Source organism: Salvelinus namaycush, chromosome 36, assembly GCF_016432855.1.
Source record: "Salvelinus namaycush isolate Seneca chromosome 36, SaNama_1.0, whole genome shotgun sequence".
NCBI classification, from domain to species: domain Eukaryota; kingdom Metazoa; phylum Chordata; class Actinopteri; order Salmoniformes; family Salmonidae; genus Salvelinus; species Salvelinus namaycush.
Genome location: NC_052342.1, coordinates 21,912,698 through 22,177,656, shown reverse-complemented (window position 1 = coordinate 22,177,656; position 264,959 = coordinate 21,912,698). Strand labels below are relative to the sequence as shown.

The window sequence follows — 264,959 nt, the reverse complement described above, 5'->3', positions numbered from 1 at the left end:
GAAATACGTGTATTTATACCAAGTCATTTACAAGTCATACCATGTGGACCAATGTGTCGGTGAATTCTGAAAGCTTCCAACGATTAATCCATAGGTTTGTGTTTTAGGGAGTGATATTCATTCTTGTAGAATACGTTTCATTATATTCCATGTTGTTATAGTGTTCTTAACTATGAAGGAAAAAGGAAACTGCACACTGCTCTTGATAGTATCACTGATCTTTAATAAGCTTTACGTATCGGCCTTACAGCCTTCGTCAGAGCTTTTTCTCCTAAGTACCTATTACTACAAGTTACATGTGAGTAAGAACACAACAGATTAATGTCAGAGACCCCATATTGATTCATAAACATATATAACATATATAGATAATAATTAGTGATGATTAAAAATATTCAGCCTTTGATATGAAAGTAAAAATATATTGTGATGAACCTGAATGTACAAGATTACAACAGTAAAATAAATAAATATCTAAAGATCAAATCAGAAAATGGCATTATAAAGCTTCACTCTAGTATGGTGACTTATGGCCCCAATAGATCCACAGATGATGCAATCGCCATCGCACTGCACACTGCCCTATCCCATCTGGACAAGAGCAATACCTATGTAAGAATGCTGTTCATTGACAATAGATCTGCCTTCAACACCATAGTACCCTCCAAGCTCATCATTAGGCTCGGGGCCCTGGGTCTGAACCCCGCCCTGTGCAACTGGGTCCTGGACTTCCTGACGGGCCACCCCCAGGTGGTGAAGGTAAGAAATAATGCCTCCACTACGCTGATCCTCAACACGGGGGCCCCACAAGGGTGTGTGTTCAGCCCCCTCCTGTATTCCCTGTTCACGCATGACTGCGTGGCCACGCACGCCTCCAACTCAATCATCGTTTGCAGACGACACAACAGTAGTAGGCCTGATTACCAACAATGACGAGACAGCCTACAGGGAGGAAGGGAGGGCCCTGGCGGAGTGGTGCCAGGAAAATAACCTTTCCCTCAACGTCAACAAAATGAAGGAGCTGATCGTGGACTTGAGAAGACAGCAGAGTGAGCACGCTCCCATTCACATCGACGGGACGCAGTGGAGAAGGTGAAAAGCTTCAAGTTCCTCAGTGTACATATTACTGACAATCTGAAAGGGTCCATACACACAGACAGTGTGGTGAAGAATCCTCAACAGTGCGTCTTCGACCTCATTAGGCTGAAGAAATTCGATGTACCATTGAGAGCATCCTGTCAGGCTGTATCACGACCTGGTACGGCAACTGCACCGTCTGCAACCGCAGGGCTCTCCAGAGGGTGGTGCGGTCTGCCCAACGCATCACCGGGGGCAAACTACCTGCCCTCCAGGACACCTACAGCACCCGGTGTCACAGGAAGGCCAAGAAGATCATTGAGGACCTTAGCCACCAGAACCACGGCCTGTTCACCCCACTATCACCCAGAAGGCGAGGTCAGTACAGGTGCATCAAAGCTGGGACCGAGAGACTGAAAAACAGCTTCTATCTCAAGTCCATCAGACTGTGAAATAGTCACCACTAGCCGGCCTCCGCCCAGAACCTTGCCCTGGCTAAGGTCCTTGATGATCGTCTTGGCCTTCCTGTGACACCGGCCTTCCTGTCACTAACCAGCAACCACCCAGTTACACAACCCTGCACTATGTACAGTCATGGAACACTGGTCACTTTAGTAATGTTTACATACTGTTTTACCCCGTTCATATGTATATACTGTACTCTAGTCAAGGCCTATCCTATATAACTATTGCTGTACAAATACTATTCTATCCTACATATTCTACAAATAAACTACATATTCTATCCATATATTTACATCCGTAATGTCTATACGTCCCATCATATACATATATAGTTATTTATTTATTTTGCGGACTCTGACATTCCTCGTCCTAACATTTATATATTTCTTATTAAATTATTGCATTTTTGTTTTGTTTTGTGCTGTTAGATATCCCTGAACTATTGGAGCTTGGAACATAAACATTGCTCTACACCTGCAATAAAATCTGCTAAATTTGTTTATGTGACCAGCCTGTTGGAGCTCCTTCAGAACCTTCTCTCTGTCCTGGACTCTCTGCTGGAACTGCTGACTCATCCCCAGCTGGCTCTGTAGAGAAAAACTCTTCATTGAGCAATCAAGCTTTATTGGTCCTAACTCTTCTAATGTCAATGTTTATGTCAAAATAATATGACACATTATTGCACAGCCAATAGTCAAATAGTATGGTAATATCCTTACAAACATACAGATACTGGTATAGGGCTCAAATCTTGAGGAAGTCTCTTTGCAAAGTCATATTATCTATGTTGTGAGGTCAATGATTATTGCTTTACAGTACATGTATCAGAGAGCTTAGACTGAACTTTGGACTCGTAAAATAAGATGATGGGCTGTGCCACTAGAGATCCTGGTTCAAGTCCAGGCTCTGTCGCAGCCGGCCGCACAATTGGCCCAGCGTCGTCTGGGTTAGGGGAGGGTTTGACGGCAAGGATGTTCTTGTCCCATCGCACGCTAGCGACTCCTGTGGCGGGCTGGGCGCAGTGCATGCTAACACGGTCCCAAGGTGTTCGGTGTTTCCTCCGACACATTGGTGTGGCTGGCTTCCGGGTTAAGCGGGCATTGTGTCAAGAAGCACAGCTCTCGACCTTCGCCTCTCCCGAGACCATACGGGAGTTGCAGCGATGGGACAAGACTGTAAATTCCAATTGGATACCACGAAATTGGGGAGAAAAAAATTATAAATTATAAATAAAATAAGATGATGCTGTTTGACAACAGCAAATGGTAATACATTTGGAAAATATCTTTCATGTGAATAACTAATGCTTTTTGTTTCTTTCATATTCAGACAGCCTTCCCTTAGTATCTTAAATAATTTGTTAATCTCCAACAAGATAATCTCTCCCGGGTGGCGCAGTGGTCTAGGGCACTGCATCGCAGTGCTAGCTGCGCCACCAGAGTCTCTGGGTTCGCGCCCAGGCTGGGCTAGGTTCGCGCCCAGGCTCTGTCGCAGCCGGCCGCAACCGGGAGGTCCGTGGGGCGACGCACAATTGGCATAGCGTCGTCCGGGTTAGGGAGGGTTTGGCCGGTAGGGATATCCTTGTCTCAGTATGTAAAAAATGTAATAAAATGTATGCACTCTACTGTAAGTCGCTCTGGATAAGAGCGTCTGCTAAATGACTAAAAATGTAAATGTAAACAAGTTGTTCTGGTCTTACCTGTTTCTCAGTTCTCTCTGCTGCAGCTGACACTGTATCATGGCTTTTATGTTCATCCATAACACACAGATAACAGATGACACTGTTGATCAGTACGACAGTAAACCTCCAGCAGTTTGTCATGATGAGAGCAGATCTTCTCCTGTAGTTGTGTGGTGGCTTTGACCAGCTTCTGCTTCTTAAGTCCAGGAGCTTCATAGTGAGGTTGGAGGTGAGTCTCACAGTAAGACACCAGGCACATCAGACAGGACATGAGTGCTTTCTGGTCCCAGTGCAGAAATCACAGGCAACATCTCCAGGTCCAGCATAGCACAGAGTAGGAGGGGAAGCATCCTGGAGTCCTGTCAGTTTCTCAGCCAACATCTTATTTTTCCTCAGAGTAGGCCGAGGAGTGAAGGTCTGTCTGCACTGAGCACAACTGTAGACCCCTTTCAGAACATCTTGATCCCAGCGTCCCTCAATACATCTTCTACAGCAGTGTTACGCACAATTATTTTGCAAGGGGGCCACTTTGGGTTGAGACAATCATTCAGAGGGCCACACAGATCTTTAATTTGTTGTACTTTTTCTTCCAATATTGTCAATTACCAATTGAGAGCAAATTCAGAGCAATAGAGCACATGCAATTGATTTGATGTACAGCACATCACAAATATATACATACACACATCAAATAGGCTACATCCCATGTATAAGACCCATGTTAAGAGTTACCTCAGTAGTTAGATGAGGGAAAATGTCCCTTCTGCACCTTGACTGAATTCATTCTAAATGTATAGTCTGTTGTTGCTATCCTTGTGAGGCAATCCAGGTGTGCATTGGTCAGTCTGTTTGTCTGTTGATGTTTTACAATGTTGATTGTGGAAACTGGGCTGACAAAAAATTGTCACCTTGTTCACACACTGCTTCAGAAGTGGATACTCTGTGTCTGACACAAGGCTCCAGAAATGGGTAACACCTGATCTTAGTTCACCTTGCAATATGTCATTTGCCTGCAGCTCCACTATCTCATTCTCTATTCCAGCACGGTCAGGACAGAGGGCTGTGATGTTTGGGGTCAGAGATGACACTGGCACATGAAACGGGTTCTCAAAGAAGTTGAAAAACTCGTTGTACTCCATAATATCCTTGGATCTTGACTCAAACTCCAACTTCAACTCTTCCAACACACGCACAAATGCATCATAGCTAAAATGTTGCAGTATGTCTTGCCATGTTCAGGTGGCAGGTGATGTCAGTTAAAAAAGCCAGCTTTATTATCCAATGTGGATCATCCAGCTCTGGCTCCTTTCTCCCCTTGCTTGCAACAAATTCATGGATTTGAGGGAGGAGTGAGAGAAGTCTTTCCAAAACTCTGCCACGAGACAGCCATCGCACCTCATTGTGAAATATCAAGTCGCCGTATTCTGTCTGGTATTCCTCCAGCAACTCGCGGAATTGCCGGTGATTCAGTGCCCTCGCAATAATAATGTTCACCACGTGCACGACTTGCTGCATCACATTCTGTAAGTCACAGATGAATGATACAATGAAACATAACAAATTTGAGGATATCCTCTCTTTTTCTCATCAGGCCTATGAGTCCCTTCTCCTTCCCTCACATGTTTGGGGCGCGTCAGTGCAGACAGATGCCAGATTTGACCAGTCAAAATTATTATCAGCAAAAAATGTAACAAGGGCTTTCAGAATATCCTCTCCTCGTGTTTGTCCCTGAAGAGGCAGTAAACATAGAAGTTCCTCTCTGAACGACTCATTTTGAGGGAAACGGACCTAAACACATAATTGGGCAATGTCACTTACATCAGTGTTTTTGTCAAATGCAATACTTAAACACGGCACCATGGATATGTCAGTAATCAGTTTCTTAGCGATGTCCTCGCCGATGTCTTCTATGCGTCTTGTTATGGTCGAGTCTGAGTTGCAGTCCCTTAATTTGCTTTAAAATAGTTTCCTTGTTTGTGAAATCAGCGTACAATATTTTGGCTGAGGCCAAAATACAATTATTTGACAAGCTCCGCGTCTGTGAAGGCCATCTTGTTTCTGGCGAGTATCCAAGCAATCTCATATGTTGTCTTTGTCGTTTTCTCTGCAACAGTGCTAGATCTGTCCATCATTTGTTGTTGTCCTTTGAGCTGTCCTTTGAGGTGCGCAATTTTGTTGTTTCTGAGGTTGCTTTGTGGCGGATATGTTTTGTTAAAGTGGGCATGGTGTGACTGGAAATGTCGCTCTATATTTGCTCATTTAAAACAATTGACTGCCTTCTGGCAAATAAGACAAAGTGATCTAGTCCCATCATGCAGTATACAAAATACTTGTCTGTCCATTTCTCTTCAAACTTTCTGTGTTCTGCTTGATTCAACGGTATCCTTCTCTTTGCCACCGGAGCCACGTTAACTAGCTGCATTTCCCCGCCGCCATCTTCCTGATTTTCCTGGTTCTCCAGTGATTGTTCGTTCATAACTGTCAAGTTGTTCTCCAGCTCGTCCCCCACATTGTCATTGTCAATAGAGTTACGTTCTTTTTTATAATAAATTGATCCATGTCGAACAGACTGCAAAATTAGCTAGTAGCAAACTGATATGTGTCGGTCGCTGAAAAATAGCAGTTGCATTCTATTTCGGTAAACGTTCTATTTGGCCTTTCTGTTCAACAGCTGCGCTTTACTGCCATCTATCTGCCGTCCAGGGAACAATAGATATATTCAATGAAGTGATTCAGGCCTGCATTAAACACATTGAATTTAAATTGTATCATTGTTATGTATTATGAATGGAAATAGGAAAATCACCGCAAGCTGCAAATTAAGGGCCGTATGCGCAGTGAGTACCACTGTTCGAAAATAACTGTGTCCACATGGGGATGGTGACTGGCTCCTTCAGTAGTTCCAGACAGAAAGAACAACAACAGAGCTGGTCCTGGTTCAGCAGACATCCTTGTTGAGCCATTTGGACTGTTGTTCACTCTCACACAGACAGACAACACAAATACTCAGATCAGTTTCCTCAGAAGATAGTGTAGGAGGGGTTCTTCCAGAGGGGCGGGGTTAGAGGGAAGGAGGGAGAGAGAGAGAGAGAGAGAACACTGTACATAGCCATAATATCATATTTAAAATGCCTCTATTCTTGAAACTTTTGTGGGTGTAATGTTTCATGTTCATTTCTGATTGTTAATTTCTCTTTTGTTTATTATCTACTTCACTTGCTTAATAAATGTAAAGATATGTTTCCCATGCCAATAAAGCCCTTTGAATTGAATTAAAATTGAGAGAGACGGAGATAGAGGGAGAAGTAAGGGGAAAATGTGAACTTATTAAACTGACAAACATTCTAGGAGTAATTAAATTATAGCCAATCACAGTGAGTTGTACATATGCATCTCTCATAACAATCAATTGAGAGAGTAAGAGAGAGAGATAGACAAGAAGAGATTTAAACCCTTTTAAAACCTTCATTATTAACCCCCTAAACAGTAGAATCAGTTACTTTATCTATTTTCACTCTAGATAGTGGATTTTTAACATCATACATTTCCAATTATTTAAAAAAAATAGGAGCTAGTTACTGAGTTACTGAGTGTCAAATCTGGAGATCAAATTTTACATTTACATTTTTCTGTCATTTAGCAGACGCTCTTAACCAGAGCTACTTAAAGTCAGACCAAGGCAGGCAGGGGTCATATGGAGAGACAGGGTGGAGATACAAGTATCCATAGCCAGGGGAACTAGGGGTGCTGAGGGTGGTGCAGCACACCCTGATAAATCACAATAAATAAATAAAAATCTCCCACAAAATTGCACTAGGACTTTAATACCCCTTTGTGAGCAGAGAAAAACACTTGTCAACAGAGTGGGTAGAAAAAACTGCCATCTATGGTTTATATTTCTATGGCTGGTTGTGGCTGTAGGTTTGCCTTTTGCAGATTTCAAAATATAATCACGGGAAAAGCATATAGTTTGGAAAGCAAATGCTTACTGCTGAAAAGAGAAGACTAATCTGTGATTAGACTATGGCTTCATCTTCATCATTAGGTGAGTCAGCGTGCTGCTGGAAATGTCAACGTCGAAAGTTCGTTGTTGGGTCCAATACTAACGCAGACAAGGCCTTCACCCAAGCTGGGTATTCTAACTGGAGGAATACTAGTGATAGTACTAAAGTATTTGCTAGGCACGCATCAAACAAAGAGCAATTTAAATGCACTGCACTGTGGAAAGAAAAACTAGTTTGAAGTGCTATGGGAACATCGGTGTCAAAACCTGTTAATGATGAGCAGCTGGCAAGAAATCGCATGTATTTATAAGACCTCAGAATAAGACCCAATTGCAGACAGTTCGAATCACAGATGTTTATTAACAAAAACAGGGGCAGGCAAATGACAGGTCAAGGGCAGGCAGAGGTCGATAATCCAGGGCAGTGTCAGATAGATACAGAAACGTCAGGCAGGGTCAGGGCAGGTGAAGGGGTTAAACCAAGGCCTCATACCTTTTAAAGGGTTAATAAATTGTGTTATAATAAACTGTAAGGTCTCCTCTTTAGGAGACCTCTGTGTGTGTTAACCCCTGTTTTGAGTGTTGTGCCCTTCAGACACTATCAGAAGGCGGAAACCGCCTACATCCATACTCCTCCTGTCCTGGCCCCACCTGGCTATCTGAGGTTCTGAGAATATGACTGGTCTTCTGAGAACACAAGGCTGCCGCAGGCCTGATGAAAACAGCCAGCTGCCAGAAGATGCTTAGACTCGTTCACCTTGTTATGACCTTATACTTGTGATGAAAGGTCAAGTTTCGGTCAAACCCACCTCTGAGCTTTTAATTGCTGACAAGATGGTTGCTGCTGTCAGGGGGAGGTTAGATTTATTAGTCTTATTCTGAGCACAGACAGTGCAAGCGGCAATGAACGTAGAGACGTCAGGGACCATGGTGGGCCACCAAAAGCGCCTCACGGACCTGGTTCTCTATTCCCCAGATCAGTGAAGCCGCCAGACACGAGGTAGAAAGGATGGTCTCAGGGTCTGAGGGTGTAGCAGCGGGGCTATAATGGCGTGAAAAACACATCCGACTTAACATTCTTGGACCCCAGGCGATAGGAGATGGTAAAGTTGAACCGGGTGAACAGCAGGGCCCATCGAGCTTGCCTGGAGTTGAGATGCTTGGCGGTGCGGAGATATTCCAGGTTCTTGTGATTCGTCCACACAATGAATGGATGTTCCGCCCCCTCTAACCAGTTTCTCCACTCCTCCAATGCCATCTTCACCGCGAGTAGTTCTCGAGTCCCCACATCATAATTCCTCTCCGTGACGTTAGGACAATGGGAAAAGAACGCGCAGGGATGCAGCTTACGGTCCAGGGCAGAACGCTGGGACAGGACGGCCCCCATTCCAACATCCGAACCATCTACCTCCACCACGAACTGACGGTACGGGTCCGAATGGATCAATATAGGAGCTGTGGGGTTCTCAGGAAGCTGGGGTAGTTTGGGGTGAGGTGCCGCTGGTAGCGCGGTAACTGACAGTCTGGGCGGTTACTGTAGTGGCGGGCTGCCTAACAGACAATCCGCGGAATTGCTCCAGCAATGTATGGAAAGCACGGCCATGGCGTTCCACCAAGGTCTGGAATCCTCCCATAAGACCTTGAAGTAACTCCTATTGTCTTCCAATGGTGGCTACTTGGGAGGAGACAGTGTTGAGGAGCTGGTCTGAGTCTGCTGGGTCAGTCATGGCCTTAGGATAAGACCCAGATGCAGACAGTTCGAATCACTGATGTTTATTAACAAAAACAGGGGCAGGCAAACGACAGGTCAAGGGCAGGCAGAGGTCGGTGAGCCTTGAGCCTTGAGACAATTGAGGCATTAATTATGTATGTGTGCCACTCAAAGGGTGAATAGGCTAGACAAAAGATTTATGTGCCATTGAATGGGGTATGGTAGTAGGTGCCAGGCACACCGGTTTGCATCAAGAATTGCCACGCCGCTGTGTTTTTCAAGCTCAAAAGTTTCCCGTGTGTACCAAGAATGGTGCACCACCCAAAGGACATCCAGCCAGTTTGACACAACTGTGGGAAGCATTGGAGTCAACAAATGCCAGCATCCCTGTGGAACGCTTGTGGAGGATGAATCAGAATTAGTTGGGTAACATAGATAAATAAGATGTTTTATCTATCTAATATGCTTATGTGAGATACTTGTCATTAGAATGTCTCCCTTTGGACTATACTGTTGGCAGTTGCACTTTTCCCTTCTCAGCTAGGCCTCAGTCACTTGGAGCCCAGAGAGGGGAGAGGTCAGGCTTGTCTTTTACATGTCTCTGGTAATATGCAGAAGATCAGAAAGGGAGAGGTCAGAATGGAACATTGTCTTCATATGTGAATGTATCTGTTAAACCATGTGAAGGGGTGGCATGATTAAGGGGGAACCAATTATCTCTTGGCTCCACAATGTCTGTGCGCAAGTCACTCCCCTCAGTGAGCTTGTCCAGGAGTGGGGAGAAGAGGGGGTTTTACTTGAGTTGGGAGAATATAGAGTTGACAATTGAGTTATGCCTTGGATGAGGTAATGTTTTGGTACTATGAAGTACCAGGAACGAGATTAGAAACTCATCTTAGAGATCAAACTGAACGATAATTTATAGCGAATGCTATCTGGCTATGGGATACTCCTTTCTCAAGTAAAAGACCCTTTGTGAAGTTTTCCTAAGATCTGTGGTTCGTCATGTAAGTTGAGAGCGGTGTATCTTTGCTATAAAAGATCTCAGTTGCCATTATGTTGACACTCTTAACTATTCATTAGAGATAGTGAATTGCTGAAAGTCAAATGCTTCCGACACCTTGTAGAGTCCATGCCCTGACAAACTGAAGCCGAATTAGGAAGGTGGTTCTAATGTTTGGTGTACCCAGCGTAAATTGTGTCATTCCTTCATCGATCTGATATTTTGTTTAATAGGCTTACTACTTGGTACGGCAGTTTTTTTTCTGTTTGCATTCGTAGTTGTGTAAGTATTCTAGGACAAACCGCTATCCACTATATTAGTTTGCATGCAGTAATAACTAGGCTACTACTTTCAGCGTTTAGTTTGTATTATCTTGGTAAGACAGCTGTGTGTGCAGCTGCATTCTCATAGGGTAACTCACCTATTACAAACAGCCTAGCTATATTGTAGCCTATATTCATTACCAAAACGGCCTTGCTGTAGGGTGCTGTCCGTTGTGCTGTTACAGTGTAGCAGAGATAGGCTACAGATTTCAAAATAACCTAATGATCTCTGCATCTGAACCTTATATTTATTTTGGTACATTGTGTTTTTCTGCTGTGCGATGTCCTTGTCTTTGTTGAAGGGGAACGTTCCGCTCAGCCTGACTTACAGGACCACACCCACAACCTCCCACATGTCTAGCGAGAGGTTGTAACCATCGGTAGCACACTTGGAAAAGGAACATTATATTACTATATATTAAAAAGGACAGTATATTACTATATATTAAAAGGACAGTATATTACTATATATTAAAAGGACTTTTTAGTATATTACTATATTAAAAAGACAGTATATTACTATATGAACTTTTGTGTTGTGTTTTTATTTCCCATAGTTCACCATAAAGGGAGTTGCAATAGTGTTGAAGTAAGTTCAGTTGCAGCTGTTCAGAAGTACAAAAATGTCCTGGACAGTTCCTAGTTATAATTAAGAAGTACAAGACCTAACTATTTAAGGTTTGTTTAAATGTAAACACTCTGACGAGACTCTAAGACAACTAAAATACACACTTTATAGCAGAAACACTCAAAGACAAAAAGATCATATTTAACACAGAGTTTATTAGGTGTACAGTAGAAATACAGTATTAGTGGACATTAGCAGAGAACCTCAACCAGACACTCAGACTAAGTCTTTCTTAACAGGACCATATTGAATATGTAAACACACGGCCCTGTTCACACTCAACTTGTACAACTCACCTACCACACATTTGGCACAATGGTTGTGATACAACAGAGAGTTTTTCTACACAAAAATAATTAAGTGCTGTGGAGCCAACACACTATGGTAGTGTAACATTTTTTTCACAAAAACTATGACAAAAATATCCTTCACATCACAACCATTGTGTTAAATCCATTGTAGGGGCGGCAGGTAGCCTAGTGGTTAGAGCGTTGGGCCAGTAACCGAAAGGTTGTGGAATCGAATCCACGAGCTGAAAAGGTAAAAATCGGTTGTTCTGCCCCTGAACAAGGCAGTTAACCCACTGTTCCCCGGTAGGCTGTCATTGTAAGTAAGAATTTGTCCTTAACTGACTTGCCTCGTTAAATAAAGGTCCCATGTAAAATACATCAGTTGTTCAACCAAGCAGGCAGGAGGAGGTGATGCTTTTGAACACTTGGTCAGGTTGGAGTCAGAAGAGACCAAGGTTTTCACGCCCTGACCTTAGAGAGCCTTTTTATTTCTCTATTTGGTTAGGTCAGGGTGTGATTTGGTTGATTTTCTGTTTCTTTGTTTTTGGCCGAGTGTGGTTCCCAATCAGAGGCAGCTGTCTATCGTTGTATCTGATTGGGGATCATACTTAGGCAGCCCTTTTTCCCACCATTAAGTTGTGGGATCTTGTTTTCTGTTTAGTTACTGTTGCCTGACAGAACTGTGCGTTTTCGTTTTCGTTATTTTGTTTGAGTGTTTTTTAAATTAAAATCATGAACACTTCCAAGCTGCGCCTTGGTCTACTCTTTCTACCACCAACGAGAGCCGTAACAAAGGTAGAGTTTCATATAACCAGTAGATATCACTATATATCAATAATGACAGTAGATATCACTATAGATCAATAATGACAGTAGATATCACTATCATATCAAGGATGACAGTAGATATCACTATATATCAAGGATGACAGTAGATATCACTATATATCAAGGATGACAGTAGATATCACTATATATCAAGGATGACAGTAGATATCACTATATATCAAGGATGACAGTAGATATCACTATATATCAATAATGACAGTAGATATCAATGATGACAGTAGATATCACTATATATCGGTGATAACAGTAGATATCACTATCATATCAAGGATGACAGTAGATATCACTATATATCAATAATGACAGTAAATATCAAGGATGACAGTAGATATCACTATATATCGGTGATAACAGTAGATATCACTATATATCAATGATGACAGTAGATATCACTATATATCAATGACAGTAGATATCACTATAGATCAATGATGACAATAGATATCACTATCATATCAAGGATGACAGTAGATATCAATAATGACAGTAGATATCATTATATATCAATGATGACAGTAGATATCACTATATATCAATGATGACAGTAGATATGACTATATATCAGTGATAACAAGAGATATCACCATATATCAGTGATAACAGTAGATATCACTATATCAATGATGACAGTAGATATCAATAATGACAGTAGATATCACTATATATCAATGATGACAGTAGATATGACTATATATCAATGATGACAGTAGATATGACTATATATCAGTGATAACAAGAGATATCACTATATATCAATGATGACAGTAGATATGACTATATATCAGTGATAACAGTAGATATCACTATATATCAATGTTTCCCAACCAGGGGTACTTGGACTACTGGGGATACTTGGCCTATTAATAGGGGGTACTTGAGAAGACTCACGAGACCATAGACCTACTGGTAAAATGCACATGAGGAGGTACTTGAGTACTCCGGGCAGAGCAACATTCAGTTGGCAGTACAGTAACCGAAAAAGGTTGGGAACCACTGGTGGAGGCATACACAAAGGCCCCAAAAAAAATGAATATTTTAGAGTAAATAAAGTCAACATTTTCACAATTGAGCTGATGTCACTAAACACACTGAGATAAACCAAAAGCTATCTATGTCAAGCTAATATTTGTCAAGGTAAATACTATTTTAGGAGCCACTTCTCTGTCTGCGGTTGTTTCAACTCACACAGCGTTATGACACTCACGCATGTTATATACACTGTAATGTGTTTTCGTGTGCTTTTTTTCTTTCATTTTACTCATTACATCATTTAGATTGAAAGGAAAGTATTTGTCTTTTAATTCAATTAAACATGTGCTACTCTAACAATTATCAGTTCTTAAGTTTTATTTGTCTGAATTTTTTTTATTTGTTTGACCTTGATTTTCACTAGAATTAAACTGACTGGTTTGTACATATTCAACTCTTACTAATTCACTCATTGCCTCATTTTCCTCATGCTTATCATGTATCTGGCTGAACCCCCTTGACACACTTCTTACTTTGTCCAAAATACCTTCAGCATTCTCCCATAATGTCAAGAAATATCCCTCTTTGATAACTAAGTGGATCTTCCTAGATTCTCAGGTCTTTACAGTATCTTTATGGTAAGGCTACAGTATACTTCTCATTCGTAGTAGGCTAAGAGTGTTAACCACAGGATCAAACTTGACTTTCTGACGTCATCACATTATTTTAAGTCTGGGTGAGATGATAGGAAAGAAGAGGCCTTCCCTCCAACAGGTCTGACAGGTCTTCATGTCCACTTCATACATTCATGCCAGGTCAGAATTAAGGAAGAGACAATAGTGTTGAGGCACAGACAGACTGCCTACTACTGCAAGACTTCTGACACTTGTTATTTAGCATAAACACTAAAGGCAGAAAATATGATATGAAACACTGAGTTTATTAGGTATATAGAAGAAGTACATTATCAGTGGACATTAGCAGAGCAGCTCAATCACACACTCAGGCTCAGTAGCACTGTTTATACCTGCCACTTATATGCTATCTTGTCCTAATCTTGTCCTGATCTTGTCCAGATCTTATACTGGTCTTGTCCTGATCCTGTCCTGGTCTTGTCCTGATCCTGGTCTTGTCCTGATCCTGTCCTAGTCTTGTCCTGATCCTGGTCTTGTCCTGATCCTGTCCTAGTGTTGTCCTTATCTTGTCTTGATCTTGTCCAGATCTTATACTGGTCTTGTCCTAATCTTGTCCTGATCTTGTCCAGATCTTATACTGGTCTTGTCCTGATCCTGTCCTGGTCTTGTCCTGATCCTGGACTTGTCCTGATCCTGGTCTTGTGCTGATCCTGTCCTAGTCTTGTCCTGATCCTGGTCTTGTCCTGATCCTGTCCTAGTCTTGTCCTTATCTTGTCTTGATCTTGCCAGTTTACACTTATAAGATCTAATCACCTTATGTCATGCCTTATTTAAACAGATTTATTGATAATATCTGTTGGAAAAAAGTTTGGATGTTGCCACACACATACCTACTTGTTAACAAAATTATGGACGTTTCCTTTAAAATTATTCATACATTTTATCCTGCCAACCACTATATGAAGAAGTTTAAGGAAAACATCAACTCAAATTGTTCCTTTTGTAATGACCACCCAGAAACAGTGTTGCATCTTTTTTGGCATTGTATTCATGTAAGAAAACTGTGGCAAGCCATCAGTAGATTCATAATTGAACACATTTATGAAGGTTTTACACTATTGTGGAGAGATGTAGTGCTTGGATTCTTTACCTACAATAGAAATAAGATGAAACAATTTTATGTCATTCATGTCGTTATTCTTTTGGCCAAATTTCATATTCACAAATGTAAATTTACAAACAAAACACCACGTTTAATTACTTTACAAAAATAAATTGAAATGTATTTTAAGACAATTAAATACTCTAACAAAAAAGCTGTTATAATAATAAGTGTATGTATGTCCCTTAAGGTCCTTGTGTAATGTGATATTGTACCCCCTAGCCCAATTGTCTTTTGTATATTATGTATGTATACTTGTGTTCCCACATGTACTTCCTGTATAGATTTGTTGTTAATAAAAAAATATGATTTAAATTTTTAAAAATATGAAAAAAAGTCTATCATGCTCATTGATTGGGTTAAGACGAACCGTTACTCCAAAACTAGCGGACCAATGGAGACTCATTGTCGACGCCTCCCTCTAAACCCCGCCCTTCACGGAAAAATAATGCCAAAACTCTCAACTGAAAAGCCTGGCATCGAAAGCAAAGATACGAGTAGCGTAACCAAAAGGTAGTACATGCAGGCAAGAAGATAGGCAAAATGTATTCAATAGGATTGGTTGCTGGGAAAGTTTAAACGAAAATGATTTTTGCATTCGTTTTCAAATATTTGTTTTTGTCATTCGTCAAGAGTCAAATGTAATAAATGTATTGTATAGTGTGTGTGTGGCAGGCTTACAATGATGGCAAAAAACTAAATTTGAGAGTGCGCTGACCCTGGTGCTAGAGGGGGTACGCAGCTGGAGGTTGAATGTTTGAAGGGGTACGGGACTATAAAAAGTGTGGGAACCACTGGGTTAGGTGAAACACCAAAGTATGCTATCACAGCAGCAAGATTTGTAACCTGTTGCCACAAGAAAAGGGCAACCAGTGAAGATCAAAAACCAAATACAACCCATATTTATGTTTATTTTCACTTTTGTACTTTAACTATTTGAATCAATGTACAAATCCATAATATGACATTTGAAATGTCTCTATTCATCTGAAACATTTGTGAGTGTAATATGTTGGTTCCACTATTCTGGGCTCTGTTATTTACTTTACTTAACAAATAAGGAACACTCAAAATGTGCACTTATAAATCATAACAATTTTAATCAAAATACAGCTGTAGACAGAAGTCAAAGATCAAACATCCGACATACAACTGATGTCTCTCCTGAGTTCTGCCCTGAACAAAAGACAGCATCTTATATACCCAAGATCACACCTTATGATATGATCTCCTGTCAAACCCTGCATGTGCAGCTAAAAGAACAAGTTAATCTTAACACAAGGTTTCTGAGAACCGGTCTCAGCAGTATGCAAATCTTCCCTAGTTTCAGAGAAAAACAGAAGCTGTCTCACTATCACACACAGTCCCTTTTCTCACCTTTTCTCACAGACACCAGGCTGCGGGTTTTGGCAGAGAGCTAGACACAGATGCCTCAATATTCAGCTATACAGTGAGCATAAGTACAATCGCACGTAAGCAAATTAATAACAACATAATCAATAGTTGGGTTCTTTAGAAGACCCTCAAAATCAACTTTAACCCTACAAATGTTTACTGTTCATTTCTGATTGTTTATTTCGCTTTTGTTTATTATCTATTTCACTTGCTTTGGCAATGTAAACATATGTTTCCCATGCCAATAAAGCCCTGAATTGAATTGCGAGAGAGTGAGACATAAATAATTAGCTCTGACTAAAGGGGGAAATTAGAATTTACAAAACGAACAAACATTCGAGACGTAATTCAATGAACGCTATAGCCAATCACACTGAGTTAAGTTCGTACCGTAATAAGAAACAACAGAGAGGGTAAGAGAGAGAGAGAGAGAAGAGTTTTAAACCCTTTATTATCAAGCCTCTGAACAGTAGCATCAGGTACTTGATCTATTCTTCACTACAATAGGGGATTATAAACACCCTACATCTCCAAAGATTTCATAGAAAATGTAGCTAATTACTGAGTTACTGAGTGTCAGATCTACTGATTAGCAAAGCTGTTTATTGTTTAGCAAACAGCCCCATCAGCTGGACACGTTTATGATGGTTGATCAAGTGGTTTGTGCAACCTAAGAGCAAACTATCCCAATGAAATCTATCCAATGATGTTAAGCCAAATGTTCACTATGTCTCCTATTGACATCAATGCATGAATAAGTGAAAATGTAACTCGAAGTAGAGTTTAGGATTCTCACCTAAATACGTATTACAGCACATTACATGCTAGTAGGAAAACAACAGATTAATACCAAGGAACCTATATTGATTCATTGACATACAGTACATAGATAATAATTAGTGATGATTAACAATATTCACTATTTGACATAAAAGTGAAAATATATTGTGATGAATCTGAGATTACAACAGTAAAGTAAATAAATATATCATGATCAAATCAGAAAAGAGCATTATAAAGCTTCACTCTAGTGTGGTGACCTCTACCACAGTTTACACAGCTCTGAAGTATCATTACTGTGCTGATAACAAACCCCAGACTCATTATACATTTAAGTCATTTAGCAGACGTTCTTATCCAGCAATTGCATACATTTTCATACTGGTGCCTCGTGGGAAATGAAACCCACAACCCTGGTGTTGCAAGCGCCATAATCTACCAACTGAGTCACACGGTTACAGAGTGGCTGACTGAATGTTATCTACCAACTGAGTCACACGGTTACAGAGTGGCTGACTGAATGTTATCTACCAACTGAGTCACACGGTTACAGAGTGGCTGACTGAATGTTATCTACCAACTGAGTCACACGGTTACAGAGTGGCTGACTGAATGTTATCTACCAACTGAGTCACACGGTTACAGAGTGGCTGACTGAATGTTATCTACCAACTGAGTCACACGGTTACAGAGTGGCTGACTGAATGTTATCTACCAACTGAGTCACACGGTTACAGAGTGGCTGACTGAATGTTATCTACCAACTGAGTCACACGGTTACAGAGTGGCTGACTGAATGTTATCTACCAACTGAGTCACACGGTTACAGAGTGGCTGACTGAATGTTATCTACCAACTGAGTCACACGGTTACAGAGTGGCTGACTGAATGTTATCTACCAACTGAGTCACACGGTTACAGAGTGGCTGACTGAATGTTATCTACCAACTGAGTCACACGGTTACAGAGTGGCTGACTGAATGTTATCTACCAACTGAGTCACACGGTTACAGAGTGGCTGACTGAATGTTATCTACCAACTGAGTCACACGGTTACAGAATGGCTGACTGAATGTTATCTACCAACTGAGTCACACGGTTACAGAGTGGCTGACTGAATGTTATCTACCAACTGAGTCACACGGTTACAGAGTGGCTGACTGAATGTTATCTACCAACTGAGTCACACGGTTACAGAGTGGCTGACTGAATGTTATCTACCAACTGAGTCACACGGTTACAGAGTGGCTGACTGAATGTTATCTACCAACTGAGTCACACGGTTACAGAGTGGCTGACTGAATGTTATCTACCAACTGAGTCACACGGTTACAGAGTGGCTGACTGAATGTTATCTACCAACTGAGTCACACGGTTACAGAGTGGCTGACTGAATGTTATCTACCAACTGAGTCACACGGTTACAGAGTGGCTGACTGAATGTTATCTACCAACTGAGTCACACGGTTACAGAGTGGCTGACTGAATGTTATCTACCAACTGAGTCACACGGTTACAGAGTGGCTGACTGAATGTTATCTACCAACTGAGTCACACGGTTACAGAGTGGCTGACTGAATGTTATCTACCAACTGAGTCACACGGTTACAGAGTGGCTGACTGAATGTTATCTACCAACTGAGTCACACGGTTACAGAGTGGCTGACTGAATGTTATCTACCAACTGAGTCACACGGTTACAGAGTGGCTGACTGAATGTTATCTACCAACTGAGTCACACGGTTACAGAGTGGCTGACTGAATGTTGTCTACCAACTGAGTCACACGGTTACAGAGTGGCTGACTGAATCTTATCTACCAACTGAGTCACACGGTTACAGAGTGGCTGACTGAATGTTATCTACCAACTGAGTCACATGGTTACAGAGTGGCTGACTGAATGTTGTCTACCAACTGAGTCACACGGTTACAGAGTGGCTGACTGAATGTTGTCTACCAACTGAGTCACATGGTTATAGAGTGGCTGACTGAATGTTGTCTACCAACTGAGTCACATGGTTACAGCGTGGCTGACTGAATGTTGTCTGAACTCTTTGGAGGGTCTTTGTGTCAGAAACTCTAGATGAATGTGAACATTAAAGATTAAACACTGTGTTTTATCAAAGTATATTTAATTCCCTCAATCTATAAACATCAACAGTAAAGGAATAAAACAGTTAAATATCAAATCTTTGAGAAAAAGCATGATGAAGCATCTCTTTAGTGTGGGGATTTCTACCACAGTTTACAGGGCTCTGCCGTACTGTGCCAAAGCCCAAACCCAGGATAGAGGTGCTGAGTGAATGTTGTCTGGACTCTGTGGAGGGGGTCATTGTATCAGAAGAGATTCTGTAGAAGGACAGAGTACCTGCCTTGTGATTCAGGTACACTCCTACTCTGGAGGACAGAGGGCCTGATACTTTAGTCATAACAGTATTGTGGTAGAAACTATAACCATTACTAGTGCATTTTAAACTCCAGGACTTTTCATTTAGCCAGAATAAGGAGTCTTTAGCTGACCCTCTAATGATGTCTTTATAGGAGACTGCTGTATGAACATACTGAACAGTCCTCTCAAGCTCCCAGTAACAGCATCCAGACAGACCCTCTCTACACAGCACCTGAGAACCCCCAGTGGACCTTTCTGGATGCTCAGGATATGGATGGGGTTGTCTTGTATATGTCACCTTTCTGTTCACCTCAGACAGGGTGAGGTGTTTGTGTGCTGTGTTTGGGTCCAGTGTGAGCTGCAGGAGTCTAGGAGAAGAGCAGAGCAGAGACCAATCAGGGGAGATAGATAGAACAATAAGTTAAGTCACATACTGTATCTGCCCTGTCTCTGATTATAGCAGAGTAGAGATTCTAGCAATTTGAAAATCAGATAAGCAGCTAACTAGTCTGACTATATCTACTATTGTTATATATTTACACAGTGTACAAAACATTAGGAACACCTTCATAATATTGAGTTGCACCCCCTTTTCCCCTCATAACAGCCACAATTTGTCAGGGCATGGGCTCTATAAGGTGTTTAAAGCGTTCCACAGGGATGCTGGCCCATGTGTCAAGTTTGCTGAATGTCCTTTGGGTGGTGGACCATTCTATTTAAAAAAATTTTAACAAACTTATTTTTTTGTATACATACATACGTCTTGAAAAAATATATATTTTTCCTTTATTACTTTGTAACCCTGTCACCCCTCTCCTAATTGGAGTAAACTAGTGAACCACAACACTTAGGCCTCTACTTCCAGCTTATACATACTATAACCCGTCTCCTACCCTTCATCTACACTGATTGAAGTGGATTTAACAAGTGACTTAAATAAGGGATCATAGATTTCACCTGGATTCAGCTGGTCAGTCTGTCATGGAAAGAGCAGGTGTTCTTAATGTGTTGTATACTCAGTGTATATCTTGTGATTTTTGAGTGTCAGTACTTAGAGACTGTTAGTTGCTTCAGGATGAAGAGGACAAAATTAAATAAAACAATTTCCTTTATAATCTGTGATAAAGAGTCTCACATTTTAAGAACTGTTCTCTGGTCTTGGGTTCTAGAGGCAGTAAAACATCCACTGTTTTCACTACAGACACACAAACACATTCACAGAGAGAGGGAATGTTATTATCACTATAATATAATTGCACATGTATAAAAACATGGATTTGTTAAAGTACATAACTTATTATTTAGCATTATTTAAGAATTATTATCAACCCACCTATAGTGGAGATATTGGTCCATTCTCCTTTCAGGTCTTCTAGTTTCTCTCTCAACTCAGACACAGACTTACTCACAGCTCTGAAGTACTGAAGAGGACAGACGATACTGGGTAAGTCTGAAGATACACTGGGACTGCAGAGACTGATAACTCCGTAGAAAAAAAGAAAGAGAGAGAGAGGGGGATAGAGAGGAAGGAGAGGGAGAGGTAGAAAGCAGATGATTAAGAAACTGTATATCTTCACTATGGATAGATGTAGCCTCTAGTTTAATATAACAATGTCAATTTAGTAAGTTACCTGGAGGAAATGGATGTGATCCTATGTGTGTGAGAGCTGTTCCAGCTCAGCGTCTCTCCTCCTCAGCTCAGCCACCTCCTGCTCCAGTTGCTTCAGGAGTTCTTCAACTCGACTCACTTCAGCCTTCTCCTGGGCTCTGATCAGCTCATGCACCTCAGGGCGCCTTCTCTCAATGGAGCGGATCAGCTCAGTAAATAACCTCTCAATGTCCTCCAATGCAGAGCTCTGGTGTGTGTGTGCGTGCGTGCGTGCGTGCGTGCGTGCGTGAATTCACTAACACTCAGAGCCCTGTTCCCCTCAGTGGGATTGGATAGTGGACTCTCACATTCTCACTCTCTCACTGAGGGAAGTGAAATGGTGCGTCTCCTCTGGTCAATAATAATAATTCTCACCTTGAGAATCTCCTCAGTCTGTTGGAGCTCCTTCAGAACCTTCTCTCTGTCCTGGACTCTCTGCTGGAACTGCTGACTCATCCCCAGCTGGCTCAGTAGAGAAAAACTCTTCATTGAGCAATCAAGCTTTATTGGTCCTAATGTTTCTAATGCCAATGTTTATGTCAAAATAAAGTCATACCATATTGCACAGCCAACTGTTATGCTGGTGAATGAGGACCCAAAAGCGACGTAATAGTAACAGAGTCTTTATTCCAGTAATAAACAAATAATGATTCTCCTGGATATTATCAATGGTCAATCCAAAACAGGAACTGAAATCCTCTCGTCAATAGAGAGGAACGACTGGAGACGCGACCACAGACTGCAGGTCGCTTCAGGAAGGCACTGGCCGTAGCTGACATAGACACCTGCTCACACGCAGCATCTGAAGAAGGCAAAGAACACGACAGGGCGGAACAAGGACACAGGAACAGCAAACATCAAACAAGAATCCGACAAGGACAGAAGCGGAAAACAGAGGGAGAAATAGGGACTCTAATCAGAGGGCAAAATAGGGGACAGGTGTGAAAGAGTAAATGAGGTCGTTAGGAGAATGAGAAACAGCTGGGAGCAGGAACGGAAGATAGAGAGAGAGAAAGAGGGAAAGAACCTAATAAGACCAGCAGAGGGAAGCACAGGGACAAGACATGATGAAAGACAAAACATGACAGTACCCCCCCACTCACCGAGCGCCTCCTGGCGCACTCGAGGAGGAACCCTGGCGGCAACGAAGGAAATCATCAATCAACGAACGGTCCAGCACGTCCCGAGATGGAACCCAACTCCTCTCCTCAGGACCGTAACCCTCCCAATCCACTAAGTACTGGTGACCACGTCCCCGAGAACGCATGTCCATGATCTTTCGTACCTTGTAAATAGGAGCGCCCTCGACAAGGACGGGGGGGGGGGGGGGGGAGACGAACGGGGGCGCGAAGAAAAGGCTTGACACAAGAGACATGGAAGACAGGGTGGACGCGACGAAGATGTCGCGGAAGAAGCAGTCGCACAGCGACAGGATTGACGACCTGAGAGACACGGAACGGACCAATGAACCGCGGAGTCAACTTGCGAGAAGCTGTCGTAAGGGGAAGGTTACGAGTGGAAAGCCACACTCTCTGACCGCGACAATACCTAGGACTCCTAATCCTACGTCTATTGGCGGCTCTCACAGTCTGCGCCCTGTAACGGCAAAGTGCAGACCTGACCCTCCTCCAGGTGCGCTCACAACGTTGGACAAAAGCCTGAGCGGAGGGAACGCTGGACTCGGCGAGCTGGGACGAGAACAGAGGAGGCTGGTACCCAAGACTACTCTGAAACGGAGATAGCCCGGTAGCAGACGAAGGAAGCGAGTTGTGAGCGTACTCAGCCCAGTGGAGCTGTTCTGCCCAAGACGCAGGGTTTCGAAACGAAAGGCTGCGTAATATGCGACCAATCGACTGATTGGCCCTTTCTGCTTGACCGTTAGACTGGGGATGAAACCCGGAAGAGAGACTGACAGAAGCACCAATCAAACGACAGAACTCCCTCCAAAACTGTGACGTGAATTGCGGACCTCTGTCTGAAACGGCGTCTAACGGGAGGCCATGAATTCTGAACACATTCTCAATGATGATTTGTGCCGTCTCCTTAGCGGAAGGAAGCTTAGCGAGGGGAATGAAATGTGCCGCCTTAGAGAACCTATCGATAACCGTAAGAATCACAGTCTTCCCCGCAGACGAAGGCAGACCGGTAATAAAGTCTAAGGCGATGTGAGACCATGGTCGAGAAGGAATGGGAAGCGGTCTGAGACGACCGGCAGGAGGAGAGTTACCTGACTTAGTCTGCGCGCAGTCCGAACAAGCAGCCACGAAACGGCGCGTGTCCCGCTCCTGAGTAGGCCACCAAAACCGCTGGCGAATAGAAGCAAGCGTACCCCGAACGCCGGGATGGCCAGCTAACTTGGCAGAGTGAGCCCACTGAAGAACAGCCAGACGAGTAGAGACAGGAACGAACAGAAGGTTACTAGGACAAGCGCGCGGCGACGCAGTGTGAGTGAGTGCTTGCTTTACCTGTCTCTCAATTCCCCAGACAGTCAACCCGACAACACGCCCTTCAGGGAGAATCCCCTCGGGGTCGGTAGAAGCCACAGAAGAACTAAAGAGACGGGATAAGGCATCAGGCTTGGTGTTCTTATTTCCCGGACGATAGGAAATCACGAACTCGAAACGAGCGAAAAACAACGCCCAACGAGCCTGACGTGCATTAAGTCGTTTGGCAGAACGGATGTACTCAAGGTTCTTATGGTCAGTCCAAACGACAAAAGGAACGGTCGCCCCCTCCAACCACTGTCGCCATTCGCCTATGGCTAAGCGGATGGCGAGCAGTTCGCGGTTACCCACATCATAGTTGCGTTCCGATGGCGACAGGCGATGAGAAAAGTAAGCGCAAGGATGGACCTTATCGTCAGACTGGAAGCGCTGAGACAGAATGGCTCCCACGCCCACCTCTGAAGCGTCAACCTCGACAATGAATTGTTTAGTGACGTCAGGAGTAACAAGGATAGGGGCGGATGTAAAACGCTTCTTGAGGAGATCAAAAGCTCCCTGGGCGGAACCGGACCACTTAAAGCAAGTCTTGACAGAAGTCAGAGCTGTGAGAGGGGCAGCCACTTGACCGAAATTACGAATGAAACGCCGATAGAAATTAGCGAAACCGAGAAAGCGCTGCAACTCGACACGTGACTTAGGAACGGGCCAATCGCTGACAGCCTGGACCTTAGCGGGATCCATCTGAATGCCTTCAGCGGAAATAACAGAACCGAGAAATGTGACAGAGGAGACATGAAAGGCGCACTTCTCAGCCTTCACGTAGAGACAATTCTCTAAAAGGCGCTGGAGTACACGTCGAACGTGCTGAACATGAATCTCGAGTGACGGTGAAAAAATCAGGATATCGTCAAGGTAAACGAAAACAAAAATGTTCAGCATGTCTCTCAGTACATCATTAACTAATGCCTGAAAGACAGCTGGAGCATTAGCGAGACCGAACGGCAGAACCCGGTATTCAAAATGCCCTAACGGAGTATTAAACGCCGTTTTCCACTCGTCCCCCTCTCTGATGCGTACGAGATGGTAAGCGTTACGAAGGTCCAACTTAGTAAAGAACCTGGCTCCCTGCAAAATCTCGAAGGCCGACGACATAAGGGGAAGCGGATAACGATTCTTAACCGTTATGTCATTCAGCCCTCGATAATCCACGCAGGGGCGCAGAGTACCGTCCTTCTTCTTAACAAAGAAAAATCCCGCTCCGGCGGGAGAGGAAGAAGGCACCACGGTACCGGCGTTGAGAGAAACAGACAGATAATCCTCGAGAGCCTTACGTTCGGGAGCCGACAGAGAGTATAGTCTACCCCGAGGGGGAGTGGTCCCCGGAAGGAGATCAATACAACAATCATACGACCGGTGAGGAGGAAGGGAGCTGGCTCTGGACCGACTGAAGACCGTGCGCAGATCATGATATTCCTCCGGCACTCCTGTCAAATCACCAGGTTCCTCCTGAGTAGAGGGGACAGAAGACACAGGAGGGATAGCAGACATTAAACACTTCACATGACAAGAAACGTTCCAGGATAGGATAGAATTACTAGACCAATCAATAGAAGGATTATGACATACTAGCCAGGGATGACCCAAAACAACAGGTGTAAAAGGTGAACGAAAAATCAAAAAGGAAATGGTCTCACTGTGGTTACCAGATACTGTGAGGGTTAAAGGTAGTGTCTCACATCTGATACTGGGGAGAAGACTACCATCTAAGGCGAACATGGGCGTGGGCTTCCCTAACTGTCTGAGAGGAATGTCATGTTTCCGAGCCCATGCTTCGTCCATAAAACAACCCTCAGCCCCAGAGTCTATCAAGGCACTGCAGGAAGCAGCTGAACCGGTCCAGCGTAGATGGACCGACAAGGTAGTACAGGATCTTGATGGAGAGACAGGAGTAGTAGCGCTCACCAGTAGCCCTCCGCTTACTGATGAGCTCTGGCTTTTACTGGACATGACATGACAAAATGTCCCGCAGAACCGCAATAGAGGCAAAGGCGGTTGGTGATTCTCCGTTCCCTCTCCTTAGTCGAGATGCGAATACCTCCCAGCTGCATGGGCTCAGTCTCTGAGCCGGTGGGAGGAGATGGTTGAGATGCGGAGAGGGGAAACACCGTTAACGCGAGCTCTCTTCCACGAGCTCGGTGACGAAGATCTACCCGTCGTTCTATGCGGATGGCGAGTGCAATCAAAGAGTCCACGCTGGAAGGAACCTCCCGGGAGAGAATCTCATCCTTAACCTCAGCGTGAAGTCCCTCCAGAAAACGAGCGAGCAACGCCGGCTCGTTCCAGTCACTGGAGGCAGCAAGAGTGCGAAACTCTATAGAGTAATCCGTTATGGATCGATCACCTTGACATAGGGAAGCCAGGGCCCTGGAAGCCTCCTTCCCAAAAACTGAACGATCAAAAACCCGTATCATCTCCTCTTTAAAGTTCTGATAATCGTTAGAACACTCAGCCCTTGCCTCCCAGATAGCTGTGCCCCACTCCCGAGCCCGACCAGTAAGGAGTGATATGACGTAAGCGATCCGAGCTCTCTCTCTTGAGTACGTGTTGGGCTGGAGAGAGAACACAATATCACACTGGGTGAGAAAGGAGCGACACTCAGTGGGCTGCCCAGAGTAACATGGTGGGTTATTAACCCTAGGTTCCGGAGACTCGGAAGACCAGGAAGTAGCTGGTGGCACGAGATGAAGACTCTGAAACTGTCCAGAGAGATCGGAAACCTGAGCGGCCAGGGTCTCAACGGCATGACGAGCAGCAAACAATTCCTGCTCGTGTCTGCCGAGCATTGCTCCCTGGAACTCGACGGCAGTGTTGAGAGAATCCATAGTCGCTGGGTCCATCTTGGTCGGATTCTTCTGTTATGCTGGTGAATGAGGACCCAAAAGCGACGTAATAGTAACAGAGTCTTTATTCCAGTAATAAACAAATAATGATTCTCCTGGATATTATCAATGGTCAATCCAAAACAGGAACTGAAATCCTCTCGTCAATAGAGAGGAACGACTGGAGACGCGACCACAGACTGCAGGTCGCTTCAGGAAGGCACTGGCCGTAGCTGACATAGACACCTGCTCACACGCAGCATCTGAAGAAGGCAAAGAACACGACAGGGCGGAACAAGGACACAGGAACAGCAAACATCAAACAAGAATCCGACAAGGACAGAAGCGGAAAACAGAGGGAGAAATAGGGACTCTAATCAGAGGGCAAAATAGGGGACAGGTGTGAAAGAGTAAATGAGGTCGTTAGGAGAATGAGAAACAGCTGGGAGCAGGAACGGAACGATAGAGAGAGAGAAAGAGGGAAAGAACCTAATAAGACCAGCAGAGGGAAGCACAGGGACAAGACATGATGAAAGACAAAACATGACACCAACAGTCCAATAGTATGGTAATATCCTTACAAACATACAGCTACTGGTATAGGGCCCATAGAGAGTAGGGCTCAAATCTTAGAAGGAACTTTAGACTTATAAAATAAGATGATGGTTTTTGACAACAACAAATGTGTATTCTACTTATATTTTTTATTTAATGGTGATACATTTGGAGAATCTTTTTCATGTGAATATCTAACTACATATGTTCTCTCGTATTCAAACAGCCCTCTCATTAGATCTTAAATTATTTGTTATTCTCCAACAAGTTGTTCTGGTCTTACCCGTTTCTCAGTTCTCTCTGCAGCAGCTGACACTATCATGGCCTTTATGTTCATCCATAACACACAGATAACAGATACACTGTTGATCAGTACGACAGTAAACCTCCAGCAGTTTGTACATGATGAGAGCAGATCTTTTCCTGTAGTTGTGTGGTGGCTTTGACCAGCTTTTGCTTCATAAGTCCTGGAGCTTCATAGTGAGGTTGGAGGTGAGTCTCACAGTAAGACACCAGGCACATCAGACAGGACATGAGTGCTTTCTGGTCCCAGTGCAGAAATCACAGGCCACATCTCCAGGTCCAGCATAGCACAGAGTAGGAGGGGGAGCAGCCTGGAGTTTCTCCACCGCCTCAGCCAACATGTTATTTATCATCAAAGTTGGCCTTGGAGTGAAGGTTTTTCCTGCACTGGGGGCAGCTGAAGACACCCTTCCGATCCTCTTGATCCCAGCCTCCCTCAATACAGCTCCAGCAGTAACTGTGTCCACATGGGGATGGTGACTGGCTCCTTCAGTAGATCCAGACAGAAAGAAGAACAACAGAGCTGGTCCTGGTTCAGCAGACATCCTTGTTGAGCCATTTGGACTGTTGCTCACTCTCACACAGACAGACAACACAGATACTCAGATCAGTTTGGATTGATAATCACAATGGAGTAGGAAAGAGCACAAACAGGTCAGAGAAAAGAGAGAGAGAGAGAGAGAGAGAGAGAGAGAGAGAGAGAGAGAGAGAGAGAGAGAGAGATGAGATAGAGATGAGATAGAGATGAGATAGAGATGAGATAGAGATGAGATAGAGATGAGATAGAGTAAGATAAAGAGAGTGACATACAGACAGACACAAAGACGGACAGATAGAGACAGAGAGAGGCAGAGGCGTCTTGCAGCCCAAAAATCTGATAGGGAACAAAGTACATGAGGCTTGAGGGAGTTCTGGAGGGAGCTAGGCCGCCAGTCCGGATGTTGGAGAATTTAGCATTTTTCAAACACCTGAATCAGCTTTTTCCTGAAATCTAGAGCCACACTCGTTATGTTTAATTCTATTTAGAAAATGTCAATTTTTCTGCATATTTAAGCACAACTCTTAAGCTGTCTGTACCCTCCTGGTTCTTTTTATAAAGAAACTAAATACGCTTCTCTGCATCTCTTCTCAAATCTGGGCATAAGATTGAAAGGAATTATTTAGTACCTTTAGTTATTCCTTGCTTTTCTAAAGTCTACCAACCTTGCCAGCAGGCATGCCAGCTAATATACTACAGTTAGACAAGCTAGCTACTCTAGAAATGGCTTCTTAGTAGCTAGCTATGAGGTTGGGAGATTGGGAACCTATCTGGGCTAGCTAAATTCAACTTTATAAAATTGCTAGGTGGCTAGTAGTATTACAGAGAAACAACAACAACTAAAATTAAACAGGACAAATCTGTGCCCCCTATGGGCATGCCTCCTCTGGAGAGAGAGATGAGACTGATCAGTTTCCTTTTCTCAGAAGAGGTTGTGGGAGGGGTTTTGCCAGAGGGCGGGGTTAGAGGGAAGGGGGAGGAGAGAGCGATATAGAGGAAAAGACAGAGAAAGACAACCTAGATTTAAACCCTTTTAGAACCTTTAATATTAACCCCCTAAACAATAGCACCAGTTAAATGTATCTATTTTTCACTCAATATAGAGGATTTTAAACACCATACATTTGCAAATATCAAGTTACTGAGTGTCGAGTCAAGAGATTAGCAATGCTGTTTATTGTTTGGTGAACAGCACCATCAATTGGACAGGGGTATCGAGAGCATACTGTCGGGACGGCAACCACACCACCGCTGATCGCAAGGCTCTACAGAGGGTGGTACGCTTAGCCAAACGCACCATCGGGTGCTCTCTGTCTGACTTCCAGGACACCTACAACACCAGGTGTCACAGGAAGGCCAAGAAGATCATCGAGGACTTTAGCCACCTGAGCCACGGCCTGTTCACCTGGCTTCCATCACTCAGACGCAGGCAGTATAGTAGTATCATGACAAAAAATTACAGTAATCATATATCTTTTTAAGACTTTTGTCCATAAAAAGCATAGGTCGCTGTGTGCTTCTTTAGCAGTTCATCAGAATTCATTTTGTTTTTGCTGGTCACCACTGAAACACACCAGTAGTCCAGTAGCCATCTTGTCCAGCCATTGACCTTACACCTTTGGGCCTCGGGTCACAGGCTGTCATCGCGCGGGGGTCCAGGGGAGGTGAGAGGGAAGACCAGGCCCCTCTCCTGTGCGTGGCGTCTCCAGCGGTCCTCGTCTCCCTCATGGGTCAGGTACTGGCAGCCCATCCTCTGCTCAAACTCCCTCAGGTCACACCACAACTGGAAGTCCTGGGGTGTTAAGGTCATGGTTTGGTTAAGAATAGGGTTATGGTAAATGGTCAGGAGAAGGGTTGGGATAGGGTTAGGGTAAGTGTTAGAGTTATGGCTAGGGTCTCTTGGTCCTCCCACCCCTACGGGTGGTCAGCTCCCGCTCAGCCCAGTCAAATCCCTTCTCTGTCCTGATACAACAATGGTGGAACGAGCTTCCCCATGACGCTAGGAGAGCAGAGTCCATGTCATCTTCAGAAAACATCTGAATCCCTACCTCTTCACACAGCATCCGAAATAACCCCCCAGCCTGTCAGTGATTGTCCATTCATACAGGTTGAGATCTCTTACCTGTAGCCAGGGGTGTCCCAGGGCCTTCCCCACACTGAACCTACGTCTCACTGACACCTGGAGAAGGTTGTTGATCAGACTCACCGCTACAGAGAGGGAGCGAGAGAGAGATGGAGACAGAGAGACCGAGAGGAGAGAGAGGCAATGTCAGCCCTGAATGCTGATTCATTGGCTTCTGCTCCCCACCTTAGACAAAACACTAGGTGAAAACCCTGCTCACCCTCTAGTGAGATGTTAGACCAGGGCAGGCAGGGTACAGACTTACCCTCTAGTGAGATGTTAGACCAGGGCAGGCTGTGTGCAGACTTACCCTCTAGTGAGATGTTAGACCAGGGCAGGCTGAGTACAGACTTACCCTCTAGGGAGATGTTAGACCAGGGCAGGCTGAGTACAGACTTACCCTCTAGTGAGATGTTAGACCAGGGCAGGCTGAGTACAGACTTACCCTCTAGTGAGATGTTAGACCAGGGCAGGCTGAGTACAGACTTACCCTCTAGTGAGATGTTAGACCAGGGCAGGCAGGGTACAGACTTACCCTCTATTGAGATGTTAGACCAGGGTAGGCAGGGTACAGACTTACCCTCTAGTGAGATGCTAGACCAGGGCAAGTGAGGTACAGACTTACCCTCTAGTGAGTTGTTAGACCAGGGCAAGCCAGGGCAAGTGAGGTACAGACTTACCCTCTAGTGAGTTGTTAGACCAGGGCAAGCGAGGTACAGACTTACCCTCTAGTGAGATGTTAGACCAGGGCAGGCAGGGTACAGACTTACCCTCTAGTGAAATGATAGACCAGGGCAGGCAGGGTACAGACTTACCCTCTAGTGAGATGTTAGACCAGGGCGGGCAGGGTACAGACTTACCCTCTAGTGAGATGTTAGACCAGGGCAGGCAGGGTACAGACTTACCCTCTAGTGAGATGTTAGACCAGCGCAGGCAGGGTACAGACTTACCCTCTAGTGAGATGTTAGACCAGGGCAGGCTGTGTGCAGACTTACCCTCTAGTGAGATGTTAGACCAGGGCAGGCTGAGTACAGACTTACCCTCTAGGGAGATGTTAGACCAGGGCAGGCTGAGTACAGACTTACCCTCTAGTGAGATGTTAGACCAGGGCAGGCTGAGTACAGACTTACCCTCTAGTGAGATGTTAGACCAGGGCAGGCTGAGTACAGACTTACCCTCTAGTGAGATGTTAGACCAGGGCAGGCAGGGTACAGACTTACCCTCTATTGAGATGTTAGACCAGGGTAGGCAGGGTACAGACTTACCCTCTAGTGAGATGCTAGACCAGGGCAAGTGAGGTACAGACTTACCCTCTAGTGAGTTGTTAGACCAGGGCAAGCCAGGGCAAGTGAGGTACAGACTTACCCTCTAGTGAGTTGTTAGACCAGGGCAAGCGAGGTACAGACTTACCCTCTAGTGAGATGTTAGACCAGGGCAGGCAGGGTACAGACTTACCCTCTAGTGAGATGTTAGACCAGGGCGGGCAGGGTACAGACTTACCCTCTAGTGAGATGTTAGACCAGGGCAGGCAGGGTACAGACTTACCCTCTAGTGAGATGTTAGACCAGCGCAGGCAGGGTACAGACTTACCCTCTAGTGAGATGTTAGACCAGGGCAGGCTGAGTACAGACTTACCCTCTAGTGAGATGTTAGACCAGGGCAGGCTGAGTACAGACTTACCCTCTCGTGAGATGTTAGACCAGGGCAGGCAGGGTATAGACTTACCCTCTAGTAAGATGTTAGACCAGGGCAGGCTGAGAACAGACTTTCCCTCTAGTGAGATGTTAGACCAGAGCAGGCTGAGTACAGACTTACCCTCTAGTGAGATGTTAGACCAGGGTAAGCGAGGTACAGACTTACCCTCTAGTGAGATGTTAGACCAGAGCAGGCTGGGTGCAGACTTACCCTCTAGTGAGATGTTAGACCAGGGCAAGCGAGGTACAGACTTACCCTCTAGTGAGATGTTAGACCAGGGCAAGCGAGGTACAGACTTACCCTCTAGTGAGATGTTAGACCAGGGCAAGCGAGGTACAGACTTACCCTCTAGTGAGATGTTAGACCAGAGCAGGCAGGGTACAGACTTACCCTCTAGTGAGATGTTAGACCAGGGTAAGTGAGGTACAGACTTACCCTCTAGTGAGATGTTAGACCAGGGTAAGTGAGGTACAGACTTACCCTCTAGTGAGATGTTAGACCAGGGTAAGTGAGGTACAGACTTACCCTCTAGTGAGATGTTAGACCAGGGTAAGTGAGGTACAGACTTACCCTCTAGTGAGATGTTAGACCAGAGCAGACGGGGGTACAGACTTACCCTCTAGTGAGATGTTAGACCAGAGCAGACGGGGGTACAGACTTACCCTCTAGTGAGATGTTAGACCAGAGCAGACGGGGGTACATGAAGGTAGCATTGGTGATCTGTTGACTGATGTCCTCATCCTCGTTGAAGGGGAACGTTCCGCTCAGGCTAACGTACAGGACCACGCCCACAGCCCACATGTCCAGCGAACGGTTGTAACCATGGATACTGATGACCTCGGGCGCCAGGTAGGCCGGCGTGCCCACCACTGAGCGGCGGAAAGACTTCTCGCCGATGATTCGGGCGAAGCCAAAGTCACACAGCTTAACCTGAGAGGAAGGAGGAGAGGAGTCACTGTAAAGTCTGATGTTGGAAGGATTATTAACCAAGTAGAGAGTCTCACAGACACACTGAGGGAGATTGACAAGTGTACACACACACCAACCTGAGGGAAAGGATCTGGGGAGGCCACCAATACATTCTCAGGTTTCAGGTCACAGTGAGCAATGTGTTTGAAGTGCAGGTAGCGCAGGGCCTCTAGAATCTACACACACACACTAGTCTGTGAGTCAACAAAGATCAAAATCAAGTGATTCCTCTTTAGGAATCAATGGAATCTTTGAAGTGATTTTACAGAGTGGCATATGCAGCAAATGATGACAGACAAGTATTATAAAAAATACTACTTTCCCCCAGAACTACCGCAGACCGTTGAAGAAATAATCAGTGTTCCCTTGCTACGTGACCAGTACCTGTGTAACCAGGAAGCGTGTCGTGCGCTCTGGCAGACGGCCCTTTTCATTGGACAGAATCATCTCCAGCATGTCTCCATGGAGCTTCTCCATGACAACGAAGACATGCTCCAGGGTCTCAAACATTCCCTCCAGTAGAACTACACCCAGGTGAGACAGATTCTGGACACACACACAATGGATTTTTTATTTATTTAACCTTCATTGAACTAGGCAAATCAGTTAACAACAAATTCTTATTTACAATGACGGCCTACACCGGCCAAACCCAGCTGACACTGGGCCAATTGTGCACCGCCCTATGGGACTCTCAATCGGTTGTGAAACAGCCTGGATTCGAACCAGGGTGTCTGTAGTGACGCCTCAAGCACTGAGATGCAGTGCCTTAGACCGCTGTGCCACTCTGGAGCCATGTTCATTTCAAATACCCTAACTCCCTGTAATACAAATTGAATCCAAACACACAGATCTAGAACCTTCACCTGTAGAATTGCCTGCTCGTTCCTCAACTGTCTCTCCTGTTTGGTATGGAAACGGGTTTTGTCGATGACCTTGATGGCCACTGGGTGACCAGACTGTCTGTGGGTGCCTGGAGACGAGAGTAGACTCTCAGCTAGCCATCTAATACAATGATAATACTATATAATCTCAATAGAAGGAACTAAATGTTCCTAACAGGTAATGGTATAAAAATTATCTCTTCTAGTGTAACGTATCGTATCTAGAGTGATGTCAAACCCACCTCTATACACAACTCCAAACTGTCCTGAACCAAGCACCTCATCAGTGAAGATCTGATACACTGAACTGACGTCCTGAAAGACACACACACATAAATACACACACACACAAACATAAATACGAATGTAAAGAACACACACAAATACAGTGTTAGTTACTCATCTATCCATTTCAGACAAAAGCAACGAGTCTTTGAGAGTTCATACACAATATAGATCCATTACCCTCCATCCTCCCCTCCCACTTACCGGTTTCTCTCCACTCTGGGGTCCATGGTCTATAACAGAAAGAGTATTCTTTGATCAAAAGTTAAGGAATATGAGCATGGACATGAACTAAATCTAACATCCCTTATGATGCCAGCTTTACTACAAAACCTTTATGCAAACCATGTGGGAGACCATCCCTTGGCATGTCACAGAGATATGGAGAGTTTGGCCAACAGTGACACAGGATGCCATGGTGGTGCGTCGGGACGCTCACAGAGGGTTCAGACAGAAACCTAAATGACCAAATTCTGTCAATACGTTACTCGGATGTCACTCATTTACATGTCTCAGAACAATACTACACCACAGAGTTTCTAAACCCAGAGGTGCAACATTGTGAGACTACCGGGAACGTTTGCGAAACAGACCACGCAGACCAGGCTGAGTTTGGGGTTTGAGAAGTCAATAGGCCGTGTTCAAGAGGATCAAAAACGCAATGTATAGCATGGATAAATTGTGACTGACTGACTGATCTACAAATAATAACGAGTCGTTATTTATGATGAGGTGATTTGTAGATCAGTCAGTCTGCAGTCACCTGCAGTTGTTTTGATGCTCTCAAACACGGCCAGAGAGAAGTGACAAATTCTTCCTTAAATTAAAATGTTCTCAAAATCTAAAGGCATGACCTAGATTCCAATGTCTTACGTAGTTGAACATGTTATTAAGGCTTGCCATGTTCGCGGTTTTCCTGTACATTGTTCTACTTTGAAAACGATGTCGCAGGTGAGCATATATTGGTCGCGGGTTGCGGGTTTTGGGTCTACTTCTAAATTGCACTGCGGCCGCCATGGTATTTATCTTTTTTTATAATCTATGAATTTCACTGTGACCAACTGCTGTTGACTACCAGGCAGTGAGGCATGTGAGGCAGGCTGCTGTTGACTACCAGGCAGTGAGGCATATGAGGCAGGCTGCTGCTGACTACCAGGCAGTGAGGCATATGAGGCAGGCTGCTGTTGACTACCAGGCAGTGAGGCATATGAGGCAGGCTGCTGTTGACTACCAGGCAGTGAGGCATATGAGGCAGGCTGCTGCTGACTACCAGGCAGTGAGGCAGGCTGCTGCTGACTACCAGGCAGTGAGGCATATGAGGCAGACTGCTGCTGACTACCAGGCAGTGAGGCATATGAGGCAGGCTGCTGTTGACTACCAGGCAGTGAGGCATATGAGGCAGGCTGCTGCTGACTACCAGGCAGTGAGGCATATGTGGCAGGCTGCTGTTGACTACCAGGCAGTGAGGCGTATGAGGCAGGCTGCTGTTGACTACCAGGCAGTGAGGCATACGAGGCAGGCTGCTGTTGACTACCAGGCAGTGAGGCATACGAGGCAGGCTGCTGTTGACTACCAGGCAGTGAGGCATACGAGGCAGGCTGCTGCTGACTACCAGGCAGTGAGGCATATGAGGCAGGCTGCTGTTGACTACCAGGCAGTGAGGCATATGAGGCAGGCTGCTGTTGACTACCAGGCAGTGAGGCATATGAGGCAGACTGCTGCTGACTACCAGGCAGTGAGGCATACGAGGCAGGCTGCTGCTGACTACCAGGCAGTGAGGCATATGAGGCAGGCTGCTGTTGACTGCCAGGCAGTGAGGCATATGAGGCAGGCTGCTGTTGACTACCAGGCAGTGAGGCATATGAGGCAGGCTGCTGTTGACTACCAGGCAGTGAGGCATATGAGGCAGGCTGCTGTTGACTACCAGGCAGTGAGGCATATGAGGCAGGCTGCTGTTGACTACCAGGCAGTGAGGCATATGAGGCAGACTGCTGCTGACTACCAGGCAGTGAGGCATATGAGGCAGGCTGCTGTTGACTACCAGGCAGTGAGGCATATGAGGCAGGCTGCTGTTGACTACCAGGCAGTGAGGCATATGAGGCAGGCTGCTGCTGACTACCAGGCAGTGAGGCAGGCTGCTGCTGACTACCAGGCAGTGAGGCATATGAGGCAGACTGCTGCTGACTACCAGGCAGTGAGGCATATGAGGCAGGCTGCTGTTGACTACCAGGCAGTGAGGCATATGAGGCAGGCTGCTGCTGACTACCAGGCAGTGAGGCATATGTGGCAGGCTGCTGTTGACTACCAGGCAGTGAGGCGTATGAGGCAGGCTGCTGTTGACTACCAGGCAGTGAGGCATACGAGGCAGGCTGCTGTTGACTACCAGGCAGTGAGGCATACGAGGCAGGCTGCTGCTGACTACCAGGCAGTGAGGCATATGAGGCAGGCTGCTGTTGACTACCAGGCAGTGAGGCATATGAGGCAGGCTGCTGTTGACTACCAGGCAGTGAGGCATACGAGGCAGACTGCTGCTGACTACCAGGCAGTGAGGCATACGAGGCAGGCTGCTGCTGACTACCAGGCAGTGAGGCATATGAGGCAGGCTGCTGTTGACTGCCAGGCAGTGAGGCATATGAGGCAGGCTGCTGTTGACTACCAGGCAGTGAGGCATATGAGGCAGGCTGCTGTTGACTACCAGGCAGTGAGGCATATGAGGCAGGCTGCTGTTGACTACCAGGCAGTGAGGCATATGAGGCAGACTGCTGCTGACTACCAGGCAGTGAGGCATATGAGGCAGGCTGCTGTTGACTACCAGGCAGTGAGGCATATGAGGCAGGCTGCTGTTGACTACCAGGCAGTGAGGCATATGAGGCAGACTGCTGTTGACTACCAGGCAGTGAGGCATATGAGGCAGGCTGCTGCTGACTACCAGGCAGTGAGGCATATGAGGCAAGCTGCTGTTGACTACCAGGCAGTGAGGCATATGAGGCAGACTGCTGTTGACTACCAGGCAGTGAGGCATATGAGGCAGGCTGCTGCTGACTACCAGGCAGTGAGGCATATGAGGCAGACTGCTGTTGACTACCAGGCAGTGAGGCATATGAGGCAGGCTGCTGCTGACTACCAGGCAGTGAGGCATATGAGGCAGGCTGCTGTTGACTACCAGGCAGTGAGGCATATGAGGCAGACTGCTGTTGACTACCAGGCAGTGAGGCATATGGGGCAGGCTGCTGTTGCGAGTTAGTGAATGGTGGCGGGGAAGGAGCTTCATGTACAGTCATTGGAAGTGAGGGGCGAACCAGAGGAGAGTGTGTGTAGTACTGTCGAGACAGAGTGCAACATGACAATTGATGTGCGATTCAACAACGAACAGCAGCGCTAGATAGCTAGCTACATACTTATCCCTCAAAATGATTTGCTTCGTTCTTTGTATCCTGACTGCCCCCAGTCCTACCAATATTTAAAGCCAACACAGGAAGGGAGAGAAACTGACAAATAATCATCCAATAGTTTCAGAGAGGATCGAACAATGTGCTTCCTCTGTGTATGCATCCAGCTAGCTAGCTAACATTGGCCAGAAAGTTGAAGTCAGAGGAACGAACCGATTTGACACGCCAGTTTACTGGCAAGACACGATTCTACTGTCAGAATGCCAGGCAAATGGGCAAGATATGGGCGAAAATATTGCAAAGACTGGGAAAGAGAATAGGATATAAAGGAATGGACTAAGAGCACCCCAGGAGATGACAGACATGCGAGTCCATCACACCGATCTTAATTCTCATGCACAAACACAAGAGAAATGCTGCTCCATTTTCGCATGCATTAACATTAACATAACACAGGAATTACATTTGTACGAGAGAATAACACAATTAAACGATCCGAGGTACAGATGGCTGCACATATTGCATGCAGCATACCACTCCAGCACTGCAACTGTAGATCACCTGGGTAGTGTTGTTGAAGACATTGCTAAGAAAGGAATCAATATCCACATGACAAAATGCACAGCGCTCATAAATGCAGTTATAGGGCCTGCAGTGCATGAGGAACTAATAAAGGACATTGGGAATGAGTCTTACTCGTTGATTATTGATGAAAGTCACAAGCAAGAAGCAACTGTGTGGTGATAAGATACCACAGCAAGAAACTCTCAAATCATAAGCACATTTGGAGGAATAATCACCATTCCAGCTGGTGATTCAATGATCATTGCCTTGTTCAAGTTTCTTGATGACAATAAATTGCCCATTGACATCTATCTCTGTCTGTTCCTCTACTCTCTGTCTGTCTCTGTGGTGACGGGGAATGGCAGCAGCACAAACATGTATGGGGATCACCAGCATGTACCTCCTTTGGCCCCTCACTGGCTGAAACCCTGTTGCTGAGGGTCCCCTAAAGTCCAAGAAATGGCTTCAATCTGGTAGTAGGGCTCCTGGTTGGTCTAACCAAGCACTTCAATCTGGTAGTAGGGCTCCTGGTTGGTCTAACCAAGCACTTCAATCTGGTAGTAGGGCTCCTGGTTGGTCTAACCAAGCACTTTGGGGGTGAGCAGAACACAGACACTTCCTTCAGTCATCTGTCTGTAAAGTCTCATCCCCCCTGTTAATCTAACTCATCCCTCATTATATCTATGTCTGTTCCTCTACTCTCCTTAGAGCAACATAAGGGGAATGGCAGCAGCAACACCAACTTGTATGGGGATCATCTTGTCCTCTAGATGGAGGGCTACTACTAGTACTTATCTCTACACATTAAATGTAATTTATTATGAAATAAAAGAAGACAAAAAGCAAACTGTTGGGGCTTTTGGATTTTTATACTTTAAATGAATATGATTATTTTAGAGCAATGTGACTTGTATTAACACTTTCACAATGATTAACACTGTGTTAACACCATTTCACAAGAATGTTTTATGAAAAAAATTATACCTCTTAACCATTCACTATCAATCACTTCTATAGTACAGATTAAATCATTTGGTGTATTGAACCAATAACGGAGAAGCAATTTGACCGTATTTAGATTGTCATTATGTGCTTTATGTTGATTTGTTGCTAAAAGTTGCTAAATGACGTTGTGATGTCATTGCGTGATAACGTAAAACTGCGTCATTACGTAGAATACACAATAACGTTACTCAAATTGACTGGCCATCTCGGCAAAAAATATGATTTGACATTTGTTCAGGTACAGACTCCCACTCTTTTCTATACTTCTGGCTGTATAATTTTGATTGAGACATGTTGATTGATGTTGTAAGTTCTGTTCAAGATCAAACATTTGTGACCAACTATATTAATATTGCCGCTGGCCTGCTGCTGACGTCACTCACAATGCACTTTTGCAGCCAGGCACGTGTGTTGTGACTTGAGTGTGTGACAGAGAAAATCGTTTTTGAGTCATTTAGAGGGCAAATGTGTGCATTTTAGCGTTTGAGTCACTTTTCAAAAGTTGCTAAAAGTTAAATACATGTTTAAAAGTAGCTAAATGTGTTGCTAGGTGCTGTTTGAAAAAAAGTTGCCAGGGTAGTCTGAAAAGTTGCTAAATCTAGCAACAAAATTGCTAAATTGGCATCACTGATTCTGCCTGTCTTCATATTGTACTGTCTTTGACTACACTTCTACCACAGTCCAAACATGCTAGCTAACTCTCTGACTCACCCTGTCCCTGTTTGCCCGCCTGCCCGCTGCTCTGGACAGGCATCAGAGCCTGGCGTACTGCGGTCTCCCAGGCCTGCCCGTCCCTGCCCGCCAGCACACAGTATACCAGCGTGCCAGTCACCACCTCGAACGAGTGGGCACTGTTGTCTGGCAACAAGGGGCCAGACAGCTGAGCGGGGCCTCGCACCTGCAGCACGTTAGACAGAGGAAGCTCCTAGAGAGGGAGGGAGGGAAGAGGGGAAGAAGAATGGATGAAAATGTAAGGGATAGGCTGAGACATGGGATAATTTTATTTAACTAGGCATGTCAGGTAAGAACAAATTCTTATTTACAATGACGGCCTACCCCGGTCAAACCCGGACGACGCTGGGCCAATTGTGCGCCGCCCTATGGGACTCCCAATCACGGCCGGTTGTGATACAGCCTGAAATCAAACCAGGGTCTGTAGTGACGCCTCTAGCACTGAGATGCAGTGCCTTAGACCGCTGAACCAGGGTGTCTGTAGTGACGCCTCTAGCACTGAGATGCAGTGCCTTAGACCGCTGCGCCACTCGGGAGCCCAAAATAAGGGAGGGTGGAAGACAGAAAAAAACATATTTGTTGATGTTGATATTCTATTTGGCCACTAGAGGTCAGTACTGTCGTGTTGAGGTAACTGCCTGGCCTTGGTTTGGTAAATGCTAGATGATTCTTTCATCCCATGTAACTTTTTAAATGTTTTATTTAACTAGGCAAGTCAGTTAAGAACAAATCAATTCTTATTTACAATGACGGCCTACCAAAAGGCCTCCTGCAGGGATGGAGGCTGGGATTAAAAATAAAGGACAAAACACACATCACGACAAGAGAGACAACACAACACTACATAAAGAGAGACCTAAGACAAAAACATAGCATGACAGCAACACATGACAACACAGCATGGTAGCAACACAACATGGCAACAACATGGTAGCAGCACAAAACACGGTACAAAAATAGTTGAACACAGACAACAGCACAAAGGGCTGCAGTAGATATCTCAGATAGGGGCAGTGAGGTCTAAGAGGCTAAGCAACAACCAGTGAACTACCTTGTAGTACTTGGTGCTTGTCTCATTCTGATACAGAGTAATATTCTTCCAGTCCAATATCCAGTAATGACGTTTCCTCTGACAGAAACAATAGGAAAGTATGTTATAAGTGTTCTCTCTCTCTCTGTGTGTGTGTGTGTGTGTGTGTGTGTGTGTGTGTGTGTGTGTGTGTGTGTGTGTGTGTGTGTGTGTGTGTGTGTGTGTGTGTGTGTGTGTGTGTGTGTGTGTGTGTGTGTGTGTGTGTGTGTGTGTGTGTGTGTGTGTGTGTGTGTGTGTGTAGTAGGGGTTCTGAGGATGCTGCAGCCCCCCCTGAAAATAATATATATATTTTTTATTCTGATTTGAGTGCTGCCTTATGGGGCTCCCAATCACGTCCGGTTGTGATACCGCCTGGAATCAAACCAGGGTCTGTAGTTACGCCTCTCGCACTAAGATGCAGTGCCTTAGACCGCTGTGCCACTCGGGAGCCCTCTTTTGTTTTAAGCAAAGACCCAAAACATCCACATCAAATTAATATTTGTTTTGATGAAATAACATGGATAACAACCACTTTTTGTGCAGTTTTATTTTACCATCCTTACAAACCACTTCATGTAAATGTACATTACTGTATTGTATATAGGCTGGTCATCTAGGTTAGAACCTGTTGACTTTCTATCACCATGAAGAAAAACAATGTTCAATACACTAACTGAGTACATTGAGACATCAAGTGGTTTGTGATGATGTGGCTCAGTTGGTAGAGCATTGTGCTTGTAATGCTCAGGTTGTGGGTTTGATTCCCACGGGGGACCAGCGTGAAAATGTATGCACTCCCTACTGTAAATCTCTCTGGATAAGAGAGTCTAGTAAAATAAATGAAGACCATTTCAGTTCACATATAAATAAGTTACATTTACAAATACATGTAGTTTACATTTTTTCACAAAAGTAGTGCACTGGGCCTTTACTGGTCCTGTATTAGCAAACCGATGTAGACGTCTTCATTGCGAGCAAAAAAATAATAATCTTCTGCATCCCCCCTTCGCAGCTGCTGTGTGTGTGTGTGTGTGTGTGTGTGTGTGTGTGTGTGTGTGTGTGTGTGTGTGTGTGTGTGTGTGTGTGTGTGTGTGTGTGTGTGTGTTCTCACCAGTGTGTCGGTGTTGGTGTGATGCAGTAGCCAGCCCTCTCTCAAGACTCCACTGGCCCGTCTCTTAGTGTGACGAACTGATTGGACCACCCGCATCAGAGGAATATAACTACTGAAACACGGACTGGGAGAGAGGGAGGGAGGGAGAGAGAGAGAGAGAGAGAGAGAGAGGGAGGGAGAGAGAGGAGGGAGAGGGAAGGAGGGAGAGGGAGGGGAGAGAGAGAGAGAGAGGGAGGGAGAGGGAGAGGGAGGGAGGGAGAGGGAGAGGGAGAGGGGAGGGAGAGGGAGAGGGAGGGAGGGGAGAGGGAGGGGGGGGAGGGGGGAAGAGAGAGAGGGGAAGAGAGGGGGGGAGGGGGGAAGAGAGGGGGGGAGGGGGGAAGAGAGAGGGGGGAGGGGGGAAGAGAGAGGGAAGAGAGAGGGGGGGAGGGGGGAAGAGAGGCGGGGAGGGGGGAAGAGAGAGGGGGGAAGAGAGAGGGGGGAGGGGGAAGAGAGGGGAGGGGGAGGGGGGAAGAGAGAGGGGGGGAGAGGGAGAGAGAGGGGGGGAGAGCGAGTGGGGTGAGCGAGAGAGTGAGGGGGGAGGGAGAGCGGGAGGGGGGGAAGCGAGAAGGGGGGAAGCGAGAGGGGGGAGAGCGAGAGGGTGGGGAGAGCGAGAGGGTGGGGAGAGCGAGAGGGTGGGGAGGGTGGGGGGGGCGAGGGATGAAAGAGGGGAGAGCGAGAGGGTGGGGAGGGTGGGGGGGGCGAGGGATGAAAGAGGGGAGAGAGAGAGAGGGGGAGGGAGGGAGAGAGGGGGATGAGGGAGAAAGAGAGGGATGAGGGAGAGAGAGATGGAGGGAGGGAGGGGGAGAGAGAGATGGAGGGAGGGAGGGGGAGAGAGAGATGGAGGGAGGGAGGGGGGGGAGATGGAGGGAGGGAGGGGGAGATGGAGGGAGGGAGGGGGAGATGGAGGGAGGGAGGGGGAGAGGGAGGGAGGGGGAGAGGGAGGGAGGGGAGGGAGGGGGAGAGGGAGGGAGGGGGAGAGAGAGAGAGGGAGGGAGGGAGAGGGATTGAGGGAGAGAGAGACAGGGAGACAGAGGGAGAGAGAGACAGGAGGGGGGGTGGAGAGGGAGGGAGGGGGGGTGGAGAGGGAGGGAGGGGGGGTGGAGAGGGAGGGAGGGGGGGTGGAGAGGGAGGGGTGGAGAGGGAGGGAGGGGGGGTGGAGGGGGAGAGAGAGGGGGGGGTGGAGGGAGAGAGAGAGAGAGGGAGGGAGTGAGAGGGGGGGAGAGGGAGGGATGGAGTGAGAGGGGGGGAGAGGGAGGGATGGAGTGAGAGGGGGGGAGGGAGAGTGAGAGGGAGGGAGGGGGGAGTGAGAGGGAGGGAGGGGGGAGTGAGAGGGAGGGAGGGAGGGAGGGAGGGAGAGTGAGAGGGAGGGAGGGAAGGAGGGATAGTGAGAGGGAGGGAGGGAGGGAGGGAGGGTGGGAGGGAGGGAGGGAGGGAGGGAGGGTGGGAGGGAGGGTGGGAGGGGTAGGGAGAGAGGGTGGGAGGGGTGGGGGGGGGAGAGAGGGTGGGAGGGGTGGGGGGGGGAGAGAGGGTGGGAGGGGTGGGGGGGGATGAAAGAGGGAGAGAGACAGGGAGGGATGAAAGAGGGAGAGAGAACTGTTACAACTTCAGTTGACAGACACTGATGTACTATACTCTATCATAAGTAAATAATCATCAAAACTCAAGTGGAAACATACTTAACATCCTATCAAAGCCCAGCATTTTGTTATCCCTCTTACGTGATTGGTGGCTGGTGTCCCACCTCCTTGATCTCAGCGAATGGGTCCTCAGTAGATGGCTCATCCTCATGGTCTTCTAGTGATGTCATACTGCATCCTATATCATCCTCCTCTGTGTCGTCCTTATAGCCCAGACTGGACACGGAGTCTGTAACATCCTTTACTACATCAATACTAAACCACAACACTAAACTGTCACTGTAAATAAAGTACACAGTCAATTACATATGCAGTTTTTCTCTCATCTTGAAAGCATTAGGAATAGTTTTAACATTTAAGGCCATTATGTTTGTCATTGTCTCTCACACCTCCTTCCCCATTGGTGTTGGTCCTCACTCCAGGACAGTCAGCAGGGACCAGGGAGGACTCACAGCGACGATGGCAGTTCAGTTTACAGTCTATATATATTATATATTTGAATGAAAGAGAGATCAACTTCAGTACATAGACTACTGACACAGCTGTAACACAAGATCTGGAATCTGACCACCAAGTGATTGACATACCTGCTTCAGAAACTTATGATTAGAGAAAGCATCATACATGTATTTAGTACCCCAGTGACCAACCTCCCAATCTGAATTATGACCTTCAACCCCTGACCTCTGGCCCCTCTCACCGGAGCACTGCAGGCCCTGGCGGAACAGGCCCTTAAGGAGGTGGTAGCAGTGTTGGCACACGGTGGGCTTGGTGTAGCTGTGGATGTGGAAGGTGTGTGGCACCCTGCCCGCCACGCCACCCTTTCCCTGGACCACCCCCAGCCACACCGGTTGATCTGCCCACGACGGAGGTCTGGGCCTGGGCTTGGACATACTGATCTGGAAGAGGGAGAGAGGGGGGGAGAAAGACAAAGAGGTAGGGAGAGAGATTAACAGAAAGATTTCATGTCAGATTTTAGAATCACACATAAATGTCACTCTTAAACAGCGGAATGGATTCGGCCCATAATGACTGGTGCTGACCTCCTCCATACTGCCCCCTGCAGGTGTGGAGAGGGAGTGTGTCCGGGGCCTGGCAGGGGGGAATAAGGACAGGCTGGGGCCACACACACGACGGCGTGCACGGCTACAGTCACTAGGCAACTGCAGCGCACAGCGCTTATGAAAGTCTAACCCGCAACCTACAGAGATGTGAGACAAAATCTATTTAGGTAAAATGGTAGATACAACGAAGAATTCAACACAATTCAACATGAAATAAATAGTGAAGGTTCATACTGCGATTAATGACATGAAGGATAAATTATTACTGTATCTACTTCCTTACCTTCACATTTTAACCCTTGACGTACCAACCCCCACAGCATCTCCCCACAGTGATGACAGAAGGTGGGGGTGCGATATGATTGGACAGCCAGGGAGTGTGGGCGGATCTTTATCTCCGTCACAGTAGCTGATCCTGAGTCAGATCAGAAAGAGCAGATATTCCATTACTTTATCTGGACACTTAACGTACTACATTTCAGTACATTCAATTAACCATATGTGGGCCCTGGTCATAAGTAGTGCACTACAAAGGGAATAGGGTGCCATTTGGAATACAAACCCGGTCTGACCTGAGACGATGATCTCTATGAGGTCGCCGTCCAGCAGTGCATCCTGGTCCGTGAGTCTGTGGAGGAGGTGTTCCGAGCCTGTCTGGTGTCTGAACAGGAGGACCTTCTCCCCAACACCCACCACACTACAGTCTGGAGCCTGTAGTACACAAGGGACATGATCAATCAGTTAGTCTATAAATCGGTTGATCGATCAATCAAGGCAGAGCAGGAGAGAAAGATTATAGAGGAGGTCTGTCTGGTTAGCATCATCGAAAGCATGCAGACAGACGTTGGCGTTGAGGGAGGGGTAGGCCATTATCGAGAGAGACTGGTCATGGAACAATGTGAGCGCTGTCGTTAGGGGCGGCAGGTAGCCTATTGGTTAGAGCGTTGGGCCAGTAACCGAAAGGTTGCTTGATCGAATCCCCGAGCTGACAAGGTAAAAATCAGTCATTCTGCCCCTGACTATGGCAGTTAACCCACTGTTCCTAGGCCGTCATTGTAAACAAGAATTTGTTCTTAACTGACTTGCCTAGTTAAATAAAGGTTAAATAAAAAATAGATTTTCAAATGAGATGGAAACAAGTGTGAGTGTTTGTTTGGGTGTTTGTTCCTATAGACAGGAAAAGTGCAATGATCTGAGAGATACAGATTATTCACACAAACCGCATACAAGTTCTCACACAAAGACTACACGGGCCAACTGACCTGCTGCCTGGAAACAGTCAGAAGATCAGAGGATAAGGGGGCTGATTTGAGCGAGACAGGCACAGCGGGGTGTGTGTGTGTGTGGAAGGTTGTGGTTGGAAAGTTAGCTGCAGACACAGCTAAACCACACGGCAGCCCCTCTGGCTGATGGAGTAACATGGCCATCTCTCACTGAGGTGAGGTAGAGACATAGGGGGGGGGGGGGGGGGGGGGGGGGGGAAGAGAGAGAAACATTTTGGTAATCTCCACTGACCAAAATGTATTTGAGTGTGCTACAGTACATACATCCTCCACCAGAATCCCCTCACTACAAGGAAGAGAGCTTCTCTGTTCTAGAAGAGGAGATCAATCATTTCCGGGTCCAAGGAAATGTTCTGATCCGCAGGGATCTTAATACTCGGACTAGAGAAGAACCAGATAGCAATAGCACACGTGGAGACAAACACATACCTATAAACCTCCTCTGCCCTCATATCCACCCAGGAAGAACTTTGATAAAAACAACAGAAATGGGAACCAACTACGGCAGCTCTGTGGAACGCTGGGTCTGTACATAGTCAATGGAAGGCTACGAGGGGACTTTTCGGGCAGGTATACATACAGCTCCCCTCTTAGTAGTACTGTAGATGATGTCATCCCAGACTTAGATCCAGTGTCTTCCCCAGTCAGCCCACTAACACCACTGTCAGACCATAGCAAAATTACAGCATACCTTAAAAGGGAAGACACAAACAAAAATGGAGAAGAGACCACCAGTAAATGACACAAGACCAATCAGTCCTATAGATGGACGAAGAATAGCGTGGAAAACTACCAGAAACCTGGACCACACATCACCACAGTAAGGAAGGTATACATTTGGCTGTACAAAACAAACAACTTTTTTGGGACACGCCCTCATCCAATTTTAAAAAGACACCCAAAATCAATCCAAATAAGACAAATTGTGAAAAAATGGTTTGATTATGATTGCAAATCCATTTAAAACATAGGAATGTATCTAACCAAAAACACAGACAACCAGACAACCAGGAACTGAGCACTCAGTATTGGACAACCCTAAAAGAATCCAGACAGAATCTCAGAACAAAGAACCACACATCAGACACCAACTTAATGACATTGAGGAATCCATAGATTCAAACAACTGCTGGGGAAGTTGGAACTCCATAAACAAACTACACCGAGTAGAAGTGGGCATCCAAACTGGTGAGCTATGGAATCCTCACTTTGAAGAACGATATAGACATATTAAAGTGAATTCGTATCAAAAATAAATCTAAAATCTGAAAACTGTAAATTATTGAATCAGCCATTAAAGACAACCAGAACCCATTGGATTCCCCAGTAACACTCCCCCATCCTCCACACACAACACCCGTTCTGCCAGTCACATTCTGTTAAAGGTCCCCAAAGCACACACATCCCTGGGTTGCTCCTCTTTTCAGTTCGCTGCAGATAGCGACTGGAACGAGCTGCAACAAACACTCAAACTGGACAGTTTTATCTCCATCTCTTCATTCAAAGACTCAATCATGGACACTCTTACTGACAGTTGTGGCTGCTTTGCGTGATGTATTGTTGTCTCTCCCTTGTTGCCCTTTGTGCTGTTGACTGTGCCCAATCATGTTTGTACCATATTTTGTTCTGCTACCATGTTGTTGTTATGTTGTGTTGCTACCATGCTGTGGTGTCATGTGTTGCTGCCTTGCTATGATGTTGTCTTAAGTCTCTCTTTATGTAGTGTTGTGTTGTCTCTCTTGTTGTGATGTGTGTTTTGTCCTATTTATATTGTATTTATTTATGTATTTTAATCCCAGCCCCCGTCCCCGCAGGAGACCTTTTGCCTTTTGGTAGGCCGTCATTGTAAATAAGAATTTGTTCTTAACTGACTTGCCTAGTTAAATAAAGGTTAAATAAAAATAAATAAAATAAAAACAATCAGAAAAAATACAGGCCCTGCAAGTCAGAAATGCTTGTGGTACTGACGGAATATTAAACCAAATGATAAAATACACACACCACAAATGTAGCACTTCCATATTCAAAATATTTAACAATGTTTGAGTGTAGGCTGTTTCCCTGACCTCTGGAACACATTTTTTTGTAAAAATGTAGACACATTTCATCCAAACAATTACCGTGGCATTTGTGTCAACAGAAACCTGGGGGAATATTCGGCACCGTCATGAACAGCAGATTCTTTCACTTCCTCAGTGAAAACAATGTCCTGAGCAAAAGTCAAATTGCATTCCTACCAAATGATCAAACATCAGAACACATTTATACCCGACAAACCCTAATTGATAAACGTGAATCAATACATTTCTCCTGCTTTGTGGATATCCAATTTGGCATGAAGACATTTTTCTCAAACGAATTGGAAAAACGTGTCATCAAATCAATGTATAGAAATAACAGTCAAAATTGGAAATAAACATAGACATGTATTTTCCCAAGGGTGCGGAGTGAAACAGGGGAACAACTTGAACTCAAGTCTATTTATTCAATACAGTATCCATGAATTGGCATAAACACTAGAACAACAGCCCCCGGTCTCACTCTTAACGACACAAATAAAATATGCAGATGACCTGGTGCTACTGTCCCCCACAAAAGAGGGGTTACAGCAACAATTAGATCATCTGCAAACAGTTTTGTCAGACCTGGGCCCTAACAGTCAATCTCAAAAAGACAAAAATTATGATTTTCCAGAACAGATCCAGATGTCAGGGAAACCAATACCCATTTTTACTGGGCTCTACTCAAATACAACACACATCTAGGAATAAGAATCATCTCCAGAGGGACATTCAACCTGGCTGTGAAGGCCCTGAAAGACAAAGCAAGGAGGGCTTTCTATGGCATTAACAATATATATTAAATTAAACATACCAATTAGGATCTGGCTCAAAATATTCAACTCAATAATATAACTAATTGCACTGTATTCCAGTGAAGTGTGGGGTCCGCTTACAAAAGAAGAATTTGACAAATTGGACAAACACCCAATTGAAACTCTGCAAGAGCATCCTCAGAGTACAGAGAAAAACTCCAAACAACGCATGCAGAGCAGAATCCTCAGATCCTCAAAAGGTTCTACAGCTGCACCATCGAGAGCATCATGACTGGCTGCATCACTGCCTGGTATGGCAACTGCTCGGCCTCCGACCGCAAGGCACTACAGAGGGTAGTGCTTATGGCCCAGTACATCACTGGGGCCAAGCTTCCTGCCATCCAGGATCTCTATACCAGGCGGTGTCAGAGGAAGGCCCTAAATAGACTGTTCTCTCTGCTACCGCACGGCAAGCGGTGCCGTAGCACCATGTCTAGGTCCAAGAGGCTTCTAAACAGCTTCTACCCCCAAGCCATAAGACTCCTGAACATCTAATCGAATGGCTAACCAGACTATTTGCATTTGCATTAAAACGGCATTGTTGGCTAGGGGCTCATAAGTAAGCATTTCACTGTAAGGTACCTGTTGTATTTGGCGCATGTGACTAATAAAATTAGATTTAATTTGAATCAGCCCAATTCCCAGTTCTGATTATTATCCTAAAAAGAGACACAAAATGTTATTCAACCAGCCAGCTGGTTCTAAGGCTCGGTTCACTAACCACTACCAACCCAACAAAGCCTCAGGCACTCACAATCTGGTCCAACCACAAAAAAAATCAAAGTAAACTTTAATGCTATTTGACCACTGTGACTGATAGAAAACCGAGGAAAACACTATGTACAGACTCAGTGAGCTCAGCACTGTCCATAGACCGGTCGTCACAGGAACATCTGGCTGCCCAGAGAGGACAGGATGTGCTCATTCTGCACCCAGGAAGAGATGGAGACAGTTGCATTTTCTGTCAAACTGTGACAGATATTCTGAGATAAGAAATACATTATTCTCCAAAATTATAAAACAATACGAAGAATTTGCAAAAAAATTAAATGATGAAGACAAACTTAAATACAAACTTGGTGAAAAAACTAAATGCTGTGTTTTATCAGCCAAATGTGTGGCCTCCTGCCACAACCCGAGGGACAGCCAGTGAGAAGTAGAGTGTGATTATTCTTTATTAATATGTGTTGGAATTGCTGTTAGTGACATTATCATGTGTTGCTTAATTACAAACTGTCTAGTATATGTTGGTCTTTGACCATCGTCGCTATATATTTACTTTGACAATGTGTTTTCTTTTCATGTCAATAAAGTATACTGAACTGAATTAACAGAGACAGAGAGAAACAGAGAGATGGAGAGCACGAAAGAGAAAGATTATAGCCACTGTATGGTATCACAATGATAGTCAGAGTAGTTGGCTAAAATAAAACACACAGGTCTGAGACTGAGTGTACAAAACATTAGGAACACCTGCTCTTTCCATGACAGATTTATCAGGTTAATCCAGGTGAAAGCTATGATCCCTTATTGATGTCACTTGTTAAATCCAATTCAAATCAACGTAGATGAAGGGGAGGAGACAGGTTAAAGAAGAAGAATTTTGAAACCTTGAGGCAATTGAGACATGGATTGTGTATTTACAAAATACGTTTTTTATCCGAGCAGCTAATCGATCGCTGCAGCTGTACATAGCCTATCTGTAAATAGCCCATCCAATCTACCTACCTCATCCCCATATTGTTTTCTGCTCTTTTGCACACCATTATTTCTACTTGCACATCACTCACTCCAGTGTTAATTTGCTAAATTTGCTAAATTTGCTAAAATAAAAAATTGGGCAAGGCAAAAGATTTAAGAGCCTTTGAATGGGGTATGATAGTAGGATGGGGTATGATACTTACCTCTAATCCAAACCAAAGGTTTTCAATGGGGCTCAAATCCAGAGACTGAGATTGTCATCGCAAAATGTTGGTTTTGTGGTCAATTAACCATTTCTTGGTTGATTTTGATGCATGCTTGGGGTCATTGTCTTGCTGGAAGATTCATTTGTGGCCAAGTTTCAGCCTCCTGGCAGAGGCAACCAGGTTTTTGGCTAAAATGTTCTGGTACTTGGTAGAGTTCATGATGACGTTGACCTTAACAAGGGCGCTAGGACCAGTGGAATCAAAACAACTTCATATCCACCACTATATATGAGGTTATCTTCTGCACATGCATCCATCTTTCAACGCCAAACCCACTGCTGGTGTGGGTGGACAATTTGTTTTGCCCATTGCCTGATTTATGAGGGCCACTAACCATTTTTCTCTTTTTGTTTGTGAGCTCTTTGCCTTTCCCCCAGTGTTGGAAAAAGCACCCATTTGTCATACTTGAGTAAAAGTAATGATAACTTAATAGAAAATAACTCAAGTAAAAGTGAAAGTCACCCAGTAAAATACTACTTGAGTAAAAGTCTCAAAATATTTGGTTTTAAATGTACTTAACTATCAAAAGTAAATATAATTGCTAAAATATAGGTAAGAATCAAAAGTAAAAGAAAAATGTATAAAACATTTCTTACATTACATTAAGCAAACCAGACGGCACAATTTAAAAAACATTTTTATTGAAGGATAGCAAGTGGCACACTCCAAAGCGCAGACATAATTTACAAAAGAAGCCTTTGTGTTTAGTGAGTCTCCCTGATCAGAGGCAGTAGGGATGACCAGTGATGTTCTCTTGGTAAGTGTGTGAATAGGACTTTTGGGTGTCAGGTAAAATGTATGCAGTAAAAAGTACATTATTTTCTTTAGGAATGTAGTGGAGTAAAAGTAAAAGTTGTCAAAAATATAAATATTAAAGTAAAGTACAGATACCCCCAAAAACTACTTAAAGTACTTTACACCACTGCTTTCCCCGTGGTGATGAATGACAAATGTATTTTACATGTGTGTTAACTCATTTTTTTATATCCCAGTGGTACAGGAAACCATGGAAGGCCACAATACAGTTTCTTAAAAAAGTAAAATGTTAATGCAGATTCAATTTTGTTCGATTTCATCTCTAAGAATCTTTAGTAGTGCATTTTACATGCAAAATTGCATTTTGGGGAAAAAATGGTTACTTGTTAAACAAAATCTATTTTTCTGAGCAATTGTATTAGTTTAAAATAATACAATTCTCTCATTTATTTTGAGCATACATTATAGCTCAGTATTTGTATTATTATTTATATTATAGTATTTTCTTCTCATCTTTATCAAGGGTGGCAATACTTTGTGAGGTGACTATGTAGGTCAATGGGTTTACCTTGCGTTCTATGATCTCTGCAGCCAGTCTCTTGGCATGGCAGTAGCTGAGCTGCCCCCCAGACACCCGAACCACCTCCCTGAAGAGGCCTAGCTGGAACTGGACCAGAGCAGTGCCAAGAGGAGCCTGGAGGGGCCCGGGGGCAGCGGTGTGGGGGGGTCGACCAGGGGTACCAGGGCTGGACTGGGTCATCGACATGCTGGAGAGAGAACCTACAGGTGCAGACACAGAGGGACATGGCAGAAAAGCAATAAACAATATGATTGATTGGTTTGTTAATGCATCAAACTATTGATTATTGTATATAGCACTGTTTAAATGAAAACAACTGAGAGCATGAATCTACTACACATACAGCTTCTTCATGTAGTAGCTGCAAGTGAAGACGTTTTGCTGGCACTTTAAGCTACGGAGAACATTTATCACTTCATCAGTTTCCATTAACCTACAGTACATTAGTGATCATTAGTTTCCAAGAGTGAAACAAAAGCTTACTTGATATTCCAGAGTCCATATGGTCCAGCTTACACCTTCCAGGCCTGATCTCCTCTCCTTCAACAGACACCTTAACATGCACTCTTAAAAGTAGTTACTGTTGTGAACCTTTTCTTCACACTGGTGGGTTTGGTTTCCTTCTGTGAAGCTGTAGGCTTATAATAGTAACAGGAAGCCACTGAGAAACTCACCTCTGTGTGGTACATCCTCCACTACAAACACCCTCAGCCCAGGGTGTGAACGAACGAACACACATACACGTTTATGTGAAATAGATCTGGTACCTTGTGTTCCAGGATGCCCCTGGTTACACATGCAATATCTGTATTTAAAACTCATTTCAATCAAGCTGTTTCATTGTGTTAAAAGAATGACGAAACAAACAGATCAGGATCAGTTTGAAAAGTGGAGTTTTTCCTTTATTGAACCTTTAATAAAATATACACAAGGTTGTTGGCCACTAACAATGAGATCCCCCCTCCTACCTCCATGGCTACATTCTAGTTTCCATAGTGACACACTGATTGACAGATGGTGAGGAGGGTGTTCTTACTTCTACATGAACATGTGGTATACATTTGTAGGAGGAGCACTGTTTAGGTGTGTTCTTTGAAACATTTGTTGGTGTGTAAATACTGCATCTACAGAGATCTACAGACTACAGTCCAGTGTTTCAACAGACTTTTACATAGCTAGACAACATGGGTGCTTGCACATGTTGAGTGTGACAGAGACCGACAATTCTGTACATTATTTCCTGCAATGAAACTTAAAGCACTTTTCCATATTCCTCTCTCCAATGATCTGTTTTCCCTTTCTTTTCAATCACTGAATCTCTCGCTTTTCTCAGCGAACAGCACTTCATATTTCTATTTCCCCCGTTATCATTCATCATCAGTGTTCTCCTCCTCAGCCCTTCTAGCCTGCATTTGTCACATACTTAAGCTTTCGTTCCATCCGTTTCCCCAGTAAAAATCAATAATCCATCCCATCCCCACCTTACATTGCACTAGCAACACAATCAGGAGGTGAAACTCATTAGGACCACTCTCCTTCTCAAAGACATATACATTCTGTTGGCCAAGTCTCTTGCTATCAGTCTTGGGACTCCTAACTCACAAACCAGACACTTAAAAGAGCCAACACAGTACACAGTCAACCTCTTCCCTCCCCACCTCTCATCAAAGTAAAACCCAACATTCAAATCATCATTCAGAGTTCAACAACAATACCCCGCACATCGTCACTTGAGGTTGGAGCCAATCACACACAAGAATAAGACATAAATGATGAGAACATTTGGTGAAGGACTGTCATTGGTTAGATCAGAGAAGTTCTGTAAACCAATCGGATTCTTTCCAAACAACATCACGTTATAATAAAGGATCATTGTTTTATATAAAAAGATAAGGACATACCATGCTCTCATTATTCAGTGAAGGCCAACCAAGGACAGATAACCATGATACGGTACATACGGGATGCCTAATGCTTACCTCTTACAGAAACAGATGCACTGTATTGTACCATCTTAACTAATACGAGGGCATTACAACTATGTAGAGATCTAATAGTATTTGACTGGGGGAGAAACGTTGTGCTGTGGTAGACATGTGACCATGCATTTGCTAAAACCAACGCTCAACATAGGAGCACATTCACCTCCACAGCATCAGTCAGGCTAATAATGTGTTTTTCAGAACCAACACCACCGGATCACGTAAGAGAAATGGGCCTTCAGTGGTGGAGCTAAACAGGCATTTGTACCGCGCCTTGCTAACTTGCACACTGACTGACATACACTGGTACTGCTTGTCACGTCAGCATTTCCAGTATATTCCCCAGGTCTGAGATTAACTAAGTTAGCCTGGTCTCGCCATTCATTAGTGCACACCGTACGAAACGTTTTTGCAACAGAAAATTAAAACGAGTTTCTTATTGTAAAAATCAAGGTAGTTCCTCCCTGTTTCAGTCCGTTTTCTTCTGTTTAGTGCCTAACGAATACGAACCTGGTCTCTGATATGTTTGACCTTTAGCCAACTCTTCTCTGTCACGTTCATAATTGTCTGACAAGGCAACGAACGGAACAGTAGTTGATTAGAGCACAAACATATCTGACCAGATCAGGCTATAGATTCAGGGGGAAATTCTAACCTCCATTTTGTCAAATTTTCACTTCATGTCAGTGGGAGACTAAGTGAAAATTGGACTAGAAGTTAGGACACCCATTAAGTGCCGATAATCTCCCCGTTTCTCTCTTCTATAGTCTATATTCCCTGTTTCTCTCTCCATTCTTTTCTGACTGTCCTCTTCCAGCGTCTGTCTCCAATTCAGAGGTTCTCCTAACCTCTAACCAGTTTAAACAAGAACCTGTCTGTGCGCTATATACAAAGAAAGAAATAGAAAATAACTTAAACCTGTATATACATAACCATTCAGACGGCAAAAAGGAGAGGTTAAACTGGTCAGTGCCAATTTTTTCTCCCAGATGATGTTTAAATACGCCGATTTATTTGACATCCCAAAAAGATTGTGTACCATCTGTCTTTTACCTCGCTGAAGTTTCTAACAGCTGTAGGTCATACCTCGTCTTAAAAACGTATGATTTATATGGCTCTAGCACTGTGATTTCCATTGAATGTGTTGTTAACATTTTCAGTAATCACGCCACTAGTGAGCTGAGTGTGATGCTTCTGTAACAGAGTTAAGAATGTACCATAATGCTCCGCAGCTAGCTTGAAATGTTGCCGATGGAGCTAACCAATTGGTACCTTTTGTATAGCTCAATCGTGTTCACACGTTGTCATGGAGGGCGGTCACGTGGATCACGAGGATCACTGGTTCGAGCCCGGGATGGAGACAGGGCCGGTGGAGGAAGCTAAACCGTTAGCGGCACAATGACGTCGGTTACACTTCTCTAAGAAAGAAATCAGAATAGAACTAGCCTACCTAAGGTTGAGTGTCTGCATGAGAGTGTGCGGGTTAAGATAGAAATCAGAATAGAACTAGCCTACCTAAGGTTGAGTGTCTGCATGAGAGTGTGCGGGTTAAGATAGAAATCAGAATAGAACTAGCCTACCTAAGGTTGAGTGTCTGCATGAGAGTGTGCGGGTTAAGATAGAAATCAGAATAGAACTAGCCTACCTAAGGTTGAGTGTCTGCATGAGAGTGTGCGGGTTAAGATACAAATTTGTCACACTGCAATAACAATATGGATTCTGTCATGATGCTATGCCTCAGACTCACCATGATGAGTGTCTAGTGCAAACATTCCACCTTCTAGTAAGCAGCATGCCGTTTAAATATGATTTTCTCTACTTGTTTGATAGATGCAAGCGAAGTATACAGTGACGCAGACACAGAGACGTCTGAGTCACTAAAAGCGTCAAGTCAGTTTTTTTTTGCAATGCTTTTTCTTGTTTCTTTAGAAAATGTCTTGAATGTGAGTGTTGGATCTGAAGTGTGTTTTGATCGCTTTGGGCGGCAAACTGCCTCTCCTCATTGGGCTTTCCTCCTCCTGGTCCCGTCATTGGACCTTTCTCCTCCTGGTCCCGCCTCCTGTCTCTGTTTAACCAATCAGGGAGCTGCGTCTTGACAAGTCCACATTGCTGGCACTCAGTCCTCTGCATTCTGATAGGCCGGTGTTGGCGTCCTGGAGAGAGGGAGGGAGAAAATAGAAAGGATGTTTTAATTTATTTATTTCACTTTCATTTAACCAGGTAGGCCAGTTGAGAACACGTTCTCATTTACAACTGTGACCTGGTCAAGATAAAGCAAAGCAGTGCGACAAAAACAACACAAAGTTTCATCAACAAACATACAGTCAATAACACAATAGAAAATAAAAATAGAAGTAAAGTGTGTGCAAATGTAGAAGAGTAGGGAGGTAGGGAATAAATAGGCTGTAGAGGTGAAAATAATTATAATGTTTGATAAAGGGTAGGCACCAAACAACATTGTGTTAACTACATCTGACACTAATGAAAGTCAAATCATTTCATTCAGACGTATATCTCAGGAGCTCAGTGACAGCAGTCCTTGGCTGGTAACTAACAGGTTAATAGCTCAGTAACAGCAGTCCTTGGCTGGTAACTAACAGGTTAATAGCTCAGTAACAGCAGTCCTTGGCTGGTAACTAACAGGTTAATAGCTCAATAACAGCAGTCCTTGGCTGGTAACTAACAGGTTAATAGCTCAGTGACAGCAGTCCTTGGCTGGTAACTAACAGGTTAATAGCTTTGTGACAGTGATGGACGGCTAACACCAGGTACCTGTGAGGGGTCTTCTGCACTCTTGTTGAGGAAGTTGAGGGAGCTGGCTCTCTTCATACTGAGGAACACACAGACAGACATTAAGGATTCAATTAGCCTCAATAGAAAACATTTTATTGCCTGTGTGCCTCAGGTGCCTTGTCGGCTCCCCACTAAAGAACAAACCCCCTGAGGCAAACACAAAAATGATTCACACAGTATGAGCAGTGATGGGCTAGGGTGCAGACATACACAGTCTCTCTCACCCTGGGTTGCGGGGCTCCTGGGGGCCACTGCCCTGTAGTTTCTTCACCAGCATCTCACTGCTCCTACGTAGCGCTTCACGGATCTTCCCAAAGGAGCCGCTCCGACGCAACGAACCGTTACCTTCCTGAGAGAACAAGACAACCACTGCATATTAAGGAGTGGCCTCCAAAACAAAAAGTTATTTTTTATGTATTTATTATTTTCCAAAAACGTTTTATTACTTACAGTACTGTGCAAAAGTTTAAGGCAGGTGTGAAAAAATGCTGTAAAAGTAAGAATGCTTTCAAAAATGTTTTGAAAGAAAAGCACAATTGTCCATTAAAATAACATCAAATTGATCAGAAATACAGTGTAGACATTGTTAATGTTGTAAACGCCTATTGTAGCTGGAAACGGCAGATCTTTAATGGAACATCTATATAGGCGTACAGAGGCCCATTGTCAGCAACCATCACTCCTGTTCCAATGGCACGTTGTGTTAGCTAATCCAACTTTATCATTTTAAAAGGCTAATTGATCATTAGAAAACCCTTTTGCAATTATGTTAGCACAGCTGAAAACTGTTGTTCTGATTAAAGAAGCAATACAACTGGTCTTCTTTAGACTAGCTGTGTATCTGGAGCATCAGCATTTGTGGGTTCGATTACAGGCTCAAAATGGCCAGAAACAAAGAACTTTCCTCTGAAATTCTGAAACTATTCTTGTTCTGAGAAATTAAGGCTATTCCATGAAAGAAATTGCCAAGAAACTGAAGATCTCATACAATGCTGTGTACTACTCCCTTCACAGAACAGCGCAAACTGGCTCTAACCAGAATAGAAAGAGGAGTGGGAGGCCCCGGTGCACAACTGAGGAAGAGGACAAGTACATTAGTGTTCAGTTTGAGAAACAGACGCCTCACAAGTCCTCAACTGGCAGCTTCATTAAATAGTACCTACAAAACACCAGTCTCAACGTCAACAGTGAAGAGGCGGCTCCGGAATGCTGTCCTTCTAGGCAGAGTATCTCTGTCCAGTGTCTGTGTTCTTTTGCCCATCTCAATCTTTTCTTTTTATTGGCCAGTCTGAGATATGGCTTTTTCTTTGCAACTCTGCCTAGATGGCCAGCATCCCAGAGTAGCCTCTGCGGGTACTATTTAATGAAACTGCCAGACTTGTGAGGCGTCTGTTTCTAATGGGCCTCTGTACGCCTATGTAGATATTCCATAAAAATAAATAAGCCATTTCCAGCTACAATAGTCATTTACACCATTAACAATGTCTACTGTATTTCTGATCAATTTGATGTTATTTTAAAAATGGACAAAAAATGAGCTTTTCTTTCAAAAACTAGGACATTTCTAAGTGACCCCAGACATTTGAACGGTAGTGTACATCAAATCAATATTTGGTGACACCACCATTTGCCTTCAAACAGCATACATCCTTTTAGGTACACTTGCACACAGGTAGGTTGGCCCAAAAATCTTGGGAGAAATAACCACAGTTCTTCTGTGGATTTAAGCAGCCTCAGGTGCTTCTCTCTCTTCATGTAATCCCAGACAGACTCAATGATGTTGAGATCAGGGCTCTGTGGGGGGCATACCATCACTTCCAGGACTCCTTGTTCTTCTTTATGCTGAAGATAGTTCATAATGACTTTCGCTGTATGTTTGGGGCCGTTGGCATGCTGCAGAATACATTTGGGGCCGATCAGATGCCTCCCTGATGGTATTGCATGATGGATAAGTATTTGCCTGTACTTCTCAGCATTGAGGAGACCATTCATTCTGACCATATCCCCAACTCCATTTGCAGAAATGCAGCCCCAAACTTGCAAGGAACCTCCCCCATGCTTCACTGTTGCCTGCAGACACTCACTCGTGTTCCGCTCTCCAGCAAACAAACTGGCTTCTGCTACAGCCAAATATTTTTGACTCATCAGTCCAGAGCACCTGCTGCCATTTTTCTGCACCCCAGTTCCTCTGTTTTCGTGCATAGTTGAGTCATTGACCTTGTTTCCACGTCAGAGGTATGGCTTTTTGGCTCCAAGTCTTCCATGAAGGCCACTTCTGACCAGACTTCTCCAGACAGTAGATGGGTGTACCAGGGTCCCACTGTTTTCTGCCAATTCTGAGCTGATGGCACTGCTGGACATCTTCCGATTGAGAAGGGAAGTAAGCATGATGTGTCTTTCATCTGCTGCAGTAAGTTTCCTTGGCCGACCACTGCGTCTACTGTCCTCAACGTTGCCCATTTCTTTGTGCTTCTTCAAAATAGCTTGTACAGCACATCTGGAAACCCCTGCCTACCTTGAAATTTCTGCCTGGGAGAGACCTTGCTGATGCAGTATAACTAGCTTGGGTCTTGTTGCTGTACTCAGTCTTGCCGTGGTGTATGACTTTTGACAGTAAACTGTCTTCGGCAACCTCACCTTGTTAGCTGAGTTTGGCTGTCCCTCAACCAGTTTTATTCCTCCAACACAACTGTTTCTGTTTCAGTTAATGATTGTGTTTCAACCTACATATTGAATTGATGATCATTAGCACCTGTTTGGTATAATTGTTTAAATCATACTCCTGACTATATGCCTACAAAATCCCTGACTGTGCAAGTGTACCTACAAGAATTGATGCTGTTTTGAAGGCAAAGGGTGGTCACACCAAATATGGATTTGATGTAGATTTTTCTTCTGTTCACTCACTTTGCATTTAGTTACTTGATAAATATAATATTTTAACATGTCTATTTTTTAAAGCATTCTTACTTTAGAGCATTTTTTCACACCTGTCTAAAACTTTTGCACAGTACTGTATATCAATGTCTTTATCAGGCACAACAAACATCACACAAGATTTAAGCTACATAGCAATTTTTCATTGTTGCTAGTAAAAAACAACAACACTTAATTTCTTCAAACTTACGGGCGATTCACAATATATATCTCAAAAGTTTTTTTCTCTAAATCAATTTGTTGCACAATTATAGGTATATACACTGCATTTCAAACAGGGCTTGTAAAATTATACCTAAGCTAAATAAAAGTCTTCAACCATAAGACCCATTAATAATTACATTATTTTAACCTGCTTTAAAAAAAATAATCACTGATCAAGCATTCAAGTCTATGAAAATGCCCCTTTTGTTACAAATGTAACCAGAACCATGCACATCCACTAATAATGACCATCTTCTGGTAGCAGGTATTATAGAACATTAACACAGGTCTCATTAACAATCTCTCAAGCACAAGCCCATGGCTAGTAAGTAGCCAGCTACTCTTTATATTTAAAGTCTGGCCAACTTGGATCTATTTGCTTGCTAACAAGTTAGAACAGTCTAACTGTTATGAATACACCCTCCAGTCCGTCTCCAACTGTTTGAACAACATAGCCTGTTCATTTTGTTTAGTTGTTGAAATCAAGTGGTCTACCTGGATATGAAGATGCTTATTTCTCAGAATGAAAACGAGTTGGCAATTCCTTAAACAAATTTCACATTTCTAAAACACAGACTAGACAGCTAACACATAATAGTCTGTGGACATTTCTAAAACACAGACTAGACAGCTAGCACATAACAGTCTGAGGCTAAAATGCTGCTCGCATTTTCCACAATCATGTTCATTGATACTCTCGTTTTAGTAGGGTCTGCGCTGTTCTAAAAGTTGGGAGTTGAGACAAAGAAAGTATTGTAGAGTAAAAGTTAAGTTCTCCTCTTTACAGTAAAATTATGTCTGAATGTGTTTCGTGTGTCTAGAAGACCGGTTATGTCGGACCAAACCTCAAATGCAAATTGCGAATTTAAACTGCTTGTTGTCAGAGAGAAAGAAGTGATATTTAGTCTCTTTGTTGTGTGGTAGGGGAGGGGCTTGGTGTCTGTGTGTGAGTGGGAAAGTGCACAGTACACACAGCACAGAAGGAGCGAAGGAGACGAGACCAAAAAACATTGATTCTTGCTAAAAACATGTATTGGAATTCGATATATAGCCCAGCCCTAATTTGACTGTATGTTCACTCTTACGAATGCTTCAACTTTCAACAATAATAAGACAAAGGAGGTTCGTACCCCGTTCCACTCTGCTCCGTCGTCCCCCTCACAGTCCCCCCGCTGGGGCCCGTTGAGACCCTCCCGGCTCTGCCGTCGCTCACCCCCTCCTGGGGCCCCATCCTTCAGGAGCTCCACCACCTTACTCTGGTTAATGGCATCTATACCCTGGGGGGGGGAACATGATAATGAATCCTAAATGTCAGCAGGGTTGGAACAGAGTGTATGTGAGAGCTTCAAGACTCTAGACTACAGCCTTCGATAATTGCACTGCCAGTGTCTCAGTGCTTGTACCTTCTTTTTTGAATGATTGCATAGTAAAAGCTTTTTTGACTGAATGTGCAGTAACTGATAGTGATAGCGTAGTACTAGCATCTGATAGCGATAGCGTATCACTGGTATCTGATAGCGTAGTACTAGCATCTGATAGCGATAGCGTATCACTGGTACCTGATAGCGTATCACTAGTACCTGATAGCGTATCACTAGTACCTGATAGCGTATCACTAGTACCTGATAGCGTATCACTAGTACCTGATAGCGTATCACTAGTACCTGATAGTGTATCACTAGTACCTGATAGCGTATCACTAGTACCTGATAGCGTATCACTAGTACCTGATAGCGTATCACTAGTACCTGATAGCGTATCACTAGTACCTGATAGCGTATCACTAGTACCTGATAGCGTATCACTAGTACCTGATAGTGTATCACTAGTACCTGATAGTGACAGTGACCTACTAGCACCTGATAGTGTATCACTAGTACCTGATAGTAACAGTGATTCACTAGTACCTGAGTGACATTGAATTACCAATACCTGACAGAGAATTACTAGTACCCGATAGTGTATCACCAGTACCCGATAGTGTCAGTGAATGACTAGTACCTGATAGTGTCAGTGAATGACTAGTACCTGATAGTGTATAACTAGTACCTGATAGTGTCAGTGAATGACTAGTACCTGATAGTGACAGTGAATGACTAGTACCTGATAGTGACAGTGAATGACTAGTACCTGATAGTGACAGTGAATGACTAGTACCTGATAGTGTCAGTGAATGACTAGTACCTGATAGTGTCAGTGAATGACTAGTACCTGAGTGTCAGTGAATGACTAGTACCTGAGTGTCAGTGAATGACTAGTACCTGAGTGTCAGTGAATGACTAGTGCCTGATAGTGTCAGTGAATGACTAGTGCCTGATAGTGACAGTGAATGACTAGTACCTGATAGTGACAGTGAATGACTAGTACCTGATAGTGACAGTGAATGACTAGTACCTGATAGTGACAGTGAATAACTAGTACCTGATGTGTCAGTGAATGACTAGTACCTGACAGTGAATAACTAGTACCTGATAGTGTCAGTGAATGACTAGTACCTGACAGTGACAGTGAATGACTAGTACCTGACAGTGCATCACTAGTACCTGATAGTGACAGTGAATAACTAGTACCTGATAGTGTCAGTGAATGACTAGTACCTGAGTGACAGTGAATGACTAGTACCTGATAGTGACAGTGAATGACTAGTACCTGATAGTGACAGTGTATCACTAGTACCTGATAGTGACAGTGAATAACTAGTACCTGATAGTGACAGTGAATAACTAGTACCTGATAGTGACAGTGAATGACTAGTACCTGATAGTGACAGTGAATGACTAGTACCTGATAGTGTCAGTGAATGACTAGTACCTGATAGTGTCAGTGAATGACTAGTACCTGATAGTGTCAGTGAATGACTAGTACCTGATAGTGTCAGTGAATGACTAGTACCTGATAGTGTCAGTGAATGACTAGTACCTGATAGTGTCAGTGAATGACTAGTACCTGATAGTGTCAGTGAATGACTAGTACCTGATAGTGTCAGTGAATGACTAGTACCTGACAGTGAATTACTAGTACCCGATAGTGTATCCCCAGTACCCGATAGTGTCAGTGAATGACTAGTACCTGATAGTGTCAGTGAATGACTAGTACCTGATAGTGTATCACTAGTACCTGATAGTGTATCACTAGTACCTGATAGTGTATCACTAGTACCTGATAGTGTCAGTGAATGACTAGTACCTGATAGTGTATCACTAGTACCTGATAGTGTCAGTGAATGACTAGTACCTGACAGTGTATCACTAGTACCTGATAGTGACAGTGAATGACTAGTACCTGATAGTGTCAGTGAATGACTAGTACCTGATAGTGTCAGTGAATGACTAGTACCTGATAGTGTATCACTAGTACCTGATAGTGTCAGTGAATGACTAGTACCTGACAGTGTATCACTAGTACCTGATAGTGTCAGTGAATCACTAGTACCTGATAGTGTCAGTGAATGACTAGTACCTGATAGTGTCAGTGAATGACTAGTACCTGATAGTGTCAGTGAATGACTAGTACCTGATAGTGTCAGTGAATGACTAGTACCTGATAGTGACAGTGAATAACTAGTACCTGATAGTGTCAGTGAATGACTAGTACCTGATAGTGTCAGTGAATGACTAGTACCTGATAGTGTCAGTGAATGACTAGTACCTGATAGTGTCAGTGAATGACTAGTACCTGATAGTGTCAGTGAATGACTAGTACCTGATAGTGTCAGTGAATGACTGGTACCTGATAGTGTCAGTGAATGACTGGTACCTGATAGTGTCAGTGAATGACTGGTACCTGATAGTGTCAGTGAATGACTGGTACCTGATAGTGTCAGTGAATGACTGGTACCTGATAGTGTCAGTGAATGACTGGTACCTGATAGTGTCAGTGAATGACTGGTACCTGATAGTGTCAGTGAATGACTGGTACCTGATAGTGACAGTGAATGACTGGTACCTGATAGTGACAGTGAATGACTGGTACCTGATAGTGTCAGTGAATGACTGGTACATGATAGTGTCAGTGAATGACTGGTACCTGATAGTGTCAGTGAATGACTGGTACCTGATAGTGACAGTGAATGACTGGTACCTGATAGTGTCAGTGAATGACTGGTAGCTGATAGTGTCAGTGAATGACTAGTACATGATAGTGACAGTGAATGACTAGTACATGATAGTGACAGTGAATGACTAGTACCTGACAGTGTATCACTAGTACCTGACAGTGACAGTGAATGACTGGTACCTGACAGTGACAACGAATGACTGGTACCTGACAGTGACAGCGAATGACTGGTACCTGACAGTGTCAGCGAATGACAGGTACCTGACAGTGTCAGCGAATGACAGGTACCTGACAGTGTCAGCGAATGACAGGTACCTGACAGTGTCAGCGAATGACAGGTACCTGACAGTGTCAGCGAATGACAGGTACCTGACAGTGTCAGCGAGTGACAGGTACCTGACAGTGTCAGCGAGTGACAGGTACCTGACAGTGTCAGCGAGTGACAGGTACCTGATAGTGTCAGCGAGTGACAGGTACCTGATAGTGTCAGCGAGTGACAGGTACCTGATAGTGTCAGCGAGTGACAGGTACCTGATAGTGTCAGCGAGTGACAGGTACCTGATAGTGTCAGCGAGTGACAGGTACCTGATAGTGTCAGCGAGTGACAGGTACCTGATAGTGTCAGCGAGTGACAGGTACCTGATAGTGTCAGCGAGTGACAGGTACCTGATAGTGTCAGCGAATGACAGGTACCTGATAGTGTCAGCGAATGACTGGTACCTGATAGTGTCAGCGAATGACTGGTACCTGATAGTGACAGCGAATGACTGGTACCTGATAGTGACAGTGAATGACTAGTACCTGATAGTGACAGTGAATGACTAGTACCTGATAGTGTCAGCGAATGACTAGTACCTGATAGTGTCAGCGAATGACTAGTACCTGATAGTGTCAGCGAATGACTAGTACCTGATAGTGTCAGCGAATGACTAGTACCTGATAGTGACAGGGAATTACTAGTGCCTGATAGTGACAGGGAATTACTAGTGCCTGATAGTGACAGGGAATTACTAGTGCCTGATAGTGACAGGGAATTACTAGTGCCTGATAGTGACAGGGAATTACTAGTGCCTGATAGTGACAGGGAATTACTAGTACCTGATAGTGTCAGCGAATGACTAGTACCTGATAGTGTCAGCGAATGACTAGTACCTGATAGTGACAGTGAATGACTAGTACCTGATAGTGACAGGGAATTACTAGTGCCTGATAGTGACAGGGAATTACTAGTGCCTGATAGTGACAGGGAATGACTAGTACCTGATAGTGACAGGGAATTACTAGTGCCTGATAGTGACAGGGAATGACTAGTACCTGATAGTGACAGCGAATGACTAGTACCTGATAGTGACAGGGAATTACTAGTGCCTGATAGTGACAGGGAATTACTAGTGCCTGATAGTGACAGGGAATTACTAGTGCCTGATAGTGACAGGGAATTACTAGTGCCTGATAGTGACAGGGAATTACTAGTGCCTGATAGTGACAGGGAATTACTAGTGCCTGATAGTGACAGCGAATGACTAGTACCTGATAGTGTCAGCGAATGACTAGTACCTGATAGTGACAGTGAATGACTAGTACCTGATAGTGACAGGGAATTACTAGTGCCTGATAGTGACAGGGAATTACTAGTGCCTGATAGTGACAGGGAATTACTAGTGCCTGATAGTGACAGGGAATTACTAGTGCCTGATAGTGACAGGGAATTACTAGTGCCTGATAGTGACAGGGAATTACTAGTACCCGATCGCGCATTACTAGTACCCGATCGCGCATTACTAGTACCCGGTCGCGCATTACTAGTACCCGGTCGCGCATTACTAGTACCCGGTCGCGCATTACCAGTACCCGGTCGCGCATTACCAGTACCCGATCGCGCATTACCAGTACCCGATCGCGCATTACCAGTACCCGATCGCGCATTACCAGTACCCGATCGCGTATTACCAGTACCCGATCGCGTATTACCAGTACCCGATCGCGTATTACCAGTACCCGATCGCGTATTACTAGTACCCGATCGCGTATTACTAGTACCCGATCGCGTATTACTAGTACCCGATCGCGTATTACTAGTACCCGATCGCGTATTACTAGTACCCGATCGCGTATTACTAGTACCCGATCGCGTATTACTAGTACCCGATCGCGTATTACTAGTACCCGATCGCGTATTACTAGTACCCGATCGCGTATTACTCGTACACAATCGTGTATTACTCGTACCGAATTGTGTACCTGACAATGAATTGCTAGTACCTGATAGTGATAGTGTATTACTAGTACCTGACAATGTATTACCAGTACCTGATAGTGTATTACTAGTACCTGATAGTGATAGTGTATTACCAGTACCTGATAGTGATAGTGTATTACCAGTACCTGATAGTGATAGTGTATTACCAGTACCTGATAGTGATAGTGTATTACCAGTACCTGATAGTGATAGTGTATTACCAGTACCTGACAATGTATTACCAGTACCTGATAGTGATAGTGTATTACCAGTACCTGAACATGATAGTGTATTACTAGTACCTGATAGTGTATTACCAGTACCTGATAGTGATAGTGTATTACTAGTACCTGATAGTGATAGTGTATTACCAGTACCTGATAGTGATAGTGTATTACTAGTACCTGATAGTGATAGTGTATTACCAGTACCTGATAGTGATAGTGTATTACTAGTACCTGATAGTGTATTACCAGTACCTGATAGTGATAGTGTATTACCAGTACCCGATAGTGATAGTGTATTACCAGTACCCGATAGTGATAGTGTATTACCAGTACCCGATAGTGTATTACCAGTACCCGATAGTGTATTACCAGTACCCGATAGTGTATTACCAGTACCCGATAGTGTATTACCAGTACCCGATAGTGTATTACCAGTACCCGATAGTGTATTACCAGTACCCGATAGTGTATTACCAGTACCCGATAGTGTATTACCAGTACCCGATAGTGTATTACCAGTACCCGATAGTGTATTACCAGTACCCGATAGTGTATTACCAGTACCCGATAGTGTATTACCAGTACCCGATAGTGTATTACCAGTACCTGCTTGCGTGTCTTGGTAGAACACTCCTCCAGTGTCTCAGCTGCCTGTAATTTACCCTGCCTGCGGTACAGCGCCCCCAGGCTCTTCAGGGTGGTATTGACAGTAGGACTGACAGGAATTAAGTACATGTCAACATCATGTCATCATTAAACCACAATGTTAATATAATTTAAAACACTGAGTTCTGTGTATTTATCTCCGACTCAAATTAAGTTTAATACTAAGTCTCACCTGTCAACTTTGCAGGCCTTGTACCAGCTCCCATACTCTACACAGGGACTAGCTTCCTTCCTCTTCCCCTGAAAGAGAGAGTGGGAGCAAGAGAGAAAGAGATAAGAGAGAGCGGAAAGGCCGGGAGAATAGAGGGGCAGTTAGCAGCAGTAGACATTAATTATAACCTTATTATAAAGCCTCCTCTATTATTAATACATGAATATTCTCCATCTTTATCTCAGTCCTATTGGTCTACCCATCCATCAGAGTTCATAAGCTGCCATTAACAGGTAGGACCATGGTTCAGATCAGTCATACTGCAGCTACCTTGCTCTCCTCTCTCTCCTCCGCATGCATCCAGATTGGCTTGTTGTCATCTGCAAGAGAAGAGGATGAAGAGAGGAGGGGATGAGTGGCACAGTTTTATTTGTATATTCATATATTTTGTTTCACGGACCAGAACCATATACCATACTTTATGAACAGTTTACCACACGTATACCATATGTTATGAACCATATACCAGACGGTATGAACAGTATACCACACGTATACCATATGTTATGAACCGTATACAACAAGTATACCATACGTTATGAACTGTATATCACACGTATACCATACGTTATGAACCGTATACCACACATATACCATATGTTATGAACCATATACCATACGGTATGAACAGTATACCACACGTATACCATATGTTATGAACCGTATACAACAAGTATACCATACGTTATGAACTGTATATCACACGTATACCATACGTTATGAACCGTATACCACACATATACCATATGTTATGAACCATATACCATACGTTATGAACCGTATACCACACATATACCATATGTTATGAACCATATACCATACGGTATGAACAATATACCACACGTATACCATATGTTATGAACCGTATACCACACGTATACCATATGTTATGAACCATATACCATACGGTATGAACAGTATACCACACATATACCATATGTTATGAACCGTATACCACACGTATACCATATGTTATGAACCATATACCATACGGTATGAACAGTATACCACACGTATACCATATGTTATGAACCGTATACCACACGTATACCATATGTTATGAACCATATACCATACTTTATGAACAGTTTACCACACATATACCATATGTTATGAACCATATACCACACGGTATGAACAGTATACCACACGTATACCATATGTTATGAACAGTATACCACACGTATACCATATGTTATGAACAGTTTACCACACATATACCATATGTTATGAACCATATACCATACGGTATGAACAGTATACCACACATATACCATATGTTATGAACCGTATACCACACGTATACCATATGTTATGAACCATATACCATACGGTATGAACAGTATACCACACGTATACCATATGTTATGAACCGTATACCACACGTATACCATATGTTATGAACCATATACCATACTTTATGAACAGTTTACCACACATATACCATATGTTATGAACCATATACCACACGGTATGAACAGTATACCACACGTATACCATATGTTATGAACAGTATACCACACGTATACCATATGTTATGAACCATATACCACACATATACCATACGTTATGAACTGTATACCACACATATACCATACGTTATGAACTGTATACCACACATATACCATATGTTATGAACTGTATACCACACATATACCATATGTTATGAACCGTATACCACACATATACCATACGTTATGAACTGTATACCACACATATACCATACGTTATGAACTGTATACCACACATATACCATACGTTATGAACCGTATACCATATGTTATGAACCGTATACGTTTGGTATACATTATGTTCCCTCACACGACAAATAAAAGGTATTTGCATTTAAAACCAAAATGGATACATTTATGGCATATCATTAAAGATTATTCCACCTCAATGCTAACTCTGTGAAACCTACAGTGTGTGTGGGAACACGAAGTGTCCCATGCCAGACCCCTGTACTGTGCTCTACTGAGCGTGACAGTGTTTAAGGGTTTGATTGGCTTCAAGGCAGTGCTGCATTAACATGCTTTACACACGACAGATAGCCTGTATTAGCCCTGAACCCCTGAACTGACTGACTGGCCAGGACATGGCCACGCAATGACCACAGGGTTTACTGGGTAGTTCTGGCCAGAATGGACATACTGTTGATTCACACATCTTCTAATGCTACATGAAGAGTTGATGGAGGTGGTTGGTCTGGTGGTAAATGTAGTAGTAGTGCGCATCCCAAATGGCACCCTATTCCCACAGGGCTCTGGTCAAAAGTAGTGCACTACATAGGGAATAGGGTGCCATTTAATTAATAATAATTGATTGGATTTATATAGTGCTTTTCTATCGAGGTACTCAAAAAGCTTTACATAGTTGGGGGAAACTCACCTCATCCACCAGCAATGTGTAGCACCCACCTAGGTGATGCATGGCAACCATTTTGTGCCAGAACATTCACCACACATCATCTATCAGGTGTAGAGGTGAGGAGTGATGAGGGCATGATTAGCTGGCCATGATGGAATGGGGCCAGGTTGGGAATTTAGGACGCAGCCCTAGTTTGTCAGGAGTGTTGTGTTAATGTCCACTGTAGGACTGCTGGTCGTAGGAGACTCACTGTTGACTGATCCAAACTCCTTCTCATGTGCTCTGGTTAGGATCTCTTTGTACAGGGACTCAGCATCCTTGAACTTCCCCTGTTTGAGGTAGCATGTAGCCTAGAGAGATGAGATGAAACCTCAAATGGTTTGATGTGAAAATACAACTCAATTCAATACACAAGCCAATAAATGTAACAATACCAAGATCGCAAAAAAACAGTCTGTTCAACTTGAATAAACTTGATTAAATCTTTCAGGGGGAATTCATTACTGAAAATGTAACTCTTCAACCCTCTACTACAATGTCTAGCCCCCCTCTCACCCTCCCTCCTCACCAGGTTGTTCTTGGTCTTGGCTACGTTGGGGTCGTCAGCCCCCAGTTTGGACTGGTAGATCTCCAGGGCTTGTCTGTAATAATACTCCACCTCCTCGTACTTTCCCTGGTTCTGACACAGCAGGGCCAGGTTGTTCAGCTGCTTGGCCACATCAGGGTGGTACTTCCCCAGGACCTGAACACACAACCATTTAAATACTTTACCTACAGGAAAGGACAAGTCATAAATATGGTTTCACTTGTGAGTTATCATGGGCTATGAATTTATCTGACCACATGACCTAACCAGGAAGAACTCTGTAATGATCCATACCTTCTCTCTGATCTCCAGGGCTCTCTTACAGAGGGGCTCAGCCTCCTTGTACTTGCCCCTCTTCCCGTAGAGCACAGCCAGGTTGTTGAGAGTGGCGGCTACCGCAGGGTGGTCCTTCCCCAGGGTCTTCTCTCTGATGGCCAGGGCATCGTTCAGCAGGTGGGCTGCCTCTTTGTACTTGTTCTGGTCCCTGGAACAAAACAGCACATCATGTTAAAAGATGAATACATGTGCTACCTGTAATTAATCATTAAGTCTTCAGCCAGCTATTCATCTGAGCAAGTGTATCTAAAACTATCCTACGCACACACACACACACCTGTAGACCAGGGCCAGGATGTTGAGCATGGTGGCCACGTCAGGGTGGTCGTGTCCGGAGGTCTTCTCCAGGTCCTCCAGGGCCTGTTTGCAGAGGGGCACGGCCACCTCGTACCTCCCCTGGGAGGCGTACTGGATCACCAGGTTGTGGAGGGTCCTCAGGCGGGCTGGGATCTCATAGCCACCCTGCTGGGCCGCCACCTCTCCGCTGGGCTGGGCTGGAGGGGGGAGGGGAAGCGTTAGAGGGAGAGCTGGAAGTCTCATTCTTGGTACATTGCTCCAACTGGACTTCACTCAATATGTCTATCGGCATTTGGGAATGAAAACCTGTGACATCATCAACGTTAGTGCTCTGCTACAGCTGATGATGTTACAGGGTTGGGTTCTCTATTTCTCTCCTACCTGTGTTGACTACAGTCTCTAGGTTGGACACATAGTAAACATATTAAGATTTTCTTTAAACGATGTTGACTTCAATAGGGTAGGGGGCAGCATTCGGAATTTTGGATGAAAAGCGTGCCCAAATGAAACTGCCTGCTACTCAGCCATAAAAGCTAGAATATGCATATAATTAGTAGACTTGGATAGAAAACACTCTGAAGTTTCTAAACTGTTTGAATGATGTCTGTGAGTATAACAGAACTCATATGGCAGGCAAAAACCTGAGAAAAAAATCCAACCAGGAAGTGGGAAATCTGAGGTTTGTAGTTTTTCAAGTCATTGCCTATCGAATATACAGTGTCTATGGGGTCATATTGCACTTCCTAAGGCTTCCACTAGATGTCAACAGTATTTAGAACATTGTTTGATGCTTCTACTGTGAAGGATGGGGGAATGGGAGCTGAATGAGTCAGAGGTCTGCCAGAGTGGCATGAGCTGACCACGCACGTTCACGTGAGAGTTAGCTTGCGCTCCATTGCATTTCTACAGACAATGGAATTCTCCGGTTGGAACATTGAAGATTTATGATAAAAACATCCTAAAGATTGATTCTATACTTCGTTTGACATGTTTCTACGAACTGTAATAAGACTTTGACTGAACTTTCGCCTGGACATGCCTGCGCATCGTGAATTTGGATTGTGTACTAAACGCGCAAACAAAAAGGAGGTATTTGGACATAAATTATGGACTTTATCGAACAAAACAAACATTTATTGTGGAACTGGGATTCCTGGGAGTGCATTCTGATGAAGATCATCAAAGGTAAGTGAATATTTATAATGCTATTTCTGACTTCTGTTGACTCCACTACATGGCGGATATCTGTATGGCTTGGTTTTGTGTCTGAGCGCTGTACTCAGATTATTGCATGGTGTGCTTTTTCTGTAAAGTTTTTAAAAAATCTGACACAGCGGTTGCATTAAGGAGAAGTGGATCTAAAATTCCATGCATAACAGTTGTATCTTTTAGCAATGTTTATTATGAGTATTTCTGTAAAATGATGTGGCTCTCTGCAAAATCACCGGATGTTTTGGAAGCAAAACATTACTGAAGATAACGCGCCAATGTAAACTGAGATTTTTGGATATAAATATGAACTTTACCGAACAAAACATACATGTATTGTGTAACATGAATTCCTATGAGTGTCATCTGATGAAGATCATCAAGGGTTAGTGATTCATTTTATCTCTATTTTTGCGACTTTTTGCTTTCTGTGTTTTTCTGTGACTTGGCTCTGACCTAACATAATCGTTTGGTGTGCTTTCGTCGTAAAGCCTTTTTGAAATCGGACACTGTGGCTGGATTTACAACAAGTCTATCTTTAAAATGGTGTAAAATATTTGTATGTTTGAGGAATTTTATTTATGGGATTTCTGTTTTGAATTTGGCGCCCTGCAGTTTCACTGGCTGTTGACGAGGTGGGACGCTTAACCTTCTCAATAGGGGGTGCTGTTTTCACTTTGTAAAAATTTCGTTCCCAAATTAAACTGCCTCGTACTCAATTCTTGCTCGTACAATATGCATATTATTATTACTATTGGATAAAAAACACTCTCTAGTTTCTAAAACCGTTTGAATTATATCTGTGAGTAAAACAGAACTCAAGTTGGAGCAATTTTCCTGTGAGGAAGTGAGAAATCTGAAATAAGGCAGGCTGTTCTGGGGTCAGTTTATTAATTTGCATGTCTTCTATTGGTCGAGATGCACTGCATACGCCTTCCCCTAGATGTCAGCAAATAGTGAGAATTGGAATGGAGTTGCTAGGCAGATCTGAGGCCATATAAATGGGCTGGGAACGTGGGGTCCAGTCTTTTCATCTTTCGACAGACCTCAGGATGGCGTTCTGGAAAGCTACCGTTATAGGACTTAGATATATCCGGCTCTGATTTTATTCGATATAGGTGTTAAAGACATCATAATGTTGTTATTTTAAACCGAGTTATATCAGTTTATATCAGTATATTGCGATTTTCGGTATTTTATTTGTGCTGCGTTGTGGTGAGTTGGACACGTCTTCGCCACATGGCTAATGTTTACTGCTAATTCCAAAGTTGAAGGCGACAATCTACAACCGAGCAACGATTCCTCTGGACAAAGGACAACTTGCCCAAGATTCTGATGGGAGCTCATCAAAAAGTAAGAAGTATTTATGATGTTAATTCGTTGTTCTGTTGAAAAATGTAAAACTACTGTTCCGCCATTAATTTCGGTGCGGTCTCGCTTTAACGCACGCTGTATGTCGTAGTAACGTTAATTTTAAAAATCTAACACTGCGGTTGCATTAAGAACTAATGTATCTTTCATTTGCTGTCCAACCTGTATTTTTTAGTCAAGTTTATGATTAGTTACTGATTAGATTAGGTGCCTCTCCCAAGATTTCTCCCGACATATTATTGGCAGCTTGGCTACTATTCTCATTGTATAACCACGATTTGTGCCGCTAAATATGCACATTTTCGAACAAACTCTATATGTATTGTGTAATATGATGTTATAGGACTGTCATCTGAAGAAGTTTGAGAAGGTTAGTGAAAAAATTTATATATTTTGCTGGTTTATTCGTTATCGCTATTGTTGGCTTGAATCAATGCTGTTGTGTGGTTGGCTATTGTAGTAAGCTAATATAATGCTATATTGTGTTTTCGCTGTAAAACACTTAAAAAATCTGAAATATTGGCTGGATTCACAAGATCTTTGTCTTTCATTTGCTGTACGCTGTGTATTTTTCATAAATGTTTTATGATGAGTATTTAGGTAATTCACGTTGGTCTCTGTAGTTATTCTAGTTGCTTTGGTGAGAGTTGTGATGGTGGCTGCAATGTAAAACTATGATTTATACCTGAAATATGCACATTTTTCTAACAAAACATATGCTATACAATAAATATGTTATCAGACTGTCATCTGATGAAGTTGTTTCTTGGTTAGTGACTATTTATATCTTTATTTGGTCGAAATTGTGATAGCTACCTATGCAGGAAAAAAATGGTGGGAAAAAAAAGTTGTGTCTTTTGCTATCGTGGTTAGCTAATAGAAATACATATTGTGTCTTCCCTGTAAAACATTTAAAAAATCAGAAATGATGGCTGGATTCACAAGATGTGTATCTTTCATCTGGTGTCTTGGACTTGTGATTTAATGATATTTAGATGCTAGTATTTACTTGTGACGCTATGCTAGGCTATGCTAGTCAGCTTTTTTACTGATGGGGGTGCTCCCGGATCCGGGATTGTGACCAAGTAGAAGTTAATCATTTAGACTTGTGGGATTCCCCTATATTGTCCTCTTCTTTATCAATTAATCAATCAAAACACTCAATCATCATCATACCCTGTCCCTGGTCGTCATCGTTGGGGAACAGGTCGTCCAGGCTGTCTTTAGACGTCTCCCCTGCAGCCTTCTCCTCAGACTGTGACACGTCGTCGTCAAACTTCTTGATCTGGTTCATGAACTCTAGGTGCTTCTTCTCCTCCTCCAGCTGGGCAACACTCTGCTCACTACGCTGCAGCTTGTGCTGGGGGGAGAAGAGGGGAAGAGAGGGGAAAAGGGGGGAAGAGAGGGGATAGGAGTGTGAGGGAGGTGAAGCTCGACAAATGTTTTGCTTTGGAAGGGTTTAAAATGATAGCATACTCCAAAATCTAAATTGACGAGATGAGCCCACACCATTGACGGTGTACGCTGGGACATGGACTCAAAACGTTTTAATCACTTTGGGTCTAGAAACATCTGTAAACCATTGATAGTAGAGTGAATTACCAGTGCAAGCAGTATGTAGTGATATGCTGTACACGTACCTGTGTTCCTGCCAGCTCATCTCTTAACCACTGGTTCTCCTGACACAGTCGTCTGACCTGGGCTCTTAGCTTCTGTTTCTCTGACTCCACAGCACTCAGGTGACCCGACAGGGCAATGATCACCTGGGGAGAGGGAGGGAGGGATGGAAGGAGGGGTTAACCCTCTAGAGTCTAAGCCAGGGGGGTTCTACTAAGTTATGGAATTCTTATAAGGACCCATTTAGGTATCCCCAAAAAAATAGTCATACAGACATGTCTCATGGTCTGACAAACACCGCTGTAGCTCTGCCACCTTTCACCGCAGATGCGGAAGGCCGATATCAGCGATTGAGACACAGCCCATGCTAAAAAAAAAAGATATCTCTAGCTTAGACAGATATTTATGGGGATCTATATTATGCTAATTAGATTTCCGCAAGGCCACAGAAATTGATTCAAGGGGGTTAATTGAAGGAAGAGAGAAAGCTTTGAGAATGTTTTAGTTTCTAAAGAGTAAGCGGCTAGCCTTGGGGTGATGATCACCTGAAGAGAGGGACTTTGCTTGATCTATTTAACCTTTATTTATCGAGGCAGGTCAATTAGGAGCTAACTCATTTTAAATGACAACCTGGCAAATAGGGGGGATGGATTAACATAATACAGGAAAGCTTTGATCATGTTTTGGTTTCAAAGGGGGGGTAGTGGTAGTCTGGGGATGCGTGTGTATAATAATATTTATTTAGTGGGTGTTTATTTCTGTTCTATTTTACACATGTACAAGTGTGTATTAATAGATGGTATAATTGGAAAAGTTTTTTTTGTTGCATATCCTATTATCAATGGAGACTCTGGAGCGATTAGGGTAAGTGCCCTGCTCAAGAGCACAGACAGATTTTTCACCTTGTCGGCTCGGGCATTCGAAGAGCAACCTTCCGGTTACTAGTCCAACGATCTAACCACTAGGCTACCTCCCATGACTGACTGCCTTGTTGTAACCTATTCTGAGACCAGTGCAAAGAACGTCCTCTTTGGAGGACAATAATATATTGTTCTATTCTACTCTATTCAAAATAAGGTGGGGATGTGGAGGAGTGAATTGAGTCGGAGGGAAAGCTTTGAATGTCTTTTGGGACGTTCTTTTACGCATTTCATGTTATATCAGTCCATCAGTGTCTCAGACAGATTCCCACTGGCACCTTCCTACAGGAAAAACAACTCCCCTATTATCTATAATTCAACGTCCTCTCTTTCTATAAAAGACATTATTCTAAATAAATCCTCTCGTTGAGTCTTAGTCATACAATGTACCATGTCGTCGAGGACCAGAATCATCTTTTCCCCCTTCACTCATGATTTGTCATCATTGCATCATCATCCCGTACCTCTAAACCGGAGTAGTAAGCATCTTCCAATCAACCCATCTCTCCTTTCTCCCAATTCTCTTTCTTCTTCTCCCCCCCACTCACTGAATCCCTCAACCCCTTCTTTCCCCCACATCTCTCTCCTACCTGTGCCTCTCCCAGGCCTAATTCTATGGCCTCCAGGCTCTTCCGCAGCAGGCCTGACTTCTCCTGGGCAGCAGGTGGCTGGGTGCAGTCCAGCAGGGACGTGAGGAGCTGGGCATGCTCCCCTCTGAGTGTCTCCAAGCCCTGCATCACAGTCTTTGTGTTGAGCACGATCTCATCCTGGGTCAGGCGCTCCAGGGCCTCATCGCTGCGTGGGTACACCATGGTGGACATAACCTGAGTTCACACACTGGAGGGGAGAGAGATTAGTTTTGAGTTAGCATATTCTTGTTCAAAGCTCTTAGAATCAAGGTTAGTTAGAGGAAAAGCCATCTAATCATATTACAAGACTCAGAAAAAAATTATGTCCGATTATGAGATTATTTCAAGGATGAGCATTAGAGGAACAAAATCCCTCCGAGAGATTTTGTTCACACATAACTGTTCAGTCTGTTACCAACAACCAATCATGCCACAGCTCACTCCTCTGGGCCCTCTGCCTCTGTTCCAATGGGACTCGAATCTTTTGAGCTTGAATAAATCAATGAATGAGCTGTAAGCATTTCAGTTACAAAGCTATTCTATTCTATACATAGTTTGCGTGGCACTACCCTTATAGTCAATCTACATCGCGACAGAACAGAATTGACTAAATGGAATCATGGAAATTAAAGACACGCATCGTCGCGGATTTATAGCTGGACCGAGCAGAAATGCGCGACTCCGCGACTTCTCCTCCACTGTAGACGCGCACCTGTTCTCCTCTCGCGCCGCCAAGAGGCCCTCGCCCACACAATCACCTCCCTCCTCCCTTCCCCACAATCCATTGACTGCAATGCACCAGTATGAGCGATCCCGTAATTTCCCATCCGATTGCCACAACTAACAAATCTCTCAAACGCTGTATGGAACGTTTGGCAATTTGCAACTCTTGTTGTCGATCCATCTTACTGTCAATAGTAGCCTAGTATATGGACCAACACACTTTCGGAATCGCCCCTCTCACAGGATGACAAGAAATGAGAGAGAGGATCAATGAAGGAGATCGATAGAGCAGAGCATTACAAGGAAATAAAATACATTCAGTATTTTGAGAGACCTAATCTATTATAAGATATTGGCCTATATCATGCAAAGAATGATAGGCCTATATGTCACACACGGGCTCGTGTCCTACAAAAAAACACTCCGACATGTTTGAGGCCCAGAACGAAATATGCTACTGCAAGGGCTTTCTGCAATGGATGCGGTCGTGAGAGGACAGTACAAAGTATCTATGCTAATTCAATGAGGACCATAACAATTTCCCCAACACTTAAAATAAGCGATGACTCGTCAAAACAATGTAGCGAACCAAGGCGAGCTCGATTGGCAACATAGTAGATAGAACGTTGGTGATATCACGAGCCTGGTCTGGGAGAGGAGCACAGGTATGATTTAGTAACCTAACTCTCTCAAATGGACGTCAAAATATAAGCCAATACAATTCATATACTGTTAAAAATATACTGAAAAACCTCGTATTGACTCCCAATCCACACGTTACCTTAATCGAAACGGTTCTATTTCCCCCAAGACAAGTGCGCTGCCCCCTGCTACCTCGAGCTCAAACAAAGCACGGCCGACTGTTGTGATGCTCCAATTCCATCCCCTTTTGTAAAAGTGGGCGACGCTCCTGAACCGCAATGATAACGGCAATGACAACAGCAAGGCTGAGGAGATAACGTTACCGATATAAACCTGCGCTTATATAAAGATTGACGGTATAATATCACAGTTTTTTTTAGATTATACGTTTTCTACAGCTAAGCAAATTGTTAAATGTAGTCAGGTAACTTAACAAAAGGGAGTCTTTGCACCACGATAAACATTAAGTTATTTACCTTCTCTCTCCCCAGTCAGCCCGCCGGTTAAATCCTGATGACACGTTACTCGGCCTGCTGCACTATAAAAATAGCCCACAAAACACCACTGGCTTTAATCCCGTTGTATAAAGTCGCTGCGGTCTAAAAGTTTGCAAATTCCAAACAATACATTGTAACCAATTATGCTAGCATTGCTGGCTGGCTAGCTAATGAATTCGAGCCTGCCACGAATTAGCCTAGTCAATGTTATCGTCTTCCGTAACTTGAACCGGAGCAGCGCTCAAAATACAGGAACACTATTTGCTGTGAGTCGGCATCGTTCTATCCATCCTCAGAAGTTGTTTTAAAGATAGTCTGGGACTGGTACGTTCTCTCACAGTTTGAGAAGTGTGTTCCAAAGATGACAGTCGCTACCCGAAAATGGCTGTTGTCCGAATTCTCCCACAATCCACAGCCTCAGCCCTGGCGCTATGACATCACCGCCACCCGCCCCCCAACGAGAGGAGAGGGGGCATGGTGTTGAGGCAGTATTCCATTTCTTCATTCTAATGTAGACATATATTAGGCTATATAGATGGCATGATTTTCATGTTTTTAAAATGTACTGATAGCCACACTCCAACACTCAGACATAATTTACAAACGAAGCATTTGTGTTTATTGAGTCCGCCAGATCAGAGGCAGGAGGGATGACCAGGGATGTTCTCCTGAAAAGTGTGTGAATTGGACCATTTTACTGTCCTGCTAAGCATTCAAAATGTAACGAGTACTTTTGGGTGTCAGGGAAAATGTATGGAGTAAAAACGACAAAATTTTATTTACGAATGTAGTGGAGTAAAAGTTGTCAAAAATATAAATATTAAAGTACAGATACCCCAAAAAACGACTTAAGTAGTACTTTAAAGTCTTTTTACTTAAGTACTTTACACCACTGTCTAGAGATGCCCAAAAAAACTTGAACTGAACTTAAATTTATAAAATAGGTTATGTTAATTCCTAGATTACTTTCAAATTAATGAATGGAAATACACCAGAGGACATAAAAATCAGGAGTATTTATTTAAAAAACAAAACAATGAACAGTTCCACTTTTCCATCGCACAACATAAACATAAAAAAGCAGTACTACAAAAGATTTCAAATAAAAAACAAGGACTAAGATACATTACAGAAGTACATTTGTTTTGTATGTACAAGCATTATTATTGTTTATAGGCAAAAAAGCTGCTGAAGAAACAATGGCATGTGCAAAAATACTCTCCAAATCCACAAGCGTTAGAATCCTCCCCTCAAACTACTAGCTACCAAGCATAACTATGGTCTATGCAGTGTTACACAAAAAACGATTCCCTTCTGTGATAGGCTGCTATGTTACAAGCAGGGAGATCCTTTCAAATGGGTTATATTAGAAGCAAAGCTTGTGGAATCCTGGCAGAGACTCTAGATCTTACGGTTTGTTCTAGATCTCTCACTCCATTTGTTCTGAAACACATTGTGATGATAGAGGAGAGGAAGGAGATTATTGATCATTTAAGGGATTTATTAATAGATCATATTGTTCTTCCCCTTCACTAGGGACAGGTGTTTTTCAGGATCATGTGACCTGATCAGGAAGTCTGGGCCCTGGTTATAGGTTTAGACCAAAGACGGTGGATAAATGAAGATATCTTATGTGATAGCAGCTGGGTCTGGTCTACTTAGTTAATTGACTGTATATGAACCAGAAAAAAATTAGGGAGCGGGATGTCTTGCTTCCTCTTCCGTCTCTGGTATAGACTATAACCAGGGCCCAGAGTTGTTCTAAGTCACATGGTCAGGAATAACTGTTGTCCCTAGGTTCTGACTGGAGGGAGTACAGCTACAACCGGAAGTTACCTTTTCGTAGCAGGTTAGGAGAAATAAGCAGCAGGTTAGGATAATTAAAGTGGCAGATTAGGATACTTAGGTTAAGGTTAGGAAAAAGGTTAGGATTAGCTCAAATTTTCTCCTAACCTGCTATGAAAAGTAACTTCCGGTTGTAGACTATACTCCCTTTAGTCACAACCCTGTCCCTATACGTTAGTCATGAAAACCCTCACAGCAACCACAGGTCAGTACAACTAGAGACACAGGTTAACACACAGCAGGTAAAGTTAGAGACCACAGTCAACAGGAAGAATAGGCCTAGAGAAGGTAGGAAAAACAACAAACAACATGTAAACGGTGAGACCGGAGAAAGACAGGGACTGAACTGTGAACAGGGGGAGAGGAGAGACAGAGTAAAACAGTGGAATGTTTCATGGTAACATAATCTTTTTCTAACATTGAAATAAATTATTTTGGAACAAGAATCATTATTTAAAGTTTTGTTTTGTTGTTGTCACCAAAAACACTGAACACCTATATCTACACCCTCTCGTCAGCTTGGCTGTTATATCCATGTAACAGACATTTTTGGCAGTGATTTTTTTAGTCCCTTTCGTTGAATACTTATGATTCCCCTATGAAGAGAAAGCAGTTCAAATAGAATCATATCTTACACTCCTTATTATGCTAATAACACGCTACAAGGCAAAGAGCAGTTGGAGCTCTGGCAGTAGATGTCGCCCATAACGACTGATTCAGGGTCAGGTAGTTTTAACTCCCCCTAATGGTTATGGATAGAACTGGAGGGCATGGTAATCTGATCCTAGATCTGTGGTTAAGGAGACACATCTACACATCATACGCCCCTCCCATAGATACAACCATGTACATAACATACATAGATACAGTCTCAGTTAAAAGATGAGAGTCCAAGTCCAGATGAAGATATGGGTCTGGGTCTAGCCCTTGGCTGGTGGGCAGTGACACGTAATAAGAGCAGCAGAGTTTGATGGTCTGCTTTCAATAGTGCCACTGCCCTGGCCATATCTCTCTTTGGTACTCACAAGGGAAGTTGCACAAAGTATCCAAGCTCACAGGTTACAAAGTTACAAGGTCAACTGACTATGGAGTTTGGAGAGAGATTATTATGGTGTGTTTGTGTTCAAGAACAACAGAAAATGCTCTAGTGAAGTAACAGCTGGTTCTGGGCTATAAAAAGGGTTTCATTTGTAAATTAACAGTCAGCTATCTCTCCTGCTATCAATTTTTCTCTCCCGAATTAAATGAGACATTCACTGATAAAATAGGTTTAAAACTTCCAAAATGGAGTGTTCCTAAATAATAAAGCTTCTGACGACAGCGAGATCAAATAAACGAAGACGCAATCAATGAATATTATCTGCATTCAAATGAAGTTCAGGGGATATCTCCAATGATTGTTGGAAATGCATCCTCGTACTGTGAAATCTTTGCATGCTATCATTCAGACTTATTTGTGGAACATGCATAGCTGTGTATTCATTCTCTGTGAGTTTGAAGGCCTTGGTGCAAAACCCTTGCTTTGTAAGAGCCCCCCCCCAAAGAGAACAGGACCAGATACTGAGTTAGTTACACGAGATGTTGACGTCACTACTGAGAAACCTTCTACCTCCAAATTACCATGAGAATCATTATAATAACAGCAAAATTGGACACAATGGCATTGTAATACGTGACATTGGTCATAATACTTTACACTGCACAGGTGGGGTTAGGGCTACAGTTTAGGTGACACAGAGCTACGTTACTCACGACTGCTCAGCGCTCATTTTAGATGCCAAGAGGACTAGTGTGTTGCTTAGAACACATCGTCGTTTAATACAATCAAGAGAACAATGCTGACAACAATAACTGATTGATAAAGAGACAAGCCTTACAGACAGCAGTAGAGTTTGGACAAACAGTGAGCTCTGAATTTGGAGGACTGGACTGGACTGGACTGTGCTGTTCACAGAAAGTTACAACGTTGTTTACAACATCGAAGCGGAACGTTTACATTTTTTACTCTTCATATGCATATCATATCAACGTATATCATTGGTGAGAAAAAAGCTTTTTCTTGTATTTAGGGAGCAGGAAAAGCATTGCTACTCTAGGTGTTGTCTGTTGTTTGTTCCATTTCTCATGCACAGTTCCCCTCCATACCCCATAATAACCATGTCATTACTGTTAACACAATATGATGCTCTTGTTATAACTGGCACGTGGTTGGTGGAGTTTACAGCATGCAGGTCTGGGTTAGAGCACGGATTGACCGTTGGCAGGTTCAATGTGATAAGAGAATGACCTGGTCAGGGTTAAAGGGTCAGGGGTCAAAGGTTCATAATGGGAGTTATTCGTGGGGTTGCATCTCATCGTTGCGGTTAGTTGAACGGCAGTTAGTTATCTTGTGCTGTGTTCCCCTCATACACACACCACACTGGGAGAGAGGGGCATTTTAATTCATTAAAGTGACAAGTAGCGTTCCACCCATTCCCTCCATCCCTCTTTCCCTCCCTCCTTATAGAGAAATAAGACAAATATAGAAAAAACGTCCAGCCCCTCAACCCTCCATCGTGATTGACCAATACAAGTGCCATGGCGTTCTGAGAGGCGGGGTCTGTGTGCGTAGGTGGGATGGTACTGGGTGAGGCAAGGGGGCCAAGGGGGAGGGGTAAAGGGTGGACCCTAGGAGGGGGGTTTGCTGTAACCAAACAGTCCAACAGGGAAGTACTTGACGTGTGTGGGCCACTGGGCGGCCAGTTGGAAGAACTTGACGTCGTTCCACTCCACTCCGTCTATGGACACTGCAGGGACACACACAGGGAAGGAGACACAGCTAAGTATGGCTGTTGTTCAGACAGAGAACACTTGGGCTGTGTCCGAAATGGCACCCTATTTCCTATATAGTACACTACTTTTGACCAGGGCTATTCCCTATATAGTGCACTACTTTTGACCACAACCCAATGGGCCCTGTACAGGGAATAGGATGCTATTTCTGACGCACTCTTAGAGACACTTAAGAGGTCCATTAACACAGCCCATTCTCCATTTCCTCTTTCCTACAACATCCCCAATAAATCATGTTTCCCTCTCTCCACCCTCACCCCGCCCTCTCTCCACCCTCACCCTGCCCTCACCCCACCCTCACCCTGCCCTCACCCCGCTCTCTCTCAGCCCTCACGCCACCCTCACCCCACCCTCTCTCCGCCCTTCCCCCACCCTTCATCTGCCCTCTCTCCACCCTCTTTTTTACTCATTCTAAAGGTTTCGCATCCAGAGAACCATTATCATTTCATCTCCCTTTCCCCCAGCACCTCTTACAGTTTCTCTTCCTCCTCCTCCTGTTTTCAGAGATTCCTCTACAGTACACCTTCACTGGATCATCCCTCCCTCCCTCCCTCCCTCCCTCCCTCCCTCCCTCCCTCCCTCCCTCCCTCCCTCCCTGTGTTATGTTGCTGTACCTTTCAACATGGTATGATGCTGCTTGGCAGAACAGATGAGTCTGCTGATGGCCTCGATGACCTGGCTCTTAGAGTCTACCTCTTTCTCTTTCGGTTTCTTACCCAGGAAGATGGTGGGAACTATAGAGAACGAGAGAGAAAGAGAGAGACATCGAGAGAGAGAGAGAGACAGAGAGAGAGTCAATCTTCATAACAATACAATTCAATGCATGGAAGAAAGAAAACCACAACTAGAGGGCATGTATACATTCCACTTCCTGTCTCCGTATTAAAAACTGTTCTAATGCTGAATGACTTTGCTTGTGTATTATAAAATAAATGGTATTTTAAAACTCTTTACCCTTCTTGTTCTTCTCCTTGGTGACCACCGTCATGGCCATGGTGCTGACCTGGGCCTGGGTCTCACTGATGCCCCCTCCTGGTAGCCTGCTGACCTGCAGGGACCTGAAGGCACTCTTCAGGGTGTTCTTACCGCCCGTGTCACGCCGTTCCCCATCACGTCGCTTCTCCGCCAGCGATGCCAGCCAGTAGTCCACCTGCAGCCCGATGGTGTCCACACCATGAGGCATACTGGGGCTCCTGGGACAGGAAGGGGAGGGGCCGGAGGCAGGAAAATGTGGGGGTTAGGGTACAATGCAGGAAATGGGAAATTACGGAGGTTCTTGGTTAAAAATGCCAAAAGGCTGTGTTGTTTTGGGAGGTTTAGGTATGGGGTATTTAGTGACAGAGCAGGTTATGGATTCAGGGGCATACATGTCAAACAGCGCATCAACCCTGACCCTGAGTCGGGCCACGCCACAGAGGACAGTAGAGTCTGTTACAGCACCAAACTCCATCACAATGATGGGCTATAACACTAGAACCTGCTGATGTTGCTGTGTTTGTTTTTATCTGTGGTCAGACTTGACTTTCAGCAGGACAGACAAGAAGGGAACAGAATGAACCTGAGACGGATGATCTGATCTGTTTTGAGGAGAAAAGGGACTGTTGGTAATATTTCTCTCTCTCTCTCTCTTTACCTCCCTCTCTAACTCTCTGTCTCTCTCTCCATCCCTCTCTCTCTCTTTCGCGCTCTCTCTAACTCTTTCTCTCTCTCTCTCTTTGTCTCTCTCTCTAACTCTTTCTCTCTCTCTCTCTTTGCCTCTCTCTCTCTTTCGCTCTCTCTCTAACTCTTTGTCTCTCTCTCTCTCTCCATCCCTCTCTCTCTCTTTACCTCCCTCTCTCTCTCTTTCCTCTCTCTCAGAGTTAGGCAACGCTGTCAGGTCCTTGGGGGCCACAGTGTATACTGTCTATTGGTATACTGTCTACTGTCTATCGTTCCTATCATGGACTTAGACATAAAATATGTGTCCAAATTCTATCTGGCACTTAAATGATCCATTCATGATTGCCCAGAAAGAGAAGAGAAAACATAGCAACTGGAATAATCCTCTAATAAGACATGGAAGACTACAGCCACGCCAGGGGGTTGCAGACCTACCCCTGTACTGCCAGAACACTGCCCATGGAGGGAGAGGAGGGGGGAGTGGCAGCCTCTTTGATCAGCCCAGCGGGAGAGCTGTGGGAGGGAGGGGACGTAGAGGGAACAGCAAGGCTCACTGCCACACCCTCTTCTGTGTCTCCTAGGCAACCTTAAGGGCAAGAATAGATGACGGTGAGATACATGTTATTATTTGTTTCAAAAAAAAATATATACACTACCGGTCAAAAGTTTTAGAACACCTACTCATTCAAGGGTTTTTCTTAATTTTTTACTTTGTTTTACATTGTAGAATAATAGTGAAGACATCAAAACTATGAAATAACACATATGGAATCATGTAGTAACCAAAAAAGTGTAAAAAAAATTGAAATATATTTGAGATTTGAGATTCTTCAAATAGCCATCCTTTGCCTTTGTAACGGCTGTCAATGTCGTTCTCCTCCTCGGACGAGGAGGAGCATGGATCGGACCAAGATGCGGAGGGATAAGTGTTCATTATTTAATGACAAAACAGCAAAGCACTTCAACATACAAAACAACAAACGTGACAAACCCGAAACAGTCCTGTGTGGCCCAAACGCTGACACAGGAACAAACACCCACAAAACACAAGTGAAACCCAGGCTGCCTTAGTATGATTCTCAATCAGGGACAACGATAGACACCTGTCTCTGATTGAGAATCATACTAAGGCAGCCTGGGTTTCACTTGTGTTTTGTGGGTGTTTGTTCCTGTGTCAGCGTTTGGGCCACACAGGACTGTTTCGGGTTTGTCACGTTTGTTGTTTTGTATGTTGAAGTGCTTTGTTGTTTTGTCATTAAATAATGAACACTTATCCCTCCGCATCTTGGTCCGATCCATGCTCCTCCTCGTCCGAGGAGGAGAACGACATTGACAGCCGTTACAGAAACCAAACCAGGATCAAGCGGAGTGGAGAAGGAAGGCAGGAACAACAGCAATGGGGAAAAGAGGAATGGACTTGGGAGGAGATCCTAGACGGTAAAGGACCCTGGGCAGAGCCAGTGGAGTGTCGCCGCCCCAAAGCGGAGCTGGAGGCAGCGAAAGCGGAGAGGAGGTTGTATGAGGCTAAAGCAAGGCAGAGCGGCTGGAAGCCCGAGAGGCTCACCCAAAAATTTCTTGGGGGGGGGCTAAAGGGGAGTGTGGCGAAGCCGGGTTGGTTACCTGAGCCAACTCCCCGGGCTTACCGTGGAGTGAGAGGGCGTCGTACTGGTCAGACACCGTGTTATGCGGTAAAGCGCACGGTGTCCCCAGTACGCGTGCTTAGCCCAGTGCGGGCTATTCCACCTTGCCGCACTGGGAGGGCTAGGTTGGGCATCGAGCCGGATGTCATGAAGCCGGCCCAACGTATCTGGCCTCCAGTACGTCTCCTCGGGCCGGCGTACATGGCACCAGCCTTACAGGTGGTGTCCCCGGTTCGCCTACATAGCCCAGTGCGGGCTATTCCACCTCGCCGCACTGGCAGGGCTACGGGGACCATTCAACCTGGTAAGGTTGGGGAGGCTCGGTGCTCAAGAGCGCGTGTCCTCCTTCACGGTCCGGTAGATCCGGCGCCACCTTCCCACCCCAGCCCAGTACCATCAGTGCCGACACCACGCACCAGGCTTCCAGTGCGTTTCCAGAGCCCTGTTCCTCCTCCACGCACTCTCCCTGTGGTGCGTGTCTCCAGCCCAGTGCCGCCAGTTCCGGCACCACGCACCAGGCCTACTGTGCGCCTCAGCAGGTCAGAGTCGGCCGTCTGCCCAACGCCGCCTGCGCTGCTTGCCTGCTCAGCGCTGCCCGAACTGTCTGCCTTCCCAGCGCTGTCTGAACTGCCTGCCTGCCCAGCGTGGTCTGAACTGTCTGCCTGCCCAGCGCTGCCCGTCTGTCCCGAGCCTTCAGAGCCGTCCAGCCAGGACCAGCCAGAGCCGTCCAGCCAGGACCAGCCAGAGCCGTCCAGCCAGGACCAGCCAGAGCCGTCCAGCCAGGACCAGCCAGAGCCGTCCAGCCAGGACCAGCCAGAGCCGTCCAGCCAGGAGCTGCCAGCCAGTCAGGAGCTGCCGGAGCCAGCCAGCCAGGATCCGCCAGAGCCTTCCGCCAGCCAGGATCCACCAGAGCCTTCCGCCAGCCAGGATCCGCCAGAGCCTTCCGCCAGCCAGGATCCGCCAGAGCCAGCCAGGATCCGCCAGAGCCAGCCGCCAGCCAGGATCCGCCAGAGCCAGCCGCCAGCCAGGATCCGCCAGAGCCAGCCGCCAGCCAGGATCCGCCAGAGCCAGCCAGCCAGGACCCGCCAGAGTCCCTCAGCCAGGACCTGCCAGAGTCCCTCAGCCAGGACCTGCCAGAGTCCCTCAGCCAGGACCTGCCAGAGTCCCTCAGCCAGGACCTGCCAGAGTCCCTCAGCCAGGACCTGCCAGAGTCCCTCAGCCCGGAGCTGCCGTCCCTCAGCCCGGAGCTGCCGTCCCTCAGCCCGGAGCTGCTGCCCCTTATCCCGGAGCTGCTGCCCCTTATCCCGGTGCTGCCCCTTATCCCGATGCTGCCCCTTCATTTAGGTGGGTTTAGTTGGAGGGTGGTCATTGGGAGGGGGATACGGAAGCGGGGAGTGACTATGGTGGGGTGGGGACCTCGCCCAGAGCCTGAGCCACCACCGTGGTCAGATGCCCACCCAGACCCTCCCCTAGACTTTGTGCTGGTGCGCCCGGAGTTCGCACCTTAAGGGGGGGGGTTATGTCACGTTCCTGACCTGTTTTCTCTTGTTTTGTAGTTGTTTATTGGTCAGGGCGTGAGTTTTGGGTGGGCAGTCTATGTTTTCTATTTCTATGTTGGGATTTTGTGTTCGGCCTGGTATGATTCTCAATCAGAGACAGGTGTCTATCGTTGTCCCTGATTGAGAATCATACTAAGGCAGCCTGGGTTTCACTTGTGTTTTGTGGGTGTTTGTTCCTGTGTCAGCGTTTGGGCCACACAGGACTGTTTCGGGTTTGTCACGTTTGTTGTTTTGTATGTTGAAGTGCTTTGTTGTTTTGTCATTAAATAATGAACACTTATCCCTCCGCATCTTGGTCCGATCCATGCTCCTCCTCGTCCGAGGAGGAGAACGACATTGACAGCCGTTACAGCCTTGATGACAGCTTTGCACACTCTTGGCATTCTATCAACCAGCTTCACCTAGAATGCTTTTCCAACTGTCTTGAAGGAGTTCCCACATATGTTGAGCACTTGTTGGCTGCTTTTCCTTCACTCTGCGGTCCAACTCATCCCAAACCATCTCAATTGGGTTGAGGTCGGGGGATTGTGGAGGCCAGGTCATCTGATGCAGCACTCCATCACTCTCCTTCTTGGTAAAATAGCTCTTACACAGACTGGAGGTGTGTTGAGTCATAGTCCCACTAAGCCCAAACCAGAAGGGATGGCGTATCGCTGCAGAATGCTGTGGTAGTCATGCTGGTTAAGTGTGTCTTGAATTCTAAATAAATCACAGTGTCACCAGCAAAGCACCCACACACCATCACACCTCCTCCTCCATGCTTTATGGTGGGAAACCACGCATGCGGAGATCATCCGTTCAACCACACCACGTCTCACAAAGACAGTGGTTGGAACCAAAAATCTACAATTTCCACCGGTCAAACGTCCATTGACCGTGTTTCTTGGCCCAAGCAAGTCTCTTCTTCTTATTGGTGTCCTTTAGTAGTGGTTTCTTTGCAGCAATTCGACCATGAAGGCCTGATTCACGCAGTCTCCTGTGAACAGTTGATGTTGAGATGTGTCTCTTACTTGATCTCTGTGTAGCGTTTATTTGGGCTGCAATTTCTGAGGCTTGTAACTCTAATGAACTTATCCTCTGAAGCAGAGGTAACTGGGTCTTCCTTTCCTGTGGCGGTCCTCATGAGAGCCAGTTTCATCATAGCGCTTGATGGTTCTTGAAATTTTCCGGATTGACTGACCTTCATGTCTTAAAGTAATGATGGACTGTTGTTTCTCTTTGCTTATTTGAGCAGTTCTTGCCATAATATGGACTTGGTCTGTATACCACCCCTACCTTGTCACAACACAACTGATTGGCTCAAACGCATTGAGAAGGAAAGAAATTCCACAAATGAATTTTTAAGAAGGCACACCTGTTAACTTCTTATGGCTGAGATCTCGTTAAAGGGATCGATATGACAACAGCCAGTGAAAGTGCAGGGCGCCAAATTCAAAACAACAGAAATCTCATAATTAAAATTCCTCAAACATACAAGTATTTCACACCATTTTAAAGATACACTTCTTGTTAATCCCACCACAGTGTCCGATTTCAAATAGGCTTTACAGCGAAAGGACCAGAAACGATTATGTTAGGTGAGTGCCTATTCACAGAAAAACACAGCCATTTTTCCAGCCAAAGAGAGGAGTCACAAAAAGCAATAATAGAGATAAATTAATCACTAACCTTTGATGATCTTCATCAGATGACACTCATAGGACTTCATGTTACACAATACATGTATGTTTTGTTCGATAAAGTTCATATTTATATCAAAGAATCTCAGTATACATTGGCACGTTATGTTCAGTAGTTCCAAAAACATCCTGTGATTTTGCAGAGCCACATCAATTTACAGAAATACTCATCATAAATGTTGATGAAAATACAAGTATTATACATGGAACATTAGATAAACTTCTCCTTAATGCAACCGCTGTGTCAGATAAAAAAAAAAACTTTACCGAAAACGCAAACCATGCAATAATCTGAGTACGGCGCTCAGAGCCCAAAACAACATCCGCCATGTTGGAGTCAACAGAAGTCAGAAATAGCAGTATAAATATTAAATTACCTTTGATGATCTTTATTAGAATGCCCTCCCAGGAATCCCAGTTCTACAATAAATGTTTGTTTTGTTCGATAATGTCCATCATTTATGTCCAAATAGCTCCTTTTGTTAGCGTGTTCAGTTCACAAATCAAAATTCATGACGCGCGTTCACTAGGAGCAGACGAAAAGTCAAAAAGTTCCGTTACAGTCCATAGAAACATGTCAAACGAAGTATAGAATCAATCTTTAGGATGTTTTTAACATAAATCTTCAATAATTTTCCAACCGGAGAATTCCTTTGTCTGTAGAAATGCAATGGAACAGAGCTCGCACTCATGTGAACGAGCGTCACGAGCTCATGACATTCTGCCAGACACCTGGCTCACACAGCCCTTATGAGCCCCCACTTCACAGTAGAAGCATCAAACAAGGTTCTAAAGAATGTTGACATCTAGTGGAAGCCTTAGGAAGTGCAACATGACCAATATCCCACTGTATCTTCAATAGGGAATGAGTTGAAAAATGACCAACCTCAGATTTCCCACTTCCTGGTTGGATTTTTTCTCAGGTTTTTGCCTGCCATATGAGTTCTGTTATACTCATAGACAACATTCAAACAGTTTTAGAAACTTCAAAGTGTTTTCTATCCAAATATACCAATACTATGCATATATTAGCAACTGGGACTGAGTAGCAGGCAGTTTACTCTGGGCACCTTATTCATACAAGCTACTCAATACTGCCCCCAGCCATAAGAAGTTGAAATCCATTCCAGGTGACTACCTCATGAAGCTGGTTGAGAGAATGCCAAGAGTGTGCAAAGCTGTCATCAAGCCAAAGGGTGGCTACTTTGAAGAATCTTAAATATAAAATATATTTTGATTTGTTTAACACTTTTTTGATTACTACATGATTCCATATGTGTTATTTCATAGTTTTGATGTCTACTTATTCTACAATGTAGAAAATAGTAAAAATAAAGAAAAACCCTTGAATGAGTAGATGTTCTCAAACTTTTGACCGGTAGTGTATATGTCAGAAAATAGGCATGCTTTTTGGAAGATATATCTTTAGAGGTAACAAAGTGAATGTCTTTATTGCTTTTAAACCACCTACCAGTAGAGGATGGACCAGGCTCAATCAGACCAACCTTCACCACCTGAGAGACATGACAACATCCTGTTACTGCAACATCAGGAAAAACACCTCATATTCAAACACCTTAAATCAGCTGAAGAGTTCCTATAGAAACTCAAGGGTAGCTCTATGGAAGAGGCCACAGAGAGAACTAGGCGTTTGGTTTGTACACATACCCCAATGAAGGGAATGAACTTCTGGTAGGAATCTTCATCGTGCCTGGAGAGAGAGAGAGAGAATGTTTTATATGGGTTTTAATGAAATACCATCTTCTGGTTAAGGTATGTGTTACACCCTGACAGTGTGTGTGTGTTTGTGTGTGTTTGTGTGTGTGTGTTTTACCACTCACGTCCTGTGTTTACAGGTAAGCATGGCCTCAGCGATGGGCAGCTGGTGTGTGACTGTGGCGCCGCTGATGTACTGAGAGATCCTACCTGCCACGTCCAACTGGACTACAGTGCAGGGAAACAGGAAGACAGGTCAAAGGTTAGAGATCACTGGTCAGAGGTCAGGCCCTGTGTGCTAACTTCATGTATCCAGATCCAGTGTGTGTTTACCTTTCTGTGGGGGTTCAGAGTGGATGAACACGTCTCCCCACGCCCCATCTAAGAATGCAGAGCTGTAACGGTTGTCTAGGGCACCCAGGTACTTAGCAACAGGATGACAGCCTATGAGAGAGAGAGAGGGTTCTATTTTAGTGATCAGCCTGACGACAACAACTCTTTCATACATCAACAACCCATCGCCACGCCGGTCACCATGGATACCGACGGCCATGTTGTTTGTTTCACCTAGGGGCACCACCAGGAACCTCAGGTGGCTGAGCCAATCAGAAGTCTTGCTGGCCAGCTGGGTGACGAAGAACTGCAGGATGGCACTGAGGTAGCTCTGACTGCCCACCACTGCCACCTTGACTGGCCTGGGCATGGACGAGTTACAGTTACAACTGAGAAGGAGAGAGAGGGGAGATGGTTAAAGATAATCACTGACGTATTACAGCCTTAAAAACTCAGGACTTCATGAACCCCATACAGAGTGAAGAGGGATGGAGGGAGAGAGAGGAAAACAGAGAAGAAGAAGAAGAAGAGTGGGAGAGAAGCAGGAAAGAAAGAGGAAGATAAAGAGAGGGAGATGGAGGCAGAGAAGTGGAGAGAGAGGATAAAAGAAAGGATACAGGAAAAAGTGAAAAGCAAAGATAGTGACAGTGGAATAAATGAGCGAAGAGAATCAACTGAATATTGTCTGTGACTGTGAGTTCTGAGATCTAAATATTTCAGAGACAGACAGATTAACAGATCATACAAAACGTGTTAGATCCGACAGACTCACAACTTGGTGTGTGTGCGTCCATGCGTGTGTGTGAGACTCACAACTTCTGGATGCGTGTGAGGACAGCAGAGAGCACCGCCTGGATCTCAGCTCCTGAACACGTACACACCACCGGGTGCCTCTGTACCTGCAGCTGCTCTACCACGTACTGGAACACACACACACACACACACACACACACACACACACACACACACACACACACACACACACTTAGAGAACTGCGGCAACATACAAGTTTGTTCTGATGCAACATGCCCACTCCCACACAGTTGTTACCTGGCCCTGCCAGTCGGTGCCATTGACCAGGATGAGACTCTCAGGAAGAGCAGAGTCAGACAGCAGGACATGGTTTAGCTGATCATACACCGCCTTCCTCAGGACCTACACCCACACACGCAAACACACAGCATGCACACAAACACACAGCACGCACGCACCCACACACACAGCACACACACAAACACACAGCACACACCCACAGCACACACGCAAACACACAGCACGCACACAAACACACAGCACGCACCCACACACACAGCACGCACGCACCCACACACACAGCACGCATACAAACACACAGCACGCACCCACACACACAGCACGCACACAAACACACAGCACGCATCCACACGCACATCACCCACACACACAGCACGCACCCACACGCACAGCAACGCGCGCACTCACGCACACACACACACACAAACACACAGCACGCACCCACACACACAGCACGCACGCACCCACACGCACAGCACGCACCCACACACAAACATGAAGTGGAACAGTTTCTTATTAGATGACTCATAAAAACATACATCATTTCTTCACGTCGTCATGGGTACATTTATGTGCTTTATTCAGACAAGAAGAAGAGATCAAGAGTGAGAGGAAGAGGGAGAGAGACGAGCTTTGTTTCTTGGCGTATAATGTGCAGTGTTTTTTATATAATGTGCAGTGTTTTTTTATATAATGTGCAGTGTTTTTTACATAATGTGCAGTGTTCTTTACATAATGTGCAGTGTCTTTTAAATAAAATGTGCAGTGGCATCCTAAAACTAGTTCTGACAACTGGAACTATAGGACCCCTTGCTGTAAGAGCTGTGTGTATATATGTTACTATACTTGTGAGAACCAGAAGTCCGGTCCTCACATGTAAAAAGGCTATTTTAGGTTTAGGGGTTAAGGTAAGGATTAGGTTTGGGGGTTAAGGTTAGGGTAAGGGTTAGGTTTAGTGGTAAAGGTTAGGGTAAGGGTTAGGTTTAGGGGTAAAGGTTAAGGTAAGGGTTAGGTTTAGGGGTAAAGATTAGGATAAGGGTTAGGTTTAGGAGTTAAGGTTAGAGTTAGGTTTAGGGGTTAAGGTTAGGGTTAGGGTAAAGGTTTAGGGGTAAAGGTTAGGGTAAGGTTTAGAGGTTAAGGCTAGGTTTAGGGGTTAAGGTTAGGATAAAGGTTTAGGGGTAAAGGTTAGGGTAAGGGTTTGGTTAAGGGGTTAAGGGTTAGGGGTAAAGGTTAGGGTAAGGGTTAGGTTTAGGGGTTAAGGGTAAAGGTTAGGGTAAGGGGTTAAAGTTAGGGTTAGGGGTTAAGGTTAGGGTAAGGGTTAGGTTTAGGGGTAAAGGTTAGGGTAAGGGTTAGGTTTAGGGGTTAAAGTTAGGGTTAGGTTTAGGGGTTAAGGTTAGGGTAAGGGTTAGGGGTAAAGGTTAGGGTAAGAGTTAGGTTTAGGGGTCAGGGTAAGGGTTAGGTTTAGGGGTTAAGGTTAGGTTTAGAGGTTAAGGTTAGGGGTTAATGTTAGGGGTTAAGGTTCGGGTAAGGGGTAAAGGTTAGGGTAAGGGTTAGGTTTAGGGGTTAAGTTTAGGTTTAGGGGTTAAGGTTAGGTTTAGGGGTTAGGGGTTAAGGTTAGGGTAAGGGTTAGATTTAGAGGTTAAGGTATGGGAAGGGTAGGGGTTAAGGTTAGGTTTAGGGGTTAAGGTTAGGGTAAGGGTTAGGTTTAGGGGTTAAGGTAACGGTTAGTTTTAGGAGTTAGGGTTAGGGTAAGGGTTAAAGTTAGTGTAAGGGTTAGGTTTAGGGGTTAAGGTAGGGTTAGGTTTTGGGGTTAAGGTTAGGGTAAGTGTTAGGTTTAGGGGAAAAATGATTTTGAACGAGAATCAATTGTTGGTCCCCAAAAAGTCCTCACAAGTATAGTAAGACGTGTGTGTGTGTGTGTGTATGTGTGTGTGTGTGTGTATATGTGCGTGTGTGCATATGTGAGAGTGTGACATTCTCTAAGTAAGGGTTAGGGTTAGTATGTTTGAAGAGCATCAATGAAAGTTTACATATAACGGTATGAACATATATGTCTAAGAATGTGTGTGTGTGTGTTACCTGTGAGCTGTGTCCCAGTTCGGGGGACCTCTCGCTGTCAGAGATGTTGGTCTTCGCCCCTTCACTGATTGGTTTAGACAGCTGTCTCTCCTTCATAGGAGTATTGCTCTGTCTCTTCTGTTTGGGGGTGTGGCCTCCGCCGTCCAACCTGAGGGGGATGTTTCAACTCCAAATCAACCTGTAGCCCGTAGCAACATTACCCAGAGGAGTAGGAAATGGAAAATATTCTACCTGGCCTCTTAGAGAAAATAATTGAAAATATTTTACCTGGCCTCTTAAAGAATTTAAAAAAAAATATTTTACCTGGCATCTTAAGAGAAAAGTGGAAAATATTTTTCCTATGAGTCTGAGTTGGTGCTTGTTTGTGTTCGTTACCTGGGGGAGGGCATAGTCTGTCCTCCTTCACTCTTACTGCTCTTCAGGGGCGTACAGGGTTTCTCAGCCATCGACACCTTAATGCAGGGGCCCTCTGGAAACATCTCCTGATCGTTCAACTCCTACACACACGACACACATTAGCTCGAGTTGACTTCTACTACTACAACTACACACACACACACACACACACACACACACACACACACACACACACACACACACACACACACACACACACACACACACACACACACACACACACACACACACACACACACACACGGGCCAATATATCTCCTCTGGATTGTTAATTGGACTCGTTCTGGCATTTCTAGATGTTTTGTTCAGATTATTTCCGTATATATATTGTGTTTGCGAGACACTCTACTAGAAACAACAGCATTTCGCTGCACCTGCTTTAACATCTGCAAATCTGTGTACGCGACCAATAAACTTTGATTTGATTTGGAGTCTCACCAGTGTGTCTGTCTCAGAGAGGGCCTCTACCTCCAGGTTACGACTGTGAGAGTGTTTCATCTGCTCCCCCTGCTGGAGACACACAGGAAACAGTCACACCTCACCTACAGGGAATCTCAATCCTTCAGTCTCTCCCCCTTACTCTAACATCCCTCTCCTCTGTCTCCATTCTGTTTACAACCCATCTACAAGATGTTTCTCCCTGCCTTCCTCCCTCTCTCTCTCTCCCCTCTTACCTCCCTCCCTCTCTCTCTCTCCCCGCTCTCTCTCTCCCCTTCCTCCCTCTCGCTCCCCTCCTCCCTCCCTCTCTCCTCCTCTCTCTCTCTCCCCTTCCTCCCTCCCTCTCTCCTCCTCCCTCCATCTCTCTCCCCTCCTACCCCCCCTACCTCCCTCTCTCCTCCTATCTCCCTTCCCCTCCTCCTCCCTCTCTCTCCCCTCCTACCTCCATCTCTCTCCCCTCCTACCCCCCCCCCCTACCTCCCTCTCCCCTCCTCCCTCCCTCCTATCTCCCTCCCTCCCTCCCCCCCCCCCTCTCTTCCTTCCTGGCTCTCTCCACCCTCTCCCCCCCGGACGCTCTATCTCCCCCACTCTCCCCGCCTCCCTCCTTCTCTCCCCTCCATCTTACTTACAGGGTTGAAGCAGGCGTCACGTCCCAGGCTCCCCCCTCTGCTGTTCAGACTGGTGATCTCTGTCTGAGAGCTGGACTGAGACATCCCCTCAAAGAACGGCCTGGATGGCCACACACAGAGGAGCAATACATGTTAGCACAGATTGAAACACTTTTCGGTCACATTTTTAAACCAATCACGTACACCGTCCCCTAATCTATCAAGTTCTAATGATCAAGACCTAATACCAAGTTCAACCGAAGATTCTGAATCCATTTCACCATCCATCTATTCATTTGATTAGTAGAATACTGGCTTGATAAGCTGATGAGAATCGGATGTTTAGGAATGACAAGTGTTCATAATCATACCAGTGTTCATAATCATACCAGTGTTCATAAACATACCAGTGTTCATAAACATACCAGTGTTCATAATCATACCAGTGTTCATAATCATACCAGTGTTCATAAACATACCAGTGTTCATAATCATACCAGTGTTCATAAACATACCAGTGTTCATAATCATACCAGTGTTCATAAACATACCAGTGTTCATAAACATACCAGTGTTCATAAACATACCAGTGTTCATAATCATACCAGTGTTCATAAACATACCAGTATTAATAATCATACCAGTATTCATAATCATACCAGTGTTCATAATCATACCAGTGTTCATAAACATACCAGTGTTCATAATCATACCAGTGTTCATAATCATACCAGTGTTCATAAACATACCAGTGTTCATAATCATACCAGTATTCATAAACATACCAGTGTTCATAAACATACCAGTGTTCATAATCATACCAGTGTTCATAAACATACCAGTGTTCATAAACATACCAGTGTTCATAAACATACCAGTGTTCATAATCATACCAGTGTTCATAAACATACCAGTGTTCATAATCATACCAGTGTTCATAAACATACCAGTGTTCATAATCATACCAGTATTCATAAACATACCAGTGTTCATAATCATACCAGTGTATTCTCAATAACAGTAGAATGTACTGTCATTTCTTGACCAGCAGAGGGGGCAGCATACTGAGGTACAGTAACTGGCCGTTACTGCACTTCCTTTGTGCTTGTTTTCTCTGTTCCTAAGTCCCTTATATGGGAATGTATACTCCACACAAAGACTCAGGAGCGTTGATTCCCCTATAGGCCTCTTGCATATACATCAACTGACTGTTTGGGTTAGGCGCACTGCGGGTTCTGGCTGTGTGTGGCACCATAACAGCTACCTGAGTTTAGGTTTGGGTGTGCTGAGGATGCTGTCCGTCTCCTCCATCTCTGGTCCGCTGTCAGAGGGGTTGTACATCTCCAGACTGTCATACAACTCATCTAAATCCTCCTCCACTTCCTGGATCTGTTCTCTAGAGACATGCTCCAGACCAAAACCCACCTACACACGCACGCACACACACACACACACACGCACGCACACACACACATAAACACACGCACAGGGGCATTAGCAGTGATCAAATACATGGATACACACACACACATGCAAACACAAACCTATAGGGCTCTCAGTTGTGCTACCACATCTCCAGCACTGCATAGTACACTGCATAGTACACCAACACCTTCATTTACAATGATACTTTGTGCACTAGGCACAGAAAAGGTGTTCAGAAATGAGTGAAGGAAGCAAAACAGAGAGGGGGGAAACCGGCACGTGTATGTACAAGATAGAGAAAGTAACAACTGAAAGTTTGAGTCGAGACACATTTTACATCTCTTAGTCTCAATAAGTAAGAGAGAGAGAGACAGAGAGAGAGAGAGATACACAGAGAGAGAGACAGAGAGAGACAGAGAGAGATAGAGAGATAGGAGAGAGCGAGAGAGAGACAGAGAGAGATAGAGAGATAGGAGAGAGCGAGAGAGAGAGATAGAGAGATAGGAGAGAGCGAGAGAGAAGAGAGAAACGGAAAGGGAGAGAGAGAGATGCCTACCTCATCTGAAACTTTGAATCTTTTCAGCAGGGCCACAAACTTCTGCTTGATGTTGGGTTGCTGTAAAAGAGACCAGGATGATTTCCGCTGAGTCAAGTGTTCTGTCTAATGACCCACAGAAACATGACTTAATGGATAACTGTCTAACAGCCACCTGGGCCGTCCCTCCCTGTTTCAGCCCCTTTTCTATTGTTGGTGCCTATTGAATAGGACCCTGTGTAATCGGTGCGTGTTGGTGGCAGGAAAGTCAGGCACAGGAGAACGAACTTGGTAAAAACGGAGTTGTTTAATAAATGCTAATAAAACTCTAAAAACCAAAATGTACAAAATAATAAAAGTGGGTACAAAACCCGTCACACACCAACATAATACATGCACATCACATACAAACAAACAATCTCCGACAAGGACATGAGGGAAAACAGAGGGTTAAATACACAACATGTAATTGATGGGAGTGGAACCAGGTGTGATGGAAGACAAGACAAAACCAATGGAAAATGAAAAATGGATCAGTGATGGCTAGAAGGTCGGTGACGTCGACCGCCGAACACCGCCCGAACAAGGAGAGGGACCGACTTCGGCGGAAGTCATGACACCCTGTCTACAAAGACAGTAATGAATAGAAAACAGATCAGTTGAGGTGGCTAATGCGAATGCTGACGATGACGATGATGAAGATCATTATTAAATTGATGTTGGATAGTGTACAGTGTGATGTGTCATTCAGGGGATATTACAGCCATGGCCTATATCTGCGCTGTCTGCTGGCCGCAGGTGGTGTGACTGGGGAGTAGTGTGTGTGTGTGTGTGTGTGTGTGTGTGTGTGTGTGTGTGTGTGTGTGTGTGTGTGTGTGTGTGTGTGTGTGTGTGTGTGTGTGTGTGTGTGTGTGTGTGGTTATCCACAGGCGGTGTTGTTAGGGAGCAGTGATGACAGACAGCCCCACCGTGACCTTCACAGGACAAACCCATTAATAACCCTCAGACAGATTCCCTCCCGCTGTCACACACACACACACACACACACACACACACACGCACGCACGCACGCACGCACGCACGCACGCACGCACGCACGCACGCACGCACGCACGCACGCACACACACACACACACACACATAACATAAATACAGCAAAGATTTATACACACCCCTGATACACTGCCCTTGTCACTACAAATCGCTGCCTCACCGCAATTTACTGAGCTGCCGACAAGTGTGTGTTAATCGGTTTTGGCCGTGTGTGTGTATATGTGTGTGTGTGTGTGTGTGTGTGTGTGTGTGTGTGTGTGTGTGTGTGTGTGTGTGTGTGTGTGTGTGTGTGTGTTTTGTTTGCGTGGGTGATTGGGTAAATTGTCTGAATTGTCTGTTTTCCTCCCGGGACACTGGCTGACTGAGGAGAGGGATGGAGAGACGGGGGATAGAGGGAGAGGTTGACTGAGGAGAGGGATGGAGAGAGAGGAGATAGAGGGAGAGGTTGACTGAGGAGAGGGATGGAGAGAGAGGGGATAGAGGGAGAGGTTGACTGAGGAGAGGGATGGAGAGACGGGAAATAGAGGGAGAGGCTGACTGATGAGAGGGATGGAGAGAGGGGATAGAGTGAGAGGTTGACTGAGGAGAGGGATGGAGAGAGACAGAGATAGAGGGAGAGGTTGACTGAGGAGAGGGATGGAGAGACGGGGGATAGAGGGAGAGGCTGACTGAGGAGAGGAATGGAGAGAGACGGGGATAGAGGGAGAGGTTGACTGAGGAGAGGGATGGAGAGAGACGGGGATAGAGGGAGAGGCTGACTGATGAGAGGGATGGAGAGAGGGGATAGAGGGAGAGGTTGACTGAGGAGAGGAATGGAGAGAGACGGGGATAGAGGGAGAGGCTGACTGATGAGAGGGATGGAGAGAGGGGATAGAGGGAGAGGCTGACTGAGGAGAGGAATGGAGAGAGACGGGGATAGAGGGAGAGGCTGACTGATGAGAGGGATGGAGAGAGGGGATAGAGTGAGAGGTTGACTGAGGAGAGGGATGGAGAGACGGGGGATAGAGGGAGAGGTTGTCTGAGGAGAGGGATGGAGAGAGGGGATAGAGGGAGAGGCTGACTGAGGAGAGGGATGAGAGAGACTGGGATAGAGGGAGAGGCTGACTGAGGAGAGGGATGGAAGGGATGGAGAGAGACGGGGATAGAGGGAGAGGTTGACTGAGGAGAGGGGTGGAGAGAGACAGAGATAGAGGGGAGGATGAGAGGAGGAGGAGGGAGTGAAAGGGTTTCTCACTCTAGTGATGGAGGTGTTAGAGGTGAGCTTCCGTCTAGGCTTTTTCTTCCTCACCTCATCCTCTTCATCATACAGATACTGAGAGAGAGAGAGACAGAGAGAGACAGCGAGAGAGACAGCGAGAGAGAGACAGCGAGAGAGAGACAGAGACAGTGAGAGAAACAGAAAGACAACGAGACAGAGAGAGAGACAGCAAGTGAGAGAAACAGCGAGAGAGAGAGAACATGAAATAGAGAGACAGAGAGAGACAGAAAGAGAATGAGAGAGAGACAGAGAGAGAGCGAGAGAGTTATTAAGAGCATCACACACACAGCGATCTCCAGGTTATTTATACCACATCGACCGTGACCTCCTTCCCTTTATCCTTTCACATCTCACTGGTCCTCTCCTTCACTCCTGACCCCTTCCATCCCTCCTTTCACTCTATTCCTCTGTCCTCCCTGAGCCGTGTCCCCCTCTCTGAGCCTTGTCCCCCTCCCTGAGCAGTGTTCCCCTCCCTGAGCCGTGTCCCCCTCTCTGAGCCTTGTCCCCCTCCCTGAGCCGTGTCCCCCTCTCTGAGCCTTGTCCCCCTCCCTGAGCAGTGTTCCCCTCCCTGAGCCTTGTCCCCCTCCCTGAGCCGTGTCCCCCTCTCTGAGCCTTTTCCCCCTCCCTGAGCAGTGTTCCCCTCCCTGAGCCTTGTCCCCCTCCCTGAGCCGTGTCCCCCTCTCTGAGCCTTGTCCCCCTCCCTGAGCAGTGTTCCCCTCCCTGAGCCTTGTCCCCCTCCCTGAGCCTTGTCCCCCTCCCTGAGCAGTGTCCCCCTCTCTGAGCCTTGTCCCCCTCCCTGAGCAGTGTTCCCCTCCCTGAGCCTTGTCCCCCTCCCTGAGCAGTGTCCCCCTCTCTGAGCCTTGTCCCCCTCCCTGAGCAGTGTCCCCCTCTCTGAGCCTTGTCCCCCTCCCTGAGCAGTGTCCCCCTCCCTGAGCCGTGTCCCCCTCCCTGAGCCATGTCCCCCTCTCTGAGCCTTGTCCCCCTCCCTGAGCAGTGTCCCCTTCTCTGAGCCTTGTCCCCCTCCCTGAGCAGTGACCCCCTCCCTGAGCCGTGTCCCCCTCCCTGAGCCGTGTCCCCCTCCCTGAGCGTCCCCTCCCTGAGCCGTGTCCCCCTCCCTGAGCAGTGTCCTCCTTCACCTCCCGTCCAGTTATCTCTGCTTCACACAGGACTAGACAAAGACACACACACATACCTGGCCGTGGTCGTCACTGCCCTCCTGTTCTGATGAGAAGCTCTCCTCCTCTTCCTCAGAATAGTTATCAATGTCTGGAGAACGATCTGAGAGAGAGAGAGAGAGAGAGAGAGGGAGAGAGAGAGAGGGAGAGAGAGGAGAGAGAGAGGAGACAGAGAGAAGGAGAGAAGAGAGAGAGAAGAGAGAGAGAAGAAAGAGAGAAGAGAGAGAGGAGAGGGAGAAGAGAGAGAAGAGAGGAAGCAGAAATGGTTAATAATCATTGACGTTGGACAGAATTCTAACAGAGTTCATCATCCTTCATCAACCCTAAACAAAGAGGGAGAGAGGAAAAGACAGAGAGAATGAGATAGTAAAAGAGTGATATCAACAAGATGGAGTATGTAGCAGAGAGAACGAGAGAGAGGTCTTACCAGACATCTTGGCCTTGGGTCCCTCGTGGTCGATGGGCTGGCTGGAGAGGGAGTAGACCCTGACCTCCGCCACGGGTACAGAGGCCTCCTTCAACTGGCTGTGGAGCCCCAAAACCTGGGCCCCCTCACTGGGGTGCTGCATCACCTGGCGAACAGGAGGGGGGAGGGTGAGAAGAACCAAGTAAAGACGGGAGGGAAGACATAGAAAGAGAGGTTAGCAGGAGATAGTAGGAGGGCAAACAGACAAAAAGCGGAAAAAGAGATGAAAACATATATCAGAAGGCTGTTTCACTGGACTGATTCTCAGAGCATCTGTCTAGTCAGCATCCTCTGTTTGATGGTGTCTCTCTCTGCAGTCTGGTCCCAGTCGGCTGTGTTAAGTCTACACACACAGCCAGGAGTCACACAACATGCAGCTCTACACCACAGCTGTTTTGTCAACATTCAAACACACTGAAATAGCTTTGGCTAGAATGTGTCAGAATGACATTGAGAGTGAGTTGCAGTGACAGTGTTGTAGTTACAGGGAGGTGACAGTGTTGTAGTTACAGGGAGGTGACGGTGTTGTAGTCACAGGGAGGTGACAGTGTTGTAGTTACAGGGAGGTGACAGTGTTGTAGTCACAGGGAGGTGACGGTGTTGTAGTCACAGGGAGATGACAGTGTTGAAGTCACAGGGAGGTGACAGTGTTGAAGTCACAGGGAGGTGACAGTGTTGTAGTCACAGGGAGTTGACAGTGTTGTAGTCACAGGGAGGTGACAGTGTTGTAGTCACAGGGAGGTGACAGTGTTGAAGTCACAGGGAGGTGACAGTGTTGTAGTCACAGGGAGTTGACAGTGTTGTAGTCACAGGGAGGTGACAGTGTTGTAGTCACAGGGAGGTGACAGTGTTGTAGTCACAGGGAGGTGACAGTGTTGTAGTCACAGGGAGGTGACAGTGTTGTAGTCACAGGGAGGTGACAGTGTTGAAGTCACAGGGAGGTGACAGTGTTGTAGTTACAGGGAGGTGACAGTGTTGTAGTCACAGGGAGGTGACAGTGTTGAAGTCACAGGGAGGTGACAGTGTTGTAGTCACAGGGAGGTGACAGTGTTGAAGTCACAGGGAGGTGACAGTGTTGAAGTCACAGGGAGGTGACAGTGTTGAAGTCACAGGGAGGTGACAGTGTTGAAGTTACAGGGAGGTGACAGTGTTGTAGTTACAGGGAGGTGACAGTGTTGTAGTTACAGGGAGGTGACAGTGTTGTAGTTACAGGGAGGTGACAGTGTTGTAGTTACAGGGAGGTGACAGTGTTGTAGTTACAGGGAGGTGACAGTGTTGTAGTCACAGGGAGGTGACAGTGTTGAAGTTACAGGGAGGTGACAGTGTTGTAGTCACAGGGAGGTGACGGTGTTGTAGTCACAGGGAGGTGACAGTGTTGTAGTTACAGGGAGGTGACAGTGTTGAAGTTACAGGGAGGTGACAGTGTTGAAGTCACAGGGAGGTGACGGTGTTGTAGTCACAGGGAGGTGACAGTGTTGTAATTACAGGGAGGTGACAGTGTTGAAGTCACAGGGAGGTGACAGTGTTGTAGTCACAGGGAGGTGACGGTGTTGTAATTACAGGGAGGTGACAGTGTTGAAGTCACAGGGAGGTGACAGTGTTGTAGTTACAGGGAGGTGACAGTGTTGTAGTTACAGGGAGGTGACAGTGTTGTAGTTACAGGGATGTTTACTGAAGGTTAGATAAAGGTGTCACTGGTTACATGAAGGTTGGATAAAAGTTGAATAGAGGGTTTGCTAGAGGCTAGTTTAAATACAGACTGTTAGCTACATTTTGATTAGAGGTTGAAAAAAGGTTGAATAGACCTTAAATTAAGGTTGAATAAAGGTTGAATAGAGATGAAATGAAGGTTGAATAGAGATGAAATGAAGGTTGAATAGAGGTTGAATAGAGATGAAATGAAGGTTGAATAGAGATGAAATGAAGGTTGAATAGAGGTTGACTAAAGGTTGAATAGAGATGAAATGAAGGTTGAATAGAGATGAAATGAAGGTTGAATAGAGGTTGAATAGAGGTTGACTAAAGGTTGAATAGAGATTAAATGAAGGTTGAATAGAGATTAAATGAAGGTTGAATAGAGGTTGAATAGAGATGAAATGAAGGTTGATTAGAGGTTGACTAAAGGTTGAATAGAGATTAAATGAAGGTTGAATAGAGATTAAATGAAGGTTGAATAGAGATTAAATGAAGGTTGAATAGAGGTTGAATAGAGATTAAATGAAGGTTGATTAGAGGTTGACTAAAGGTTGAATAGAGAAGAAAAAGAAGGATGAATAGAGGTTGAATAGAGATGAAATGAAGGTTGAATAGAGATTAAATGAAGGTTGAATAGAGGTTGAATAGAGATGAAATGAAGGTTGATTAGAGGTTGACTAAAGGTTGAATAGAGATGAAATGAAGGATGAATAGAGGTTGAATAGAGATTAAATGAAGGTTGAATAGAGATGAAATGAAGGTTGATTAGAGGTTGACTAAAGGTTGAATAGAGATGAAATGAAGGATGAATAGAGGTTGAATAGAGATTAAATGAAGGTTGAATAAAGGTTGAATAGAGATTAAATGAAGGTTGAATAAAGGTTGAATAGAGATTAAATGAAGGTTGAATAAAGGTTGAATAGAGATGAAATGAAGGTTGAATAAAGGTTGAATAGAGATTAAATGAAGGTTGAATAAAGGTTGAATAGAGATTAAATGAAGGTTGAACAGAGGTCGAATAGAGATGAAATGAAGGTTGAATAGAGGTTGACTAAAGGTTGAATAGAGATGAAATGAAGGATGAATAGAGGTTGAATAGAGATTAAATGAAGGTTGAATAAAGGTTGAATAGAGATTAAATGAAGGTTGAATAAAGGTTGAATAGAGATTAAATGAAGGTTGAACAGAGGTTGAATATAGATTAAATGAAGGTTGAATAGAGGTTGAATGAAGGTTGAATAAAGGTTGAATAGAGATTAAGTGAAGGTTGAATAGAGGTTATGTGAGGGTTCCTACCTCAGCCATGTTGATGAGTCCCAGAGCCAGGGTCTTGTAGCCCAGGATGGTTCGGTTCTTATAACGTTTACGCCGCTGGAGCATGATCTGAAGCTGGTTGGCATCTCTCTTCAGGAAGTGGGGGTACTGTGGGGGAACACACACACACACACACACACAGAGGTCAGGATTGATAAATGAGTGAAATGCGGAGCGAATCATGACCTTCCTCTTGTCATGGTCAGCCTGTGTAATTAGGACGGGAGGGATAATTGGAGTGCTGAGTAACATTCCTGTTCTCTGACCCGTCTCTGACTCTAGGATATGACGGATCAGGATCACACAACCTCTTTCTAAACCTACATTCATGAAGCGCTGCACGCCAACTTCCAATAGAAAGACCCCCGTTCCGCCTACTATACTAACCCCAATGCCCATGTAGTTACAAATGACCATTTGACCCGATCAGGAAACAAAAACCCTGGCTTGAAAAACATAGTTATGAATAGACTCCATTCCTGTCTGCCGTTTGTAACCAACCAGCTGTAGTATACCTACCTGTAAAGAGAAGGTGAGCTGAAGATCTGTCTCAGTCAGCCCCGCGGAAGACAACAGTATCTCATTGGACCTCAGGATCCTCTTAGAACCCTGGGAAAGAGAGGGAGGGAGGAAGGAGAAGAGGGGGGGATGAAGACCGGAAGAGAGATAGAAGAGAGAGGGAGGGAGGAAGGAGAGAAGAGGGGGGGATGAAGACCCGGAAGAGAGATAGAAGAGAGAGGGAGGGAGGAAGGAGAGAAGAGGGGGGGATGAAGACCGGAAGAGAGATAGAAGAGAGAGGGAGGGAGGAAGGAGAGAAGAGGGGGGGATGAAGACCGGAAGAGAGATAGAAGAGGGAGGGAGGAAGGAGAAGAGAGATAGAAAAGACAGGGAGGGAGGAAGGAGAGAGATAGAAGAGAGAGGGAGGAAGGAAGGAAGGAGAGATAGAAAAGACAGGGAGGGAGGAAGGAGAGAGACAGAAGAGAGAGGGAGGGAGGAAAGAGAGGAGAGATATAGAAGAGAGAGGGAGGAAGGAAGGAGAGAAGAGAGATAGAAGATAGAGGGAGGGAGGGAGGAAGGAGAGATCTGGTTGAGGATAATCATTGACATACCACAGATAACTCTAAACAATCAGCCTTCATCGACCCCATACAGAGGGAAGAGGGAAGGAGGAGGACACGGGGAAACAGAGAGGGAGAAAAGAAGGGAGGAGTGAGAATGAGAAGAACAAGAGAGTAGTGACGGAGAGGAGGAATTGAGAGATGCTCGGCATTGAATAGACAGAAGAGGAGAAGAGGTAGGGAGAGAAACAGAGAGAGAGAAAGAGAAAGAGAGAATAGAAAGAGAGAGAGAGAGAAAGAGTGAGAGAGAGAGAGAGAGAAAGAGCGAGAGAGAAAGATAGAGAAACAGAGAGAGAAGAGAAAGAGAGAGAGAGAAAGAGAGAGAAACAGAGAGAGAGAGAAGAGAAAGAGAGAGAGAGAGAAAGAGAGAAGAGAGAGAAAGAGAGAGAGAAAGAAGAGAGAGAGAATGAGAGAAAGAGAGAGAAAGAGAGAGAGAGAGAAAGAGAGAGAAAGAGAGAGAAAGAGAGAGAGAGAAGAGAAAGAGAGAGAGAGAGAAAGAGCGAGAAAGAGAGAGAGAGAAAGAGAGAAGAGAGAGAAAGAGAGAGAGAGAAAGAGAGAGAGAGAAAGAGAGAGAGAGAGAAAGAGAGAGAGAAAGAGAGAGAGAGAGAGAGAGAGTGAGAGAAAGAGAGAGAAACAGAGAGAGAAGAGAAAGAGAGAGAGAAAGAGAGAGAGAGAAGAGAAAGAGAGAGAGAAAGAAACAGAGAGAGAGAAGAGAAAGAGAGAGATAGAAAGAGAGAGAGAGAAGAGAAAGAGAGGAGCAGTACTTGTAGTTTGACAGCGATGACCACGGAGGTGAGGTCTTTATCAAGCTCCTTCAACATGATCAGCTTCTTCAGCGTCAGGTTGAACAGCCTGGAGAACACAGGAGGAAAACACTGAGAAACATGTACAAACAACATTATAGGAATGTGAGACTAACCACTTAAACAATGTGGTACCGAACACGTCACCGAGAAGACAGGAGGGAGACACAGGTACAAACAACATTCTAGGTAACATTCCATGGTACAGAACACATTGTCACTACCTTTCCACAAGGAGACTACAGAAAACCCCATTACATCACGTCAGATGTACCTTTATGGTACAGGATACACTGTCAATGACTACTCCATTCTTACAGAGAAGGAAGGGACCTTTCATTAGCTTTTCCAATTGCTATTAAAGACACAGCTGAACAAAAACTCAGAAAGGTAAGTCAACAGAGACACGCACTGCAGCTGATCAGGATGCTTCCAGAAACCCGCCAAACAAACCCATCACAACGACAGCATGTCTGACAATACCGGCCTTATTGTTTCCAAAATATTACAGGAAAGACTGTAAATGGAGGCTAGACCTCACCCACTCCCCCTCAGCCCTCCCTACTCACACTCAGTCCTCACCCTCCACACTCACCCTCCCCACATACGCTCAGCCCTCCCTACTCAATCTCAGCCCTCCACACTCCCCCTCAGCCCTCCCTACTCACACTCAGTCCTCACCCTCCACACTCACACTCAGTTCTCACCCTCCCCACTCACCCTCAGCCCTCCCTACTCACACTCAGTCCTCACCCTCCCCACTCACCCTCAGCCCTCCCTACTCACCCTCAGCCCCCCTCCCCTCCCATCTTACCCTCAGCCCCCCTCCCCTCCCCTGGCTGCTCCCACACCCCTACTCCTCCACCCCTCCTCCCAACAACAGAACAGTCCAACCAGAAGGTCAATGTGTTGAATTATTCACCTCTGGGGCCTCAGAGGCACAACGTACACCAAAAATGTTCCAGGACAGAGAGATGGAAAGAGGGAGGATGAGAGTGGGATAGGAGGAGGAGAGAGACAACAGGGTTGTTAGACAGACAGACAGACAGACAGACAGACAGACAGACAGACAGACAGACAGACACAGACAGACAGACAGACAGACAGACAGACAGACAGACAGACAGACAGACAGACAGACAGACAGACAGAGAAAAAGACAGACAGACAGACAGACAGACAGACAGACAGACAGACAGACAGACAGACAGACAGACAGACAGACAGACAGAGACATACAGAGAAAAAGACAGACAGAGACAGGCAGACAGACATCAGGGCTAATATGGCCTGGACACAGGCAGGGTAATGATTGTCCTAAAGAACCAGTTAGTGGAGCCATACCCCAACCCTCTAGTCACTTTGTGTAGGTCTGAAAGGGTCAGTCAGATAAATATAAGCCATCTATAATTAGGACTGGATAAGTACATGGTAATACGAGCTACAATCTGCCCTCTGATAGGTGGAAATGATCCCGACCATTCAGATCTAGTACAACTAGGGAGTAGGGGGTAGGGTGTAGAGGGTAGGGAGTAAAGGGTAGGGTGTAGGGAGAAGGGGGTAGACAGAGGATCGGGTGTAGGGTGAAGGGGATAGATAGAGGATAGGGGATAGGGAGTAGGGTATACGGATAGGGAGTAGGGGATAGGAAGCATGGAGTAGGGGATAGGGGATTGGAGGTGGGGAGTGTGGATGGATTTGTGACTGGTCATAGAAACACGGGGTTGGGATTGAGGACAGTTAGAATACTGATATGGACAGGAAGTTGAGGATAGTTAGAATACTGATATGGACAGGAGGTTGAGGACAGTTAGAATACTGATATGGACAGGAGGTTGAGGATAGTTAGAATACTGATATGGACAGGAGGTTGAGGACAGTTAGAATACTGATATGGACAGCAGCAGCGGTACCAGGAGGAATGGTCATGGGAGCAAATTATGAACGGAGAAGGACCCTGGGCTAAGGTTGGAAAGGATCACCTCCCATGGGAACAGCTGGAGGCAACCGGAGAGAGGAACTGGTGTTATGAAGGTACACGGCTAGCACGCAAACCCGAGAAGAAATCCCAAAAATTTCTTGGGGGGGGGGGTTAAAGGGGAGTGTGGCGAAGCCGGGTTGGATACCTGAGCCAACTCCCCGGGCTTACCGTGGAGTGAGAGGGCGTCGTACTGGTCAGACACCGTGTTATGCGATAAAGCGCACGGTGTCCCCAGTACGCGTGCTTAGCCCAGTGCGGGCTATTCCACCTTGCCGCACTGGGAGGGCTAGGTTGGGCATCGAGCCGGATGTCATGAAGCCGGCCCAACGTATCTGGCCTCCAGTACGTCTCCTCGGGCCGGCGTACATGGCACCAGCCTTACAGGTGGTGTCCCCGGTTCGCCTGCATAGCCCAGTGCGGGTTATTCCACCTCGCCGCACTGGCAGGGCTACGGGGACCATTCAACCTGGTAAGGTTGGAGAGGCTCGGTGCTCAAGAGCGCGTGTCCTCCTTCACGGTCCGGTATATCCGGCGCCACCTTCCCGCCCCAGACCAGTACCACCAGTGCCTACACCACGCACCAGGCTTCCAGTGCATCTCCAGAGCCCTGTTCCTCCTCCCCGCACTCGCCCTGAGGTGCGTGCCCTCAGCCCGGTACCTCCAGTTCCGGCACCACGCATCAGGCCTATTGTGCGTCTCAGCCGGCCAGAGTCATCCGTCTGCCCAGCGCCGTCTGAGCCATCCGTCTGCCCAGCGCCATCTGAGCCATCCGTCTGCCCAGCGCCATCTGAGCCATCCGTCTGCCCAGCGCCGTCTGAGCCATCTGTCTGCCTAGCGCCATCTGAGCCATCTGTCTGCCCAGTGCCATCTGAGTCATCCGTCTGCCACGAGCCATTAGAGCCGCCCGTCTGTCCCGAGCCATTAGAGCCGTCCGTCAGTCAGGAGCCGCTAGAGCCGTCCGTCAGTCAGGAGCTGCCAGAGACGCCAGCCAGTCAGGAGCTGCCAGAGACGCCAGCCAGTCAGGAGCTGCCAGCCAGTCAGGAGCTGCCAGAGACGCCAGCCAGTCAGGAGCTGCCAGAGACGCCAGCCAGTCAGGAGCTGCCAGAGACGCCAGCCAGTCAGGAGCTGCCAGAGACGCCAGCCAGTCAGGAGCTGCCAGAGACGCCAGCCAGTCAGGAGCTGCCAGAGCTGCCCTACAGTCATGAGCTGCCCTACAGTCATGAGCTGCCCTCCAGTCATGAGCTGCCCTCCAGTCATGAGCTGCCCTCCAGTCATGAGCTGCCCTCCAGTCATGAGCTGCCCTCCAGTCCGGAGCTGCCACTCAGTCCGGAGCTGCCACTCAGTCCGGAGCTGCCACTCAGTCCGGAGCTGCCACTCAGTCCGGAGCTGCCATTAGTCCGGAGTTGCCCCTCTGTCCTGAGCTACCTCTCTGTCCTGAGCTACCTCTCTGTCCTGAGCTACCTCTCTGTCCTGAGCTACCTCTCTGTCCTGAGCTACCTCCTAAATCATGTGGGGGCCTTGGGGAGGATTCTTAGGCCAAGGTCGTGGGCGAGGGTCGCCACTCAAAGGACGCTAAGGAGGGGGACAAAGACAGTGGTGGAGTGGTGTCCTCGTCCTGCGCCGGAGCCGCCACCGCGGACAGATGCCCACCCAGACCCTCCCCTTGAGTTTTAGGGGTGCGCCCGGAATTCGCACCTTGAGGGGGGGGTTCTGTCACGTTCCTGACCTGTTTTCTGTTGTTTTGTATGTGTTTAGTTGGTCAGGACGTGAGCTGGGTGGGAATTCTATGTTGTGTGTCTAGTTTGTCTGTTTCTATGTCCAGCCTAATATGGTTCTCAATCAGAGGCAGATGGTAATCGTTGTCCCTGATTGAGAATCATATATAGGAGGCTTGTTTTGTGTTGGGATTTTGTGGGTGTTTGTTTCCTGTCTCTGTGTTTGTGTTCTGCACCAGATAGGACTGTCTCGGCTTTCACATTTGTTGTTTTTGTATTGTTGTAAGTGTTCACCGTTTATGTTCATATTAAACATGTTGAACACTAACCGCGCTGCATTTTGGTCCTCTCCTTCATCCCAGGAAGAAAGTCGTTACAGATATGGACAGGAGGTTGAGGACAGTTAGAATACTGATATGGACAGGAGGTTGAGGACAGTTAGAATACTGATATGGACAGGAGGTTGAGGATAGTTAGAATACTGATATGGACAGGAGAGTGAGGATAGTTAGAATACTGATATGGACAGGAAGTTGAGGACAGTTAGAATACTGATATGGACAGGAGAGTGAGGATAGTTAGAATACTGATATGGACAGGAAGTTGAGGACAGTTAGAATACTGATATGGACAGGAGAGTGAGGATAGTTAGAATACTGATATGGACAGGAGGTTGAGGACAGTTAGAATACTGATATGGACAGGAGGTTGAGGATAGTTAGAATACTGATATGGACAGGAGGTTGAGGATAGTTAGAATACTGATATGGACAGGAGGTTGAGGATAGTTAGAATACTGATATGGACAGGAAGTTGAGGACAGTTAGAATACTGATATGGACAGGAGAGTGAGGATAGTTAGAATACTGATATGGACAGGAGGTTGAGGATAGTTAGAATACTGATATGGACAGGAAGTTGAGGACAGTTAGAATACTGATATGGACAGGAGGTTGAGGATAGTTAGAATACTGATATGGACAGGAGGTTGAGGATAGTTAGAATACTGATATGGACAGGAGGTTGAGGATAGTTAGAATACTGATATGGACAGGAGAGTGAGGATAGTTAGAATACTGATATGGACAGGAGGTTGAGGATAGTTAGAATACTGATATGGACAGGAAGTTGAGGACAGTTAGAATACTGATATGGACAGGAGGTTGAGGACAGTTAGAATACTGATATGGACAGGAGGTTGAGGATAGTTAGAATACTGATATGGGCAGGAGGTTGAGGATAGTTAGAATACTGATATGGACAGGAAGTTGAGGACAGTTAGAATACTGATATGGACAGGAGGTTGAGGATAGTTAGAATACTGATATGGACAGGAGGTTGAGGATAGTTAGAATACTGATATGGACAGGAGGTTGAGGATAGTTAGAATACTGATATGGACAGGAGGTTGAGGATAGTTAGAATACTGATATGGACAGGAGGTTGAGGATAGTTAGAATACTGATATGGACAGGAGGTTGAGGATAGTTAGAATACTGATATGGACAGGAGGTTGAGGATAGTTAGAATACTGATATGGACAGGAGGTTGAGGATAGTTAGAATACTGATATGGACAGGAGGTTGAGGATAGTTAGAATACTGATATGGACAGGAGGTTGAGGATAGTTAGAATACTGATATGGACAGGAGGTTGAGGATAGTTAGAATACTGATATGGACAGGAGGTTGAGGACAGTTAGAATACTGATATGGACAGGAGGTTGAGGACAGTTAGAATACTGATATGGACAGGAGGTTGAGGATAGTTAGAATACTGATAAATTGAGGAATAAATTGAGGATGAATCATGAAAGATGACAAGGTAGTTTATTAAGGACATCCTACTTACTTCCTATTAATATTCATGATGAACTATGACCAAACATATCTATTCTATCTTTATTTAACTAGGCAAGTCAGTTAGGAACATATTCTTGTTTACAATGATGGTCTAGGAACAGTGGGCCTTGTTCAGGGGCAGAACGGCAGATTTTCACCTTGTCAGCTTTGGGATTCGATCTAGCAACCTTTTGGTTACTGGCCCAACGCTCTAACCACTAGGCTACCGTGATTACAGTGTATAATCATAACCACTTTATGACATGGAGTATCATCAAAAATGTCCATGAAATTACAAAGTGAGCATACTAAAAAAAACTCCATCACATCAATTTGAATTACAGACAGTCCACAGTCATGAGCCAAATTCATAATAAAGTCTCTTGTATAGAGGCCCATATTCACAGTGTCTCAGAGTAGGAGTGCTGATCTCGGATCAGGTCCCCCTCTGTCTATAATAATACTAATTATGATATAAAACGATAACTGATCCTAGATCGTTGGTCCTACTCTGAGACGCTTTGTGAATACAGGCCCTGTATGCCTAATCTTTACTACGACAGCTCTCTCCTGCTCTCTCCAAGCGTGAGACTATGTCTGCCTCTCTCATCGACTGTCTGTCTGTATATGAGGCTTCTACCTTAGAAACATCACTCACTGATAGCATACCCCAACTATCAACTCTCTCTCTCCCTTGCTCTCTTTCCCTTCTCTCTCTCTCTCTTTCCCTTCTCTCTCTCTCTCACTCCCAATCTCACTCACCCCTCTCTCTTCCCCCTCTCTCACTCTTTCCCTCTCTCACTCTCCTTCTCCCCCTCTCCATCTCGCTCTTGCTCTCATTCTCTGGGTTCTCTCTCTCCATCTGCCTCTCGCTCTTTCTCGCTCCCCTCCCTGTCTCCTGACACTAGGGTCAGACTGACTTGTAAAACACAAAGGATCCCTGTTCTCATAAATGGTACTCTCCTTGTGTGTGTGTGTGTGTGTGTGTGTGTGTGTGTGTGTGTGTGTGTGTGTGTGTGTGTGTGTGTGTGTGTGTGTGTGTGTGTGTGTGTGTGTGTGTGTGTGTGTGTGTGTGTGTGTGTGTGTGCGTGCGCATACATGCATGCGAGTGCCATGAGTTTTAGCCACCTGCCTGTTGAAATACCACAGAAAATACCAGTGTTTTATACAGCTAAATGTACAGCTAAATTAACACTAAATGAATTCTAAATGTACAGCTAAATGAATTCTAAATGTACAGCTAAATGAATTCTAAATGTACAGCTAAATGAATTCTAAATGTACAGCTAAATGAATTCTAAATGTACAGCTAAATTCATGCTAAAATTAATCTAAATGTACATCTAAATAAATGATAATCTAATCCAATCTCTCACTGATATGTATTCTGAAGTCTTAGGCATCTGTCTGCAACAACATAAATCCCCTATTTTGACGTATGAAGCACAGATCAATTTGAAATAGTGCCGGAGTGAAATGGGGCTTGTGAACAATACAAAGCCGTTAGATTAATTCTCCATCACGGCTTTAGTAGAGAAAGGAATAAATATGGATGAAACTGTGAAACTACACACACACACACACACACACACACACACACACACACACACACACACACACACACACACACACACACACACACACACACACACACACACACACACACACACACACACACACACACCAGGCTATTGGAGGAGGTTTAAATTCCTGATTGTGGCTTTCAGAGGCAAGCGCAATATGGTTCCCTTGGTAACAGAGACTACCATGGAACATGACCTTGCTGTGTCATCTGTTTCATACACGACACACACATACCTTCCCTCCTGTGCATGTTCTCAATCATTCTGCCTGACCTTCAGAAAGCCCCCTCCCTCCCTCCCTCTGTCTGTCCTCCATATATAGGTAATATGGTACCGTTTGGAACACATCCGAACACCTATTGTCCTCAACAGTCAGGGGGAAAGACAAGCACACGGTTTAATTGTTACAGTCCGGGCTTCAAACCCACTAACCCTCCTTCAGACCTCTGACCTCTGACTCTGGCCGTGTGCTGGGGGATTGGTGTACCGTTGCCTGGCTCCTTCAGTGTGGAGTCCAAAAGGGGGTAGAGCCTACCCATAAGCCTCTTGGGGGATTTGAAAAATGAAAAGGGCACCATGTCAGGATTCCAGCTATCAGTCCCCGCCACCGCCATCCTTTCCCACACAAATCTACACACACACACGCACCACACGGTAAGGCTTCTTAAACGGGTCTGAGGTGATAGCCATGGAACGAGAGGAGGGAGGAGGAGGGTGGAGGACATTAAACGACATCAAATATGGCCCAGGATCTGAGCCATTTTGAAGGGAAACTGACAACAGTCTTAAAATAGAACAGTCTAACGACTGCATGTATCAAGGGAAAAACACTGTGGAGATGAAGATGTCTGCTGTTGTTATTGTTATTGTTGGGAAGACAAGCTGTAACATCTATTTCAAATCCCCTATTAATACAGTAGAAACGTCGGTATAACCCCGTGTAGTGTTGTCCTGTAGGGACACAACAGATTACACATTTAATACCAGTACAGTTCAGTACAGTTCTCATGTATTCTGGAATTCGTCAAATATAAAGCTCAACTGAACTAAAATCCCCAGTTTGGTGTCAGAATTGACCAGACGTCATCGTTGGTTATGTTTAGTGCTGTGACGATTGTGGAAGTTTGGGTAACAATTAATTGTCATGCACATGGCCACAGATATTGTCATAATTGTCATTTTTGTTGAAAAAGTGCGTAATACATCATAATGCATCTCAAAAAATGAGCTCTGACAAACCTAATGTAAACAACACAGCTCTGACAAACCTAATGTAAACAACACAGCTCTGACAAACCTAATGTAAACAACACAGCTCTGACAAACCTAATGTAAACAACACAGCTCTGACAAACCTAATGTAAACAACACAGCTCTGACAAACCTAATGTAAACAACACAGCTCGGACAAACCTAATGTACCCAACACAGCTCTGACAAACCTAATGTAAACAACACAGCTCTGACAAACCTAATGTAAACAACACAGCTCTGACAAACCTAATGTAAACAACACAGCTCAGACAAACCTAATGTAAACAACACAGCTCTGACAAACCTAATGTAAACAACACAGCTCTGACAAACCTAATGTAAACAACACAGCTCGGACAAACCTAATGTAAACAACACAGCTCTGACAAACCTAATGTAAACAACACAGCTCTGACAAACCTAATGTAAACAACACAGCTCTGACAAACCTAATGTAAGCAACACAGCTCTGACAAACCTAATGTAAACAACACAGCTCGGACAAACCTAATGTAAACAACACAGCTCTGACAAACCTAATGTAAACAACACAGCTCTGACAAACCTAATGTAAACAACACAGCTCTGACAAACCTAATGTACCCAACACAGCTCTGACAAACCTAATGTAAACAACACAGCTCTGACAAACCTAATGTAAACAACACAGCTCTGACAAACCTAATGTAAACAACACAGCTCTGACAAACCTAATGTAAACAACACAGCTCTGACAAACCTAATGTAAACAACACAGCTCTGACAAACCTAATGTACCCAACACAGCTCGGACAAACCTAATGTAAACAACACATCTCTGACAAACCTAATGTAAACAACACAGCTCTGACAAACCTAATGTACCCAACACAGCTCTGACAAACCTAATGTAAACAACACAGCTCTGACAAACCTAATGTAAACAACACAGCTCTGACAAACCTAATGTACCCAACACAGCTCTGACAAACCTAATGTAAACAACACAGCTCTGACAAACCTAATGTAAACAACACAGCTCTGACAAACCTAATGTACCCAACACAGCTCTGACAAACCTAATGTAAACAACACAGCTCTGACAAACCTAATGTAAACAACACAGCTCTGACAAACCTAATGTAAACAACACAGCTCTGACAAACCTAATGTAAACAACACAGCTCTGACAAACCTAATGTAAACAACACAGCTCTGACAAACCTAATGTAAACAACACAGCTCTGACAAACCTAATGTACCCAACACAGCTCGGACAAACCTAATGTAAACAACACAGCTCTGACAAACCTAATGTAAACAACACAGCTCTGACAAACCTAATGTAAACAACACAGCTCTGACAAACCTAATGTAAACAACACAGCTCTGACAAACCTAATGTAAACAACACAGCTCTGGTGACACCCGTCTCAAAAACGAATGGTTCTGACCACTTCAAACGTTTGGAAATTAAGCTTCTCCTCCCAACGGTGCCGTTCTGCTCATATAATGACCATCAACTTTACCCACTTCATGTAAAAATTGAAAACTGCTATTGGGTAAATGATATCTGTAAAGTTGAATCCCCCTTGTCCTAAAAATGAATATGTATTAAGACGATTATAACGACTATTAGTACATGGTTATTGTCCATAATTGTCTGTTACACGATTATATAATAATTGTACCAGCCCCAGTTATGTTATGGTTGAGAAGAGACCGACGCAGACAGTTATCAATGGGTTGTGTTAAGATCGACAGTTATCAATGGGTTGTGTTAAGATTGACAGTTATCAATGGGTTGTGTTAAGATCGACAGTTAACAATGGGTTGTGTTAAAATCGACAGTTGTCAATGGGTTGTGTTAAGCTCGACCGTTATCAATGGGTTGTGTTAAGATCAACAGTTATCAATGGGTTGTGTTAAGATCGACCGTTATCAATGGGTTGTGTTAAGATGGACCGACGCAGACCGTTATCATTGGGTTGTGTTAAGATCGACCGTTATCAATGGGTTGTGTTAAGATCGACCGATGCAGACCGTTATCATTGGGTTGTGTTAAGATGGACCGTTATCAATGGGTTGTGTTAAGATGGACCGACGCAGACCGTTATCATTGGGTTGTGTTAAGATCGATAGTTATCAATGGGTTGTGTTAAGATCGACCGTTATCAATGGGTTGTGTTAAGATGGACCGACGCAGACCGTTATCATTGGGTTGTGTTAAGATCGACAGTTATCAATGGGTTGTGTTAAGATCGACTGTTATCATTGGGTTGTGTTAAGATCGACCGTTATCAATGGGTTATGTTAAGATCGACTGTTATCATTGGGTTGTGTTAAGATCGACTGTTATCATTGGGTTGTGTTAAGATCGACCGTTATCATTGGGTTGTGTTAAGATCGACCGTTATCATTGGGTTGTGTTAAGATCGACTGTTATCATTGGGTTGTGTTAAGATCGACCGTTATCATTGGGTTGTGTTAAGATCGACCGTTATCATTGGGTTGTGTTAAGATCGACCGTTATCATTGGGTTGTGTTAAGATCGACTGTTATCATTGGGTTGTGTTAAGATCGACTGTTATCATTGGGTTGTGTTAAGATCGACAGTTATCAATGGGTTGTGTTAAGATGGACCGATGCAGACCGTTATCATTGGGTTGTGTTAAGATCGACAGTTATCAATGGGTTGTGTTAAGATCGACTGTTATCATTGGGTTGTGTTAAGATCGACTGTTATCATTGGGTTGTGTTAAGATCGACCGTTATCATTGGGTTGTGTTAAGATCGACAGTTATCAATGGGTTGTGTTAAGATCGACCGTTATCATTGGGTTGTGTTAAGATGGACCGACGCAGACCGTTATCACTGGGTTGTGTTAAGATGGACCGATGCAGACCGTTATCATTGGGTTGTGTTAAGATCGACAGTTATCAATGGGTTGTGTTAAGATCGACCGTTATCATTGGGTTGTGTTAAGATCGCCCGACGCAGACCGTTATCACTGGGTTGTGTTAAGATGGACCGATGCAGACCGTTATCATTGGGTTGTGTTAAGATGGACCGACGCAGACCGTTATCATTGGGTTGTGTTAAGATCGCCCGACGCAGACCGTTATCACTGGGTTGTGTTAAGATGGACCGATGCAGACCGTTATCACTGGGTTGTGTTAAGATGGACCGATGCAGACCGTTATCACTGGGTTGTGTTAAGATGGACCGATGCAGACCGTTATCATTGGGTTGTGTTAAGATCGACAGTTATCATTGGGTTGTGTTAAGATCGCCCGACGCAGACCGTTATCACTGGGTTGTGTTAAGATGGACCGATGCAGACCGTTATCACTGGGTTGTGTTAAGATGGACCGACGCAGACCGTTATCATTGGGTTGTGTTAAGATCGCCCGACGCAGACCGTTATCACTGGGTTGTGTTAAGATGGACCGATGCAGACCGTTATCACTGGGTTGTGTTAAGATCGCCCGACGCAGACCGTTATCACTGGGTTGTGTTAAGATCGCCCGATGCAGACCGTTATCACTGGGTTGTGTTAAGATGGACCGATGCAGACCGTTATCACTGGGTTGTGTTAAGATGGACCGATGCAGACCGTTATCACTGGGTTGTGTTAAGATGGACCGATGCAGACCGTTATCATTGGGTTGTGTTAAGATCGCCCGACGCAGACCGTTATCATTGGGTTGTGTTAAGATGGACCGACGCAGACCGTTATCATTGGGTTGTGTTAAGATGGACCGACGCAGACCGTTATCACTGGGTTGTGTTAAGATGGACCGATGCAGACCGTTATCATTGGGTTGTGTTAAGATGGACCGATGCAGACCGTTATCACTGGGTTGTGTTAAGATCGCCCGACGCAGACCGTTATCATTGGGTTGTGTTAAGATGGACCGACGCAGACCGTTATCATTGGGTTGTGTTAAGATGGACCGACGCAGACCGTTATCACTGGGTTGTGTTAAGATCGCCCGACGCAGACCGTTATCACTGGGTTGTGTTAAGATCGCCCGACGCAGACCGTTATCACTGGGTTGTGTTAAGATCGCCCGACGCAGACCGTTATCACTGGGTTGTGTTAAGATGGACCGACGCAGACCGTTATCATTGGGTTGTGTTAAGATGGACCGACGCAGACCGTTATCACTGGGTTGTGTTAAGATCGCCCGACGCAGACCGTTATCACTGGGTTGTGTTAAGATCGCCCGACGCAGACCGTTATCACTGGGTTGTGTTAAGATGGACCGATGCAGACCGTTATCACTGGGTTGTGTTAAGATGGACCGATGCAGACCGTTATCACTGGGTTGTGTTAAGATGGACCGATGCAGACCGTTATCACTGGGTTGTGTTAAGATCGCCCGACGCAGACCGTTATCACTGGGTTGTGTTAAGATGGACCGACGCAGACCGTTATCACTGGGTTGTGTTAAGATGGACCGATGCAGACCGTTATCATTGGGTTGTGTTAAGATGGACCGATGCAGACCGTTATCACTGGGTTGTGTTAAGATGGACCGATGCAGACCGTTATCATTGGGTTGTGTTAAGATGGACCGATGCAGACCGTTATCACTGGGTTGTGTTAAGATGGACCGATGCAGACCGTTATCATTGGGTTGTGTTAAGATGGACCGATGCAGACCGTTATCACTGGGTTGTGTTAAGATGGACCGATGCAGACCGTTATCACTGGGTTGTGTTAAGATCGCCCGACGCAGACCGTTATCACTGGGTTGTGTTAAGATGGACCGATGCAGACCGTTATCACTGGGTTGTGTTAAGATGGACCGATGCAGACCGTTATCACTGGGTTGTGTTAAGATCGCCCGACGCAGACCGTTATCACTGCGTTGTGTTAAGATGGACCGACGCAGACCGTTATCACTGGGTTGTGTTAAGATGGACCGATGCAGACCGTTATCACTGGGTTGTGTTAAGATCGCCCGACGCAGACCGTTATCATTGGGTTGTGTTAAGATGGACCGACGCAGACCGTTATCACTGGGTTGTGTTAAGATGGACCGATGCAGACCGTTATCACTGGGTTGTGTTAAGATGGACTGATGCAGACCGTTATCACTGGGTTGTGTTAAGATCGCCCGACGCAGACCGTTATCACTGGGTTGTGTTAAGATGGACCGACGCAGACCGTTATCATTGGGTTGTGTTAAGATCGACTGATGCAGACTGAAATAAATATCTTGCTGCGTTTTGTAAAGCCAGATCTAAAATTCTTCTTAGTGTAATTCCTGCTCAGCATCAGACTAACTTTGTGCTTCAGTTCCACTTCTCCACTCGGTTGAGAATTCCCCAACGGTCATTCTATCAGCAAACAGCGCTCTGACTGCTGTGGAGCTACTTTTCTCTGGTAAAATGCAACTTCAAGCAAAACATGAATAAATGTAACTGGCTATGATAAACATTCAAAATATGATGGCCATGCATATGTTTTTGCAAAAAATACTTTGCCTTTTCATTGTAAGATCATTTAGTTGTGTGGGTGCCAGCCAAATAGCTGCTTCTGTTGTCATCTGATTAACATTAAGCTATTTTCTGCCGAATGCACTAATGTATTTTCAGAGAAGGAAAACTGTAATTGCACGCCCCTGATCACTCTATTGAAGCAAAACAACACTGTTGACTTTTAATATAAAATGTAGGTGCCATTTGTTGATGGTTTACGTTTCAAAATGCAGATTTCTGAACTCTAAAGCGACCCCTGCACAGCTATAAGCTTTCATAACACAGCTATAAGCTTTCATAACACAGCTATAAGCTTTCATAACACAGCTATAAGCTTTCATAACACAGCTATAAGCTTTCATAACACAGCTATAAGCATTCATAACACAGCTATAAGCATTCATAACACAGCTATAAGCTTTCATAACACAGCTATAAGCATTCATAACACAGCTATAAGCTTTCATAACACTTCACAGCTCCCTTTACCAACCAATAACACACAAATGCTCTAAAATGCATTTATAATCCATTACATAGTGAATGTTTCTGATGTAGCATTAGCAGTGGAGTGGATAACAGGCGGGCTATCACGCATTAATAGCTGGGTGCTCTGCTATATATGGCAATAACTTCAAATGAAATCCCAAGTTCAAGAAACATTGGGAAACTTCAAAAAGTTTCTTTGAAAAAAGGACACCTCATTTCACCTTTTAATTTTCGTGCCAGACAGACTAACATGATTCGGCAGTCCTGCCTTTGTCAGAGCATCAAGAGATTAGCAGTGTTAGCGGTTAGCCTAGCAGCAGACGGGCTGGGGAGATGGGCTGGCCCTGGCGATTGGGATCTTATCAATGTTTGTCTAACACCTGCAAAACACATCATAGATTAAGGCAGGACGTATATGGAGAGATAGTGTCTGTTTCCTGTCCGCCTCACATGGACTGCTGCAAGCCAATAAATGAACACACACAGCGGCACGCATCATCTAATAGAGAAACACCAGACATGACCTCACACACTGATGCCCTCATCATAGACAGGGGAAGGAAGATCAACTAAAGACAAGGTCACACATAGAAAAAAAGACACACACACACACTCCAGATAATTACAGTGGTGCTAATTAGTATGCATGTACACTTGACTGCACCCAGACTGGGTTGTGACTCTGTTAGCCCTGTTAGCCCCTGTAATGCCAGAGAGATGGAGAGAGAGAGAGAGACAGGAAGAGATTAAGAGATACACTGGGAGAGGGAGAGAGAAAGAGGGAGACAGGTAGAGAGAGAGAGGGTGAGAGACAGACATACAGAGAGAGACACCGACATACAGAGAGAGACAGACAGACATACAGAGAGAGAGAGAGACAGAGAGACAGGGAGATATTAAGAAATACACTGGGAGAGGGAGAGAGAAAGAGAGAGACAGGTAGAGACAGAGAGTGAGACAGAGAGAGAGAGGGATAGAGACAGAGACAGGGAGAGACAGGGAGAGAGACAGGAAGAGAGAGACAGGAAGAGAGACAGGGAGAGAGACAGGAAGAGAGAGACAGGGATAAGGTTGCAAAGGGTCGGACACTTTCCGAGAAATTTCCGGAAATTTCCCGGGAATTTTTCATGGGAAGTTAAGCCCGGGATTTTGGGGAGTTTTGCGTAAATTCAATCAAAAAAGTGAACTTATAACAGTGAACGTTTTTGTGGGATACACATAAGGCAATTCTAGGTCTTGTGACATATTTTGGTTAAACTATCACCTTGTCGTGTCTTTGCTATCATTAAATTGAAGACTTATAGTTTTTATCAAAGATTCCTGTAATTAGGGATTACGCGATCACTTGAGTAATAACGTAACTAATTAACTATGAATTCGAGGGCACCAGGGAAAGTTATAATTTCCCAATATAACCTTTCAGATATTTTCATATCTGATCAATAGTCTTCTGATTAATGATTTATTTACTTTACCTCACTTTAGTCTCATTCCAAACGTCGTAAATTGTTGATTATCTGCACGAACCCAGTCTTCACTATGAGTCATCCATACATCAATTGTCTTAAATCATTTATTTATTACTAACTAATTAATTCACAGAAATGCATAAACAAACAAACAAACTTAAAATAGTTACATGAAATGATGGGAGAAATATGCCCTTGTGGGCTGAACCGGCATAGCGGCTTGTTAGACAAAGGGAAAGTGGCGTTCGACTAAGAATTCACTACAGAGTCCATAATTATAACAATTGACATGCTAATCCTTACACATGAACGCTCACTCATTCGGGAACAATTGCAATCAATATATATATAGTTACGCTCGGTGTGTGTCGTCTTGATCGTTGGAGAGAAGTTCGTTTTGGTTGGAGTTCCTTCTGTCTCGGTTATTGTGGATAGTTCAGAGTGACATTCGTTATAGAATGATTGTTTCGGCGGTTGTCTTTCTTCGCGTTCAATGATACCGAATTCCTAGCTGCACTAGTAGTCAATATCAAAAACTTGTTCTTATTCATATAAGAGTTTAACCACGTGGTATGGTTAAAGATTCAGCAATGTTACCGTAACCTTCGTTCTCCCCATGGAGAGAAAACATGGTCTAATGGTAATTTCTCAGAGTCTACTTTTATTCAGATAGCAGGAAGGGGCTGTCCTTGGATGTCTGACCCAACTGGCTCAGGGGCGGGTCCTCGGGTTTAGTTCAAATCAAAAAGGGATTTGTATTTTTCTTAATTAAACAGTCCAAAATCATATTACACAATTATACAAACAGTATCATACTCACTCATTCATTTTATACAACAAACAGATGTAAACCTCATATCTGAGGTTATTATATAAACAGCGGTATGGTAATGTAATCCCACAGTCTCTCATGAGTTTCCCACGTGGTGGCCAATGGGCATGTTAATAGCTGGACTCTCCACCGATCTTTTATACTTTGGCAGGAACATGAAATATGTTCGTACCTCAAGTTCTGTGAGGTGAGAGAAAATTCCTTTGTCCTGAAAGTTTACCCTCTGTCTAATACTGTTGGGCCATGGGGAGATTCTCAGGAATTTACGACGTCCCTCTGTGACCACAGCATGGCTTGAAGGGGCAGGGAAAGGCAGGGAGAGGGGGATGGGGTTTGCAATACCCAAGCAGGCGACGTCATGACAACCTATTCAATGGAATTGTAACCCTCTCCATGCACAGTGCATTCTTCCATCATGTACATGTACATCTGATCCTCAAGATCTTGCACACTAATCTTTTTACTTTTGTCTGGCCTGCGCGTTGTGAATTTGGATTTGTGAACTGAAGGCGCGAACAAAAAGGAGGTATTTGGACATAAATTATGGACTTTATCGAACAAAACAAACATTTATTGTGGAACTGGGATTCCTGAGAGTGCATTCTGATGAAGATCATCAAAGGTAAGTGAATACTTATAATGCTATTTCTGACTTCTGTTGACCCCGCAACATGGCGGGAACCTGTATGGCTTGTTTTTGTGTCTGAGCGCCGTACTCAGATTATTGCGTGGTGTGCTTTTTCCGTAAAGATTTTTTGAAATCTGACACAGCGGTTGCATTAAGGAGAAGTTTATCTAAAGTTCCATGTCTCACAGTTGTGTCTTTTAGCAAGGTTTATTATGAGTATTTCTGTAAATTGGTGTGACTCTCTGCAAAATCACCGGATGTTTTGGAGGCAAAACATTACTGAACATAACGCGCCAATGTAAACTAAGATTTTTGGATATAAATATGAACTTTATCAAACAAAACATACATGTATTGTGTAACATGAAGTCATATGAGTGTCATCTGATGAAGATCATCAAAGGTTAGTGATTCATTATATCTCTATTTCTGCTTTTTGTGACTCCTCTCTTTGGCTGGAAAAATGGCTGTTTTTCTGTGACTAGGTACTGACCTAACATAATCAGATGGTGTGCTTTTGTCGTAAAGCCTTTTTGAAATCGGACACTGTGGTGGGATTAACAACAAGTTTATCTTTAAAATGGTGTAAAATACTTGTATGTTTGAGGCATTTTAATTATGTGATTTCTGTTGTTTGAATTTGGCGCCCTGCACTTTCCCTGGCTGTTGTCATATCGATCCCGTTAACGGGATCTCAGCCATAAGAAGTTAACTATTTATCTGTACATGGAATTGTATTTGGGGTTTAAAAAAAATATTTTTCCTAATCTTTACAGGAAAATGCCACAGGCGCTATCTGACGTGTGGAGACATTTCACTGCAGCTAATGTAGAAGGAAAATCTGTGTACATTTGCAAGTACTGTGCCAAATCATATGTGAAGAATGCAACAAAGATGCAGAATCATCTGGCCAAGTGCATAAAGTTCCCTCAGCGCTCACAACAAGCAACCTCTGACAAAAGTCCCTCTAGTTCTATTCGAGGTGAAAATTATGAATCAGACACCTTATCGATAGCAACAGCTCATGGTCCTCCTGGAATCAGAAGTGTTTTTTTTAACTCAATGGAGGAACGTAGTCAGAGAAATGCTGATTAATGTCTTGCTCAAGCTGTGTATGCAACTGGTTCACCTCTGATGCTCACAGGCAACGTGTGTTGGAAGAAATTTCTGAATGTTCTTCACCCAGCATACACCCCTCCAACCAGACATGCTTTATCTACTCATTTGCTGGATGCAGAATTCAACATAGTTCAAGTGAAAGTCAAGTAAATCATAAAGAAAGCAGACTGTATTGCAATCATCTCTGATGGGTGGTCGAATGTTCGTGGGCAAGGAATAATTAACTACATAATCTTCACCCCTCAACCAGTATTCTACAAGAGCACAGACACAAGCAACAACAGACACACCGGTCTCTACATTGCAGATGAGCTGAAGGCAGTAATCAATGACCTTGGACCACAGAAGGTATTTGGACTGGTGACAGACAATACTGCGAACATGAAGGCTGCTTGGTCTAAAGTGGAGGAGTCCTACCCTCACATCACACCCATTGGCTGTGGTGCTCATGCATTGAATCTGCTCCTCAAGGACATCATGGCACTGAAAACAATGGATACACTCTACAAGAGAGCCAAGGAACTGGCTAGGTATGCGAAGGGTCATCAAGTTATAGCAGCAATCTACCTCACCAATCGAAATGAGAAGAATAAGAGCACCACATTGAAGCTGCCCAGCAACACCCGTTGGGGTGGTGTTGTCATCATGTTTGACAGTCTCCTGGAGGGGAAGGAGTCTCTCCAAGAAATGGCCATATCACAGTCTGCCGATATAGACAGCCCCATCAAGAGGATCCTCCTGGATGATGTATTTTGGGAGAGAGTAGTAAGCAGCCTGAAACTCCTGAAACCTATAGCAGTAGCCATTGCACGGATTGAGGGAGACAATGCCATCCTGTCTGATGTTCAGACTCTGCTTGCAGATGTAAGAGAAGAAATCCATACTGCCTTGCCCACTTCACTGTTGCTCCAAGCAGAGGAAACTGCAGTTCTGAAATACATTAAAACGTGTGACGACTTCTGCCTGAAGCCCATATACGCCGCAGCATACATGTTGGACCCCAAGTATGCTGGCAAGAGCATCCTGTCTGGTGCAGAGATCAACAAGGCCTATGGTGTCATCACTACCGTGTCTCGCCACCTTGGCCTGGATGAGGGCAAGGTTCTTGGCAGTCTGGCGAAGTAACTTCCAAGTAAGGACTTTGGGATGGAGATGCAATATGTCGTGCCAACATATCTCATCAGCCACCTGGTGGAAGGGACTTTGTGGCTCTGAGGCTCTTTCCCCTGTTGCCTCCATCATCCTCCAAATCCCACCAACATCAGCCACCTCAGAGCGCAACTGGTCCTTGTTTGGGAACACACACACCAAAGCACGATACAGGCTGACCAATACAAGGATTGAAAAATTGGTGGCCATCCGGGCAAATTTGAGGCTTTTTCAGCCTGACAACGAGCCATCCTCAACAAGGTTGGAAAGTGACAGTGAAGATGAGGCCTCAAAATCTGATGTTCAAGAGGTGGACATTGGGGAGGTCCAGGGAGAAGACATGGAAGCCTGAGAAGAAGACAACCAAAGCTTTAGTTTCTAGACTATAATTTTACAGATGTATGTTGAAAACGTTTTTGGGATATGTGGTGGATCATTGGGGGATCATTCAATATTCCCTTTCTTTTGTTGTTCAGTGAAATCATCCCATGTGAAGAGTCAACTCATTTAATTAAAGTTAAATTCGTAACTAAATTGTGTTTTTTTTTTCTATTGGAAGGATTTAATCATTTGCAATTATGTCTACTTATGATAAGGTAAAATGTTTATGTTTCTGTCTCCATATGATATTGTAAATATCTCCAATGCAAAAAACATCTACTTTTAAATGGTATTAATATTAATTTGCATATATTGGAGAGAGAGACAGACATACAGAGAGAGACAGACATACAGAGAGATGGAGGGAGAGAGAGACACGCATACAGAGAGATGGAGAGAGAGACACAGAGAGATGGAGAGAAAAAGAGAGAGAGAACAACAGGACAGTAATCCAGCAGTTTTTAATACAGGCAGTATTGATCTGACCAAAGCTGATTCTCATTAGCTAAATGAGAGACACTGTCACACTGCTGAGTCCAAACTCAGGTGTGTTACGAAGAGTAGAACAAGGAAACCCAAGAGCAGACTCAGACGAGGAGACTGGGATGAAGTAACCAAGGTATTTATTGAAACACAGGGGTAAGATGGAGTGCAGGCAGGGGAAGCTTGGGTGGGTTGCAGGAAACCATGTGCGGAGGCTTAGGCTGGAGCGAGAGGGGTTGGGACAGGGTAGGCAGGTCCGGAGGGGAATCCAAGGGAGTAGCAGAGTGGGGAATCCAGGACAGAGTAGTAGGATGATGAGACGTGGAACTGGAGACAGGGACCAGAGTCAGAGCGGCCGGAACTGTAGCGGAGAGGAAAATAGCATCAGGCTAGGAAAACAGGCACAACAGGAACAAACAGCTAGAAACATGGACTGACTGGGCTGAGATTACAATCTGGCAGCGTGGAAGTGGCAGGGCTGAGTATTTGTAGAGGTCTTGATTATGTAACAGGTTGCAGTTGGTGGTGATCTGCTCTGACTCCAGCACACCTGTCTCCGCCCACACAATCACACACACACACAGAGAGAGGGAGAGGGAGTACTGGGGGAGTGGCGGCAAGTCAAGGAGACACAGGATGAGCAGTAGAGGGCGTGGCAGGAGCAGATGTAACAATACCCACAGTACCCCCCCACTTGGCGCCCGAACCAGACTTATCTGGGTGTAAGGTATAGAAAGAGGGAGGGGTCCAGGATGTGAAGGCGGGGCACCCAGCAGCGCTCCTCAGGCCCGTATCCTTCCCAGTCCACCAGGTATTGCCAGCCGCGACCCCGACGGCGTATATCCAAAAGTCGCCGGACGGTATAGGCAGGATGGTTATCGATGAGCCGAGGGGGTGGAGGAGCCGCTGCAGGAGGAGACATGGGGACTGGAGCAGACAGGTTTAATCAGGGATACATGGAAGGTAGGATGGATCCTGAGAGAGGCTGGTAGTTTCAGGCGCACAGCAGAGAAGTTAATGACACGGCCATTTTCAAAGGGACCAATGAATCAGGGGGAAAGTTTCTTCGATGCCACCTTCAATGGCAGGTCCTTTGATGAGAGGCATACCTTTTGACCTGGGGGGTAGATTGGAGCTGAGGCCCAGCGACGGTTGGCTTGGGACTGGATCCTGTCAAAGGCACGAAAAGGGCAGCCCGGGCCTTCCTCCAGGTACGGTGACAACGGCGCAGATGTTCCTGGACAGAGGGAACCGCAACCTCAACCTCCTGGGCGGGGAACAAGGGGGGGTTGGTAACCCAGAGCACACTCGAAGGGTGACATACCTGACTCCCTCACCAACCTGCGTTGGTGAGGGAGTTGTGGGCATATTCAACCCAGGGTAGCTGAGCGCTCCAGGAGGAAGGGTTAGCAGAAGTCACGCAGCGTAGGGCAGTCTCCATCTCTTGGTTGGCCCGTTCGGTCTGGCCGTTGATCTGGGGATTATATCCAGAAGAAAGCCTGACATTGATACCAAGAGCTGAACAGAAGGATCTCCATACCTGGGAGGTAAACTGGGGTCCATTGTCGGAAATGATTTCAGTGGGAATGCCATGCAGATGAAACACATGGGATACTAACAGGTCCGCAGTCTTCCTGGAGGACGGGAGCTTGGAGAGGGGAATGAAGTGAGCCACTTTGGAAAACCTGTCAATAATGGTGAGGATGACGAGGATGACGGAGTTACCGTTAGATGGGGGAAGGCCAGTGACTAAGTCTAGAGCTATGTGTGACCAGGGGCGACTGGGTATGGGAACAGGGCGAAGCAGACCGGAAGTGGGTTTAGTAGAGGTTTTGTTCCGGGCACAAACCAAACAGGCTGAGAAACTCCCGCACATCTCTCTCCATGGAGGGCCACCAAAAGCGCTGGCGCAGGAAGGCGAGGGTCTGGTTCATAACAGGGTGACAGGTGAGGTGGGTAGAATGGCCCCACTGAAGAACCTCAGAGCGAACACAATCTGGATCAAACAGAGCATTACTAGGACCTTTACCCGGGTCAGGCTGGTTCTGCTGAGTCTGGCGGATACAGGACTCGATCTCCCAGGCGACGGCGGCAACGACGCAGGTGGATGGCACAATGGCTTCTGGCTCGGTACCCGTGTTGTCGGTAGTGAACTGGCGAGAGAGGGCATCTTCGAACCACGGCGATAAGTGACTGAAATTGAATCTACTGAAGAACAAGGCCCTCCTGGCTTGCCGGGAGTTCAGACGTTTGGAGGTAGGACAGGATTTTATGGTCAGTCCACACGATGAAGGGGGGTACAGAACCCTCCAGCTAGTGACACCATTCCTCAAGAGCCAGCTTAACTGCTAGGAGTTCCCGGTTTCCAATGTCAAAATTCCTCTCTGCAGGTGAGAGCTTACAGGAAAACAATGCACATGGGTGGACCTTCGGTGTCAGAGGCGTCCACCTCCACAATGAACTGGAGTTCTGGGCCGGACAGAGTAAGGACCGGAGCGGAGGTGAAGCGACGCTTGAGTTCCAGGAATGCTGCCTCTGCCTCAGGAGTCCAGTGGAAGGGAGTGGAGGTGAGAGTGGTGAGAGGTGCTGCCAGACGGCTGTAGTTGCGGATGAAACGTCTGTAAAAATGTGCAAACCCCAGGAAACGCTGTAGCTGCTTCAGGTTGGAGGGCGCAGGCCACTCTGTGACTGCCATGACCTTGGCGGGGTCCATACGTGACTGTCCCTGTGCAATAATATAACCCAGTAAAGACATTGAGGCACCATGGAACCCACATTTTTTAGCTTTAACAAAAAAGCTTATTCTCCAACAGCCATTGAAGAACTTGGCGAATGTGTTTCTGGTGAGCCTCAGAGTCCTTGGAAAAAATCAGGATGTCATCTAAATAGACAAAAACGAAGCGTCCAATCACATCGCTCAGCACATCATTGACTAGGTTCTGGAAAACAGCAGGGGCGTTAGTAAGACCAAAAGGCATGACCAAATAGTCAAAGTGATCAAGTGGGGTGTTGAACACAGTCTTCCACTCGTCCCCCTCTCTTATGCGAACAAGGTGGTAGGCATTCCGGAGGTCGAGTTTGGTAAACACCGTGGCACCATGAAAGGGGGGAAAAAGCAGAGCTGATGAGTGGCAAGGGGTACGTGTTCTATTACTGTGATATTATTCAGCCCACGGAAGTCTATGCACGCCCTCAGTGACCCATCCTTCTTCACAAAGAAAAACCCAGCACCCACCAGGGAGGAAGATGGCTTGATAAGTCCTGCAGCTAGAGAATCCTGGATGTATCTCTCCATAGCCTCTTGCTCTGGGCGAGAGAGGTTAAACAACCGGCTACAATGGCGCAGTCGTACGGCCGATGAGGCGGCAGCGACAGGGCGTGTTGCTTGCGGAACACAGGAGCTAGATCGTGATGGGCGGGAGGAACTGATGACAGGTTCGGAGGTTCTGGAATGAACTGGGGCACAGACAAGGCAGGGGCAAGGGCAGAATGTAGACAATTAGAGTGACAAAATGAACTCCAAGTGGTTACCTTTCCGGAGGTCCAGTCAATCTGTGGGTTGTGTAGCTTTAACCATGGATGGCCAAGAACCAGGGGAGAGTAAGGACAGTCGATTATGTGGAAACTGATCTTTTCCTGGTGATTTCCAGAGAGACGCAGAATGACAGGGACGGTTCTCACAGACACGGGCGAGGAGCTTTCCATTGAAAGCGTTGGCATTGAGGGGTGAATCGAGTGGGACAGTGTCCAGGCCCAACTGGGTAATGACACCTTGGTCCAGGAAGCTCTCGTCGGTGCCCGAATCGATGAGAACAGACAGAGGAAAAGCCTGCCTCTGCCACACAAGGTTGCCTTCAAGCAGGGGTCTGGGGGGAGATGGGCTGGAGATTTGGCTCAACAGTATATCCCCCACTACTGCCGAGCTCCCTCTTTTGCTGGACGCAGGGAACAAGTGGAGACATAGTGACCAACCTGGCCACAGTATAGGCAGCTCCTAGCACTGATTCATCGTTGCCACTCCTCTGGAGAGAGACAGGCCCGGCCGAGCTGCATGGGTTCAGGATCTGGAAGAGCCTTGGGATGGGATGCAGTCGGAGAAGGAGGACAAGGCACTGGAGCAGATGTTATGGAGCATCACGGAGACAGTTGTCGATGCGGATAGCGAGAGAGATGAGTTCATCAAGTCCATCAGGCTCATCCCTGGACACCAACTCGTCCTTGAGGGTCTCCATGAGCGTGTTCTGGAATGCTCCCTGAAGGGCCTCCTCATTCCAGCCGCTCTCAGCGGTGAGGGTGCGAAACTCATATGCCATCTCAGCAACAACATGGGGGCCTTGACGGAGGGACACAGTCTGGGGGGCTGTCTGCATTTCTGCCTGTCTATTGTCACTGTCTGTCTGTCTGTCTGTCTCTTGTGTCTCTGCCCACCCCTCCCTCCATCTGTCTCCCTCCATGTCTGGCAGTGACTAACTGTGAGGTCCTTTACATCAGCTGTACTGTATATGCCACACCAGTTCCCCTAAAATGACCACAACGCTTCTGAAAACTTAATGCTGAGTGAATGCATGTTCTTGTTCTGTCTGTCTGTCTTTCTGTCTGCCCATCCGGCTGTACTAGCAAACTGATGTTATCAAATCCTTACAAGGTCCAGCCACAGCCCAAATAAAAGTCAAATAATCCCCAAATCAGAATGTGATGAAAATGTCTCTGACGTCATTCTGGGAAAGTATCTTCCTCTCTGTCATCCTAATCGTCTTGTCTAACGTTACAACCATTATGATTTCTGCAGCGTGCTTTGACTGCAATGCATGACAGGAGGTTCATGGGTTATTACTTTCACTTTTAACTATCATTCAATTAGCTGGTGGATGGTCTTTGGTATACTATCCAGCCATAGATATTCTATTATATGATGAAGAGATATTCTAGAACGCTCCGCCAAGGGAGATTAGGCGCCAAATGAAGCCAGAGTTTGATCGATCAGTCTCTCCTCCTCTGTGGCTTTTCGCTTCTCCGTGGTTTGCGTGTGTGACAGACTGTGTTAGCTGTCAATCTATGACTACAGCGTGACAGACTGTGTAAGCTGTCAATCTATGACTACAGCGTGACAGACTGTGTTAGCTGTCAATCTATGACTACAGCGTGACAGACTGTGTTAGCTGTCAATCTATGACTACAGCGTGACAGACTGTGTTAGCTGTCAATCTATGACTACAGCGTGACAGACTGTGTTAGCTGTCAATCTATGAATACAGTGGGACAGACTGTGTTAGCTGTCAATCTATGACTACAGCGTGACAGACTGTTAGCGCTGTCAATCTATGACTACAGCGTGACAGACTGTTAGCGCTGTCAATCTATGACTACAGCGTGACAGACTGTTAGCGCTGTCAATCTATGACTACCGCGTAACAGACTGTTAGCGCTGTCAATCTATGACTACAGCGTAACAGACTGTTAGCGCTGTCAATCTATGACTACAGCGTAACAGACTGTTAGCGCTGTCAATCTATGACTACAGCGTAACAGACTGTTAGCGCTGTCAATCTATGACTACAGCGTAACAGACTGTTAGCGCTGTCAATCTATAACCACAGTGTGACAGAATGTGTTATGACTACAGCGTGACAGACTGTGTTAGCTGTCAATCTATGACTACAGCGTGACAGACTGTGTTAGCTGTCAATCTATGACTACAGCGTGTGTGTGGCTAGCTTCATGCCTCGTGCTAATGTCTCGCTAGGTCTCATTGTCTGCTCATTTTTCTTAATTTCCCCAATTCTTATCACCCACGGCAACATGACCAATGAAAACAACAATCTCTCCCTCTCGCTCTTCCCTTTCTCTCTGTCTCATTTCCCTCCCTCCCTCCATGTCAGGGCTTTTTCATTCCACTGCTGTCATTCCTTAATTCTCTCCCCTCAGACTGTACCTCTCACTCCCTCTCCTCTCCTCTCTTCACCTCTCTCTCCCATACGCTGTCTGTTTGCCATGCAGTGCTATGTCTCTCTCTCTCTCCCAAGCATCACGTGTGTCTGACTGAACGTATGAACTAGCTCTCAATCAGTGCATTCCCTCTAAAGCCCAAAGCTGGTTCAGTGTGTGTCTGAGAGAGGGGGAGGGGGAGAGGGGAGAGATGGGTAAAACGTGGGATAAAGATTATATGTATTCATATGTATTTACCATATGTGCGTATGTGTGTGTTCTGACTCATAGTTAATCGTAAGGCAGTGTAGATGCACATCCTCAAAAGAAGTGTGTGTGTGTGTGTGTGTGTGTGTGTGTGTGTGTGTGTGTGTGTGTGTGTGTGTGTGTGTGTGTGTGTGTGTGTGTGTGTGTGTGTGTGTGTGTGTGTGTGTGTGTGTGGGTGTGTGTGTGTGTGTGTGTGTGTGTGTGTTAGTGATTGTGTCAATGGGGTTCTCCTTCACTCCAGCACTTCCTGTGCTCTTCACAGACCGTCACCATAAAAACTAGAGCAATATGGCCTAAAAATCATATCTATGGGCGATTCACAATATATTTCTCATTTATTTAATTTTTCTCTCAATAAGCTACAATTAATGGTCAATACACTGCATTTCAAAGAGTCGGGAATAATCAAATGAATTAGGCTAAATATAAACCTTTCACAACCATAAGACCCACTAATAATTGTATTATTATATCAAAATAGTTTAACCCGCTTTTTCTGCAATAATCACTGATTTGGCTTTCAAGTCTATGAAAATTGACAGGCTATGTGCACACTGCCCACAAAATGATGTGGAAACTGAGCTGCACTTCCTAACCTCATGCCAAATGTATGACCATATTAGAGACACATATTTCCCTCAGATTACACAGAGCCACAAAGAATTAGAAAACAAACCCAATTTTGATAGACTCCCATATCTACTGGGTGAAATACCACAGTGTGACATCACAGCAGCAAGATTTGTGACCTGTTGCCACAAGCAGAACAAGAACAAACACCATTGTAAATACAACCCTTATTTATGTTTATTTATTTTGTACTTAACTATTTGCACATCGTTACAACACTGTATATATACATAATATGACATTTTAAATGTCTTTATTATTTTGGAACTTCTGTGAGTGTAATGTTTACTGTTCCTTTTAATTGTTTATTTCACTTTTGTTTATTATCTACTTCACTTGCTTTGGCAATGATAACATATGTTTCCCATGCCAATAAAGCCCTTAATTGAAATCGAAGAGAGAGAGAGAGAGAGAGAGAGAGAGTAGAGAGTAGAGAGTAGAGAGAGAGTAGAGAGAGAGAGAGAGAGAGAGTAGAGAGAGAGAGAGTAGAGAGTAGAGAGTAGAGAGAGTAGAGAGTAGAGAGAGAGAGAGCAGAGAGTAGAGAGAGAGAGAGTAGAGAGAGAGAGAGTAGAGAGTAGAGAGAGAGAGTAGAGAGTAGAGAAAGAGAGAGAGTAGAGAGTAGAGAGAGTAGAGAGTAGAGAGAGCGGGAGGAGAGCAGAGAGAGAGAAGAGAGGGAGGAGAGCAGAGAGAGAGAAGAGAGGGAGGAGCGAGGAGCGAGGAGAGAGAGAAGAGAGGGAGGAGAGCAGAGAGAGAGAAGAGAGGGAGGAGCGAGGAGCGAGGAGAGAGAGAAGAGAGGGAGGAGAGCAGAGAGAGAGAAGAGAGGGAGGAGCGAGGAGCGAGGAGAGAGAGAAGAGAGGGAGGAGAGGAGAGAGAGAGGAGAGGGAGGAGAGAGGAGAGAGAGGAGAGAGAGAGGAGAGAGGGAAAGAGGGAAGAGCGGGAGGAGAGCAGAGAGAGAGCAGAGAGAGAGCAGAGAGAGAGCAGAGAGAGAGCAGAGAGAGAGCAGCCCCTGGAGGAGGATGTTAGGGAGAAAGAAAGCGCTCTTATCCAATTCTCATGTGGGTGGGAAGTTCAAATTGATTGTTCTGACCTCACAAAACAACCAAAATGTCTTAGGCCTAAACCTCACAATACAACCAAAATGTCTTAGGCCTAAACCTCACAATACAACCAAAACGTCTTAGGCCTAAACCTCACAATACAACCAAAATGTCTTAGGCCTAAACCTCACAATACAACCAAAACGTCTTAGGCCTAAACCTCACAATACAACCAAAATGTCTTAGGCCTAAACCTCTCAATACAACCAAAAGGTCTTAGGCCTAAACCTCACAATACAACCAAAATGTCTTAGGCCTAAACCTCTCAATACAACCAAAATGTCTTAGGCCTAAACCTCTCAATACAACCAAAATGTCTTAGGCCTAAACCTCACAATACAACCAAAATGTCTTAGGCCTAAACCTCACAATACAACCAAAACGTCTTAGGCCTAAACCTCACAATACAACCAAAACGTCTTAGGCCTAAACCTCACAATACAACCAAAATGTCTTAGGCCTAAACCTCTCAATACAAACAAAATGTCTTAGGCCTAAACCTCTCAATACAACCAAAACGTCTTAGGCCTAAACCTTAACTCTTCAAGACAGAAATGATACAGCAACAGTGGGATACATAACTACATGTTAGACTATAGACCAGTTCCCTTTTTATTCTTCCTAAGAAAGGCAAACTGAAAATGAAAGGCAGTGTCTATAGTCAAGCTGTGCTCTGTCTAAACTGCAGCTCTGACAAGAGGCAGAGACGGCTTCAAGCTTCATGGCCAAGCCAAAATGTTTTGAGTTTTTTTTTAAAATTAATTTTCTCCACGAGTGTCTGACTATCCTCTGTAGCCAAGGACAGCTTCGCTCCTCAACTCATGTCACCTTGGTTGGACTGTGAGGTAGCGAAAAGCGACAAAGTAGCAACAGACTAGCGACAGAATAGGTTGTCCTGTGCAGTAGAGCTGGTGAGAACAGTAATGGTGCCTGTGGTAATAACACAGAGAGCAGCAGTGGTAACAGTGGTAACAGTGGTAACAGTGGCAGCAGGTGAGTGTGTGACAGCCAAGGCCTCCTCACACTCCAGGAGAACTGTGTGGCAGGTAGCCTAGTGGTTAGAGTGTTGGACTAGTAACCAAAAGGTTTCTAGATCAAATCCCTGAGCTGACAAGGTAAAAATCTGTTGTTCTGCCCCTGAACAAAGCAGTTAACCCACTGTTCCTAGACCGTAAATAAGAATTTGTTCTTAACTGACTTGCCTAGTTAAATAAAGGTCAAAAAACAGACTGCTGTCTGAACACTAATACTCTACAGGGATAAAGACACACCAGGAACTCTCCTCTCGCTCTAGCCTCTGTTGCCCTGCAGATGCTCAATCACCTGCTGACACCTAGCCTGCAGCAGGAACAAGTACTCTCTTTATGTTAACAACCTAATGTACCGAGGTGCTGTGAAATATACACTGCTCCAAAAAATAAAGGGAACACTAAAATAACACATCCTAGATCTGAATGAATGAAATATTCTTATTAAATACTTTTTTCTTTACATAGTTGAATGTGCTGACAACAAAATCACACAAAAATGATCAATGGAAATCAAATTTATCAACCCATGGAGGTCTGGATTTGGAGTCACACTCAAAATTAAAGTGGAAAACCACACTACAGGCTGATCCAACTTTGATGTAATGTCCTTAGAACAAGTCAAAATGAGGCTCAGTAGTGTGTGTGGACTCCACGTGCCTGTATGACCTCCCTACAACGCCTGGGCATGCTCCTGATGAGGTGGCGGATGGTCTCCTGAGGGATCTCCTCCCAGACCTGGACTAAAGCATCCGCCAACTCCTGGACAGTCTGTGGTGCAACGTGGCGTTGGTGGATGGAGCGAGACATGATGTCCCAGATGTGCTCAATTGGATTCAGGTCTGGGGAACGGGCGGGCCAGTCCATAGCATCAATGCCTTCCTCTTGCAGGAACTACTGACACACTCCAGCCACATGAGGTCTAGCATTGTCTTGCATTAGGACGAACCCAGGGCCAACCGCACCAGCATATGGTCTCACAAGGGGTCTGAGGATCTCATCTCGGTACCTAATGGCAGTCAGGCTACCTCTGGCGAGCACATGGAGGGCTGTGCGGCCCCCCAAAGAAATGCCACCCCACACCATGACTGACCCACCGCCAAACCGGTCATGCTGGAGGATGTTGCAGGCAGCAGAACGTTCTCCACAGCGTCTCCAGACTCTGTCACGTCTGTCACATGTGCGTGTGAACCTGCTTTCATCTGTGAAGAGCACAGGGCGCCAGTGGCGAATTTGCCAATCTTGGTGTTCTCTGGTAAATGCCAAACGTCCTGCACGGTGTTGGGCTGTAAGCACAACCCCCACCTGTGGACGTCGGGCCCTCATACCACCCTCATGTGGTCATTTGTGGTCATTTTGCAGGGCTCTGGCAGTGCTCCACCTGCTCCTCCTTGCACAAAGGCGGAGGTAGCGGTCCTGCTGCTGGGTTGTTGCCGTCATACGGTCTCCTCCACGTCTCCTGATGTACTGGCCTGTCTCCTGGTAGCGCCTCCATGCTCTGGACACTACGCTGACAGACACAGCAAACCTTCTTGCCACAGCTCGCATTGATGTGCCATCCTGGATGAGCTGCACTACCTGAGCCACTTGTGTGGGTTGTAGACTCCGTCTCATGCTACCACTAGAGTGAAAGCACCGCCAGCATTCAAAAGTGACCAAAACATCAGCCAGGAAGCATAGGAACTGACAAGTGGTCTGTGGTCACCACCTGCAGAACCACTCCTTTATTGGGGGTGTCTTGCTAATTGCCTATAATTTCCACCTGTTGTCTATTCCATTTGCACAACAGCATGTGAAATTTATTGTCAATCAGTGGACAGTTTGATTTCACAGAAGTGTGATTGACTTGGAGTTACATTGTGTTGTTTAAGTGTTCCCTTCATTTTTTTGAGCAGTGTATATTGTATGATTATCTCACACAGTGTGTGAGATAAACACCAATAGCGAGTCCTTCAGGTGCATGGTGTTAAGTGAATATACCTTGTGAATGCAGACACTGTGAATGAACCAGCCAGGTCAACAGTGAGGGAGGTAGACACAGTCATACTTGAAGTAGTGGCAGTCCCATGCCCAGCCCACACACACTGACTGTACATATAGGAGCAAGTGTCTCTGTCCGTACACACACACGCGCACACACACACACAAAGGGTGTAGCCTCAATAGATGGGTTAAAACTGTCTGATTCAAGAACTGCCTTCTCTCTCTGTCTCACTCTCTATCTGTCTCACTCTCTATCTCTCTCTCTCTCTCTCTCTCTGTCTCTGTTTCTATCTGTCTCTGTTTCTATCTGTCTCTCTTTCTGTCGGTCTCTCTTTCTGTCGGTCTCTCTGTCTCTCTTTGTCGGTCTCTCTTTCTGTCTCTCTCTGTCTCTCTCTCTCTCTGTCTCTCTCTGTCTCTCTCTGTCTCTATCTGTCTGTCTGTCTCTTGCTCTACTTCCCAGAGCCATGGGCAAGGACAAGGCTCAGTTCTCTCACTTCGTAAGGAGCGCTGATTCTCTGAATCTCCTCTAACTCTAACACACACAATCCCCCCGTCTCCCTGAGGCCATGTCTGTCACATCCTCAACAAGTAAGTGCTAAATTCAACTTTCCACATTCACAGTATCTGCATAAAGACAGTTCTATGTCATAGAACATATCACACTTCACAACGTTGCGCTCTCATTTGCACGTTATCAAATCCAGCACCTTGCTCCCTCACCCCTCCCTGTGCTGAAGAGACCATGTGACTCCATATGTGGTACGGAGATAAGGGGAGGAGCTCAATAACCAAAACCTCACCACTTCTACAACCGTATATCTAACCTATCTTCCCCAGCTGTACAGACGCCCCCCCCCCCGACACACCAGATCTCCTGAAATATCCAACCTATCTTCCCCAGCTGTACAGACGCCCCCCACCCCCGACACATCAGATCTCCTGAAATATCCAACCTATCTTCCCCAGCTGTACAGACGCCCCCCCCACCCCCCCCCCCCGACACACCAGATCTCCTGAAATATCCAACCTATCTTCCCCAGCTGTACAGACGCCCCCCCCCCCCCCCGACACATCAGATCTCCTGAAATATCCAACCTATCTTCCCCAGCTGTACAGACGCCCCCCCGACACACCAGATCTCCTGAAATATCCAACCTATCTTCCCCAGCTGTACAGACGCCCCCCCCCCGACACATCAGATCTCCAGAAATATCCAACCTATCTTCCCCAGCTGTACAGACACACCCCCCCCCCCCCCCCCCCCGACACACCAGATCTCCTGAAATATCCAACCTATCTTCCCCAGCTGTACAGACGCCCCCCCCCCGACACATCAGATCTCCTGAAATATCCAACCTATCTTCCCCAGCTGTACAGACACACACCCCCCCCCCCCCCGACACACCAGATCTCCTGAAATATCCAACCTATCTTCCCCAGCTGTACAGACGCCCCCCCCCCCCCCCCCCGACACACCAGATCTCCTGAAATATCCAACCTATCCTCCCCAGCTGTACAGACGCCCCCCCGACACACCAGATCTCCTGAAATATCCAACCTATTCTCCCCAGCAGTACAGACGCCCCCCCGACACACCAGATCTCCTGAAATATCCAACCTATCTTCCCCAGCTGTACAGACGCCCCCCCCCCCCCCCCGACACACCAGATCTCCTGAAATATCCAACCTATCTTCCCCAGCTGTACAGACGCCCCCCCCCCCCGACACACCAGATCTCCTGAAATATCCAACCTGTCTTCCCCAGCTGTACAGACGCCCCCCCCCCCCCCGACACACCAGATCTCCTGAAATATCCAACCTATCTTCCCCAGCTGTACAGACGCCCCCCCCCTCCCCGACACACCAGCTCTCCTGAAATATCCAACCTATCTTCCCCAGCTGTACAGACGCCCCCCCCCCGACACACCAGATCTCCTGAAATATCCAACCTATCTTCCCCAGCTGTACAGACGCCCCCCCCCCCCCCCCCCGACACACCAGATCTCCTGAAATATCCAACCTATCTTCCCCAGCTGTACAGACGCCCCCCCGACACACCAGATCTCCTGAAATATCCAACCTATCTTCCCCAGCTGTACAGACGCCCCCCCCGACACACCAGATCTCCTGAAATATCCAACCTATCTTCCCCAGCTGTACAGACGCCCCCCCCCCCCCCGACACACCAGATCTCCTGAAATATCCAACCTATCTTCCCCAGCTGTACAGACACCCCCCCGACACACCAGATCTCCTGAAATAACCAACCTATCTTCCCCAGCTGTATAGACGCCCCCCCCCCCCCCCCCCGACACACCAGATCTCCTGAAATATCCAACCTATCTTCCCCAGCTGTACAGACGCCCCCCCGACACACCAGATCTCCTGAAATATCCAACCTATCTTCCCCAGCTGTACAGACACCCCCCCGACACACCAGATCTCCTGAAATAACCAACCTATCTTCCCCAGCTGTATAGACGCCCCCCCCCCCCCCCCCCCCGACACACCAGATCTCCTGAAATATCCAACCTATCTTACCCAGCTGCACAGACGCCCCCCCCCCCCCCCCCCCCCGACACACCAGATCTCCTGAAATATCCACATATCTTGTATCACTTTTTAGAACTCAAATTCCACCCTAAGGCGTGCAGAGACCATCCCATTAGGTAGCCTAGTGGCTAGAGTGTTGGACTTGGAACCGAAAGGTTGCAAGATCGAATCCCCGAGCTGACAAGGTAAAAATCTGTCATTCTGCCCCTGAACAAGGCAGTTAAGACACTGTTTCCTAGACTGTCATTATAAATAAGAACATGTTCTTAACTGACTTGCCTAGTTAAACAAAGGTCAAAACAATGAATAGTAAAGGGTCTGTTATCCCCTCACCTTTCACCCTGTTCCTCCTTGTTATCCAACGTTGCCTGAGCAAACAGTTCATTCAACAACACACATTTCTCCTTTTCCTTATTTGAATACCTGCACCCCATTATAAACTCCACCCCCAACCTCTCACACAGACATTCCAACAGAGACATTAATGGCATTAACCTGGCGCACACAGAAAACACATGAATCACAGTTTCACTCATGACACAGAAAGTACACCCCTGTACAACTCCCGGGTCGACCCGTGCCAACCAGATATTAGTGGCCAGGGTTTCATGTAGGTCTCCTGACCTCTTTGGTACTGGGAGTTTGTAGAGCCCACTCCATCTAAAACCCACCACACTCTCCTCCCCACATACCCCCTGCCACTGATGTGCCTTCACTCCTGTTAGGCTCCTAATTTTATGTTACTATTTTTATATCAATCCTTTATTTAACTAGGCAAGTCAGTTAAGAACGTATTCTTATTTACAATGACGGCCTACCCCAGCCAAACCCTCACCTGGACGACGCTGTAACAATTGTGAGCGGCCCTATGGGACTCCCAATCATGGCCAGTTGTGATACAGCCCAGGATCAAACCAGGGTCTGTAGTGACGCCTCTAGCACTGAGATGCAGTGCCTTAGACCACTGCGTCACTCGGGAGCCCCTTACCTTAATGCAGAGATTGTAGAGGGCTTTACCTCCCACCCCCTCAAACTCCCCCAGGATCGGAGTGTTAAAATCTAACAAGTCCTCCAGACCTCCTTGCCAGTCTCCAGTCTCTGGAGAAACATTGGTGGCCCCTCCCCCTTAAGCCGCTCAAACACCCCCCCCTTACTGGCTCAGACAGTGCCTCCTGGACCTCCTCCAGGAATCTCTCCAGCAGCCTAAGAGACGTTATTCCTGTTTGTTGTGCCAGGACTTCCGGGGTTTTCCACCCCCCTCTCCCAGCAGTCGCAGGTCACCAAGCCTTAGTAAGCCCGCTGCCATCAGTCGCCTTTGCAGGGTGGCCGACTGAACCGATCTCAAAAGGATGGCTGGGTTGTGGACGATAGGCTCCTCCCACACCCACAGCCCAGGCTCCACACCCCCTTCTCGTGTGGGCCTTAGCAGCTGCCAGGCCCTCAGAACTGCAGAGTAAATGTCTGAGAGACCTGCTGTACTCAGACTCTCCAGCCGACATCAGTATGGTAGAGCAGTCTCTGCACCACCTTTAGTCGGAATGCTGCCACCCTGCTCTCCAGTTCCACCAGGCCCTGTCCTCCTTCGTGTACAGACATATACAACACCGCCCTCAGCCAGTGATGACCCGACCAGAAAAAGCAGACCGGCGGGGGGTTGAGAACAGCCAGTCTTGACACCACTGCCTGTGACAGCCCCTCCCAGTTCTTCCTGACCCACCTCTACAAGCCCAGGTACACCCCCAAAATGTCAAGCCCTTCACAACCCCACTGCAAACCCCCTGAAAGCAGAGGGGCCCTATCCCTCCATGCCCCACATAACAGAGCATTGCTCTTGCCCCATGACTAGACCCAGCCTCATCTACACCACCATCCATAACATGACTAGACCCAGCCTCATCTACACCACCACCCATAACATGACTAGACCCAGCCTCATCTACACCACCATCCATAACATGACTAGACCCAGCCTCATCTATACCACCATCCATAACATGACTAGACCCAGCCTCATCTACACCACCATCCATAACATGACTAGACCCAGCCTCATATACACCACCATCCATAACATGACTAGACCCATCATCTGCTGCCTGCGTCTCATGGCCCCCTGCACGTTGACCTCGATTTCCCCCACTGGTGCTTGTACCCTCACCTTGTCTACGACCTTTGTGTGGGCACGCAAAGCTCTTATGCCCCAAATCCCCACACTCAAAGCACCGTAGACTATCTATGCCGGCAAACCCTGCGTAGAGCCCCTCCCCATGCCTCACTTTAAAATGCACATTTAACTGTTGCTCATTGTTATTCAGAAACATGAACACTTGCCTCTGGAATGAAACAACGTGCTTAAAGGCATCTGCATGAAAACCTGCCAACAGTACACGAAAACCGCTAGCAAACTTACCAAAACCACTCAGCTCTTTACGGATTTGATCATCTGTAATAGACGGAGGCAGATTCGCAACTACCACCCTAGTTGGAGGATGCGGAATGTATAAATTCAGCTGCTTCCTGTTGGCCGACTGCAAACAGAACCTCCTCCACCTTAACTCCATTCTCAGGAACACATCTGAATCCATGCCATAACGACAGTGTCTCCTCCGCACTAGGCTGCGAAGCATTCGCGCACACCATTCAAACCCCAGGAAACTCTGTCCTCTTCCACCCTAACTTCAAAAAGAAAAACAGCAAGATGCTGCCACCAGCTTTACCGTAGCGATGGAGCCAGGATTCCTCCAAACTCCCAGCAGGCTGTGTGTGCCTTTTACTGAGGAACGTCTTCCCTCTGGCCACGCTACCATAAAGGCCTGATTGGTGGAATGCTGTTGAGATGTCCTTCTGGAAGTTTCTCCCATCTAAACAGAGGAAGCTCTGAAGCTCTGGAGCTCTGTCAGAGTGACTGGGTTCTTGGTCACCTCCCTGACTAAGGCCCTTCTCCCCCGATTGTTCTGTTTGGCCGGGTGGTCAGCTCTAGTAAGAGTCTTGGTCGTTCCAAACTTCTTCCATTTCAGAATGATGGAAGCCATTGTGTTCTTGGGGACCTTCAATGCTCCAGACTCCTGTCTTGGAGCGCTACGGACAATTGTTTTGACCTCATGGCTTCGTTGTTGCTCTGACATGAACTGTCAACTGTGGGACCTTATATAGACAGGTGTGTGCCTTTCCAAATCATGTCCAATCAATTGCATTTACCACAGGTGGACTCCAATCAAGTTGTAGAACCATCTTCAGGATGATCAATGGAAACAGGATGCACCTGAGCTCAATTTCGAGTCTCATAGCAAAGTGTCTGAATACTTATGTAAATAAAGTATTTCTGATTATTATTTTTCATACATTTGCAAAAATGTCTAAAAACCAGTTTTTGCTTTGTTATTATGGGGGATTGTGGATGAGGGGAAAACATGTATTACATTTTAGAATAAGGCTGATACGTAACAAAATGTGAAAGAAATTAAGGGGTCTGAATACTTTCCGAATACACTGATTCGATTGGGTGAATTACCACAGTGTTCCATCACAGCAGCAATATTTGTGACCTGTTGCCACAACAAAAGGGCAACCAGTGAAGAACAAACACCATTGTAAATACAAAGCATATTTATGTTAATTAGTTTCCCTGTTGTACTTCAACTATGTGTAAATAATATGACATTTGAAATGACTTTATTCTTTTGGAACTTTTGTGAGTGTAATGTTTTCAACAAATATTGTTTATTTCACTTTTGTTAAGATAGAGAGAGAGAGAGAATGTTTATGTATTTTCCCTTTTTTACTTTAACTATTTGCACATTGTTACAACACTGTATACAGCCATAATATGACATTTTCAATGTCTCTACTCATTTGAAACTTTTGTGAGTTTAATTTTTACATTTCATTTTTTATTCTTTCTTTCACTTTTGTTTATTATCTATTTCACTTGCTTTGGCAATGTAAACATATGTTTCCCATGCCAATAAAGTCCCTTAAATTGAAATTGAATTGAGAGAGGATGTGTGTGTTGTTCTGTATGTATGGCAATAAGACTGTGTCTGGTCCTCATGCTGTTTTGTTGAGCAAGTCAAGGTGGGATTAACAAGGGAGCTATTGTCAGCGCTGTCTGCTGTTAATAAAAAAAATATTTAAAAAATATATGTTTTATTGTCACATACTCCAGATAGGTGCAGTGAAATGTTTTACAGGGTCAGCCATAGTAGTACAATGCCCCTGACGCAAATTAGGGTTAAGTGCCTTGCTCAAGGGCACATCAACAGATTTTTCACCTTGTCGGCTCGGGTATTCGAACGCTCTAAATGCTAGGCTATCACGCACACACACTTCCTGGCCTTTCATTAAAGCGATTAGAGATTAATGTCCAGAGCCCACGTCTAATCCTGTTTAGAACTGCACTGTGAGATGATGGCATGTAGTGTGACCAGCCTTGTGTGTGTGTGTGTGTGTGTGTGTGTGTGTGTGTGTGTGTGTATGTGTAGGTTCTTCTATCCTTGCCTTGATGACAGCTTTGCACACTCTTGGCATTCTCTCAACTAGCTTCATGAGGTAGTCACCTGGAATGCATTTCAATTAACAGGTATGCCTTGTTAAAAGTTCATTTGTGGAATTTCTGTCCTTCTTAATGCTTTGAGCCAATCAGTTGTGTTGTGACAAGGTAGGGGTGATATACAAAAGATGGCAATAACGCTATTTGGTAAAATACAAAATCCATATTGTGGCAAGAACAGCTCAAAAAGGCAAAGACAAACGACAGTCCATCATTACTTTAAGACATGAAGGTTAGTCAATACGTAAGTTTCTTCAAGGGCAGTCTCAAAAACCAAGCCCTATGATGAAACTGGCTCTCATGAGGACCGCAACAGGAATGGAAGACCCAGTTACCTCTGCTGCAGAGGATTAGAGTTACCATTAGAGTTACCATTAGAGTTACCAGCGAAAGAAATTGTAGCTCAAATAATGCTTCACAGAGTTCAAGTATATATTTTTTTAACAGACACATCTCAACATCTACTGTTCAGAGGAGACTGCGTGAATCAGGCCTTCATGGTCGAATTGCTGCAAAGAAACCACTACTAAAGGACACCAATAAGAAGAAGAGACTTTCTTGGGCCAAAAAACATGAGCAATGGACAATAGACTGGTGGAAATCTGTCCTTTGGTCTGATGAGTCCAATTTTTAGATTTTTGGTTCCAACCGCCGTGTCTTTGTGAGACGCAGAGTAGGTGAACGGATGATTTTCGCATGTGTGGTTCCCACCGTAAAACATGGAGGAGGAGGTATTATGGTGTGGGTGTGCTTTGCTGGTGACACTGTCAGTGATTTATTTAGAATTCAAGGCACACTTAACCAGCATGGCTACTATAGCATTCTGCAGCGATACGACATCCCATCTGGTTTGCGCTTAGTGGGACTATAATTTGTTTTTCAACAGGATAATGACCCAAAACACACCTCCAGTCTGTGTAAGGGATATTTGACCAAGAAGGAGAGTGATGGAGTGGTGCATCAGATGACCTGGCCTCCACAATCACCCGACCTCAGCCCAATTGAGATGGTTTGGGATGAGTTGGACTGCAGAGTGAAGGAAAAGCAGGCATCGATTGCTCAGCATATGTGGGAACTCCTTCAAGACAGTTGGAAAAGCATTCCAGGTGAAGCTGGTTGAGATAATGCCAAGAGTGTGCAAAGCTGTCATCAAGGCAAAGGGTGGCTATTTGAAGAATCTAAAATCTAAAATATATTTTGATTTGTTTAACACTTTTTTGGTTACTACATGATTCCATATAGTTTAGATGTTTTGATGTCTTCACTATTATTCTACAATGAATAGACCCTTGAATGAGTAGATGTGTCCAAACGTTTGACTGGTAGTGTATATAATGTGACCGACTGACCATATCACAGTGTATCAACTTTGCTGTGAATCACAGTGTTAGTAATGACAATTTATTATACTGGACTCTCTCACAGAGTACTGTTGTATGTACAGTAACTGCATATGACTGTAACTGTATCACAGTGGATCATATTCACACACACACACACACACACACACACACACACACACACACACACACACACACACACACACACACACACACACACACACACACACACACACACACACACACACACACACACACACACACACACACCCAGTTGTGGGCCTCTGCCAGATGAGAGGATAGGATTCCACAGTAATGAGATCTCTTTCAGAAGCAATGAACTGAACACACACACACAGATCAGGTGAGGACAGGAACAAAAGCAATCCACCACAAAAACCTCTACATTAACAACCCTACAACTCAGCCAGGGTTACCATTAGCCGGTAACAGCTAGCTTTTGGCCGATATTTTTTTTTGAAAAGCTGATTAATAAAATTTGCGCAGGCCAATTGTCCGGGAGAAGAAGGAAAAGTCCAATTACGAAATAATGCTTTTTAGCATATTCATTGATGTAAATACCAGTCGATGGAAAAACATTTGACTGGTCATGTTTTTCAGTCCATAGCTAATTTGCATAATTTAGCGGAATAATTAAATTGACACCTGTGTACAGTATATTCTTTATGCACAGTTGAAGTCGGAAGTTTACATACACCTTAGCCAAATACATTTAAACTCAGTTTTTCACAATTCCTGACATTTAATCCTAGTAGAAATCCCTGTTTTAGGTCAGTTAGGATCACCACTTTATTTTAAGAATGTGAAATGTCAGAATAATAGTAGAGAAAATGATTTATTTCAGCTTTTATTTATTTCATCACACTCCCAGTGGGTCAGAAGTTTACATACACTCAATTAGTATTTGGTAGCATTGTCTTTAAAGTGTTTAACTTGGGTCAAACGTTTCGGGTAGCATTCCACAAGCTTCTCACAATAAGTTGGGTGAATTTTGGCCCATTCCTCCTGACAGAGCTGGTGTAACTGAGTCAGGTTTGTAGGCCTCCTTGCTCGCACATGCCTTTTCAGTTCTGCCCACAAATGTTCGATAGGATTGAGGTCAGGGCTTTGTGATGGCCACTCCAATACCTTGACTTTGTTGTCCTTAAGCCATTTCGCCACAACTTTGGAAGTTTGCTTGGGGTCATTGTCCATTTGGATGACCCATTTACAACCAAGCTTTAACTTCCTGACTGATGTCTTGAGATGTTGCTTCAATATATCCACATAATTTTCCTCCCTCATGATGCCATCTATTTTGTGAAGTGCACCAGTCCCTCCTGCAGCAAAGCACCCACACAACATGATGCTGCCAACCCCCTGCTTCACGGTTGGGATGGTGTTCTTCGGCTTGCAAGCATCCCCCTTTTTCCTCCAAACATAACGATGGTAATTATCGCCAAACGGTTCTATTTTTGTTTCATCAGACCAGAGGACATTTCTCCAAAAAGTACGATCTTTGTCCCCATATGCAGTTGCAAACCGTAGTCTGGCTTTTTTTAATGGCGGTTTTGGAGCAGTGGCTTCTTCCTTGCTGAGCGGCCTTTCAGGTTATGTCGATATAGGACTCGTTTTACTGTGGATATAGATACTTTTGTACCTGTTTCCTCCAGCATCTTCACAAGGTCCTTTGCTGTTGTTTTGGGATTGATTTGCACTTTTCGCACCAAAGAACGTTCATCTCTTGGAGACAGAACACGTCTCCTTCCTGAGCGGTATGACGGCTGTGTGGTCCCATGGTGTTTATACTTGCATACTATTGTTTGTACAGATGAATGTGGTACCTTCAGGCGTTTGGAAATTGCTCCCAAGGATGAACCAGACTTGGAGGTCTACAATTTATTTTCTGAGGTCTTGGCTAATTTCTTTAGATTTTCCCATGATGTCAAGTAATGATGCACTGAGTTTGAAGGTAGGCCTTGAAATACATCCACAGGTACCTCCAATTGACTCAAATTATGTCAATTAGCCTGTCAGAAGCTTTTAAAACCATGACATAATTTTCTGGAATTTTCCAAGCTGTTAAAAGGCACAGTCAACTTAGTGTATGTAAACTTCTGACCCACTGGAATTGTGATACAGTGAATTATAAGTGAAATAATCTGTCTGTAAACAATTGTTGGAAAAATTACTTGTGTCATGCACAAAGTAGATGTCCTAACCGTCTTACCAAAACTATAGTTTGTTAACAAGAAATTTGTGGAGTGGTTGAAAAACGAGTTTTAATGACTCCAACCTAAGTGTATGTAAACTTCTGACTTCAACTGTATCATATTTATCACACGAATACAGAGCGGAAAATCTGTCACACAGTGTGAGAGCTGCTGCTAAAGCATCTCAAACAGGAAATGCATCAGCACGTCACACACCACTTTGCAATGAGCTGGAGGCAGTATGAGCTGGAGGCAGTATGAGCTAGAGGCAGCATGAGCTGGAGGCATCATGAGCTGGAGGCAGTATGAGCTGGAGGCAGTATGAGCTAGAGGCAGTATGAGCTGGAGGCAGTATGAGCTGGAGGCAGCATGAGCTGGAGTCAGTATGAGCTAGAGGCAGCATGAGCTGGAGGCAGCATGAGCTGGAGGCAGTATGAGCTGAAGGCAGTGTGCATTTTGAAAACATATACACTACATGGCCGTTGAACATCTCATTCCAAAATCATCTGCATTAATATGGAGTTGATCCCCACTTTGCTGCTGAAACAGCCTCCACTCTTCTGGGAAGGCTTGTTGGAACAGTACTACGGGACTTGCTTCCATTCAGCCACAAGAGCATTAGTGACGTCGGGCAGTGATGTTGGGCGATTAGGCCTGGCTCGCAGTCAGCATTCCAATTCATCTCAAAGGTGTTCGATGGGGTTGAGGTCAGGGCTCTGTGCAGGCCAGTCAAGTTCTTCCACACCGATTGTGCACGGGGGCATTGTCATGCTGAAACAGGAAAGGGCCTTCCCCAAACTGTTGCCACAACATTGGAATCGCCTAGAATGTAATTGTATGCTGTAGCATTAAGATTTCCCTTCACTAGAGCTAAGGGGCCTAGCCCGAGCCATGAAAATCAGCCCCAGACCATTATTCCTCATCCACTAAAGTTTACAGTTGGCACTATGCATTCTGGCGGGTAGCGTTCTCCTGGCATCCGCCAAACCTAGATTTGTCCATCGAACTGCCAGATGTTGAAGCGTGATTCATCACTTCAGAGAACAAGTCCAAAGCTTTACACCACTCCAGTCGACGCATGGCATTGCACATGGTGATCTTAGGCTTGTGTGCGGCTGCTCAGCCATGGAAACCCATTTCATGAAGATCTCGATAAACAGTTATTGTGCTGACGTTGCTTCCAAAGGCAGTTTGGAACACGGTAGTGAGTGTTTCAACCGAGGACAGACAATTTTTACGCGCTACGTGCTTCAGCACTCGGCGGTCCCGTTCTGTGAGCTAGTGTGGCCTACCATTTCGTGGCTGAGCCGTTGTTGCTCCTAGACGTTTCCACTTCACAATAACAGCACTTACAGTTGATCAGGGTAGCTCTAGCAGGGCAGAAATTTGACAAAATGACTCGTTGGAAAGGTGGCATTATATGACGGTGCCACACTGAGTTCTTCAGTAAGGTCATTCTACTGCCAATATTTGTCTATGAAGATTGCATGGCTGTGTGCTGTCAGCAACAGCTGTGGCTGAAATAGCCGAATCCACTAATTTGAGGGGGTCCATATACTTTTGTATATATAGTGTACTTAATTGTTTGGAACCTGAATGTTTTACTACATATTTTGAGGGATGTCTTACCTTGCTTCAAAGTAGCCTAGCCAAAATTAGACCATTTCCGTGGAGGCAAATATTTTATAGCAACTTTCTTTCATTTTTTCAAAGGCACAATCCTAGTCATATTAGCAACCCATTGTGTCACGACTTCCGCCAAAGTTGGTGCCTCTCCTTGTTCGGGCGGCATTCGGCAGTTGACATCACTGGCTTTCTAGCCTCCACCGATCTATATTTATTTTTCCATTTGTTTTGTCTTGATTGTACACACCTGGTTCCCATTACGTTTTTATTATTTCCCTATTTAACCCTCTGGAGCCATCATGGTTTTGTGCGTGTTTATTGTTGTCAGTTGTCTCGTTATTGTGATTCTGGATTCTCCTTGTTGGAAGACTATTTTGAGTAAAGTTACTATTATTACTCATCTCTGTGTCCTGCGTCTGACTCCACCTTACCCACATCACCTAGACTTTGACACCATGTTAGTTGTTGCATATTAGATCTCCCCTAAATTTCGAACATATATTTTCATCTCTGACAACAGTGTTTTCCCGCTAAGTGCATTACGGAACCAACATTCGCGCGTAGTCTACTGCCTTGTGCACATTGATGCGCATATAATGTGAAGAAATAATAGCTTATCAACATTTAAAGCTCAACGTTCTGATCTGTTGCATCAGACTCATTGCTTTTTAACGTTTTTTAATGTATTTATTGTGTAGCCTAGGCCTACAGGTTGTATGAATTTGGGATCGCCCACAACTGTCCCAGAGTCTGTTTGGAATAGGCTGTTTCTTTGTCGAAAAGCTGACCAACGTTATACACGTCAGCTACTTGTAACGGCTTTCTTCCATAGGTGAAGGAGAGGACCAAAGTGCAGCGCGGCTAGTGTTCAACATGTTTAATAAAAGAACAAGTGAAACACTACAAACAACATACAAAATAACAAATGTGCAAAACCGATACAGACCTATCTGGTGCAGAACACAAACACAGAGACAGGTAACAAACACCCACAAAATCCCAACACAAAACAAGCCTCCTATATATGATTCTCAATCAGGGACAACGATTACCATCTGCCTCTGATTGAGAACCATATTAGGCTGGACATAGAAACAGACAAACTAGACACACAACATAGAATTCCCACCCAGCTCACGTCCTGACCAACTAAACACATACAAAACAACAGAAAACAGGTCAGGAACGTGACAGAACCCCCCCCTCAGGTGCGAACTCCGGGCGCACCCCTAAAACTCAAGGGGAGGGTCTGGGTGGGCATCTGTCCGCGGTGGCGGCTCCGGCGCAGGACACCACTCCACCACTGTCTTTGTCCCCCTCCTTAGCGTCCTTTGAGTGGCGACCCTCGCCCACGACCTTGGCCTAAGAATCCTCCCCAAGGCCCCCACATGATTTAGGAGGTAGCTCAGGACAGAGAGGTAGCTCAGGACAGAGAGGTAGCTCAGGACAGAGAGGTAGCTCAGGACAGAGAGGTAGCTCAGGACAGAGAGGTAGCTCAGGACAGAGAGGTATCTCCGGACTAGTGGCAGCTCCGGACTGAGTGGCAGCTCCGGACTGAGTGGCAGCTCCGGACTGAGTGGCAGCTCCGGACTGAGTGGCAGCTCCGGACTGGGTGGCAGCTCCGGACTGGGTGGCAGCTCCGGACTGAATGACCGCTCCGGACTGAATGACCGCTCCGGACTGGAGGGCAGCTCATGACTGTAGGGCAGCTCATGACTGTAGGGCAGCTCATGACTGTAGGGCAGCTCATGACTGTAGGGCAGCTCATGACTATAGGGCAGCTCATGACTGTAGGACAGCTCATGACTGTAGGACAGCTCATGACTGTAGGACAGCTCATGACTGTAGGACAGCTCATGACTGTAGGGCAGCTCATGACTGTAGGGCAGCTCTGGCAGCTCCTGACCGGCTGGCGGCTCTGGCAGCTCCTGACCGGCTGGCGTCTCTGGCAGCTCCTGACCGGCTGGCGTCTCTGGCAGCTCCTGACTGGCTGGCGTCTCTGGCAGCTCCTGACTGGCTGGCGTCTCTGGCAGCTCCTGACTGGCTGGCGTCTCTGGCAGCTCCTGACTGACGGACGGCTCTAGCGGCTCCTGACTGACGGACGGCTCTAATGGCTCGGGACAGACGGGCGGCTCTAATGGCTCGTGGCAGACGGATGACTCAGATGGCGCTGGGCAGACAGATGGCTCAGATGGCGCTAGGCAGACAGATGGCTCAGACGGCGCTGGGCAGACAGATGGCTCAGATGGCGCTGGGCAGACGGATGGCTCAGACGGCGCTGGGCAGACGGATGGCTCAGACGGCGCTGGGCAGACGAGCAGTGCAGGCGGCGTTGGGCAGACGGGCAGTTCAGGCACCGCTGGGCAGACGGCAGACTCTGGCCGGCTGAGACGCACTATAGGCCTGATGCGTGGTGCCGGAACTGGAGGTACCGGGCTGAGGGCACGCACCTCAGGGCGAGTGCGGGGAGGAGGAACAGGGCTCTGGAGATGCACTGGAAGCCTGGTGCGTGGTGTAGGCACTGGTGGTACTGGGCTGGGGCGGGAAGGTGGCGCCGGATATACCGGACCGTGAAGGAGGACACGCGCTCTTGAGCACCGAGCCTCTCCAACCTTACCAGGTTGAATGGTCCCCGTAGCCCTGCCAGTGCGGCGAGGTGGAATAGCCCGCACTGGGCTATGCAGGCGAACCGGGGACACCACCTGTAAGGCTGATGCCATGTACGCCGGCCCGAGGAGACGTACTGGAGGCCAGATATGTTGGGCCGGCTTCATGGCACCCGGCTCGATGCCCAACCTAGCCCTACCAGTGCGGCAAGGTGGAATAGCCCGCACTGGGCTAAGCACGCGTACTGGGGACACCGTGCGCTTTACCGCATAACACGGTGTCTGACCAGTACGACGCCCTCTCACTCCACGGTAAGCCCGGGGAGTTGGCTCAGGTATCCAACCCGGCTTCGCCACACTCCCCTTTAGCCCCCCCCCCAAGAAATTTTTGGGTGAGCCTCTCGGGCTTCCAGCCTCTCTTACGTGCTGCCTCCTCAATCCACCGCTCCTGGGCTGTGGCTGCCTCCTTCTCCTCCCGAGAGCGGCGATTCTCTCCAACCTTTGCCCAGGGTCCTTTTCCGTTCATGATTTCCTCCCATGACCATTCCTCCTGGTACCGCTGCTGCTGTTGCTGCTGCCCGTTGCCACGCTGCTTGGTCCGGGTTTGGTGGGTGTTTCTGTAACGGCTTTCTTCCATAGGTGAAGGAGAGGACCAAAGTGCAGCGCGGCTAGTGTTCAACATGTTTAATACAAGAACAAGTGAAACACTACAAACAACATACAAAATAACAAATGTGCAAAACCGATACAGACCTATCTGGTGCAGAACACAAACACAGAGACAGGTAACAAACACCCACAAAATCCCAACACAAAACAAGCCTCCTATATATGATTCTCAATCAGGGACAACGATTACCATCTGCCTCTGATTGAGAACCATATTAGGCTGGACATAGAAACAGACAAACTAGACACACAACATAGAATTCCCACCCAGCTCACGTCCTGACCAACTAAACACATACAAAACAACAGAAAACAGGTCAGGAACGTGACACTACTACAGTGACTGAAATGACTGCAACACTCAACAAAGAGCTGCAGTTAGTTTCAGAGTGGGTGGCAAGGAATAAGTTAGCCCTAAATATTTCTCAAACTAAAAGCATTGTATTTGGAACAAAACACTCACTAAACCTTAACTAAATCGTGTAATAAATAATGTGGAAATTGAGCAAGTTGAGATGACTAAACTGCTTGGAGTAACACTAGATTGTAAACTGTCATAGTCAAAACATATTGCTGCAGTAGTAGCTAAGATGGGGAGAAGTCTGTCTATAATAAAGTGATGCTCTGCCTTCTTAACAACACTATCAACAAGGCAGGTCCTACAGGTCCTAGTTTTGTCGCACCTTGACTACTGTTCAGTCGTGTGGTCAGGTGTCACAAAAAAGGACTTAGGAAAATTGCAATTGGCTCAGAACAGGGCAGCACGGCTGGTCCTTGGATGTACACAGAGAGCTAATATTAATAATATGCATGCCAATCTCTCTTGTCTGAAAGTGGTTGACAGATTGACTTCATCACTACTTTTATTTATGAGAGGTATTGACATGTTGAATGCACCGAGCTGTCTGTCTAAACTACTGGCACACAGCTTGGACACCCATGCATACCCCACAAGACATGCCACAAGAGGTCTCTTCACAGTCCCCAAGTCCAGAACAGACTATTGGAGGCACACAGTACTACATAGAGCCATGACTACATGGAACTCTATTCCACATCAAGTAACTGACGCAAGCAGTAAAATTAGATTTAAAAACAGATTAAAAACACCTAAAAAACACCACACATTAAAAACACCTAAAAAACACCTTATGGAACAGCGGGGACTGTGAAGCAACACAAACATTGGCACACACACACACACACACACACACACACACACACACACACACACACACACACACACACACACACACACACACACACACACACACACACACACACACACACACACACACACACACACACACACACACACACACACACACACACACAATAACATACGCACTATACATACACATGGATTTAGTACTGTAGATATGTGGTAGTGGTGGAGTAGGGGCCTGAGGGCACACAGTGTGTTGTGAAATCTGTGAATGTATTGTAATGTTTTTAAAATTGTATCAATTTAATTTAGCTTAATTTAGCTGGACCCCAGGAAGAGTAGCTGCTGCCTTGGCAGGAACTAATGGGGATCCATAATAAATACAAATACAATACAATAGGTAGACTTTTTCTAAAACGGGGGATAGTCAATTGAAATAACAACCTAGTGATTTTGCTGTTCATTACTCGTCTTGTTGGCTGAGGAAAAGTACATCTTCAAAGTGAGCATCAGAATTAGGTAAGAAGGACCGCACATCGTTGCATCCTCGACTTGCATGTTCTGTTAATATGAATGACCATCATCTAAATGTGATTTCTGTCATTCTGAGCACCGTGGGTGGATGCCCTAGTCAGGTTACGCACCCAACGCATATGGGTCCGGTAAATTTCTCAAATGTCTGGCAAATTAAAATGCTGCCGGTCAAATGACTGGCGACACATTTTCCCAACGGAAACAGTGATCTCACCATACAGCAGCAATACCATCTACATGAAATAAACTCAACCAGGCAGTCTCCTATCACGTCTACTGTTCACCAGCGCCAAACCACACCGAGATACGGTCCCATTCTCTAACCTTATCCTAGGAGTGTACACTTGCTCACTACCCATAAAAGCTTTAGCTAAATGCAATGAACTGATGTAAGCATTCCTTTTACAGCCATTAGGAGGGAAGGGAATGAGTGTACACTTTAAAGAGAAGAGCAGAGAATGAAGGAGAGAAGGGTGAGGATGAAGGAGAGAAGAGTAGAGGATGAAGGAGAGAATAGTAGAGGATGAAGGAGAGAATAGTAGAGGATGAAGGAGAGAAGAGTAGAGGATGAAGGAGAGAAGAGTAGAGGATGAAGGAGAGAAGAGTAGAGGATAAAGGAGAGAAGAGTAGAGGATGAAGGAGAGAAGAGTAGAGAATAGGATGAAGGAGAGAATAGTAGAGGATGAAGGAGAGAAGAGTAGAGGATAAAGGAGAGAAGAGTAGAGGATGAAGGAGAGAAGAGTAGAGGATGAAGGAGAGGAGAGTAGAGGATGAAGGAAAGAAGAGTAGAGGATGAAGGAGAGAAGAGTAGAGGATGAAGGAGAGGAGAGTAGAGAATGAAGGAGAGAAGAGTAGAGAATAGGATGAAGGAGAGAAGAGTAGAGGATGAAGGAGAGGAGAGTAGAGGATGAAGGAGAGAAGAGTAGAGAATAGGATGAAGGAGAGAAGAGTAGAGGATGAAGGAGAGAAGAGTAGAGGATGAAGGAGAGAAGAGTAGAGGATGAAGGAGAGAAGAGTAGAGGATGAAGGACAGGAGAGTAGAGGGTGAGGAGAGAAGAGTAGAGGGTGAAGGAGAGAAGAGTAGAGGATGAAGGAGAGAAGAGTAGAGGATGAAGGAGAGAAGAGTAGAGAATAGGATGAAGGAGAGAAGAGTAGAGGATGAAGGAGAGAAGAGTAGAGGACGAAGGAGAGAAGAGTAGAGGATGAAGGAGAGAAGAGTAGAGGACGAAGGACAGAAGAGAATGACAGTGGAGCGCGAAGGGAAACATCAGACCTCTCTGCCATTCATCTGAGCGGAAGAGCGAGCAGTGCCCCGAGCAGAGCACCAGTCCTTCTTAATCGGTTGGGTGTGTGTGTGTGTGTGTGTGTGTGTGTGTGTGTGTGTGTGTGTGTGTGTGTGTGTGTGTGTGTGTGTGTGTGTGTGTGTGTGTGTGTGTGTGTGTGTGTGTGTGTGTGTGTGTGTGTGTGTTGAGGGCAGGGCTAGGCAGGAGCTGACTATGTGGTCAAGTGTAGCAGACACCCTATTGTGTCCCCAATGTTGTGGTGCAGGTTGATTAAAGCACAAGGGAGCAGCAGCATATAGCATATGATATTACTTAATTCACCTAGTATTTGTCATTGACACAGCTCAGGTGTGGATATCACTGCAATAGCCTAGCATCTTTTCCGGGGGGGGGTGGTACCTGTACATCAAGCTGCCTCATGCTAGAGAAACAATTTTGAATCGGACATGGCTACTGTATCACTCGTCATACACAGTGACAACCAAGGCTAGAAACCCAGGCTAGCAACCCAAGACCCAGCCACAGCTCCAGACCCAGCTCCAGACCTCAGCTCCAGCCCCAGCTACAGGCCACAGCTCCAGACCCAGCTCCAGACCTCAGCTCCAGACCTCAGCTCCAGACCCAGCTACAGCCCCAGCTACAGGCCCCAGCTACAGACCCAGCTACAGACCTCAGCTCCAGGCCCCAGCTACAGACCTCAGCTCCAGACCTCAGCTCCAGACCTCAGCTCCAGCCCTCAGCTCCAGACCTCAGCTCCAGCCCCAGCTACGACGAGGGACAGAGTTGACTACAGCTCAGCAGTAGAACTCATCCAACCGTCCGTTCTGTTCCACTCCTCTGGGCTGGAGTCACAGGAATTTCCCTTGGTTCATGCCAGGGCCTTGTGCTTCAACAACTCAGTCGGCAGGAGCAGGAATCCCAACCATCCCCTTATGTCAACTCTCAGGCTGCGTCCCACGTGGTACCCTATTCCCTATGTAGTGCACTACTTTTGACCAGGGCCCATAGGGCTGTTAAAAAGTAGTACGCTATGTAGGGAAAAGGGTGTAATTTGGAACTGACTCCAACAACTGACTAACACACTTAGTAATGGGAATGTTTCATTATTTCAATGCCACATACAGCAGAGCTATATTAACAGCTACATTTAAGGTTTGGTGGTGATCAGCTGAAACACATGGCAGGCCGGGTAGGCTATTTTTGTCACTGGGATTATTTGGTTTGGGAATAAAATAAATGTTGTTTCACCCCCCGCGCAGGGTGTGAGTTTGAAGAAAGTCAATGAAGAGAAAAAGCAGTGAGAATGAGATGGTTGGTGACAAGCGCTGGTGGTGATTGTGACGCTGCAGAAACATGGTCAATTGGAGAAAGTAGGTTACTGTAGTGTATACTGATCAAGGACCAGTTTAGTTCCCCCTTCAGCATAGTTCATTATGGTAAAGTGGCAATAAAAACTGACCCTGGAACTGACCTCACAGAGGCACTTTTAGTCAATGCAAACAACACGCAAATTGTGGGTAGACAGGAAGAGGAAGAGGTTACAGCTACAAACCTCTACAGTGAGGAAATTCATGATCCAGTTTTCTGCAACAATCACAATGACAAGACACCCTGGGCCTGTCTTGAGACACAAGTGATGGCTCTTACCTCCTCCCCTCCTTGAAGTGACCACATATCTCCAGGGGTGAAAGTAAGGCGGTATGTTTCAGAACGGCATCCCGGCAAAATAAATTGCGGGGGTAACGCCGTACCGGTAAAACATGAGCCTATCACAATAATTCAAACAAAATGTCAAGAAAACTGTAGGCTATTAGACAACTTTTGATCATGTCAGAGGCATGAAAAAATGAGCGAATGGACTTGAAAACTGGTGGTATAGCCTGCGCTCCAAAATGCCATGTGGTTCGATGAGAACACCAATGCAGAGACAGGTGGCCGACACCGAGGCGCACGCGGACTGCAGTGGACACCTACATTCTGGCCTAATGACAATTCTGGCCTAATAGACAAGTAAAGGAGCCCTTTGAAGTGATTGTTTGACAATCCGATGATGGTTGTGTTTATGCCACAGTAAAAGCTAATACATTTTCGAAAGTTAAATACCACATATTTACAACTAGGCCCACAGAGATCCTATTGAATTAATAGGGATTCTATATGGAATACTATGACAAGCCCATAATTTTTTTAAGGACATATAGGAGGTCCCGTACAAAGAAGAAATGAATTCTACTTTCACCCCTGCATATCTGACAAGATTGGACAGGTGAAACTCAGGGTTCTCTAGCACAGTCTAACGATCTAGGCTGCATTGCGTCAGATCAGTGATTGCCTCATGGAAAGAGAGAAAGAAAAGAAGGAGGGAAGAAAGAAAGAAGGGGAGAAAGAAAGAAAGAAAGAAAGAAAGAAAGAAAGAAAGAAAGAAAGAAAGAAGGGGGTGTATTTCTCAGAATTCAGCTTCCCTGTTTGTTTCTCTGCAGTGAAATAGAAGAAGGAGTGATGGACCATGACCTGCTAAAGCATGAAACTGTGCAGATGCAGCAAGGTGACATCACTATGCACTGAAATATGAAATAGTCAACAAACCTCCCAAAACAATGGAGACCTTTTCTAGCCTTAGTAATAATCCGAGACAGGACGTCAAAGTGACAGAGTAAGGACACAGAATGGATATTTTAGAGAACAACTCATCTACACACTTAACCCGAAAAAGCACTTGACAAAAATAGTGAAATGCACACCGTCAAAGCACACTCAAAGGCTTTAGTTCTAGATGGACAAAGCTCTAAATCTTTTTGAAAAGGAGAATTAGAAAGCACAGTACTAAAGCCCATGTGATGACGCGTTTATCAGTCCTGTCTCATGCAGTGGCATCTCGGTATCAGAGTTTCTGCACTACGGTTATGATATGGTTATTATATGGTAATGAAGTTACTATGATTCTTCTTTTTTATATATATATTTGAAGGGATTTCCAGGTTTTATTGAACAGATAGCGAGAGAGAGAATGACCGTGGGGAAAGATAGAGAGGTTGTGTCAAAGGATTCGAACCTACGCCGATATAGCCAGGGTCAGTGTGCTAGCTTAGCATGTAACAAACCTATGCCGATATAGCCAGGGTCAGTGTGCTAGCTTAGCATGTAACAAATCTATGCCGATATAGCCAGGGTCAGTGTGCTAGCTTAGCATGTAACAAACCTATGCCGATATAGCCAGGGTCAGTGTGCTAGCTTAGCATGTAACAAACCTATGCCGATATAGCCAGGGTCAGTGTGCTAGCTTAGCATGTAACAAACCTATGCCGATATAGCCAGGGTCAGTGTGCTAGCTTAGCATGTAACAAACCTATGCCGATATAGCAAGGGTCAGTGTGCTAGCTTAGCATGTAACAAACCTATGCCGATATAGCCAGGGTCAGTGTGCTAGCTTAGCATGTAACAAACCTATGCCGATATAGCCAGGGTCAGTGTGTTAGCTTAGCATGTAACAAACCTATGCCGATATAGCCAGGGTCAGTGTGCTAGCTTAGCATGTAACAAACCTATGCCGATATAGCCAGGGTCAGTGTGCTAGCTTAGCATGTAACAAACCTATGCCGATATAGCCAGGGTCAGTGTGCTAGCTTAGCATGTAACAAACCTATGCCGATATAGCCAGGGTCAGTGTGCTAGCTTAGCATGTAACAAACCTATGCCGATATAGCCAGGGTCAGTGTGCTAGCTTAGCATGTAACAAACCTATGCCGATATAGCCAGGGTCAGTGTGCTAGCTTAGCATGTAACAAACCTATGCCGATATAGCCAGGGTCAGTGTGCTAGCTTAGCATGTAACAAACCTATGCCGATATAGCCAGGGTCAGTGTGCTAGCTTAGCATGTAACACTGCCTCCCTCAACTTGCTTCTGACTGGGCTTGAACCAGGGTCCTCTACCTTGCCAACACACGTGACCGCCCGCTTGACAACTTGGGAACCGATTGAGCTATACAAACGGTTCCAAATGGATGGCTCCATCGGCGACATTTCTAGCTAGCCGTGGAGAGAGGTTACGGTACGTTCTTGACTACTTTACGCCGACACTGTTAACATGTGTGCCAGAGGTTGCAGCATTACCTCTAGTCCACACTGTGATACTTCTTTAGGCCAATGTTATGTTACTAGGATAGTGTAATTCTGTAGGAGCTGTCTATGGCCATTGAAAAGGGGGTAGATGTTTAAACATACACACATACCAATGAGCACATCAAGTGTCATATAGCATAAGAAACTGTAATACGGCAGAGAGGGAGGAAATGAAAAGATAGAAAGATAGAGAAAGAAAGATGCAGACAGTGGCCTCTAAACTACACACACACACACACACACACACACACACACACACACACACACACACACACACACACACACACACACACACACACACACACACACACACACACAAAGGGGGATCTTGGGAATGTGTTCATAATAAGCATGGATCAATGTTAGGTGTGTGCTTTCCTGGCCACTCTTCCATTACATGGGATCAATACTACCCTATCTGGATAAACCCCCCAAAAAGAGGATTCTATAACATCAAAATCTACCTTATCAATTGATAATGACTGTAGAATATTGCTAAAACCACCGGCAATATTTGAATCGAAATCAAATGGTGGAGCCTTGCGCTACGGGATGAAATACATCCAGACAGGCAATTGTGTTCTTAAAAAAAAACAGTTTTTTTCTGTAAGCCATGTCACCTGAATGACCAGTGGTGCATTTGATATGGTACTTCCCCCCTAAATACCACGACCTACTGAGACATACAGAGCAAGTAGTAGGCCTACCATGTGCCTGAGGGGGGCATGTACATACAATATACATTGTTAGAGAATATCAAGAAGACTCTGCAGTAGAATGTGTACTAGCCTATATATATGATTGCTACATGTCTGGGTTGACCAGGTAAACAAGACAACAACAATATTATTGCAGGTTGGCAATGCATTATCATGCTCAGACACCTAAAACAATGCATTATCATGCTCAGACACCTAAAACAATGCATGCTTCCTATGTCAACCACCTATAGAAAATTTAAGAGCGTTTTTGGGAGTAAAATCACAAGTAAACACATACAGGGGGCGTCTTTAAGCCTTCTGCAAACGGTGCTACTTTGTGTAAACACAGACCAAACAAGAAACCAACAGACAGACAGAAAAGCAACTATCTCCTCATACTCGAATGCTCCTACCTCGGCACACAGCTTGGCGAAGAGCGGTCCACTTCCCAGGTGGCGTAGAGGTTCATGTGGACCGGGCGATTCGAGGTGATCGTGACCGGTTTGGAGGGCTGCACGTGCGGGGAAGGGGCACCTCCAGTCCGCGGGAGCCCTCCTCGCTCCGACATCACGGAGGTATGTTAGCTAAAAGGGTTTCAAACGAACGGGTTTAATAGCCTGTCTTCTTTTCCCTCTGCCTCTTCGTTGCAAAACCTACGATGTGCGTGAACAGTTTGGCTAGTGAATGCGTAAAAATGTTCGTCCGTGCAGTCGAAAGTTAATCCTTCTCCTCTATAGAATAACTATTATTTTGGTTGTACTAGATGGTAACATTACTGTCAATGTCCTTGCTTTCACAGCGAGCGAACCCTCTTTCTTTCTCTCAACTTGTTTCTGGATGTGTAATGTATCGGTGCAGGAAGCAAAAATTTCTCAACCAAGGCAAGTAGCACAATGCATGAGCAAACAGCTACGCCTCTTGTTAAAGACGTAGCCTACGCGTCGATTCCTTTGCAGGAGAGGGGAGATAGAGCGAGAGAAAGAGAGAGAGCGATATGAGAACATAATAATAACAGTGTAATAACAAGCCCTCCCTCAAAATTCTGCTTTTAAAAGGTTAAAAGTTGGTTAATTAAGAAATGATTAGCACTCAGGTAAAGCTATATATAAATAAATTGTATCAGTGAAAAAAACTATATTGATTAATCAATCAATGTGAATGTTTTTTTTTTACTTGTAAGGCACCTCTTTCCAAGCTCATTCATCGATTGCAACCATATGGATAACTTAACAAATGTTGTCCTCAGAGGTGTGACTGGTGATGAATTAAAGGAATTTCCCCAGTATGACATGCTTAGAGGTTTTCTATTTAGTTTTGAGATGTTTTAAAAGTCCCCCATTCCGAACATATGAGTGGGGGAATTCCACCCCTAAAGGGATTTAATCAGCTCAACTCAGGTTAGTACTCGCTTCTGATAGTATAGGCTAGCCGTCCATCCCAAATGGCACCCTATTTCCTACATAGTGCCCTACTTTTCAACAAAGCCCTATGGGTCCTGGTCAAAACTAGTGCACTAGCTTATATAGGTGATAGGCTACCATTTAGGACTTAACATTTGAGACTCAAAGTCTTTCCCCATACTATCGCGCCGTCAGTAAAGATGTTAGGATGCAAAATCGGTTAGGCCTACATGAGCTCAACTTCGTTGCGTCACACGACCTTGAGAAATGTTTACTGTGCACGTGTTGACTAACTTTTCCCTCCCTTACAGTACTAGGCTACTTCAGGTAGACTTAGGCCATACCTATTACTGAGTTATCGAATGTTCATGGTGTCTATAATATAGGCTAGGCCTATCGCGTCGGCACTAACAATGCGATTTTATTTTATTTTTTACAAAAATTTAAAAAACAATGCGATTTGGGAACGTACTGCGCTTTGATGTAGGCCCTATTGCAAAGGAGGGGTGGCGCCCATTTTAGGCCAGTCTGGCTACTGTCTGGTTAGAATATGAATCACTCAGGTATTGTCATTTGATAATCAGACACACACGTATCACGACTTGAACCAGCTTGTAGTGGGATTTATTTTCATTAATTTTACTATGCGTAATTGTCATTTGCAATGAGCTTGTTCAGTGGTGTAGTGGAGGGTATGGGAGGGTATGAGCAGGTATATGCCATATATCCAATTATCTTTAAGTGGGCATTGCGTATACTCACATCTTAATCCACACTGATACGAATCAAAGAAGTGTAGTGGAGGTATACACCGTATCAATTAATACGGCTGATGGAACAGATCGGAATGTTTAACTTAAAATGTTGAAAAACTATTATTTATTCATATTTTAGGCGCATCAATGTACCAACAATGTACACTCGGCAGTGCGTGAATGTCCCAAAATACAATTTGCGGGAAAACTGTTCTAAAATTAGCACCGCACACGCAATCGGTTTCATGAACAGAGATAGAAAATCCGTTAGAAAGAAGCGGGAAATAAAGATGCAACAAATATCATCGGTTGCTAATACGATTAGGATAATGCCTTTGGCTGCTAGACAATGAAAGCATGTTGGGTAAAAAATAGAACGGGAGAACGCATATGAGTAAGATAAAATAATTGCCTCCACGTCTCAATGGTGGGATTTTGGAGCAAGGTAAGACATGCCTCATAATATGAAGTAAAACGTCCAGGTTTCAAACAATTACAGAACAGGAAAAATCTAACGATGCTAATGATAGGCCTAACCGTCTTCTGGTAGATGGAAAGGCTTTCCTAAAAACTGTCTCTATTAAATGTTAACTAGCTAGAAAGTAGCCTAGTACCTGTCAGAATGATATCATGATTATTTGCGTCAACCCAGTGGCAATTTGTTTCGCAAACACAATCTCATGAGCCACAGAAACACCACTAATCAAACAGTAGCGCTAGCTAGGTGCCCTTACACTAGAATTAAAGGGTAACCCCCCCACAAAAAATGTCTTAATTGTTTTCAAGACTTCAAAAGTGGTCTCCTGATGTGGTTTAAGCATTGTTATGGACTCTTAGAACATACAATTTTGTTATTTTTCTGAAAAAAATAAAAGTGACTTTGAGAACGAAAATCTGAAACCTGTGAATTTCTGACTCAGTTCATCTGTTTCAATAGTAGGTCTACTATTAGCCTACAGCACAGTACAGCTTGGGTTGGCCTGACTGAAAGACCAATATAGGATTGATCATGTTAGGTCATTCAGAGTGTATGTCACTGTTTCTCATAGAATTTTTCACACAGTGCGCCTTTCCTCGGACCAGGTGGTCCGTTTAAAAACATTTAGGAAAAATGAGTGTACCCATTTCTCCAGCCACCACTACACCGCTCAGCTTGTTATCATGACGACATCAGTTTCAAGCTTTAATGTCACGTGCACAAGTACAGTGTAATGCCTTTCTTGCAGCTCTAAACCCAACAATGCAGTAATCAATATCAACGTAGTACTAAAAATAACATAAGGTAGAACAAAACTACACAAAATATATAAAAATTAGAAATAAGAAGAACAGGAGAAAGAAGCTAATTAATCATACTATATACAGGGTCAGTTCCAATACCATATTTACAATGTGCAGGGATACTGGAGGGATAGAGGTAGATATGTAGAGGGGTAAGGTGACTAGGCATCAGGATATATGATAAACAGTACCAGCAGTGTATATGATGATTGTATGTGAGCGTTTGTGTAGAGTCAGTATAAATGTGTGTGCGTGTTATGTGTGTGTCGGGGTGTGTGAGTGTGCATAGAGACAGTGCAGAAAATCCAATAATATACGAGGGTCAACTCAGACAGTCCATGTAGCCATTATGTTAGCTATTTCGCAGTCTTATGGCTTGGGGATAGAAGCTGTTCAGGAGCCTGTTGGTTTCAGACTTGATGCACTGGTACCGCCTGCCATGCAGAAGCAGATTGCCAATAAGTGGTAAGGAAACAGTGTTAGACTAGATCTAGTCAATGGTGCTGGAGGTGGGCAGGAGCTCACCGGAGTGGAGTACCGGCACGGAAAATGTTCTACTGCTTCAGCGCCTGTTCCTCTTATAGAATATAAGATCAAAAGTATTGTGGAGCTCCTGCCCCTAAACGTAAACAGTACCACCACCTATTTCAGTCCAAGTCAAGCACTGGATCTAGTCAAAGAGACTATAAATACAAAAGTATGTGGACAGCCCTTCAAATTAGTGGATTCGGTTATTTCAGCCATACCCGTTGCTGGCAGGTGTATAAAATTGAGCGCACAGCCATCTCCATAGACAAACATTGGCACTAGAATGGCCTTACTGAAGAGCTCAGTGACTTTCAACATGGCACCGTCATAGGATGCCACCTTTCCAACAAGTCAGTTCGTCACTTTTCTGCCATGCTAGAGCTGTCCCTGTCAACTCTAAGTGCTGTTATTGTGTAGTGGAAATGTCTAGGAGTAACAATGGCTCATCTGCAAAGTGGTAGGCCACACAAGCTCACAGAACGGGACCGCTGAGTGCTGAAGCACTTGGTGCGTAAAAATCGAGCGTAAAAAACTGCCTCTGAAGAAACATTAGCTCAAGAACTGTTCGTTGGGAGCTTCATGAAATGAGTTTCCATGGCCGAGCAGCCGCACGCACACAAGCCTAAGATCACCATGCGCAATGCCAAGCGTTGGCTGGGGTGGTGTAAAGCTCGCTGCAAGTGGAAACATGTTCTCTGTGATGAATCACGGTTAACCATCTGGCATTCCGACACAAATCTGGGTTTGGTGGATGCCAGGAGAACGCTACCTGCCCGAATGCATAGTGCCAACTGTAAAGTTTGGTGGAGGAGGAAGAATGGTCTGGGGCTGTTTTTCATGGTTCAGGCTAGTCCTCTTAGTTCCATTGAAGGGAAATCTTAATGCTACAGCATACATTGACATTCTAGACAATTCTGTGCTTCCAACTTTGTGGCAACAGTTTGAGGAAGGCCCTTTCCAGTTTCAGCATGACAATGCCCCCGCGCACAGAGTGAAGTCCATACAGAGATGGTTTGTTGAGATTGGTGTGAAAGAACTTGACTGGTGTGCACAGAGCCCTGACCTCAACCCTTTCAAACACGTTTGGGATGAATTAGAACCCCGACTGCGAGCCAGGCCTAATCACCCAACATCAGTGCCCGACCTCAATAATGCTTGTGGCTGAATGGAAGCAAGTCCCTGCAGCAATGTGCCAACATCTAGAGGAAAGCCTTCCCAGAAGAGTGGAGGCTGTTATAGCAGCAAAGCGGGGACCAACTCCATTTTAATGCTCATGATGTTTGACGAGCGGGTGTCCACATACCTTTGGTCATGTAGTGTATGTGAGTGGATCTTCAATCTTCACACAACAGCCCATAATGACAAAGCAAAAACAGGTTTTTAGAAATGATCACAAATTAAAAACTGAAATATCACATTTACATAAGTATTCAAACCCTTTACTCAGTACTTTGAAGCACCTATGGCAGCGATTACAGCCTTGAGTCTTCTTGGGTATGATGCTACAAGCTTGGCACACCTGTATTTGGGGAGTTTCACCCATTCTGCTCGGCAGATCCTCTTAAGCTCTGTCAGGTTGGATGTGGAGCGTCGCTGCACAGCTATTTTCAGGTCTCTCCAGAGACGTTCGATCGGCTTCAAGCCCAGGCTCTGGCTGGGCCACTCAAGGACATTGAGAGACTTGTCCCAAAGCAACTCCTGCATTGTCCTGTTGGATGGTGAACCTTCACCCCACTCTGAGGTCCTAAGCACTCTGGAGCAGGTTTTCATCAAGGATCTCTCTGTACTTTGCTCCGTTCATCTTTCCCTCAATCCTGACTAGTCTCCCAGTCCCTACAGCTGAAAAACATCCCTACAGCATGATGCTGCTACCACCACCATGCTTCACCGAATGGATGGTATTGGCCAATTGATAAGCGGTGCCTGGTTTCCTCCAGACGTGATGCTTGGCATTCAGGCCAAAGACTTCAATCTTGGTTACATCAGACCAGAGAATCTTGTTTATCAGAGTTCTTTAGGTACCTTTTGGCAAACTCCATGTGGGCAGTCATGTGCCTTTTACTGAGGAGTAGCTTCCATCTGCTGCAGAGATGGTTGTCTTTCTGGATGATTCTCCACAGAATAACTCTGGAGCTCTGTCAGAGTGACCATCATGTTCTTGGTCACCTCCCTGACCAAGGCCCTTCTTCCCAGATTGCTCAGTTTAGCTAGGCAACCAGCTCTAGAAAGTCTTCTTCCATTTAAGAGTGATGGAGTCCACTGTGTTGTTGCGGACCTTCAATGCTGCAGAATTTTTTTGGTACCCTTCCCCAGATCTGTGCCTCGACACACTTCTGTCTCGGAGCTCTACGCACAATTCCTTCGACCTCATGGCTTGGTTTTTGCTCTGACATGCACTGTCAACTGTGGGACCTTATATAGACAGGTGTGTGTCTTTCCAAATCATGTCCAATCAATTGAATTTACCACAAGGGGACTCCAAGTTGTAGAAGCATCTCAAACATCTGGAAACAGGATGCATCTGAGCTCAATTTTGAGTCTCATAGCAAAGGGTCTGAATACTTATGTAAATAAGGTATTTCAGTTTTATTTTATAGATTTGCCAACTTTTCTAAAAACCTGTTTTCACTTTGTCATTATGGGGTATTGTGTATAGATCGATGAAGGATACAAATAATTGAATACATTTTAGAATATGGCTGTAAAGTAACAAAATGTAGAAAAAGGGGTTCTGAGTAGTTTCTGAATACACTGTACATGGTGGTCATTTAGCAGATGCCTGTATTTCAAGTAGACTAGCCAATATGGTCCTGTATTGTTCACTTGGTGGAGCATTGGCTGTAGGATCGTTTCCCGGGACCACACATACGTCAAATGTATGCACACATGACTAAATCGCTTTGGATTATAGCGTCTGCTAAATGGCATATATTACATAATATAGTCATTCTTTATAAAGTGGCTTCGAGGTTGTAGTAGGCTACCATACGCTAGGATGACAAATCCAGGAATAGTATTGCAGAAAGCCTGCCAGGCATTATGGTGCAGTGGAGCCTCATTGTGTGTACTAGTGACCGAGTCAGCATGTGGTTACTGCTATCAGTTATTTAGGGCACAGTGAGTGTTTCCCAGACATCAGGTGACTGTCACACTGGATCCGCCGTCAGCCCCTGGTGGATTAACCCAGAACTACACCTTGTTATTATGTCAACATAGCTGTAGCCTTGACTTGGTCAGGGGGTATACGAGGTTAGCTCATGGTTCGTCATGCTAAGTATGACTTCATACAGCCATGTATCAGCACTGTGTTAAAGCTTTAGATCATTTAAGTCATTACTACAGCAATGTACAGTAGGGCCCATTCTTTCCTCCCTCACCATGTGACTTTTTATTGGTGGGGGACAGGAGATTTCAGGTCACATGGCCTAGGGAAAAACAATTAGCACTCAAATGTATTAACCATTTGGATCCATAGATTGGATTGACATGGAGTCTTTTATTTACAAAAAGAGAAAAGCACAGCTACATGGAAAGAAGAAGTCACACAGGACAAAATAGATGGGTTATATAAATTCTGCCTACAGTGGAGACCTGGCAACGGGTCTCCAGAACACCCGGGTTGGGCTCAATTCTATTTCAATTCCAAAAGTACACAAAAATTCTCTTCAATTATGAAAATTGGAATTTGGTTTATTTTCCAAATTGACTGGAATTTTAATGGAACTGACCCCAGTTCTGCCAGACACGTATTATCATTGTCATTAAGAGGAAAAGACAACTGTAATAACGGATGGTTTTGTGTGTGTTCAAATCTGAGCTAGTCTTGTTCGGCCTGTCCTCTCTTCCCATTTCCTCCTGGTGTGATATTGGTGGTCTAAAACTTGAACTCTTTGTATTTCTTGGCTCCTCCTCGTGTGTCTTGAGGCTGGGCCTTCCTCTTCTTTTGCTGTGGGGTAGAGAGAGAAATGGAGAAGAAAATACTTAATATTGTCATACAAGGCTAACACTGTACAATCAAACCTTCTCCTCTTAGTGAAAGTGGCATATGACTCCAACCCCGTCACAACATGTTGCAGGGCTGAGAAAAGGAAGGAGGAGGCATGTGCACACTGCTCTCACTCTGAAAACCCTGCTATCCCATGATGGCCGTATTCAGAAGCAGAGAGAGAACATTTCAACAAGAAAAAACAGTAAGACTTTGCAATAATAGCTATTATGAAAGTGGATCAAAAAATAAATAGAACAATTTCTAAAAGTTTCAGATTAAGTTTGAATAGGATTAAAATCACTCAACTACAATTACTAAAAACAGATCCTAATCTTCACATCTAGTGTTTATTAATTCTGCTACATATGGGACTGGAGAAAGAGCCTTTCCAACAGTGCATACCAACATTCTCCTACCCTCATCTTGGCCCCTAGTGGCATAATACATTTCATGCTAATACTAAACTATAGCAATAATTAACCAGGGGTGCATCTCAATTGTAGTCCCTTGACTCCTCGCGTCCTCTTTCTTCGCATCCTTCTCAAAACGCATTGGAGAAGGTCCGGGGGGAGGAACCACTGACTTTTTCCCACAATGTGTTTTGAGACGAGGAGACAGGACATGAAGATACAAGAACACATCACTCAGATTCACCCCGGGGCTTTCTAGCTCCTCATTACTGTGTGTATACTGACTAGTCTAGTACAAGTCACAGCTAGAAGAGCTTTCTCTGACTGTCATATCTTTTTTAGTGTGAGCACGAGTGTCCTGGAGGAGTAGAAATGTGATCAGGAAAGGGGGATGTGGTAAACAACTACAAGACCTAACAATCATAAGGAGCCGGGTTGTATTCATTAGTGAACATTGTAGAAAAAACGCTTTGCACTGCAGCAAAACTGTTTTGCACCATAGCTATATGTTTTGTACTGTAACAAATGGCCGGTACAGTTACAGTGTCTCAGGGTCACCTTCTGTTTGGCGGCGTGCTCGGCCACCATGTCGCTGAAGTCCTCCTTCTCCACCTGGGCCTCCTGGTTCCTGACGTGCTCCTCGTACTTCTGGGTCATGGCCATGGGGTCCAGTTCCAGCTCCTCTGGGGCCAGGGCCACTTCTACCCCCTGGAACTCCTGGCCTCCGCCCGCCTTACGACCCGCCATGGCCTGAGGAGGAGGACGGGAGACAAAGAAGCTCATCTGAAACTGTTCCCTATTCCCTGTAGTGTACTGCTTTTGGCCTAAAGTGGGGAACGGGGGAGTTAGTGTGTATGTGGGTCATGTAGGTGAACAGAAGTGTATGAGTGTACATCCATGAAGGCGTGTTTAAAGAGATGGCAATGAATCTACTTCCCCAGAGTCAGATCAACTCATGGATACCATTTGTATGTCTCTGCGTGCGGTTTACAAGGAAGTTAGACGTAGTTTCGCAAGCCGATGGTAACTAGCGTTTGTGCAATGACTGGAAGTCTTCCCGTCCAGCTAGCACACAGCTAGAGGCTATGTGTTTGAGTACCAGTGCATACACGTATGTATGTGATTGTTAGTGAAATATGCTCTGCGTATGTATGAGTAAGGGACTAACTATGTGTCGTGGGTACGAGTGTTAACATGCCTACACCCCAGTGGTTGGTATGTGGTAGGTTTAGTTGTGATCTCTGATAGGGAGACTTTATCCAGACACAGTGTTTTTGCCATTGTCCTTACCCCTGATACGTCGTAGATGTGTGTGGATGCCATCATGGCTGCTCCTCCAGAGCCGGTTCTCCTCTCTGGGAGCACCGTGAACAGCTGAGGAGTCTCATTCCTACACACACACCAGAGACGCATGTTACAAACACACACAATACAGTAGAACGACACACATTCACAAATTAAATATTAGAGAATAGCCACACAACCTATTCCTGGCCACACACACTCACCCGTCCATAGCCTCCTCGATCTTCTTCTTCCTCAGCTCAATGAGCTCTGGAGTCTCCATACCAGCAGGTACCGATGAGAAGCCTCCGGGAGTGATCAGACCACTGGAAAACACACACACAGGCTCAGAGTTAATAAACCACTGATCACTGTATTCAAGACAACACACACAACCCAGTACAAATGGCAGCCGGTAATTTGTTCCACGTGACCAACGGCTTCTTGATCCAACAGAAGAGAGAGCCTGGCTCGTTTCAGGTCCATGTCAACATGATGTGTTTAAAACAGTCAGTTAATGACACGTCTACCTGTCTGCCGGTGTGAAGAAGCCGGTTTCGTCTGGCTTCTCCTCATCACTCTCGTCCTCCTCCTCTTCCTCGGAAGACTCCTCGTCTGAAGGCTCCAGCTCTCCCCACGGCGTGCGATCCACCTCCTCCTCCTCCGCCTTAGCCTACACACAGACATGTAGAAAATAGGACAATAGTTAACAGGCCATTGGCTCAAAGCAGACGGCTGGTGTGTCAGATATAGCAACGTGTGGCGGTGGGTGTACGGTGGTGTTGTATGGTGAATGAAGGGTGTATGGTGTATATGAGGGGAATTGGGCAGGGGCGTGAGGAAGATCTCACCTGGAAGTCGACGGCGTTGGTCCCGAACACATCACCGTACAGAGGCTTTCCTGTCTCATCTACAGGAGGCTTCCCCCAACCACCAGCATGGTAACCAAACGAACAGCTCTGAGAGAGAGACAACAGGAGAGTGGGGGGGGGGGGGGGGGGGTCAATAAAAGTCTCAGTGTAACAAGTTTCACAATACAGTATAAACACTTTTATTACATTGGAAAAAGTCTACTGGGGGACACAAACGTAAAGCAGATGGGCTCGATTCAATCCGCAGCGCTGAAGATCTGCGCCGTAGCGCGATTTCAATGTTAAAAGTCTAGCGTGTGTTCTCTGGAACATGGCCTTGACATTTCCAGCGTAGCTCTTCAGCGCTGCGGACTGAATGGAGCCCTGTGTCTGCGTTAAGTCAGGCTTACCTCGGGGATGGGCGAGTTGAGCCCGGGGATCTTGAGGTTGGGGTAGGAGGGAGGGGGGCCGTATCTCTGCATGGCGATCAACCAGGGAGGGGGAACCTTGTGGGAGTTCTACACGGGAGGGGGGAAACAACTTTAGTGATGGGGCAAGACCATGGTGCATCAGCAATATAAATGATTACAGTTCAATAAAACAAAGCAGAATTATAAAGTCATCCATCAATAACATTAAAGGTGGTAGTGGGATCGTAGGCTTCCACAGCAGAGTGAAAGTAGAAGTAGGATAACAAAAACTGACCGGTCCAACGGGCATGCCCAGAGCAATACGCAGCTCATCTGACAGGTCGCCTGGTTTCTTCTCCTTCAGCCTCGTCTCAAACTCTTTCCCCTGTAGCGAGGGAGAGAAACAGAGATTGTAAGAATCAACATTTCATTCCTAACACTAATTCACCAGAGCAGAGTATACTGACTACCATCTGTTTATTCAAGACCCAACAACAAGGCAGTATTGAGGGAAACCCAAACCAACCACCTATTACAGCCCTGATTATTCCATTCAAGGTCCAATCAATCAACAGGCTCTTGGACGTAGGAGTAGAGTTTATGATGTAAGGTGCTGTATACAGTGGAGTCCTCCATTGAGCGGTCAGACATCCTTACCTCGTAGTAGAGGTCACCGTGGATGGAGAGTTTAGGCTTCATCTGCCACTTGAAGAAGGCGTCGTGGAGCTTCTGGTAGTCGATGTCGATCTTGCCCATCTTGGGACGCACCTTCTCCCTCATCTTGGTCTTCATGGTCTTGGCATCCTCCTGTAAGCAGAGTACCACGGCATTCAGTGTGACTTCTGCCAAAGTGTTTCACTGGTCTATTTTATACAGCTGTTCATGTAACAAATATTTATGTGTGTTATTTATTGATGTTTTGTAGTAAACTTGAAGTAAATGTCGAGTGAAACAATACACAGGCCATGTTTGTATACTTTAAAAACGGTCATTTTCCTCATGCTAGCCAAAAACGAGGGCCTGGAGCATTTATCAGGGAGATGAACATGGTGTTAACAGCCAGCACCCCCTTGTGATCATTTAGGTTGCTACAACCCACACCCACCTTTTCCAGCTGCAACCACCATCCAGTGCCTCCTTGTGCCTACTGTCTGGTGCTACTACCCCCTCTATTGGACAGAACCATCTACCTTCTCCTGTAAAGCTTCTCTGGTACCCCTCTATTGGACAGAACCCCCTACCTTCTCCTGTAAAGCTTCTCCGGTACCCCTCTATTGGACAGAACCCCCTACCTTCTCCTGTAAAGCTTCTTGGTACCCCTTTATTGGACAGAACCCCCTACCTTCTCCTGTAAAGCTTCTCTGGTACCCCTTTATTGGACAGAACCCCCTACCTTCTCCTGTAAAGCTTCTCTGGTACCCCTTTATTGGACAGAACCCCCTACCTTCTCCTGTAAAGCTTCTCTCATCTCCTGGATGCCTGTCCTCTTGATGAACTCTGGCAGCTCGAAAGGGGGCTTCTCGATACCCCTCTTGCCCTGAAGGTACTTCCTCTTGAAGCACCAGTGTCGTGGGACGGGCACCGTGTTCCTGGTGGCCTTCAGGTGCACCAGCAGCTTGGGTTCCTGCGCCGTCACGTCGTGCATCTCCACCACGTCAGGACGCGCCACCAACTGGAGGAGGACGGGGTCAAAATCAACATCGGACACAGGTCTCTATCAATCTCCTTTTCCCTTTTAAAGCATCTCCGGTGACCACCCACACCAACTGAATCAGCTCATATAGACTCAAGCATGTATGAGTAAAGTGTTAGGTACAGAACAACTTCTACACCAACTTAATCAATACACAGGAGCTATAATGTCCAACTCTTATGAAGCAGGTGAATGTTTTACCTGTTTGAGTTCAGCCACAGTTAGTCTGTTCATTCTCCTCAGCTTCTTCTTAGACATCTTGGGAACGTCTGGTCTGATCTCCTGTACACACACACACACACGAGGAATGACCACGAGGATAACTTCCAAGGTCAACACTTCAAGAGACAGCACTAGAAGATGACATTATTTCTGTCTCCCAATCGTTCACCTTTCCTCCACGAAGGGAAGTAAACAAGTGCACACTACTTAGGGCATTAGGGTAGAGAATTGGGACGACGCAGCATATAAACACTCCTGTTTTTACAAGTATTTTTTAATCCAAGCTCAGGAATAGAGAATGTAGAGGAGAGATGAATACTAACGTCGTCACTGTCGTCGCTGTCCTTCTTTTCCTCCTCAAATCCCTTCTTCCTCATTAGAGCAGGAGCTGGCTCCTTCTCCGGTTCCTTCTCCTTCTCCTTCTTCACGTCATCAGTCAGCTGAGAGAGGGATGGACACAAACACAGTTCATTAGAACTGTTAGCAAAAGACTAACGCGCAAACAGATTCCATCGTTAAATCAACACAACAAAATGATTCACTTTCATGCTTGTTCAGAGGTTCTTGAAACCACTGCGCTCAGAACTGGTGAGTACACTGAACCTGATGTTGTGATCTTACTTTAATTTTCAGGCCATTAAAACACTAAATATGAACAATAACACTGGACACATCTCTAGGATGTTTTGACAGATTTTTCATAAAGAATCATAAAGCCAATATCTAAAATGGAGGCCCTCACCTTGAAGGCCTCAAAGATCCTCTTGAAGAAGATGAAGTTAGGATCGTAGATCTCCGGTTCCTCTGTAATATACTCGATCTCCACCTCAGGCTCTTTCTCCTTCTCTCCATCCTCCTCTTTCTTCTCCTCCGCATGCTCCCTCTTCTCCTGCTCACGCCTCTTCTTGTTCTTCTTCTTCCGGTTCCTGCGCTTACGATTTTTCTGAGAAGGGGAGAATGAAAATGCTAATAACTGAAACTAGGGCCGGGCGGTACACCGTATTTTATGACATACCGTTATTGATGCAGGGACCGGTTTGGGTTTTTACTTTACCTTCTATACCAGTATTTGAATGTTTGGTTTGTTAAATGTGATACGCCATGTGTAATGTCAATTTTTATAGTTTATTTCGCTACTTGAGTCATCCACTTTCCACACGCCCCCTGTCACTCAAGGAGCGCATTTGATGTTCCTCAACCACGAGACACTTGCATTCAGTCTGCCTGGTCAATGCAGCACATGCAACAATGTTGATGACAACAATGTTGTTTCCAATTTGCTTCTTAATATAAATCCACAAGCGTTCTTTAGTTACAATATTAGTTTGTGTTTCTTACATCAGCAAACAGCTAGTTTGTCTTTTCTTAGCAAGTTGCCCTAAATCTTGTGAAACACTAATTGTTAGCCGCTAATGCTAATAGCTAGCTAGCTAGCTAATAATTGTACTGAGTAAGAGGAAACATAGCTAGCTAATACAGCCTGATAATACCAGTGATGGTGTAGACCTAAATCAGCATGCTGTTTGTGCAACAGTATCTTCTAAATCAAAGAGGAATATGCAAAGCAAGAATATGTTAGCTACATGAAGTTGCTAAGAGAAAACATGCAATGTAGCCAAAGCTTATAGGGTCTCCTAGGAAACACTTATCAACACTTTAGTTCCTACCCTGTCACAATAACCCCTCCCTGGCATTTTAATTAATTGTAATATCAAACAACACTGTATTCAAAGTGCCCACTACTATATTCTAACTATAGAATAGTCATTCTATTCCCATGATTCCAACAGTTTTGCTCTAATTCGCAAGTCCAATCGCAATTGCAACATTTGGTTAAAAATAAGTCCTAGATTATTTGCCCATATTGTGAGCCTTACATGGCAGTGTGGAAATTCTCAATTGAGCAGTGCTGTAAAGTACTTAAGTAGTACTTGAAAGTATTTTTACTTCAGTCGTTTTTTGGGAATCTTTACTATTTTTGACAACTTTTACTTCACTACATTCTTAAAGAAAATACTGTAGTTTTTACTCCATCCATTTTCCCTGACACCTAAAAGTACTTGTTACATTTTGAATGCTTAGCAGGACAGGAAAATGATCTAATTCACGCACTTGTCAAGAGAACATCCCTGGTCATCTACTGCCTCTGATCTGGAGGACTCACTAAACTCAACTGCTTTGTCTGTAAATTATGTTGGAGTTTGCCCCTGGCTATCCATACATTTAAAAAAACAAGAAAATGGTACCATCTGGTTTTCTTAATATAGGGAATTTGAAATGGTTTATACTTTTACATTTGATACTTAAGTACATTTTATCAATTACATTTTCTTTTGATACTTAAGTATATTTAAAACCAAATACTTTTACTCAAGTAGTATTTTACTGGGTGACTTTCACTTGAGTCATTTTCTATTAACGCATTTTTACTTTTACTCAAGTATGACAATTGGGTACTTTTTCCACCAATGCAACGTAGTGCAGGAAATGCAGAAATTATAAAAGTGCTGAAATTTGTTTTGGTTGAAGTTGAATTGAACAGTATAAAACAATCAGAGTGGAGAAAGACTAATTGAAATCACTTAGAATGTATGTGTTGCCACCCTGGGATCACTTACTACTCATAAAGCAAATGTACAACTTTTATTATTCAAAACTAAAAATACCGTCATACCGTCCATTTTTTATTTGTATAAATACCGTGATACAATATTTTGGCCATATCGCCCAGCCCTAACTGACACCGTTTCCTACTCCTCATGCCTCTAAGAGCTTACGTCGATTGAAACAGAAGCTTCCCTATCAAGCAGGTTATCAATACGAGTCATGCCAAACTTGACCCCTGACCCTCTGAGCTTCAGGAGTAACAGGGTGAATCTCAATGGTCTTTTCTTGACTCTTCATGGCCTCTCCCCTCGCATCCTTCTCAAAACACATTGGAGGAAAAGATCCAAGGTTCCTCCCCGTGGACATTATCCTCCGATATCTTTTGAGGAGGCGAGAGGACACGAGGAATCAAGGAAACACAATTGAGTTTCAACCAAAGACAGCAGGATGGGATGAGGGGAATTAATACAACACTCACGTCTTTCTTAGAGAGAGAACCGTCCTCCTCTTCAGTCTCAGACAGGACGGCAGTGGAGGAGTTGTTAATCTCCATCTCTGGGCTCTCCTCCTCCTCCTCTTCTGGAAGATAGAAAACACAGAGAACATTCACTGGCCAGGTCAAGGTCCAACAGGGCTCTTAACCCAGGACAATATTACTAAGACTGCAGTAGTTCCAATGGGATGATATCATGCACTCTTGGTGCATCTGGGCTTTTATTCACAAAGCGTCTCAAAGTAGGAGTTCTGATCTATTAATTATGATCTTAAAAAGCTAAACTGATCCTAGATCAGTACTCCTACTCCAAATACGGGCCATGGTTCATTCCTCCAGTGTGTAGTTCCAGGTTCTGACCTGTGGGCGTGGCGCCGAGCTGCTCCTGTCTGATCTCCTTCAGTTGGAGAATCTTCTCCAGAGCCTGGGGGATCTTAGGACCGACACCCACATCCTCTCCCTGCCACACCTGACACACACACCAGGAATACAGAGATTAGACGCATGCAATTGTATTCTGCCATGGCCTTATCCTGTGTTATTATGCCCTCTGAGTGACTCAAAGACTATACTATAACAAAATCAATGCCATTTTTGGAATTTTAGATTCTCCCTAACGGCCAAATTTTTATTTTGGTGATTGTTAGTTTTCAAAGACGATCGTGTTTAAAAATATATAGCTCCATTATCTTGTCGACATACATTATGTCTGGTATTAGTTGTGTAAATGTACACTGAAAAATTAACCACCATAAATTATTTTCGAACAAAAATAATATTTGATTAGATATTTTGGAGAGCAGCAACGATTAAGCAGCGGTGGGGGAAACACTGTGGTTCGTACCTCTCTGGCGTCCTCTCCAGGTGGAGGGGGAACTCTCTGTCTCTGGGTATGCATCATGGACATTCCATGAGGTGGGTTCATTCCACCAGGATTCATTCCAGGAGGGGGTGGATTCATTCCACCAGGATTCATTCCAGGAGGGGGTGGATTCATTCCAGGAGGGGGTGGGTTCATCCCACCAGGGTTCACACCTACAACAACACCCAGATCTCAACTGACACCAACAACACCAACGTACCAGGTGTGTGTCACCGTCAACACAACAGCTTTACAGACTTAACAGCCTTCACACTGTTCTTAAAAATAGAAAGGAATGCCATTGGATATGTTTAGATTGGGATAGTGACTGTGTTAAGCCAATATGGGTGACTGTGTGTGAGTATGTGCAGTCTACAAAGTGTGCGCTGTAGACAAATTAATTCCCCCTTGAGAGACAAAGTTGTATTGGAAGTTAGGATTGACATTTTAGTGTTGATGGCAGGCCAAGGACAGACCTCTCATCATGGGGGGCATCATGCCAGGTGGTCGTGACCCCGGGTCAGACATCCTGGGCCCTGGTCCTCCATGCTGCCTCTTAGCCAGCTCCTGCTGCCTCTCATGTTCCAGCATCACCGCCGCCTGACGGAGGAGAGAGAGGAGACATGGAGGGAGGAGAGAGAGGAGACATGGAGGGAGGAGAGAGAGGAGACATGGAGGGAGAAGAGAGAGGAGACATGGAGGGAGAAGAGAGAGGAGACATGGAGGGAGAAGAGAGGAGACATGGAGGAGACATGGAGGGAGGGGACATGGAGGGAGGGAGAGAGTGGAGGGAGAGAGATATGTTTCAACTTCCAGGCAAGGTAAAGCGGCTGTAAGATAACTTTGGGATTGGTTGTGACTGTTAAATTCATGTTTTATGTATCCCTATATGTCTGTTATTACGGGGCTATCACTCAGTCAAGAGTGCGCATGCGCAGAAAGTCTAGTCGTTGATGGACCTAGCCTTGAGTGTAATGGCTACCTTGTAGTGTGTTCATACGGTATAGTAAACTTTGTTAAACTGGAACCTTGTCGTTGTGTCATTTCGAGTTAACAGTGACAACACTACTGATAAATCATTTAGATGGGAGAAAGACATGAAAATAAGTCTCCTCCAGGTCCTACCCTTTTCTGCTGCTCCAGAAGTTCCTGCTCCTTCATGTGCTCTTCCATAGCACGAGACTCCCCCTGAAATACACACATACAAAATGGCAAATCTATACCAGAACTCCTCTTCCTTCCCATTGCAATAGAAGGCAGACTACATTACAACTAGGGCCTGGAGTCTTTCCTTACTCAGGTAAAACTCAGGGCACAATGTGAGACCATATTTGGGGGTCTGAGGCCATACACTTGTGGAAGGTAGCCTAGCGGTTAGAGCGTTGGGCCAGTAGCCGAGAGGTCGCTGGTTTGAATACCTGAGCCGACAAGGTGAAAAGTCTGTCGATGTGCCTTAGAGCAAGGCACTTAACACTAATTTGCTCCAGGGGCGCCATACTATGGCCGACCCTGTAAAACAACACATTTCACTGCATCTATGCGGTGAATAGGACAATTCAACATCCTACTCGAGTCTAGGATCAGGTCTTATCTGTCCATATGCTCTTCAAATATTATAATCTAAAAGACAAGACTGATCCTAGACCAGCACTGCTACTCCGAGAGGCTTACTGAATGCAGGCCAAGATCGTACCTGCTGCTTGGCCCTCTCCTCGTGCTGCATCATCATGGCGGCCCTCTGCTGCACCATCTTCAGCTGGTCCTCCTGGGAGAGGCTGGGGGGCATGCCTGGAGGCTCCATGCCCATACGCATCCCTGGTGGAGGGGGGCCACCTGCCATCATGCTCATCGCCTGGAGCATACCCATACCAGGAGGCATGGGGGGCATGGGCATCGGGGGCATGGGGGGGATTCCTGGCATCTGGGGGGAGGAAGGAAAGAAAGCTGGTTAAGTTGTTTTCAATTACGGTAAGTGTTTTTTCCTGGACCATGTGAGAACCAGGAAAACGTATTCCTGGTCAGATCACACAGTCAAGGTAAAACTCCTGGTCTTGTTCATGACAGATTGATGAAGTACTGAAGAGTTTCTAGACAAATAATCCCAGTGATGAAATGTAAGAATGAGAATCGATTAGACCGTCTAAAAACCTTATAGGGTCGGTTGGTGCTGACCTGCGGGGTCATAGGTTTATCATCACTCCCTAGGTTGGGTTTGCTGAGCATCATTCCAGTCTGAGTGGGGGGAAACACACAGATACACACCGATCAATGGATCATATTGACAGATTAAGTACACTCCACTCACCCTCTCACACACACACATACAACTGACCTGCATCATGTATCCCTTGAGCCTGTCCAGCATCTCCTCTCTGGGACCTAAGGAAGGAGAAAAATAATAACTGTAAACCAACAATGAACAATATAACTAACATAGGACAACAACAACAAACAATTATTTAATTACAAATGAAATAAGTTTAAATTCAACTTAGTCGCTCACGCACGGATGCTGACAACGACTCGTGCGCTACTATCAAGTATCACTTTAGCTTATCAGTTATTAAACACCCGAGTGATTAGCTGTTAGCTGTTAGCTATCAATCAAATTGACTAGTTCGCTAGCTAACGAATGGACACTCGTAAGCAAAATTCTCTTCGTAGAGGTGGTGAACAAACTTGGAATATAGTAATTGTGTAGGTAACTAGCTGATCATTTGCACTCTCCTTTAATTCCACGAAGGCCTGCTATGTAGCTAGCTAACCTGCCGCGGAACTAAATGTGGATAACCTGTTAGCAACAAGCTATAGTAGCTAGCGGGCTAGCTACACACAATGCACGCATTCGTCCCATTTAAAGCTTGCTGCTCCGACTTCGGCTTCTTACCCATGTTGGGTGCGCCTAGCTCGCCTAGCTTGGCTTGAAGCTCTGGGTTGGTCCATGTATTGAGGGCCGCCACAGAGCTCCCCAAGTCGGAGGGGATAGGTTCGGTCCCCGGCGGTCCGTCAGATGCCATCTCGAAATTCTACCGATCAATGGCTCTCTACAGAAACAACAGAAACAAGAGCAACGAGAACCAGACGAATCTCGAGGCACGATGGGAAATTTCAGTATACCGGAACAAGCCGTTGGAGAAATCTGGGTAATGTAGTCAGTGGTAAGAGGAATAACTGCGTTTCCAAATTACAACCACTAGATGATAGCAGAGCCATGGATTTGGAGAGTTTGTGACAATGCAGTTTCTGCAATATGATGCATTAATACGACACTACAACATTCTATGGCAGCCATGTTAGCTTCACGTTAACATTATATGGGGAATATTATGTGGTGAATATAATATTACGTGGGGAATATAGTTACAATGCTATGTAACTGATCGTCTAGAAAGACCTCAAAATCAGGCGGTGTGAAAGGAAGGCCGAGACAATCGTTAATTAAAGACTCCAGCCACCCAAGCCATAGACTGTTCTCTCTGCTTCCGCATGGCAAGCGATACCAGTGCATAAAGTCTGACACCAACAGGCTCTTGAACAGCTTCTATCCTCAAGCCATAAGACTGCTAAATAGCTAACTAAAAAGCTAACAGAATGCCTACACAGACTATCTGAGTTGACCTTTGTATGTCATTCTTATTTTTGCACTGTTTCTATGCACACTCACAGGGCCCTACACACCCACACACACTAGTACTCCAACACACACACAAACACTCACTTCATAATTTGCTCTCACACACATAATATACACATACATGTATACTGACTCTACACACATGCACACCAACTCACATACAGTACATTCATCATATACGCTGCTGGTAATTTATTCTGATGCCTAGTCACCTTACCCCTATACATACGCTATATATACAAAAGTATGTGGACACCCCATCAAGTTAGTGGATTCGGCTATTTCAGCTCAGCTGTTAGTGACACATGTATAAAATTGAGCACTCAGCCATGCGATCTCCATAGACAAACATTGGCAGTAGAATGGCCTTACTGAAGAGCTCAGTGACTTTCAATGTGGCACCGTCATAGGATGCCACCTTTCCAACAAGTCAGTTCGTCAAAGTTCTGCCCTGCTAGAGCTGCCCCAGTCAACTGTAAGTGCTGTTAATGTGAAGTGGAGACGTCTAGAAGCAACAATGGCTCAGCCGCGAAGTGGTAGGCCACACAAACTCACAGAACGGGACCACCAAGTCGCCTGTCCTCGGTAGCAACACTCACTACTGAGTTCCAAACTGCTTCTGGAAGCAACGTCAGCACAAGAACTGTTCGTCGGGTTTCCATGGAATGGGTTTCCATGGCCGAGCAGCCGCACACAAGCCTAAGATCACCATTCGCAATGCCAAGCTTCGGCTGGAGTGGTGTAAAGCTCACCACCATTTGACTCTGGAGCAGTGGAAACGCATTCTCTGGAGTGATGAATCACACTTTACCATCTGGCAGTCCAACGGACGAATCTGGGTTTGCCAGATGCCTGGAGAGCGCTTCCTGCCCAATGCATAGTACAACTGTAAAGTTTGGTGGGGGAGGACTAATGCTCTGGGGATGTTTTTGCATGGTTTGGGCTAGGCCCCTTAGTTCCAGTGAAGGGAAATATTAACGCTACAGTGTACAATGACATTCTAGACGATTCTGTGGTTCCAACTTTGTGGCAACAATTTGGGGAAGGCCCTTTCCTGTTTCAGTATGACAATGCCCCAGTGCACAAAGCAAGGTACATACAGAAATGGTTTGTCGAGATCAGTGTGGAAGAACTTGACTGGCCTGCACAGAGCCCCGATTCAATCCCATCGAACACCTTTGGGATCAATTGGAACGCCGACTGCGAGCCAGGTCTAATCGCCCAACATCAGTGTCCAACCTCACTAATGCTCTTGTGGCTGAATGGAAACAAGTCCCCGCGGCAATGTTCCAATGTCTAGTGGAAAGCCTTCCCAGAAGAGTGGAGGCTGTTGTAGCAGCAAAGGGGGACCAACTTCATTTTAATGCTCATCGTTTTTTTTGGAGATGTTCGACGAGCAGGTGTCCACATACTTTTGGTAATGTACTGTACCTCTAGCTTCCATCACTCCAGTATTACTGCACATTGTAAATATGGTACTGGAACTGACTGACCCTGTACATAGTATGCTTACTTAATTTCTCGTGTTCCCCTTATTTTTATTTATTGTGTGTTTTTGTTCTACCCTGTGTTAATTTTAGTATTACATTGTTATTGATTACTGCATTGTTGGGTTTAGAGCCTGCAAGAAAGGCATTTCACTGTACTCGTGCAAATTACATTAAAACGTCAAACTGAAACTGAACTCTCTAAATACTGTATATGGCTCTGGGAAGCAACATCTACAAAGAAAAGTACGATATTTGCCAAATTGACATGCCAAGGTGAAGTAAAAGGTTCAATGGATATTATAACAAATAGCCAGGTGCTGTAGCATAAAGTTTAAAAACCATGGCAATATCCATGCGCAAAAACAAAGTGGGAATAAATTAAATGTGAATAAAGCAATTTAGAATTGTATGAGTGTGGGCAAGCTATTAAGTGAAAATGATTGTTATCGCAAAGCACATTTATAGTGGACTATAAGCATGGTTTACAGTAACATAAAGTGTGTTTCAGGTGTAGAAGCCGAGCGCCAATGCTAGCTTGTACTCGTTCAATGAGTCATTGGAGCATTCTTCCTGGGGGAGAAGTGGTAGGGCGTTTCTGAACCGAATATGCAGCTGTGAACTGAGCTGTGGATGGAACGGAATAAACATGTAAGGGAGAGAACAGAGAGAAAACAAAACAACATATCGAATCTCAAAATAACCACCAAAAGGTAGGACATGCTTTAAAAACAGTAGTATAACTCCACGCTACTGTACAAATTATGGCGATTACTAGTTTAGTACGAAGCAGGGCGACAGTCATAGCAGTATTGGCCACATCTGTTTCAGTTTTCTGGCTCGCAATCAGTTTGCGAACATGAACAGATGTTACGTTAGTTTTGAAACATCTTGGAGCAGTGTTGAAACAATGTAGGCTAACAGTGTTTGCACGTCTTGCCACCTTTCTGTTCCAGTGATTTCATGGGTGTTACTTTTATATTTTAGACTGATCAATTCTATTCGTTTGTTCTGAAGGCAAAGGGTGTTAAAAGTTAACCTTGGCATATTTCGAATGAATTAACTGGTTATTAACAAATAACCCTCCCCTAGCCTTTGTACTGTCCTATCAGATATTCCACAAAAATACTAGCCTACTATGGTCGGACTTGTCTCTTGTTGTAAAAGCCCCAACTAAATCCAAATGCAGAAACGGTCAATTGTGTGAAATTCATGGGCGGCCAGATGAGAGGCTATTCAACACTGTCCAGGTGTTCACTTTGTCAACTCGATGAGAGTTGATACTGATAAAGTATCACAGTGTCTAACTACAGTACACTCTTAGAAAAAAAGGTGCTATCTAAAACCTAAGAGTTCTTCTGCTGTCCCCAAAGGGAGAACCCTTTGAAGAACCATTTTTGCTGCCAGGTAGAACCCTTTTGATTTCCATGTAGAACCCTTTACACAGAGACCCCAAAAGAGTTCTACCTGAAACCCAAAAGGGTTCTACCTCGAACCAAAACGGGTTCTCCTATGGGACAGCCGAAGAAACCTTTTGGAACCTTTTTTTCTAACTGTACCCACCGTCCTTGTGTGAGTGGTGGCTGTTTCCATTTTACAGCACAGGTAGGCTACACAGGTATTGTTTATCTCCCGTGTAATCTCATCCACTCTGCGTCTCTCTGTCGAACCGCTATATATGATTTCATCCCCAAATACAGACATCTATATGGTCGTTTCATTGTTTTTGTATCTCAGTTTGAGGCTACTTGAGTAGCAATACAGAACACTGTAGTGAGAGGCTACAGTAAGAAACCTCATGTCTTTCCCTGGAACACAGTAGGGTTGATGTGGTTTTGATGAGTCTGGATTTGCAGATTACTAATCCATCATTTCACATCAGTGAATCTATTTACAATGAGGCACAAAAACAGAGAAATATTCCACGTGTGAGGAACATTAAATATTCAAATGAGTAGAAACTGTTCTTGAGAAGACTATATGCACACCTCCGCCTGTCAAGCCACCACAGCCACAGAAAGGTGATACGTTTCCACCTAAAACAGGTAGAAAACTCACATACTGGAACCTGTACAGGTTAAGTAGGGATTGGGTAGGTACTGTATCTGTCCCCCAAAATATGCTGTTTCCCACTACAAGAGATGTGTTCACTGTATTCTCTCTCCTATCCTACGGTGGTACAACTCTTCCATTGTCTTTGCTTTCAGTTTCGCCTCAACTCCAACTGACCAGAAGAAAGTTTGAGTCAGTCAACAACAGAACAGGCCATAGGTGATGGGTGTGATTCAGTGTAGTAGGTGAATGCTGTGACTGGGTTCTCCTGCCCCTCTCTGAACCAATGAGAAGCAGACAAAGCTCAGGGTTTGTTTTGACTGACAGTTGTAGTGTAGAACAGGAAGAGAGCTCAGTGTAAATAACAGTCAGCCGGTGTGAGTGTGTGAAAGTTGAGAGACTGAAAAAGAAAGAATGGAAGAGCGAAAGAGGCTAAACAGATTAAACATCTGAAAGGTTTAAAATAGATTTGAAAGTTGTTTTCTCTCTCTCTCTCTGTCTCTCTCTGTCTCTCTCTGTCTCTCTCTGTCTCTCTCTCTCTCTCTCTCTCTCTCTCTCTCTCTCTCTCATGTTCTTAGGTGTGGCAGGGTAGCAGGTAGCCTAGTGGTTAAGAGTGTTGGGCCATTACCCGAAAGTTTGCTGCTTCGAATCGCCAAGCCGACTAGGTGAAACATATGATAATGTGCCCTTGAGCAAGGTACTTAACCCTAATTGCTCCTGTAAGTCGCTCTGGATAATAGCTTCTGCTAAATGACTCAAATGCATGTGGCATCCCATTCTCCTCGAGGTTAAATGGCACCACACCCTCTCAATACCCCACTGTTTACACTATAAGACACTCGTAAATTACATCCAAACCATCTCTCCGACACTTATGACTCAACGTTGTTCACAGTGTGTTATTCAATAGAGAACTGAACTACAGTCAGTTTGAATCACGGGACTATTATTGTGAGTAATCCTCTGCGGTCTAAAATGAATAGGAGAGAAGGGAGGCAACGTGCTATTTGCCAACTCTCTGTAGTACTTGTGTATCTTTTATTTTTTATTTTGTCTGTGCTGCACAGGCCTGTCATTTTGAAAGAAGCATTATTGCCTGCAGGACAGTGGCAGGGTGTTTCTAAACCAAATACAGTAGGAGCTGTGAACTGAGCTGTAGGTGGAACAGAACTAAACATAAATAACCACCACAAGGTATAGGAAAGGTATGTCATTAGTGTTTATAAAAACAGGAGTGTAACATCTCGCTACTCTACAAATGATGGCTATTATCAGTTTACTAGGACGAAAGGACGACACTCGTTGCAATATTGGATACATCTGTTTCACGTTGCTGCAGCTGGCTCGCAATGAGTTTGAGAACATGAGCGGATGTAGCCTAGTTTTGAAACAACGTGTCGTAGACCAGCAGTGTTGAAACATTGTAACGGTGTCAGGATTTCATGGGTGTTCGCCTACTTTTAGACATGTTTTAGACTGGCCAATTCTATTCAGTTTATTCTGCATATTTCAAATAAACTATTAACAACAACAAAACTAGCATTTCTAGCTTCTTTACTTTCCTCAGATATTCCACAAACTGACTATGGTCGGACTTGCCTCTTGTTGTAAAAGCCACAACTAAATCCACATGCGAAAATGGTCATTTGTATGAAAGGCATGGGCAGCCAGATGAGAGGCAATATTCTTTAACACTGCTTGTTCAGCTTAACTGCGATTCAACCAAGAATTGTCCTTTGACACTGTGCTGGAAGACATAGCCTACTTACAAGTATGTCTCCCAGCCCAATGTCAAAAGACAATTATTGGTTGAAACACAGCTAAGCTGGACAAGCAGTGTTAAAGAATATAGCCTCTCATCTTTGTCAACTTGATGAGAGCATGCCTTTGACAGCTGGCCAGGCCGTCTGCTGTTTTTCTGAAAACCTTCCTGACAGTCGAGTTTTACCTTTTTATATCTGTTTATAATCTAGACCTACACACCCATTACAACATTGTTATCACTGGCCCACACACACTTCTGGAACGTGTCGTGTCAGTGTGACCATTTTGTTTACCCAGGAGAAAAGACACTAGAGATGTTTAGTTACAGTGAGCGAGTAGGGAACACAGTGGATGGTGAAATGTGAGCTCCCTGCTATTTGGAAAGGCATGCAGAATTACTCTTGCATTGGTTCTAATGCTTTAACACAAACAATGGTGTTATTATAGCTTAACTTATTAACCTATACCCTCTCTCTCAATTAATTTTTCAATTTAAGGGGCTTTATTGGCATGGGAAACATATGTTAACATTGCCAAAGCAAGTGAAATAGATAATAAACAAAAGTTAAATTTAAAAAATGAACAGTAAACGTTACACTCACAAAAGTTCCAAAAGAATAGAGTCATTTCAAATGTCATATTATGTCTATATACAGTGTTGTAATGATGTGCAAATAGTTAAAGTACAAAAGGCAAAATAAATAACCATAAATATAGGTTGTATTTACTAGAGGTCAACCGATTAATCGGAATGGCCGATTAATTAGGGCCGATTTCAAGTTCATAACAATCGGTAATCTGCATTTTTGGACACCGATTTTGGCCGATTACATTGTACTCCATGAGGATACTGCGTGGCAGGCTGACTACCTGTTATGCGAGTGCAGCAAGGAGCCAATGTAAGGTGCTAGCTAGCATTAAACTTATCTTATAAAAAACAATCAATCTTAACATAATCACTAGTTAACTACACATGGTTGATGATATTACTAGTTTATCTAGCTTGTCCTGTATTGCATATAATCGATGTGGTGCCTGTTAATTTATCATTGAATCACAGCCTACTTCGCCAAACAGGTGATTTAACAAGCGCATTCGTGAAAAAAGCACCGTCGTTGCACCAATGTGTACCTAACCATAAACATCAATGCCTTTCTTAAAATCAATACACAAGTATATATTTTAAAACTTGCCTATTTAGTTAATATTGCCTGCTAACATGAATTTATTTTATCTAGGGAAATTGTGTCACTTCTCTTGCGTTCTGTGCAAGCAGAGTCAGGGTATATGCAGCAGTTTGGGCCGCCTGGCTCGTTGCGAACTGTGTGAAGACCATTTCTTCCTAACAAAGACCATAATTAATTTGCCAGAATTGTACATAATTATGACATAACATTGAAGGTTGTGCAATGTAACAGCAATATTTAGACTTAGTGATGCCACCCGTTAGATAAAATACGGAACGGTTCCGTATTTCACTGAAAGAATAAACGTTTTGTTTTCGAGATGATAGTTTCCGGATCTGACCATATTAATGACCTAAGGCTCGTATTTCTATGTGTTATTATATTATAATTAAGTCTATGATTTGATAGAGCAGTCTGACTGAGCGGTGGTAGGCAGCAGCAGGCTCATAAGCATTCATTCAAACAGCACTTTCCTGCTGTAATGGTCTGGGTGTAGCTGGTTCAGAGGAGTCAGGCGCAGGACAGCAGAGATGAGTAACACAAGTAACTTTACTCAAATATTCCAATAACATGTCGTAATACCGAGCCCACAATAACGGACCGAACATACATAAAACAATCACGCACAAAAACCATGGGAAAAACAGAGGGTTAAATAATGAACATGTAATTGGGGAATTGAAACCAGGTGTGTAAAACAAAGACAAAACAAATGGAAAATGAAAAGTGGATCGGCGATGGCTAGAAGGAGAGGGACCGACTTCGGCCGAAATCGTGACACCTGCATTTGCCAGCAGCTCTTCACTGTGCTTCAAGCATTGCGCTGTTTATGACTTCAAGCCTATCAACTCACGAGATTAGGCTGGCAATACTAAAGTACCTATTAGAACATCCAATAGTCAAAGGTATATGAAATACAAATGGTAAAGAGAGAAATAGTCCTATAATAACTACAACCTAAAACTTCTTACCTAGGAATATTGAAGACTCATGTTAAAAGGAACCACCAGCTTTCATATGTTCTCATGTTCTGAGCAAGGAACTTAAACGTTAGCTTTTTTACATGGCACATATTGCACTTTTACTTTCTTCTCCAACACTTTGTTTTTGCATTATTTAAACCAAATTGGACATGTTTCATTATTTATTTGAGACTAAATAGATTTTATTGATGTATTATATTAAGTTAAAATAAGTGTTCATTCAGTATTGTTGTAATTGTCATTATTACAAATATATATATATTAAAATCGGCCGAATAATCAGTATCGGCTTTTTTGGTCCCCGTATACTCGGTATCGGCGTTGAAAAATCATAATTGGTCGATCTCTAGTATTTACAATAGTGTTTGTTCTTCACTGGTTGCCCTTTTCTTGTGGCAACAGGTCACACATCTTGCTGCTGTGATGTCATACTGTGGTATTTCACCTAATAGATATGGGAGTTTGTCAAAATGGAGTTTGTTTTCGAATTCTTTGTGGATCTGTGTAATCTGAGGGAAATATGTGTCTCTAATATGGTCATACATTTGGCAGGAGGTTAGGAAGTGCAGCTCAGTTTCCAGCTCATTTTGTTGGCAGTGTACACATAGCCTGTCTTCTCTTGAGAGCCAGAACTGCTTACAGTAGCCTTTCTCAATAGCAAGGCTATGTTCACTGAGTCTACATAGTCAAAGCTTTCCTTACGTTTGTGTCAGTCACAGTGGTCAGACATTCTGCCACTGTGTACTCTCTGTTTAGGGCCAAATAGCATTGTAGTTTGCAAAAATTTGTAGCAATTTTTTTTGTGTCAAGTAATTCTCTTTTTGTTTTCTCATGATCTGGTTGGGTCTAATTGTGTTGCTGTCCTGGGGCTCTGTTGGGTCTGTTTGTGTTTGTGAACAGAGTCACAGGACCAGCTTGCTTAGGGGACTCTTCTCCAGGTTCATCTCTCTGTAGGTGATGGCTTTGTTATGGAAGGTTTGGGAATCGCTTCCTTTTAGGTGGTTGTATAATTTAACGTCTCTTTTCTGGATTTTCGATATCGGCCTAATTCTGCTCTGCGTGCATTATTTGGTGTTTTACATGGGACACGGACGACGTGGTAAGTTTGGACACAGGTGCAGAGAAGAGACCAGATGAGGAATCAGTGGTTAAGGATAAACATAATACTTGACTGAGAACCGGTAGCCGCAAGATCACATTACACTTGAAAAAACAACAAACACTACAAAAACTCACTCAGGAAACGACTGCACACAGTTAACAGTTCTAGCTTCAGCAAAGGACAACACACCTATTTAACAGGCAAATCATAACGAGTAAATAGGACACACCTGAGTGTCGTTAATGTCTCTAAGACGGTCTCTGCCGCCCTCTGGTAACAGGTGGAACCATGACAGAGTCTCAATATGGTGTTTGTCCCATTTTGTGTATTCTTGGTTGGTAAGTGGACCCTAGACCTCACAACCATAAAGGGCTTTCTCTCTCTCTCTCTCTCTCTCTCTCTCTCTCTCTCTCTCTCTCTCTCTCTCTCTCTCTCTCTCTCTCTCTCTCTCTCTCTCTCTCTCTCTCTCTCTCTCTCTCTCTCTCTCTCTCTCTCTCTTCCTCTGTCATTCTCTCTCTCTGTGTCATCTCCTATGTAATACAGACGTCTGTAGCGCCACGTTGTTGTTTCATCGATTGTTTTATCTCAGTTTTAGGCTACTTCAGTAGCAATACGGACGAAGTGGTAGTGACATGCTACACTACAGTAAGAAACATCATGTATTTCACTGGAACAGCAGTAGGGTTGATGTAGTTATGATGAGTCTGGACTTGCAGACTACTAATCTGTCATTTCACGTCAGTGAAACTATTTGCAGTGAGGCGCAAACAGAGAAATATTCTACATGTGAGGAACTCTGAATATTCAAATAAGTTGAAACCCTTCTTGTTGAGAAGACTCCTACTGACTATATGCACAACTCTGACCATAAGAATGTTTGAGTCAACAGCAGAACAGGCCATAGGTGATGGGTGTGGCTCAGTGTAGTAGGTGAGAGCTGCGACTGGGTTCTACTGCCACTCTCTGAACCAATGAGAAGCAGACAAAGCTCAGGGTTTGTTTTGACTGACAGTTGAGGGGTAGAACAGGAAGAGAACTCATTGTAGATAACAGTCAGCCAGTGTGAGTGAGTGAAAGTTGAGAGACCGAAAAAGGAAGAGAGAGAGAGATGTTAAACAGACTAAACATTTGAAAGTGAGACAACTTTTAAAATAGATTAGAAGTAGTTGTTTTCTCTCTCTCTCTCTCTCTCTCTCTCTCTCCCTCTCTCCCTCTCTCCCTCTTTCTCCCTCTCTCTCTCTCTCTCTCCCTCTTTCTCACTCTCTCTCTATTTGTGTTTGTTTGTGGGAGAACAAGAGTGAGAAGGGGGAGAGAGAAGAAATAGAGTGATGTGAGGAAAAGAATAAAAGAGAGGCTGTGTAACTAATGACAGCAAACTGAAACAGGTAGCAGTTCCTCTGACTGTGCAGTAGTCAACAGAGAGCCTCAGAGAGAGTTTTTGGCATGTTCTCCTCTAGGTTAAACGGCACCACACCCTCTCAGTAACCCACTGTTTACACTCTGTCACACACACACACACACACACACACACACACACACACACACACACACACACACACACACACACACACACACACACACACACAATAGCATCCAATACCCCAAGTTACACCATCTCCTCGAGACAATCACTTATGACTCAATGCTGTTCACAGTGTGTTACAATGTTATTCAATAGAGAACTGAACTACAGTGTTTGATTGATGGGACTATTATTGTGTGTAATCCTATGCTAGGTAGCATGCACGGATGTCTGACAACAAATCAGCGGTAGGGGAGGCAACGTGCTATTTGCTAACTCTCTGTCTTACCTGTGTATCTTTTTGTTGTTGTTGTGCTGCACAGAGCTGAACAAGCCTGTCATTGAATGAAGTATACATTAGTACAGCCGTTTAACATAAGCAGATATTCATGTTTTTGAATTTAATTTATCTTTTTCTCCCTCTCTGTTTTCCAGGGGTGTTGGTGGGACAACAAGGTAGAGTCTCATTCTATTGGCTTCTGAGCTCTGTCTGCAAAAAGTTACAGCCAGCCAATCAGTGAATTGCTTCATATTGTTGCCGTGGCTCTGAGATCTGCCTGGTGCTGTGAAGAAGACATCTTACTCCTGAGCCCATCTTCCAGTCACCCTCCAGTCACCCTCCAGTCACCCTCCAGTCATCCTCCAGTCACCCTCCAGTCATCCTCCAGTCATCCTCCAGTCATCCTCCAGTTATCCTCAGTCACCCTCCAGTCACCCTCCAGTCATCCTCCAGTCATCCTCCAGTCATCCTAAGTCATCCTCCAGTCATCCTCCAGTCATCCTCAGTCATCCTCCAGTCCCCACTCTGCCACCTTTACATGACTAGGACTGTCACTGTGTGCCATTAAGCCAACTGCCTGTCACAGTCTATTATCCCCGCCTCATCTCTAAATCAGACCTCTTAATTGTCTGTTCCCTGTCTGATTCCTGATTGGACATCAGCCATTAACCTCCTCCCTGACAGGCTCCCTGGATCAGCTGTGACCTCAGACCCCTGCCACAGCCGTCTGCTGTAGGTAAGAATGGAGCAGGTGTACGCGTCGGGGATGGCCGCCAAGCTGCGGAGCCAGTGGGACCGGGACGAGGGTCTGGGTCAGAACCACAACGCCGTCAAGTTCCAGGGCCAGGACTTTGAGTCGCTGAGGGCCCAGTGTCTCCAGAGCAGCAGCCTGTTTGAGGACAGCCTGTTCCCCTGCGCCGCCTCCTCTCTGGGGTTCAACGAGCTGGGACCCCGCTCCTCCAAGACCCAGGGAGTACGCTGGAAGAGACCCCCGGTGAGAAGATACAGAGGATGGAGTTTAGGCTGATCCTTCTCCTTCCCTACTGACCCTATTAGTCCAGGGGTGTCAATCCATACAGGGGTGTCAATCCATACAGGGGTGTCATACCATACAGGGGTGTCAATCCATACAGGGGTGTCAATCCATACATGGGTGTCAATCCATACATGGGTGTCAATCCATACAGGGTTGTCAATCCATACAGGGGAGTCATACCATACATGGGTGTCATACCATACAGGGGTGTCAATCCATACATGGGTGTCATACCATACAGGGGTATCAATCCATACAGGGGTGTCATACCATACAGGGGTGTCAATCCATACAGGGATATCATACCATACAGGGGTGTCATACCATACAGGGGTGTCAATCCATACAGGGGTGTCATACCATACAGGGGTGTCAATCCATACAGGGGTGTCATACCATACAGGGGTGTCATACCATACATGGGTGTCATACCATACATGGGTGTCATACCATACAGGGGTGTCATACCATACAGGGGTGTCATACCATACAGGGGTGTCAATCAATACATGGGTGTCATACCATACAGGGGTGTCATACCATACAGGGGTGTCAATCCATACAGGGGTGTCATACCATACAGGGGTGTCATACCATACATGGGTGTCATACCATACATGGGTGTCATACCATACAGGGGTGTCATACCATACAGGGGTGTCATACCATACATGGGTGTCAATCAATACATGGGTGTCATACCATACATGGGTGTCATACCATACATGGGTGTCATACCATACAGGGGTGTCATACCATACAGGGGTGTCATACCATACATGGGTGTCATACCATACATGGGTGTCATACCATACAGGGGTGTCATACCATACAGGGGTGTCATACCATTCAGGGGTGTCATACCATACAGGGGTGTCATACCATACAGGGGTGTCATACCATACAGGGATATCATACCATACAGGGGTGTCATACCATACAGGGGTGTCAATCCATACATGGGTGTCATACCATACAGGGGTATCAATCCATACAGGGGTGTCAATCCATACATGGGTGTCATACCATACAGGGGCGTCATACCATACAGGGGTGTCAATCCATACAGGGGTGTCAATCCATACAGGGGTGTCATACCATACAGGGGTGTCATACCATACAGGGGTATCAAACCATACAGTGGTGTCAATCCATTCCACGGAGGGTCGAATGTCCGCTGTTTTTTGTTATTGCCTTTATTTGTGTCCAATTATTACATAAGCAACCAATTGAGGGGAGTTCCTAAATAATCAGTGACCTTAATTGATCAATCAGTTACAAGGGAGGAGTGAAACCCGCAGACACAATAGTGTTAGACCTTTCCCTCTCCCTGGGCTCTAGTTACCAGCTAGATGTAGGAAAACTCCTGGCCCTACCTGTCCTTACTGAACCCAGACCATATTCTTACTGAACCTAGACCATATTCTTATTTAACCTAGAACATATTCTTATTTAACCTAGACCATATTCTTATTTAACCTAGAACATATTTTTAATGAACCTAGACCATATTCTTACTGAACCTAGACCATATTCTTATTTAACCTAGACCATATTCTTACTGAACCTAGACCATATTCTTATTGAACCTAGACCATATTCTTATTTAACCTAGACCATATTCTTACTGAACCTAGACCATATTCTTATTTAACCTAGACCATATTCTTACTGAACCTAGACCATATTCTTACTGAACCTAGACCATATTCTTATTGAACCTAGACCATATTCTTATTGAACCTAGATCATATTCTTATTGAACCTAGACCATATTCTTATTTAACCTAGACCATATTCGTATTGAACCTAGACCATATTCTTATTGAACCTAGATCATATTCTTATTGAACCTAGACCATATTCTTATTTAATCTAGACCATATTCTTACTGAACCTAAAACATATTCTTACTGAACCTAGACCATATTCTTACTGAACCTAGACCATATTCTTATTGAACCTAGACCATATTCTTATTGAACCTAGACCATATTCTTATTTAACCTAGACCATATTCTTATTGAACCTAGACCATATTCTTATTGAACCTAGACCATATTCTTACTGACCCTAGACCATATTCTTATTGAACCTAGACCATATTCTTATTGAACCTAGACCATATTCTTACTGAACCTAGACCATATTCTTATTGAACCTAGACCATATTCTTATTGAACCTAGACCATATTCTTACTGAACCTAGACCATATTCTTATTGAACCTAGACCATATTTTTACTGAACCTAGACCATATTCTTACTGAACCTAGACCATATTCTTATTGAACCTAGACCATATTCTTATTGAACCTAGACCATATTCTTATTGAACCTAGACCATATTCTTACTGAACCTAGACCATATTCTTATTGAACCTAGACCATATTCTTATTGAACCTAGACCATATTCTTATTGAACCTAGACCATATTCTTACTGAACCTAGACCATATTCTTATTGAACCTAGACCATATTTTTACTGAACCTAGACCATATTCTTACTGAACCTAGACCATATTCTTACTGAACCTAGACCATATTCTTATTGAACCTAGACCATATTCTTACTGAACCTAGACCATATTTTCCTGAACCTAGAACATGTTCTTACTGACCCTAGACCATATTCTTACTGACCCTTACTGACCCTAGATCGTATTCTAACTGAACTTACCTTAGAGCAGTCCACATCACCTGACCAGGAGAACTTTGGGCCCTAGTTGTATGGACTATTTGAAGGAAAACCCTGAATGAACCTAGACTATCCTTACTAAGCCTTACTGAGTTTAGTCCCGATCCTTAAAGGGCCCATATCAATATGACAACACAACATAATATAACACTACCCTCATACAGTTGGACTAGGGCATCATTATTTATCTTTAAAGGCAGCTGTGTGTGTGTGTGTGTTTGTGCATGTGTGTGCGTGTTCCAGTGCCGCCCTGTGTGTGTGTGTCCGAGTGTGTCTGTTTAATGCTGTGTGTGTGTTTCATGCCGAATGTGTATGTGTGTGTGTGTCCTAGCTGGCGGGCCGTTCTTTCCTAATGCTCTTTACGCTCCATCTCTCCGTAGTCCCTTCCAGAATGCATCTCCTCCAACGCCTCTTCCCTCAGAACTGTGATATTGACATTCCTGGAGAGAACACACACCACACCGCTCTGCTCCACAGCCTAAAATGCAGAAAAAGCTTTGTATAGCGTAGCTAACTAGCGCTCACACTGCTCTGTGTTGAGTTAACTGTGGATGAGTAACGTGGTGGAAAGGTCTTTTCCAAAAAGTATTTTTTTAATGACGTAGTCTAGGAGTCACTTGGGTGATTGACAACAGAGATTACATGGTGGTCAGTGTGCAAAGAGCACAGCAGTTATTTGTGTTGAGGTGCAGTGTGGGGAAAGGAAAAGTGAAATGTCAGTGTTCAGCTGAGGTTATAATCACTACCTTGGACTGATTGTTGTATGTGATCTAACCTCTCTTCCTCTCTCTCTCTCTCTCTCTCTCTCTCTCTCTCTCTTCCTCTCTCTCTCTCTCTCTCTCTCTCTCTCTCTCTCTCTCTCTCTCTCTCTCTCTCTCTCTCTCTCTCTCTCTCTCTCTCTCTCTCTCTCTCTCAGAAGCAGACAAAGCTCAGAGTTTGTTTTGACAGAGTTGTAGTGTAGAACAGGAAGAGAGCTCAGTGTAAATAACAGTCAGCCGGTGTGAGTGTGTGAAAGTTGAGAGACTGAAAAAGAAAGAATGGAAGAGCGAAAGAAACAGACTAAACATCTGAAAGGTTTAAAATAGATTAGAAGCAGTTGTTTGATCTATTTCTCTCTCTCTCTCTCTCTCTCTTTCTCTCTCTCTCTCTCTCTCTCTCTCTCTCTCTCTCTCTCTCTCTCTCTCTCTCGCTCTCGCGCTTTCTCTCTCTCTCTCTCTCTCGCGCTTTCTCTCTCCCTCTTTCTCTCTCTTTCTTTCTCTCTCTGTCTCTCTCATATATCTTCCCCTCTCTCTCTCCGTCTCTCTCTCTCTCTCTCTCTCTCTTGCTTTCTCTCGCTTTCTCTCTCTCTCTCGCTCTCACTTTCTCTCTCTCCCTCTCTCTCTCCCTACAAAAGGGAATATAATAATTAAATATGGGTTATATTTACAATGGTGTTTGTTCTTCACTGGTTGCCCTTGTCTTGTGGCATCAGGTCACAGATCTTGCTGCTGTGATGTCACACTGTGGTATTTCACCCAATAGATATGGGAGTCTATCAAAATTCAGTTTGTTTTCAAGTTCTTTGTGGATCTGTGTAATCTGAGGAAAATATGTGTCTCTAATATGGTCATACATTTGGAAGGAGGCCAGGAAGTGCAGCTCAGTTTCCACCTCATTTTGTGGGCAGTGTGCACATAGCCTGTTTTCTCTTCAGAGCCAGGTCTGCATACGGCGGCCTTTCTCAATAGCAAGGCTATGCTCACTGAGTCTGTACATAGTCAAAGCTTTCCTTAAATTCGTGTCAGTCACAGTGGTCAGGTATTCTTCCACTGTGTTCTCTCTGTTTAGGGACAAATAGCATTCTAGTTTGCTCTGATTTTTTGTTAATTATTTTATTTCCTCTCTCTCTCTCTCTCTCTCTCTCTTTCTCTCAACAGGAAATCTGTACCCGTCCCCAGTTCATAATGGATGGAGCCACTCGCACTGATATCTGCCAGGGAGCTCTGGGTGAATAACCACTTAGTCAGCTTTCACTGAGAGAGAAGGGTAGGAGAGAGAGATAGTAGAGAGGGTGGAAGTAGGGGAGAGTGGGAGGTGGGGGAGAGCGGTAGGGAAGAGAGAGAGGTGGGAGGTGGGAGAGAGAGGTGGGAGAGAGAGGTGGGAGGTGGGAGAGAGAGTTGGGAGAGAGAGGTAGGGGAGAGAGGGAGGTGGGAGAGAGAGGTGGGAGGTGGGAGAGAGAGCCGAGGGAGGTGGGAGAGAGAGGTAGGGGAGAGAGAGAGCCAGGGGAGGAATTGTATTTGTAAGTATGATTATGATGCTGCCTCTTGGCAAGCTCAGAGATGTGTATCCCAATGGGACTTAGCTGGTTAAATAAACACAAATAAATTAGAAGAGAGAGGTTGTGAGAGAGAGATGGAGAGAGGTAGGGAGAGAGGTAGGGAGAGAGAGACGGAGAGAGGTAGGGAGAGAGAGAGACGGAGAGAGGTAGGGAGAGAGAGACGGAGAGAGGGAGGGAGAGAGAGACGGAGAGAGGTAGGGAGAGAGAGACGAAGAGAGGTAGGGAGAGAGAGACGGAGATGTAGGGAGAGAGAGAGGGAGAGAGAGACGGAGAGAGGGAGGGAGAGAGAGACGGAGAGAGGGAGGGAGAGCGAGACGGAGAGAGAGACGGAGAGAGGTAGGGAGAGAGAGACGGAGAGAGGGAGGGAGGGAGAGAGAGACGGAGAGAGGTAGGGAGAGAGAGACGGAGAGAGGTAGGGAGAGAGACGGAGAGAGAGAGAGAGACGGAGAGAGGTAGGGAGAGCGAGACGGAGAGAGGGAGAAAGAGAGAAATGGAAAGCGAGAGAAAGAAAGATGAATATGCCCACAGAAAAGTTTTGATTGACATCGAGGTGTTTTCCTCTAAACCCTGCAGAGGATGAATAATGTATACCCCGCTCTGCTATCTCACATCTTAAAAAGGAAATAGTTGTCTTATGTCCTCTTCTGTTAGAGGTAGGTGTAGTGATTGAAGCAGCATACTGTTGGTCCAGTTCAAAGTCAAACACTCAAAGGAAGTTTCGTAGGGTCATGGAGGGTGAAGGGTGTGTTAACAGATGTTTGGACCCCTCTCTCTTTACAGGTTGCTTATAAGGTGCATTCCAGTTTTACAAGGTTTTTACCACTTCAGGCTGAAGTGATTCGTTCCCACAGCAGACAGAAACAGACAGCAGTATCTGTCTGCAATTAATAAGTAATGTCTAAGATTACGTGTTGTTGTCAGATAGCTAGCTTCACCTACCCTTGAGGCGAGAAATTATTCAAAGGAAGAACAGTTGGGAACTTTTGAAGAGATGAATGATGAACAGGGGGAGAGTTTTACCTTATCTTGTTGCTAGAGCAGGAAAAACTCTGGGCATTAGTTGAACGCTATGACTAGCAAACAGAGTATTTCCTGGTCAGAACATGTGGCCAGAAAAAACTCACCCTTCTAATGAATGGTTGTTGACTTCTTGAAGGGATGACTGATACAATGCATTGCTATCATTGCCATAGTCTACCTATGACTAAGGTTTTATGTTGTGTGTGTGTGTGTGTGTGTGTGTGTGTGCGTGTGCGTGTGCGTGTGTGTGTGTGTGTGTGTGTGTGTGTGTGTGTGTGTGTGTGTGTGTGTGTGTGTGTGTGTGTGTGTGTGTGTGTGTGTTTTACAGGTGACTGCTGGTTGCTGGCAGCCATAGCTTCGTTGACTTTGAATGATAATCTCCTCCACAGAGTGGTTCCTCATGGACAGGACTTCGGAGGACAGTACGCTGGCATCTTCCACTTCCAGGTCAACACACACTCACTTCCTGTTTCTATTACTACTGTATATTGAGATATTCCTGTTGATTTCCCAAATACTAGATCTACAGTATTTAGCGGCCTAAATTCTCTGCTTGACATTTACGGATAGTTCAGTCAAAATCTCGACTGTCACAGTTACTGAGTAATAAACCAGTTCTAAACACTTTATCTGCAAACAATACACCTAGGTAAGATGTGAGTACATCCGAGGGACCTGTTCCTGCTTCTTGCCAGGCCTTATCATATGAACTTTGCTTTGTACACAAAACCAAACCTCTTACTCAAACCTTATGTATCACCTTCTTATGTATCACTAGTCACTTTAAACAATGCCCCTTTATATCATGTTTACATACCCTACATTACTCATCTCATATGTATATACTGTACTCTATACCATCTACTGCATCTTGCCTATGCCGCACGGCCATCGCTCATCCATATATTTATATGTACATATTCTTATTCATTACTTTACACTTGTGTGTGTATAATGTAGTTGTTGTGAAATTGTTGGATTACTTGTTAGATATTGCTGCACGGTTGGAACTAGAAGCACAAGCATTTCACTACACTCGCATTAACATCTGCTAACCATGTGTATGTGACCAATACAATTTGATTTGATTTGATCAGAAAGTGAAAGGATAAATTAACTGCACAGTTTATAGTAACTCTCCAGTGAAAATCCCCCTTTCAAAGTTTATATTCTGTTAACTCATACCCAAATAATATTGTTGACTCATCTTATACTCGTATTTGTGGCCAAAGCATACATTTGAGAAAAAAAACTTCAAAAACCTCAAACTTGTATCTTAAACATTTCAAAAATGCTTGCTATTTCCTCAAAGATAATGACATCGTCCAACCTCATTGGGTGAGCTGGCCAATCAGCAATCTACTCACATTCATATTTTTCATAACAGGTAAACAGCCCCACCATTACAACACGGAAAAGCTGCTTTTTAACGTACTTAATTGCCTTTTTTGTGGGGGAAAGTATTTCACTCGTATTGTAATTAATTATAGGTCATATTTCATAGAAATCTGGAAACACTTGACAGTTACATTAAGTTACTAAAGTGCAGCTGGCTCTTTGACTACGATATGGTTCACTTTCTTGTAGCCACCACAGGTGTGTCAAATATTGTTGTGATAACGTTGGGGTGAATTTAAGTTAAAATTATCCTGTCCGTTGAACTGGAATACAAATAAGTTCACAAATTGATTGGTTTTATGTGGATCAGACGCCAACTCTGCTAAATAGATACATTGAGATATAGTTATGATAGGAATGAATCCTAACTTCCAACTGTCACGCCCTGACCATAGTTTGCTTTGTATGTTTTATGTTTTGTTTGGTCAGGGTGTGATCTGAGTGGGCATTCTATGTTGTATGTCTGGTTTGTCTATTTCTATGTGTTTGGCCTGATATGGTTCTCAATCAGAGACGGGTGTTTTGCGTTGTCTCTGATTGGGAACCATATTTAGGTAGCCTGTTTTGTATTGTGGGTTGTGGGTGATTGTCTATGTGTAGTGTTTAGTGTCAGCACTATTTGTTATTTAGCTTCACGGTCGTCGTTTATTGTTTTTGTATTCGTTTCACAAAGTGTTCTCTTTCTATTAAAAACAAGATGAACACATACCACGCTGCATATTGGTCCTCCGATCCTTCAAACTTTTCCTCCTCAGACGAGGAGGAAGAAGACAGCCGTGACACCATCTACATAAAATGTTCACTTCGTCTCTTCCTGTCATCAATGCGTTCAACTTTGAGTGGAAGTTAGGATATGCCTCATAAAGGCTAATTGTGTAGATTCAGTAATGTGATCATAGTGTGATTCCCCCTCTTGTGTGTGTCTGTGGAGGAGGGAGTGTTGTGGTACGTCTCTGTGTCAGCCCAGCCCTGACCAAATGTTGCATTTCCAGTTTAGCAGGTTAAAAAACATACTGCTTTTGCGACGCCCCGGTTTAGCTACTGTATGTTGGCTAATATAAGTCTTTTCAGTTTGGTTGATTTCTAAATCCCCTGTCTAATGGGACAACCACAGAGCAGGCATTACATGCATTAATTGTCTGTCTTTCACCTAAACAATGTGGATGAACCAGCAGGATCAGTTTTATTTTATACTAATACAATTTATCAGCTAAATAGATTTGGTTTAAAGGCCTAATGCAGCTGTTTTTCTATCGATATCAGATAATTTTTTGGTAACAATTAAGTACCTTACTTTAATAGATTTCCATTCAAATGGGCAACAAAAAATGATCAAGCAAGAATATTTCTACCACTGTCTGGGAGTGGTCTGGGTGGGGGAGGGGAAAGCTGAGAGCTTTGGAACTCTCCTTGTTATTGGTCTATTAATCAATTGACTGCATGGTGATGTCACCATGGAATGCCAAAACTTCCTCCCATGCTAACCTGCTGATTATAAGATTGGAGAACACGTTGGGAGGGAGTTTAAACCATTCCTCCATACAGAATCTTTCCAGATCCTTGATATCCTTCGACTGCCCTTATGGACTGTCCTCTTCAATTCAAACTCAAGGTTTTCAATGGGGTTCCAGTCCGGAGACTGAGATTACAAAATGTTGATTTTGTGGTCATTGAATCATTTCTTTGTGGGTTTAGATGTGTGCTTGGGGTTATAATCTTGCTGTAAGATCCACTTGGGGCCAAGTTTCAGCCTCCTGGCAGAGGCAACCAGTGTTTTGGCTAAAATGTCCTGGTACTGGATAAAGTTCATAATGCCATTGACCTTAACAAGAAAAGTACCTCATAACTACTGTAAAATATGGTGGTGCATCTTTGATGTTATGTTTGGTTTGCTTCCACTGGTCCTGTGGCCCTTGTTAAGGTCAACGACATCATGAACTTGACCAAGTCTGAGGAAATGTTTTACCCAAAACCTGGTTACCTCTGCCAGGAGGCTGACACTTGGCCACAGGTGCATTTTCCAGCAAGACAATAACACCAAGCAGACATGAGAAATGGTTAGTTGAGCACAAAATCGACATTTTGCAACAGTCATCTCAGTCTCTGGACTTGAAGCCCATTGAAAACCTGTATTTTGAATTGAAAGGACAGTCCATAAGAACAGACGAAGGATATCAAGGATCCGGAAAGATTCTGTATGGAGGAATGTGTGTTCTCCAATCTCATAAAACATTTTAGAAGAAGCCCCAGTGCCGTTATCCTCACAAAGTGAGCTATTGAAAGGTATTGCCTGTTATTTATCTCTGTTTTTTTGTTTCCTTTCTACAATTGTAAAGTGCCTTTAGGAAGTTGAAAAGGGCTATACAATGTTCCATGTATTATTGGTATTGGAAACAGGGGTAGCAATCCTTTTGACCCCTATCTTATTTAGAAAAAACATACTACTTGAGTAAACAACATCTCTATGTGAGCAATTGTACTAGTGTAAAATAAATATATTTTTTGAGCATGCATTATTGCTCAGTATTAGTAGTATTTATTTTATATACTCTTTTTTGCTGAGATCTTGATCACACACACACATACTTACACTCATGCACGTTCACAGGCACACGCACAAACACACATACACACACACACTCATGCACGCACGCACGCACACGCTCACACACACACACACACACACACACACACACACACACACACACACACACACACACACACACACACACACACACACACTCATGCACACACAAACACACACACTCATGCACTCTCGTAAGTGTCATTGTGGCTTCTGGTTCTGACACTTTGGGGAAAAATGTCTTCAATGTGGTTCCATTAGTGTTTCCCAGAGCCATGTACCTCATAGATACTGTACATGTCCCTGGTTTCCCTCATCTCATCTGGTCTGGTGGAGCTGTATTGCCTTGTCGTTATTGCATCAGTCAACTGCATGCAGCTGAGGAGTATGATACATTACTGAGCAGCTTGTGTTTCTCCCTCTAAAAGCGTACTGACATCACAGTGGTGTAGGCAGACTACATGGAACCCACCATGACTTCCTCTGGTTGTTACCTCAGTCTTAGTTCCGTATTTCCCCTGTTGAGCTCTATCTACGATGAGCTGGTTCTAGTGCCACCTCTGACCTCTGGTGGTCATTGGCTGTCAGTGATCATAAACTCCCTGCTTATCCTCGGGTTTTTTTGTTTGTTGTTGTCTTCTTCAATGTTCTGTGTATTCACTCTTGGTGTGTATAGTAACATGAATATGATCCTTGTGTAAAACTGACCATGGATCAGCTTCCAGAGACAACTCCCTTCATTCTACTCTACTCTTCATTCTAGTTCTGAGATGGTTATAAACTCCCTACTGTCTGTGTGTTGTAGTTCTGAGATGGTTATAAACTCCCTACTGTCTGTGTGTTGTAGTTCTGAGATGGTTATAAACTCCCTACTGTCTGTGTGTTGTAGTGCTGAGATGGTTATAAACTCCCTACTGTCTGTGTGTTGTAGTTCTGAGATGGTTATAAACTCCCTACTGTCTGTGTGTTGTAGTTCTGAGATGGTTATAAACTCCCTACTGTCTGTGTGTTGTAGTTCTGAGATGGTTATAAACTCCCTAGTGTCTCTCTGTTGTAGTTCTGGCAGTATGGGGAGTGGGTGGAGGTGGTGATCGATGACAGGCTGCCGGTGAAGGATGGGAAGCTGCTGTTTGTCCACTCTGCCGAGGGAGGAGAGTTCTGGAGCGCCCTGCTGGAGAAGGCCTATGCCAAGTAAGGAGGGATGAGGGAGGAGAGGAGAAGAGGGTGGTTAGAAGAATTCAAATGTAAATGTGGGCTTTGCATTTCTTTCACTCTGTCTAATGTTTGTGTGTGTTATGATATCAGTATCGCTCTGGATTAGAGCGTCTGCTAAATGACCAAAATGTAAATATAAAATGATATGTCTGTATGCTTATTGTATTGTCATTTGTGGTCTTACATAGACTTTTGACACAGAATTGTCAACCCTTGTTGCAGGTTGAATGGCTGTTATGAGGCTCTGTCGGGAGGCAGTACGTCAGAGGGTTTTGAGGACTTCACAGGAGGAGTGACGGAGATGTTCGAGCTGAGGAAGGCGCCCTCTGACCTTTACAGCATCATCAGCCGGGCCGTGGAGAGAGGCTCACTGCTGGGCTGCTCCATAGACGTCAGTACCGATACCCCTCACATACGCTGAACCGACACATGTAGCAGTGTTTGTACGTGTGTGTGTGTGTGTGTGTGTGTGTGTGTGTGTGTGTGTGTGTGTGTGTGTGTGTGTGTGTGTGTGTGTGTGTGTGTGTGTGTGTGTGTGTGTGTGTGTGCGTGCGTGCGTTTGTGTGCGTGTGTCTTCCCTGACCGTGTCCTTTCTCTATCCCCAGATCACCGGCAGTCATGACATGGAGGCCGTGACCTTTAAGAAGCTAGTGAAAGGCCACGCCTACTCATTGACAGCGGTCGACGAGGTGAGCCAATGCTTGATTGACACTAAGAGGGTAATCCCAGTTTGTTTTAGTGGGGTTCCAAACAGAGAGAACAATAATTACATCCGATTGGACAGAAAAGACAGCGTTGAAACCAATACAAATGTGTTTCCATTTGCATCAGTTTGATTGACTCAAGGCTGGTGATTTGCCCAGCTACTAAGCGTCTGTGTAATGCAGTATCCCTCTCCATCAGGTGGTGTACAGGGGGAATAAGACCAAACTGGTCCGTATCCGCAACCCCTGGGGAGAGATAGAGTGGACTGGGGCCTGGAGTGACAAGTACGAGACAGAAGCTTCACTTTACACCTCTCATATTACATATCATGTGTCAAATACCGTGTATTCCGACCCCTTGACTTGTTTCACATTTTGTTACATTACAGCCTTATTCTAAAATGGACATGGATTAAATAACTGTCATATCATATATCATATCACTAGTGAGTTTATAACTGTCATATCATATATCATATCACTAGTGATTTTATAGTTGTCATATCATATATCATATAACTAGTGGGTTTATAACTGTCATATCATATATCATATCACTAGTGAGTTTATAGTTGTCATATCATATATCATATAACTAGTGGGTTTATAACTGTCATATCATATATCATATCACTAGTGAGTTTATAGTTGTCATATCATATATCATATAACTAGTGGGTTTATAACTGTCATATCATATATCATGTAACTTGTGAATTTATAGTTGTCATATCATATAGCATATCTAGTGAGTTTATAGCTGTCATATCATATAACTAGTGGGTTTATGACTGTCATATCATATATCATGTAACTTGTGAATTTATAGTTGTCATATCATATAGCATATCTAGTGAGTTTATAGCTGTCATATCATATAACTAGTGGGTTTATGACTGTCATATCATATATCATGTAACTTGTGAATTTATAGTTGTCATATCATATATCATATTACTAGTGAGTTTATAGTTGTCATATGTCATAAAACTAGTGAGTTTATTTGCTGTCATATCATATATCATATAACTACTATTTGTTGTTGAAATACAGTCAGTGATGTGTTTTCATTGTGGATGTTTCAGCTCCAGAGAGTGGGAGGGTGTTGACCGCTCAGTCAGAGGGCGACTACAGAACTGCAGTGAGGACGGAGAGTTCTGGTGAGTGTGTGTTTGTTTATGTGTATGTATTTGTGACACCAAGTCGGATGTCTTATTGGCCGATCGGTATGATGCTTGAGAGTAGGTGTGCGCTAATGCATCGTATACCTGACCGACTCTCAATCTCCCTCCCCCCTCTCCCTCCCTTCTATCAGGATGTCGTTCAGTGACTTCCTGCTTGAGTTCACACGTCTGGAGATCTGCAACCTGACAGCAGACGCCCTGGAGGCCACCCAGCAGAAGAAGTGGAGCTCAGCCGTCTACCAGGGGGAGTGGAGGTCAGGAAGCACGGCTGGGGGCTGCAGGAACTTCCCTGGTGAGGAGGCAGGGAGGATGGAAAGAAGGAGGCAGGGAAGGAGGCAGGGAAGCAGGCAGAGAAGGAGGCAGAGGAGAGAGGGAAGTGGCCCAGCCAGGCTGTAGCAAAGAGAGAAGGATAAAGACAGTTACTCCTAGTCAATGAGTAAAGGAGTTTTTTTTCTCCCATGGTTAAGATTACGATTTGGGAGGGTAGGCTGAAGCTAGACATGTACCTAAAAGCAACTTCTACTGGATGCGTGAGGATAAAGAAATGGTGTCTAATAAACAGTTGATTAAAATGTTTCCTTCTCTAGAGTCTTCTAATAACTGTTTCCCCCACAATCATTAGCCACATTCTGGATCAATCCGCAATTCAAGGTTGCCCTGCAGCACCCCGACACAGCCGGCCAATCAGATTGCAGCTTCCTGGTGGCGCTCATGCAGAAGGACCGGAGAAAGAAACGCAAGGAGGGCAAAGACATGGAGACCATCGGTTTCGCCATCTACGAGGCAAGAAACTGATCTTTGTATCTTGTTAAACTTTTTTCTTTGAGTTTTAAAGTGTAAGCAAGGCAATACGACAGTTTGTCAAGGAAAGTGTTTTGAACAAGTAGAATTGACTGGATGTTTCTATCTAACTCCTATATTTTTCTGTGTCTCTCTTCAGGTTCCTAATGAGGTATGTATATTCTGCTGGCCAGTATTCTTTGACGTTAGGTTGTAAGTTAATCTTGTGATAAGCTGTAAGAGTCCAGCATAACTATGATCATGTTGGTCCATTTGCTAGATATTTAGAGTGCGTTAAAACCTGTTGGACAGTGTGTCATAGCTGAAGAAGTGGAATCCAGCCAAAAGGCCTATAATGGTCGGTGCAGCTTGTGCTTAGGCTCACAGCCAATTGTCTCACATGGAGATGCATGGTGGCACTCTCCTCATGCTGTGGCAACATTGGGGAGATCTGCAGTTGCTGCATCCATTTTTCAACTATTATGGTATGTAGGCATTATGGTATGTAGGCATTATGGTATGTAGGCCGGCCTTGAAGAATAGAACTAAGAAATGCCTCATGAGCTTAGTTCAAATGTCACCCCATCAGAACCCAACATATCAGCTTGTTTTACTTCAATGTTCGTGAACAAAGTCAATTTAAACAAACACCATATAGTCTCAAAACATAGTTGAAACTATCATTTCTATATCATGGATGGTCTTTCCTTGCATCCATAGTCAAAAAAATTGAGAGTATTTACATTTCTCCAGCCCCATCCTGCAGCGTTTTACTGAAACAGGGATGGGGAAAACGCTTTGTTATTGTTTCAACTGCTGATTGCCGCTTTAAGGTCAAAGCTCAGAGGTCAAGGGTTCAGATATTTACTTCCCTCACAGTCAGGGGTTAGGTTCACCTAGAAGGGGGTGCAATGAACTCAACTTCTCTGAAGTGAACTAACTTGCCCACAGTGCTTTCTTCTCAGTATGTGGGCAGATCAGGGGTTAGAGGTCAAGGGTTATAGTTCATTCAACTAATTCACTCACAGAGCTTTCCCTCCTCTCCATCCTCTTAGTACAGGGGTTAAGTTCACCTAGTTTAACTAACTCACTCATACTGCTTTCCCCTGCCCTGAGTATGTGGGCAGATCAGGGGTTAAGGGTTAGCGGTTAGAGGTCAGGGGTTAGTGAGTTCACCTCCCTCACAGCATTTTCCCACTACTCTCTCTGTCCTCTTAGTACATGGGTAAATCAGGCGTCCACCTGAAGAGAGACTTCTTCCTGACGCACGGTTCCAGCGCCCGCTCTGAGCTCTTCATCAACCTGAGAGAGGTGAGCTCTCGCTTCCAGCTGCCTGCCGGGGAGTACATCATTGTCCCCTCCACCTTTGAACCCAAGAAGGAGGGAGACTTCGTCCTCAGGGTCTTCTCTGAGAAACCTGCCAACTATGAGTGAGTGATGGAGAAGTGAGAGGTGGACAGGAAATATGATAGGTTGATATGGAGATTATGGATGGTATAAGGTGATGCATTTGATTGAAGGATATTGATACTGGTGTTATTTTCTGTCTGTTAGGGAGCTGGATGATGAAGTCACAGCTGAACTACCAGCAGAGGTGAGTGGAGGAGACATGGGTTGTGTCCCAAATGTCACCTAATTGGCTAAATAGTGTGGTGCTTTTGATTAGGGCATTGGTTGAATGTTGTGCACTATATAGGGAATAGGGAGTCCATTTTTTATACACTATTCCTAAACAAATCAAAGTGAAGAGTTTACATTCTTCTGTGAGTTTACATTCCTCTGTGAGTTTACATTCCTCTGTGAGTTTACATTCTTCTGTGAGTTTACATTCTTCTGTGAGTTTACATTCCTCTGAGTTTACATTCCTCTGTGAGTTTACATTCTTCTGTGAGTTTACATTCCTCTGTGAGTTTACATTCCTCTGTGAGTTTACATTCCTCTGCAAGTTTACATTCCTCTGTGAGTTTACATTCCTCTGTCTCTGTTTCAGTCCCAGCTGGACGAGAGCCAGATCGACGCTGGCTTCAAGAGTCTGTTTAGACAACTGGCTGGAGAGGTGAGGAGTCGTGTTGGGCAATGAGGGTAGAGCAGAGTGAAGGGTCTGATGTAGTCTTTTCTCATGGTCTCTCTGTTCGGCCTACAGGACATGGAGATCAGTGCCACAGAGCTGCAGACTATTTTGAACAGGATCATGACCAAGCGTGAGTCCACAGGAATAGAATAAGAACACAGTATTCTACTCTGTATCTGTATGTGTGACTAAAACCCAGCCACCTGCCTTCAGCAGAGACCTAAACTCTCGCTCCTTCCAGGCAGAAACTTTACAGTGGAAATATGTAAATATTTGGATTTGGATATTACAGGTGCAGTTTGAAAACACAAAATTAGTTTTTCCACTTATCTCATTCTCTCTCCATCTTCCCCTATTTCTCTCTCTCTTTTTCTCTCTCTCCGATACAGACAAAGATCTGAAAACAGATGGATTTGGACCAGATTCCTGTCGGACTATGATCAACCTGATGGACGTATCCTTGGTGTATTGATCCATTTTTATACAGTATTAGTCCTCTCTGTCTGTCTCTCTGTCTGTCTCTCTGCCTCTGTCTGTCTCTCTGCCTCTGTCTGTCTCTCTGCCTCTCTGGTCTCTGCCTCTGTCTGTCTGGTCTCTCTTGTCTGTCTGTCTGTCTGTCTGTCTGTCTGTCTGTCTGTCTGTCTGTCTGTCTCTCTGCCTCTGTCTGTCTGGTCTCTCTGCCTCTGTCTGTCTGTCTGTCTCTGCCTTTCTCTCTTGTCTGTCTGTCTGTCTGTCTGTCTGTCTGTCTGTCTGTCTGTCTGTCTGTCTGTCTCTCTGCCTCTGTCTGTCTGGTCTCTCTGCCTCTGTCTGTCTGTCTGTCTCTGCCTTTCTCTCTTGTCTGTCTGTCTGTCTGTCTGTCTGTCTGTCTGTCTGTCTGTCTGTCTGTCTGTCTAAACAAGGTTCCTTGACCGTGTCCTTCAGACTGATGGTAGTGGTAAACTGGGACTGACAGAGTTCCATGTGCTGTGGGAGAAGATCAAACGATACCTGGTGAGATTAGCTTAAACATCTGTTCTGCTATTCACCTGAGTCATTCTGTGAAACTGAGCCTTCTCTCTCTTCATGAGTTCCTTGTTGGTGTTCCTTGTCTAGTTTTGGTAGAGCCATTCCACTAGTTTCTTATCTTTGTCTTCTTCCTCTCTCTTTCTCTCTCTCCAGACTATATTCCGTCAGTTTGATCTGGACAAGTCAGGCACCATGAGTTCCTATGAGATGAGGATGGCTCTGGAGGCAGCAGGTAAATACACCCCAGTCCCTCCTTTCCTTAAACCACAACCCAGTTCCTTTGTAGTGAATCACCACTAGTTGTATTCAATCATACAAACCAGGACACCTGACTACACCGGACACCTGAAGTCTGACCCATGGGAGCTTTAGGAAAGCATATTTAGTTTTTAAATGGTTCCCACCTTTGGTCTGTCTGTTATTTCCTCAGGGTTCAAGCTGACAAACCACCTGTTCCAGCTGATCATACTGCGTTACACTGAGGCTGACTTGGCAGTTGATTTTGACAACTTTGTTACCTGCCTGGTTAGGCTTGAGACCATGTTCAGTGAGTCATTTTGTCATATTTCCATACTTTTTCCCTATTAAGTCCTTGTATTAATAAACTCACTTCAAATTGGCCATCAAACAATACTTGTCATAGTCTTGATTGTTGAGAGTAATAATATATATTTACATGATTATATGACGTACTGTACATTTATGAGCGCTTGAAAACAGGATAGCAATTTCTTACAATTCCCTCTCCACTACTTTACAGAGACCTTCAAGACGTTGGACACAGATGCTGATGGAGTCATACAACTCAACTTCTTCCAGGTCTGAAGATCTCACGTTTCTATCAATCTCCTCTGTTTACCAGGTGTATACAGGAACCAGTGGAGGCTGCTGAGGGGAGGACGGCCCACGGTAATGGCTTGAATGAAGTCAATGGAATGGTATCAACCAATGGAAACCACATTTGATACCATTCCATTGACTCCATTCCAGGCATTATTATGAGCCGTCCTCCCCTCAGCAGCCTCCACTGACAGGAAAAGGGAGAGATTTGTTTTTCTATCCCCTCTGTAGAGTAGAGGGAAGTTGGGATTTATTTTTGCAGTGGTCAAATTGTTTACCTCCTTTCCCTCTCCACCTTCTCTCTGCAGTGGATCAGCCTGACCATGTTTGCCTAGAGATGGACTGATTCTCTGATGTTACTGCACCAGGCTGCACTAATGTCCTTTCAGAAGTGCCTTTCCCTGGTCCCTCCTCTCCACGCTGCAGAGGTCCATGGATTTGAAAAACTCTTGGAATGTTTACAACATTTAGTATGCGGGTCATCATGTGCTAAAGCCTTGCCTGTTACCTTCGAAACAGAGGGAGACAATTCTACTCACAGGGGGCCGTAACATAGAAGTTGGTGGGAGATTTTGATACTGCCTCCTATTGGATAGGAAGGAAACTGCCTAAACGTTTTGTTTACATCTTGTGCCAAAATTCATTGATGCCTTGTCATATTTTCAACATGGCGGCTTCCTTTCAGCAGCCAGTGTTTGTGTCAGTAATAGGTTAAGGGGGTGGTGTTAGTATGGAGTTTGCTGGGTCAAATGATTTCCTCCGCAGAGGGCAAAGCGCTGTTGTTTTTTGGAAGTACTTGATGATCCTTAGAGAATCGAATCACCCGCATGACAGTTTAATCATAGTCGGATACATCAATACTTTTCAATGGAAAAACTAACAATATCGTTGTAATGCTGCATACTCTCTTTGAGATCCTCTTATTTTGGGAGGGGGAGGGGGCCACAGAGACTTCAAGGATATGCCTTTATTATATCTCATTTTTCAGTGTTCAAGGGGAACATAAATCATTTGATTGTTATTTTTGTATTTGGGATGTTGGTTATAAGGGATGGCTGATTTGATTGGAATAGCAGGCCTGAAGCTGATGCATGTAATGTCAGATGTATTGATGTAGGGGAGCTATAAAACCTTTATGAAGGGAGAGAAAAATGCACGTATCTTGGCGGAAAGAGAAATAAACAAACCTTTGAAAGTATAGATTGAGACATTTTCCCATCTTGCCAAATAGACTGATATTGAAGGGAGCAGAAGCAGTATGACACTCATATTACCATTACACTATAGTTGACATTTCCTGTGTAGATGAATGCCAAAATGTCTTAAATACATTATGCAATCACATGACTGTTGTTTACCATGTACACTCTGGACTTGTTATGCCATGGAATGATCTAACTTCTCTATATCTATCTTTTCAAAACTTTAATAAAAACTTTCTGAACACAATTATATTAATGTGGATATGTCATAATTTGGGTTTTGAGCGAGGCTAAAATCTGTTCTAAAAGGAATATCAGACTCATGGAATGAGTCCCATTGTTAATACTGCATATCAACCCGTGAATAATTCTCAAGTTTCCTCAGTCTTTTCTGGACAACATTTTACACAGAAGTGAGTGTCATCGACCAATAAATTGGCCAATCGCCCCCAATTAAAACAGAAGACTTGATCACATGAATAAATACACTTTAGTAGCCACATTCATATTTTAAAAAAGGACAAGAGCAGAAATAAATACTTGACGATGGCTAATGTACATCTATAGACAGGATACACACATTAAGACAGGATACACACATTAAGACAGGATACACACATTAAGACATGTACAGCAGATTCATCGCGTTCTCATTGTTACGTTAAATCGAGACATTTACATCTGCAGATCAATATTAAATTAACACTAACTTCTAATAGACAATAATAATAGCAACAATAACAAAAACAATAACTCAAATAGAATCTGCCTGTAGAGCTGCTCACGGCAGGAATGTACACTAGCTTAAAAAATAGGAAGAATGTTTTAAAAAGTGAGAGGGACTCAACAACTGAGGGTGAGGAGTCAGCCAGTAAGTGACTGTTCCACACAGCTCTCAGATCAGGCACTTTAAAGTCAAACGCAGCCCATTGGGTTTCTTAGCTTCAAGGCGGTCGGTTTCTACTGATTCAGGGCCAGTTTCACAATAGAAATATAATTCCTAGAAGGGAAATAGCCCCTCAGATCAGGACAATTTGACTTCATGGGTACACTCAAAATGGCCACCAGCCAACCAGTCAGCTACCCACTGACTTGAACGGGGATTCCCACTATAGGAAATATATTTCTATAAGATTGGTGGTTGGTTCCATTCGTTCAGGCGTTGGTGTTGTTGTACTCCATGCGAGTGACCATGGTAGAGACCAGTTTCTGCAGCTGGATGGAGCGGTACTGGCCAGTCTCCAGGACTTCCTTGTGGTTGGCCTTCTCCTCACTTTCATAGTCCATCACAGCCTTGTTGGTGATCAGGGACAGGGCGAACACACGCATGCCGCAGTGCCGTGCTACAATCACCTCATGAACTGTACTCATGCCTGAGGGAGAGAGAGAGAGCTGCATCAATTATAGGTTTACGTATAAGAGAACAATTTGAGTTCAATATTTCCAATGCATTGTGAAGGTGTTGATTAAAGGATTCCAAGGAGGGAGAGATGAGTCGTACCGACAGCGTCAGCTCCCAGTTTGTGCAGCATGCGACACTCCGCGATGGTCTCGAACGAGGGCCCGCCCAGGACGCAGTACACGCCTTCACGCAGGAAGTCACCGTAGCCTAGCTCCTGTCCCACATCCACAGCCAGCTGCTGCAGCTCTCTGTCGTACGCATCAGACATACAGGGGAAGCGCACGCCGAACCTGGAAGAGAGGGAGGGTTACACCTCAATGCCACAATTATTGCACGTGCAAACAAGTTCAACAAAATTCTCTCTGTCACACACAACACACAAGCTTGCCAAGCCTACCTGTCGTCGTTAGGTCCAGACAGTGGGTTGTTGCCAGCGAACCCGGGCATGTTGATGTGGTCTTTCATGATCATGATGTCTCCCACCTTGAAGTCCTGGTTGAGACCGCCAGCAGCGTTGGTCAGGATGACCGTCTCAACACCCAGCAAGCTGAAGATACGCATGGGCAGGGTGATCTAGAACACAAATACATGGTCAATTCATCACAAATACAATGGTATAACACGTCACAATGTACAGCTAATACACAAATACTCTATTGCAGGAGTCCTGAGTTTTTCCTGAAGTTTGTATTCTCAAAACTTCTATAACTAACATTGAATTCTTTTTTGCAGTAAAACAATTCATACATGACACACAGAAGCGTAAAAAACACAATGTGGTCATATGTTATCTGTATTTAACTAGTGTTGTAAATCAAATTGCCCCTGATAAAGGAAAAATAAAGAAGATATCTTCTCTACATTATCATGTGAAGTAATTGAAAGAGCAGCGGATGTCTGCCTGCCACAGTCACTAGGTAGTAAACAGACATGATAGACGTACCTTCTGGATGGCGTATCCCTCGTAGAGGTGGAAGCGTCCCTGCATGCACACACATGGCCTTCCCTTCAGCATCCCGAACACCAGGCGACCAGCATGTCCATCCACTGTAACACACAACCACCAATTAGAATGCACCGACGACGCACGGCAACCAATCAGAAAACATCTTATGGAACCATGTGTTTTTCCATTGGCTATAACTTGAGTTTTTCCTGGTTAGATGACACAACCAAGATAATCTTGGACCTACACATCTGCAATGCCGATTCACCACACAAGATAACAAGTTGACAGACATAATATTACACCTGTGCTCTGGGGGAAGTTGGGGATGTCCTTGTAGTTGAAGGCCACCTGGTCTTTCAGCATGTCAGCCAGTCCTCCCATTCCTGAACCACACACGATGCCCACCAGGGGGCGAACGGAGGTCTGGGCCAACAGCCAGCCTGCTGTGCCCTTGCAGTCCTCATAGCTGATCCTGAAACAGAGGGAGATATACTATACTTAGAATAAAATACGTACTTATACTAATAGTTTATAATAAAACCAACGGATGTGATGGTCGATGCTATCACGACACATAGCTGATATGCCCTGGGGTGTATCAGAGTGTCTATGGGAAGTTGAAGTGTGTGTTTATTAAACATATGTTTTCCTAGCAGTAATCTAAAACTGTGCGTTTTAGGGTGTGCTTCCCGAGTGTGGACTCTTCTACTGAAACACGTGCATGTGCCCACACACACACATTCCTTCAGAGTCACGATGCCTCAGCCTAACCATATGCCTGAGACCACCTCTTATTTAAAATGTTTTATTTAACCTTTGTTTAACTAGGCAAGTCAGTTAAGACCAAATTCTTATTTTGAATGACAGCCTAGGAACAGTGGGTTAACTGCCTTGTGCAGGGGCAGAACGACAGATTTATACCTTGTCAGCTCGGTGATTCGATCTAGCAACCTTTCAGTTACTAGTCCAACGCTCTAACCAGTAGGCTACCTACCGCCCCTTTATGGGGCTATATAGTTAATTAACGCGATAATACATACCTTTTTGGGTTGACCCAACCAAATACACATTGAGATATGTGTTATAGATCTGTTATTCTCATTGAAATGTGCATTATGTGCGCTATTTCTATGCTTTCTGTTCTCAAGTTTAATTTTCGCATATTTTACTTTCGGTTTTATACATCGGTTTCAAAAAGCTGAAAGAACAATATTTTGGTTTTGGAAAAGATATTTCACAGCAGTTTAGATGGTACAATGGTTCTCTACTCTACAATTGTTTGTTTGTCACATAAACAGACATTGGGCAAATTTTATCAACCAGGAAATGGCGGAGCGATTTCTGAATAGCAACATTTTGAAATATGCCTTCAGAATAGGAATTGTGAATTACATTTGATTAGTATTTATACATATGTAGGTTCAGTATATAATACAGAAATTATTTAATCAAATAATCTCTTAAAATATAATAAATTACTATTTAGATTTTTCTCAATAATTTTGGTATTTAAAAACTGCAGCACATCTGGTTATTCATTTTCGGTAATGGTGTAACCCGCGCGTACCTCGCTTTCGCGCTTTCGCGCGTACCTCGACTCCCTAAAACCCCACTTCATTTTGTAGCCCATATAAAATCCTGTCAGGTGTTGTGCCGAACCCCCCCCCCCCGCCTTCGCGATTTTCATTGCTGCGACTTGCTAGTTGAGATTTCTGCTCTTCACTCCGTTGTCAGTTTAGCCTACATTTCACTAATCTTAATAGCAGAAAGCATTTATGTCTGTAGTTTTCGGTTTGGCTATTTGTTTCAAGTGTATGTGGCGGTTCTAGCTTGTATGGCGCCCTGGGCGAACCCCCCCTTCAGTGCCCGCGCCCGAGGGCGCCCAGTGCCGCCCCCCGGCAAGATTCCGCCCTACTCCCTCCACAGAAAGTATTTGACTCTAGCCACAAAATTAAGGAAATTAGAACTGTGTTCTCGTATAATCTCGATGAAAAGATCAAACTCAAATTCAAGAGCATCCCCCCCTGACCTCGCTTGTCCCATCTGCTGCCCATTGCACATGTAACGTTAACGCTGAATCGCCAGACCTACACGAAACCATTTGGGGGTCTCATCTAAAAATAAACACTACTATATACTCCACGTGCGATACTAGTGCTACAGTAGCACCACATGTGAATAAAAGTAGCGGGTAAGTACTGGCAGGTAAAATAGAACGATAGAATGATGCAATTTCCCCCTACGCACTTGCCCGCGGAACAAGATATAAAGAGCGCGTCTAGAACATGAATGAAATTAATGAAATAATAACCTAGGCTACTCACCCGGTACTTGACTCTGGAAACATTCTGAAAAGTAATGCGACTGGAATCCTCTCAAAAGCAGCGATTAATCAATTGGCTCAATGTAACCGCAGCAGATAGACTTGACTGGCGGCAAAACCTCAGGCGGAAAAAAATTCCTTAAAAAAACAAACACTTCAAATAAATAAATTAAAGTGGTATTTTAAATAATGTTAGAAGATCTAAATGGTCAAATCATTAATTTGAAAACCGTTGAGCTGTATAGTAGTCTTCCAGTTAACAGTTTTAAAGTAGATGCTCTTGTATCTGGTCAGCTTTGCACGTGCAACGATGTAATTATAGACGGAGCCCTTCTCTGTTACCCCTCCTCCTGGGTGACGCAAATACATCCGGACGTTTGGATTGGACCATACCGCACACGTTAAAAATACGCAATTCTGGACAGAAAGAATGAACGGTGTCTGGTGGAAATATGTTCCATGTCTGTTTGTTCTCACCCAAACCCTGACACACCCCTCCAGAATGATCGGCACGTCAGAATATTCAAATAAATATTTGGAAACCAAGGGGTGTAGCCTAGGCTAATGCCTGTAGGCTATGGAATGTGTCAAATGAGTAGTCTGCTGTTGATAATTCACAAAAGGGACAGTAAAAAAACGTATCCTAACTTCTTGTTGATTTTTCATCAGTTTCATCAATTTTTAGATATGATGATGGGGATTCCCATAAGGAAGGGTTAGTGCTATCCGGAATCCTTGGGACGTCCATAACCTAAACCCTAACCTTAACCCGGCTACTCTTGCCCTAACCACTTTACATTTCAACTTCAATGGGGTAGAGAGGTCACAAGGATCCAGGAAAGCACAGACCCATAAGGAAGTGACTCTGCAGCCTGGAATCATGTATTGTTTTGAACATCATGATTCACATGGGACATGATGTACTTGTCTCACCCCACCCCACCAAAGATTATTGGATTATTTGGGTTGGGCACCGATTTACTTGTCTCATCACACCCCACCAATGATTATTGCATTATTTGGGTTAGGCACCGATTGGCTCAAAGAAAACATGCTGCAACCTGAACTTTACCAAAATAGTGTTTGACCAGATACAATACTATTTCACAGCAAACAAAATGACAACAGACTTTCAGCTCGCACAGAACTTTTAACAAGACAGCCCCCACAATCATTTGATCATCATTTTCTCTCAGCCAATCATCAGTCATTTGTGTGACTTCAGTGCAGCTTTTGACGTTATCGATCATAGTCTGCTGCTGGAAAAAACTTATGTGCTATGGCTTTGCACCCCCTGTTGTAATGTGGATAAAGAGCTACTTGTCTAACAGAACACAGAGGGTGTTCTATAATGGAAGCCTCTCAAACATAATCCAGGTAGAAGCAGGAATTCCCCAGGGTAGCTGATTAGGACCCTTGCTTTTTTCAATCTTTACTAACGACATGCCACTGGCTCTCTTCACAGTCCCCAAGTCCAGAACAGACTATGGGAGGCACCCAGTACTACATAGAGCCATGACTACATGGAACTCTATTCCACATCAGGTAACTGATGCAAGCAGTAGAATCAGATTTAAAAAACAGATAAAAATTACACCTTATGGAACAGCGGGGACTGTGAAGTAACACAAACATAGGCACAGACACATGCATACACACACATATGATAACATACGCACAATACACACACGTACACATGGATTTCTGCATTGTAGATATGTGGTAGGGGTGTATGAGCCTGAGGCGACACACTTAGTATGTTGTGACTTCTGTAATGATTGTATTGTAATGTTTTTAAAATTGTATAACTGCCTTAATTTTGCATACCCCTGGAAGAGTAGCTGCTGCCTTGGCAACAGCTAATGGGGATCTATAATAAATACAATAAATACACATACAATACCAGAAATGAGCAAAGGCAGAGAGAAGTAGCTCAACACTCTTTAAATCTTAGAATCTATAAGTACTTCCAAATATAAGAAATAATCTCTAAAACATGTGAAATGATCCGTGTGTGACGGATGCCACTTCCCTCTTTCCCCTATTTGTAGTGTAGGCTACCATCTTGTACATACAGTAATGTAACGCAATACAAAGTGTTACTTGACACATTGTTATTGTGAGATAAGCACTCTTGGTGAGATAGTGTGTCATATAGTAAGATTCTAACTTCCCTTCTAGGCCTATAGACTATAAACACACTTTACACCCTTTGATATGGAGCTGGGTTATCAATAGACGGCTAGGAAGGTTATCTCGTGAGTTACAAATTAAACATTCCTCCTGGTGTTTTTTTTAAAGGTATGACACAAATGTTCCTGGCTCTACTATAGTCAACATGAAGGACGACAATGACCTACTAGGTGATGTAACACCATCAATACTGCGCAGTGCCAGGTTATAGATAGACTGTTAAAGTCCAATAGGTAATGAGATTCTCTTTATTCTTGACTATTATTATAACTATTACTGTTTTATTACTGGGGTATTATCACATTACTTGATTATTATACATGTACATGTACACTAATTGGCACCAAATCTTCAACCAAGCCTCTCAAACTAAAGCCTCTCAAACTAAAGCCTCTCAAACTAAATCCTCTCAAACTAAAGCCTCTCAAACTAAATCCTCTCAAACTAAAGCCTCTCAAACTAAAGCCCCTCAAACTAAAGCCCCTCAAACTAAATCCTCTCAAACTAAAGCCCCTCAAACTAAATCCTCTCAAACTAAAGCCTCTCAAACTAAAGCCTCTCAAACTAAAGCCTCTCTTTAAACCAACACTGTTACACAAAGCATACCTACCTAGGTCTCAATAGGCCTTTGACATTATACAACATGTGATCATGATGATAATCGAAAAAAATATACGGTGTATAAGGTATATATATATATATATATTTATAATAATGTATCTGGTCTCTCTTTTTGTATGATTTGGCATTCAAAACTTAGTGGCAAGCTTCAAAGAGGTTGCTCAATAATTTTGTACAGTCCCAGTCAAAACAACTAGTTGCCTGTTCGCCTGTGTTTACAGGCCAATAAAGATCAATAGAAACGTTCTGGAGCCTTCTAAAGCACCTGTCACCGTGGTCCTATTCTCTTCCCTTGTTGCATCACATCTCAGATGGAAAAAAAACAGCACAATATTTAGATGTCTACCTGACCAGCTGACGGCAGTGGTGTGTGTGTGCACCCGTGCATGTTTGTTTGTCTATGTACGTGTGTGTATGTTTGTGTGTGTGTGTGTGTGTGTGTGTGTGTGTGTGTGTGTGTGTGTGTGTGTGTGTGTGTGTGTGTGTGTGTGTGTGTGTGTGTGTGTGTGTGTGTGTGTGTGTGTGTGTGTGTGTGTGTGTGTGTGTGTGTGTGTGTGTTGCGGGCAGGGGGAGAGGGATGTGGGTCATAGATGAGCCTTTAAGGAAAAAACACATGATTTCAAGATAACATGTTTTGCACATGTACCATTTCATTTCAAATCATGTGAAACCATGTTGTTGTCGAACATTTCACGTGATGATACTTTTTTACATGAGATTTCACAAGTGATGCCTTGTACACAAAAATGAGTTGTTAGGATGTCCCCAGAAGGTCACAGTGTTTTCAACTTACATACACAACTTACATATTTGACACACATTATTACTTGTATTTATTAAGTAACATGTCTTTACCTGGAATTTGAACTCACAACCACTTGGTTCATGTCATTCTGATCTTCCTGCTACTCCACCATGTCAGTGTCGATAACTGATTTCAACAGTATTCCTACACATTGGAGTTCAAAGTAAATCTGAAGTTGTTAAAAATATACTCAAGAAAACTATAATATTTATCATAGTGATTCAGGAGTAACATTAAAACCTATTATATTTATCATAGTTATTCAGGAGTAACATTAAAACCTATTATATTTATCATAGTTATTCAGGAGTAACATTAAAACCTATTATATTTATCATAGTTATTCAGGAGTAACATTAAAACCTATTATATTTATCATAGTTATTCAGGAGTAACATTAAAACAGAATAATATGCCCCACCAACATAAGGGAGAAACAGAAACTAGTGAATGTGGTTGTAGTGTGATATTATCGCCGGAGCATGCACAAACTATATATAATATGTTTTCCTACCTTCCTACCTACAGGTACATAAACTCAGCAAAAAAAGAAACGTCCCTTTTTCAGCACCCAGTCTTTCAAAGATAATTCGTAAAAATCCAAATAACTTCACAGATCTTCATTGTAAAGGGTTTAAACACTGTTTCCCATGCATGTTCAATGAACCATAAACAATTAATGAACATGCACATGTGGAACAGTCGTTAAGACACTAACAGCTTACAGACGGTAGGCAATTAAGGTCGCAGTTATGAAAACTTAGGACACTAAAGAGGCCTTTCTACTGACTCTAAATAAAGCACTAAAAAAACTTCAGTTAGTGATAAACACGGCTGCTAGAATCTTGACTAGAACCCAAAACATTTGATCATATTACTGCAGGGCTAGCCTCTCTATACTGGGTTCCTGTTAAGGCAAGGGCTGATTTCAAGGTTTCACTGCTAACCTACAAAGCATTACATGGGCTTGCTCCTACCTATCTTTCCGATTTGGTCCTGCTGTACATACCTACACGTACGCTACGGTCACAAGACGCAGGCCTCCTTACTGTCCCTAGAACTTCTAAACAAACAGCTGGAGGCAGGGCTTTCTCCTATAGAGCTCAATTTCTATGGAATGGTCTGCCTACCCATGTGAGAGATGCAGACGCGGTCTCAACCTTTAAGTCTTTACTGAAGACTCATCTCTTCAGTAGGTCCTATGATTGAGTTTAGTCTGGCCCAGGAGTGAGAAGGTGAACGGAAAGGCACTGGAGCAACGAACCGCCTTTGCTGTCTCTGCCTGGCCAGTTCCCCTCTCTCTACTGGGATTCTCTTCCTCTAACCCTATTACAGGGGCTGAGTCACTGGCTTACTGGTACTCTTCCATGCCGTCCCTAGGAGGGGTGCGTCACTTGAGTGGGTTGAGTCACTGACGTGATCTTCCTGTCCGGGTTGACGCCTCCCCTTTGGGTTGTGCCGTGGGGAAGATCTTTGTGGGTTATACTCGGCCTTGTCTCAGGATGGTAAGTTGGTGTTTGAAGATATCCCTCTAGTGGTGTGGGGGCTGTGCTTTGGCAAAGTGGGTGGGGTTATATCCTGCCTGTTTGGCCTGTCCGGGGTATCGTCGGATGGGGCCACAGTGTCTCCCGACCCCTCTTGTCTCAGCCTCCAGTATTTATGCTGCAGTAGTTTATGTGTTGGGGGGCTAGGGTCAGTTGGTTATATCTGGAGTACTTCTCCTGTCTTATCCGGTGTCCTGTGTGAATTTAAGTATGCCCTCTCTAATTCTCTCTTTCTCTTTCTCTCTCTTTTTCTCTCTTTTTCTCTCTTTTTCTTTCTTTCTTTCTTTCTTTCTTTCTTTCTTTCTTTCTTTCTTTCTTTCTTTCTTTCTTTCTTTCTTTCTTTCTCTGAGGACCTGAGCCCTAAGACCATGCCTTAGGACTACCTGGCCTGATGGCTCCTTGCTGTCCCCAGTCCACCTGGCCGTGCTGCTGCTCCAGTTTCAACTGTTCTGCCTGCGGTTATGGAACCCTGACCTGTTCTACCTGTCCCAGACCTGCTGTTTGCAACTCGCTAGAGACAGCAGGAGCGGTAGAGATACTCTGAATGATCGGCTATGAAAAGCCGACTGACATTTACTCCTGAGGTGCTGACCTGTTGCACCCTCTACAACCACTGTGATTATTATTATTTGACCCTGCTGGTCATCTATGAACATTTGAACATCTTGGCCATGTTCTGTTATAATCTCCACCCGGCACAGCCAGAAGAGGACTGGTCACCCTTCATAGCCTGGTTCCTCTCTAGGTTTCTTCCTATATTCTGGCCTTTCTAGGGAGTCTTTCCTAGCCACCGTGCTTCTACACCTGCATTGCTTGCTGTTTGGGGTTTTAGGCTGGGTTTCTGTACAGCACTTTGTGACATCAGCTGATGTAAGAAGGGCTTTTATAAATACATTTGATTGATTGATTGATTGACTCGGAGAAACACCAAAAGAAAGATGCCCAGGGTCCCTGCTCATCTGTGTGAACGTGCCTTAGGCATGCTGCAAGGAGGCATGAGGACTGCAGATGTGGCCAGGGCAATAAATTGCAATGTCCGTACTGTGAGACGCCTAAGACAGCGCTACAGGGAGACAGGACGGACAGCTGATCATCCTCGCAGTGGCAGACCACGTGCAAACAACACCTGCACAGGATCGGTACATCCGAACATCACACCTGCGGGACAGGTACAGGAAGGCAATCAACTGCCCGAGTTACACCAGGAACGCACAATCCCTCCATCAGTGCTCAGACTGTCCGCAATAGGCTGAGAGAAGCTGGACTGAGGGCTTGTAGGCATGTGGAAGGCAGCTCCTCACCAGGAACGCACAATCCCTCCATTAGTGCTCAGACTGTCCGCAATAGGCTGAGAGAAGCTGGACTGAGGGCTTGTAGGCATGTGGAAGGCAGCTCCTCACCAGGAACACACAATCCCTCCTTCAGTGCTCAGACTGTCTGCAATAGGCTGAGAGAGGCTGGACTGAGGGCTTGTAGGCCTGTTGTAAGGTAGGTCCTCACCAGACATCACCGGCAACAACGTCGCCTATGGGCACAAACCCACCGTTGCTGGACCAGACAGGACTGGCAAAAAGTGCTCTTCACTGAAGAGTCACAGTTTTTTCTCACCAGGAGTGATGGTCAGCGTTACACTGGGACCTGTTGGATCGGAGGGTGAGGGCTAGGGCCATTCCCCCCAGAAATGTCCGGGAACTTGCATGTGCCTTGTTGGATGAGAAAGGGTAAAATGTCACCGCAAGAAGTGGCAAATCTGGTGCTGTCCATGAGGAGGACATGCACTGCAGTACTTAATGCAGCTGGTGGCCACACCAGATACTGACTGTTACTTTTGATTTTGACCCCCCCTTTGTTCAGGGACACATTATTCCATTTCTGTTAGTCACATGTCTGTGGAACTTGTTCAGTTTATGTCTCTTGTTGAATCTTGTTATGTTCATGCAAATATTTACACATGTTAAGTGTGCTGAAAATAAACGCAGTTAACAGTGAGAGGACGTTTCTTTTTTTGCTGAGTTTAGATCCCTAGATGCCTAATGCCTGGTAATATACTAATAGACACACAGACACAGCAGGAATTGTACAATGAACCGGTGATGTAGTCACAGATTATCCATTATATTGACCAGATACTCCACTGGGCTCTCTAACAATAAAAATACGTCTTCAAAAATGGAAGGCATTCGGGAGGAGGCAAGATCAGAGGTTGGACCATTCTAGCCAATGAGAGGGGAAATACGCGTGTGAACAAAAGGCACAACGGTTTCCACTAGTTACCACAGCCACAAAGTTAGGGTTGGGCATAAGGTTAGCAGCGTGGTTAAGGGTTAAAATCACATGTTAAGAAGATACATTGTAGACATAGCAGGGGTTCATGACTTTGTGGCTGCAGTAACTAGTGGTGACCAGGCACAACTCGAATATAATGTGTTTTTTCTCGAAGTCGCTCGGATGTCATGTGTCCTACTTATATCAGTACACTTTTAACAACCCAGTCATTATGAAACTTATATTGTATCAAATATGCCACACGTAGTAAATAAACCATGAAAAATGTTGTTATCCAAATTCGACACTCTCCCAAAGACCTCCATATCAGAAACTCCTTGCTTGGTGAGCGAAAAAAAAGAAAAAACGCCACCTGCTGGAGAAGACTAATTTTAAGCCCAGTTCTCCCTCTCGCTTCGTTAACGATCACATCACACCATTATCCAGCAGAGGAATAAAACTAGTGACGACACACACCTCATATATGGGACAAACCTCATCCCGGGTCAACTATTAACAGCAAAGTAGCTACATTTGCATTTGTTTAAGCGGTTTTTCTAGTGACATTTATTTGGATACATCTATAACAATGAGCTAATGATGCACGATTTCGCCTGGCATAGAACATGTGCTCTCTCCTCAGGACACTTTTGTTCAGAGGAGCTAGGCAACATGACAGCTAACACAATGGGTCAACTGTCATCTGTGTGTGTCTGTCTGATTGCTTGCTTGCTTGTCTGTCTGTCTGCTTTTCTGTCTGATTGCTTTCTTGATGGCTTGCTTGTCTGTCTGGTCTCTGTCTGGTCTCTCTATCTGTCTGTGTCTGTCTGTATAAACAAGGTTCCTTTTACATGTTTCTACAGTATTTGTATTTGTATTTATTATGGATCCGCATGGATCTTCCTGGGGTCCAGCAAAATTAAGGCAGTTTATACAATTTTAAAACATTACAATAAATTCACAGATTTCTCAACACACTGTGTGCCCTCAGGCCCCTACTCCACCACTACCACATATCTACAGTACTAAATCCATGTGTATTTATAGTGCGTATGTTATTGGGTGTGTGTGTGCGTGTACGTGTGCGTGTGTGTGTGTGTGTTTATGCATGTGTCTGTGCCAATGTTTGTGTTGCTTCACAGTCCCCACTGTTCCATAAGGGAATTTGTTTACCATACATGCTGGTTGTAACCTGAGTGCATGCCCAGCATGTGAATATAAAAACTACGTTATTCTGGTTTCTGATTATATGCACCGTGCTGTGTGTGAAACAGAGTTATTCCTGCTTACACCACACTGTTAAATCCCACACGGTGCCAAGCTGATTCCTTCAAGCAGGTCCATCATCTAATAAAATCACATGCCTCGTCACGAGTACCATGCTACCACAAATGTAGACGTACTGACTCAATGACACCACAGTATCTGCATGCAGGCCTGTAGCTAACCTGGGATTAACCTTATCTAATCTGTTCAGAGCCAGACGTCTACTCTCGTGCTGTGCTGTACTGTTTATGGTTGTACACCATAAACAGTACAGATATAGCCCTTGGTTCACTCCAGACCTGACTGGCCTTGACCAGCACAAAAACATCCTGTGGTGTACTGCATTAGCATCGAATAGCCCACGCGATATGCAACTTTTCAGGGAAGTTAGGAACCGATATACACAGGCAGTTAGGAAAGCAAAGGCTAGCTTTTTCAAACAAAAATTTGCACCCTGTAGCACAAACTCCAAAAAGTTCTGGGACACTGTAAAGTCCATGGAGAATAAGAGCACCTCCTCCCAGCTGCCCACTGCACTGAGGCTAGGAAACACTGTCACCACCGATAAATCCACGATAGTTGAGAATTTCTAAAGCATTTTTCTATGGCTGGCCATGCTTTCCACCTGGCTACCCCTACCCCGGTCAAAAGTCCTGCACCCCCCACAGCAACTTGCCCAAGCCTCCCCCATTTCTCCTTCACCCAAATCCAGATAGCTGATGTTCTGAAAGAGCTGCAAAATGTGGACCCCTACAAATCAGCTGGGATAGACAATCTGGACCCTCTATTTCTAAAATGATCCGCCGCAATTGTTGCAACCTCTATTACCAGCCTGTTCAACCTCTCTTTCGTATCGTCTGAGATCCCTAAAGATAGGAAAGCAGCAGCGGTTATCCCCCTCTTCAAAGGGGGAGACACTCTAGACCCAAACTGCTACAGACCTATAACTATCCTACCCTGTCTTTCTAAGGTCTTCAAAAGCCAAGTTAACAAACAGATCACTGACCATTTCGAATCCCACCGTACCTTCTCCGCTATGCAATCTGGTTTCCAAGCTGGTCATGGGTGCACCTCAGCCACGTTCAAGGTCCTAAATGATATCATAACCGCCATCGATAAGAGACAATACTGTGCAGCTGTATTCATCAACCTGGCCAAGGCTTTCGACTCTGTCAATCCAACATTCTTATCGGCAGACTCAACAGCCTTGGTTTCTCAAATTACTACCTTGCCTGGTTCACCAACAACTTCTCAGACAGAGTTCAGTGTGTCAAATCTGAGGGCCTGTTGTCCGGACCTCTGGCAGTCTCTATGGGGGTGCCACAGTGTTCATTTCTCGGGCCGACCCTTTTCTCTGTATACATCAATGATGTCCCTCTTGCTGCTGGTGATTCTCTGATCCACCTCTACGCAGACGACACCATTCTAAATGCATGTTATTCAACCGATCGCTGCACGCACCTGCCCGCCCGTCCAGCGTCACTACTCTGGACGGCTCTGGCTTAGAATATGTGGACAACTACAAATACCTATGTGTCTGGTTAGACTGTAAACTCTCCTTCCAGACTCACATTAAGCATCTCCAATCCAAAATTAAATCTAGAATCGGCTTCCTATTTCGCAACAAAGCATCCTTCACTCATGCTGCCAAACAAACCCTCGTAAAACGGACTATCCTGCCGATCCTTGACTTCGGCGATGTCATTTACAAAATAGCCTCCAACACTCTAGTCAGCAAATTGGATGCAGTCTATCACAGTGCCATCCGTTTTGCCACCAAAGCTCGATGTACTACCCACCACTGCAACCTGTATGCTCTCATTGGCGGCCCTCGCTATATATTCATCGCCAAACCCACAGGCTCCAGGTCATCTATAAGTCTTTGCTAGGTAAAGCCCCACCTTATCTCAGCTCACTGGTCACCATAGCAGCACCCACCCGTAGCACGCGCTCCAGCAGGTATATTTCACTGGTCATCCCCAAAGCCAATTATTCCTTTGGACGCCTTTCCTTCCATGTCCCCTGCTGCCAATGACTGGAACGAATTGCAAAAATCACTGAAGATGGAGACTCATATCTCCCTCTGTCACGATTGTCGTCGGGATAAGGAGAGGAGGACCAAGGTGCAGCGTGGTAAGTGTTAATTATTTTAATAAAACAACTGAACACTGAACAAAACAACAAAAATGACAAACGAACAGTCGTGTAAGGTGATGAAAAACACTAAACAGAAAATAATCACCCACAACTCAAAATGGGAAAACAGGCTACCTAAGTATGGCTCTCAATCAGAGACAACAATAGACAGCTGCCTCTGATTGAGAACCATACTAGGCCAAACACATAGAAAAGGAAAACCTAGACCTACAACATAGAATACCCACCCACATCACACCCTGACCAAACTAAAAATAGAAACATACAAAGCAATCTACGGTCAGGGCGTGACACCCTCACTAACTTTAAGCACCAGCTGTCATAGCAGTTCACAGATCACTGCACCTGTACATAGCCCATCCAACTACCTCATCCCCATACTGTTATTTATTTATAATTCTCCTTTACACCCCAGTATCTCTACTAGCACATTCATCTTCTGCACATCTTTCACTCCAGTGTTTAATCGCTAAATTGTAATTATTTCACCACTATGGCCTATTTATTGCCCTTATCTTACCTCATTTGCACACACTATATATATACTTTTTCTATTGTGTTATTGACTGTATGTTTGGTTATTCCATGTGTAACTTTGTGTTGTTGTTTGTGTTGCACTGCTTTGGTTTATCTTGGCCAGGTCGCAGTTGTAAATGACAACTTGTTCTCAACGAGCTTACCTGGTTAAATAAAGATGACACATCTTTCCAAAAATGGGTCAAGGTTGGGGTATGTTTGTTTTTGCCCCTGGATGTAAATGATTGAGGACATTTTTGTTTGTGAGACATTGAGGAAGATCTGTGTATGTGTGTGAGTGTGTGTATGTGTGTGTATGTGTGTGAGTGTGTGTATATTTGTATTTGTATTTATTATGGATCCCCATTAGCTGTCGCCAAGGCAGCAGCTACTCTTCCTGGGGTCCAGCAAAATTAAGGCAGTTTATACAATTTTAAAAACATTACAATACATTCACAACACACTGTGTGCCCTCAGGCCCCTACTCCACCACTACCACATATCTACAGTACTAAATCCATGTGTATGTATGTGCATGTTATGTTATCTTGTGTGTATGCATGTGTCTGTGCCTATGTTTGTGTTGCTTCACAGTCCCCGCTTTTCCGTATATGTGTGTATGTGTGTGAGTGTGTGTGTATTTGTGTGAGTTGTGTGTATGTGTGTGAGTGTGTGTGTATGTGTGTGAGAGTATGTGAGTGAGTGGGTGTATGTGTGTGAGTGTGTGTGTATATGTGAGTGAGTGTGTGTATGTGTGTGTGTGTATGTGGGAGTGTCAGAGGGAGAGGTGGGCGATAGATTAGACAGAGAATCTGGTGGTCAGTGTGTTAGCTATCGATGTGTGGGACAGATAGTCAGCCATGCAGTGGTGTGGTGGACAGACAGGGCAGTGTAACGTTATGTAACCAGTGGCTGTGGGAATAGCTACTGTCTCAGTAATGTGTGCTGATTGACAAGGCTGAGAGCCGAGAGAGAGAGAGAGAGGCTAGCTGTGTCCGAAATGGCACTCTTTCCCTCTATATAGTGGATTTGACCAGAGCCCTATAGTGCCAAGGTAGTGCCCTATATAGTAGATTTGACCAGAGCCCTAGGGTGCCAAGGTAGTGCCCTATATAGTGGATTTGACCAGAGCCCTAGGGTGCCAAGGTAGTGCCCTATATAGTGAATTTGACCAGAGCCCTAGGGTGCCATGGCAGTGCCCTATATAGTGAATATGGTGCCATTTGGGATGAAGACGTGTTTGGCGTGTAGCCAGCCAGCCAGGCCCGGTCTCCTGTCTTTCAGGGTTACCTCCACTGAAAAGGGGGGTGAGAGAGAGGGGGGGGTGAGAGAAAGAGAGAGTGGGAGGGTGAGAGAGAAATCGAGAGGGGGGGATAGGAAGTGAGAGAGAGGGAGGTGAGAGGGGGGTGAGACTAAGAGGGAGAGAGAGCGGGATGGTGAGAGAAATCGAGAGGGGGGGAGAGAGAGTGAGAGAGAGGGAGGGTGAGAGAGACATCACTTAGATCTTCTTCACATATTCCATCAGACCTGGGCCCTGACAGTCAATCTCAGTAAGACAAAAATAATGGTGTTCCAAAAAAGGTCCAGTTGCCAGGACCACAAATACAACTTACATATAGTCATCATTGCCCTAGAGCACACAAAAAACTATACATACATCGGCCTAAACATCAGCACCACAGGCAACTTCCACAAAGCTGTGAACGATCTAAGAGACAAGTCAAGAGGGGCCTTCTATGCAATCAAAAGGAACATAAAATTCGACATACCAATTAGGACCTGGCTAAAAATACCTGAATCAGTTATAGAACCCATTGCCCTTTATGGTTGTGAGGTCTGGGGTCCTTATAGAACCCATTGCCCTTTATGGTTGTGAGGTCTGGGGTTCGCTCACCAACCAGGAATTCACAAAATGGGACAAACACCAAATTGAGACTCTGCATATAGAATTCTGCAAAAATATCCTCAGTGTACAATGTAAAACACCAAATAAAGCATGCAGAGCAGAATTAGGCCGATACCCGCTAATTATCAAAATCCAGAAAAGAGACGTTCAATTCTACAACCACCTAAAAGGAAGCGATTCCCAGACCTTCCATAACAAAGCCATTACCTACAGGGAGATGAACCTGGAGAAGAATCCCCTAAGCAAGCTGGTCCTGGGGCTCTGTTCACAAACACAAACAGACCCCACAGAGCCCCAGGACAGCAACACAATTAGACCCAACCAGATCATGAGAAAAAAAAAAGATGATTACTTGACACAATGGGAATAAAAAAAACACAGAGCAAACTAGAATGCTATTTGGCCCTAAACAGAGAGTACACAGTGGCAGAATACCTGACCACTGTGACTGACCCAAACTTAAGGAAAGCTTTGACTATACAGACAGCATAGCCTTGCTATTGAGAAAGGCCGCTATAGCCAGACCTGGCTCTCAAGAGAAGACAGGCTACGTGCATACTGCCCACAATAGGAGGTGGAAACTGAGCTGCACTTCCTAACCTCCTGCCAAATGTATGACCATATTAGAGACACATTTCCCTCAGATTGCACAGATCCACAAAGAATTTGAAAACAAACCCAATTTTGATAAACTCTCATATCTATTTGGTGAAATACCACAGTGTGCCATCGCAGCAGCAAGATTTGGGACCTGTTGCCACAAGAGAAGGAGAGAGAGAGGATGTGAGAGAGAGAGAGAGAGAGGGGGGTCCAGAGTTATCTCAGGGACATGGGTCTCAAACATGATAAGCTGACATGGTGTTTGCTTTTTAGAACAATCTTTTTGATATTGACTTAAAGTAGTGGCACATCAGGATAACATATTAATAAATATGAACAATTTCCCATACCCCTCCAAAGGCCTCTACCCCCATAAGTTCTTGACGCACGGATCCCTTTAGCGGGATCATTTTCATCAACAACCACTTAATCGCAGAGCGCCAAATTCCCCAAAAATTGCTACAAATATTTATATTCATGAAATCACAAGTGCAATATAGCAAAACACAGCTTAGCTTGTTGTTAATCCACCTGTCGTGTCAGATTTTGAAAATATGCCTTACCGCGAAAGCAATCCGAGTTTATCGATCACTAGACAAAACATTAAGAACACCTAGCAGCCATGTAGATTGGTCACGAAAGCCAGAAAAGCAATTAAATTAATCGCTAACCTTTGATGATCTTCGGATGTTTGCACTCACGAGACTCCCAGTTACACAATAAATGTTCCCTTTGTTCGATAAAGATTTTTTTTATATAAAAAAAACTCTATTTGTTTGGCGCGTTATGTTCAGTATTCCACAGCCTTAGGCAAGTCATCAAGGCTTGACGAAAAATCCATATAGTATCCGTAAAGGTCGTAGAAACATGTCAAGCGTTTTTAATAATCAATCCTCATGTTGTTTTTAACATCAATAATCGCTAATATTTCAACCGGACTGTAAACTATTCAATACTGGAGAGAAATAAAATGTCGAGCAATCAGTGTCGCGTGCAAGAACTAAGGGAGGGACATCCGTCTATCCACTGACGCATTTTGATAAATCTCGCTTATTTTTCAAAATAAAAGCTTGAAACTATGTCTAAAGACTGTTCACACCCTGAGGAAGCCACAGGAAAAGGAATCTGGTTGATATCCCTTTAAATGGACGAAAGGCAGGCAATGGAACAGTGATTTTTCAAAATAGAAGTCACTTCCGGGTTGGATTTCCTCAGGTTTTCGCCTGCAAAATCAGTTCTGTTATACTCACAGACAATATTTTGACAGTTTTGGAAACTTTAGAGTGTTTTCTATCCTACTCTGTCAATTATATGCATATTCTAGCATCTGGACCTGAGAAATAGGCAGCTTACAATGGGAACGTTATTTTTCCAAACATAACAATTCTGCCCCCTAGCTTCAAGATTTGGGACCTGTTGCCACAAGAGAAGGAGAGAGAGAGGATGTGAGAGAGAGAGAGAGAGAGGGGGGTCCAGAGTTATCTCAGGGACATGGGTCTCAAACATGATAAGCTTACATGGTGTTTGCTTTTTAGAACAATCTTTTTGATATTGACTTAAAGTAGTGGCACATCAGGATAACATATGAATAAATATGAACAATTTCCCATACCCCTCCAAAGGCCTCTACCCCATAACCAAGCCCTCCTGCTTTGACGTCATTAGTTTTTTTTTTTTTTTTTACACTTATTGCTGTGGTAGTTGAGTTAACAAGCATTTGAAGCTGAATTTCACAGGAATCCTCAGAGCACGCATAAACACGAGTCACATGAAGGGCTCATTGTGACATGAGATCACCATTATGATCAGCACTCAAAATGAGCTCAAATCAGGCCACTGAAAGCAGAGCAGGATCTACGCTGTTATTCCAGTTACAGAATAGAGTCACATAACATTGACAAGCCATTATTAGTCCAATCCGGCCAGAACCTAGCTGTTAAAAAACGACCTAACATATGAGGGAACTTTCTAGAGGGAGTTGGAGAGAAAGGGAGAGAGAGGTTTATGTAACCCAAAGATCTGTTATCTACTGACCAAGAGAGCATACAGACATACAGTACATCCATACAGACATACAGTACATCCACACAGACATACAGTACATCCATACAGACATACAGTACATCCATACAGACATACAGTACATCCACACAGACATACAGTACATCCACACAGACATACAGTACATCCACACAGACATACAGGACATCCACACAGACATACAGGACATCCACACAGACATACAGTACATCCACACAGACATACAGTACATCCATGCAGACATACAGTACATCCATACAGACATGCAGTACATCCATACAGACATACAGTACATCCATACAGTACATCCATAGAGACATACAGTACATCCACACAGACATACAGTACATCCATACAAACATACAGTACATCCATACAGACATACAGTACATCCATACAGACATACAGAACATCCACACAGACATACAGTACATCCACACAGACATACAGTACATCCACACAGACATACAGTACATCCACACAGACATACAGTACATCCACACAGACATACAGTACATCCACACAAACATCCAGTACATCCACACAGACATACAGTACATCCACACAGACATACAGTACATCCACACAGGCATACAGTACATCCACACAGACATACAGTACATCCACACAGACATACAGTACATCCATACAGTACATCCATACAGACATACACTACATCCATACAGACATATAGTACATCCATACAAACATACAGTACATCAATACAGACATACAGTACATCCATACAGACATACAGTACATCCATACAGACATACAGTACATCCATACAGACATACAGTACATCCATACAGACATACAGTACATCCATACAGACATACAGTACATCCATACAGTACATCCATACAGACATACAGTACATCCACACAGACATACAGTACATCCATACAGACATACAGTACATCCATACAGACATACAGTACATCCATATAGACATACAGTACATCCATACAGACATACAGTACATCCATACAAACATACAGTACATCCATACAGACATACAGTACATCCATAGAGACATACAGTACATCCATACAGACATACAGTACATCCACACAGACATACAGAGGGAAAGAGATGTTAGCAATGATAAGATGTAGGCTTTATCAATAACCATGAAATACCGAAGTGACCATTCAGTAATTACTGGGTGGAGGGTTCCAAAATAGGCACACTCACACACACACACAGACACTCTCCCTCTCTTACACAGCGTGCGCACGCTCTCGCACGCATGCACGCACACACACACACACACACACACACACACACACACACACACACACACACACACACACACACACACACACACACACAATGATGAAATGCAGAGTCGCAGTCATGTACCATATGTACATAGGGAATGTCCTTTAAGCCAGCACGCAGAGAACATGTGACAGAAGGAGAGTATTTTAAGAAAAAGGTGCCTTGGCTGTAGGGAGCAGGATGGGGGCAGGATCATGGAGATGGGACATTTAGTGGTTCAATGTAACCAAGTTTCAGGTTTGTCCTGCCAGAATTTAGGCCAAGGTCCTGATTCCCTGTGTCAGTTTGGTTAGAGAGGAGAGAGACAGACAGACAGACAGAGAGAAAGAGAGAGAGAAGGGGGAGGTGTCGGGAACCGAGAAAGAAGAGGAAAGAGAGTGGGGAGAGAGAGAGAGAGAGAGAGAGAGAGAGAGAGAGAGAGAGAGAGAGAGAGAGAGAGAGGCGGGGTGAGAGAGAGAAGGTGGGGAGAGAAAGAGAGAGAGCGGGTGAAAGAGTGATAGGGAGAGAGAGACAGAGAGAGATGGGGTGAGAGAAAGAGAGAGGGAGGAGAGAGAGACAGAGAGAGACGGGGTGAGATAGAGAGAAAGAATCAGGGGGTGAGAGAGAGAGGGGTGAGAGAGAAAGAAAGAGAGGGAGAGAGAGCGAGAGAGAGAGAGAGCGAGAGAGCGTTCCTGGTGCTCTGTTCACAAAGATAATTGCACATTGAAAATAATTAATAAAAAACCAGAGCAAACTAGATTGCTGTTTGGCCCTAAACACAGAAGCAGAATACCTGCCCACAATAGGAGGTGGAAACTGAGCTGCACTTCCTAACCTCCTGCCAAATGTATGAACATATTAGAGACACATATTTCCCTCAGATTACACAGATCCACAAAGAATTTGAAAACAAACCCAATTTTGATAAACTCCCATATCTATTGGGTGAAATACCACAGTATGCCATCACAGCAGCAAGATTTGTGACCTGTTGTCACAAGAAAAGGTCAACCAGTGAAGAACAAACACCATTGTAAATTCAACACATATTTATGTTTATTTATTTTCCCTTTTGTACTTCAACTATCTGCACATCATTACAACACTGTATATAGACAGAATGACATTAGAGGTGTCTTTGTTCTTTGGAACTTTTGATAATTTTTTATTGTTTGTTTCACTTTTGTTTATTATCTTTTCCACTTGCTTTGGCAATGTTAACATGTTTCCCATGCCAATAAAGCCCCTTAAATTGAGAGAGAGAGAGAGAGAGAGAGAGAGATAGAGAGAGAGAGGGGGGGGGGGGGGGGGGGTTGGTCTTACATTGTTGTAGACCCTGTCCTTACACAATGTTCTCTGATCCAAGACATACTGTACTTCCTCTCACTTCTCACAGCCACATGGGAACTAGAATATGACTTGAGGACACCCCTCCCCCATCCCTCCCTCAGCCAGCCAGCTTGTCAGGTTATCAAACTCCTGCTCGTCCCCTGTTATACCATGTCATGTCACTGTGCCCTGCTTGCCTGTTCTTTCTGCAAGTCATCTTGCACTGACCTGCTGCCACGCACGCACGCACACACACACACACACAGACACACAGACACACACACACACACACACACACACACACACACACACACACACACACACACACACACACACACACACACACACACACACACACACACACACACACACACGCACACGCCAGCACGTGCCCGCACATAATGACTTTGGATTCTGTGAGATACGTTGAAACAAACTGTGCTGTGTACCATATGCCAATAAGATGTCAACGGCCACCATTCAAGTTTAGCAAACCAGGGCACACGAGTCAACAGTGACCACGCAGTCTACACTCTTATAAAAAAGGGGTTCAAAATTGTTTTTCAATAAAGACAAGGGTTCTACGTGTAACCTTTTTCAGGAACCTTCTATGGAAGAAAGGGTTCTTTGTTGGGTGAAAAGGTTCTACCTAAAACAACACAGTGTTCTTCTACAGGAAGAGGGTAGTAGACCAGGGCTGCGTCCCAAACGGCACCCTATTCCCTACATAGTGCACTACGTTTGACCAGAGCCCATATGGTGTGAGTAGGGAATAGGGTGCCGTTTGGACCGTAGCTCAGCTGCTAGACCAGAGGGCAGACGAGACCTTTGAGTCAGACAGGAATCACGCGGCGATGCCTAGATGTGAACATCAGATTCATTGGTCTCGTTGTTAGAGGTCGTAGATCTTGTAGAAAAGGAAAATTAGATTATCTATTCCCAGGAGGCTCTAAGGACCTGCTGCCACGCATTAGGTGAAACCTATTGCAGGAGGAATGTGTGTGATACGGTGAGACAGAAAGAGAGAAAGAGGGAGCGAGGAAAGGAGAAAGAGAGAGAGAGGACAGGAGAGAGAGAGCGAGGAAAGGAGAGAGCGAGAGAGAGAGCGAGAGAGAGAGACTTTATTGGACATAAGGAGTGTAGATATTAGCTAGTTTGTGGAATCCCCAAACACAGCCTGACTCATCACATAAACTGCTACTGTTTATTATCTATCCTGTTGCCTAGTCACACTCCTAGTTATATGTACATATCTACCTCCGTTACCTCGTCCCCCTGCACATCCACTCTGTACTGGTACCCCGTGTATAGAGCTAAGTTATCAATACTCATTATGTATTTATTGTTACTTATTTTTCCCTTTCTATTTTTTCCTTTTTCCTCTGCACTGTTGGGACGGGTCCTTGAGTAAGAATTTCACTGTTGGTCTACTGTTGTTTATGAAGCATGTGACAAATAAAATGTGATTTGATGGTTGCGTTCTATCAGGCTGGTTCCACCAGACTAATACAGTACTTTCAGGAATGATCCCTAAAACCCTCTTATAATTATTTGGATTAACACATTACATACACTGTAAAGGGGTTGCCATGAATTTGACAGGGAGCTTGCTGGCAAGTAAAATTCTGTATTTCATATTACAATATCAAAGCAAGTAGTGTGTAATGAAACACAGTACAATATCGTAAAATGTGCTGTATAACACTGTAAAAAAAATAAGTAAACGCTACCGTAATCAGAGTGAATGAATAGATTAATGGAATTTGTTGAGGGGAGGGGTTTGTATTTCACAGTATTTTTGTCACACTCGCTATCCTCAAACTCCCTGTCATAAATCGACCAAGGCGCAGCGTGCATGTAGTTCCACATCTTTTAATGAAAGTGAAACCGAAACAACCAAAAAACAAACAGGTAAACAGCAAAGAACGTGACGCAACCGAGGTGCACACAAACACGGAAAAATAATTACCCACAAAACACAGGTGGGAAAAGGCTACCTAAGTATGGTTCTGTTATGGGAATTGTATGAATAATGACTAAATGATGTATACATTTAACGTAGAATTATAACTAACAGAATTATATCCTGTCTGATGAATCATGTTTGTCCATAAGAAAGAGGGACTGTTAGCAGGCAAGGAACTGTGGCAGACAACTTATGACCACTGTGAAACTGATAACAGGGATGGAAGTCTCCCCACCCCACCCACCTGCAACCCCAATGCAATCTGTGATGGCTATATCCATTTTTGGACTTTTAAATGAATGATATATACCCACTGATTCTTGAAGAATATAACTTATAAATGCTTCATGAACTGCAACTTAATATTAGGAAGGTGATGATAACGTTGATTATTTCTGCAAGCAAACCTCCTGGTAGAAGTGAATGCTCAAACCTCTGTGGCCCCCTCCTGGTAGAAGTGAATGCTCAAACCTCTGTGGCCCCCTCCTGGTAGAAGTGAATGCTCAAACCTCTGTGGCCCCCTCCTGGTAGAAGTGAATGCTCAAACCTCTGTGGCCCCCTCCTGGTAGAAGTGAATGCTCAAAGCCAACTCTAAACAGCTCCACATTGTCTTGAGCACTCTGATCTCTGAACATGGAATTCAACCTGGTTGATCTGCCACTGTGGAGGTTTACTAATGGTGACCAGTAGATGGCGATGGAGCTTAGTTGTTGCCTGGGGTAGACGTTTCAAGGCTAGTAATGACATAAATATGTAAGTATCATCTAGTAGCAAAATGACTGTAGTGACCGTTCACTCCTGTAACTCTAGAGTCTAGTCTACCATATCTGGAAAACTACAGTGTTGTTATAAGACTGGTGGGTTTGTTCATGTACGTATTCCATTATAATTTATAGAGTTGGATTTGTGTGTGTTTGTTCATGCATGTATTCCATTATAATTTATAGAGTTGAATTTGTGTGTGTGTGTGTGTGTGTGATATATATTTTTTTTATGAAGTCACAATAAGGACAGACTACTACTCCTAGTTCTCTCTATTTTCACTCTATAATCCGGTGAGCAGAGAACCCTGTTGAAGAAGAAAGGAGAGATGGATGAGAGAGAGAGAGAATGAGAATGAGAAAGAGAGAGAGAGAGAGAGAGAGAGAGAGGGTGTGTGAGTGTGGGCTAGAAACAAGGGGATTTTACCATTGAATCTAAACCAACAGCTCAGAGAGAGCTGTTAAAGAAAAAGTAGTCAGAAGTGGAGAGAGAGAGACAGAGAAAGAGAGAGAGACAGAGAGAGCAGTACAGAGTGAGTGAGAGAGAGAGGGAGAGAGCAATACAGAGGGAGAGAGAGAGAGAGAGAGAGAGAAATACACAGGGAGAGAGAGAGGGGGGGTACAGAGGGAGAGAGAGAGGGAGAGAGAGAGAGGGAGAGAGAGGGGGGATACAGAGGGAGAGAGAGAGGGAGAGAGAGGGGGGATACAGAGGGAGAGAGAGAGGGGGGGGGGATACATGTGACAGAAGAATAAACCAAATGCAGCGCCAGAGAAAAGGATAAACAAAGAGAGAAAAGGAGGGAAACAATCTTCCTATTCTTCCGATGCACCTGCACCACGGCACACGACAAGAAGTTCCCACTCACTTTTTCACCCTCCTCTCCCCCCCCCTCTCTCTCTCTCTCCAACAAGATCTCACGGTTTTCAAATCAAATCAACAATTCACATTTTATTAGTCACATGAGCCGAATACCTTACAGTGAAATGCTTACTTACAAGCCCTTAACCAAAAAATGCAGTTTTAAGAAAAATAAGTGTTAGCAAGTATTTACTAAAATAATTTTAATAAAACAAAAAAAAGTAATATAAAATATATATATAAAAAATTTAAAAAACTATACAAGTTTGACTTCAGATTCTGAAGTTCATCCACGTTTGTCCAAACATCACATTTTGAAGTGTTTTTGACACCCTGGGTTGACTCCTGCTCAGCGGCATTCCATTTCTCCAAACATCACATTTAGAAGTTAAGGGTTAAAGGCCCAGTGCAGTCAAAAATGTGCTTTTCTTGTGTTATGAGGTTGGAATAATAATTGATAATTCCCTTTTATTGCAAGAGGTGTTTGAAAAACCCGCCTGAAAGTTTTGCCTGTTTTTCTGGGATGGAGTTTTAGCCTGCCTGGTAACATCACCCGGCAGCACATTTGTTAATAGACCACTAAAAAAGAGAGTTCAAAACCTCTCTGCCAATAACAGCTAGTTTTCAGTTTTCCCTTCCCCACTTAGACCACTCCCAGACAGTCTTAGCAAAATTCTTGCTTGAGAAATTGCCATTTGCTAAGAATCTATTTTTGTTTCTTTTTGACCATTTGAATTGAAATCATCACAGTAAGGTACTTTCTTGTTACCCAGAAATGATTTGATATTGATAAAAAACGGCTGCATATGACATTAAGTTTTGGATAGGGTTCAAATATTTAGTTGAGACGTTCATTCTGCATGTTTAAGTTAAAGGTTAAGGTTTGGGATTGGTTAAAAGAAAAACAAAATGAGTGTCTACCACTGGGCTGAACACACAACCTTCTGATCCGGAGTCATTGCATTACGAAAAACCCAGCCTACTTGATGGTAATAGCGCTCAATGTTGCCCCTAGCGGCTGATTTTGAAGATATTTCCGATGTCTCCAGGACATGGACAGACATCCAATTTCTAAGTCAATCTTGAGCATTCTGCCTGCTCTCTGTCTCTATCCTCTTCCCTCTCTCCCTCATTTTGCCCTGCTCTCCCACTCCATCTCTCATGCTCTCTCTTCCTCTCCCCGCTCTCTCCATCTCTCTATCCTCTTCCCCCTCTCCCCCCTTTTCCCTGCTCTCCCTCTCCATCTCCCCTGCTCTCTCTTCCTCCCTCTCCCCACTCTCTCTCTTTCACCCATCGCGTCATCCTCATCCCTCTCTCCCTGTTCTCTTCCGATCTCTCCTGTCCTCTCCCTATTCTTTCCTGTTCTCTCCCTGTCCTCTCCCTATTCTCTACTGTTCTCTCCTGATCTCTCCCTATTCTCTCCTGTTTTCGCCGTCAATTGCTGACCCCTATAACATAGTTTTCTTAAAACAGAGACACGTGCGCTAAGCATTCTAAAAATCTCGCACTCTGGAGAGAGGGAACATTCAGATTTAAGTCAAAACTGTAACTCGGCCACTCAAACATTCACTCTCTTCTTGGTAAGCAACTCTGGTGTAGATTTGGCCTTGTGTTTTAGGTTATTGTCCTGCTGAAAGGTGAATTCATCTCCCAGTGTCTGGTGGAAAACAGACTGAACCAGGTTTTCCTCTAGGATTTTCCCAGTGGTTAGCTCCATTCCGTTTCTTTATTATACTGAAAAAGTCCCCATCCAGTCCTTAATGATTACAAGCATGCACATAACATGCTGCAGCCACCACTATGCTTGAAAATATGGAGTGGTACTCATTTGCCCCAAACATAACATATTCAGGACAAAAACTTCATTGCTTTGCCAATTTTTTTTCAATATTACTTTAGTACCTTGTTGCAAACAGGATGCAACTGAGTTGGGAAGGATGCTTGTATCTTTGTAGTGACTGGGTTTATTGATACACCATCCAAAGTGTAATTAATAACTTCACTACGATCAAAGGGCTATTCAGTGCCTATTTTTCAGTGCCTATCTACCAATAGGTGCCCTTCTTTGCGAGGCATTGGAAAACCTCCCAGGTTTTTGTAGTTGAATCTGTGCTTGAAATTCACTGCTCGACTGAGGGACCTTACAGATAATTGTCTGTGTGGGGTACAGAGATGAGGTATCATTCAAAAATCATGTTAAACACTATTATTGCAACGTATTATTGCAAGCAACTTACTATGTGACTAAGGGCTTGAATACTTATTGACTCAAGACATTGCAGCTTTTTCTTTTTGAATCATTTGTAAACATTTCGAATAAAAACAAATATTGCACATAATTCCACTTTGACATTAAAATCTAAATTTAAACATTTTTAAATTCAGGCTGTAACACAACAAAATATGGAAAAAGTCAAGGGGTTTGAATACTTTCTGAAGGCGGTGTATATTTGTAATAATGTAATCCAGTGAAGACGTTATGCATCATCCCCACCAGGCTGTAACCTTGGACAAGGACTCTCCCCTGGACACACACGCGCGCGCGCACACACACACACACACACACACACCTTTAGGTTCCCGTGCACGGATGAGGGAACAACTCTCTCAGCGGGACCGGAGACTACAGGATGGAACAACACGCGTTGGCGGGTGGGTGGGTCCGTGAGATTGATGCTCGTGTGAAAAAGGTCCAGCAAATCTCGTGCAGCTCAGGTTTATTCATGCATCTGCCTCCCACCATGGTCGCTCAGCTGGGGCACGCTGGAAATCCAGCTCCCGCCAAAACAAACTGCACATGGGGTCTTTCATCAAGTTGGCCTTTTATTTTTTCCAATATACCTGATTCTATAAGATAAGTTATCGGCATTGATATTAACTGTAACAAGACATGGAGGTTATAGCTTTTTCATTGTTCTGGGTAAACCTAACTGTTCAGTGGTCTTGTTTGTTTTCTTCAATTATTATTCAGGACAGTTCCTCTGATGTCCGTCGCGGCGGGAGCACGTGTATAGCGTTTCTCTCCTTGCAGGCGGACATGGCATGGCCTCACAGAGCGAAGCCGACATTATTCAGTCAAACCATTGGCCAACTTTGCCGACGCAAAATTGCGAGGAGCCAAGTCCACAATAAAGTGTCTGTTGTTCATTCTGATTTGTAAATAGTCTACCTCCACGCGTTCCAACAGTGAAATAACTTCCAGGCGTGTATCTTAACCATCAGACATTTACATGAGAAAGTTGACAAAGGCTGAACAGTCGAGGAACCCTTAACAAGGGACCCATTTACAGTGAACAGGGTGAGAGATAGAGAGGGAGAGCGAGAGAGGGAGAGAGAAAGGGTGGGAGGAGAAGCTGGGAGGAGAGTTGAATTAATGAATTAAAATGTCCTGAGTCCAGTTGAGTGACTGAATAGGCTACTTTTTCATTTATAAGGAGAGACAAGTGAAAACTTGAGAGAAGAGGACAATTCAACTTCTACATGAACCCGAGAACCATCACAGCTCGAGATGCAACGGGGGACATTGCAACTATTTTATTACATAATAACTCTGTAACGTTCAACCGGAACCGGTACCGACTGACACTTCAGTCTTAGAGAAACCATTGATTTGTCTTTGGTAAATTCGCGATTAGATTAGTAGGCTACAGAAACTTGTTGATTTGAACGTTTTTGTAAAAATGGTTTAATTGTTAGGCATATAAGAATTATAATGGAAATATCTAGAACTACAATCAGGATGGAAATCTGTAGACAATGAAAGTTGCGTGTCTCGTGCTCATGCGTGTGAGAGAACTGTCAACAAGTGCGCGTTGCTCCAATCCATGATGTCGCACTGAGTAAAAAGTCAACAAATAGGCAAATTGATCACAACATACATTTTTTAAATGTGTTTTGGGAGATTAAAACACTTTTAAAAGTCTCAAAATTGCATTCAACAATTGCAACAAAAGGTAAGTGATGACACGCACATTCTAATTCATGGGCCTAAATTCAGTTTGCTCTCATTAGCTTACTTGATCATCAACAATTATTTGATTATTCTTATCTTACAGAATACATATAAGTTGTTAGCAGCAAAGCTAATTGGTGATTTTTCACCTGAGAGACAGCAGGGAGTTATATCGATAGGGTCGAATATAAAAAGGCCAGAGCTTGATGAAAAGTTAGACCTATTAAGTTACAAAATAGAGTTATGTATGTTTCACCCTCTTCATGAAGAATAACCATAATAAGGAAATGCATTGGAACGCTATTTGGCTTGGTACGCAAGAGAGGACACGAGCAGAGCGCACAGGTGCACCCACACACAGAGAACAGGATGAGTGTAGCCTATCAATGCTACTAAGCGGGTTAGTGTTTTTACGGTAGTGGTTGGGCCCACTGTGTGTGTGGCATTTATACGTGGCGCTGGAGTTTGTGGACACCTGTATGTGACTAAAATGACCGTTTAGATTAGAGATGCTGGAATCATGTTTCTTCCTTTTTCCCCCATCACACCTTGTAAAATAATAGGTAGACATCATCTCAAGGGAAGTTTTCTTGTGGCCGTTATTACGTTTTCAACATACTCTGCATTTTCAATCAATAAAAATGTAAGTATTTAGTAACAGTACTTGATTAGAATTTTATAATTTTGATTTAATTGTCACTTTGATTATTAATTCTCTTCTGGTTCCACTTTATATGAAGTACAAATTATAAAGGCTATAAAATTGCAAAAGGCTTCATAAGCACTACATAAATGCTACACATATCATCTATAAGCACATGTCAAACTCTATAAATGGTGTATAAAGGGTGACATAACCATTCCCACTGTAGGCTGAATTGCCAAAGACATAAGGCATTATGCATGTTTATACACCCTTTATAGAGTATGACATAAACTTATAGATGATTTGTGAAGTATTTATGTAGTGTTTACGAAGCCTTTATGTCCACTGTAAAAAAAATCCTGTTGTTTTTTGTTAACTTACTGGCAGCCAGTTACCTGTAACTTACTGTAAAAATAAGTACAGTATGTTACCGTAAATGTACTTTTACGGTCTCTTTGGAAATTACGGTAACGTACAGTACCTTTATTACGGAATTTACAGGTAGCTGGCTGCAACTAAGCTCCCATAAAAACAAACACATTTTTACAGTGTGTACTGTATAAAAGCTTTATAAGCTGTACTTTGTTTAAATCAAATCAAATGAAATGACATTTTATTGGTCTAATTCATTGGTTAGCAGATGTTATTGCGAGTGTAGTGAAATGCTTGTGCTTCTAGTTCCGACAGTGCAGCAATATCTAACATGTAATCTAACAATTTACCGAAACATGTAATCTAACAACTACCCAATACACAAAAATCGAAGTAAAGGAATGGAATCCAAATATATACATATAAATATATGGATGAGCAATGACAGAGCGGCGTAGGCAAGGAGCAATTGATGGTATAAAATACAGTATATACATATGAGATGAGTAATGCAAGATATGTTAACATTATTAAAGTGGCATTATTAAAGTGACTAGTGATCCATTTATTAAAGTGGCCAATGATTTCAAGTTTAAAGTGGGACCTCAGTTCCTCTCGGTCTAAAACTGCAGAAGAATGAAGGCGTAAAAACACGTTGCTGTAGACTGTATTAGTGTTGATAAGGGTTCTAACTCACACCTGTAGGAAGGCAACCTGACCCGGGACACATTGAGGAAGATCACCATGGATACTAGGAGGGTGCCGACAAATGACCTCTGGCACCAACCCTGGCACTATAACATCAATCTCCTCTCTGGCACAATGATTAGAGTTTCAATTGGACATTCCAGTGGCTGCGGTTTACAAGTCAAGTCTACAATGTGTAAAATGCACACTAAAGAGATGTCAGAATTTAAGTTGGGATGCATTAAACAAGTTAGATAAAGACACTGTTTAAGCTGTATTGTTTTCTCCCTCTGTGATTGCTCTTGTTATTGAAAGGCTGGCAAGGGTCTACTAAAACGATTCAATGTATCTTGAATGTAGTGAACACACAGTGTGTGTAAGTAGTGAGGCCTAGGTAGCCTAGCGGTTAAGAGCTAGTAACCGAAAGGTTGCTGGTTCGAATCCCCCAGCCGACTAGGTGAACAATCTGTCAATCTGACCTTGAGCAAGGCACTTAACGCTCTGGATAAGAGCGCCTGCTAAAACATAATGTCAAATGTACCTGAGTTACCCATACAGGTACAGTGTGCAAGATGTGCTTGCTTCTCAAGTGTCAATTTGTGGGTAGTTTGAGTACCTGGAACACAAATAGTTTGGTTAATGAAGAAGTTGTGCCAGTGCTTGTTTGCAGAGGCTGTGTGGGGATTTTTACACCTTATACTGTTCATGTGTAATATACAAGATTTGATTGTTGCTTGAATATGTCCGTTAGAGGTACTCAAGTGTTATAGAGGGGTGGTTGAGTGAATATGTAGGGTACATGAGACTCTCATACTCATTCACATCACCCCGACTGGAGCACAGGGCAGCAGCAAAGTATCTCCACTTCACACCTGGCTGGGTACATCAATGTTGATTCATTTTGGTTGAAAAGTCGTTTTTCTGTTTGCAGGGTCGTATTAGTGTCGTGGGGCAATTTTTGGAGTGTTTTCATGGGTTGCTCGGAGGTGGTTGGAGTGTTGTGTAGAGGTTGTTTGGGGAATTGGAAGGGTGCACACAGAGAGACAGGAAGGAGTATGGTGGATCACACTGCTCAGGAATACTAATGAGTACCTTTTGTCATCTCTCTCTCTCTCTAACACATACTCACATAGGATCACTCAGTCACACACACACTTTCTCCCTCTCTCTCACTCAGTCGTATTTTTCAATGGTGGCTTTTGTCCCTTTCATCTCTCTAAACAAAGGATTCTTGTGCACACAGGACAGAGTGAGAGAGAGATGGCGAGAAGGAGAAAGGGAGGAAAGGGAAGGCAAAGGGGGATACCTAGTCAGTTGTACAACTGAATGTATTCAACTGAAATGTGTCTTCCGCATTTAACCCGACCCCTCTTAATCACCACACGAAATCCGGATTGGACTTGACATGACATTTTAAGGCAGGATGGAAACAAACATATGTAAATTGAGTCAACAAATCTTTTTTTACAGTCTTTTTTTACATAATTTGATTCAAAAGGAGAGAGAATATAGTGGAGAGGAAGACACAGAAGTGTTAAAAGGAATACTAAACCAAGGGAAAATAATAATAATAAGTGTTGTTAAAGAAATATCAATATTGATATATTGAGACGGCCGTGTTGTGTATGTCGCTGTACATGTGAATGTGTGTTTACTGTATGTGTGGGCGAGGCCTCAGTAGGGTTCAGAGGTCAGCTGGGAATGTACTCGGCCTATCACACGCGCCTATCCGAAGCCCCGCCTCCCATTTAGTATTCTGAGCACAGAAATCTACACAGATCCCTATTCATACTCCCAGTGTGAGCTTCAGCACCAGAGAGAGATGAAGGGAGAGAGGGAGGGAGGGGGGAGGAAAGAGGGGGAGAGAGAATAGAGTAAGCGAGGGGACACACAGAGAGAAAGGTCAGAAAGTAGAGAGCGTATCAGATCGCCTAGTTCTCTGCCTTTTGTTTTAGTTGGTTATTTTTTTTATTGGTCTGGAAGCAGAGGCAGGCAGAGACAAAAGGACCATTTAGCCAAGGAGAGAGAGAGAGAGAGAGAGATAGAGAGAGAGGGGGGGGAGAGAGAGAGATGGAGAGATAGAGTGAGATAGATATAGAGAGAGAGATAGAGAGAGAGATGGAGAAATATAGATATATATAGAGAGAGATAGAGAGAGAGATAGAGAGTTAGAGAGCGAGAGAGAGAGATAGAAATAGAGAGTGAGCGAGAGAGAGAGAGTGATATATAGAGATAGAGAAAGTCCAGATGAGGATACAGAACAAAGTCTAGAAGGATGCTCGGGCCAAAGTCACACACAAACAGCAAGTCTCTATATCCCCAAGTAGAAAAAGAGGCATCTTGGCCCTGATAGATAGCAAACAGAGGGTAGTGCGTACGTCCCAGTACATCACTGGGGCCAAGCTTCCTGCCATCCAGGACCTCTGTACCAGGCCGTGCCAGGAAGGTCCTAAAAATTGTCAAAGACTCCAGCCACCCAAATCATAGACTATTCTCTCTGCAACCGCACGGCAAGCGGTAGCGGCGCACCAGGTCTAGGTCCAAAAGGCTCCTTAACAGCTTCTACCCCCAAGCCATAAGAGTTCTGAACAACTAATTAAATGGCTACCTGGACTATTTGCATTTTTTTTACACTGCTGCTTCTAGCTGTTTATTATCTATGAATAGTCACTTTGCCCTGCTTACATGTACATATTATCTCAATTACCTTGACTAACCTCTACCCCTGCACATTGACTCGGTACCGGTACCCCCTGTATATAGCCTCCACATTGACTCGGTACCGGTGCCCCCTGTATAAAGCCTCCACATTGACTCGGTACCGGTACCCCCTGTATAAAGCCTCCACATTGACTCGGTACCGGTACCCCCTGTATAAAGCCTCCACATTGACTCGGTACCGGGGCCCCCTGTATATAGCCTCCACATTGACTCGGTACCGGTACCCCCTGTATATAGCCTCCACATTGACTCGGTACCGGGGCCCCCTGTATATAGCCTCCACATTGACTCGGTACCGGTACCCCCTGTATATAGCCTCCACATTGACTCGGTACCGGGGCCTCCTGTATATAGCCTCGCTACTGTTATTTTATTGTGTTACTTTTTTTTACTTTAGTATATTTAGTAAATATTTTCTTAACTTTTATTTTCTTAACTGCGTTGTTGGTTAAGGGCTTGTAAGGAAGCATTTCACCATGAAGTCTACACCCGTTGTATTGGGCACATGTGACAAATAACATTTGATTTGGACAAGCTCTATTCTCCTGCTGTACTGCGTCCACAAACCACACCGCGTAATTCTCTGACACAGAAAAACATTTATTGGAAAGTGAAGATGAGATCATGTGACAGCTGATGAATGTCCCGTTGGAGCTACACATGGTAGTAGACTACTGGGGCAGTATGGGGCTAATCATCAACGTGGTAAGGTCATAGTTTGAACTCTAAGTGTAAAGCAGTACCACTACGTGGAAGGCAGTAAGACGATTGAAACGTTCATTTTATTTCATCAGGGAAAAAGGGATAATGAAAGAGAAGTAGATTGTGTCAGGGATCAAAGCCCATTCATAAATGGTTGATCCAGACCAGTGGAGGCTGCTGAGGGGAGGACGGCTCATAATAATGGCTGGAATGGTGTAAATGGAATGGCATCAAACACATGGAAACCATGTGGAAACCATGTGTTTGATGTATTTGATACAATTCCACTAATTCCGCTCCAGCCATTACCACGAGCCTGTCCCCAATTAAGTTGCCACCATCCTCCTGTGCTCCGGATACTAGGCTACATGCGGCTTTTCTGTTCCTGGTTTCGGATGGGGAATAAGTAAGCCTTGTTTCGGTCCCTCTTGATCCAGCCAGCGTGATGTGCTGCAGACACATCTGAGCGCCTTAGCATTATAGAGGGGCTTTTAAAATGAAAAGACAGCTGTGACTTTGCGCTGAAAGGGGGCTTTTACTTTGAAAGGGCAGCTGCTGCTCTGTCTGAGAAGAAAAGGATGAAGAGAGAGTGACAGAGAGTTTGGAGCACATTGACAACCACAGGCCTGCATCTGTCCACTTGAAAAATTGTCCCATTTATAACGTCCCTCTCTTTCTATTCCTTTCTTCATGTCTTCCTCCCCCCCACACCCCGAATGTTCCACTCCTGTCACCTCTTCCATTCCTCCCTTTAACAACCTCTCTCTTCCTTTCCGCTTCTCTCCTTTCTCACAAAATCTTTTCAACTTGTTTTTCATCAACTTTGACTTTGCTCAATATTTATCTCTTCCTCTCCCGCTTCACCCCTCCCTCCTCACTCCTCTCCCTCTTCATCTTTCTCCCGTTTCACTCCTCTTTCTCTTCATCTCTCTCCCTCTTCACTCCTCTCCCCCCCTTCACTTCTCTCCCCCCCTTCACTTCTCTCCCCCCCTTCACTTCTCTCCCCCTCTTCACTCCTCTCCCTCTTCACTCCTCTCCCTCTTCACTCCTCTCCCTCTTCACTCCTCTCCCTCCTCTCCCCCTTCACCTCTCTCCCCCTTCACCTCTCTCCCTCTTCACCTCTCTCCCTCTTCACCTCTCTCCCTCTTCACCTCTCTCCCTCACTAATTTCCACCGTCACCCTCTTCCTTTCCCATTTATCCATTCTATCCCCCTTCACCCCCTACCTCACTCCTCCATCATCAACTCCCCCTCCCACCATCCCTCCCTTCTTCCCCTGATAAAGCTGCAGCCATGACGTCGGCCACTCCCCCCTCCTCGCGCGGCTCCTCCCCCCAGAAGGTGTGTCACTCCATGATCCAGACGGAGGTTCTGAAGCCGCTGCTGGAGGCAGGGGGGGCGGCAGGGGTCGGGGCAGCAACGGCGGCAGGGGGGGCCGCGACGGCAGGGGGGGCAGCAGCGGCAGGGGGGGCAGCGACGGCGGTCTGCGCGCTCCGACGGAGACGGCGCGTTCTCTCCAAGGACGGGCACAGCAACGTGCACATCGAGCATGTGAGCGGGCGTGGGGCAATGTACCTGCGTGACATCTGGACGACCTTCCTGGACATGCAGTGGCGCTACAAGCTCTTCCTGTTCTCGGCCACCTTCGCCGGGACCTGGTTCCTGTTCGGGGTTCTGTGGTACCTGGTGGCGCTGGTGCACGGAGACCTGCTAGGTGAGGATGGAGGAAGGGGAGAGAGGGAGGGAGAGAGGGATGGGGGGAGAGAAGGTGGGAGGGGAGGGGTTCTGTGGTACCTGGTGGCACTGCTATGTGAGGATGGAGAGAAGGGAAAGAGGGAGAGACAGAATGCTAAGGTATTTGAGAGCAATGATACCTCAAAATACCAATACAATCAGTTGTACCTCCCCTATAATCTTCAACCCTGACATATTTTGCTTTCCATATCAATCTCACAACCTTACCTCTCTCCCTGTCCCTCCCTTCTCCACCCCTACCTCCAGAGTCTGACCCTCCGTCCAACCACACCCCGTGTGTGATGCAGGTGCAGACTCTGACAGGGGCGTTCCTCTTCTCACTGGAGTCGCAGACCACAATTGGCTACGGCTTCCGTTGCATCACAGAGGAATGTCCCGCTGCCATCATCCTCCTCATCCTCCAACTGGTCATCACCATGGTGCTTGAGATCTTCATCACTGGAACCTTCCTCGCCAAGGTACCTCACCCTTCCCCTGGGCAGATTGATAAGATGTTCACTTTACCATCCATCACATTCATTGATAAAGTAAACCACCACTAAACAGTATGGATATACAGTATTTCACTGAAAAATCTGGACCTACACATCACGTCAAATTTCCAGTGCTATAATATGTGACTGACCACCTGGATTCGGTCTTATGTACCAAAATGTGAAATGGTGTTTTTTTACATTGGATAAAAGTAGAGACTCTGAGCTACAAATTGGTATATCATACACTGCATTTGAGGAACAATGGGAAAGTAATTCTTCTTTGAAAGTTGATCAACTTGTAAACTCACTTTTGAGAAAATCGCCTTTGAATATTTTTGTGTCTAGTAAAGAGCTCTTCATTGTCTACACCCATTCAGCATCGTTCACACCCTCTTAAGCTTTAGCCCCACCCATCTTGTTTCTCTCTCGAAGCGCACACTTGACGCTCTGGCTGATGATTTGTTTAACTCTGGATAACATGAAAACAGCCTAACCAGCTATGCTGGCAACAATTTTATTACGCTTTTTTGCAGATGTTTACTGACACCGGCCATATTTAACGAGTGTTGTACAGTACACACGTCATGTAATGTCAGCTAATGAGCCAGCCAGCTAACGTTAGCTAGTTAAAACAACAATGAACAAAGTGCCAGCAATACCTAACATTAGGCTCTAACTACAAAAGCAAACAGCTCTGGGAAATGAATAATAACGTCCTCTAGGGAGCAGTTAACGTTAGCTAGCTAACAGTACACTTTAGCTTCAGACATATAGCTAGCTGGGTAAATAATGAACCTAGCTAGGTAAACAACGTTTAAGATCACACACATCACATAACGTTAGCTAACGAGCCAGTCAGCTAACGTTAGCTAGATAAACAACAATGAACAAAGTGGCAACAATGCCACAGTGCTGGGAGCTAACCAACCAGGTCCAATATTAGCTAGCTAACATTACACTCTAACTAGAAAACAAACTGCTCTGGGAAACGAATAATAACATCAGCTAGGGAGCCAGCCAGCTAACGCTAGCTAACAGTACACTTTAGCTTGAAATGAAACCACTTTGTCAAAATTAGAAACATATAATATCTGAAAATGTAGCTAGCTAACGCTAGACTATCTTACCTGTATACATGACTTCAAAACTTGATCCTCCAGAAAATGGAGAGCAACACTTATGCAGCTCCACTACACAACAAAACATTTTTAAAAGGCATGTTCGACAGGATTACCAACACAGACTGACGAGCTCAAATAAACAGAAGCCTCTATATGGCAGACCAATCCTCTCTCCTCTCTCGGCATGTCCAGCCCACTCATTATCTCAGCCAATCATGGCTAATGGGAAGGTTGCTCACTTTTTCTGTGGCTTAACCAACAAGGCTCGTAATTTAACTTTTTTATTTGTATTTACAGATGGCATACAAGTTTGTTATTAAGGCACATGAAAGTTCACATGTTCGAGAAGGCATTTCTGCATTTATGTTCAAACGGCTCTGCTGTGAAGTCGTGACTAGTTTCCTAAATCGGGTCACATATGCACTGCATCCATCCACAGTCAACACATACAGCAGTGTTTACTATCCAGCTCTCCCCCCTCTCTCTCTCTTCCTCCCCCCTCCCCCTTTCTCTCTCCCCCCTCTCTCTCTCTCTCTCCCCCTATCCCCCTCTCCTCTTCCCTCTTATCATTCTAACCCTCTATAACATGAATTATCTGCTGCCCTCTCTATCTCTCACTCAGGGTCGGAGTTATCTATATGTGTGTGTGTGTTTCTGTGTGCGTGTTGGGGGTGGAGGTTAAGATGATAGGAAGTTCATGCCCTGTGTGTATTGATAAGGAGACTTACAGCAGGCTGTGCAGCACAATAATATTTACTCAAACCGGATATGTTCCAGAGAGCATTGTGGGTAGTGTAGTTCATCATGCTACACTGTGTGGCTCTGACACACTCTTCCCCATTGTCCTCAGGTGGCGCGGCCCAAGAAGAGAGGAGAGACAGTGAAGTTCAGCCAGTACGCTGTGGTGTCCAATCACGAGGGCCGACCCTGCCTAATGATCCGTGTGGCTAACATGCGCAAGAGCCTGCTGCTGGGCTGCTCGGTAGAGACACAGTGTGTGTGTGTGTGTGTGTGTGTATGTGTGTGTGTGTGTGTCTGTGTGTCTGTCTGTCTGTCTGTGAGAATGACGCAGTTGTCATTTTCCATCGACACTCCTCTTTTCAGAATCCTTGCACATGTCCCCTAACCAAATGACTCCATTTGGCTCCTAGGTGACGGGGAAGTTGCTCCAGACGTCCCAGACCAAGGAGGGGGAGACGATGCGTCTGGACCAGAGGAACGTTCCCTTCCAGGTGGACACGTCCAGCGACAGCCCCTTCCTCATCCTCCCCCTCACCTTCTACCACATCATAGACGACAGCAGCCCGCTCAGAGCCTGGGCTGCCAAGGGTAGGAATGATTATATACAGTAGCTTAATGTTCACATGGTCAGTTATTTGTGTTGTGTGTTCTCCTTCAATTGGTCCTATTTCATGACCTAAAACTTGATGGTTACCAGTTCCATAGGCAGGTATAGTGTAGTTACGGTCTAGTGTTCTTGTCCTATTGGTCCAATTTGATATTACTGTAAGTGGCCTAAGACATGGTAGTAAAATAGACAGGCAGGTTCAGTGTTCTGTTGTAGTAGTGGTGTAGTGAACTACAGTACCTTACAGTCTGTGTAAAGTAGGTGAAGTTGTTGCTATAGTTGACCATGTCCCATGTCTTAATCACCAGCAGGACGAGAGGGCCAGCCGGGGTGTGGGAATGGAAAGCCATCCGTGTGGAGAGACAGAGAAGGGTGAATTTAGGAGATTAAAGGTCACTGCTGTGATGGATAGAGGGCATTTGGAACAGGACCAGGACAGTAGAGGGATGAGGGGGGGAGTGTAGGGTGGATGGTAGGGAACATCATTATAATGATTTGTACACTGCAAATTGACCACAACTATGCCAAAAAAGTGATTGTATTTGAAAATAACCTTTTTGCCGATCCCTGTTGTAGAGGGTTGTGTGTGTGTTTGCGTGCGTGCGTGCATACTGTACATGTGAATGCGTGTGTACACAGCAAATCGGCCAGTGTCGATTCAGAAGCTAAAATCACTCTGTAAGAGTGAAATTAAAACTCAGTGGTGAGAGAGTAAAACAGTCCCATCAAAACCACACCCATCAGTATCAGATTTCCCAGAATGCACTACTGTGTTTTTGCATGTACATTGACTGATTGAATAATGCTATGCTACACAAAGATAACATATATTTTTCTAAACTAATCCAATTAGTTAAATATATTTATTGCACCTGTTACTGAAATGGTTGTTCCAGTTTAAATGGTTTAGGTGGTCTCCTTTATCAATTTCCATTATCCTGACAGTCTTTCTGAATGAGGGTTGAGGGTGAATAAAAATTCCAACTGTTGGATATCCTAGCTCTGTCTCGATTCCAATAGGAATTACACATTCATCACTTTGCAAGCCAGCATAATGTGACTTGCAGGCCTGATGTGGCCTGTGAACCAGGAGTTTCCCAACACCACCGTGCTAGGGTAAAACTAAGCAATCAAAGCAAGGCCTTATGATATATGTAAGTACTATATATTGCCAACGTTGAATTTGAATTATAACATTCGCCTAGGAACTTACTAGGTGAAACCCACAGGCCTTGCTGTGAAATAATGAAATAGTTCAACAACCATGTCTGTGTCACTAACAAATACAGTCATGGGTGGTAAACTCGACAATTCACTCAAAGAGAAAAGACACCCTGGGAAAAATGCAAATGAGACTTTACACCATGCACCATTTCATTATAGTTCACTCCAGTGTAGAGTGAAATACCTATTAGTTCACTCCAGTGTATTCACATTTTTGGGGTCTGGGGGATGACACCGGGAGAGGGGTCTCTCTCTCTCCCCATCTCTATGTGTATGTCAGTGGAATGTGTGTGAGTGGGTGCCAGGGCTTCTCATTAAAAGACAATGGGGGTACAGTCTGATACAGTGAGGGGTGCTGACACACAGCTGGGGGGATCCTCTTACAGGAGGGCAGGCCTCTCATCACCACTAACCACAGAGCTATTACTGACCCATACTGATCCCTGATCTACCTCTCTCTCTCTCTCCCCCCCTTCTCTCTCTCTCTCTCTCTCTCTATAATGGGTCTCTATGTAGTTGAGCCCCAAACTCCTCCTGTTAAATTGACTGTGGTCAGATTGTATGGCATTGTGTTACTGTACACGTAATATGTTTAGTTAATGATGCCTGATCCCAGAGAACACTGCATTTGGCTTTTGGCTTCACACTGTGTACCTTGAAAATGTAAGTAATATCTGCAAAAATCGTAATACTACCTTAAAGTATCAAAATATTGTTACTAGAAGAATCAAAATACTAACAGTACATAATAGCCCGACAATAGCCCCTGCACTATCTATGAATCTATCTTCTAATCTGGCCTCCTCTCACGGCAGCTCTCAAATCCTAATGATGCATTTCTGTGGAAATATCTGCTGCTCTTTGGGGGCACACGGACGGGGAGTTGGGGATTTTGCCAAATACGGTGGGACACTGTCAGGAGTTTCAGTAAGGGGTTACAATGAGTGCACTAACATGAATCCCCTCAGTACACTGTAGTTGTTAACAGGAGTGAGAAGAGAGGAGCAGAGAGGTTGTAAAGGCTGTTCAGAAGAGCACTGTCAGGACTGCTCAAACCAGTAGTCAAGAACAACAGCGACTGAATAGACTAGACAGTCTACCATATCATGCATTGTGTGTGCTTGTCTCGGTGCATACGTGTGTGTGTGTGTGATATTTGTGCGTGTGCGTTTCTATGTGTGTGCGTGTGTTATGAAGTGAGAGCAGTACTGGGTCCAGGTTAGAGTTAAGGACTGTTTTCACAGATGACATAGACTGACCAGGTGAATCCAGATGAAAGCTATGATTGCTTATTGATGTCACTTGTTAAGTCCACTTCAAATCAGTGTAGATGAAGGGGAGGAGACAGGTTAAAGAAGGATTTTAAGCCTTGAGACAATTGAGACATGGAAGGTGCAAAAATGTTTAATTAAATGTATTTGAGTGTTTACCAGCATTTGTAACTTGAGACTGATAATTATCTCTACAAAACAGTTAATCTCATAAAAACTCATAAAAACATAAAAATACTTGCTTGATATATGTTTTCCAGTTTCTTGAAATACTTTGCAAAGGCAACTGATTTCTATGTGCAATTAACAGTAGTGAGCGCATATATTTTCATACTTTTTTGTACTGGTCCCCCGTGGGAATTAAACCCACAACCTGAGCATTACAAGCACAATGCTCTACCAACTGAGCCACATCATCACAAACCACTTGATGTCTCAATGTACTCAGTTAGTGTATTGAACATTGTTTTTCTTCATGGTGATAGAAAGTCTACAGGTTCTAACCTAGATGACCAGCCTATATACAATACAGTAATGTACATTTACATGAAGTGGTTTGTAAGGATGGTAAATTAAAACTGCACCAAAAGTGGTTGTTTTCCATGTTATTTGAAAATATTTAATTTGATGTGGATGTTTTGGGTCTTTGTCCATAACTTTGCAACTTTTGATGTAAATGTTTGAGGACAGGGTTTTGATCTTTTTGGATTCAGGGAAGTTAGGAATCAATATACACAGGCAGTTAGGAAAGCTAAGGCTAACTTTTTCAAGCAGAAAGTTTCATCCTGTAGCGCAAACTCAAAAAAGTTCTGGGACACTAAAGTCTATGGAGAATAAGAGCGCCTCCTCCCTGCTGCCCACTGCACTGAGGCTAGGAAACACTGTCACCACCGATAAATCCACTATAATTGAGAATTTCAATAAGCATTTTTCTAAGGCTAGCCATGCTTTCCACCTGGCTACCCCTACCCCGATCAACAGCTCTGCACCCCCCCACAGCAACTTGCCCAAGCCTCCCCCATTTCTCCTTCACCCAAATCCAGATAGCTGATGTTCTGAAAGAGCTGCAAAATCTGGACCCCTACAAATCAGCTGGGCTAGACAATCTGGAACCTCTATTTCTAAAATTATCCGCTGCAATTTTTGCAACCCCTATTACTAGCCTGTTCAACCTCTCTTTCGTATTGTCTGAGATCCCCGAAGATTGGAAAGCTGCCACGGTCATCCTCCTCTTCAAAGGGGGAGACACTCTAGACCCAAACTGTTACAGACCTATATCTATCCTACCCTGCCTTTCTAAGGTCTTCGAAAGCCAAGTTAACAGACAGATTACTGACCATTTTGAATCCCACCGTACCTTCTCCGCTATGCAATCTGGTTTCAGAGCTGGTCATGGGTGCACCTCAGCCACGCTCAAGGTCCTAAAAGATATCATAACAGCCGTAAGAGACATTACTGTGCAGCCGTATTCATCGACCTGGCCAAGGCTTTCGACTCTTGTCAATCACCACATTCTTATCGGCAGACTCAACAGCCTTGGTTTCTCAAATGGTTGCCTCGCCTGGTTCACCAACTACTTCTCAGACAGAGTTCAGTGTGTCAAATCGGAGGGCTTGTTGTCCGGACCTCTAGCAGTCTCTATGAGGGTGCCACAGGGTTAAATTCTCAGGCCGACTCTCTTCTCTGTATACATCAATGATGTCGCTCTTGCTGCTGGTGATTCTCTGATCCATCTCTACACAGACGACACCATTCTGTATACCTCTGGCCCTTCTTTGGACACTGTGTTAACTAACCTCCAGACGAGCTTCAATGCCATACAACTCTCCTTCTGTGGCCTCCAACTGCTCTTAAATGCAAGTAAAACTAAATGCATGCTATTCAACCGATCGCTGCCTGCACCTGCCCGCCCGTCCACCATCACTCCTCTGGATGGTTCTGACTTAGAATATGTGGACTGTAAACTCTCCTTCCAGACTCACATTCCAATCTCCAATCCAAAATTAAATCTAGAATCGGCTTCCTATTTCGCAACAAAGCATCCTTCACTCATGCTGCCAAACAAACCCTTGTAAAATTGACCATCCTACCGATCCTCGACTTTGGCGATGTAATTTACAAAATAGCCTCCAACACTCTACTCAACAAATTGGATGCAGTCTATCACAGTGCCATCCGTTTAGTCACCAAAGCCCCATATCCTACCCACCACTGCGACCTGTACGCTCTCGTTGGCTGGCCCTAGCTTCATACTCGCCGCCAAACCCACTGGCTCCAGGTCATCTACAAGTCTCAGCTAGGTAAAGCCTCACCTTATCTCAGCTCACTGGTCACCATAGCAGCACCCACCCGTAGCACGCGCTCCAGCAGGTATATCTCACTGGTCACCCCCAAAGCCAATTCTGACTTTGGCCGCCTTTCCTTCCTCTTCTGCCAATGACTGGAACGAACTGCAAAAATCACTGAAGATGGAGACTCATATCTCCCTCACTAGCTTTAAGCACCAGCTGTCAGAGCAGCTCACAGATCACTGCACCTGTACATAGCCCATCTGTAAATAGCCCATCCAACTACCTCATCCCCATACTGTTATTTATTGATCTTGCACCTTTGCACCCCAGTATTTCTACTTGCACATTCATCTTCTGCACATCTACCATTCCAGTGTTTAATTGCTATATTGTAAGTACTTCGCCACCATGGCCTATTTATTGCCTTACCTCCCTTATCCTACCTCATTTGCACACACTGTATATAGACGTTGCCTACTGTATTATTGACTGTATGTTTGTTTATTCCATGTGTAACTCTGTGTTGTTGTATGTATCGAATTGCTTTGCTTTATCTTGGCCAGGTCACAGTTTTAAATGAGAACTTGTTCTCAACTAGCCTACCTGGTTAAATAAAGGTGAAATAAAATAAAATGAAAAAATTCTATTAGAATGATGATTGCAGAGAAAGCGACAGGGCAACAACTCTTACAATTCCAACTATTGAATCCTGCAAGATACTGTTCTTAATTATACAACTACCTTTTTTGCCAAAACAGAGATGATGAAATGTTTTTATTGGGCAGCTAATACATCCTGTAAAGGCCCAGTGCACTACTTTTATGAACAAATATATATGTTTGAAAATAATGTTTTTTGATATAATACATTTTTTTAATTCAGATTTGTAAGGGGGTGCAGCATCCTCAGCACCCCTACTTCCTGCGGATATGGGATTGTTTATGTGTGCCATTCAGAGTGTGAATGGAACTCTTTTGACACCTTGTAGAGTCCATGTCCTGACGTATTGAGGCTGTCCTGAGGGAAAAAGGGGGTGTAACTCAAGGCAGCAGCTACTCTTCTTGGGGTCTGGCAAAATTAAGGCAGTTGTGCAGTGTGCTTGAAGGGGGTGTGTATCTTTACTGTTTGTGTGCTTGATGTTCATTATCAACCTATATAGGCCTTTGTGGTGCAGCTATTTGTGCGTACAATAAGTGTGTGGCGTGTGTTTTGTGTTTGAGAGAGTGTACATGTATGTGGTAAAAGGCTTCTGTCAATGGACTCTGTTTATATCTCCACTTTAACTTGGGTTTTACGCTCGGAAGTGATCAGAGAATTTAGTCCATTTAGTGAATTTAGTCTATTTTGTGATCTGGATTTAGTAGGGAAGTCGGTCTATGTTGGAAAGTAAAGATTATCCTTTTATTGCTATTATCCCATTCTTGCTTTTCGTGATAATGGATATGAATCTCTTTCATTCTGTCTGTGTCCTATGCTTGGAAGTGACCGTGGAATTTAGAATAAATCTGTTTTGTAATCTGGATTCAGTAGAGAAATCAGACGGTATCTTTGAAATAGCGTTTAGTCTTTTATTGTTATATCCAAATGTTTTTATTATGGATCTGTAGTGCTAAATTTGTATCTTTCATTCACTCTACCTGTGTTCTAGGAGGGGGATGGACGGATCCGGATCTGGCAGACTTTGAGCTGCTGGTGATCATGAGTGCCACAGTGGAGCCCACCTCCGCCACCTGCCAGGTGCGCACCTCCTACCTGCCAGATGAGATCCTGTGGGGGTACGAGTTCCCCCCCGTGGTCTCCCTGTCTTCGTCTGGGAAGTATGTGGCGGACTTCACCTTCTTCGACAAGGTGGACAAAACAAAAACCCCGCCCCTCTTCAAACAGGCCCCCCCCCCAAGCCCGGCCATGCACTCGTCCCGCAGCAGCAGAGGGGGAGCAGAGGAAGGACCGGACCCAGAGAAGATGAAACTAGAGGAGAGCTATCAAGGGGATGAGAGGGGGAGGGGCAGGGGGAGGGGGAGGGGGAGAGACAGTAGCCCCCTCAGTGTCCGTATCAGTAATGTATAGAGAGAGAGAGAGAGAGAGGATGGAGGGAAAGAGAGAGAGAGCATGAATGAGATGGAATGAGAGAGTTACGAGAAAGGAGAAAAGAGAGGAGACTGTATGGAGATTGATAAATTATCAAGTGAGAATAAAAAGTTGAATGAAAGAGAGATGAGCTGCTCCTCTGTTGGGAAATGTGAACACACACACACACACACACGCTCCTTTTTTGGACTTTAGGCATTTGTATCGCCCCTTGTGGTTGGAAAGGATTCAACAGGTGATAACCTTCAAAGGAACAAAATACATCCCATTTGTGTCTACTGTCCTGTAATCAAAGATGGACCAAGAAAGCTTTTTAAACTTAATTTGTCTGTATTTTTTATAAGAAGACTTGTGTGACTGGAAAGGTCAAGGTTGACTGGTTTACCAGGACAAAACATGGTTCACGAGGACATAATCAAAAGAACCATGCAGTGGAGGTTGCTGAAGGGAGGACGGCTCATAATAATGGCTGGAATGGAGTCAATGGATTGGCATCATGTGTAAACCATGTGTAAACCATGTGTAAACCATGTGTAAACCATGTGTTTGATGTATTCAAAAACATTCCACTTATTCCACTCCAGCCATTACCACAAGCCCATCCTCCCCAATTAAGGTGCCACCATCCTCCTGTGTAATCATGGTACTGTTACTGTTTTTAACACAGAAAGGTACTCTGTCTGCAGGACATGAGAGTGGAAATACTGGAGAAAATAAAACACATTACATTTTTTATGATATTGTATGTATACTGTATGTATCTGTCCCTAACGATGCGATATCCAGCAGTACTTATTCACCTGAGTATATGCTTAGCAGGGTTGGGGTCCATTCCATTTAAATTCCGGTCAATTCAGAAAGTAAACCAAATCCCAATTCCAAATGTTCATTGTCACTCATTGAAAAGCACTGAGAAATGAAATGGGATTTTCAGTGTACTTCCTGAATTGACTAGAATTGAAATGTAATTCATTCCAACCCTGATGTTGAGTGTTTCTGTTATTTTTTTTTCCACTGGAATATATGTATTGGAGATGTATGTTAACAATACTAAAAGCACTTTAACTTGATGGTGTATGTGTACACAAGCATGTTTATATGTCTCAGTCAATGTGAGTGCGAGACTGCATGTATGTGTGTTTTAACATATGGATGTTCATATGTATGTACTTGTTATTCCTCCTTAGACTGTACTTCAATACCAGATCACTCCAGTGGTCCTTCTAAAACGTGCCTTTTGATGTGCCAGTGTCTGTGCAGTCGAGCATCAGATTTCAATATCATATGGTGTGGTTAGCTGACATGTTAAACACCTATCCATTCGTTGTGAGATCTGGCAGGCGTCTGCAATGAAGTCAGGCAAGAATGCTACCATTGCCGGTGATTGGTTATAATGTGTTGGCCAGGCCAGGTCCCATCTGTAATACCGCAACCTCATCACCTTAACAGATAATATACTATGAAGTGTTGGCCAGGCCAGGTCCCATCTGTAATACTGGAACAGATAATATACAATGAAATGTCTGTTTTTAATAAAAGTGCAGATTTACAACAGCTCTGTATTGGCCCGTCTCTGTCAAACAAAACCCCCACACCTGTGTCGGTTTCCGTGAAAGCAGCACTGAAGGAAACATGCACTAAAGATATACCATATGGTTTTTGTTGCTGTACACTTGCACAATGCACTCTTAACCCCAGAGTGCCGCAGGTAGGGGAAAAGTAAAAATTGTAGTTTTTTCCCCCTAGAGAACGATGGAGCTCTCAACGTTTTCCAGCATGAGAGCCACTCATTTTATTCTAGCTTTCAAATAGGCACATTCTCCTCTTCTCTTCTCCCCTGCAACTCTTCCCCGGGGTCTTAGTGTACAAGAGAAAGTAGTGCACAATGTTTCCTGTTAATATACCTGGTAAATAATGGTTAATAAACAACTCTAATGGGGGTCCTGTAAAATCTGTGATTTCTTTCCCAAATGTAGTTCTCAGTAGTATTTTTCCTGGTTTTAGTTATTATTTTTTCACTCTCAAAATTACAATTGTTCATAGAGAAACAACGGAATTGGATGTTCTGAGCCCATGTCAATGCTTAAACCACACCAGAAGAGACATTTTCTAGGCCTGGAAGAAAACTAAAACATTTGGAGTGTAATTCCCATCTGGGTCGTTAATCTAGTGTGCCATCTAATGTGCAGGTCTTGCTATGGTTTTGTATTGCTGCTGCTCATTTAACGGCAAAGTTTGCTACCAACAAATAATATATACAAATGATATACTTCTGCCAGGTAAGCAGGCTTTGCAGTTAAAGTTTAATTGAGAAGGTTTTGGGGAAAGCATTTCTGTCAGCCCACAAGATGATTATCACATTACAGTGGCAATTTTAGCATGTCAATCTTGGTTGGGCAAACAACCCATTTTTTTTTTAGATGCTTGCCAGCGAAGCCACTACACAACTCTAAACAATACATGAAATGCAGTAGAACTGTGACAAACGGTACCCACAAACATTTAGGGTCTACATCAAGCTGTCCAGAGAGTGGAGCTTATGGCTGACTTGCTTAAAAAATATATGGTTTCAGTTGACTCCTTGTTGATTTGTGTAACTGGGTAAGAACAGCATTCTCCTTCAATAATAATTCATGTCGACATGAGTTTAGACTTTTGAACCATACACAAACATTATTACATTCATGTTCAGTACATTCACAATGTTTGTTCTGATATAATTAACACTTAGCTCTAAGTATAAGCAAGAGCACGCAAACGAGCTGCGATGAGGCAGGCCTCTTCGTTCAGCTATTTCGAAATGGATAGTGACAGAAACTCAGATGTTAGTTCAGATAAATTTAGCAATTCAGCCTTAATTTATTATTCTTTAAATCACCACAGAGAGAGAGACCAGCGGTGAGCCTACCATTTTAAAGATTTGATTAGTTCTATGTGGTCTAAAAAGGTAGGACAATACAATCACGAGCATCCAATTGTACAGACAATAAACAGACGCACTGACAGCGCATTGCGCAAAAAACAACCCCTCTCAATATGGACTGTAATTACATGGGTCTAATACTCAACTTTTTGTTGAACAAAAATATTTGAATAGGAAGAGACTATCACTGGCAAACATGGTTACGAGGAAGGGATACAATAATATGTTGTTGGATCTGTAACTTACCACCCTCCTCGTGGAGAAAAGGACCAGAGATCATTATAACACACTAAGTAAGAAAAACAATTAAATGCATCATTCTAGCATTGCCTAAAATTATTAATAAGATACTAATGAGATAGTCCTATATAAGCAATACAACAATGCAGATGTACAAACTATGGCATATATGACGATAAACCGTTAAGAAGCAAGCCGTAATTTCGATTAAGACATGAGCAAGCTGAGACGGATGTAGGCACATAAGCAGACAATGAAAGCTCTTACAATGCGGGCACGTAAGTAGACAATTAAAGTTGTTAAAAAATGTGAAGATGAGATTTCTCTAAAACAGGCAATAGGCTACATGTAGGCTACCTCACCAAGTCAGAACAGTAGGCTAAGTTCTAAGGGAGAAAGGGACCACATTCTTAGGGTGAGAAACATAGGCTACTCACAGTTTACTATACAACATACACTTAGTATTACTTTCTTAGCTACAGTATACATATCTCCCCGGCATATTACATCATTTATGCAGCAGCTTACTAGACGTATTTATGGACTCACCATTGTTGTGATGTGCTCACTTGAACAGGAAGTTGGCACGGCGGTCCTTCTTGTGGGCAAACTTCTCAATTACTTTGTCATCAAAGTCTGGCATTCTCTGGATGAAGTCATGCTGGATTGACAGAATGGACAATGCATTTAACCCTTTCTGGCCCACGGTGGAAACCTTTCTCTCTGACTCTGCGGTTGTCATCGGAGTGGTTTGATTTTAAGAAGAGAGACCGTGTCAGATAAGTGATCCTGCAGGTTGTTCTTGTAGAGTGATTTCAATAAAGAAAGTGTTGTCTTTTTTTGCAGCTCAGGATGCCGGTAGAGAGTGGACAGCTCTGTTTTCAACTTCTCCTGGTTGCTCACAGGCAATAGCCTGGTATCAAATTGGAGTTCTGCGGTCGGAAAAGGTAGATACGCCGGGAAAAATGAGATGTCCATCAACTTTGCTGCAATTAAGTGGTGCCTTTCAGAAAACCTTTCTTGCACATGAGCAGAGATTGTGTCGCATGCCTCCTTCATCACGGGTGTAGTGTTAGGTTTTCTCCACCTTGGTTCAGTGGCATCACTAATGGCCAGAGCATCACTAATGACCAGAGCATCCTTAATGACCAGTGCATCACTAATGGCCAGTGCATCACTAATGACCAGTGCATCACTAATGGCCAGTGCATTAGTTTGCTCGCAAATGTTTGAATGTTCACCTTGAAGTTGTTGATTGAGCGAATCCTGCTGCATCAATGGTTCGTTTCTGCATTATGTTGTACAAAACATCCACCTCTGGCATGACCAAGGAAAAGAACTTGAGCAGTTGCAGAAATGTGGGATCCTTGAGTTTCATGGACAGGCCATAAGCTTCGCTGATGGTGATCTCATCCCATCCATGCTGCATGCAGATGTCCTCCATGCCCTGGGCCAGTGTCTCACGGTCCTGCAACACAGCATTGACGGTTCTGCTTTTGAAGTTCCATTGTGTACCCTGTAGTCTGGGGACCCGTCTGTTCGTTGATTCTGCGAAAGCGGAGAGTCTTTTGGGTGAGCCCGTGAAAAAGATGGAAAAGGAGAATAGGTCTGCAAAAAACACTTTAAGCGCTCACTCTCCCTGTACAACGTTGCTGAAGTGTTAAATTCAGTTGGTGTGCGTAACAGGGCACAAATTGCACATTTGGGTAAGTCTCCTTCAGTAGGGTTTGGACACCACGTACATTACCACTCATCACCGTTGCCCTGTAGTAGGTTTGTGCAGCCAGCTTCTCCTTGACATTAAGTGGCGCTAGGACTGGTTTGATGGTGTTGGAGAGAGGCCAACACGGGTTTTGTCCTTCACCTCTACAAACTCCAAAAAC

The 264,959-nt window shown here is 44.5% G+C and overlaps 7 protein-coding genes and 1 pseudogene across 8 annotated transcripts; 2 read left to right on the top strand and 6 right to left on the bottom strand.

The window, feature by feature from the left end:
- Positions 1 to 27,139: 27,139 nt before the first annotated feature.
- On the bottom strand, positions 27,140 to 27,838 carry LOC120030479 (annotated as a pseudogene).
- Positions 27,839 to 28,825: 987 nt separating this feature from the next.
- On the bottom strand, positions 28,826 to 52,349 carry LOC120030667 (serine/threonine-protein kinase D3-like). Its single transcript, XM_038976107.1, has 19 exons — positions 52,237 to 52,349; positions 51,742 to 51,953; positions 44,865 to 45,003; positions 44,576 to 44,707; positions 44,272 to 44,429; positions 43,929 to 44,127; positions 43,618 to 43,707; positions 43,310 to 43,457; positions 41,553 to 41,676; positions 40,424 to 40,501; positions 39,352 to 39,565; positions 33,887 to 33,915; positions 33,640 to 33,712; positions 33,380 to 33,486; positions 32,898 to 33,059; positions 32,591 to 32,689; positions 32,207 to 32,474; positions 29,850 to 29,935; positions 28,826 to 29,519 (listed from the first exon to the last, which is right to left on the bottom strand). Exons 1-19 carry the CDS (start codon positions 52,253 to 52,255, stop codon positions 29,358 to 29,360), a joined length of 2,499 nt encoding a protein of 832 aa, XP_038832035.1. The 5' UTR covers positions 52,256 to 52,349; the 3' UTR covers positions 28,826 to 29,357.
- Positions 52,350 to 52,623: 274 nt separating this feature from the next.
- Positions 52,624 to 78,634, bottom strand: LOC120030442 (kinesin light chain 2-like). Its single transcript, XM_038975844.1, has 15 exons — positions 78,242 to 78,634; positions 76,362 to 76,608; positions 74,875 to 74,997; positions 74,411 to 74,594; positions 70,635 to 70,851; positions 70,316 to 70,505; positions 70,004 to 70,177; positions 69,686 to 69,785; positions 67,339 to 67,388; positions 67,030 to 67,097; positions 66,798 to 66,906; positions 60,800 to 60,946; positions 56,753 to 56,877; positions 56,508 to 56,565; positions 52,624 to 55,888 (listed from the first exon to the last, which is right to left on the bottom strand). Exons 2-15 carry the CDS (start codon positions 76,590 to 76,592, stop codon positions 55,805 to 55,807), a joined length of 1,860 nt encoding a protein of 619 aa, XP_038831772.1. The 5' UTR covers positions 76,593 to 76,608; positions 78,242 to 78,634; the 3' UTR covers positions 52,624 to 55,804.
- Positions 78,635 to 79,263: 629 nt separating this feature from the next.
- On the bottom strand, positions 79,264 to 162,552 carry LOC120030387 (phosphofurin acidic cluster sorting protein 1-like). Its single transcript, XM_038975776.1, has 24 exons — positions 162,059 to 162,552; positions 106,925 to 107,012; positions 105,562 to 105,651; positions 105,025 to 105,150; positions 101,995 to 102,139; positions 101,585 to 101,670; positions 100,369 to 100,446; positions 98,103 to 98,162; positions 97,386 to 97,546; positions 96,143 to 96,242; positions 95,514 to 95,585; positions 95,034 to 95,155; positions 94,659 to 94,806; positions 92,577 to 92,681; positions 92,339 to 92,445; positions 91,760 to 91,914; positions 91,526 to 91,636; positions 91,318 to 91,420; positions 91,145 to 91,187; positions 90,948 to 90,990; positions 85,034 to 85,184; positions 83,894 to 84,132; positions 83,554 to 83,673; positions 79,264 to 82,893 (listed from the first exon to the last, which is right to left on the bottom strand). The coding sequence occupies exons 1-24, from the start codon at positions 162,211 to 162,213 to the stop codon at positions 82,775 to 82,777; spliced, it is 2,727 nt and encodes a 908-aa protein (XP_038831704.1). The 5' UTR covers positions 162,214 to 162,552; the 3' UTR covers positions 79,264 to 82,774.
- Positions 162,553 to 169,085: 6,533 nt separating this feature from the next.
- On the bottom strand, positions 169,086 to 181,528 carry LOC120030386 (splicing factor 3B subunit 2-like). Of its 2 annotated transcripts, none has more exons than XM_038975773.1 (22): positions 181,317 to 181,528; positions 180,762 to 180,808; positions 180,578 to 180,661; positions 180,123 to 180,350; positions 179,555 to 179,617; positions 178,906 to 179,029; positions 178,412 to 178,602; positions 177,928 to 178,036; positions 177,553 to 177,653; positions 175,210 to 175,410; positions 174,791 to 174,907; positions 174,447 to 174,527; positions 173,997 to 174,224; positions 173,210 to 173,359; positions 172,848 to 172,937; positions 172,553 to 172,660; positions 172,143 to 172,250; positions 171,822 to 171,964; positions 171,516 to 171,617; positions 171,298 to 171,397; positions 170,566 to 170,757; positions 169,086 to 169,555 (listed from the first exon to the last, which is right to left on the bottom strand). In XM_038975773.1, the coding sequence occupies exons 1-22, from the start codon at positions 181,444 to 181,446 to the stop codon at positions 169,484 to 169,486; spliced, it is 2,769 nt and encodes a 922-aa protein (XP_038831701.1). In that variant the 5' UTR covers positions 181,447 to 181,528; the 3' UTR covers positions 169,086 to 169,483. The 2 variants fall into 2 exon arrangements, with proteins under 2 accessions (XP_038831701.1, XP_038831703.1); XM_038975775.1 differs by having other exon boundaries at positions 169,091 to 169,555; positions 180,602 to 180,661; positions 181,317 to 181,448.
- A 2,580-nt stretch (positions 181,529 to 184,108) lies between these two features.
- LOC120030363 (calpain-1 catalytic subunit-like) lies at positions 184,109 to 212,741 on the top strand. Its single transcript, XM_038975745.1, has 22 exons — positions 184,109 to 184,263; positions 192,596 to 193,434; positions 198,091 to 198,160; positions 199,840 to 199,958; positions 204,551 to 204,684; positions 204,931 to 205,099; positions 205,314 to 205,397; positions 205,612 to 205,697; positions 206,498 to 206,572; positions 206,728 to 206,888; positions 207,219 to 207,379; positions 207,537 to 207,548; positions 208,595 to 208,806; positions 208,931 to 208,970; positions 209,367 to 209,432; positions 209,520 to 209,577; positions 209,837 to 209,901; positions 210,369 to 210,437; positions 210,606 to 210,684; positions 210,883 to 210,999; positions 211,213 to 211,271; positions 211,601 to 212,741. Exons 2-22 carry the CDS (start codon positions 193,183 to 193,185, stop codon positions 211,625 to 211,627), a joined length of 2,115 nt encoding a protein of 704 aa, XP_038831673.1. The 5' UTR covers positions 184,109 to 184,263; positions 192,596 to 193,182; the 3' UTR covers positions 211,628 to 212,741.
- Positions 212,742 to 212,965: 224 nt separating this feature from the next.
- On the bottom strand, positions 212,966 to 217,469 carry LOC120030364 (purine nucleoside phosphorylase-like). The gene is made up of 6 exons (XM_038975746.1): positions 217,170 to 217,469; positions 215,148 to 215,317; positions 214,840 to 214,943; positions 214,294 to 214,469; positions 213,996 to 214,186; positions 212,966 to 213,867 (listed from the first exon to the last, which is right to left on the bottom strand). The coding sequence occupies exons 1-6, from the start codon at positions 217,190 to 217,192 to the stop codon at positions 213,650 to 213,652; spliced, it is 882 nt and encodes a 293-aa protein (XP_038831674.1). The 5' UTR covers positions 217,193 to 217,469; the 3' UTR covers positions 212,966 to 213,649.
- A 32,163-nt stretch (positions 217,470 to 249,632) lies between these two features.
- On the top strand, positions 249,633 to 259,892 carry LOC120030711 (ATP-sensitive inward rectifier potassium channel 10-like). The gene is made up of 6 exons (XM_038976161.1): positions 249,633 to 249,750; positions 249,826 to 250,053; positions 250,341 to 250,552; positions 252,542 to 252,673; positions 252,843 to 253,020; positions 259,474 to 259,892. The coding sequence occupies exons 1-6, from the start codon at positions 249,633 to 249,635 to the stop codon at positions 259,890 to 259,892; spliced, it is 1,287 nt and encodes a 428-aa protein (XP_038832089.1).
- The last annotated feature ends 5,067 nt before the right edge of the window (positions 259,893 to 264,959 follow it).

What these genes read in the sequence shown, in the direction of transcription:
- LOC120030667 (XM_038976107.1), bottom strand. An exon ending in CATAGAGATCATCGTCTCAG is followed by an intron (nt 44,708 to 44,864) that starts GTCAGACCGGGT and finishes GATCTGACTCAG; the next exon opens with GATCAGCTACTGTGACGGAG. An exon ending in CAGGGGGCAGTATGGAGGAG is followed by an intron (nt 44,128 to 44,271) that starts GTCAGCACCAGT and finishes TCCCTCTTCCAG; the next exon opens with ATCAGTATGTCCAAGCCCAG.
- LOC120030442 (XM_038975844.1), bottom strand. Translation starts at nt 76,592, where the DNA reads ATGTCCACCATGGTGTACCCACGCAGCGATGAGGCCCTGGAGCGCCTG. An exon ending in TAGGCCTGGGAGAGGCACAG is followed by an intron (nt 74,998 to 76,361) that starts GTAGGAGAGAGA and finishes CCCTCTCCCCAG; the next exon opens with GTGATCATTGCCCTGTCGGG. An exon ending in ACGGAGCAGAGTGGAACGGG is followed by an intron (nt 56,878 to 60,799) that starts GTACGAACCTCC and finishes TTGTTCTCTCAG; the next exon opens with GAAGGTAACGGTTCGTTGCG.
- LOC120030387 (XM_038975776.1), bottom strand. Translation starts at nt 162,213, where the DNA reads ATGTCGGAGCGAGGAGGGCTCCCGCGGACTGGAGGTGCCCCTTCCCCG. An exon ending in TCTCTGAGACAGACACACTG is followed by an intron (nt 95,156 to 95,513) that starts GTGAGACTCCAA and finishes TCGTGTGTGTAG; the next exon opens with GAGTTGAACGATCAGGAGAT. An exon ending in GCACCGACTGGCAGGGCCAG is followed by an intron (nt 92,446 to 92,576) that starts GTAACAACTGTG and finishes TGTGTGTTCCAG; the next exon opens with TACGTGGTAGAGCAGCTGCA.
- LOC120030386 (XM_038975773.1), bottom strand. Translation starts at nt 181,446, where the DNA reads ATGGCATCTGACGGACCGCCGGGGACCGAACCTATCCCCTCCGACTTG. An exon ending in TTCTGGAGCAGCAGAAAAGG is followed by an intron (nt 179,030 to 179,554) that starts GTAGGACCTGGA and finishes CTCCTCCGTCAG; the next exon opens with GCGGCGGTGATGCTGGAACA. An exon ending in CCAACGCCGTCGACTTCCAG is followed by an intron (nt 171,965 to 172,142) that starts GTGAGATCTTCC and finishes GTCTGTGTGTAG; the next exon opens with GCTAAGGCGGAGGAGGAGGA.
- LOC120030363 (XM_038975745.1), top strand. Translation starts at nt 193,183, where the DNA reads ATGGAGCAGGTGTACGCGTCGGGGATGGCCGCCAAGCTGCGGAGCCAG. An exon ending in ACTGGGGCCTGGAGTGACAA is followed by an intron (nt 205,698 to 206,497) that starts GTACGAGACAGA and finishes TGGATGTTTCAG; the next exon opens with CTCCAGAGAGTGGGAGGGTG. An exon ending in GATGGCTCTGGAGGCAGCAG is followed by an intron (nt 210,685 to 210,882) that starts GTAAATACACCC and finishes TTATTTCCTCAG; the next exon opens with GGTTCAAGCTGACAAACCAC.
- LOC120030364 (XM_038975746.1), bottom strand. Translation starts at nt 217,192, where the DNA reads ATGTTTCCAGAGTCAAGTACCGG. An exon ending in TTTCCAGAGTCAAGTACCGG is followed by an intron (nt 215,318 to 217,169) that starts GTGAGTAGCCTA and finishes CCTCTGTTTCAG; the next exon opens with GATCAGCTATGAGGACTGCA. An exon ending in TCTGGACCTAACGACGACAG is followed by an intron (nt 214,187 to 214,293) that starts GTAGGCTTGGCA and finishes CCTCTCTTCCAG; the next exon opens with GTTCGGCGTGCGCTTCCCCT.
- LOC120030711 (XM_038976161.1), top strand. Translation starts at nt 249,633, where the DNA reads ATGACGTCGGCCACTCCCCCCTCCTCGCGCGGCTCCTCCCCCCAGAAG. An exon ending in GGTGCACGGAGACCTGCTAG is followed by an intron (nt 250,054 to 250,340) that starts GTGAGGATGGAG and finishes CCCTACCTCCAG; the next exon opens with AGTCTGACCCTCCGTCCAAC. An exon ending in GCCTGCTGCTGGGCTGCTCG is followed by an intron (nt 252,674 to 252,842) that starts GTAGAGACACAG and finishes TTTGGCTCCTAG; the next exon opens with GTGACGGGGAAGTTGCTCCA.